General features: G+C 48.4%; 2 protein-coding genes, 4 long non-coding RNA genes and 3 pseudogenes across 53 annotated transcripts; 4 read left to right on the forward strand and 5 right to left on the reverse strand.

Annotated features, from left to right (window-relative positions):
* Positions 1-1,461: 1,461 nt before the first annotated feature.
* Positions 1,462-8,447, reverse strand: LOC144330325 (uncharacterized; annotated as a pseudogene). The gene is made up of 2 exons (XR_013396390.1): positions 8,385-8,447; positions 1,462-4,188 (listed from the first exon to the last, which is right to left on the reverse strand). The product of XR_013396390.1 is annotated as an uncharacterized LOC144330325 (transcript).
* Positions 4,345-6,826, forward strand: LOC106999468 (uncharacterized). Its single transcript, XR_013396396.1, has 3 exons — positions 4,345-4,492; positions 6,183-6,230; positions 6,692-6,826. It is a non-coding gene; the product is annotated as an uncharacterized LOC106999468 (long non-coding RNA).
* Positions 8,448-13,760: 5,313 nt separating the features above from the next.
* LOC114679588 (uncharacterized) lies at positions 13,761-16,998 on the reverse strand. Its single transcript, XR_013396415.1, has 2 exons — positions 16,882-16,998; positions 13,761-13,937 (listed from the first exon to the last, which is right to left on the reverse strand). It is a non-coding gene; the product is annotated as an uncharacterized LOC114679588 (long non-coding RNA).
* Positions 16,999-67,576: 50,578 nt separating this feature from the next.
* LOC144330329 (protein mago nashi homolog 2-like) lies at positions 67,577-68,562 on the forward strand. The gene is made up of 2 exons (XM_077941296.1): positions 67,577-67,978; positions 68,288-68,562. Exons 1-2 carry the CDS (start codon positions 67,700-67,702, stop codon positions 68,438-68,440), a joined length of 432 nt encoding a protein of 143 aa, XP_077797422.1. The 5' UTR covers positions 67,577-67,699; the 3' UTR covers positions 68,441-68,562.
* Positions 68,563-76,938: 8,376 nt separating this feature from the next.
* LOC144330323 (golgin-45-like) lies at positions 76,939-79,358 on the reverse strand (annotated as a pseudogene).
* Positions 79,359-83,830: 4,472 nt separating this feature from the next.
* On the reverse strand, positions 83,831-191,430 carry ACTN1 (actinin alpha 1). Of its 47 annotated transcripts, none has more exons than XR_013396376.1 (22): positions 191,085-191,430; positions 135,511-135,625; positions 130,866-130,985; positions 122,500-122,586; positions 120,274-120,361; positions 119,634-119,712; positions 114,554-114,635; positions 112,376-112,461; positions 102,757-102,849; positions 101,158-101,388; positions 99,239-99,386; positions 95,432-95,582; positions 94,772-94,880; positions 94,167-94,307; positions 92,549-92,731; positions 92,134-92,268; positions 90,428-90,669; positions 89,660-89,848; positions 88,686-88,766; positions 88,152-88,217; positions 86,765-86,923; positions 83,831-84,721 (listed from the first exon to the last, which is right to left on the reverse strand). XR_013396376.1 is itself a non-coding variant. In XM_015143969.3 (22 exons), exons 1-22 carry the CDS (start codon positions 191,187-191,189, stop codon positions 84,563-84,565), a joined length of 2,745 nt encoding a protein of 914 aa, XP_014999455.1. In that variant the 5' UTR covers positions 191,190-191,430; the 3' UTR covers positions 83,831-84,562. The 47 variants fall into 47 exon arrangements, 44 of the variants coding, with proteins under 44 accessions (XP_014999455.1, XP_077797351.1, XP_077797350.1 ...); XR_013396375.1 differs by having other exon boundaries at positions 89,660-89,866; XM_015143969.3 differs by having other exon boundaries at positions 89,660-89,806; positions 90,490-90,669.
* On the forward strand, positions 145,967-146,357 carry LOC114679589 (barrier-to-autointegration factor pseudogene; annotated as a pseudogene).
* Positions 182,579-188,718, reverse strand: LOC144330344 (uncharacterized). The gene is made up of 2 exons (XR_013396411.1): positions 188,510-188,718; positions 182,579-185,940 (listed from the first exon to the last, which is right to left on the reverse strand). It is a non-coding gene; the product is annotated as an uncharacterized LOC144330344 (long non-coding RNA).
* LOC144330343 (uncharacterized) lies at positions 190,988-243,589 on the forward strand. The gene is made up of 4 exons (XR_013396410.1): positions 190,988-191,030; positions 193,357-193,498; positions 222,148-222,430; positions 243,169-243,589. It is a non-coding gene; the product is annotated as an uncharacterized LOC144330343 (long non-coding RNA).
* Positions 243,590-243,793: the final 204 nt, after the last annotated feature.

The following is a 243,793-nucleotide window of genomic DNA, read 5'->3' on the forward strand; positions in this document are numbered from 1 at the left end:
ACACCTCAAGACTCTAGAACAATGAAAAAAGGTTACTTTGGTAAGAATGAAGGTAAAGAGGTGGACGGAGACGGCACTTTAAACTTGTTACTTCTCTCTCGCCCCCACGGGAGTGGAACGTATGGCTTGTCACGCTGCGCCGTTTTGGCGGGAGGTGGAGTGGGGGGCATGGGAGCCACGAAACCGAAGGGCCCGCAATGGAGCATGACTCCCTTGAAAATGATAAAATATATACTGTTAGGTTTGGATGCCACCCACCCAAATAAAAAGTTATCGTGTCCCCCACCCGCCCCTTGCGCCTTGGCCCGAGTGCTGGTGTGATGACCCGGGCGGAAGTCGCAGGGCTGCGCTTTTTTCCGATTTCCACGCGGGCCCCGCCGCCCCCTCGGCCCTCGCACGTTTCTTCCCAGCACTCGAGGCCGCCGAGTCTGTTACGAAACCCGGTGCTGGTGTGGCTAAGATTGAGTTCCATTGCGATGTAATTAGGTCACCCCATCATGAGCACGTTTCTTTGGAAAGGACGGGGCGGGCAGAAGAGAGCGCTCGAGTCACACTCTCACCACCCCCAACACACACTTTTTTTTTTTTTAATGCATTTCTTATTTATTCATCAACATCTGGGCAACCCCAGCGAAACCTTCCAAATCACAACTGTTTGAGAAACCGGTTGTTTTTCAACTTTGCCAAACACAACGTTTGCTGCAGCCACGAACCTACATGATCCCAGCGGCGTCGACTTTCGTTCGTCTCCTCTGCCTGAAATGGATGGCCCCCACTTTAACCCGGCTGCTGCCCTGCAGCCGCCTGTTGCTTCCCTCCCCCTGCTCCCATTTTTCAGCTTTTCTTGAAATCTGGCAAGCGCCAGAAAGGGAAATAACTTCCATCCACCTTAATTTAAATCATTCAAGTGTAGGTTTCTTTCTTACAGGGATGTTTGCTCGTTCTTTTCCCAGCCCAAGTGCGTGTTGGGGCGGGGGGGAAGATTTCGTGCAGTTTCTTGGTGATGAGGTAATGAGTTCCAGATTTCAGGACAGAGCAGGGTGCGCGTTGAAACCACAAGGTTAGTCTGAGTTCTGATGTGAAGCTATTTCGGTTTTTTATTCCCCCGGCCTCCACCCATTCCCGCTCCCCCACCCCCCAAAAAGAAAGGGCCGGCGGGTCTTTAACTCCCGAGGGTTCGCGAAGCTCAGCTTGGGGGACCGGAGGAGGGGCTGGAAAAAAGCAAAGGGGAAGGGGATTGGGAGCGGGCGGGGACCCTTCCCGGCCCAGGGCCTGTCCCCGCGGGGCACCGGCTGTGCCCCTGCATCGGGCGGCGCCGCTTTCGCTCCAAGGCTGCGGGACCGGCTAGGAGCACCATCAGGCGCCCCAGAATGGCTACAAAGTGGGTTTTTCCAAAGAAAGCTGATTCCTCGAATTTCCTCGGCTTTTCCAACTCCCGGCGGCCCTCCCCTCCCCCTCTCCCCAGGGGCGCGGGCTCCGCAAGGCTGCGGCTGGCCTAGCCCGCTCGCTCCCGAGTTGTTTACCGGCCCCGCCGACCGAGAGTTTGTTCCAGCTCCCAGAGCCTGTCTCTATAATTAAACTCTTTTTTAAATTGTCGGGTTGAAACGTCATTTCGGGGACTTTCCAAGGGTGAGGGAGCCGAGAGGAGGGAGCAAGTCCCTTAACCCTTCGCTGACCCGACGTCCCCGCCGCGGCTGGCCGGGGTGGGGTGAGGGCCCGAGGGCGGGAGCCGGCCCGCCCCCGCCCAGACGTGGTCGGCAGGTGCCCTGGGGTGGCGGGAGGGCGGCCAGCCCCTACGGGGCAGGAAGTCCGAGACGAGGCGTGCGCGGCCGTCCCCCGCCAACTTCGCGGTGCAGTCGGCCCTCCCGCTCCTTACCCGCGCAGTCCCGAGGCTGGCCGCGGCCTCACCTGCACTGCCGCTTCCGACCGGGAGGCGGTGGGCCGGCTCCTCCGTCCCGGGCCCGACTTCCGGGCCCTCCCCATTCGCCTGGAGCGCGTCCCTTCGTGGGGAGGGGTGGCCCAGGTATTTTAGCTTGGAGGTGGGGGTGGGGTGGGATGTTCGGTTTTGTGCAAGGGGGAAAGTGAAAGTCTTCGGAGTGAAGGAGGCGCTGCGGATATACATATTCATCAGCCAATCTGGACCCCAAGCGCACCTCCGGGCAGGTGAGAGTCTAGAGCACTGGGCCGCAGAACCCAGACGGTTAGGCCTAGTCACAGGGGTCAGCAGGGTACCCGCTCCTGAGAGCCCTGCAGTGTTGCACTTCCTCTCAGGCTTCAGGTCATTTGCAAAATCACCTAAATTCTTCAGGTGGAGAGAGACAGACCCCTGGAGTCCCCTAATTTAAAGTTTGGAATGCTGATTTCCCGGCCCAGATGGGAGCGAGAATCTGCATTTTTGGTAAATTTCCATCTCACGACCCAAATACTAATGTTTGAGAATCAGTGAGCCAGAACATTGAAGTTAGGCAGTCCTGGATCCAAATCTTGGCCATTTTCTAGCTATGTGACTTTTCAAGTCACTGACCAAGGCCTCAGTTTCTTCATCTCTGAAATAGGAATCATGATAACTGCCTAAATTTGGCCCATAAAGTGCCTAGAGTCATGCCTCACTGAATATATGCCAGGCTGTTGTATGTAAACTAAGGCATTTGGCAACCCTTATTACACCACAAAACAAATTCCGGGGCTATTCACTTGGCAAAGGATTATTCGGTGTAGACTTCCATTAAATGGCCAACTGACAACTTATAAGTTGATCTGTGTCACTCTCTAGCCTCCATCCCCAGCCCTGGATAAGGCAGGCCCTGAGGCCTGGAAATGGGGAGAGGGCCCTGGGCTTGGAGCCTGGGGGACAGTAAAGTGGTTCAGGGTAGGGTGATGGGGATTTGTTGCCCACATCTGAAAAATACCTGATTATTGACACAAGTATTTCTGTAAACAACTACATCACTGGGGCCTTGTGGTAGTCTATAAAAGCCAGACTGTCTTATCTCTCAAAGTCCTTAAGCCCCTCAGAAAGCTTAGTGTATATTACTGAGCTGTCAATATTCTCCTGAACAAGACAGGGGCCTCAGGAGAGGGCACTTTAGGGTCTATCGTAAATGTGGCCCTGCAGGGTGTCTGGAATCTTTGGGTTTGGGAGCAGACCGCCTCCTGCAAGGACTACAGAGAATCCAGTCCCAGGTCCAGCATTGCCCTGGGGGGTCTAATTGCCCAGGTCTCTGCAAGATGTTCCAACTGTCAGTGAAGTTATAAGGCCAGCCCACAGCTACACCTCTCCACTCGCCCTAACCTAGGCCCCACCTAGAGCAGTCAGGCATAATGACTCTTACTACAGGTTAGATTTTTTTCACTCCCCATCACCACTTCTCCCACCCTCCAGGGAACTCCCTGTGCTCTAGTCCTTTTTAGATGAAAATGAGCCATCTTCCTCCTACTCTGGGGCCTTTGCACATGCAAATCCTTCTGTGAGAATCAACCTTCCTTTAGCCCAAATTCTAAATCATTCTTTAGAACCCAACTCAAGCCTCACTTCCTCAGGGAAAACATTCCTGATGCTTTCCTTCATCACATAACAGTGTCCCTCCTCTCTCCTAGGCTCTCATGGAATGTTCATTTCCTTCAAAGTAGTTATTTCAGTTTGTGAGTATACATTCATTCCTGTAACTTTTTTTTTTACTTTTCAATTTAACATACAGTAAAATTTATCTTTATTTGGCATACAGTTCTATGAATTTTAACTTATGAATTGATTCATGTAACCACCACCACAATCAGGAAACACAACAGTTCCATCACCCCTCAAAAACTCCCTCATACTATCCCTTTGCGTTCAAACTTTCTCCATCTCTAATCCCTGGCAACCCCACTGATCTGTTCTCTGTCATCGCAGTTTTGTCTTCCCAGAATGTCATACAAATGGAATCATATTGTATGTTTGGTTTTATGCAGCATATGCCTTTGATATTTAACCATGTTGTTGCATGTATCAATAGATCATTCCTTTTTATTGATAAACAGTACTTCACTGTGCGCTTATACAATAGTTTATCCATTTTCCTGTTGGACATTGGATTATTTCCAGCTTTGGGCCACTATGAATAAAGTTTCAATAAACTCTCATGTACAGGTTTTTGTGTGAACACAAGTTCTTATTTCTTTTTTTTTTTTTTCTTTTTGAGTCTCACTCTGTCACCCAGGCTGGAGTGCAGTGGCGCAATCTTGGCTCAATGCAAGCTCTGCCTCCTGGGTTCACACCATTCTCCTGCCTCACCCTCCCGAGTATCTTGGACTACAGGTGCCCGTCACCACGCCCAGCTAATTTTGTTTTTGTATTTTTAGTAGACATGGGGTTTCACCGTGTTAGCCAGGATGGTCTCGATCTCCTGACCTCAGGATCTGCCAACCTTGGGATCCACCTGCCTCGGCCTCCCAAAGTGCTGGGATTACAGGCATGAGCCACCGCACCTGGCCAAGTTCTTATTTCTCTAGGGTAAGTAACTAGGAGTGAGATTTCTGGGTCACATGGTAACTATATGTTGAAATTAATACAAAACTGCCAAATCATTTTCCAAAGTGGCTATACTATTTTGCATTTCCAACAACAACATATGAGAGTTTCCACTTACTCCACATCCTCACCAGCACTTAACGGTATTACTATTTTTTGTTTTAGTCATTCTAATAGGTATGTGGTGGTATCGCATTGTGGTTTTAGTTTGCATTCCTCTAATGGCTAATGATGTTGAACATCTTTTCGTATGCTTATTTGCCATCTGCATATACTTTTTGGTGAAGCGTCTATTCAAACCTTTTGCCTATTTTTTAGTTGGGTCATTTCATTGGTCATTTTCTTACTGTTCAGTTTTGAGAGTTCTTTACATATTCTGGATACATAAAGTTCCTTTGTTGCTTATGTGATGTGCAAATTATCTTCTCATGTCTGTGCCTTATCTTTTAACTCTCCAAGCAAAGGATCTTTCACAGAGCAAAAGTTTTTCATTTTAATGAAGTCTAATTTATCAGTTTTACCTTTTGTGGATCAGGCTTTTGGTGTCACAGCTAAGAAATCTTTGTCTAACCGCAAGTCATTAAGATTTTTTGTTTTCTTCTGAAAGTGTTATATATTTTCATGGTCTGTTGTTAGGTGCATAAATGTATATAACTGTTCTATCTTCTTGCTATATTGAGCATTTTATTAATATATAATGTCCTTATCTCTTGTAACCTTTTTAGATTTAAAGTCTATTTTATATAATATTAGTAGAGCCATTCCTGCTCTCTTTTGGTTACTGTTTGCATGAAACATCTTTTTCTGCCCTTTTACTTTCAATCTGTTTGTGTCTTTAAATCTAAAGTCAGTCTTTTGTAGACAACATATAGTTGGATCAGATTTTCTGTTTATCCATTCTGCCAATCACTGTCTTTTGATTGGGGCATTTAATTAACATTTAAAGTGATTACTGATGAGAAGGGACTTAGTTCTGTCATTCTGTTGTTTTCTAGATGCCTTAGAGTTGTATTGTTCCTCATTTTTCTGCACTACTATCTTATTTTGTGTTAGTTGATTTTCCATAGTGAAACATTTAAATTCCTTTCTCATTTTCTTTGGTACATTTTCTTTTATACTACAACTACAGTAGTCCTTCCTTTATCCATATAGGATATGTTCCAAGACCCCCAGTAGATGCTGGAAACCAGGGACAGTACTGAACCCTCCATATACTATGACAATTTTTTTTCCTTCAGAATTTCATGGATAGAATTTTCATTCGTACTATAGATCTTAGCAATATAAGCATATGCTTCTTCTTCCTTGTTGAGAATTTTCACCTTTTCACTTGAAGCAGTTTACTGCTTTGTTCTCTCCAAATTGCCTTTTATCTGACCTCTCCAAATTGCCAGCATCACTACTCTTGCATTTTGGGGTCATTATTAAGTAAAATAAAGATTCCTTGAACACAGGCGCTGTGATACCACAGCAGTCAATTAGATAACCAAGATGGCTACCAAGTGACTGATGGACAGGTAGCAGATATGGTGTGGATACACTGGACAAAGAGATGATTCATGTCCCAGGCAGGATGGAGCAGGATAGCATGAGATTTCATCATATTACTCAGAATAGCATACAATTTAAAACTTATTGTTTATTTCTGGAATTTTCCATTTAATATTTCCAGACTGTGGTTGATTGTGGATAACTGAAACTACAGAAAGTGAAACCACAGGTAAGGGGGGACTATTGTATTTTCTTTGTGGTTACCATGGGGATTACATTTAACATCCTAAAGTTAAAACACTCGAATTTGAATTTATAACAGCTTAACTTCAAAAACATACAAAAATTCTGCTCCTTTACAGCTGCATCTGCATCCCTTTTGATTATTGATATCACATAATTACGTCTTTATACATTTTGTGCCCCAATATAGAAACTAATAATTATTTTAAATGTGTTAGTCTTTTAAATTATGTAGAAAACAAATGTGGCATTACAATCCAAATTTATAATAATTTTAGCTTTTAGACTAATAATTGTTTTTTAAAGCAGTCTCTTAAATTTTGTCACAAAGTAAACTTACAAACTGTTGTTTCAATAATACTAGCTCTTATAATTGCCGTTATTGAGATCTTCATTTCTTCATATGGTTTCAAGTTACTGTCTACTGTTCTTTATTTTACTTTGCAGGACACCCTTGGAGCATTTCTTACAGGACAAGTCTAGTGGTAGTGAATTCCCTCAGCTTTTGTTTATTTAGGAATGTCTTACTTTCTCCATCACTTTTGAAGGACAGTTTTTCCGGATATAGTATTCTTGTTTGATTTTTGTTTTTCTTTTAACATTTTAAATATGTTGTCCCACTGCCTCTGGTGTCCAAAATTTCTGATGAGAAATCTGCCAATAATCTCATTAAGGATCCCTTGTAGTGGGATGCAGTGGGATTTCACACCTGAAATCCGAGCACTTTGGGAGGCCAAGGCAGGAGGATTGCTTGAGATCTGGAGTTCAAGATCAGCTTGGGCAACAAAGGAAGACCCTATGTCTTTAATTAAAAAATATATATATATATATATATTTTATGTGAGTCACTTCTTTGTTGCTGCTTCAAGATTCTCTTTTTGTCTTTGACTTTTGAGAGTCTGATTATAATGTATCCTGGTGTGGGTTCCTTTATTTTACTTGGAGTTCATTGAACTTCTTGGATGTTCATATTCATGTCTTTCATCAAATTTCAGAAGTTTTTAGCCAAGTTTCAGATATTCTTTCCCCTTTTCTCTCTCTTATTCTTCTGGGACTCCTACTATGTGTATAATGGTGTTCCACAGGTCCTTTAGGCTCTATTCACTTTCCTCAATCTTTTTCCTTTCTATTCCCTAGACTTCATTACTTCCAGTGTCCTGTCTTCAAATGTGCTGATTCTTTTTCCTGCTTCCTCAAAACTGTCTTTGAATCCTAAAGTGAATTTTTCATTTTAGTTATTGTACTTTTCAGCTCCAGAATTTCTTTTTACTTTCACTTTAGGCTTACTATCTCTTTATTGTTATTCCCATTTTGTTCATACATCTCTTTCTTGACTATCTCCATATCTTTATTTAGTTCTTTGGGCATCTTTAAGACAGTTGTTTTAAAGTCTTTATCTAGTAGATCTGCCATCAGTTATTTTTCAGGAACAGTTCTGTTGATTTATTTTTTGGATGGACCGTGCTTTCGTGTTTCTCGTATGTCTTGTGATTTTTGTTGCTGTTGAAAACTGAACATTTCAATCTAATAATGTGGTAATTCTAGAAATCAGATTCTTCCCCTTCATCAAGGTTTGCTGGGTTTGGTAAATGTTTTTTTAAATTATTGTTGTAGGCTCTCTGTGCCAAGGATCAGCCTGAGGTATAAATGTGAGGTCTTCTGAGATCTATTCTGAGCCTGTGCCTTTCTCTGATCATGCATGGGCATTCATTTTCAAATTTGTCCATGTATGTAATTGTTTTTGAATGTCCTAGTCTTTAATATCTGGCTCCAAAAAGGGGAAAAAGAGAGAAATGAAGAGTCGATTTTTTTTAAAAGGGGGCCTTCATCCCTTTAAATCCCCTATAAGTTAGTTCAACAGAGGGGGAGGAGCTTGCAACAATGGGAGAAGGTGTTGGCCAGTTGTGGTGGCTCATGCCTGTAATCCCAGCACTTTGGGAGGCCAAGGCGGGTGCATCACCTGAGGTCAGGAGTTTGAGACCACCTTGGCTAACATGGTGAAACCCCGTCTCTACTAAAAATACAAAAATTACCTGGGCATGGTGGCGGGGGCCTGTAATCCCAACTATCCAGGAGGCAGAAGCAGGAGAATTGCTGGAACCCAGGAGACAGAGGTTGCAGTGAGCCAAGATCGCGCCACTGCACTCCAGGCTGGGCAACAGAGCAAGACTCCATCTCAAAAATAAAAATAAAAATAAAAAATGATGGGAGATGGCCGGGCGTGGTGGCTCAAGCCTGTAATCCCAGCACTTTGGGAGGCCAAGACAGGCGGATCACGAGGTCAGGAGATCGAGACCATCCTGGCTAACACGGTGAAACCCCGTCTCTACTAAAAAATACAAAAAACTAGCCAGGCGCGGTGGCGGGCGCCTGTACTCCCAGCTACTGGGGAGGCTGAGGCAGGAGAATGGCGTAAACCCAGAAGGCGGAGCTTGCAGTGAGCTGAGATCCGGCCACTGCACTCCAGCCTGGGCAACAGAGCGAGACTCCGTCTCAAAAAAAAAAAAAAAAAAAAAATGATGGGAGAAGGTGCAACAACAATGGCCACCTGCATCATTGTCTACATCTCTGTTATCAGAAGCAGTAATCAGAGCATAAAACCCTGATATTTGGAGGACAGGGTCCTTTTGGCCCATCCTGGCTCCTGTAAGCTGTGTGCAGGCTACTCCAGGAACATATGCACAGCTGTCTGCCATAGGGTTGGACGTGGGGGATGGGTAGCTGCTACTGTTCTAAGAGCTGATATTGACCAAAATTAAACACAAATTACTGTTCAAGCCTCCCCCTGGAATTTTCAAGCCTTCAATAGACTCCAGAGTTCCAAAATAGTTGTATCAGACAGATTCTGCCACTGCAATTGTTTTCTTAAGAGGGGAAACATTCCTGGTGCTTGCTACTCTGCCATGTTCCTAGAATCCTGCCCTAAAAGTAGTTACTTCAGATCTGTAATCCATTTAGAGTTAGTTTTTATATAAAGATGTGAAATTTAGCTTGAGGTTCTTTTTTTGCCTGTGGATTTTCACTCGCAACATTATTTGTTGAAAAGACTGTCATTTTACCATTGAGTTGCCTTTACACCTTTCCAAAAATTTGATGGCCATATTTGTAAGGTCTGTTTATTTTGTTCCACTGATCTGTGTCCACCCCTTCACCAATACTACACGATCAATTATTGTAGCTTTTTACTAAGTCTTAAGAAGGTGTAATTCCTCCAACTTTTTTCTTATATTTTGAAATTGTTTTAGCTATTCTAGTTCCTTTGCCTGTTCATAAAAACTTCAGAATCAGCTTGTCTATATCTAGGGAAAAAAACCCTACTGAGATTTTTATTGGAAATGCATTAAATCACTACAGGGAGAATTACTATGTTGAGTCTTCTAATTCATGCACATAGTATGTCTAGTTAGGACTTATTTGATTTTGTCAGTGTTTTATAGTTTTAATCTTTTTTTGAAATGGGGTCTTGCTATGTTGTCCAGGCTAGCCTCAAACTCCTGGGCTTAAGTGATACTTCTGCCTCAGCCTCCCAAGTAGCTGGGACCACAGGCATGTGGTACCATGCCCGGCTGTTTTATAGTTTTTAGCACAGGGATTCTATATATGTTTCATTAGATTTATACCTAATATTTCCTATTTTTTAGAACTATCATAATTTTTTTTTTTTTTGAGTTGGAGTTTTGCTCTTGTTGCCCAGTCTGGAGTTCAAGGGTGTGATCTCGGCTCACTGCAACCTCCACCCCACTGGGTTCAAGTGATTCTCCTGCCTCAGCCTCCCGAGTAGCTGGGATTACAGGCATGCGCCACCACACCCAGCTAATTTTGTATTTTTAGTAGAGACGGGGTTTCTCGATGTTGGTCAGGCTGGTCTTGAACTCCCAACCTCAGTTGACCTCCCCACCTCAGCCTCCCAAAGTCTGGGATTATAGGCATGAGCCACCACACCTGGCCTTTTGAAATCTTGGTCTCCACTTGTTTATTAGTTTACAGAAATTCAGTTGATTTTTGTGTATTGACCTTGTCTCCTGTGATCTCACAAAATCACTTTAATTGTAAGAGGATTTTTTTGATAGATTACTTGGGGTGTTTTTATTATTTTTGTTTTGTTTTTGTTTTGAGATAGAGTCTCACCTTGTTGCCCAGGCTGGAGTGCTGTGGTGCAATCATAGTTCACTGCAGCCTCAAATTCCTGAGCTCAAGCAGTCCTCCCACCTCAGCCTCCCAAGTAGCTGGAACTATAGGTACATGCCACCATTCCAGCTAGTTTTTTTTAATTTTTTGTAGAGATAGGATCTCACTATGTTTCCCAGGCTGGTCTCTAACTTTTGTCCTCAAGTAATCCTCCTGCCTGGGCATCCCAAAGTGATGAGATTACAGACATGATCTCCTGTACCAGGCCTGTTTTTGTTTTTAATGTAGACAAGCACATATTGTCTATAAATAGGAATAACTTAATTTCTTCCTTCCCTAACATATGAATTATATTTCATTTTCTTGCCTTATTGCTCTATCCAGGATTTGCAATACAGTGTTGAATAGGCATGGTAAGAGTAGATGCCCTGACCTTGTTCCTGATTTTAGGGGGAAAGCATTCAGTCTTTCATTTTCATTTTAAAATACAACATTAGTTGCCAGTTTTTTGTAGTCATTTAACTTTTTAACATTCCCTTCCCACTAGGATGTATGCTCCATCAAAGCAGGCTCTCTCTGCTCTCAACTGAACTCCCAGTGCCTGGCTTAGTGCCTAACAGATAGTAGGCCCTCAATAAATATTCATGGAAAAAAAAATGAAGATTTAGTACTTCTCTACTTCGCTAACTTAGCCAACCACAATCAGTGTCCTCTATGACAGACAACAGAGGGACTTGGCTGAATATGTACAAACATTAGAAGAATAATCTTACAATAAATACCCCAACAGATCCAACTAGGCATTGTCCCCATAGAGTTGACAATCTCAAGCTGCAGAGCATTTGTAGATCAGCTTTTCAGCAAGCTATACTGTGTCAAAGCATTTATCTATGAGGAATAGATGACTGCAGTATAATAATTATTTTAGATCGAGAGCATTCCATTCCCAAAAGGAATTTAAACAAAAAGCTCTCAGCTCTGAAAAATGGGTTTTCAGGATAGAGAATCCCACTGCTCTGAAATCTTAGGCCCTCAGACGGGTGGGGTTGTTTCGCTAAATTTATTTCAGCCACTTATAGAAACAGAAGGGGGAAGAAGGGGGTGGCTGCCTGCACACCAACCCTGGCTCTATAGCATTAATATCTGCCGGGTCAGGCTTTTATTTGGGTTTTATTTTACTTTGGGGGGCTGGAGAGACAGGCAGGCAGCAGGAGTATCTCACAAATGCACGGCTTTCGAATTGCAGTTTCCTGCCTTTCTCCATGTACCTTACCCACTGAGAGAGAGAGAGAGAGATCTGTTTGCTTTCTTTCCCGCACAAGTGTGAGTGCAGGGAAACTGGGGTCTTTGTCCCTGGCCCCCATGAGAACCCCTACCCAATCCCACACACACACCTCCAATGGCTCTATTACTTGAATTTTAGGGGTTGTTGGATATAAAATCCAGGCCTTTTAAACCCTGTTTACCTCCTCCCCAGCTTCCCCAAAGCACTGAACACACATTCTCCTTAGTCCCTGATACCTGAACAATCTCTTCTGCCACCCCAATCCCTATAACTAGAAAAAGGATTTGAAATGATGTTGCTTTTTTGGCCTGGTGCGGTGGCTCACGCCTGTAATGTTAGCACTGTGGGAGGCTCACGCAGGTGAATCATGAGGTCAGGAGTTTAAGACCAGCCTGGTCAAGACGGTGAAACCCTGTCTCTACTAAAAATACAAAAAATTAGCCAGGTGTGGTGGCAGGCACCTGTAATCCCAGCTACCTCGGAGGCTGAGGCAGAGAACTGCTTAAACCGGGGAGGCGGAGGTTGCAGTGAGCCGAGATAGTGCCACTGCACTCCAGCCTGGGCAACAGAGTAAGACTCCATCAAAAAAAAAAAAAAAAAGAAATGACGTTGCTTTTTTCAAACTTGTTTTTTGCTAAATTTGAAATACTTTATGAAGCACAGGTTAATGACCTCCCACAGATGTAAGGGAAATTGAGGCACAGGAGCAGGAGGTGGCAGAAGGTGACCTGCACCTACTGCGAGCAGCTGGGATTGATGTCCAGTCCTTGGCTGGCTCTCAAGAGGTTCCCGGCTGAACTCAGGACTAGAGAAAGTCTGGGCTCTGTATCTGGGGGCTTGCTACTACATGGCTGCTGCTGTTTGCTGGCAGAAAGAGGAGACATGCATGAGGAAGCTAAGATACCTGCTGTGCCCGAGACTTGAATAACTACATGAGAACATGGGGAAGTACTGTGCATGGTGCCCAGCCCATGGGAACCCAAGTGCCAGTTTGCTTCCTTGGCTGGGTCACCAAGGAAGGTGGGAGAAGGAGCGTCTGTCCTCTCCTCTCTCTACCCTTGAGGCGGAAGGACTGGCAGGGACTGGTGGGAGGGAGGGTGGCCTGGGGCAGATGCTGGTGAGAGGCCTGACTTGCAGATAATCCAGGAGGGTCTTGCTCTAAACTGTGGGGTCTTCAGGGCAAATCAAGGGATTCACACTTACTAGTAAACAGTAAAGTGTTCACAGGTAAACCAAGGTACTATTTTGTCCTAGCATCAGCGAGTTTGCTTTGGAATTATCCTCCACGACTCCCTAGCAAGGCCCTGTATGGCCAACTCTGCCCTGAGGAGCTGTTCTTTTGAGAAACAGGAACCTCCCCAGCCAGAGCAGGGATCAGACAGCTCTTGGAGGGTTGCCATGTGGACAGCCGGTGGGGGAGAGAGAGAGGACGGGTCTTTGCCACAGCCCTGTGACTTCTTTAGTGCTAAGTTTCTCCCACCAACTGCACCCTCCACTCTGGGGTACTGTGGGCCCCCAAACCAGGGCCTGCTCTTGTCTGACCAAAGGCAACCAGATCTGCTGCAGCTGCTGGGTGAGGAAACAAGCTCTCCCAGAGACCAGGGAAGCAGCTGGAGAAAGATTCCTGCCAGCCCGGGGTGTCAATATTTATACAGCGTGGTGCTAGTGCGTGGGAAGAGGGAAGGCAGAGCGAGATGGCAGGAATGAGGAGGCACAGACATGGACAGATTTCAGGAGGCTGTACTTGGGACCCAACTAGGAGTGAGGCGGCCTGCTGGAATCCTAATCCTCACCTGAATTTCTGTGTCAAAGAGGCTGGGTCTTTGCCCCCAGCTCTCCTGCCAGAGTCAAGGGGAGCAACTTGGAAGAACATTCATCATCCATCCCGTAGTCATTCCTCCTGTTGATTATAGCCCTCTACATACACTAGGAGGCACTGCCTGGAATCAGAGATAAACCAAGTCCACAGGGCCTAGGAGTAAGGGCCTTTGGCCTCCTGAAGTTTATGCTTTTCGAGTCTTAAAGGATGCCGGACCCTGAGAGTTGGACTCCAGAACTGAAGGCTTAGAAAACATAAACAAAATATAAAATGTAAGCAAAGAGTTGTCTCAAGCCTTTATATAAGCAACAGCACTTCCCTCAAGTGACAGGGAACACGGTGCATTGATGAAGATGATGATGAAGCACAGATGGGACCCAGAAAGAGAGCAAGGTGTGCCTATGGAAACGGCCCTCAACCACACTTGCCAGAGAAGCAGGTGGCCACCATCAGCACAGGGCCTAGAAAAGATAAGGCAGTCCAGTGGGTGTCTACCAGGAGCTCTTGAGTCCCCTCACCCCAGGATGCCGCTCAGCTCCGGGTGTGCCCAGGCAGAGCTGATCCACCAGCCCCTCAGCCGCACCCGCTGAGGACTGATGCCCCAGGATGGGAAGCATGCCTAGACCAGTGGGGACAGCCAGATGGACTCCAGTCGATTTGCCTCGGACAGCTGGGGAGCAGGGCCCAGGATGCTCCCACCCCACCCCACCACTCCAGACAGGGAGGGGTGTGGTTGCAACTTCTAGGATTTCTCTGCCACTATGCCCACCAAGAAGTGCCACCCACCTCATCAGTACCAGGGCTGACCCTCAGAGCCTCCCACAGGTGGGGTTTGCCCAGCAGCCAAGAGTCTTTAATACACCCCACAATTACCAGCCTCTTCTAGCATTCCCCCTCCACCCTCAAAATGCCCACTGGCCAAGGGCGGGGACAGTGGGAAGAAAGGACTTTCCACTGGAAAACTGCCTCTGTCTCCCCAGCAGACACCTCTGGATGCCCAGGTCAACTTCAGTCACTGAGTCAGAATTGAAGGAAACCCAGACTCGGGTCCCAAGAGTCAGTCCCTATGCTGCAAGTTCTTCAAACACAGCACTGAGTTTTGCAAGAAATACATTCCCAGTGGGTGCAACTCCATGGAGCTCCAGTCTTTCCTGGTCTAACCTGGTTAATCCTCCAACCCACAGCCCGAAGGATGGATTCCTTTGCCTCCCTGAGCCACGGAGTCCCAGGCCCACACACTGTGGAGGAGACACCATCTGCCCTAACCCTCAGCCCAGGCCTGGCAGACAACATCAGCCCTAACAGGGAGAGCAGCACTGTCCCCATCCCCCTCCCCAGAAGGACACCAGGGCTGGGAGGAGAATCTTCAGGCTCCCAAGACCTCTTCTGCTGCTGTGGCTCTGCCTGCCGGCTGTGGCCTCCTCCTTGCCAGCTCTGCTTAAACAGATGAACAAGAATAAAAGCCGTGTGACCCAAGGAAAGCTTTAGGGAAAAGAACTGAAGCTGAAAGGGGGAAAAAAATTCCCAAAAACCTCTAAGAAATGGGAGAAGATGAGAATTCAAGAAACAGACAAAATAAATCATCCAAGAATCCAGATGTAAAATAAGGCAGGCCAAAAGAAAAGCAAAATTATGCTAAGAAGGCAGAGTGAGGTGGGGAAGGGAGCTGAGAATGATAAAGAAGTGGGGGCCAGTTATAACTCTTCTGAAAAGAGAGAAGAATGTCAAAGCAAACAACACCTGAAAATTAAAAAAAGAAAAAAAAAAGACCCAGGAGAGAAAAAGAGGCAGCAGTGAATTTAAAACAACTGCCCTGATCCCCAACCAAATCCACTCAGTAGTGTTCTGGGTGGCTACAAGTGAGTCTTAGGGCTTTTGTATGTGTGAGGATTTCAGACTCTTCCTAACACTGAATAAGGACAGTCCTGGAAAAGCAAGCTTTCCTTTCTCGCCTTTGTGTTTCCTACAATTTTCCCACCTCACCCCCGCTGTTAGTCTGTTGCAGAGAAAGGGCTAGTCTTCCTGGGACAAGGCCAAAAACCAGTCCAACTCACCCCAGAGTAGGGTGGCTGCCATCATGGTACCCTATGGCTGGCTCACTGGAGAATGTGAGCAGGAGCCCTGTGCCAGAAGAATATTAGGTATGAGTAGAGTGGTGTGATCAGCTTTTCGTCTTCTAGAGAGAGGTCTGGCCCAGCCACCTTTCTGTGGATAAGGGCTCATCTAACTCAAACACACCATTCCTGGAAAAACAGAGGTCCATGGCAGACTGGCATACCCACCTCTATGCAAAGCCAGAGAAATCCCAGCAAATGCAACTTTTCTTAATAACTAAAATGATTTAAATTAATTTCCAGGTGTTCCCAAGGGAGCCTAAAGATAGCCACAACCATTGTTTTGGTTGGCAAACAGCTTCTTGAAGTTCAATGCCTCAATGCCTTGTGTCCATAAACCCCATGAAAACTTATGGAAGATGCTAGTCCTTTATCGGCTTGGCTTCTTTCAGCCTTCTAATTGTTCTCTGTCTTCTGCAATTCTGTCAATGCTTCCCTTCTCCATGCCTGCTTTGGTTTTTCCAGTTTTCTTACTTAATCAAACCTCTGCCCACTCTTCATTTCCCTAAGGGAGCAGGAGTTGGGAGAAAGCTGAAGCAAACCCAGGCAAAATCCAGAAGCAAAGAAAGTAACACATGGGTGTTGGGTTTAGTGCCCAGCTGTGCAATGCCCAGGCTGTCCTCAGTGGGTGAGGCAGGATCCCCATAGACAGGCGGCTGACCAAGCACCTTATCCTGCTCCTCCAAAGTTCAGCCACACCCTGAGCTCTGATTAGCTAGGACAAGGAAAATGGTACTCATGCCAGCCCATCTCCCTCCAAAAATTCTTATGTACTTGACCCTGATACTTCTGCACATTCCAAAAGTAACTTTTTTTTCTATCAAAAAAAGTGCAGAAGGATGGATGTCTAGGTTGTGGCCTTACATACTCAGCTTCTTGCCATCCCTCCTAACCTTCAACCTGTCACAGTCATATAATCTATAACTCAAACTATTCTTTAACCATGAAAAAAGACAAACCAGGAAATTATAGGCTGAAATACCTAAAATGTATTCTATTCAACTGAACTAATCTCCTAATAAGTGTGTGTATATTTAGAAGTCATGCTCTATCTGTTTTGAAAGACGTGGAAATTTCAGGAAAAGTGCAAGGTGACAGCAGATCCCAGCTTGTCGAGATTTGTCCTCAAAAGAATACGTGCCCAGTCTTGGGCCGAGTTGCCTAGTAGTTTTTTAAAGGAGTCTTAAGAGCTGGGAACCAATATATTGCCATGGAGCACACCAGCTCGATGTTCAGGCTGACCATATTCAGAGTCTGGCACTGCCCCCTCCTAGGCAAGTAGAGGACTCACCTGCCTCCGTCTCCTCCTTTATGAAGTAGCGATGACAACAATACCCATCTCCTGGGGTTGCTGTGAGGACAGATGATCAAAGCACTTGGCACACTCTTGATGAATATGAGCTCTCCCTCAAAAAAAAAGGAACCCAGTCAACTTTTGTTGTATGTTAAACAGCAATTGGCAAGACCAAGAAGAGCCCTGGAGGCCCCACAAAGTGGGATTCCATAGAGCCACTGGAGCATAGTCAAGTATCCCAAGCAAGAGAGAGGAGAGGGTCCCAGAGGAGGCCCAGGCAGCTGGCGGGTGGAGCACTGGCCGGGAAAGCCAAGGACAGGCACTCACAGCCAGGGCGGCTGTGTGGGTGGGAGGACACGGGGGGCTGCGCTCCAGTCTCCCCTAATTAGCTCAACCTGGCTGCATCCTCACCCTTGCATGTGTTCATCCTTATGTGAAACGGAGCCCATACTGACCTAGCACCCAGTATGTGGAAGGCGCTGGCTGAACAGGGAGCTGCAGCAGGAGATTTCAGTGTGATCATCACCTCAGACTTAATAACTGGGTGTTTCTGCCCAGATTCAGAAATCTGTCCTTTTGTGAGCGGGATTGTAAGGAGATGACCAAATGCTGAGAAATTTTTATTTGGGGGCTGATTTTTATTTTTATTTTTCTTTCAGTAAGTAGAAAAGCAAAGAATTTGAAAGTGTTTTGGGAAAGCTGAACACCAGTAGAATCTTGGTAATGTCTAGGGGGTATTATTAATTTTTAGGTGGAATAATGATAATGTGGCTAAGCTTAACAAGAGTCTATTATTGGGAGATACAAAATGAATTTTTTTTTTTTTTTTGAGACAGAGTCTTGCTCTGTCGCCCAGGCTGGAGTGAAGTGGCACAATCTCGGCTCACTGTAACCTCCATCTCCCGGGTTAAAACAATTCACCTGCCTCCCAAGTAGCTGGGACTACAGGCACACGCCACCACGCCCGGCTAATTTTTGTATTTTTAGTAGAGACAAGGTTTCACCATATTGGCCAGGCTGGTCTCAAACTCCTGACCTCAAGTGATCCGCCCTCCTCGGCCTCCCAAAGTGTTGGGATTACAGGCATAAGCCACCACACCCGGCCTGGAATGAACTATTGACAGATGAAATGATATGATGTGATATATAGGATATACTTCAGAATTGTACAGAAGGTAGGGAGGTGGATGGTGGCACTGATGAACAAGTTTGGCCATGAGTTGGTGATGCTGAGATTGGGTGGGTACATGGGGTTCACCATATTACTCTGTCTCCTGCATATATTTGAAATTTTCTATAATAAAATGTTTTAAGTTCAGAAAAACTAAAAAAGTTTTAACTCAATGATTCTTGTCTTACTAGCTCTTGCAATACAATATGTACTTCCTATAGACACGTGTTCTCGGACAAGAAATGAAGCTATGGAAAAACCTGTCGGAGAGGGCTGGAGAACAGATGGACACCCCCACCCGAGGTCAGAAAGGCAAGCTACACAGCCCTCCCCACACTTATGTGGGGACCAAGAGTAGGGCCCTGCCCCTCTGGGCCTCTTGGGCTGGAAGAGTGCAGGCAGAAGGACTGATGTCCATTTTGACACTGCTTTTAAGCTCAGTAAAAATCGATTTAAAATTGGTTTCAATGTATTTTTAAAGCACAATGAACTTTTTTTTCCCCTCAGCAGAAAGCCATGATAGCAGGGTAGGCAAGCTACTCAACCTTTCTGACCTCACTTTTCACAACAGGAAAATGGGGATACTTACACATCCCCCATTCCCCATTTCCCAGGGCGTGAGGGTGAATGAGATCAGTATGTCCAGTGCCTACCACAGTAAGAAATGCAACACGGTGGGTCTAATACGTGGTTTTTTTGGTGGCTGTTAAGCCTCTGAGAGGCCCACAGTAGAGCCACCCCACTGTGAACACTCTGTTTGAATTTGAATGCTTTTCTTAAACATTTAAATTAAACAAAAATCAAGGCACACATCCTCTGAAACCCCTTTGGGCCAGGTACCCTGCTGGGTGTCAGCCCCTTCAAGTGTCACAGAAGCCATGGCTCAGCACCCCCCAGCCAGAGGAGCTGCCCAGGCTCTGAGAAGAACAGGGCAGTTGGGATGGGGCCACCACAGCTCTCTCTAGTTGAAGAATTAGCTGGAAAATGAAGAGTAAGGCACTGCCCACTCTGGTCCATGGCTTTGCATGTCAAAATGCATCCCCAGAAAGCAGACCTGCAGCAGACCAACCCTTCCCAAAGACGGGGTTCAGGGTGCTCCAGACAGACAGCAGACCCTGGGCTTGGCAACATCTCCCAAAAAGGAGCTAAGTCTCAGGCAAGCGGTCCCCGAAGGCCTCCATACACCAGGGGCAACACAACATACCTTCACTGGTGCAAAGGCCCTGCCAAATGGCTGTGCAAAGGTGGCCAGGCAAGAGAGACAGTTATAAGAAGAAATCAAGGAGCCATGGCACGCAGAACTCCCAGGAGAGGCAGGTGGTGCACACCCAGTTCATGCCCCAGGCTACTGGGTGGGTGGCTTCCTGAAGACAAGCTTCAGCCAGAAGACGGTGTTTGGGACTTCAGGTGACAAGACTGGAGGAGACAAGGGAACCTAAGCAGAAGGTCATCCAGACCACTGTCAGAGCAGCCACACGAAGTATTTGGGTTCTTGCTCTAAGTCTTCTGCCAGCCAGACGAAGGGATGGAGGATTCACATCCAGCCACATCTTGACGCTGCTGATCCTGGAAGAGAATGGACAGAGCCCTGCACTGGCTCCACCTGCTCCCTATTCTTCCATAGGAGGAAACAAGAAAGGAGGCCGGTCAGCCCAAGACAAAGCTCAGGAATGTTCTCAAAAGGTTCTTGGGCTTTGGGACCGTCACAATGCATTCACAAGATTATCCTAAGCTTCTGAAAGCCCCCTGGCTCCAGAGAAGAGAGGAATCTCCGGCTGCTAAACCTTGAGTGCAGAGACTAAGGGCACACTGGGGCCAGAATGCCTGGGTTCAAATCCTAGCTCTGCTATGTATTAGCTCTGTAACGTTCGGCAAAGTACTTAACCCCTGTTTCCTCCTCTGTAAAATGAGGATAACTATGGCCCTATAGGGCAGAGTTGTTGCTTAGAACAGTAGAAAACTCAAAATTAATTTAGCAAGGGGCCCTCCTCTGCCCAGTGGGATGTGCTACTATTGACCCCATGGGGTTCTGGAAGAAATCAACATGCTACTACAATGGAAGGCATTTGAAGGAAGTGGAAAGTTTTCACAGAAAGTAGTCCAGAGACATGCACAGAGTGCTGCTCTCAGCACAGACCAGAAACCCCAAAGATTTGTGCCTCTGTCAGAATGCAGCTTTCTGGAGTTTACCAGGCTATAGAAGCTGCATGGAGTCTGGAATGGGAATGAGTTGACTTAGTCTTCCCCTGGAGGTGTGGAGAGGAAATGTTACACTTTCAGGCTTTGTGCAGGACAAGCAGAGAGTATCACTCAAATCCAAGCTGGCTGCCCTGTGGGTGACACAGGCCCATGCCAGCAGGCCTGGGTAGAGCCACCGTTTGCTGAGGTTAGGCCAGCACCAGGGGGTGTGAGGAGCCCACCTCCAGTCTCAGAGCAGGGTTGGGCTTCCCTGGATGGGGAGGAAAGGGTTAAGCCGGCTTGGGCTCTGAAGGGAAAGCACTCTGCAGCTATAAACAGAGAGCCCAGGGAGGGAGGGGCCGACAGGATGTGGCCAGGGCTCGAGCTGTCTGATTATTAACTTCACTTTTATTTGGAGGGGGATTCGATTCTCTGTTTTACTTCCCATCAAGGAAGTGAAAGCCCAGGTCTCAGAGGGGCCTGGTTTCAAATTGTTTTGTCACAGCTCATTTATTTTTCCTTTTAAATAAATAAACAAAACCACCTCTTTGTTTTCCCCTTAATGAGCATTCAACAAATCATCTGTGGGTGAGGCATGCACGGGGTTTTCTGGGCTCCTTCATGGGAGAGCGTTTGGCTTATTATTTTAAAAGGAAAAAGTAAGGATCTCTCCTTTAGCTCCAGGCTTCTCCAAGGCTGTCGAGGCACTTTCTTTTGCCTCCTCTGAAGTATCAGCGAGGAGTCCGAAATCACAGCCTCAAGCCCAGTCCCAGCCCCAGGAGCTTCCTTGGTTGGACCCTGGGGCCGGACCGCAGCCTGCCATCCCATCTGACAGGTCCTGACCCTGAGGCCACGCAGAGGAAGCACCCAGCACAGGCTCAGTGGTTCTTCTTGCTTGGGCTCAGACCCATGGCTTTTGTTCCTCCGGCACCCTGACATTTCTACTAAAATAACTTAAAGCAATTAAACACACAAAAGGATTCCATTACAGCTTTAAGAAAACACCATTACATGTTCCTTTACCCAAGGTTGAAAACATTTGGGAATTTGATTTCCAACACCAAAATCCAGATCAAAACCCATTCAATAATCCCATGATTCCCCTTGCAACAACCGCTTCCCGGCCAGCATCACAGGGTCCCGACCCTCACGGGGTCTCACAATTAAACAATTCAGTGAGAGAGTATGCAGCAACAAACACTGTAAGGAAAAAACAGGAGAGCCTACAGCTGCAGCTACTGCTGCTTCTCAAGGTGTGCAGAGAAGGGAGGAGACGGATTCCGTTGGAAACTAACAGGAGAAATCCAAGAAGGCTTCCTAGTGGAGCTGATCTTTAAGCTGAACCTTGAAAGACTGATAAGATGAACGGATGTTCTGGAACCTGAGAAATACCCAACTGCCAGAGAGAGAGCATCCATGTGTGAACTAAGCTAGACAGGCAACAGGCGTGGTGGGGGCCTGGGGCTCCTCAGAATGGCATCTCAAGTCCCCATGGTGGACAGGGACTGGAATGCATCGGCCGCCTGGAGCCAGCTCCCCGGGGCCAGTCCCTGATCTCTGGCTCGGAGATTGGTGTCCCCGGTGAAGGAGTTGCCCAAGCATCTTAGGCAACCAGATACTACGCCTGGTTTTGGGCCCTGTCACTTGCCTGCCCCCAAAAAAACCTGCTGACCGCTGTGACCTACTTTAAGAGCCTCCGACTTTCCGCTCTTTGAATATGGGGCAAAAAGAAGAAGGCAGGCCGGCGCCACCCGATTCACTTGAGGTTCGGAGTGCAGGCCTGCCTTCGCGGCGGCTACTGGGGTGGCGTTTCCCAGCACCCCCGGGAAGCTAGCAGGGTCCAGGGCTCTCCTGGGCTTCTGCGATGTCCACGCACTCCCGCGGCCGAGCTTCGTGGTTGCGCTCTCCCGTCGCCACCCCGGCGTCGGCGCCGCGGCGAAAGCCGGGCCGGGTGCGGGCCCGGGCGAGGCCGCCAAGATGGCCGACGCGCTCGGCAGCGCGCGGATCACGCGGGAAAGCTGCCCTTGGCCTCCCGGGAAGCAGCCAAGGTTCCGCCGCCCTCCTTGGCGCTCTGCCCCTGCCGGCCTGCCGGGATCTCCTCCCCGGCGTGCTCTGCGGCTCCTGGGGCCTCGCGAACCTTCCAGGCGCGAGGCCATCCAGACGCGCACACTAGGCCCGACCTGCGAGGGGAGCGGGAGGCGCGAGGCAGCCCGGGGGAGAGATAGGGGCCGGGGCTGCAGCGGCTGAGCTTCCTCCGGGGCTCAGAACGCGAGGCGCCGGTGAGCTGAGGCTCCTGCAAGAGGCTGCGGCGTGGAGCGAGATTCTCGCTACGGCTTCGCTCTCGTCCTCCCGCGGCCGCTCTGGCCCGGAAGCCCTCGGAGGCGGTGCGATGGACGTGGCCACACTGCCCTCCAGTGGCCAGACCGCCGAACAACACGCCTGGGCCCCGTTTGGGGGTCGGGGTGACGTGTCCACCCTCTGCCCTTGCTACGTTTGAAAGTGGGGTTTGTTCATCCGTGGTTCCTCTTACATGCCGCCAAAGCTGCCACAGTGCACACTGATCCAACTGCAGGGGATTTGCCGCCTTCGGTGATTCTCAAACTTTAGTGTGCGCAGGAATGCCCCCTGGACAGTTCTTTCAAACCCGGATTGCTGGGTCCCCCAACTAAGAGAGTTTGCATTTCTAACAAGTCCTCAGGCGATGCTGAGCTGCTGCTCTGCTGGTCCTGGAGCCACACTCAGAGAACCACTGGCTTGGCTCACTCTCTCTCACGGGGTTTCTGTCATCTACTCATTCAATACAGAATATGTCGTGCTAGGCCCAGAGGACGAGTGGATGGAACAACTTTCCCACCCCTGGCGGAGCTTAGTCTAACGGAGGAGACAGACTTGTTTCAACAAATCACCTAGAAAGAAATATATGATTCTATTTGAAAAGGCTTTCAAACTCCTGTGAAAGAAAAGAATAAGGTGCTCAGAGAACATATATAAATGGGGCACTAATTTAGATTTGGGATGGGAAGGTTCTCGAGGAAGACCTCTCTGAGGAAACCCTTAAGCTGAGGCCAGGAGGAGAGATGAGGTCCTGAGGGGAGTGGGGAGGGGACTGGAGCTGGCAGGTAAGATGCAGACCCTGGTTGTAGAAGCAGAGACTGGTGGCGGGGCAAGCACGGGGTCAGAGCCTCCTAGGCCCATGCCTCTGGTACCCACATAGCTCCCTCCTCAGAAGGGCAGCATCCAGGGGAGAAGAGGGCCTGCCTGCATGCTCAGATCTTAGCCACCCCTGTCAGCGCCAAGAAAGATGCTCCACCTTCAGGAACCCCAGCCAGGTGCCCACAGCCACAAACTTCTCTTTGCCTGAACAGATTTACGTAGGTCCCTTCCGTAAGGCCTGAAGGATGGTCACATTTGATGGAACCAGGTCTGCTGAGTAATGATGAGTAGACATGATGTTACCATCCACCCATCAGTGCCCTCAGTGTGCCATCTCCTCCCTCCTGCAGGTCCAGGATCCAGCTGTTTCTCCAATGAGCACTTTTAAGCACCTACTATGTGCTCTGCACTAGGATCACTGCAATGCTTTGTGGGGCATGGCACAAACAGGCCAGCCTGCCCTAGGAGGTTCCAAGCACCCTGGAGGGCAGGTAGGTGGAGTACACCCTCCCCACCCCAGTCTCAGCCGCAGCCTGCCTTGTGCACCCGCACCCCACCCAAATGTCCCTGGGGCTGCTCATTGCAGGTGGGCCAGGCTGACAAATGACAGCCAGGAATTCTAGTGTGCGAATGATTCTTACTTGGTATCAATTCCAGCTTGATGACAGGGGCCAGGATGAGCACCAACCACTGCCTGTTTCTCCCTCGTGCTCTGACAAGGAGGTATCATCCCATTAATCCTGTCACCTTGTTCAGTCCCTTCTGTCCCCAATTTTCACATCTGAAAAATGGGGGGTGGGGATGAGTTGTGTTAGATGATCTCCAAGGGTTTTTGGTCCATGCCTAGCCCACCAGTGCACTGTTGGAGAGATGGACGAGAACAGCCCTGCCCAGTGACCCCATGACCTAGCGTTATGCAAAGCAAGGCCTTTGTCATTAACAGACTCCAGGTTGGGGAAAGGAGAGGGGAGCAGCTAAAAAACTATGTGCAGCTTTAGAATCAATCAAATCAATCCAACTCTACTCCTGACTCTGTGATAGCCAGCAAGTGGTTTAACTTCTCTGAGCCTGTTTCCTCATCTGAGAAATGGGAATAGCATGGTACCTACCTCATTGGGCTGTTCTGAAGATTACTGATAATAGCTACCACTTAGCAAGTGCTTGATCCGTGCCAGGCAGCACACTCCATGAGGTCATGTGCAGAAGTGCTGGTCCCATGTCAGCAAGGAGTAGGGCTCCATCGTGGTCATTAATGCATGACACCCCTACTGCTCTGCACACATATATTTATGTAGTCCTACGGCCCTACTGCTCTGCACACATATATTTAACAGGTGAAGGGGCTTAGCAAGCCCTTGGCACATAATAAGCACTCAGTAAACGGTAGGCTTCTTTATTAGCCAGAGAGAAGGTACTCTTGTGAGGAGGTCCTACAGAAGGAGAAATATGGAGAAGTGGGTGACCCGAGATGATGGCTCACACACCTCTCCCAAGAGGGCCAGCCCCATGCCTAGCAAGGCAGTTCCCTGGCTAGGACGTCAGCTCTTACTCACTCTTCCCAGAGAGCAGCTAATTAGCCTCCCAGCAGCCAGGAGCTCCCCAGATGAAAGGTGCTTAATACAAGCTCAAGGCGTAACCCCCATATTTATAACTAAGGTTCCCTGGGGTGAGGAAGGCCCCAGGGCAGAGAGACAGGCCAGATCAGGGCCTCGCCTTCTTTATGACGGAGGTTCCCAGGGAAAGGAGCCGGCTGGGGTGGCTGTGAGCCTGAGAAAGGGCTCGGGGTGGTGGGTGTGGGGCTTCAGAGGGAGCCCCTCCCTGGGAGTGGGCGGGGCCCTGTGGCTGAGGAGGCAGAGTGAATGCTTCAGGGCCCAAGCTGCCTCCCAAAGTGGGAGCTCCAAGGTCAGGAGACAGCCTAGAATAGGATGGATCAGAGCGAGGGCTCTGCTGCTGGGCTGCCAGGTCAGAATCCCAACTCTGCTATGGCCATTCCATGTCCCAGAGCCTCAGCTTCCTCATCTGTAAAACAGGGATAATGATAACATTGACCTCACAGCTATTTACTGATAGCACTTAGTACAGACAGGACCTGGCACCCACTATGTAAAGAATGAGGATTTGTGCATTTATTCATTCAACAGATATTTATTGAGTACCTGCTATGTGCCAGGCACTGGGTGTTAGAAATACAGTCATGAACAAAACAGATCCAGTATTCCTGTGACCCTAGAACCAAGAGGTTGGTAATACACTGCCTGGCAGTGACCTGCGCTGTGGGAATCGGGTATGAGGATGGGGTCAGGTGTCCGATACAGTGACAGAAGAGCAGGTGCCCAGGCACATATGGGCAGATTAACAAATGAACCGGGATTGAAGGGCCAGCCCAAAGTGCGCAGCAAATCAGAGGCGGGAGCCTGGGCCTGCAGCATAGGAATCTTCACCCACAGCTGCTGAAGCAGCCACGGCAGCTCCCTCTGCCCCTGACTAAGGGGTGTGCCCAGCGAAGCCACCTGCCCTCACCTACCCCCTTGGCTCCTGCCCCTGACTCCTGCAGTCTGGAATCCAGCAAGGCAAGGGAACTGACACAGCCCCCAGGGTCACGACGGCTTCCATTCTTTGACATTCACCAGTGTCACTGGCTGAGCTCGGGCTACATGGCCATCTCCTCTCTGAATCCTCCCAACCAGCTGGTGAAGTCAGTAGCACCCCTGTGGGTTTTTTATTTTGTTTTGTTTTGTTTTGTTTTGTTTATCAAGGTAACGTTCACATAACATAACGTGAAGCATTTTAAAGTGAACACTTCAGTGGAATTTAGTATATTTACAGGGTTGTGGAACCTCTGCCTCCGTCTAGTTCCAAAACATTTTTATCACCCCGAAAGGAAACCCGTACCCACTAAACAGTTGCTCTCCTTTCCCTCCTCCCCCTGGAAACCACCCTCTACTTCCTGTCGCTATGGGGTTGCCTATTCTGGACACTTCACCTAGTCCAGAGCTTTTGTGTCTGGCTTCTGTCACTTAGCATCATGTTTTTGAGGTTTATCCAGGTTGTAACATGTATTGTTATTGCACCTCGGTCTATGGCTAAATAATGTTCCATTGTCTGTAAGCACCCCCATCTTACAGATGAGGAAACAGTCCCAAGGTGCTGAGACTCCCAGCCTGAGTCCACGCCAGACAGACATGGTCCGTGCAAGCCTGCTCCCCAGATGGCCCCATCCTGGCACTGCCGTCTGGGAGGAGGCTGCCCTGGGGGTGATGCTGGTCCCTGAGTGGTGACCTGACCCCTTCTAAGGTTCACTTCTCAGTGCAGGTTCACAGGCATGGGTGCTCTGGCCTCCCAGTCACCCTGCTCCAGGCAAGACCATAGCCTGGCTGCAGGGGCCACCTCCTTGGGGGAATTCCAGCCCCTGGCCAACCACAGACCATAGCACTCCCGGGGTTGAACCGTTTCTCACAAGTGGGTTGTGACAGCTGGGAGGTGCTCAACCCTGGGGGCCAGCCCGGTGGGCAGGCCATGTTGGGAACGCTGTTCCCCGCCAGCTTCCCTAGGCAACACGGCCAGCCCCGTCCAGCAAGTGGACCACTCAGGTGGCAGGCATGTACTGAGCACCCACTGTATACCAGCCAGGCACCACCAGGCTTCCAAGGAGCTCCCTTTCTGATGAGGATGAGCCACCCCAGAACAGAAACTGGGTGCTGAGGCTGGGGGCAGGACAGAGGGGTGCTCCAAGAACAAGCACCAGCACTGAGCACAGGGAGGTTCTGGCTGGCAGTGCCTGACATGGCCCACACCGGGGATCCCTGGCCTCAGGAAAGCAGGGCTGTCACATCAAGAAGGCCACGACATAAGGGCCTCTACCAACGTCCAGCTTTAGGTGGAGGGCACGGAGATGGCAATACACAGGACCCTAGAATGCCTGCCTGGGGATGCCCACCTTGGCCCACTCGATGGCCAGTTGATGGCCCAGTTGATGGCCAGTGTGCACTGTCCACGCACCTGTTCTGACACTGCCTAGTGTCTAGTTATTCTTCCATTTCACTCATTCAGTGCCAGTTACTCTACTGAACAATAAGGATATAAAGTTTTAAAAACAAAACATGTTCCTGTCCTCTGGAAGCTTAAAATAGAGCGAACTGAGAAGGAAACTGATAATGACCACCTTGCCAGGGGCAAGGAGACCAGAGGCAGGGCCCTAACCCATGGGCAGCTGCAGCTGGAATGTATGAGAGTGTGTGTGTCTGTGCTGGCGAGTCCACAGCCGAGCTCACCTCCAGACAATTATGCACTCCTACCCACTCATCTCATCCCACCTCATCCCCACCAAGGCAGGTCTACTCAGTAAGTCAGGCTGAAAACATGAGCCTGGGGAGTTGGGACTCCTTGACTGCTACCCCTACCTGCAACCCATCCAGGATGAAGGAGGCATTATCCAGCAAGGACATGGCCACTGAAAGTGCCACTGAGGACTAGCCAAAGGGAGGGGAAGGGCTCCCTACAGCCCTTCCCCTGCTGGGCTGAGTTGAATGGCCGGGGACTTACCCAGGTTGGTACAAAACCACTGGCCCCAGGGCCATCCCCTAGTAACACAGCACTTCCTGGGTGCCAGTGCATGCTGAGTATGTCACATGCATTTCTTAAACCACTAAGATTTTACCAGTGACTTACCCAAAGTCACCGGGCCAGTGTGTAGAAAATGTGCATTCTTGTGCGAGCCACTCCAAAGTTCACACCCACAACTCTACACATCCCCTAACCAAAGCCAAGGGGCCCAAAACGCTCCCCTGTGCACCTCACACGGCTGCCTGTCTAGGGGAAATGAAGGAAATCCCTTCACACGGAACCCCTGCCCCAGCCGTGCTCCAGTCCCTCTCTCTTCCCCTCCCCTAGCTGACCCCACAGCTAAGCCCACCTTTTGGCATTCAGGGTGCACCTGCTGCCCCAGGGAACTCCTAGATGAGCTGGAGGGAACAGTCTGCACTGGGGCTGTGGGTGGAAGGGAAGAGGACGGGGGCTAACTAGGTCCTGGGCACACAGGGCCTCACGTGGGAAGGAAAATGCTCCCTCAGAGGGTCAGATGCTCTCAGCCAGTTCCCACCCCCTGGTGCTGTCACGGAGAACTTCCTTGGCAGAGAGGGGAGAGAGCAAGCTAGATCTTGCTCCAAGTGTCTTGGGTGACCTGAAAACCCCAGGGCATCCTGAGGGAAAGAAGGCCAGGGAAGGGATGCACAGGAAGCTGGGTGACTGTTGCCCTCCATTCCAGGGTTGGCGGAGGGGACCACCTGTCCAGGGAGCATAGCTTAGCTGAGGGGCAGGAATGGGCCCCTCCCTGTCCCAGGGTCCACCCAGGGTCAGATGGGGCCAACTATAGTCCCTACGGCCAGGACATGGCTGCTGAGAGGCCCTGTGACTACAGCTGTGTTCTCTGGGCTCTGGCTGAAGCACTTTGCATGTATTAATCCTAAAGCCGATCTTTACAGCCTCCCTGAAAGGAAGGTGCATGAGGTCCCTGTTTTACAGATGAAGAAACTAAGGCTCAGAGATTGGAGAAATGTACCCATAGCCAGATGGCCAGGAAACAGTACAGTCAGGATTCACATCTTTCCGATTCCAAAGCCTTTGCCCTTGACAACTGCTTAGAGCTTTTTTGCTGGCTGTGCCTAGCACCAGGCTGGTACCTCAGACATTCAGGTATTCACTGGGATGAGGGAGGGAGTGGACAGGTAAGGGGATATGTGAGAGGATATGGGGATGAGTGGGAGGGCAAGTGAGTGTATAAGCCCGTGGGTTAGTGAGTGGTTTACTCACATACAGTGGTTTACTACTGAACCAGTCAGTGGACACGCAGACTAGTAAATGAATGTTGCGGTGGTTAAAGGGCTGAGCTAGAGAGAGGAGCAATCGCTGCTCTGTCAAATGGCCTCCAGGAGTGAAGAGGGAATGTGGCTTCTGAGAAACTGGGTGGCCCACTGGGATCTGGTTTACCATGAATAATAGCCCCCAAGTGGTCTCCCTCCCTGGAAAGAACCCTACCCAGAAAGGGACTCTGGAGGCCACAGGGCTTCTGCCTGCCAGGCACACGCACATTCCATGACCAAGTGATGGGCTGGCCAGGTCAATCATCTACAGGGCTTTGGGAGCTCCATTGCTTAAGAGGAACCTGAGCCACGTATCGATCTGCCCACCCCTGCTGGGAGGAAAAGAGGAAAAAGAGATCCATTGGTTCTGCCCAAGGTGGAGGTGGGGATGGGTGGCCAAGAGGCCCCAACTGCTGTCCTGGGAAGGCAGGTAGGCCTGACCAGGACAGCACTCCTTTGCACTGACTGTTGGGCCCTGGGGGTCACTGCCCGGTCCCTGTTTGCCCAAGGGGGTGGGTGCAAGGTGGTGCGGATGTGACTCAGCAAGGGGTCACTGCCATGGACAGGGAAGGCCAATGGGGTAAGGGGCAGGCTGGACTGGACCCAGGAGTCAGGATAACATGGCAAAAAGGGGTTGTGGATCTTGGGGCTGGAGGCAGGGAAACTTAGGGATCTATAGCCCACCAACACCTTCCATGAGGCTCAAGGGAAGTAACTGGACCAGGTCAAAGGCAACTCCATGAGTTAAAGGGCACACAGGGGAACTCTCCCATCCAGCCCTCAGCCAGCTCTCCAAGGAAGACTGGAGCAAGCCAGGGGCAGGTGCTGGCCAGTGTGCTTCTGGAGAACAAGTACCAGATGCTGCTCAACTTGGGGTCAGAGGAAGCCAAGAGGGGACCCCAGAGCCATGCCTGGTCAGGCACAGTCCCTCCCCAGTCGTGAGTTTGTACCCACTGCCCACTTCGGGAGTGGGGGCTTGTCATGACATACAGTGAGCTAACAGAGGGTATGAAGGGCCTCCTGGAGGGGGTGGGGTGCACAGGAAACTGCTCAACACCTTGGTGCTCTCCCCTGTGCACTCACATCTTGCATGAGCTGCCTGTCCTGGAGGAATCCTTAAAGGGGACAGACAGCACCATCTTCCCTCACCTTTCTGCACAGGGTCCCAGGAATCTGAGCAGGGCAAATGCTTTCACCACCCTGTTCTGAGAACAAACTGAGCAGGCCTATTAGCCCCATATTCCCACATGGGATCCTGGAGACTAGGCTCCATCCTGGAAAATGCCATAGAGGTCACTTTGGGCATGCAGCACATCGGCTGTCCGAGGGGGTGTGTTTAGAGCCGGACACCTTCCGGTCCTGCACAGGCCCTGAGGAGCAGGCGAGTGCCCTCTAGTGGCCGCTCCCGGCACAGGTTGCATAGAGCCCCACTCCCTAAAGACAGCTGGTCTAGGAGCACAGGGACAACTCCAGCCTCCTGTGGGGTCTGGAAGCGCTGTGCAACTAACCCTCAATTTTTTCAAAAGAAAAAAGAAAGTGATAGATCTACATCAGAAGGTCATTGCAAGATGGCAGAACAACATATACAGCCCTTTAGCATGGCTTTCTCCAAATATTAGTGATAATGACAACACCAACGAGAGTAAAAGTTATCTTAATCCTCACAATTACCCATGAGGTAGGTGTTATTATTTCTAGTTCACAAATGAAAAAGGGGTGGCCAGGCATGGTGGCTCATGCCTGTAATCCCAGCACTTTGGGAGGCCGAGGTGGGTGCATCACTTGAGGCCAGGAGTTTGAGACCAGCCTGGTCAACATGGTGAAACCCTGGTCTCTGCTAAACATACAAAAATTAGCCAGGCATGGTGGCAAGCGCCTGTAATCCCAGCTACTCGGGAGGCTGAGGCATGAGAATAGCTTGAACCTAGGAGCCAGAAGTTGCAGTGAGCCGAGATTGCCCCACTGCACTCCAGCCTGGTCAACAAAGCAAGACACTGTCTCAAATAAAAACAAAACAAAACAAACAAAAAACACAAATGAAAAAGATACAGAACTTGGATTTTTCAGCTGAGCTGTGATGACAAACTTGTGCTGGTGTTTAGGCACTCCACTTTAACTGCTCAGATTTTAACAAGAGGCTATTCCCAACCAAAAGTGTAGCCTTTTCTCTCCTGTCTCCTGCTCCCAAGAGAGACTGCACTGTTGAGGAGAAAGCAGGGAAATGGCTTTTTCTCCTCTCTATGGTAAAAAGGATCAATGATAAACTTTTCCTTATCTTGTTATACTTTACAAAGGACTTTCGCCTGCGTTATCTCATTAGCATGTCACACCAGCCCTATGAGGGAGGAAGTATTAGCCCCGTACAATATGTAACTCCAAAAGTAGCTGTCCACTCAACTTCCAGCCCTGCATCTACACAAGCCCCATGGGACCAAACCCAAATGAAGTCTCAATAAATTTTAAAAGATAACTGGCATATAAATTATCTCCTCGAACCACAACAGGATGAAGTTAAAAATCAATAACAGAATCAATAACTGGAGGCCAGTTGTGGTGGTTCACGCCTGTAATCCCAGCAATTTGGGAGGCTGAGGTGGGAAGATTACTTGAGCCCAGAGTTCAAGAACAGCCTGGGAAACATGCTGAAACCCCATCTCTACCAAAAAAAAAAAAAAAACAGGCATGGTGGTGCACACCTGTAGTCCCAGCTATTCTTGGGGGCTGGGGTGGAAGTATCACCTGAGCCTGGAAAGGTCGGGGCTTCAGAGAGCTGTGATCACACCACTGCACTCCAGCCTGGGCGACAGAGTGAGACCCTGTCTACAAAAAAAGAAAAAGAAATATAACTGAAAAATTCACAAATTTGTGAAAAAAACAATGCACTCTTAACCAATGGATCAAAGAAGAAATCACAAAGGAAACTAGAAAATACCTAGAAATAAAAGAAAATGAAAATACAACAAAGCAAAACGTATGAGATACAGCAAAAGCAGGGCTAAGGTGCAAATTTATAGCTATAAGTAACACAATAAAGCAAAATGTATGAGATACAATAAAAGCAGTGCTAAGGTGAAAATGTATAGCTATAAGTGTTTACATTAAAAAACAAGAAAGATTTCAAATCAACAACCTAACTTTACAACTTAAGGAAGTATAAAGACAAGACCAAACAACCCAATATTTAAATAAATTTAAAAAGATAACTGTCATATAAAGTATCTCCTCAGACCACAACAGGATGAAGTTAAAAATCAATAACAGAAATATAACTGGAGGCTGGTCGTGGTGGCCGAAATAAATACTAGCAATAAATTAAACTGAGAATAGAAACACAATAGAAAAGGCTGGGCACAGTTGTTCATGCCTGTAATCCCAGCACTCTGGGAGGCTAAGGCAGGCAGATCACTTGAGCTTAGGAGTTCAAGACCAGCATGGGCAACATGACGAAACCCCACCTCTACCCAAAATACAAAAAATTAGCTGGGCATGGTGGTGCGTGCCTGTAGTCCCAGCTACTTGGGAGGCTGAGATGAGCGGATCACTTGAGCCTGGGAAGCAGAAGTTGCAGTAAGCCAAGATCATGCCACCACACTCCAGCCTGGGCAACAGAGCAAAACCCCATCTCAAAAAAAAGGAAAAAAAGAAAAAGAAAAACAATAGAGATAAACCAACGAAACCGAAAGTTGGTTTTTTGAAATGATCAACAAAATTGAAAAACCTTTCACTAGATGGACTAATAAAAGAGAGAGAGAGAAGCCTCAAATTACTGTAATCAGAAATGAAAGTGGGGACATTTGGCCTGGCACGGTGGCTCACTCCTGTAATCCCAGCACTTTGGGAGGCCAAGGCGGGTGTTGTCACCTGAGGTCAGGTGTTCGAGACCAGCCTGGCCAACATGGTGAAACCCTGTATCTACTAAAAAAGTACAAAAATTAGCCAGGCAAGGTGGCACATGCATGTAATCCCAGCTACTCAGGAGGCTGAGGCAGGAGAATATCTTGAACCTGGTAGGTGGAGGTTCCAGTGAGCCAAGATCGCACCAATGCACTCCAGTCTGAGCAACAAGAGTGAGACTCTGTCTCAAAAAAAAAAGAAAAAAAAGAAAGTGGGAACATTTATTTCCAATTCTATGGAAATAAAAAGGATTCTAAGAGAGTACTATGAACAATTGTACACCAACAAATTGGATAGCCTAAGTGAAATAGACATATTCGTAAAACCTACTAAGACTAAATCAAGAAAAAATCGAAAATCTGAATAGACCTATAACTAGTAAGGAGATTGACTCAGTAATCAAAAACCTTCCAACAAAGAAAAGCTCTAGACTTGATGGATTCATCGGTGAATCCTATCAAATATCTAAAGAACTAACACCTATCTTTTTCAAACATTTTTAAAAATTGGAAAGGAGGGGTTGGGCAAAGTGGCTCATACCTGTAATCTCAGCACTTTGGGAGGCCGAGACAGGCAGATTGCTTGAGAGTTTGAGACCAGCCTGGGAAACATAGTGAGACCTTGTCTCTACAAGAAATACAAAAATTAGTCAAACATCATGGTGCACACCTGTGGTCCCAGCTACTCTGGAGGCTGAGGCGAGAGAATCACTTGAGCCCAGGAAGTTGAGGCTGCACTTAGCCATGATCTCGCTATGCACTCCAGCCTGGGGAACAGAGCAAGCCTCTATCTGAAAAAAAAAAAAAGGAGAAAAATCACTTCCTAATTCATTCTATGAGGCCAGTATTACCCTGAAAGCAATGCCAGACAGACATGCCAAGAAAACAATAGATCAATATCCCTTAAGAACATTGATGCAAAAACCTCAACAAAATACTGGCAAACTAAATTCAGCAGCATATTAAAAAGATTACACACATGACCAAGTGAAATTTATTCCCGGAATTCAAGGATGGTTCAACACACAAAAAACGATCAGTGTACCACATTAACAGACAAAAGGGAAAAATGATAATCTCAATTGATGCAGAAAAAGCATTTGTCAAAATTCAATACTGTTTCATGATAAAAACACTCAACAAATTAGGAATAGAATTCTAGATGTTCAACAACAGATGATTGGACAAAGAAAATGTGGTATATATACACAATGGAATACTCGTTAGCTATTTAAAAAAGAATGAAATTCTGTCATTCTTGGCAACATGGGTGGAACTGGAGGACGTTATATTAAGTGAAATAAGCCAGGAATGGAACACTGCATGTCTCATTCATATGTGGAAGTAAAAAAATAAAAAAAGTTGATCTCATAGAAAAAGTAGAACAGAGGATACTGGAGGCTGAGAAGGATAAGGGGAAGAGAGAGTTAGAGAGAGATTTGTTAGAAGATATAAAATTATAGCTAGATAGGAGGAATAAGTTCTGTGTTCCGTACCACTGTAGGATGACTACAGTTAACAATAAAATATATAGTTTCAAATAGCTAGAAGGAGGACACTGACTGTTCCCAATATAAGAAATGATGAATGTTTGAGATAAGGGATATGCTAGTTACCTTGATCTGATCACTACATATTATATGTGTAATCAAATCAGTAGGTAACCCATGAATATGTACAATTATTATCTGTTGATTTTTTAAAAATAAAACTTTAAAAAAAAAAAAACAAAAAAACAAAAAAAGAAAGAAGAAGGAAATTACCTCAACATTAAAAAGCCGTACACAAAAAACCCACTGCAAATATCATACTCAATGGTGAAAAGTTGAAAGCTTTCCCTCTATGATCAGGAACAAGGAAAGGATGCCTGCTTTCACCACTTCTATTCCACATAGTACTGGAAGTTCTCACTACAGCAAGGTGATCTACAGATTCAATGCAATCCCTATCAAATCCCATAGAAAAACTAATCCTAAAATGTATATTGAATTTCATGGTTCCGTAAATCACCAAAATGATCTTGAAAAAGAAGAATGAAGCTAAAGGACTCATGTTTTCTGATTTCAAAACTTAGTACAAAGCTACAGTATTCAAAATAATGCGCTACTGGCATAAAGACAGACATACAAACCAATGAAGTAGAAGACAGAACCCAGAAACAAACCCTCACATATATGGTCAAATGATTTTTTTCCTTTACACATTTTATTTTATTTTAAGATATCTTTATTTTTTATTGATGCATAATAGATGTACATATTTTCAGGGTACATGTAATACTTTAATACATTAATATCATGTGTAAATATCAAATCAGGATAATTGAGATATCCATCCCTTGAATATCTGTCTTTTCTTTATACTGGAAACATTCAAGTTTTCCCTTCTAGCTATTTTGAAATACATAATAGATTATTGTAAACTATTGCCACCCTACAGATCTATAGAACAATAGATCTCATTTTTTTCTGACTGTATATTTGTACCCATTAATCAACCTCTCTTCATCCCCTCACTTCTCTCTCCTTCCCAGCCTCTGAAAACCACAAATTTACTCTCTGTCTTCATGAGATCCAAGTTTTTAGCTCCCACATATGAGTGAGAACATGCAATATTTGTCTTTCTGTGCTTGACTTATTTCACTTAAAATGGTGACCTCCACTTGCATCCATGTTGCTACAAATGACATGATTTTATTTTATTGTGGCTGAATAATATTCCACTGGGTATATATGCCACATCTTCTTTATCCATTCATCCATTGATGGTCACTTAGGTTGATTCCATTTTTTGGCTATTGTGAATAGTGCTGCAATAAATATAGGAGTGCAGATATCTCTTTGATATATTGATTTCTTTTCTTTTGGATATATACCCAGTAGTGGAATTGCTGGATAAAATGGTGGTTCTCTTTTTAGTTTTTTGTGCCAAAAATAGCTCAAAAAGTGCTATTCATAGTGGTTTTACTAATTTACACTCCCATCAACAGTCTATGAGGGTTCCCCTTTCTCCATATCCTCAGCAGCATCCCTTTTTGATAAAAGCCATTTTAAGTGGAGTGAGATAATCTCACTGTTGTTTTGATTTGTATTTCTTTGATGAATAGTGATGGGGAGCATTTTTTCATACACCATTTGTGTGTCTTCTTTTGAGAAAAACCTGTTCAGATGTTTTGCCCATTTTTAAATAAGATTTTTTTGGGGGGGGGGCTATTAAGTTGTTTGAACTCCTTATATATTCAGTTACTAATCCCTCGTTGGATGAGTAGTTTGCAAATATTTTCTCTCATTCTGGGGGTTGCCTCTTTATTTCTTTGATTATTTCTTTTGCTGTGCAGAAGCTTTTTAGCTTGCTGTAATCCCCTTTGTCTATTTTTGTTTTTGTTGACTGTGCTTTTGAGTCTTACACAAAAAATCTTTGCCCAGACCAATATCCTGAAGTGTTTCCCAATGTTTTCTTTTAGTAGTTTCATAGTTTCAGGTCATAGACTTAAGTAATTAATCCATTTTTATTTGATTTTTATATATGGTAAGAAATAGGGGTCTAGTTTTATTATTTTGCATATGGTTATCCAGTTTCCCCAGCACCATTTATTGAAAAGACTCTTCTTTCCCTAGTGTATATTCATGGTGCCTTCATTGAAAATTAGTTGGCTGTAAATGCATGGATTTTATATCTGGGTTCTCTGTTGTGTTCCCATTGATCTATGTATCTGTTTTATGGCAGTACCATGCTGATTTGGTTATTACAACTTTGTAGTATATTTTGAAATCAGATAGTGGGATGTGATGCCACAGTTTTGTGCTTTTTGCTTAGTATTGCTTTGGCTATTTGGGGTCTTTTGTGGTTCCATATAAATTTTAGATTTTTTTTTCCTATTACTGTGAATAATATCATTAGTATTTTGAAAGGGCTTGTGTTCAAGCTGTAAATTGCTTTGGGTAGTATCGCCATTTTAACAATGTTAGTTCTTCCAATCCATGAGCAGGGACTATCTTTTCCTTTTTTGTGTGTCCTCTTCAATTTCTTTTATCAAAGTTTTATAGTTTTCCTTGTATAGATCTTTCACTTCTTTGGTTAAATTGATTCCTAGGAGCCGGGCACAGTGGTCCATGCTTTTAATCCCAGCACTTTGGTAGGCCGATGCAGGCGGATCACGAGGTCAGAAGTTCAATACCAGCCTGGCCAATATGGTGAAACCGCATCTCTACTAAAAATACAAACAACAACAAAAAATTAGCCGGGCATGGTGGCATGTGCCTGTAGTCCTAGCTACTCGGGAGGCTGAGGCAGAAGAATCGCTTGAACCTGGGAGGCAGAGGTTGCAGTGAGACAAGATCGCGCCACTGCACTCCAGCCTGGAAGACAGAGCAAGACTCTGTCTCAAAAAAAAAAAAAAAAAAAAAAAATTGATTCTTAGGTATTTTATATTCTTTGTAGCTATTATAAATAGGATTGCTTTCTTGATTTCCTTTTCAGATTGTTTGCTGTTAATGTATATAAATGCTACTGATTTTTGTACATTGATTTTGCAACTTTACTGAATTCGTTTATCAGTTCTAACAGTTTTTGGGTGGAATCCATAGATTTTTCTAAGTATAAAATCATGTCATCTGTGAACAAAGCTATTTTGATTTCTTTCATTCCAATTTGGATGCCCTTTATTTCTTTCTCTTGCCTGCTTGCTCTGGCCAGTACTTCCAATATTATGTTGATTAAAAGGTTGAGAGTGGGCATTCTCGTCATGTTCCACATCTTAAAGAAAAGGCTTTCCATTTTTCCCTGTTCAGTATGATGTTCGCTGACAGTTTGTCAGATATGGCCTGTATTATTTTGAGATATGTTCCTTCTCTACCCAATTTGTTGAGAGTTTTTATCATAAAGGGATGTTGAATTTTATTAAATGCTTTTTCAGCCTTGATTGAAATTATCATATGGTTCTGTTAATGTGATGTATCACATTTATTGATTTGCAAATGTTGAACCATCCTTATGTCTCTAGGATGAATCCCACTTGGCCATGGCAAATGGTTTTTTTCTTTTTTTGAGATGATGCCTCGCTCTGTGGCCCAGGCTGGAGTGCAGTGGCGCAATCTCAGCTCACTGAAACCTCTGCCTCCCAGGTTCAAGCAATTCTTCTGCCTCAGCCTCCCAAGTAACTGGAACTACAGGCATGTGCCACCACGCCTAGCTAATTTTTTTATTTGTAGTAGAAATGGGGTTTCACCATGTTGGCCAGGATGGTCTTGATGTCTTGACCTCATGATCCGCCCACCTCGGCCTCCCAAAGTGCTGGGATTACAGGCGTAAGCCACCGTGCCCAGACGCCAAATGGTCTTTTTAATGTGTTATTGAATTCAGTTTGCTAATATTTTGTTGAGGGGCTTTGCATCTATTTTTATCAGTGATATTAGCCTGTTATTTCTTTTCTAGTCATGTCCTTGTCTAGTTTTGGTATCAGGGTAATGACAACCTTGTAGAACAAGTTTGGAAGTATTCCCTCTTCTTCAGTTTTATTGAAGAGTTTGCATGGAATTGGTATTAGTTCTTTAAATGTTTGGTAGAATTCAGCAGTGAAGGTATCATGTCCTGGGCTTTTCTTGATGGGAGACTCTTTGTTACAGCTTCAATTTCATTAGTCACTATTGACTTGTTCAGAATTTCTATTTTCTTCATAGTTCAGTCTTGATAGGTGTATATGTTCAGGAATTTATCCATTTCTTCTAGGTTTTCCAATCTTTTGGCACAAAGTTTTTTGTAATAGTCTCTAATGATTCATTGAACTTTTGTAGTCTCACTTATGTCTCCTTTTCAGTTTCTGATCTTGTTTACTTGGGTCTTTTCTCTTTTTTTCTTAGATAGTCTAGCTAAATGTCTGTTGATTTTATTTTTTCAAAAGAACCAACTTTTTGTTTCATTGATCTTCTGTATTATTTTAAATCTCAATTTCATTTATTTCTGCTTATTTCCTTCTACTAATTTAGGGTTTGGTTTGTTATTGCTTTTCTAGTTTCTTCAGGTGCATCATTAGGTTACTTATTTGAAACCTTTATACTTTTTTGATATAGTTATTTATTGTATAAACTTCCTTCCTTCTTAGTATTGCCTTTGATGTATCCCATAGATTCTGGTGTATTTCCTTTTGTTTTGAGAGACTTCTTACATTTTTTTCTTAATTTATTCATTGTCCCATTCATCATTCAGGAGCATGTTGCTTAGTTTCTATGTATTTGTGTAGTTTCTGAGGTTCTTCTTGTTATTGATTTCTAGTTTTATTCCATTGTAGCCAGAAAGGATGCTTGATATTATTTCTTCTTTTCTGAATTTGTTGAGACTTGTTTTGTGGCCTAAGACATGGTCTACTCTGGAGAATATTCCATTTGCTGATGAAAAGAATGTGTACTCCACAGCAGTTGGGTGAAATATTCTGTAAATATTAGTTAGGTCTACTTTGTGTAGTGTAGTGTGTAGTTTAATGTTTCTTTGTTGATATTCTGTATGGATGTTCTGTGCATTACTGAGAGTAGAGTGTTGACATTCCCTACTATTATTATATCGTAGTCTATCTCTCCCTTAAGATAGATTTATGTTTGATTTATATATTTGGAAGCTCTAATGTTAGGTGCATAGATATTTATAATTGTTGTATCATCTTGCTGAATCGACCCCTTTATCATCATATAGTGACCTTCTTTGTCTCTTTTTATAGTCTTTGACTTGTAGTCTATTTTATCTGATACAATCATATCTACTTCCCTTTTTTGGTTTCCAGTTGCATAATATATCTTATTTTAACACAACACACTTCCAGTCTATGTGTATCTTTTTTTTTTTTTTTTTTTTTTTGAGACAGAGTCTCACTCTGTCGGCCAGGCTGCAGTGACATAATCTCAGCTCACTGCAATCTCTGCCTCCCAGGCTCAAGCAATTCTCCTGCCTCAGCCTCCGGAGTAGCTGGGATTACAGGTGTGTGCCACCATGCCTGGCTAATTTTTGTGTTTTCAGTAGAGACAGGGTTTCACCATGTTGGCCAGGCTGGTCTCGAACTCCTGACCTCAGGTAATCCACTCGCCTTGGCCTCCCAAAATGCTGGGATTACAGGCATGAGCCACCGTGCCCAACCCACTCTATGTGTATCTCAAAAAAAAAAAAAAAAAAAAAAAAAAAAAAAAAAAGCAAGGTATCATTCTGTCTTCTAAGCTGAAGTGCAGTGATACGATCATAGCTCACAGCAGCCTCAATCTCCTGGGCTCTATGTGTGTCTTTATAGGTGAAATGAGTTTTTTTGTAGGCAACATATAGTTGGGTCTTGTTTCTTTATCCATTTAGCCATTCTATGTCTTTTAATTGGAGAATTTAATTCATTTGCATTCAGTGTTATTTTGATAAGAACTTACCACTGCCATTTTGTTGCTTGTTTTTTGGTTGTTTTGTAACTCCTCTCTTCCTTTCTCTCTTTCTTACTGTCTTCCTTTGTGATTAAGTGGTTTTCCCTGGTAGTATGTTTTAATTCATTGCTTTTTATTTTCAGTGAATCTATTATAGGTTTTTACATTGTGGTTACTATGAGGCTTACAGAAAACATCTTATAAATATAACCAGTCATTTTACAGAGGTGGCAACTTATCACAAAGTTCTAGATCACAAACAAAATAATAGAAACAAAAACTGAAAAAAATTCTACCCTTGAACTCCATCCCCCTCACATTTTGTCTTTTTATTGTCTCAATTTAATGTTTTTGTACTGCCTATCTCTTAATAGGCTGCTGTAGCTATATTGTTTTTGATAGATTTACTCTTTAGGTTTCATACTAGAGGTATGCATGACTTGCACATCACATTTTCAATATTAGAATATTCTGGATTTGTCCATGTATTTAATTTTACCAGTGGATTTTATACCTTCAAATGTTTTCTTTTTGCATGTTAGTGGGCTGGTTTTTTCCTTCTGGCTGAAGAACTGTCTTTAGCATTTCTTGTAAGATGAGTCTGGTGGTGGTGAATTCTGTCTGCTTTTGTTTGTCTGAAAAAGATTCCATCTCTCCTTAATATTTGAAGGACAACTTTGCTGGATACAGTATTCTTGGATGGCAGGGTTATTTTGTTTTGTTTTGTTTTTTTCAGCACTTTGAAAATGTCATCCTACTCCCTCCTGGCTGATGTGGTTTCCACTGAGCAGTCTATTGCCAGACAAATTGATGCTCCTTTATATATTATTTGCTTTTCTCTTGCTGCTTTTAGGATCCTTTATTTATCTTAGACTTTTGAGAGAAAATTATTATATGCCTTGGGGTGCTCTTATTTTGGTAAAATCTGTTTGATGTTCTCTGACCTTCCTGTACTGGATATTTACATATTTCTCAAGTTTTGGAAAGTTTTCTGGTATTATTTCTTTGAATAGGGTTTCTGCCCCTTGCTCTTGTACATATCCCTCTTGAATATCAATAATTCTTAGATTTGGTGTTTAGAGGCAATTTTCTATACCTTGTAGATAATTTTCACTCCTTTTATTCTTCTTTTTTCTCCTATGGCTGTATTTTCTATTAGCCTGTCTTCAAGCTCACTAATTATTTCCTCTACTTAACCCATTCTGCTGTTAAGAGCCTCTAGTGCATTTTTCTGTTTGGCAAATGCATTTCTCAGTTCCAAGATTTCTGTTTGTTTGATTTTTTTTTAATGATTTCAATCTCCTTGTTAAATTTTTCTTGGCTGGGCACGGTGGCTCATGCCTGTAATCCCAGCACTTTGGGAGGCTGAGGTGGGTGGATCACCTGAGGTCAGAAATTCAAGACCAGCCTGACCAAGGTGGAGAAACCCTGTCTCTACTAAAAATACAAAAATTAGTCTGGCATGGTGGCAGGCACCTGTAATCTCAGCTACTCAGAGGCTGAGGCAGGAGAATCACTTGAACCTGGGAGGCGGAGGTTCAATGAACCGAGATCACACCACTGCACTCCAGCCTGGGCAAAAGAGTGAAACTCCGTCTCAAAAAAAAAAAAAATTCTCAAACATTTCTGAATTGATTTTGTGTGTTGTCTTGGAGATCACTGCGTTTCCTTAAAACTGCTCTTTTGAACTATTGGTCAAAGGACTCATGTATCATTGTCTCATTAGAGTCAGTCACTGGTTCCTTGCTTTGTCCATTACAGAAGGTCATGGTTCCCTGTTTGCTGTTGTTCCTTGTGGATGTCTCCTTTGTTTTTGCATTGAAGGATCAGTTATTTACTCTAGTCTTCTAGGTTGGAAGAATTTGGAGGGCTCAGAAGAAGACAGGATGATGAGGGAAAATTTGGAACTTTTTAGATACTGGTTTAAATGGTCATGACCAAAATACTGAGAGATATAGCCAGTGAAGGCCAGGCTGATGAGGTTCACATGGAAATGAGTAAGTTATTGAAAACTGGATTAAAGTCATTTGTGTTATGCCCTAGCATATAACTTGGCTGCATTGTGTTCATGTCCTTAGAATCTATGAAAGTTTGAACATAAGAGTAATGACCTAGGGTATCAAATGGAAGAAATTTTTAAGCAGCAAAGCATTCAAGAAGTGGCATGTAGCCAGGCATTATAGCTCACATCTGTAATTGCAGCACTTTGGGAGGCCAAGGCTGAAGTATTGCTTGAGCCCAGGAGTTCAGCCTGGGTAAATAGTGAGACCTCCATCTCTACAAAAGATAAAACTTAGCCAGACCTGGCAGTGCATGCCTGTGGTCCTAGTCACTCAGGAGACTGAGTGAGACAGGAGCATCACTTGAGCCTGGGAGGTCAAGGCTGCAATGAGCCATGATCATTCCACTGCACTCCAGACTGGGTGACAGAGAAAGACCCTGTCTTAAAAAAAATTTTTTTTTAGGAAAAAATAAATACAGGAGTGATGTGGCTGCTTCTAACAGTCTACAATCAGATGCAGGAGAAAAGGATTGACTTAAAGTTGGAACTTATATTTAAAAGGGAAGCAGAGCATAGAAGTTTGGAAAATTTGCAACCTGGCCCTGTGGCAGGTAAATAAAAATCATTTTCAGGCAAGAAATATAAGCAGGCTGCAGAGCAACCACTTGCTAGACAGATTGGCACAACTAAAAGGGAGCCAAGTGCTAATATCCAAGACAATGGGGAAAAGGCCTTGAAGGTATTTCAGAAATCTTGGAGAAAGCCTCTCCTATTATAGACCCAGAGGCCTAGGAGGAAAGAATGGTTTTAGGGGGCAGGCCCAGAATGCAGCTGCCCTGCTCTGCCTCAAGAGGCTGCTCCCCACATTCCAGCTGCTTCAGCTCCAGCCTCAAGTCAGAGGAGCCCAGGTACAGCTTGGGCTACCACTCCAGAGGGTGCAAGCTACAAGCCTTGGTGCTTCCACACAGTGTTAAGCCTGCAGGGTCACAGATTGCAAAAGTAAAGGAGGCTGCCAGCTTCCTGCTGGATTTCAAAGGATGTTTCAAAAAGCCTGAGTGTCCAGGCAAAAGCCTCCTGCAGGGACAGAGCCCTTATGGAGAACCTCTACTAGGGCAGCACTAAGGGGAAAGGTGGGGTTGGAGCCCCATGCAGAGTCCCTACCAGGGCACTAGCTAGTGGAGCTGTGGGAAGGGGTTTGCTCCCCTCCAGACCCCAGGATAGTAGAGCCATGGGCAGCTTGCATCCTGAGTCTGGAAAAGCCACAGGCACTCGGCCTCAATCTGTGAGAGCAGACACAGAGGCTGCACCCTGCAAAGCCACAGAAGCAAGGGTGCTTGAGGCCTTGGGAGCCCACCCCTTGTACCAGTGTGTTCTGGATACAGGATATGGAGTCAAGGATCATTTGGGATCTTTGAGGTTTAATGTCTGCCCTGCTGAGTTTCAGACATGCATGGAGCCTTCAGCCTCTTTCTTTTGGCCAATTTCTCCCTTTTGGAATGACAATGCTTACCCAATGCCTGTACTGCCATTTTATCTTGGGAGTAAATAACTTGATTTGATTGCACAGCCAATGAGATGGAAGGAGATGAGACTCAGATAAGACAGGACTTTGGACTTGATGCTGGAATGAGTTAAGACTTTTGAAGACTACTGGTAGGGATGGAATAATATGGTTTGGATGTCTATCTCCTCCAAATCTCATGTTGAAATGTAACCCCCAGTGTTGGAGGTGGGGCCTGGTGGGTGGCCCCACCACTGTGTTGGGGTGGATCCCTCATAAGTGGCTTAGTGCCATCTCCTTGGTGATAAGTGAGTTCTTGCTCTGAGTTCCTGTGAAATCTGGTTGTTTGAAAGTGTGTGACATCTCCACCCTCTCTCTCTTGCTTCACTTTCATCATGGAACATGCCTGCTCCCCCTTTACCTTCACCATGGTTGAAAGCTTCCTGAGGCCTCACTAGAAACTGAGCAGATGCCCATGCCATGCTTCCTGTACAGGCTGCAGAACAGTGAGCCAAATCAACCTCTTTCCTTTATAAATTGCCCAGGCTCAGGTATTTCTTTATAACAATGCAGGAACGGATGAACACACTAATTAGGGACATACAAATCAAAACTATAATGAGATAATACTCACACACATTAGGATGGTCACTATTAAACAAACAAAACAAAACAACAAAACAGAAAATAACAAGTGTTGCTGAAAATGTGGAGAAACTGGAACCTTTGTTCAATGTTGGTGGAAATGCAAAATGATGCATCTACTGTTTCTGAAAAAATTAAAAATAGAATTACTATATGATCCAGCAATTTCATTTCTGGGTATATACCCAAAAGAATTGAAAGAAGGGTCTCAGATAAACAATACCATGTTTATAGCATCGTTATTCACAATAGCTAAAATGTGGAGGTAACCCAAATGTCCATCACTGGATGAGTGGGTAAGCATAATGTGGTATATACACGTAATAGAATAGTATTTAGCCTTGGCCGGGAGTGGCAGCTCACACCTGTAATTCCAGCACTTTGGGAGGCCAAGGCAGATGGATCATTTGATGTCAGGAGTTTGAGACCAGCCTGACCAACATAGAGAAACCCCGTCTCTACTAAAAATACAAAATTAGCCGGGCGTGGTGGCACATGCCTATAATCCCAGCTACTCGGGAGCTGAGGCAGGAGAATCGCTTGAACCCAGGAGGTGGAAGTTGCAGTGAGCCAAGATTGTGCCATTGCACTCCAGCCTGGGCAACAAGAGCAAAACTCCATCTCGAGAAAAAAAAAGAAAAGAAAAAAGAAAAGAAAAAAAGGAATATTATTTATTATTTAGCCTTGAAAATTTAAAAAAGAAAAAAAAACCTTCTGACATGCCACAACATGAATGAGCCTTGAGGACATTTTGCTACATGAAATTGGCCAGTCACAGAAGGACAAATAATGTATAAGTCTATGAAGTACCTAGAGTAGTCAAAACCATGGAAACAGAAAGTAGAATGTTGGTTTCCAGGGCTAGGACATGGAGGTATGGGGAATTATTGGTTAGTGAGTATAGAGTTTCAGGTTGGTTTGTTTGTTTGTTTGTTTGTTTTTTGAGACGGAGTCTCACTCTTTCGCCCAGGCCGGAGTGCAGTGGCCGGATCTCGGCTCACTGCAAGCTCCGCCTCCTGGGTTCACGCCATTCTCCTGCCTCAGCCTCCCGAGTAGCTGGGACTACAGGCGCCCGCCACCTTGCCCGGCTAGTTTTTTTGTATTTTTTTAGTAGAGATGGGGTTTCACCGTGTTAGCCAGGATGGTCTCGATCTCCTGATCTCGTGATTCACCCGTCTCGGCCTCCCAAAGTGCTGGGATTACAGGCTTGAGCCACCGCGCCTGGCCAGAGTTTCAGTTTCATAAGACAAAAAGTGTTCTAGAGATAGATGGTGGTGATTGATTGCACAACATTATGAATGCACTTAATACCACTAAACTGTACACTTAAAAATGATTAAGATGAAGCGAGGCATGGTGGCCTCCTCTTAACCTGTGATCCCAACACTTTGAGAGGCTGAGGCAAGAGGATCAGTTGAGCTGGGAGTTCAAGACCAGCCTGGGCAACATAAGGAGACCCTGCCTCTACAAAAAAAAAATAATTAGCCAGGTGTGGTAGTGCACACCTGTGTCGCAGCTGCTCAGCTACTTGGGAGGCTGGGCAGGAGGACTGCTTGAGTCCTGGAGGTCAAGGCTGCAGTGAGCCATGATCGTACCACTGCACTCCAGCCTGGGCAACAGAGTGAGATCCTGTTCCAAAAAAAAAAAAAAATTGGTTAAGTTGGTACATTTTATGTTATGTGTATAGTACCACAATTTTTAAAATGGAAAAAATAAGATCATCAGCATCATTAGTCATCAGGGAAATAAAACCACAATGAAATATCCTGTACACCCACAGGAGTGGCTAAAATTAAAATACCTGACAAAACTGGAACTTTCACACATTGTTGGTGTTACAGACTGATGGTTTGTGTTCCTCCAAAATTCTTACCTTGAAACCCCCCGTGTGACAGTATTTGGTGATAGGACCATTAAGGTTAAGATTCAGGTCAAATAAAGTCATAAAGGCTGGGCCCTGATTCAATAGGATTAATGTCCTTATAAGAAAAGACGCTAAAGAGCTCTTTCTCTCTCTCCACTCACACTTACATAAAGGTCATGTAAGCACACAGCAAGATGGCAGCGGCCTTCTTGGCTAGAAGAAAACCCTCACCCTGGCACCCTGACCTGGGGCTTCCTGCTTCCAGAACTGTGAGAAAGCAAATGTCTGTTGTTTAAGCCATCCTGCCTACGGTATTTTGTTATGGCAGCTTGAGCTGATTAATACAGTTGGTAAAAGCATAAAATAGTACAGCCACTCTGGAATAGGGCTAGTGGTTTCTTATAAAACTAAACATAACCTACCCTATGACCTAGCACTTCCACTTCTAGGTATTTGTCCAAGAGAAATAGAAATGTATGTTCACAAAAAGACACACAGAAATTTTCCTAGCAGCCTAATTTACAAGAACCAAAAATCAGAAACAGCATAGTGATAAACAAACTGTGACGTACCTATACAACGGAATACCACACAGCAATACAAAGGGACAGATGACTGATACAGTGACACAGATGTGTCTAAAAACATTATGCTGCATAAATGAAGGGTTACGCAACAGCACCTATCATGTGATTCCATGGATATGGAGTTCTAAAACTGGCAAAGTAATTTATGTTGCAGAAAATAAGTCAAAACAACTGCTGCCTCTAGGGACTGGTGTAGGGATCGATTAGGAAGAGGTATGAGGGAACTTTCTGGGTGGCTGGTCAGGTTTTATATCTTGACTGGAGTCCAAGTTTACATTGGTAGATGTGCACTTGTTAAAACTCAGACGTACAGTTCATATATATATTTCATTGTATGTAGGTTTTGCCTCAAAGGGAAAAAATTGTAACAAATATTGAATCCTGGGCAGTAACTTGCATGTGGAACTATTTCAGGGACAGGTACTGATTAGCCCCCATCCCCCTGCAGCCTTCTCTCTGCTGCTCCCACTGTGGCACCAGCATGGTTCACTCCCATGAGTTATGGCTGAGAGCTGTACTTCTCAAACTCCCCCACGCGAACAAATCACCTGAACAGCTTGAAAAGATGCAGATTATGGGTGAGTAGACCTGGGCTGGGGTCCGAGATTCTGCACGGCTCACAAGCACCCAGGTGCAACTGCTGCTGATGAGTCCTCAGACCACACTTTGAGTAGCGAGGACTTAGAATCTCACCCTCCTACCTCTTCACCTTTGTTCCCACGAGTTCTTTCCTTTCCAGCTTGAATTGCCTTCCCCATCCTGCGCATTTGTCTTGGCTGTTCCCATCCATATCCTACCTTTTCTTGTCCCTCCTTTTCCAGCAGATGACAACTGATATGAATGATCATGATGAATGACAGCAACAACAGTCACTTGTGAGACCTTACTAGCTGCCAGGGACTATGCTCCATGCTTCACAAGCATTATTGTGTTTAATCCTCTTAACAGCCCTATGAGGTCAATACTAATATTACTCCCAGTTTACAGATGAAGAAACTGAGGTATAGGGAAGTTAAGTATTTGCCCAAGGTCATATAGGCTTGGTCATCTGGATGCTTCCCTTGGCTCCAGTTGCTGACAATCTTATGATAACAGTCTTTGTGTGTGTGTGTGTGTGTGTGTGTGTGTGTGTGTGTGTGTGCGCGCGCACGCACACTTGTACACTGGCACATTTTCACTTTCCACCGAAATTACGCTGTCCTTGAGGGTAGAGACAAAATAATTCTCTCTTTGTCTCTCTTCCCTTTGTCTTTATTTCCCTGCTTCTTTCTCTCTCTCTCTCACTCTTCCCAACCACAGCCTTTGCCAAGCAAGGCCTCTTCTTCAAAATAGGACACACCCCTCCCAGCCTCATCTGTGACCAGGGCACAGGGCACCACTCTCCCCTCCCACAGGCTTAGGCTGGGCATCCCCCAGCTCGAAGCTCCCTGCTCTTGCCCTGAGACCCCCAGTAGCTGCTCTCTCCCCTTGCCCTGGTTCAGCAGATCCCTATTCCCCAATGGCTCCTTCCAGTCTAGTCTCCCCATCCCAGGGAGTCTGGAGTCTGGGCAGTGGCCTGACACCCCTGAGAAAGCAAAGCTGCCCTACTTCCTCCCCAAACACACCTCAACAACCCCCTTAGATCCTGGTGGCTGCTATTTCCCGTTCCCGCTCCCCCACGCCCTGCAGGCTCTGTGAGGGCAGGGACCAGGCCTGTCTTTTCATGGTTGTGTCACCAGTGCCTGGCATTTAGTCACAGTAGGTAGGCGAAGGAGGGGGTCTCCCAGCCCGGCGAGTTGGGCAGAGCATCTTCAGCCCACCCAAGTAATCTTGCACCCATTGGGTCTCTCTGTTACCCTCCAGCCTAAGCCCAGAAGCCCACAGGCCTGGGACTTGCTGTCCTCAGACCTAGGATACTTCCCACTCCAAGCCCCAAATCCTACCCTGCAGTTCCCAGCCCTTCTCCAGCACCCCTCCCTCTTCCCACAGGCTGCTTGGCGGTTTCTCTGCGCCCTCCCCAAGACTGCTCTTGGGAGGGTATGTTACTTTCCCAGACAAGCTCAGAGATGCAATTTCTCCTCCTAAGAGGTTAGGCTAATTGCTCTTCCCAGAAGAAAATCCTCAGAGGTTTTCCTTGTGGTGGACTGGAAGGTTTGAAAATTATATGTTCAGGGCAACATCGGGTTACTATATTAAATCCAGTTTCACGGATCGCGGTCACGGGGAGCACAAGCGCCACCTGCTGGCCCACAGCGAGATTCCAAGAGAGGAAGAGACCTGAGCACAACCTGCTCAAGACACACAGTCCCCGGTCGCCGTCAGTCAAGTGTCCCGTCCTCCATTTTTCTTTGGTTTTTCTCATTGTTGGAGTTTTTTTTTTTTATTGATACATCATAGTTGTACATATTTGGGGGGTACATGTGATTTTTTAAATTTAATTTATTTCTTATTCTCTTTCTTCCCTCCTACCCCTCTTCTTTTGGGACAGGATCTCCATCTGTGGCCCAAGCTGGTCTCAAACTCCCAGCCTCAAGCTATCGTCCCACCTCAGCCTCCTAAAGTGCTGGGGTCACAGGCGTGAGCTCCATGCCCAGCCTCAGGTGATATTTTTATTACATGTATACAACATGTAAAGAGAAAATCAGGGCCATCAGAACACCCATCACCTCAAACATTTATCTCTACTTTGTGTTAGGAACATTATAAGTCTTCTAGCTATTTTGAAATATACAATAAAGTATTGTTAACTATAATTCCCCTTCAGTACTATCAACTACTAGATCTTATTCCTTCTGTCTAGCTGTATGTTTCTACCCATTAGTAAACCTCTCTTCATCTTCCCCAGCCCCCTTCCCAGCCTCCGTTAACTATCATTCTACCCTCTAGCTCCATGAGATCCACCTTTGTTTTTAGCTTCCACATGAATGAAAATATGTGGCATTTGTATTTCTGTGCCTGGCTTATTTCATGTAATATGATGACCTCCATTCCATCCATGTTGTTGTAAATGACAGGATTTTATCATTTTTTATAGCTGAATAATATTCCATTGTGTATACGTGTCACATTTTCTTTCTTCATCTATCAGTGGACACTGATGTTGATTCTGTATCTTGGCCATCACGAATAGTGCTGCGGTAAACAGGAGGGCAAACATCTCTTCAATAGGCTTATTTCCATTGTTTTGGATATACGTGTGTGTGTGTGTGTGTGTCTAGCAGGTTTTTCTCATTTTAAAAGCTCCATAGAAATAGTGATGTCCAATGTATTAACTCCCACATATGTAAATTGTGTGGCTTCCAGGGACATAGAGGCTTAACAAATAGCAGACACGGCCGGGCGCGGTGGTTCACGCCTGTAATCCCAGCACTTGAAGAAGCCGAGGCGGGTGGATCCACCTGAGGTCAGGAGTTTGAGAACAGCCTGACCAACACAGTGAAACCCCGTCTGTACTAAAAATACAAAAATTAGCTGGGCATGGTGGCAGGCACCTGTAATTCCAGCAATTCAGGAGGCTGAGGCAGGAGAATTGCTTGAACCCAGGAGGCGGAGGTTGCAGCGAGCCAAGATCACGCCATTGCACTCCAGCTGGGTGGCAAGAACAAAACTCCATCTGAAAAAAAAAAAAAAAAAAAAAAAAACACAGACATATACTTTATAAACATTAGGAAAAAATGTTGTGTTTGTATACATACACATACATACATACAAATGCACAAAGATATCTCTACCACTTCTTCTCTTATCATTATTATTCATCTTTTTTTTTTTTTTAAGACAGGGTCTCATTCTGTCACCCAGGGTGGAATGCAGTGATACAATCTTGGTTCACTGGAGCCTTGACCTCCTGGGCTCAAGGAATTCTCCTGCCTCAGCCTCTTGAGTAGCTGGAACTACAGGTGTGTGCCATGACATCCGGCTAACTTTTAAGAAAATTTTTTTAGAGATGGGGGGGGTCTCACTATGTTGCCCAGGCTGGTCTTGAACTCTTGACCTCAAGCAATCCTCCCACCTTAGCCTCCCAAAGTGGTGGGATTACAGGCATGAGCCACCATACCTGGCCTCACTGTCACTTCTTATATCAAATTAGGTTATGCAGTTTTTATCTTATTAGATTGTTTTAAAGTCCTAGTTGAGCCGGGCGCGGTGGCTCACGCCTGTAATCCCAGCACTTTGGGAGGCCGAGGCGGGCAGATCACAAGGTCAGGAGATCGAGACCACGGTGAAACCCCGTCTCTACTAAAAATACAAAAAATTAGCCGGGCGCGGTTGTGGGCGCCTGTAGTCCCAGCTACTCGGGAGGCTGAGGCAGGAGAATGGCGTGAACCCGGGAGGCGGAGCTTGCAGTGAGCCGAGATCGCGCCACTGCACTCCAGCCTGGGCGACAGAGCGAGACTCCGTCTCAAAAAAAAAAAAAAAAAAAAAAAAAAAAACAAATAAAGTCCTAGTTGAACAAATGGCCTTTTTCAAATACTAATGTAGGAATGTTAATTAGAAGTAATTTTCAGTCTCTTAAATTATAAAAGCACATATTCATTAATGCAGCAATTCCTTCACTGGTAATGAACCCTACAGGTACATTCATGTTCATGGGTGTAAAGATGTATGTACAGGGATTTCCTCTGAAGCGCAGTTAATAGCAGCAAAAAATCTGGGACTCACCAGTGGGGCACTGGTTAAATAAACAATGGTGCATCCATGTGATGGAAAACCAGCAAACCACTGAAAACAGTGAGAGAGATCCATACTCACTTATGCGAAGCCATCTCCAAGAGGCAGTGTTGAGTGAGAAAGCACCATGGTGAGTGTCTGGACTGTGGTGATGGTTGCACAACTCTATAAAGTTACCTTGAAAATCACTGAACTGAATTGGGTAAGGCAACTCACATCTGTAATCTCAGCACTTTGGGAGGCTGAGGCAAGCAGATCACTTGAGGCCAGGAGTTTGAGACCAGTCTGGGAAACATAGTGAAACCCCGTCTCTACAAAAATTACAAAGGTTAGCCAGGCGTGGTGGCACATAGCTGTAGTCCCAGGTACTAGGGAGGCTGAGGTGGGAGGATTGCTTGAACCCAGGAGGTGGAGGCTGCAGTGACCTGAGGTCGTGCCACTGCATTTGAGCCTGGGCAACAGAGTGAGACCCCATCTCACACACAAAAAAAGAAAAACAAAAATCACTGAACTATGCTCTTTAAATGAGGGGATTTTATATTATGTGAATTATACATTAATAAAATGTTTTTTAAAGATCACAAAAAAGTATATAACTTATTCCCTTCTATAAAACTAAATAAAAATACTCATATAGGTTGGTATATGCATGGTAACATTCTGGAAAAATGTATAGTGATTATTTGTTGGGGAGGGGAAAGGTTTATTACATATACTGTACAATATAGTTTTTTTACCATAGCAGGTACACTATTTCAATAATTTTTAATAGTTGCATTTATCCTTTCGTAAAATATCCATTACAATAGTTTCCACAGCAGCAATTGACCCAGAGGTTTAAATAGAATAAGAAATGCCTTTAACATTTTAACAACTTGAAGAAATGAGGAATTTTTTCTTCACCAAAAGGCATAGGTTTTACACACAAGGAACTTACGTCTTTAAAAATATAATTTAAAGAAAACATTTCTTCCATGATGCTAAGACCTGGAATAAACACACAAACGGTGGGGGCTTTTACTGCTGATAAAAATAATAACTGTTTGTTATGGAAATTTTAAAATAGAGAAAAGTATAAAAAGAAGAAAACAACAGTCACCTATAACCCCACCCAATTATAGCAACTGCGAACATGTTGGTGTATTTTCAGCCAATTCTTATGTGTACATAGTTTTCTGTTTTACAATGTCATGAACCCACTACAAATAATTACGTATTCTCTTTTTTTCCCATCAGTTCCCATATCATGTAAATTTTCCCATGTTCTTAAAATATTATTCAAGAACATGATAGTACATCCTATGGTTTATTTATTTATTTATTTATTGAGCCTGTCACCCAGGCTGGAGTGCAATGGCGTAATCTCGGCTCATTGCAACCTCCGTCTCCTGGGTTCAAGCTATTCTCCTGCCTCAGCCTCCTGAGTAGCTGGGGTTACAGTCACCCGCCACCACACCTGGCTAATTTTTGTATTTTTAGTAGAGAAGGGGTTTCGCCACATTGGCCAGGCTGGTCTCGAACTCCTGACCTCAGGTGATCTGCCCGCCTTGGCCTCCCAAAGTGCTGGGATTACAGGTGTAAGGCACCGCGCTCAGCCTGTAGTCATATTTATTGAATGCACTACCTGCTAAGCACAAAGCACTCTACTAGGCACTTTATACATAATATTTCACTTATTTTTCACAACGAGACAGGTATTCTTTCTATTTTACCTATAGGAAGCTGAAGTTAGGACCCTTGCTCATCGACTGTCTCCCAGAGAGTTCGTGCCAAAGCAAGAGCTGAAAATCAGGTCTGTCTGATTCCAAAAACCCACACTCTTCCATTAACAAGGAGAAAAGAAGGGCTGCGGTACATTTGCCAAAGAAAACCACTTTTCTAGTTGTCCAAGTGCCAAGGGCCACAGCCCACAGTCAGGGTTTCAGAATAAACTGAGAGTCCTTGAATGGATCAATAGGTTTTGAAATGCAAATATAACTTTTTAATTTTTTTATTTTTTAGAGACAGGATCTCACTCTGTCACTCAGGCTAGAGTGCAGTGGCGCAGTTATGGCTCACTGCAGTCTTGACCCCCTAGGTTCAAGGGATCCTCTCACCTCAGCCTCTCAAGTAGCTAGGACGGCAGGTGCTGCCACCACACCCAGCTAATTTTTATTTTTAGTAGAGACAGGGTCTCACTATGTTGACCAGGCTGGTCCTAAACTCCTGGCCTCAAACAATTCTCTCACTTCAGCCTCCCAAAGTGCTGAGATTGCAGGCATGAGCCACTGCACCCAATCTGAAATGTAAACATAGCTTCCATACAGGAAAAAAAAAAAAAAAAAAAACACAGCTATCAACCATTTAACCAGAATATCTCAAAACGACAGCGACAGCAACAACAACTTTTTGGAAACAGATTTCGGATTCATAGCTATCAGCCTTACTTTAAAAGTGTGCCCAAAAGCAAGCTCATATGTGTGTTGTATATTGAAGGAAAACACAGCCAGGCATGGTGGCTCATGCCTATAATCCCAGCACTTTGGGAAACTGAGGTGGGAGGGCCACTTTATGCCAGGAGTTTGAGACCAGCTTGGGAAACATAGCAAGATGCCCATCTCTACAAAACTTTTTTTGTAGTGGTGGCCTGCATCTACAGTCCCAGCTACTGGAGATGCTGAGACAGGAGGCTCTCTTGAGCCCAAGAAGTTAAGGCTGCAGTAAGCTCTGATCACCATTACACTCAGAGAGATCACCATTGCACTCTAGCCTGGGCAACACAGGATAGGACAAAACTGATGAGAAAGCCCTAACGCAGGCCATAGCTGGGTGGGCAAAAAGGTCGGAGACCCCCACGTGCCTTAACTAGTGCCTAGGGCACACATGGTCAGGACTGCAGCTCAACCACGGCGGAGGGAGCCTGCTTCGCTCTATCCTGAACCTCTACAGGCAGTAGCCAGGTAAGGTGAAATAGGCCCGCAGGCCTCTGGAGAGCTGGGAGACCAGGAAGGCCAACAGCCATGGCTCAGAGCTCCCAGAAGCCCTCGGACACCCGAGCCACTGCAGATCCAGACTTTCCCAGGGCCTCACTGTGATAGTGGAAAGCAACCAACAGGCCATCACTCCACTGTTTAGGGACAGGGAAGTCTCAGAGACTGGGCTGGAGAAAAGCAGGGGATGAGATGGTGGGGGACACTGTGGGGGCTGAAATGTATATACTACAAGGCATGCATATAATTTGAAATTTTCTAGCAGTAACATCAAACAAGGTAAAAGAAACAGGTGAAATTATTTTTATTTGTATTTTTTTTTGAGACAGGGTCTTGCTCTGTCTGGAGTGCAGACAGAGGGCTGGAGTGCAGTGGTGCCATCGTGGCTCACTACAACCTCCACCTCCCAGGTTCAAGGGATTCTCCTGACTCAGCCTTCCGAGTAGCAGGGATTACAGGCATATGCCACCATGCCCAGCTAATTTTTGTATTTTTAGTAGAGATGGAGGTTTTGCCATGTTGGCCAGTCTGGTCTCAAACTCCTGACCTCAAGTGATCTACCTGCCTTGGCCTCCCAAAGTGCTGGGATTGCAGGCATAAGCCACCACATCCAGCCAGGTGAAATTAAGTTTGAAATATGTTATTTAACCCAATATATAAAATTTTTATTATTTTTTTCACGAAGTATTTTTAAATTACTTTCCACAGAATATTTAAATATATACACTAGTGCAGGTCTAGGCTTTCCCAACCTGTCAGCATCCCTAGAACATGCTCAGCACTGTGTTCTGGTCCCTGCCTCACCTGCACAGCATCATTGTGTCTTTCTTACACCCAGCGACTGCTCATTAACCAGGAGAAGCAGCCCCTAAGATAGACCTGGGATCTAGTCAGGCACTTATTAGGCAGGTAATGCTCTCAAATCACTTAACCTGTACTAACTCCATTTCCTCATCTGCAGCACAGGGAGCCCAAGGGTTGCCCTGCTTCCCTCCCAGGTCCTGGGGTGGAGAGAATTCACTTGGAAAGCTGCCAGCATGTAACAGGCCTCGTGGCAAGGTGAGGAATGGGCACATTTGTCCTCATGCATGGCCTATCCACTTTCACCTCCCACCTTCTAAGAACAGAGGGCTAGTGGCAGGCTCTGCGCATCTACTGTAGCTCAGCTCTGCCCCCAGGAACTGCGGAGAGATCAAAAATGGCTTCCCTGGGCCAGGTGCAGTGGCTCAGGCCTGTAATCCCAGCACTTTGGGAGGCTGAGGCAGGCGGATCACTTGAGGTCAGGAATTCAAGACCAGTCTGGGCAACATGGTGAAACCCTGTCTCTATTAAAAATACAAAAATTAGCCAGGCATGGTGGTGGGCACCTGTAATCCCAGCTACTCAGGAGGCTGAGGCAGGAGAATTGCTTGAACCCGGGAGGCCGAGGTTGCAGTGAGCTGAGATTGCCACTTTACTCCAGCCTGGGCAACAGAGCGAGGCTCTGTCTCAAAAAAAAAACAAGAAAGAAAAGAATAGAAGAAAGGGAGGGGAGGGGAGGGGAGGAGAGGAAAAAGAAAATGGCTTCCCTGGCCTCAGAAAGGCTGAGCAGCCTCATGGACTCAAACAGGCCTTGACAGAAGCCAGAAACCACAGGCAAAGCTCAGACCCTCACGCACAAGCCACCCAGGGGCAGCAGCACAGGCAAAAGGAGCAAGCGGCAGTGCCTGGGCAGAGGCGACTTCCGGAGTGGGGCTGCCTCAGTCAATCATTATACCCTGCTATCTTCCAGAGACAGAAGCCCCAGAAGCACAAAAACCACGGATCAGAAGAAAAAGAACTACTGCATTTCATCGATTGTAAGATGCACATTTTTTGGTATTACATTTTGTTATCTCTGAAATCTGGGTGCATCTTACAACGGATGGCAGGTCAGTTTATTCGGCAGCTGTTTTCCTTTCTTAGAGGAGCTAAAGTAAAGGTGCCTCTTCAAATGAGTGGCATGTCAGATTCAATGAAATATAGGATGACTTATGGAGCCCTAATTATGCTGCAGGCATCATTTTGGCCAGTTAGCACACACCATCACATGCCTCCAAGAGACCTGCATTACAAACTAGGAAAGCGGCTCAGAGGGGTTCAGAAAATTTCCCAAAGTCACACAGCTAGTAAACAGCAAAAGCAGCATTCAAACCCAAGTGTGCTGGGGCCCAATGCATCTATCCTTCTCACTATGTTGTCCTAGTCTCCTTTCCTTCTAGGTGAAGTGATGGGGACAAGGCCAAAGTCAGTTTGTCATTTCGGTCCTCAGGTCTGTGGATCCTGGATAATTCTCCAGGCACTCCTCTGGCACCTCTATTTGCGCCCTTATTGCAATAGACTGAATGTTTGTGTCCCCCCACAAAACTCATATGTTGAAACGTAACCCCCAGTGTGATGGTATTTGGAGATGGGGCCTTTGGGGGTGATTAGGTGATGGGATTCATGTCCCTTTATTTATTTATTATTAATTTATACATATATATTTTTTGAGATAGGATTTCACTCTGTCGCCCAGGCTGGAGGGCAGTGGCGTGATCTCAGCTCACTGCAGCCTCTGCCTCCCAGGCTCAAGTGATCCTCCCATCTCAGCCTTCCGAGTTGCCGGGGACTATAGGCACATGCCACCACATCCGGCTAATTTTTGTATTTTTTGTAGCGATGGGGTTGGTCTCTGTAGAAAGTAAAAAGTTTCTCTTCAAAGTTTCCCTTCTTATTAAAGAATAAATCATAAGTGTTAGAAATAATAGTTTCTTTTAAAAACTAACTTTATGCTAGACATACAGGTACATGGTACATTCTATGTCCTTGTACTTTAACCAGGGTCTCTGTGCTAGACATGCTCACAGGCATGTCCCAGCTCGCAGCCTATGCCCCTTCCTTATTTGGGAATGTTATCACTTTCTAAGTCCTTTCATAAGCAACTTCCTCTTTTCCTTTGTCTTTCTATTGCCATTACCTATTTAGAAAAGTTTTCAACTGTTAGCCAATCAGGTTTTAGTTTAGATTGTGACATCTGGCTCCAGCCAATGGAGACAAGACACAGTAGCAGGGACAAACTGCGTAATGGAGGGATAAAAATTGCTTCCCTTCCTTTGCTCAGGTGTGCTCTCACCATTGTTCCATCTGCGATGAGCACCCCTTCTGCAGAAAGTAAAAATGGCCTTGCTGAGAGAATTAAATTTATGTTCAAGTGCTGTTTCTTTGCAGCACCGGGGAACAAGCATTCCATTTCTAAATAAACATTTTTACAGATAACAGTCTCAAACTCCTGGGCTCAAGCCTTCCACCTCTCTTGGCCTCCCCAAATTCTGGGATTACAAGCACAAGTCACTGTGCCCTGCCCAAGTGTCCTTTTAGAAGAGAGTTTAGGCCGGGCGCAGTGGCTCACACCTGTAATCCCAGCACTTTGGGAGGCTAAGGTGGGTGGATCACCTGAGGTCGGGAATTGAGACGAGCCTGACCAACATGGAGAAACCCCATCTCTACTAAAAATAAAAAATTAGCTGGGCGTGGTGGCACATGCCTGTAATCCCAGCTACTCAGGAGGCTGATGCAGGAGAATCGCTTGAACCCAGGGAGGTGGAAGTTGTGGTGAGCTGAGATCATGCCATTGCACTTCAGCCTAGGCAACAAGAGCAAGACTCTGTCTAATAAATAAATAAATGAATGAATAAATAAATAAAAGACAGCTTAGGCTGGGCGTGGTGGCTCATGCCTGTAATCCCAGCACTTTGGGAGGCCGAGGCAGGCAAATCACCTGAGGTCAGGAGTTCGAGACCAGCCTGACCAATATTGAGAAACCCCATCTCTACTAAAAATACAAAAAATTAGCCGATCATGGTGGCACATGCCTGTCATCTCAGCTACTTGGGAGGCTGAGGCAGGAGAATCACTTGAACCTGGGAGGTGGTGGTTGCAGTGAGCCGAGATCGCGCCATTGCACTCCAGCCTGGGCAACAAGAGCAAAACTCTGTCTTTAAAAAAAGAGAGAGAGAGAGCTTAGAGAACCCTCTTACCCCTTCTGCCCTGTGAGGGCACAGTGAGAAAACAGCCATCTATGGAATAGGAAGTGAGACTTCATCATACCGCATGTGCCAGTGCCCTGATCTTTACCTTTCCAGCCTCTGGCACTGGGAGAAATAAGTTTGTGTTGTTTAAGCCACGCGGTCTACAGTGTTCTGTTGCAGTAGCCTAAACAGTCTGAGGTGCTTATATTCAGCTCCAAACTGAGAAACTTCTAGGGAGCCCTGGCTCTGTGCTTACATGTCACCTGGATCTGGAGCAGCTCTGTAAATCCGGCCTCCCGTGCCTGACTCCACCCCGCACCTTGCCCGGTTCTAGCTGTGGGTTTCCTGTGATCTTCCCAGGCCCACTGGGCTCCTTACTGGCTGAACCGACTCCTCCACCCACACCAGGCCCTGGGTAAAGAGGTCGAAGTTTCTCCTCCAGGTGGCAGCTTTGGGAAGGACACTAATTGCAAGTTCTCCAATCAGGCTGGAACTGGCAGGCTCTGTGGCCAGGCCAGGGCTCCTGTTTTCATGTCAGCACTGACGGAAGGGGCCACTGGGAAGGCCTGCCTGGGTTCTGGTCTCAGGGGTACCAGGGGACAGCAGGCCAAACCAGGGTCACTGTCCCCCACAGAGGCAGAAGGTCACCTTTCTCTTCCTCTACGCTGCAGCCCTCGAAACCTCCAGGACCAAATATTCTCCACACACGCCCTCCCTGGCTCTGGCTTTGCCCTTGCAGACCCCTGCATGTTCAGTCTCTCCCTGCCAGGGCTGGGGGACCCCCAAGTTGATGCTTCCAGTCTCAGCTGGGAGGTGGCCTCTGTACAGCCTCTTCACCTCTCCCCTAGCCCAGGACCCGCTTCCCTGACAGCAGCTCTCCAACACCACTGTGGCTTTTACTTACTCATGGCTCCATGAGTATTAGTACCCATGATGAGTGGACACTGCGACAGTGCTAAGGTCTCCTTGTAGAGGGGACACAGAGAGATAATGACATTACAGGGTGGTGAGGGTTACAGCAGTGACCCAGGCTGCAGCCAGCCCAAACCACTTCGTGACAGCCAACAGTGTGCACCTCTCTTCAACTCTGTGGTCAGTGACGTCAACTCCATAGATGGAAACCAGCCACGGGGGCAGTATTTACACCGCGGAAAGCAGCAAGCTGCAAACCAGGGCTTTTTTCTCCATTCAGCAAGTTGTTAAATGTTTCCTAGCACCCCACTGCAGAAGCAGCATTACAGGGGACTGTGAGCCCCGAAAAGGCTGCTAGCTTCATTTGAGTTCTCCCTAAAAACAGATCCTGAGACGAGCACTTGAAAGTAGGTTTTTTGGAAGGTGACATAGAGGAGAAAAAGTCTTGTCTTTTCCTCACCCATCACAAGGCTCATGGGTTGCCAGCCATGAACCCCTACAACAAAAGACAGATTTACAAAAGAAAAGCACACACATTTAATTCATGTAAGTTTTACATGACATGGGAGTCTTTAGAAAATACAGACCCAAAGAAACAGGGAAATTTGTACATTCTTAAGGACAGTCATGAAAAAGTATGTTGGACCAGGGCTGTACAGTCCAATGGTAGAAATCTGGGGAAACTTAGCAAACAGAACAACAAACAGAACAAACAAAAGTCCTGCTTGTTCGGGTTCTTCTTGGCCTCTCTCTGTGTCTTCTGAGATAAGGATGTTAATGCAGATGACCTACTTCAGGGTAGAAGGGAATGAGATCACAAAGTGACCCTTTTGCTTCTGTGGTTTTCTCAGCTTCCTGCATCTTCAAATACTCACTATGTCAAGGTGCCTTATCTTGGGGTGTCTGAGCCCTGTCAGTGATCATAGAGAGCAACAGTGAGGCAGGGGAGGGAAAGGGCTTGTTTAGACAGGGATTATCAAGCCATTTTGCCAGCATGGCCAGTCGGAACTCCATCCTACCGGGCCTGGTAGAGGTACAGCAGACCTCAGCGGTCACACGGAGCTGTGAGCAAGCCAGTATTTACTCACCAACCCCGTCACCGTCACCGTTTGACCCGCATTGACTCCCTGGCGCTTCCAGCGGGCTCTGTGCTTAGACCCAGCTTGCTCCTGTTTCCAGGAAAAACGCTGCACCTGAGGCGCTCAGTGCAGGCAGTCATCCTCAAATAGAGGTGACCCGGGTAGGACACCACCGTATCTGGTAAGGGAGTCCACCCAGGCTGGAGGCTCAGCACCCCCGGACTATACCTGTCCTGCCTGCAGAGACTCTGCTGTTCTGCCCCTGGGCGTCCTTGAGACCTGTCAATAAAGTCATAAGATTGTTGTGGCTTAGAAATCCTACCCCAAGCCGGTGTGATGGCTCACACCTGTAATCTCAGCACTTTGGGAGGCCAAGGCAGGTGTATCACCTGAGGTCAGGAGTTCGAGACCAGCCTGGCCAATATGGTGAAACCCCATCTCTACTAAAAATACAAAAATAAAAAAATTAGCTGGGTGTAGTGGTGCGCTGTTGTAATCCCAGCTACTTGGGAGGCTGAGGCGGGAGAATTGCTTGAACCCCGGAGGCAGAGGTTTCAGTGAGCTGAGATTGTGCCATCACACTGTAGCCTGGGCCACAGAGCGAGACTCCATCTCGGAGAAAGGAAGAAAGAAAGGAAGAAAGGAAGAAAGGAAGAAAGGAAGAAAGGAAGAAAGGAAGAAAGAAAGAAAGAAAGAAAGAAAGAAAGAAAGAAAGAAAGAAAGAAAGAAAGAAAGAAAGAAAGAAAGAAAGAAAGGAAAGAAAGAAAGAAAGAGAGAGAGAGAGAGAGGGAGGGAGGCAGGGAGGGAGGGAGGAAGGAAGGAAGGGGAGAGGAGGGAGGGAGGGAGGGAAGGAGGAAGGAAGGAAAGAAAGAAAAATATGGCACTCAGACATTTGAGAAAACAGCAAAACCTAGAAAGGTCATTCTCTGACCTTCTCCCTCCCTTCTCCGTGAAGACCCTCATGTGAGAGGTGTCCTGCACCATACAGAGAAAAGAAATGTCACACGGGAATGCCATTAAGAATCTGAGCAAACAGGACTTGCTGACTTCCCCTGGTTTTTAAATTTTAGATCCTCCCTCCCTGTGCTCCGAGCCTACTTCTGCACCACTGTCCATAAAAACACAGGTTACCCGAGGGCTGTGAGTCTTCATTTTCTGAAGGTTCCCAAGTCATGTAAAACTGATATTGAATACATTTGTTATGCTTTCCTCTTATTAATCTGTCTTTTGTTATAGGGGTTTCAGTCACTATTATTGCGACGGGTGAGGAAAAGATATTACTTTTTCTCCCCCACAAGATCAAAACTATTTTTATAACAACACTAAGACATTAGTATTTTGCCCTCTCATTCTCTTGTGCCCTCTCATTCTCTTGTGTGTACAGAATTTTCCAGAGGCTGCATGGTATGTGATATTGCGGTAGATTGAAGGCAGAAGCAAATATGAGTGTCCAGCTGGTTTCTATTAAGCCAGACATTAAAAAGATTTGAAAAAAATGTATTAAAAAGACTGATTTGGGGCCAGGCATGGTGGCTCATGCCTGTAACCCCAGCACTTTGGGAAGCTGAGGCGGATGGATCACCTGAGGTCAGGAGTTGGAGATTAGCTTGGCCAACATGGTAAAATCCCGTCTCTACTAAAAATACAAAAATTAGCCAGGTGTGGTGGCACCAAAAAAAAACCCAAAAATCTGGGATGGTTCCCAGAGGATGGGAAGGGTAGTAAGAGGGTGGGGAGGAGGTGGGGACAGTCAATGGGTACAAAAAAAAATAGAAAGAATGGATAAGACCTAGTATCTGATAGCACCACAGGGTGACTATAGTCAATAATAACTTAATTGTACATTTTAAAGTAATTAAAAGAGTAGAATTAGATTCTTCGTAAGACAAAGGATAAATGCTTGAGGGGATGGGTGCCACGTTCTATATGATATGATTATTATGCATCGCATGCCTTACCAAAACATCCCATGTTCCCCATAAATGCATACACCAGCTGTGTACCCACAAAACTTAACAGCATTTCTAAAATCATACTGATTTTCTCACTTTTTTGTTTTGGAAGATAAAATTTTTAAAAAACATTTTATTATAAATATAACAATATTTACATTCATTATTTTTAATTAATAAATACTACTTTAACTTCTGCTTAATTTTCATTTCTCTTTTTTTTTTTTTTGAGTCGGAGTCTCACTCTGTTGCCCAGGCTGGAGTGCAGTGGCCGGATCTCAGCTCACTGCAAGCTCCGCCTCCCGAGTTTACGCCATTCTCCTGCCTCAGCCTCCCGAGTAGCTGGGACTACAGGCGCCCGCCACCTCACCCAGCTAGTTTTTTGTAGTTTTTAGTAGAGACGGGGTTTCACCGTGTTAGCCAGGATGGTCTCGATCTCCTGACCTTGTGATTCGCCCGTCTCGGCCTCTCAAAGTGCTGGGATTACAGGCTTGAGCCACCACGCCCGGCAATTTTCATTTCTCACATGGTAAACAGTGATGGTGTTGAGGCTCAGAAAACGATGTCCTCAAGTCTGGAGCTTGGGCAGGCTGAGTACTTTGAACTAAAGGAGATAGAAGGCCTCAGAAGCCAAGTTTCTCTCTGACCTTCTCCTGCCCTCATTTCTCCTTTCCCCATTTCTCCCCGAAGCAGGTCATAGAAACTAGAATTTCTCTTCCCCAAGGCGTGTCATAAAAACTAGAACTCCTCTCCCCCAAAACAAGCCATAAAACCTAGACACTTCTGACCCACCTTACCCTCGAGGTGGCCACAGGACCCTCATCGCAAAAGGGTCCCACCCCATACCTGGGGCAAGGACATGCCTCATAGAGAGGCCAGAAAGAATCTGAACAAACAGGCTTTGCCAAGATCCCCCCAGTTCATTACCATTGAGTCATACCCCCGGGTCTTTGTATCTTCATCATGTAAAACTTACACTGAATACCTTTGTTATGTCTCTCTCTGGTTAATCTGTCTTTTGTAATAAGGGTATGGGGTGGGCCTTGCAACACCTTTTCCTCATACAGAAGGCTTGCTACAGGTGCCAGGTGCCAGTATTCTAGAAAAATGCTTTGCCTTTTCTTCCCCCCTCATTCAGCCCTCCAAAGAGACTTAAAACAGAAGTCATTTTTAACTCCATGAGGAAATCAAGGTTTAGAGAATTCAAGCTGCTTAAGGACACAAAGTTGGCAAGGGACAGAGCTAGGATTTGAGCACAAGCAATCGGACCCTGGGGCCGGAACCTTCAAGCCTACAATTTCCTTTATCTCCTACTACTTCAGTTCGAAGCATTCCTCCACACCATCATACAGTCTTCATCTGCACCTGCATGGTCATACCTGGGGGCCACGGGGGCTTCTTAGCATCAACTTGACATCCGTATGTATCATATGTAAGTGTATCTCAAATGGGAGCACTTAGACCTACCCATGTTCAGGAACTAAAATTCTATGAGAATTTTTAAGTATTGTGTTTTTTAATAAATAATCTTAAGGGGTTTTTTGGCAAGTTTTTAAGGATGACGTTTTTATATTAATATTTCACAACTGAAAGACATTTTAATAGAATAAGACCTTCAATTTCCAAGTAAGAATTTTCCAGACTGGGTCCTGAGACGTTTTCTTTGAAATAAAATGATCCCTCTTAGCCTTGCCGGGGTTAAGAACACAATACTGCAGGAGTCCAGAATGTGCCGCCCCAAAATATGAAGGATCCTTGAGCAGATGCAGGAAAGTTCCCTGCTCTCCCTCTATTTGCCTAAATGTAGGACATAGACTTGCAACAACAAAAGATGTCCCAACTCCCCGCTTCTTTTTTTTGAGGTGGAGTTTTGCTTTTGTCGCCCAGGCTGGAGTGCAGTGGTGCAATCTCAGCTCACTGCAACCTCGGCCTCCCGGGTTCAAGTGATTCTCCTGCCTCAGTCCCCCGAGTAGCTAGGATTACATGCCTCTGCCACCATGCCCAGCTAATTTTTGTATTTTTAGTAGAGATAGAGTTTCACCATGTTGGTCAGGCTGGTCTTGAACTTCTGACCTCAGGTGATCTGCCTGCCTTGGCCTCCCAAAGTGCTGGGATTACAGGCGTGAGCCACTTTACCCAGCCCCAACCCTCTTTCTAACCGGGGAGAACAAAGGTTAACTACTGAAGACCGACTTAGACCCTATCAGCCTGGAGATGGTACCAGAGGAATCCACATTAATAAGCTTTACTAACTAGCCTTTGTCTGCCATTTATTTGCCTTCCCCACAAGCTGCTGCCCCTAGAGACTCAAAGCCCTTTTCCTTTGTCTTGTCACTGCTCTAAAAATGGATTGTTCTTTGTTCTTTGTTGAAGATGCTATGTAAGCTAGAATTCAAAGCTACCTCTTTGAGAACTATTCATTCTCTGAGTGTCTCCCATGTATACATAAAATATACATGTTAATAAACTTCTGTTTGTTTTTCTCTTGTTCATGTGTCTTTCATAACAGGGGCGCTTTTCTAACTACAAACCCATGGGAGCTATTATTTTTCCCCTGCGATACTCCAAAAGAGCGCCTTGACATCTGAGGATTTTTTTTTTTTTTTTTTTTTTGAGACGGGGTCTCACTCTGTTGCTCAGTCTGGGGTGCAGTGGTGTGATCCTAGCTCACTGCAGCCTCTAACTCCTGGGCTCAAGCGATCCTCCCACCTCAGCCTACTGAGTTGCTGGGATTACAGGCATGAGCCACCACTCCCCACCAGCTGAGGATTTTGAGCTGCAGGGGATTGGGAGGGCCACAGACGCAGAAAGGTCTCTGTGACCTTTTCTCCTCCAAAGCAGATCATGGAAACTAGAATTCCTCTCCCCGAAAGCAAGCCATAAAACTTAGGAAGCCATAAAACTTAGGTTAAGTGACCTTAACAAGGTCACTCTTTGACCTCCTCCCTTTTCCCCTGAAGACCTTTCTGCCACGGGTGTCCTGTCCCATACCTGGAGGCCCGGCCACACTTTCCTCTTTATACCATGTTGTATTCGCTGATTTTTTCTTTTTTGCATGAATCAAGTGTCACTTTTATAATCATTTGGAGAAAACTACAAATGGAATCATCTCCAGGAAAGCAGGGTGTAGGGGAGAAAAACTAAGATCTTTCCTTCACCCACGGAGAGGTTCATGGTTGACACCCCTGTAACAAAAGACAGAATAACAAGAGGAAAGCTTAACACATTTGTTTAACCAAAGTTTTATGTCACATGGGAGGCTTCAGAAATAAAGACCCAAAGACCCAGGGAAAACAGTATTTTTATGCTTAGGTTTGATGAAGGATGGACAGTTTTGGCTGGGTGCTGTGGTTCACGCGTGTTATCCCAGCACTTTGGGAGGCCAAGGCAGGAGGATCACCTGAGGTTGGGAGTTCAAGACCAGCCTGGCCAACATGGAGAAACCCCCATCTCTACTAAAAATACAAGAAAATTAGCCAGGCATGGTGGTGTGCGCCTGTAATCCCAGCACTTTGGGAGGCTGAAGCAGGGGTGGGTCACGAGGTCAAGAGTTCAAGACTGGCCTGGCCAATATGGTGAAATCCCATCTCTACTAAAAATACAAAACACAATTAGCCGGGCATGGTGGCACATGCCTGTAATCCCAGCTACTCAGGAGGCTGAGGCAGGAGAATTGCTTGAACCCAGGAGGCAGAGGTTGCAGTGAGCCAAGATCACACCACTCCACTCCAGCCTGGGTAACAGAACAAGACTCTGTCTCAAAAAAAAAAAAAAAAAAAAAGAGGGAAGTATGAGGAGCAGAATGTAAGGAGAGGAGTACCTTCATGGGTGGAAGTGAGGGGCATCCTACCAATCCTGGGGAGGAGCTGGGAGTGACAGGGACCAGACTGTGAAACAGCTGGCCTCACCATGCTCCCAGCCTTCCTCAGAGCTTTCATACTGCCCTGGTTCCTGGGACCCTATCACAACCCTGGGCTTGCCTTCATGGGATCTTTTCCTTGCGGAGGACGTGTTCTGATTTGACAGCACTTGGCGGGTTCCCCTGAGAAGCAGCCCCAAAGGTGACCAGGACTTGGCTCCCAAATGTCCAGTTATAGCTCTGTCTCTCTTCCACAGGACCTTCCCCCAGGGATTAGCGGCTCCAGACACCAAGATTGATGTCACTTTAGTGACACTTGGGGCAGTTGCTCCATAGGTCCCCCAGTTCCTCATCGCACAAAGCTGTTCACAGCAGATGGGACATTTCAGCTCAACAGATACGATCTGTGACCTTCGCCAGACAACATTCAAAGGCCCTCAACAACATCAAGGTGCACAATTTCCATAGGGAGACCCACCATAAGCACATAATGGAATGCCAGATGAAGCAGGTGCAGGGTCCCAAATTAGAAGAAAGAAGGGAGAGATTAGTTCTGTCTTGAAGGTATCAGAGCCTGGTATCCTCATCTGTAAACTGCAGGCACCTACTCAAAGAGCCACCAAGAGGAGATGAGATTGTGTATATGAAAGCACGATCCCAATGCTGGCATGCAGCATTTGTTGGATCAGAATATAGATATGACTATTAGAAAGTTCTCTCTTCTATCCATACAAAATCTCCCTCTTGGTAATGATGACGTTTTAATCTAGCACTTCTCAAAGGTGGTCCATGAACTTGTTTCCGTTACTGGACCCCACCCAGAATGTCCTAGGGACAAATTCCCAGTTGTCTTTGCTCCTCTTAGAAATAATCAGAATCTCTAGTGACAGAGTCCTACATGCTGCCTCTTTACCAATCTCCCTAAACAATTCTTGGGCATAGCAAATTTGGAGAACCACTGGTGAAGTGGATAAAACATTGCTTCTGGGGATGAGAGAAACATAGTTTCAAGTCCCAGCTCTGTCACTCACTGGAGATCTCAGGCCGTGGCCTCCTGTTTTTGTTTGTTTTTTAAGACAGGGTCTCTTGGTTGTCTGGGTTTTCAGCGGGCTTCCCGGGGACAAAAATGGCTATGGCTAGTGATTTATACCTGCGCTACTACGTAGAACACAAGGGCAAGTTTGGGCACGAGCTTCTGGAGTCTGAATTTCAGCCAGATGGAAAGCTTAGATATGCCAACAACAACTACAAAAATGATGTCATGATCAGAAAAGAGGTTTATATGCACAAGAGTTTAATGGAAGAACTGAAGAGAATTATTGATGACAGTGAAATCACAAAAGAAGACGATGCTTTGTGGCCTCCCCCTGACAGGGCTGGCCAACGTGAGCTTGGAGATAAGCGCATATCTTTTTTTTTTTTTTTTTTTTTTGAGACAGAGTCTTGCCCTGGCACCCAGGCTGAAGCACAATGGCACAATCTCAGCACACTGCATCCTCAGCCTCCTGGGTTCAAGTGATTCTCCTGCCTCAGCCGCCCGAGTAGCTGGGATTACAGGCACACACCACAGCACCCGACTAATTTTGTATTTTTAGTAGAGATGGGGTTTCTCCATGTTGGCCAGGCTGGTCTCAAACTCCTGACCTCATGATCCACCCGCCTCGGCCTCCCAAAGTGCTGGGATTACAGGCGTGAGCCACCATGCCTGGTCCACATATCTTTTGCCACATCAAAAATAGGTTCTCTTATTGACATAAATCAGTCAAAGGATCCTGAAGGCCTTCGAGTATTTTACCATTTGGTACAAGACTTGAAATGTTTAGTTTTCAGTCTCACTGGATTACACTTCAAGATTAAACCAATTTAAATTGTACATTTTTCAAGCTGTTTGTATATTTAATTAAGGGATGGGAGGGGTTATTTGTCATTTATAATATTGGTTTTTTAATAAATGTAAAGCAAACAAAAAAATTGTATGTAAACTGAAAATAAGAAAATACATTAGCAGGCTTAATGGTTATCCTTACTTCAGTCTATGTGGGTTGGACAGTTCCCACATACTTTAAATTCTGTAAATAAAAGCCACCTTTTGTTAAAAATTCGCTCAAATAAAACATACCAAATCCTGAAAAAAAAAAAAAAAACCAGACAGGGTCTCTCTCTGTGACCCAGGCAGGAGTACAGTGGTGTGATCATAGCTCACTGCAGCCTCGACCTCCTGGGCTCAAGGGATCTCCCCTTTCAGCCTTCCAAGTAGCAGCTGGGACTACAGACACGTGCCACCATGCCTGGCCACTTTTTTTTGTTTTTTTTGTGGAGACAGGGTCTCACTATGTTGCCCAGGCTGGTCTTGAACTCCCAGCCTCAAGCAGTCTGCCCACCTCAGCCTCCGAAAGTGCTAGGATTACAGGCATTAGCCACATAGCTTGGCCTTGTTTTTTCAGTTGAGATAATAATGGTATGTGTGATGACTAAAGGCATGTCAATCATTTCAGATTTAGGCCAATGCAAAGTAAGTGCTCAGCAAATGTTAGGTATTATTTTTCTCCTGCTAAATGCACCTTGTTGCTTCTGCTGTCCCTTTGTGGCACAGATCCAAGCCCCGTCAGCACTCCAGGAATACCCCAGCGGTATTCCCACTAGGAGCAGTCTGTGGAGCCCTAGGAGGAAGCAGGGGGAAGGGTTTGATTTTGCTTCTGACATGCTTTAAGGGCACACTTGGCCACTGGAGGGCAGCATCCACTCGCTCGTTTTTAGGAAGGACATTCTAAAAAAGGATTTTCCAGCTGCAGAGGTGCAGAAGATGGAAGGAAGCCTTCATGGGGGCTTACTGGACACTGGGTTAGTTGTTTTATCCTAGTGGTTCATTTTATGCATCCTCTTCCAGGCAGCCCTTAGTAAACAGATATAGCCTATCACAGAATACACAAAATAGGTTCTATAATTTTTTCTTTTCTTTTCTTTTTTTTTTTTTTTGAGACAGAGTGCTGCTCTGTTGCCCAGGCTGGAGTTCAATGGTACAATCTCGGCTCACTACACCCTCTGCCTCCTGGCTTCAAGCAGTTCTCTCCTGCCTCAGCCTCCTGAGTAGCTGGGACTACAGGCGCATGCAACCACGCCCAGCTAATTTTTGTATTTTTAGTAGAGGTGGGGTTTCACTATATTGGTCAGCCTGGTCTCGAACTCCTGACCTCAGGCAACCGACCCGCTTCAGTCTCCCGCAGTGCTGAGATTACAGGCATGAGCCACTGCACCCAGCCTAAGTTCTACAAAAATTAGTACAACCTATAAAATATAACCTATATAACCTATAGAGAGATGTTTTCCTTAAAGAACTGTTTTCTCATTGTCTTGAATCATAAAATGAGAATTTTGTTTCTAAACCTGGGGTCTCCTACAGGCACCGAGGTCTCCACAGGTGACCCCTGCTGTGCCACATGCCTGCATGCCTGGACCCCCACTCCTGCAGGCACACAGGAGCTTCCTATTCTCCTGCCCTGTTGTGGGGGCTGCCCATGAAGAACAGGGGGGCAGCTGAAGGAGCGGTGGCAAGCCCTTCCCAAGCCCTTGGTGCCGCCTCCTTACAGCAGCAGGCATGGTTTCTCCACCTGTGGGTCTAAGTGTTCCAGTGCTGTCTGAGGACCTGGTGTGGGGCTCCTTCCCAGCCCATCTCAAGGGTCTAGAGCGAGACTTCCAGGTGAAGTCGCTGTCCCCAAGTAGGTCCCAGAGAGTGGGCTGGGTCCTAGTTTGGGACACCCCAAAGCATTCACTAGATGAGGGTTCTAGCACCAGTGGTTTACGTGGGAGGTGCAGGGGATGGAAATGAGGAAGAGGCTCAGGGAAGGGGGGCTGCCAGTGAGGCTGTGCTATGAGCTCAGCACCGCATGGTCATCTGCACTGAATCGTGGGAGAAAGAAGCACCGAGAAACAGCCTAAAACGCATGCCTCAGAATCATCCCATCCAAGTGGTGAGGGAGCTGAGGGCCTCAGACACCCACTCTGAGGGCTGAGGGCTGCTCTTGGTGGCTGCTTCCTCAGTAGCCTGCTCTATCCACAGAGCGGTCTTCTGCAGTTCTGGGAGGAAAGCCCCAGGCACCCAGATGCAGGTACACAGAGATAGAAGTTTGCTGGAGCAAACTGAAGGGTGGGATGGGCACGGGCAGAGTGGTGACAGCTGCCGCTAGAGGCTGCCTTCACCTCTGACTCAGGTGCCGGCTGCCCACTGTCCCAACAGCGCTTCTCCTGGATCTGGGCTGGGAGCCCACTCCTCCCCATGCTCATGGATGTCTGTGCTGCCTATTGACCAGCATCCGCCTCTGGAGAAGCCCATGCCCTATATGAGTTTTGGGGGCAGGCAGAATGGGTTTCTGTTGCTTGTGATAAGGATCCCTGACACGCATTCTGAATTCAGGTGGCCTGCGTGGGGCTGCACTGTCCACCCTAGGGTAAGCACGACCCAAGTTAGGCCTCAAACAGTAAGTGTAGAAAGTAAAAAGTTTGTTGCAGGAAGTCAGGGACCCCAAACGGAGGGACCAGCTGAAGCCATGGCAGAAGAATATAAATAGTGAAGATTTCATGGACATTTATTAGTTCCCCAAATTAATACTTTCATAATTTCTTACGTCTGTCTTTACTGCAATCTCTGAACAAAAATTGTGAAGATTTCATGGACACTTATCACTTTCTCAGTCAATACCCTTGTGATTTCCTATGCCTGTCTTTACTTTAATCTCTTAATCCCATCATCTTTGTAAACTGAGAAGGATGTATGTCGCCTCAGGACCCTGTGATGATTGCGTTTTAACTGCAGAAATTGTTTGTAGAGCATGTGTGCTTGAACAATATGAAATCTGGGCACCTTGAAAAAAAAAGAACAGGATAACAGCAATGTTCAAGGGATAACAAGCGAGATAACCTTAAACTCTGACTGCCAGTGAGCTGGATGGAACAGAGCCATATTTCTCTTCTTTCAAAAGCAAATAGGAGAAATATCGCTGAATTATTTTTCTCAGCAAGGAACATCCTGAGAAAGAGAATGTGCCCCTGAGGGTAGGCCTCTAAAGTGGCCACTTTAGGGATGGCTGTCTTTTACGGTCGAAGACAAAGGAATGAAATAAGTCCCAGTCCCCTGTAGCGCTCCCAGGCTTATTAGGACGAGGAAATTCCCACCTAATAAATTTTGGTCAGACCAGTTGTCTGCTCTCAAGCCCTGTCTCCTGATGAGATGTTATCAATGACAATGCGTGCCCGAAACTTCATTAGCAATTTTAATTTCACCCCGTCCTGTGGTCCTGTGATCTCACCCTGCCTCCATTTGCTTTGTAATATTTTATTACCTTGTGAAGCATGTGATCTCTGTGACCCAAACCCTATTTGTGCACTCCCTCCCCTTTTGAAAATCGCTAATAAAAACTTGCTGGTTTTACGGCTCAGGGGGCATCATGGAACCTGCCGACATGTGATGTCTCCCTTGGACATCCAGCTTTAAAATTTTCCTCTTTTGTACTCTTTCCCTTTATTTCTCAGACCAGCCGATGCTTAGGGAAATAGAAAAGAACTCATGTTGACTATCGGGGGTGGGTTCCCCTGATAAAATTTTCCTCTTCAAAGCTTCCCTTCTTGTTAAAGAATAAGTTGTAAGTGTTAGAAATAATAGTTTCTTTTAAAGACCAACTTCCTTCAAGCCTCCTTGCTTTGTGCTATTAACTCTTTACTAAGCCCTATCCTATGTAGCTGTTAGATACATAGGAATAAGTGCATTCTATGTCCTTACACTTTAAAGAAAATACTTGTGCTAGACATGCTCACAAACACATAGTACATTCTATATTCTTGTACTTTAACCAAGATAATTGTGCTGGACGTGCTCACAGGCATGCCCCAGCTTGCAGCCTATGCACCTTCCCTATTAGGCATAAGCAACTTCCTCTTTTCCTTTGTTCTCCCTTGCCTTCACCTGTTTAGAAAAGTTTTAAATTATTAGCCAGTCAGGTTTTAGTTTAGATTGTGAGGTCTGGCTCCAGCCAATGGAGACAGGGCACAGTAGCAGGGACAAGCTATGTAAAGTATAAAAATTGTTTCCCTCCTTTGTTCAGGTGTGTTTTCACCATTGTTCCATCTTCAAGGAGCACCCTTTCTACAGAAAGTAAAATTGCCTTGCTGAGAAAACTTTTTGTCTGAATGCTAATTTTTCCTTGTGGTGCTGAGGAACAAGCATTCTATTTCTGAATAAACATTTTACATATAACAATAAGCAAAACCTAGTGTCCTGGCTGGGGCCACCATGTTGCCTGCCTCTAGCTGGGGCTGCTCCTTTTTCAAGAGTGTCTCTCTGCCAGACTTGCAATCACAAGGTGGGAAAACTGGAGCTGCTGGAAGTCATTTTGCCACCTCAGAGAGAGACGCTTTTGAGAATAGGGTCCAGCCAGAGAATCCAGGCCCTGCTGGCATTTCAGTCTCTGCCTCAGCCACCTGGAAAGTCAGCATTACCTCTGGACATTTTGGTTATTTGAGCCAGTAACTTATCCTTTTTTTTTTTTTTTCCAAGACAGAGTCTTACTCTGCTGTTGCCCAGGCTGGAGTGCAGTGGTGGGATCTCAGCTCACTGCAACCTCCACCTCCTGGGCTCAATCAATTCTTGTGCCTCAGCCTCCCTGAGTAGCTGGGACTACAGGCATGTGCCAACATGCCCAGCTAATTTTTTGTATTTTAGTAGAGATGGGGTTTTGCCATATTGCGCAGGCTGGTCTCAAACTCGTGAGCTCAGTCAATCCACCCACCTTGGCTTCCCAAAGTGCTGGGATTACAGGCATGAGCCATCACACCCGGCTTATCCTTCTGTCTTTACCAGCTTAGATTGGGTTTTATGTTTCCTGCACCCCAGAAGGGTCCTAACCACTATACAATCTAATGGTTACTGTCACCCACAAATGACACTGGGCTGGGTACATTGATGACTTACTACATTTATTATCTCATGCTGATTGTACATAAAACCAAATTATTCCCACCTCCATTTCTCTCTCCTCCTGACCATCATGGCCCCAAACTTTGCTGTCCTGTACAGAGCACTGGGATACGAGTCGGGAGACCTGGGTTCTCATCTTAGCTCTGCCTCAGCCCCTGTGACTTACAGCAAGGCAATCCATGCTCCCAGGCGTTGGTTTTCTCCTACAATAAATGGGAAGGTTGGACTCCATGACCTCAAAGGTGTTTCCAACACTAACATTCTATGGACATTCTTCTCCTTCTTCAACTGCATTTAGCCAGTCACTGAGGACCACAGAAGTTCCTTTGGAAATCTCTAACCCATTCCTTCTGCATTCCCCACTTCCATTACCTATATAATAAGAATGGGTTTCTCTCTTTCTTTTTTAAATGCTGCTTTCACCATGGAGTGCAAATTTGGAACTAAAAAGACTCCTGCAGTGAGTACAGCCCAGGAAGCCTCCTCTCTCCCTCACCACCAGAAGATGCTGGAAGAGTAAGCAGAGATCTCCATTCATTCTGATCCTTGAAGTCCCAAATGAGCCTCAACCACTTGATCTTACCAAACCACTCAGTGTTAGCGGTCATGTCCTGCCCATCTCTCACAGTCCTTATAACATTTGCTTTGAGTAGGACTTGGATTACAAATCCAATCCCAAATCCAATCCCAAATCCAATCCCAAATCCACCTGCACTAACTTAAATTAGAAAAGGGAAATAAATGCACCTGTAATCCCAGCTATTCAGGAGGCTGAGCCAGGAAGATCGCTTGAGCCCAGGAGGTCAAGGATGCAGTGAGCTATGATTGCACCACTGCACTTCAGCCTGGGTGACAGAGTGAGATCCCATCTCTTAAAAAAAAAAAAAAGAAAAAATTAAGTCTTGCTTAAAAAAAGAAAGAAAGAAAAGGAAAATGTGTCATGAGGGACCAGGATACAATTCATGTCACTCACCCATGGGCTCGGGCTGACACGTGGCAGGGTCTCTTCTCCACTGTGGAGCATTGTTTCATTCTTCTCTCATCAGAGACCAGCTTTCTGTGCTTCACAGCTACGTTGGCAGAAAACGTAGGCACCACCAGCTTCTGAGCTCCCAAGTTATCTGTCCAGCCCGAGATTGAAGTAACTCTTTTCAGCTGCTTCACCACGCTGTTGACTCACATTTTGAGTCTTCTCGGCCTCTTTTCCATGTGATCCCAATCTTCCCACCTTGGAGACAGGTTTTGGTGTTTTAGACCCAATTTCAGGGTTTTATGTTTATGACTATGAAATGTAGCCTTGTAAGATTACATCATGACTGCCTATTAAGGTCTTTTTGAACCCCAAATCTCCCATTTACCTTATTGGCTTCATAATGGCCAATCCCATAAAACCCAATCCCATGGGTATGATGAGTCCAAGTCATTAAGAAAAATGACTGACTGGGAATAATCACTGGTCCTCACAGCATGCAGAAATGTCCCTGCAAGTTGTCAGATGCATAAACCAGCATATTCTGGCATGTTCGTTTCCACAGCACTTAGTCCTCTAGTGGGACTCTCCATCCACTCCCCTTTCCCCATCATTCCCACCAGGATTAGAGGAGACGCTGCTTGTCTGAATTTCAGCAAGGACAGAGACATCTTTATATTGCTCTTCTGTAAAGCCCAGTATCCAGCCCCAAAAGAAGAGTTGATCAAGCAGAGCCTCTTCTACCTGGAACTAGGCTGGGCCCAGGGATCCCTGTATCTTTTTTTTTTTTTTTTTTTTTTTTGGTGGGGGACAGAATCTCACTCTGTTGCCCAGGCTGGAGTGCAGTGGCACGATCTTGGCTCACTGCAACCTCTGCCTCCTGGGTTCAAGCAATTCTCCTGCCTTAACCTCCCAAGTAGCTAGGATTACAGCTAGGATTACAGGTACCTGCCACCACGCCCGGCTAATTTTTTGTATTTTTAGTAGAGATGGGGTTTCACCATGTTGGCTAGGCTGGTCTTGAACTCCTGACCTTGTGATCCACCTGCCTCAGCCTCCCAAAGCGCTGGGATTACAGGCGTGAGCCACTGTGCCCAGCCCCCCCGTATCCTTTTACAAGTGTTCACAAGCCATCTTTTAAATAGCTTGTTTCCAGAAGCCAGCTTCCCCAGGTATTGGAGTTTGCAAAATTTCTCTTGCATTGTTGGTTGGAAAAGTAGGACTTAAGGAGATTTCTAGACAAGAAAGCATGATTAGAAATGGAAGATGCTAAAGAGTGCAATCAGAAAGTATATCTTAAGGTAATCTGTGATAAGAGGGGATGTTTTATATTGCCTTTGTTTTTAAGTTGACGTTAAAATATATTATTATTTGACGAGATTTGTCCTTTGAAGACTTCTCTACTGATAGGCACTTCTGCAACAAATTTGCATAATTTGATATAAATATTTTGTAATTATTCCTAAAGGCCAATCAATGGGCATTTGTGATGGCTCATAATAAATATACAATAGTATATATTACATAATATACGTTAATTGATGGGTTGCATTTTTTTTCTTTGAGCTTACACAATGTTTTAGAAACAGTCTACTTTTTATAAACATCAAGTTGGATATTCTTCTGTGTTGCATTTGCTAAAAAGAGTCAATAGTTAAGAATCTGTTTCTTTTATATATGTCAGATTGTGTCCATTCAGAATACACAATCCCCTGCATAAAACTAACACGTTTTGCTGACATACTTGTTAATTTGGCTCTAAAATATTTATTCTTTTTCTAATGTATAGCATTTATTTTAAAAAGATTAATCCCTTCATCCATTTCTCCAAGGCTCTTTTGTAGCTCAAAAAATTACCATAAAGATCCTCTGGTCCTCTACTACAATTACTTTAGAGTGGGGGTCAGAAAACTTTTTCTATAATGGATCAAACAGTAAATACCATAGGCTTTGCAAGCCATACATGCCCTGCTGCATCTACTCAACTCTGCAGCTACAGTGCAAAAACAACCTAGACAACAGTGAATGAATGGGTATGGCCATATTTGACTCATGGTTGTAGTTTGCCTACCCTTGCTTTAGTGTACCTACATGAACACTGTTCATATAAACTATCCAGTAAGATAAATAATAATTTAGTGCTTAAAAGAAAGTTATAGAACCTTTTTCTTTTAGAGTCCTTTAGGAAAAGCATCATGTATTGCTTGGAAAGTATTCTCTATTTTAAATATTAAATACAGTTTAACACACAAGAATATCCAACTTGATATTTATAAAAAGTAGACTGTTTCTAAAACATTGTATAAGCTCAAAGAGAAAAATGCAACTGTATTTAAATTTTAAATACAGTTTCATTCTTTTATTATGCTGAGATATTAATTAAGAAGGAGTAATCTGGAGTCTAGTACATAAAACATCTTTGGGTATATACATTTTGTAAATAGGAAGTGCTATTACTTCTAGCATTGTAAGAACCCCAGCTCCCAAATAATAATGACTCTTGGATAATAAGCAAATACCTGTAGCATGCCTCCAATATATTGACTGTTAAAGGGCAGAAAGTTCTCCCTGGCAGTGATCGCAACAATTGAAAGCTGTATTTTCATATCTAGCATAGGGATGAAATCATCCAAAATTTTTCTTTGTAGCAAGTAAGGTGGTCAGTGAAAACTCAAAACATGGATTATCAGGCGAGCTCTCTGCTTAGGTAGTTGGAGCTAAAATTTGTAGAACCATTTCAGCCATTTTCTCCACTGGGGTGCTGCAGAATTCAACTGTCGATGGAATCTTTTTTTGATTGTTAATGCCAACATTTCCCAGAAGATGAGAATTTACTGCTTTTGCCAACTTGTGATTTGTTAATGCCAGCTCTGCTGTGCTGTGGGGTTGTATGCTAGGAGAGTAAGGTTGCCCTCTTCCCTACTGCAAAGAGATTAAGAGCTCCTCCAGTAATTTCTGGGTAGCTATCATTTCCTGATGAAACTGTTGCTGTTCACTTAGGAGATCCTGTATGGAACCACGTGCATCACGTTTTTGACGCTGTGAAATTGCTTTTGAGGTGGGGCATGGTGGTTCATGCCTGTCATCCCAGTACTTTGGGAGGCTGAAGCAGGAGGATCTCTTGAGGCCAGGAGTTCAGGACCAGCCTGGCCAACATGGCAAAACCCCAACTCTACTAAAAATACAAAAATTAGCCAGGCGTGGTGATGGGTGCCTGTAATCCCAGCTACTTGGGAGGCTGAGGCACAAGAATCACTTGAACCCGGGAGGCAGAGGTTGCAGTGAGCCAAGATTGCACCACTGCACTCCAGCCTGGGCAACAAAGCGAGACTCCATCTCAAAAAACAGAAAAACAAAACTGCTCTTGATGCTCTTGAGTTAGTTAACTCATCTGCCATTACTCTGCTTGCAAGGAATTTACTTCGCCATACATCACACTGTATTAACAACATACATTCTAACTGTTTGGAAAGCTGAGCTGTGTTTCAACCTAGGGCTTCATTTTCTAAAATAAGCTGATTTTTTCTCACAGGCTAGACATTCAAAGTGATACTGAAGATCATCCACAACAGAAGCCACCAGCAACTTTTTAAGCTCATGACTTACCTCCGTCTGCATACGGAGCTGGTTTCAAAGACCTTCTTTGTCCTGTAGTAACCTTCTTTCATAATTCTTGAGCTTTTCCTTTTTTTTTTTTTTTTTTTTTTGATGGAGTCTCGCTCTGTTGCCTACGCTGGAGTGTAATGGCATGATCTCGACTCACTGCAACCTCCGCCTCCTGGGTTCAAGTGATTCTTCTGCCTCAGCCTCCCCATTAGCTGGGACTACAGGCGCACACCACCATGCCCAGCTATTTTTTGTATTTTAGTAGAGACGGAGTTTCACCATGTTGGCCAGGCTGGTCTCGAACTCCTGACCTTGTGATCCGCCCGCCTTGGCCTCCCAAAGTGCCGGGGTTACAGGCGTGAGCCACCATGCCCAGTCTCTAATTAATACATTCTTTACTCTGAGAGTTCCTTATTAGGTTCTATAACTCTCTCTGACTGACCAAGGAATTCTCCTTTATGATATCCCAAAGACATCATAATTTTGTTGGAGCTATCATGAGTTATTGTATTTTTGTTGGAGCTATCATGAGTTATAGCAACTTTGTGACCTAATATTCTTTTTTTTTTTGAGACAGAGTTTCGCTCTTTTTGCCCAGGCTGGAGTGCAGTGGCATGATCTCGGATCTCTGCAACCGCTGCCTCCCAGGTTCAAGCAATTCCCCTGCCTCAACCTCCCAAGTAGCTGGGATTACAGGTGCCCACCACCACGCCCAGCTAATTTTGTATTTTTAGTAGAGACTGGGTTTCTCCATGTTCGTCAGGCTGGTCTCAAACTCCCAACCTCAGGTGATCCGCCCGCCTCGGCCTCACCAAAGTGCTGGGATTGCAGGTGTGAGCCACCCCACCCGGCGGGACCTAATATTCTTACAGCTTCCACTTCTACTGCTTTTCAGTGAGCATTTTCCCTGGCTGAACTCGTGGGCTCTCTGTGATGGAACTGCTTTCTTCCATGGACCCCAAAGGCTATGATGCCTTCTGGATTGGACCCCAGAGGGAACTTCAACAGATTTAGGCTCCTCAGTGTCCATTCCATCTCCTGCTCCTCAGTTTGGGGATGAAGTAAGGGTGACTTTGGTTTTTAAACTTTTAAGAGTAGTCATTTTTTTTTTCCCTTAACTACTGAAAATGCACTCCAAGACTTCTACTGAACAACCTCTAAGATTCTTATTCTCCCCATTTCAGGGGGCTTCACTCGGCAGGCTCTTTGAATCGGTATCGCCAGGTTAACTTCTCACAGACCTCTTCCATTCCGAAGCCGACCCGCCCAGGCCCTCCAGACATCCCTTCCATTGCCTTTGGATTAAGTTTAGGATGGATCTTTCTTTTCCTCTTCCATCAAAAATAGAATCCAGATTTGGGGGATTTGACAGGCAATAGGGCCCATAGGCCATAGTATACTCAACTAAGATATGATCAGATTTATAGATGCTCCATTATTTTATGAGCTATAAAATGTAACCAATTAAACCATTAACACAATGCTTTCTTTAGAATTTTATTATGTTCTTTACGTACTCATATATGTTTACATTATTATATACTTATTGAAAGAGCTCAGACTTTTTTAGACATGTATCATGTACAATATGAGGAAAGCAAATTTGCTAAAACTCTCTTCTGAATCCCTTGTCAGTGTTTTTTTTTTTTTTGTTTTTTTGTTTTGTTTTGTTTTAAGATGAAGTCTCACTCTATCGCCCAGGCTGGAGTGTAGTGGCGCGATCTCGGCTCACTGCAATCTCTGCCTCCCGGGTTCAAGCAATTCTCCTGCCTCAGCCTCCCAAGTAGCTGGGATTATAGGCACCCGCCACCACACCCAGCTAATTTTGTGTATTTTTACAAATACAAAAAAACAGGGTTTCACTATGTGGTCAGGCTGGTCTCAAACTCCTGACCTCATGATTCGCCCGCCTCAGCCTCCCAAAGTGCTGAGATTACAGGCGTGAGCCACTGCACCCGGCTCAGAGTCTTTAAGTGCCTGTCAACACACCATTGCCTGCTGTGCCATCAATAGAACTGAAAATGCAGCATTTCTTTTTCTTTTTCTCTCTCCCCTCCCTCCTTCCCTTCCTCCCTTCCTTCCTTCAGGATGATCTCGGCTCACTGCAACCTCCATCTCCCAGGTTCAAGTGATTCTCCTGCCTCAGCCACCCAAGTAGCTGGGATTACAGGCACGCACCACCACACCCAGGTAATTTTGTATTTTTAGTAGAGATGGGGTTTCACCATGTTGCCCAGGCTGGTCTTGAGCTTCTAGGCTTGAAACACCTGCCCACCTCAGCCTGCCAAAGTGCTGGGATTATAGGTGTAAGCCATTGCACCCTGGCTAGCATTTCTTAAGCCAGTACTACACCATGATCACCAGCATTTTCTTTCTGGGGACCCACTATGCAAGTGTTGATACTGGAGCTTGATCTTACCGGGAGATAAGATTAATGGAAGTTTTTGAGACAACAGACAGGACTCACATTCCTGTCTCAAATAGGCAGGCAATGACACTAAGTCATGACTGCTGTCTGGCCAACAGCAATTGTAAGACACCATTAATCCTAAAGTGAGATCGATTGTATGCTGTATCTCAATATCAGAGATGCTACAATGTGAAAATTGATGAATTGAGACAGTTCTTATGAGACTACCTTTTGGGTTATCCTAAAGGTGATACCCAATCTAGCCCATGAGCAATGGCCCCAGCTTCAGCCACTGACAGGCATCATTTTATCAGACCAGGTCAGTCTGGGCCAAGTGCGTCCTGGACATTTGGAATTGGAACTAGTCTCTTGTATTAAGAAAATGTCAACACTAGGCACTGCGGAATTGGCCTCTGCCACCATGGGGAGGTGTGCACCCAAAGCTGGACTGCAGGGAGAGGAGGGAGGCTGACACACAGAGGGGCCAAGAAAAGCTAGAGAGAAGGCAGGACCTCAGCCTCCCAAGGGCTTTCCAGTTCTGTGGCTGGTGCCTACCTGGAGCTGGACTGCCCTCTGGCTCCTGCATCTGAGACAACAGGAAGCCTTACAATAATTTCCCCTGTGTCTTTAAGCTGGCTAGTTGGCCCATGTCGCTGACAAATGTCACCACCTTCGCTGTGCTTGCTCAGGTCTCAACTGCATTTCAGATAGCAGCTTCTCCACCCCTTTTGGGGCTGTGAAAGCCATGATGATCACAAAACAACTCACAAAGCAACTTCTAGAGCTACTGCTCAGATGAGGATCCTATAAGGCAGTGTTTGAGTGTCCTGTAAAGCTCAGGTCCAGCTACTGCCCAGTTACCTATGTTCTGTCCCCCTAAGCCTGGCCTCATCTGTAGGGAGCACTGAGGGAGGGGCAGCCTGTGACCTTAGAGACCTCCAAGTGAGGTGACTTGCCCCATTCTTGGATTAAGCCCACAGCTGTCAGCCTTAGCCCTTTGCCACTAACCAGTTGAGCTAAGCAGCCCACCCATCTCCTGCTGGGCCCAGCTATTCTGGCCTTTTGGGGCTCTCAAAGCTTGGAAGCTTCCTTCTGCCCTCTCCATGGATGGCACTTTTAGGGCTCAGGAAGTCAAGTCCAGCAGCTAAGGCAGTCTCCCAAGGGCCAGTGTTGCACACTCAGGCCTTTGAACCTAGGGCAGTTTCTCCAGCAGGTCATGCCTATGCCACGGGTCACTGACATCAGGAAGGCAGCCAGCTCCCCAGGGCATGAACGATGGTTGCTGTAACAAATTATCACAAATGAAGTGGCTTAAAACAATACCACCATATTATCTCACAGTTCTGGAGAACAGAGACCCAAAATGGGTCTGTAGACCTGCATTCTATCTGGAGGCTCTCAGGGAGAATCTGTTTCCCTGGCTTTTCTAGCTTCTAGAGGCTGTCCACATTCATTGGCTTGTGGCCTCACATCACTCCAACCCCTGCTTCTGTTGTCACATTTCCTCTGATGCTGACACGCCTTGCTCCCTGAGCACCCACCCAGATAATCCAGAACAATCTCCCCACCTCAAGATTCTTAATCACATCTGCAAAGTCTTATTTGTCATATAAATTAACAATCATGGGTCCCAGGGACTAGGACATGGACATCTTGGGGGACCATTGCCTACTACAGAGCACAGAGACTGAAGGACGGCTTCCCTTAATGGTATTTTTCCGTAATCAGGCCTTTTTCTTTAAGAATATTTTAAACAGCGTAACAAAGTACAGCTGACTTTTTCCGCCCCTTTTACAGACAGGGTCTTGTTATGTTGTTCAGGCTGGACTCAAAACTCCTGGGCTCAAGCGATCCTCACCTCAGCCTCCCAAGTAGCTAGTACTATGGACATGCACCACCATGCCCTGCTACAGCAGTTTTTTAATACAACTCTAGGGACAATACCCATTGCCACTTATTACATGCCTAGTGTGTGCCAGAGAGAGAAGGAAAGCAACATTATTGGCCCCATTTAAGGAGGTCACTTGCCCAAGGTAATCCAACTGGCCGGTGGCAGGCAGATTTGAGCTCACATCTGCCTCCATTGACAGGCACTGATGTTGAGGTTGTATTTTTTCCCTTGGCGCCCATAATGCAGACCCTCGTCTAAAGTCTTGTTTTTGTCGGAGAACTTTGGAGCCTTAAATTCAGAGGCGCTTCACACAGCTCATGCCACCTGCAGAAGTACCAGAGAGCCTGGCATAGGCCAAGGAACTGGCAGAGGCTTCAGCCTCTCCTCACCACATCAGGAAATTGAATCTGTTCTCTCTTCTAGTAACTTACTTCACCAAATGACTACACTTGTTGGGCACTAACCTCATGTCCAAGGGACAAACTATGAGCTGGTCCAGTGATGGAAGAGGTGGGTAGAAGCTAGGTCACACTCCTGCCACAGATTTGGTACCAGAACTGTCATTAGGGTTTTGTTAAGGAATGGACAGGCCAGAAAGAGGAGAGATGGGCCTTCATGAGGCTATCAACAAAGTCCCTACAAAAAAGTCAGAGGTAGATAAAAATGTAAGAGCTACACATCCACATAGGCAGGAAAGAGATGTAATGAGTTCATCCCACTGACGCATGAACAATTAATTGCTACCTGTCAGTTGTCAATGGGGAGAATTTCATCCACCCGATCATTTAAAGCAAGCTGGAACAGGGTACAATGAGAATTGGCCAAGGATGAAATTCAAAGGATGCCCGGGAGCAAGTGATGTAACGGGTTGCAAAACAAAGGTCAGATAAAAGGCACGGGCTAAGGGGCCCTGGTGCCAGAGCAGACGGCGTCCTATAAAGACTGTCTTTTACTCTGGAGAAACTAGAGCAGTACACACAGTATTCGGCATTCAGGGATGGGGCCTGAGATTCTGTATTTCCAATGAGCTCCCAGGTGATGCCGAACAGCTGCCATCTGTGGGTCATCTTGAATAGCAAGGGATGAGATGACTCTTAAGAGACAACTCAAGCTGTTCCCTGCAGCAAAAATAAAACGAGTGGGGGGAATGCAGATGTCACAGAGCTGTTTGATGCCGTGGAAAAATGAAGGTGGGGCTTATCATCAAGAAGTCCTTTATGCATCCATGACTTTCTGTCTAACTCATAGGAGACTGGAGAAATTACCTTTTCCTTTTTAAAATGAAGAAACTGAAGTGTAAGACGATTGAACACAGCAGGGTCAAAAACATTAGGGGTAGATACAGGTGCCCCACGCCATCCTTGACCCCACACACACTTCCAGAAAACATCAAGCAAGGAGCAGGCAAAGAGCTGTCATAGGAGTGTGGTTGTTTTAATACCGTTCTTGCCAAGCAATATCAAAGTTGTCCATATTCTCCAAGTTTGTCCTATTTTTTATAGACAATATTAAAATTTTTTAAGTGTGTGCTGATAAAGAGACTAGTCACACCTCTGGGGATTTAAAAATGAGAAGCCACATAAATTCTCTTCCTTAAAAAACAGCCATTTCAAAAGATTTTCTTTAATATCATAAAATATTTTCATGGACAAGTGAGCTAGCAAACACACATGCACCAATGTGCCTTTTGACAAGAGTACCCCCTACCCCGACTCCCACACCAAAGTGGACATGAGATTGAAGAAATGAATACAGCAGATGGAACAGATAGAAGAAAAAAAAATCAGTAAAAAGGATGGAAGATAACTTTGTGCTTGGTTATTTTCCTATGTCACAACAAAACAAGACATTTCGGTGCAAATAGTTAATCTTTCCTCTTTTTTTCCATTTGGTGGAGAAAAAAATACTTTTTCTATAATAAAATATGTAGTTTTTTGGTTTTTAACGTAACTTTTTTTTTTCTTTTTTGCAGAAAATAATTTTGTAAACTGTCACTTCGCGGGCAGGGAGGCTCGATGCCACGTGGGCCCCAGCTCGCCCCGGTGGAGGCTGGGAGCTGAAACCGAACCTAGGCAGGAGATGGGCGACGGCGGAGGTGCAAGGCAGGGCACGGCGCACGGGACGAGGGCGGCCGGGCAGGGTGGATTAGAGGTCACTCTCGCCGTACAGTGCCGTGGAGAAGGACATGTAGTCCAGAGCACCTGGCACGGAGTCGGGGCCGGTGTAGGGGGCCATCCGCGCGATGCAGTACTCGGCCTGGTCAGGCGGCAGCTCGCGGCGCAGCTCGTCCACGGTAATGTAGTTCTGCGGGGAGAGAGTGGTCAGGGCGGCCGCAAAGTCCAGCAGCCGTAAAGTGGGGGTGGCCCAACACAGCCGCAAAGCCTGGCCGCGTGAAGGCAGCGCGTGCCGTTTGCATTATGCCTCCCTCCTGGAACTAGAGGAGGTATGGACATAAATATCCACACATGTACATACCGCATACACATGTATTTTTAAAACTGTCTCAGGTTTTCCACTTCAGTACCTACTTTTTAAGCCACTTTCCAATCTAATTCCATGTGCCAATTAGACCTATAACCATCTTCTGAATCACACTAGTCTGCAATAATTGCGTGCTGGAGCAGTATCCGCAGATACTCTGGTGGAGCGTATAGGTTTCTGGGGGGACCCCACACGTACTCAGCTGAGCTCTCTGGAGGCTTTGGACAGAGAGTCTAATTTTAATGAGCCCTCCAGCAGATTAAGAACACCATCCACGTTTGGGCATCATTGCTTCCCAAATATGGTCAGGCTATCTTAAGCTCCTTTGCAGAAAGGTGGGCCTTGCCCCATCCAAGCAGCTCCAGCCTGGGTATCTGCCTTCTCCCAGGTTTTGCCCATGCTAGGTCTATTTGAAAGCTGTGTCTTTTAGGAGCTTCAAGATCCAGGAGAGCTCATTTGGGGGCTCTGACCCACAAGGTAGTCCCCCTGCACCATGCCCTACCTCTGCCAGAGCGCCCTGGGAACCAGTTTGAGGGAGGGTGGAGCTGCCACTGTCAATCCCAAAGTTGGGAGACGAGGCCCCTATCTCGGCCCCAGTTTTCCTCTTCTACAAAATTAGCAACTAAAACTAAATGGTTTGAGGATCCTTCCAGCTCCAAGGTGCTATGATGCAAATAAGGTTGTTCTTGTACTTAAATCAGACCTTTAGGGACTTCTTTGTAGGTTCAGCCTTTATTCCCTTGTAAACAGACATTTCAGAAATTATACTCCCTCCCTACTGGCTTTTGCTTTTGGTAACTGAATCTTTTCCGTTTAAGATGGAGTCTCACTCTGTCACCCAAACTGGAGTGCAGTGGTGCGATCTCAGCTCACCGCAACCTCCGCCTCCCAGGTTCAAGCAATTCTCAGGTCTCAGCCTCCCGAGTAGTTGGAATGACAGGTGCATGCCACCACACTCGGCTAATTTTTTGTATTTTTAGTAGAGATGGGGTTTTGCCATGTTGGCCAGGCTGGTCTTGAACTCCTGACCTCAGGTGATCCACCCACCTCGGCCTCCCAAAGGGCTGGAATTACAGGCATGAGCCATCATGCCTGGCCTGAATCTTTTCAGTTTTGAAGGAAGGATGGCATAAGGATTTACTGTGACTTTACAGAACAGAACACAGACCCTAGGCCCACATCCCACCCCCACCATTTCTTCTGGCTGCTCTGTGAGTCTTTTCTATAATATTTGAGGGATCTGTGGCTTCTATAGATCCCCTCAGGTCCCTGGGCTGGAGATGGCTGTGGTTCTGGGTGACATCCAGGTCTACCAATGACCATCTCAGAACAGTGGAGACTTGGACTGAGCCTCTGGCATCCATGGAGACAATCCCCTGCATCCCTCCACTGCCAGGTGGACTGTTGCAGGGTACTTGGGAGACTGGGAAACCCAGAGTGGATCACTGCTCAAGGTAGAAAACACGAGAGACGTGCTTCCTTCTTGTGTCCCACAGTCCCTCTTCCTGCTCCCACTATAGTCCGTGCCAATGCACAGGATGATACCAAGGGTGAAGTCCCAGGGGTTGTCAGATGGACTCCAAGAGTCCAATCACACATCCACACCACTCTACTCCCCTCTGCCACCCGTCATTTCATCCCAGCTATGGAGTCCCTCACTGGCAAGCAGTGATCCTGGGAGGGTCACTTATACTAATCCTGTGTCCTGACATGAGCCCAAGGCATTACAGAAATGGGCAGAAGTGGCAAACAAGGAGAGGCCAAAGGACCCTGGAAGAAGGGGCGGTTCCAGCTCTCACCCCTCTAGATCACAGTCCAGCCAGTGCCTGCCACCCCAGCACAATGCCCATGCCATAGAACACCCACCTTGTCCCCAGCCAGGATCTTGAAGGAAGCCATGACTTGGTCTGCTGTATCTGTATCGGCTGTCTCACGGGACATGAAGTCAATGAAGGCCTGGAATGTCACTACCCCCAGGCGGTTGGGGTCCACAATGCTCATGATGCGGGCAAATTCTGCTTCTCCCTGGAGGAAACAGCCAACCCCAGGCCTGTCAGCCCATGGCCTGCTGAGAATATCTCATAGGGACTGAAGACCCTGGGGGCTCAGATCAGCCTGTGGCTGGAAGAGGAGGGCACATCCCCCTGACCTAACCTGGGTTGTCCTAAGGGTATGATGGGGACATAACACCCAAGAGGAGAGACCCAGCTCAGGGTTTCCCATGCCCTGCAGATGCCTGGGTTCCTCTTACAGCAAATAATCATATTGATAATAACTACAGTGATCACAACGATTAACAATGGCTGACACCTATGCAGCATATCTTATATGCCAAGTATTAACCTAAAAGCTTTATTTCAATTCATTTAATCCTCACTACAACCATAAAGGTAGGTATTTTATTATCTTCATTGTACAGATGAGAAATCTGAAGCCCAGACAGGCTAAGTGACTTGCCCAGGGTCACACAGCCAGGAAGCAGCAGAACTGGGATTTGAACTCAGGCAGTCTGGTTCTAGAATCTGTTCTCTCCCCACCACACTGTATTTTCTATGTGCCAGATACATGCACAGACTTAAATTCCTTCATTTAACCCTTGCAACAGTCCTATAGGGTTCCCCCACTTCACCTGAGGCTACACGCTAATGATGGCAGGGCTGGGATTTACTCCCAGGTTCACTGCTCCTAGCCCCATGCCCATGCCCTGCACTGGGCAGCTTGTGAGCTCTTCACTTGGCACCATGGCCCAGGAGCCACCTGACTGCCCTGCTCAGAATGTCTGTGTGAGGGGGGACAGAATAGGAAGGTTGGGGAGTGGGGAACGGCCTGGGACAATCCAGAGGGGCAGCAGGCCCGACCAGAGCCACCGCCAGGACAGAGGTGGAAGGTCTCAATTTCCATGCTCCATGTGAGGTGACGCAGGCCAACCCCCAACCTGGAATGTCCCACACCACCAGTCCTTCCTGCCAGTCTCAGGGTCAGCCCAGCTGTCCACAGTGGGAGTGAGGAAGTACCAGAAGATGAAGTAGCACAGAGACTGAGACGAGGAGGCCAGGGCTCCTGGATACACACAGGCCGGTGGCCGGGCCGGCTTTCAGGGAGCCATCTTCCCCAAGGACATGGGCCTTGTGGCTCCTCCAGGGAGGGCAATCCCTAGCCTGAGGGCCTCCAGCCTGCCACTCCTGGGACTTGGCCGCTCCCGCCAGCTGGCTGCCTCCTCACCAGGGCAGACAGAGGGTGGGGTTTACGTTACCATGTTGTAACCCATGGAGATCAGGCAGGCGCGGAAATCATCCGTGTCCATCATGCCTGTCTTCTTCTGTGGGGGGCAGTGGTACCAAGACACAAGGAGGGTCGGGAAGGCAGGAAGAGGAAGGGCCGGCCCGGGGCCAGGAAGACAGAAACAGATGGCCAGAGCGGGGATGAGGTTTATGGTTTGGGGGATCAGGACGGGGAAAGGAACATAGGAGGAGAAGATGCGAACACACATGGGTGGCAATGTCCAAAGACAGGAGGAAGACAGAGCAGGGAGATGCAAAAATCCACCCATGGGATGAAGAGCGGTGAGGATGGAAGACAGTGGGCACCCAGCAGGTTGCCACGAAAGACAGCAGAGGGCAGAGGGTGGACCAGTGACAGGGCAGACAGAAACAGCAGGAGAGGACGAGCCCCATGGCCCATAGGAGGGGGACAGGAGATCCAGACAGAGAGAAGAGAAAAAGGAAAAACGCATTATTTCTCGCCCCAGACGCCACCCCTGAGCGTGCTCCATGCAGGAGGCGAGTACCTGGGGGTCGTTGCCAATATCATAACCCAAGCTGATGAGGCAGGCTTTGAACTCCTCGGGACCCAGTGTGCCGGAGTGATCCTGGGGCCGCGGTGCGCCAGGCAGCGAGCCATGCGGTGTCAGGGAGGTGGAGCCGTGAGGGGGGCATGCCCCGGGGGAGGGTGGCGTGTGTGGGGAGACACAGGGACAGGCATGCGGAGGGAGGGTGGGGGCGGGGGAGGAGGGGAAATAAAAGTGCACACGGTTAGACACACCAACGAGGCTCCCCGGGGTGCCCTCCCCCCAGCACACACAGCCCTGCTCCAAGAAGCAGGACCAGAGTGGGGTGTGATGAGCCACAAGGGTGAGAAGCTCCCCCAGAAGTGACCCAGCCCCCCAGTTTCCCCAGGGACTTCCCCCCAGGTGCCTAGAGAGCCATGAAGCAGGCAGGGGTGGTGGGCAGCACCCAAGAACATGCTCCCACGCCTTGGGACCGCCCGCAAGCCCCAGGGCACTGGGAAGGGGCAGCCCACTAAAACCCGGCCTGACCCAGAGCTGGGATGGGAACCCAGGACCAAGGCCTCTGACATTCCCAGCGGAGTCCCAGAGGCCGCTGGAGGTCGGGGTAGGGGTGGGAGCCAGCAAGGGCAGGAGGAGTCTCTCTTCTGCTCCTCTGTCTCCACAGCCAGGGAGCAGCAAGCCTTCACTGTGGGTGACTCTTCATGGTAGGAGAGCAAGGGTCAGGGGTCAAAAGTCCTCTTTCTACCCACAGTATGAACACTCTCTCCCAGAAAGCAGGGAAGCTTATGAGGCACCAACACAGGTTTTCCAAGGTTGGTTTTGTGGGGTGCATCGAGTCAGGGCAGGCTGATGGCAGTTTCCCCTTTCTCTCCCTCTTCACTTGCATGGCAGCCCACATCCCGGGGAAGTGCCCTCCAGGGCCCTGGGGCAGGGGTTGGGGGCTGCACTAAGAAAACACAGGGTGGGGCTCTCACCCGGTCAAAGTGGTTGAAGGAGGCCCGGAACTCATTCATCTGCTCCTGGCTAATGCCCTTGGCATCCCGGGTCAGGATCTGGTTCTCCACCTCGTTGATGGTCCTGGCGATGGTGGTGAGCAGCTGCTCCCAGCCCACACGGATGTGCTGCAGGCAGGCAAGAGGCCTGTCAGCAAAGGGGTCCCAGGCCTGGGATCCTGGCGGCCCCTATCCACCCTACTCCCCAACTATCAAAATGGCTAAAGCCATCAAACTTGGCCTTCCATGTGGCTGAGTGTCACCAGAGGGAGGGGAACCAGGACAAGGACAACCTACTAGGGCAGGGACCCTAGATGATCAAGGGGGCAGGGTGGCAGCCTCTGCCTGGGAGAGCAAAGAGACTGGGACTTGCCAATGGGGGTCAGGTCAGGAAGGAGGGCAGATTTGGGGGTAGGAAAGATTGAGACAAAAAAATGTGTGATTCCCTGAACCTCCAACCCCACAACCCCAGCCCACACACACTTTCACAGTTAAAACAACTAGCCATCTTACAAGCAGGTGCCTGAGCCAGTGTTTGGAGCCCGCCAGCACCCGGAACCACCAGAAGTGCTTATTCTGAACTCCACCCCCGAACTAGTGAAGCAAATTCTAGAGATGGGGCCTAGAAATATGTATTCTCAACACGTTCCTCGGGAAAGCAGAAGGTACTAAAAGTTGAAGATGTGAGGCTTCAGAGGTGAAGTGAATTTATCCTCCAACTATGACCTGTTTCCTTGGAGACTTCCCCACCCAGCAGGAAGGACAGAAGGGGACATGTGCTCCCCGAGAGGAACAAGGCCAGGCCCACCCACCTCCATGGTGTAGTTGGTGTGCTTGTTGTCGAAGATGAGCGCCTCCTGGATGAGCTGGTGGTCGCCCTCCAGCTGATCAATCTTTGGCTTGTAGTTGACAATGCTCTTCTCATACTGCCGCAGGTGGCTGAGCTGGTCCTCCAGGGTCCCGTGCATCTCAATGGAGATCCTCCCAATCTCCTGCTCACCGGCAAAGAGGCACCTTGTCAGACCACCTCACTCTGCTCCCATAGGGTGGGGACTGGGGCCTCCAAAATCATTTGTTAAGCCTTCAAATGATTCTCAGTTCCTATCCCAGCCCTAAGGAGGCCATCACTGGTAATTAGTAAGACACTTTTAGCATGGGTGCTCCTAGGTATGGAAACAGCACCACAGAGGTATATAACAAGCACTGTTACCACTGGATGAAATACCTACCAGCTCTCAGGTACCTGTCAGCCTCAGGAAGGGAATGCAGGGTCAGTTCTAACCTAAACATTCACTCCTCTGCTTGCCATTCAAATGCCCCTTTCCCAAGTCTTGTCCATCTCAGGGACCCACTGAGCCAGGATCCTTGTAGCCTCGGCAGACCTCACTCACCTCCCTCAGTGCCCATGCTCTTGCTCCTGCTGTTCCGCCTCCTGGGATGCCTGCCCTGGCTCACCTGAATCCCATCCATCCCTGCAGGCCAGGCCTAATGCCCATTTCTCTCTGTTATTCATCCATGTAAACAACCCTTGTTTGTGAAAGCACTTTCTGTCCACTCAATTCAATCCAGTAGCTATTTCCTGCCTGTCTACTAAGGACAATGTGCTGGCAGGGGGGCGGGGGGCGACACACACAAATGTGAACTCAACATGGTCTCTGCCCTTAAGGAACTCAGAGGCCACGCTCTAGCCAAGCAGGGCCCCTTTCCTGATCTGCTAAAGCACCCCACTATCTACCCCACACAATTCAGCAAAACATTCTGTGCTCCACTAGGTTCAGTTCTCTTTCTGGGATGATCAATCATCTTCTTTGGCCAGGCTCATTGCTCAGGAGGAGGAGGAGAGGAAGGGGAGGCCTGGTCAACAAGAGACACCAAAGGAATTAAGCTGGATCAGGTGCTCAGGAGCTGACTCTCCTATGGGACTTTCACAGGCAGCTTCTTCTTTTTTTTTTTTTGGCGATGGAGTCTCGCTCTGTTGCCCAGGCTGCAGTGCAATGGCACAATCTTGGCTCACTGCAACCTCTGCCTACCAGGTTCAAGTGATTTTCCTGCCTCAGGCTCCCAAGTAGCTGGGATTACAGGCACACATCACCACACCTGGCTGATTTTTGTATTTTTAGTAGAGACGGTGTTTCACCATGTTGGCCAGGCTGCTCTCGAACTCCTGACCTCAGGTGATCCACCTGCCTTGGCCTCCCAAAGTGCTGGGATTACAGGCGTGAGCCCATAGGCAGCTTCTTAGTGGTGTGCTCATATGTCTTTGCTCCCAAATCAGATAGTGCCAGCAGGGCTTCCTCACATAGACCCCCACAGCCTTCTACAGGAGGGCAGACCCATGGTGCGCTCAGGGCCTCAGTCCTCCATGGGTCCCACCGAGGGAGACAGGCAGCCTGGCTGGCTGGGATAGTGTGGGGAGGGGTGGGAGCCCCAGCACTGCTTCCCAGCACGGGACCCACCTCCATCTTGGTCTGAATCCAGGGCCCGATGACATTGGCCTGTGCCCCAAACTGCTTGCGTAGCCTCTCATTGTGCTGCTGTCGGGCGTGCTCCTCCGTCAGAGCTTGGTCCCTCCGAGGCACCAGCTGCCGCACCTGGGGCAGGAATAACAAGGCGACTTTGGGGACAGGTCAGCCATCTGCCCATGTGCCAGATGAGGAAATGGAGGACCCAGGAGGGGAAGGGCCGGTCAGTAACAGAACAGGAGTGAAGGCGTCAACCTGTTCTGGAAATCCAGTCATTTGACATTTGGACAAACAATGAGTGTTTACTATATGACAATTTTAAATGAAATTGATAAAAATCAATTAAAATGGACAAAAATCCCTGCCTTTATGAAACTTAAAATGGCTCGGCCCATGCCCTTCAACTCACGTGGTCCCATTTGCCATTGATCTCCTGAGGCGTGATGGTTGTGTAGGGGTTGGTGCCCGCCATATTGACGTGGTAGGTCTGGACAATCTTGGACACCTCGTTGTGGATGCCCAGGATAGCCAGACGCTCCTTATCAGCATCAGGGAGGGTGGCCTTGAACTGCTCATGGGCTGTGGTCAGTCCCTGGACAGAGATGGGAATATATGGGTAAGAGGAACAAAGGGAGCGCTAGAAGTGAGTGGAAGGGCCATGGAAGTTGAGTTCCACACCAGCTGGGAGACCAGGAGGCATCAACTCAAAGATTCTTGTGGCTGAGAACTGGGATGGTAGGTATGGCCACAGGAAGGAGAAGCCACAGTCATCTAAAGCAACAGTTTCATCCTTGGGGCTGGTGAAATTAACAGCAACCCCTCTGGCGTGTTCACCACCTGACAGGTCAAGGAGAAGGGCTGCTCCCGAGGCTCACTCCCCAAATGACCTCCCACAACGTGGACTTCCTTAGCTCCTGGCAAAACCTTTTAAATCCAGTACTCTGCAGCTGCATGAAAGATTGAGGAAGCTGCTAATTGATGTGAAATGAGCTCCAAATAAATGTTACATTAAAAATCAAGGTTCACGGCTGAGCACAGTGACTCATGCCTGTAATCCCAGCACTTTGGAAGGCTGAAATGGGAGGATCTCTTGAAGCCAGGAGTTCGAGACCAGCCTGGGCAACAAAGAAAAACCCCATTTCCACAAAAATAAAAATTAAAAAATTAGCCAGGCATAGTGATGTGAGCCTGTAGTCCCAGCTACTAGGGAGGCTGCAGCAGGAGGATCCCTTAAGCCCAGGAGTTGGAGGCTGTAGTGAGCTATGATCCCACCACTGCATTCCAGCCTGGGTGACAGAGTGAGACCTTGTCTCTAAAAAAATAAAATAAATAAGGCCGGGTGCAGTGGCTCAAGCCTGTAATCCCAGCACTTTGGGAGGCCGAGACGGGCAGATCACGAGGTCAGGAGATCGAGACCATCCTGGCTAACCCGGTGAAACCCCGTCTCTACTAAAAAACACAAAAAACTAGCCGGGCGAGGTGGCGGGCGCCTATAGTCCCACCTACTCGGGAGGCTGAGGCAGGAGAATGGCGTAAACCCGGGAGGCGGAGCTTGCAGTGAGCTGAGATCCGGCCACTGCACTCCAGCCTGGGTGACAGAGTGAGACTTTGTCTCAAAAAATATATAAATAAATAAAAATAAAATAAAATAAATAAAAATCAAGGTTTAGAATATGGTATATAATAAAAGCTACTTTTTGTTTTATACAAAAAGGGTGCAAAGCATGGAAACAAACATACTTGCTTGTGTGCAGAGACTGTAGTCAAATTCTTACCTTTGGGGAGAGAACTAGGGACTGGAGGATAAGGAGTCAGAGGGAGACCCTATCATACACCCTTTTTAATTTTTTTTTTATTTTAGACCATGCACATATATTATCTTGTCAAAATAAGTCAAATGCAAAGGTTTTGCGTCTATAAAATCCTTGGGATGCTCTTCCTCAGGGACAGTCCTGCAAAAGTGACCCACAGAGCATGGGCCAGGGGCCCCAAGGGATCCAGCCTCTGGGGAGTGGGGTGGGGCTCACCTGGATCTCCTCAATGGTGTGCACAATGAAGGTGTCCTGCAGGTCCTCCATGGCCCCCTCCATCCAGTTGTTGAAGGGTGCGGCCCTCTTGGCATACTCCAAGTACAGCTGGTCAATGGTCTCCAGCAGTTTCTCGGTCCGCTGGGAGTACCAAATAGGGTGGGGGTTAGTACAGTGATGTCCAGAATCATCCCCCACTCCTATCGAGATCCTTCTGGTGAGCCCCAGGTCTAGAAGCACTGCCTGAATCAGGCAGAAAGAACAAGCTCTTCCTGCCAGGTGTCTGAACCATCTCACATCGCAGTCACCTGGCCTGGCTCCCAGAGTCTGGTGTATAGAATAGGAGGGTTCTCAAATGGCTGGGGTTGGGCTGTAAAGCACACTAAACTGGGAGGATGAGACAAGTGAGGGCAAGAGAGGAGGCATCGCCATGAGGGCAAAGTCCAAATCCTGTGCCAAAGTAAATCTTCCACATTTAGGCCAGGGTTGGGGGAGGTCTGGGGAACCCATAGTCTTTTAGCCTAAAGCAAAGAGAGTCAAGAAGCAGGAAGGGGCACCTCAGGACTGCTGGATATGGGCCTAGTTCTCCCTCTGGGACCCCTCACCTCCAGAGCTTCCCTTCGCTTCTGAGTTAGGGCCCCCAGATTGTCCCACTGGTCACAGATCTTTTGGCAACGGGCGTTGACACTGGGTGAGTCATAATAGTCCAGCTCACTGGGGAGGGAAGAGACAAGGAAGTTGGGGGACCCAGGTTAATTTCATGGCCCATCTCCCTCTCCCTGAGGCTGCCAGTGGGGTAGCTGGTGGTGCTGGGAAGAGCCAGGGGCACTCCCTTCAAGAGACCTTCCAGGTATTCCTTCCACCCCCTCCCCTCTTTCAGGAGACTCGCAGAGAGGAGACCAAAGAAGACCCCTTCCCCAATCATGGCTGGAGGTGACACCAGCCTTCACCCCAATGGCCAATGGCAGGGAGCCCTCAAGGCCCAACCAGAAAGCTCGGAACCAAGGCTTGGTCACCCTCTGCTCCTGTACTAGCTACAGGTGAGAACTGGTGGCCTTTAACAGGAAGGCAGTGGTCCCGGGCTTCTTCCCCACCAGGAGAGATATTTATTTTCTGCGTTGACTCCCTTCCCACCTGGGCACCCACCTGTGCCCACCCTCCCCACCTTCCATGGCCACACCCCACTTCCCCCAGCAGCTGAGAAAGCCCAGCCTTGGCCCCTCACCACAGGGCACTACAGGGTAGGGGTATCTGGGGCCACCTACTTGAGTTCCTGTGCGATGGCGGCAATCTGCTCCACGCGGTCCTGGTGGGCAGCCAGGTCACTCTCGAAGGCCTCATGCTTCTTGAGCAGGGCCTTGATCTCCGAGAGGGTGGCCGTCTCATAGTCCTTCTGTCGCAGCATGGCCTCTTTGCCTGGATTGAGAGAGGGCCACACGGCTGAGCAAGAGTGAGAAGCATCTCCTTGGTCCCAACCGCCCACCCCTCAGGGCCCCAGGAGCTCCACTTCCGGGGGTGCTTCCCACAGAGGTGCCCATCGTGTAGGGATCTGCAGTGTACAAAAGCAGATGTGCAACTAGAACATCCAACCACGGGCGCAACGGGGAAAAGCACTGCTCTCCTCAGAGCACTTCCAAGGCCATGAAAGTGTCTACGTAGGAAGGCTATGCAGAAGTCTGTGGGAACGCATAGGGCATGACACTATACACACAACAGGAAACACAGCCATCCACACCCTCTGGTATAACCAGGAAAAAAACAACCCAAGCACCTCAGGGGCACCCTGCCTTTAGAATGTCCCCAGTTACTGTCACTGGCTGCCGGCAGCCCTGCAGGGGCCCCTTCCCTGGGTCGGTGTGTCCAGTGCACTCTGCACAGAATTCGACAGTGGCTAGTGCCTTCTCTGACCCTCAGACACACTGTCCTCTCTTTACAGGGCATGAGCAGGTCTTGCGTTTCTTAAATTTGTTTCCACAGGAGGAAAGCAGGAACAAGAAATGACCTCCCACAGTCATTGTTAGACGATGCTCACCAGCTGCCTTGTGAAGTTGACAGGTACCGGACGGGGGCTGGCCCGGCCTCCCTCACTCACACACCCAACCCTCTGCTGCTGGGATGCTCAGCCTGTCTCAAAAAATAAGGCTGAGCTGGGAGCCAAGGCTGTGTCCCCAGGTGGCATTTCTTTCCTGCCCCCTGCTCTTTCTTCTTTAAAACAGAATGGTAATACATCAAGTTTAGAAAAAATTATAGGTAAGCCTACTTATCCACTCCTATTCAGTCGTTCCTTATGTGGATATTCTGTGAACACTTTGGGCATATATAAATTATGTTTCCTGCTTTTAAAATATTTAGCAGCACACTGGTCGGGCGTGGTGGCTCACGCCTGTAATCCCAGCACTTTGGGAGGCTGAGGCGGGCAGATCATGAGGTCATCAGGAGATCGAGACCATCCTGACCAACATGGTGAAACCCCGTGTCTATTAAAAATACAAAAATTAGGCCGGGCGCAGTGGCTCAAGCCTGTAATCCCAGCACTTTGGGAGGCTGAGACGGGCGGATTACTAGGTCAGGAGATGGAGACCATCCTGGCTAACACGGTGAAACCCCGTCTCTACTAAAAAATACAAAAAACTAGCCGGGCGAGGTGGCGGATGCCTGTAATCCCAGCTACTCGGGAGGCTGAGGCAGGAGAATGGCGTGAACCCGGGAGGCGGAGCTTGCAGTGAGCTGAGATCCGGCCACTGCACTCCAGCCTGGGTGACAGAGCGAGACTCCGTCTCAAAAAAAAAAAAAAAAAAATTAGCTGGGCATGGTGGCACACGCCTGTAATCCCAGCTACCTGGGAGGCTGAGGCAGGAGAATCGCTTGAACCAGGGAGTTGGAGGTTGCAGTGAGCCAATATGGTGCCACTGCACTCCAGCCTGGGTGACAGAGCGAGACTCTGTCTCAAAAAAAAAAAAAAAAATTAGCAGCACATTATTGGAATTTCTACCCTGGCTCCACAGTCTTCTCATGCAGACGTCTGCTGAAAGGCTGCACGTCCACTGCCCTAACCCTTCACTGTCCTACTGTGGGGTGCTGGGCCCTTCGGCTTGCCCTAGTGCGGATGTCTCCATGTTCAGGATGGATTCTTTAGACAGTCTCAAGAAATGGAATTCCCAGGTTAGAGTGTAGTAAACTTGGTAGACGTGAATACATGTGGCCAAACTGCTTTCCCCAGAGGCTGTGCCAGCATGCCAGCACTTCTCGTGCCCCTGCTGGTGGCTGGCAAGCCGACAAGGTCAATCTTTGCTCTGTACCTTGGCTGTGAGCTGGACCCGATAGAAGCAGGTGACGAATCAGTGCAATCCCCACTATCCCTCCTCCACTCTGCCCTGTCCACGCCTGGATAAATAACTCCACGCACACACAGTGGAAGTGGGGGCAGCAACCTCTTACCATTGTGTGCAAAGCCCAGCATTTTACTTACAAAGGGGAACTAGACCCAACCCCCCTTAGCCAGTCAAGCACACTCCATCCCTACACCAGGGGTCCCCACCCGCCGGGCCATAGACTGGTACCAGTTCATGGCCTGTTACGAACTGGACCAAACAGCAGGAGGTAAGCCAGCAGGTGGGTGAGCATTACCACCTGAGCTCCGCCTCCTGTTGAGTCAAGGGCGGCATTAGATTCTCACAGGAGCTCAAACTCTATTGTGAACTGCACATGCGAGGGATCTAGGTTGTGTGCTCCTTATGAGGATCTAATGCCTGATGATCTGAAGTAGAACAGCCATCCTGAAAGCATCTGCCTCCTCCCCACTCCATGGAAAAACTGTCTTCCATGAAACTGGTCCCTGGTGCCAACAAGGCTGGGGACCGCTGCCCTACACCAAGCCAAGCCACTCCCAAATGGCCTTGGGGTATGGTTCTTCCTTCTCATCTCCAACCTAAGGTCTGAGGAGTACAAAACAGGGCTGAATGGGGGAGTCTTAGGGCACTGAGCTCCGCCGGCCAATGGGTCTGCCCCAGACTCCAGCTGAAATGGCCGGAGGGGCCCCAGCAGATGGGCAGCCTGTTCCCCACCTCCAGCCATGGTCCAGGTTCTGCGGAAACACTATCCTAGGTATGATCCTCTCTCTTCAGAGTTCACCTTAGCTGCCAATAAGCAGACACCAGACACGTCCCCAAGAGCCTCAAGGTTGGAGTAACAGGGACACACATGTGCTATGGCAAAGGCCAGTTCATTGTAATTGGAGGCCAGGAAATACAGGAAAAAGAACTGAACAGATGAAAACCATAAACATGACATGTACTATAATACTGAAGCCTCACAACAACCCTATGAGGAGGCTGAATTAGGTTGAATGGGGTCCCCCATAAAACTCATGTCAACCCAGAACCTCAAGATGGAACCTTATTTGGAAATAGGGTCTTTGCAGACACAATTCCTTAAGATGACATTATACGGCTGGGCGCAGTGGCTCACGTCTGTAATCCCAACACTTCAGGAGGCAGAAGCAGGTGGATCACCTGAGATCAGGAGTTCAAAACCAGCCTGACCAACATGGTGAAACTAAAAACACAAAAATTAGCTGGGCGTGGTGGTGGGCCCTGTAGTCCCAGCTACTAGGGAGGCTGGGGCAGGAGAATTGCTTGAACCTGGGAAGCAGAGGTTGCAGTGAGCCGAGATTCTGCCATTGCACTCGATCCTGGGCAACAAGAGCAAAATTCCGTCTCAAAAAACCCCCCCAAAAAACAAAAAACCAAAGTGAACACTCAGGTGGTAGAGCATTTGGCTGCAAGGTGAACATTCACACAGCACTGCACTATGCAGGAACTCCCCTCAGAACTTTGTTATGTATTAACTGATTAAATTCTTATAAGCCGGTGAGGTTGGTACTATTATTATCCCCACTTTACAGATGAGGAAGCTGAGGCAACCAGAAGGCTAATGAACTTGCCTAATGCCATGGAACTAGTAAGAGACCAAATGAAACAAACGAAAAGCAAAGAATAGCGTAGTGGCTGCCGGCTGGGCTGGAGAGTAGGAAAGTGAAGCCCTGGGGAGGCAGGAGGCTGGGTTGGCCTCACCGTCAGTCCAGGCCTCGTGGATGGAGGCCTTCTGCCGGAACTTCTCTGCCAGGTGGTCCAGTCGCTCCAGCCTCCGGATCTCGTTCAGCAACCACTCCTCATAGCCCTTCTCCACCTGCTCCAGGCAGCCCCAGGCATTGTTGATGTCCTGTGGGGATGGGAGGTACAGGGTCAGGACCTGCCTCGGGCCTAGGCTTCAGGTCCCCTGGCCCCCTAGACCCCTGAAGGTGCCCCATGCCTTCCAGGAAGAGCCCCTTCCCTATCTCTGCCCCATATCCACCCCAGCCAGGCGGCCCCACCCTACCTCCCATCTCCCACTGGTATTTTCTGGGCTCCCAGGAGCCAGGCCTCCTGGGCAAGGCGTGGGACCTGCGTCTACATTGGTCACCCAGCTATGGGACTTTGAGAATAGAGCCCTGTGGGGAAACAGCCCCAGGCTCTCCCTGACTAGGATTGGTTTCCCACAGGACTCTATCCAATCACAGGGGCCACACATGTGCTAAGGCAAAGGGCCCCCCCAGGTAAACAGACCAACAATGAATGAGGCAAGCAGGCACTGGAGCTGCCCAGCCTCCCCACGGTCCTGGATCCATTCATGGACTCAGGCCTCTGGGCAGTAGCCTGGGGCCTACAGAGACCCTGGCCTGGGTGAGCCGGCCAGAATTCTGGGAGGACAGATGCCAAGTGCCAACCCACACCCCCCTTCAGACAGGGCCATGCCTCCAGTTTGTGCAAGGGTACCCAGCTGGGCAGTCGCTGGGGTTGCACCCTGCAAGCCACCCTCCCCATCACATGTCCCCAGGCCAAGCTACATCTGTCCCCCAGAAAGGGTACTTTGTCTAATTCTCATAGAGCACCCTTAGGCTAGCAGTGGCTCTGGCCACCTAAAAGCCACTGATTCAGCCTTGGAGCCCCGAAATGACGGCAACTTTCCAAACTGCAGACACACTTGCAATGTATTCTCCCTCCACCACCCCCTGGGTTGCTCTGCCCACAATGCTGTTTGCCTTTCACCCTCCCCTTCTAGACCTGTTGTGTGCCCGGGACGCTCCTATTACTTTTCACTTAAGGACAAAAAGCTCCGTCATGGCAAATTTCTTATTTTCTTCTGGGTGTTTCTCTGGCTTATACAATTTTTCCCTAAGTTGTGGGGACAATGTCAAGGGGGATGAATAACAAAAATAACCTAAAAGAAGAGTATTTTATGACATGGAAAGCTGGTCAGAATATAATGTAAGATTGGAGTTTGTTTTTTTTTTTTTAAAGCAGCTTATTATATAAAACATGCTTTAGTTATCTGTCAGTGCACACTTGAGTACAAAAATGGGGAAAAATGTTTAATTTCAAATACATACGCTTTAGGATTCCCTCAAATATTTACATGAAAAAACCAAAAAGATTAAAATCATTTTTTTTAAAGTTGATACTACGTAGTAAGATCTTCAGTAATTTCTATGTTCTGTATTTTGCTTATTTGTATCTTTGAAATATACTACCCAAAAAACCCATGAAACTATTACTTAAGTAATAATATTTTTTAACTACTTAAGATTCCATGTAAGTAGAAATCAACTTGACTGTGATTCAATTATGCCCTGTTTTGTTCAGGGTATCAAAAAGCATTGTGTTCACAGGGATGATTTTTTGTGAGAGGGAGGTCTGGAGTAGATGCTCAGGGGTCTGGAAGGGCAAGCCTGACCCAGAATGGTGTGGGCAGAGGGGGCCGCCCCACATGGCCGAGTTCGGGCTTGTGCCTGGGTGATAACGGGAAGGGGGATGTGACTTCTGGAGCAGTGTATGTAGGCAGAAGCAAACACACCCATCCCCACCCCCATAAAGCTGACTTTGACCACGACTAGGAGCAGCTCAGAGGTGGAGGCAGTCCAGTTTAGCGGCCCAGGCTCACCCCCAGTGCTCACCGAGACCATCCTGCCCTCGGAGGGCATGAAGGCGGGCCGGTTGCTGAGCCGCAGCTTGGTCTGCAGCGTGTTGAAGTTGATCTCCAGCTGGCACTTCTCCTGCACCTTGGGCGGCTTGTGCAGGCGCCGGTAGTCCCGGAAGTCCTCCAGCTTCTGCTGCATGGCATGCATGGTGTTCTCGGGCACCCGGTTCTCCAGCCACGGGATGGTGCGGCGGATCCACTCCAACAGCTAGGGCAGGAAGGCGGTGGGGGCAGGAGGTGAGGACGCGGGGAGGGAGTGTGCTAGAGCCAGCCTCCCTCTCCTCCCAGTCCTTCCCGCAAGGGGAAGGGGTCTCTCCTGGTAGCACACTCCTTCCCAATTACCGACATTCCCAGGCCATGAAGCCAGCTTCCAGGGTGTTCCCTTTGAGAACCACAGGCTTCGTGAAGCCTGGCTACTAGAGTACATCGACTCACAGTCACATCACTCAACCTCCCTGCTTTGCTAAGGGAAGACCCATAGACCTGATGTGAAAATAGTGCAACTAAAAGGCAGGAAGGAAACCTGGGTTTTAGTACCAGGTTCTAACTAGCTTGGCCTCAGTTTCCTCATCTATACCATGGAGGGGGTTAATAGCTGTTTCCAGAAGTTCTTGCCATCTGACTTCCTAGGAATCTAGAATGTGGGTCTCTGACTTAAAAGGGAAGAGGCTGGCTTCTGGGCAGAGAGCTGGCCTGGAGCACAAGCAGGCACGGCCTGGACTGTTTTCCTTGAGCCAAGATGATGGTGGTGGAGAAGGTGGAGGGGTGCACATGACAATAGGAGTACACTGAACACCTGCAGGGGGCCAGGCACATCACACACATGGACTCATCTGAATCATCACAGAAACACTACGAAGCTAAGGTCTGTGGTCATCTGCATGTTACAGAGGAGGCACTCAAGGCCCTACCAGGTCCTGGAACTTGCCAAGGTGACCTGGCTGGAATGGCAGAAATTTAAACCCAGGTACTTGGGCTCCAGAACCTGGGTTCTTACTATGCTGGGCAGCAGATCCCCCAAGAGCCTGGGCTGAGCAGCTCAAAGGGCTGAATTCTTTCAAGAAGAGGAGGCTTAACCCAAATGTAGCCAATGGCAGAACAGGAAACCCAGCACTGCGTGATCCTGTCCCCTGAAAAGTAGGGGACAGCCGCTATGTTTGGTAGCTGCTATGCTAGCCTAAGCCAGCACTAATTTACCAAAAGCCCTACCCTCACCCTCTTACAACGAGATGCGCTCCTTCTCTCATTGAAGAAAAACTCACAGACTAAAAGTACACCAGGCTGGAAAGGGCTCTGACATCCCCTGGCTCAACTCTCACTTGACAAGTGAAAAAAACAAGACCCTGAGAGGCAAAGGGATATCCTAGGCTCATGAGGACTCAGGGACCGGCCTCTGCCCCCACCTCACTACTTTCTGGGAGAGCCACAACAGAGCTCAGGCTGCCCTGGACTAGCTATATTGGGATCAGAGACTATACCAGCCTGGGACTATGCTCCAAGGAAAGATTTGGAGGTACACGTTCTAGGGGACTGACTCTTGCTAGAGACAGGCCAGGTGAACCCAGGGGGTACCCACATCACTGGCCAGCTTCTCGTAGTCTTCCATAAGCTGCTCGTTCTCCTGGTTGACGGCCAACACCTTGCAGATGCGATTGGCTGCTGTCTCCGCCTGGCAACAAGACAGAGAGAGTCACGACCAGCCAGCCCCAGCAGCAGGGGCACCTGGTACACACCTGTGCTGACAAAGCCCCTCCCATCCCTGCAGCTCCCTGTGATTGGAAGGGGGTTAAGAAGGCTGTGAGGCCACATTCCTCCTCTCTCCTTACCATCCTCCTTGCCAGCCCATGGCCAGGTCCCATGGGTCAGGTGAGCCTGGACAGAGGTCTTGGTGGCTGAACTGGGACCCTGGAGAACAGCCTGAGTTTAAGGCCCAACCTGCAGGTTGGGAAGAAACTAATCCAATGACTGATACAATCAAAATGCTCAGGTCAGGCGGAGAGGTGAGAAAATTCATGCCCATCCTGGAATTCCAAGTGGAGGCACTGGAATTCCAAGGCTTAGGGCCTCTGGCTGGATTTTCCAGGATCTTAGAGATGTGGGAATTCAAATCTGGGAGTCCTGGGATAAAGTGCTGACTGAGAAATCGTGGGACCTCTCGGGATCCCTGCAGAATCTCCCAAGACTCTTGGCCCAAAGCCTGAAGCACTTTAGAGAAAACTGAGGGACCCCTCCACTGCACCCAAGTCCAGACTTCCAGATCAACCAAGTATGGACCCAATGCCCAGCAAGCCCAGCGCAGGCCCCTCTGGGACAGCTAAGCACACATCATGCGCTGTGTGCCGGGCTAGCAGGGACCCAAGACAGGCCTCAGCAGCAAAGGGAAGCGAAGGGAAAGGGACTGAATGGCAACCCAGGCAAAGACCAAGAAACCTTAGTGGGAGAGCGCCTTCTGCAGCTGTGGGGGCTACTGTACCCCTAACACCAGCAGGCACCCAGCATTCCTGAGTCCACTTCAAACAGGTGGTTTTAAAATCCAGCGGTGTTCTTGCATACATTCCAACCTTACGCCAAGGGAGAAGTGAACTCAAAGCCTTTTGGGGGCCAGAGGGTAGAAAGGAAGACAGCCTGGGGGTGGGAGAAGCTAGTATCTCCTGGGACCCTGGAGAAGGGTATCCTGCAGATGAAAAATGATCCCTGGATTAACGGGTTGAAAGACAGGACCTCACAACTGGTTGATGAACACAACAAAACAGGTTTCAACTGTAGCAAGATGAACTGAGGCTGGTCGTAAGGAAGAACTTCCTGAGAATGAGTGTGCTTAGAATTGGAAGGAATGACTAAGATGGAAGATGGAAATGTTTTTTCCTTGAAGAACTTCTCGAATAAGACATCCACCCACCAAATCATGTGCTTTGTGGATGACTGTGCCGGGGTGTGTGGGGCAGGGGGTAAGGGGCAAAATGAGATCATCCTAAAGGCCCTGTCAGAAACAGTCAGGGAGGTCAAGGCAGGCATGCCCTGCAGAGTAAGGTGTCAGAGTGGGTTGGGAGAAGCAATAAGGAGAAGGTGGGAGTGGCCAGAGGGTGGTCTAAGAGTCCCCTGAGGTGGCGACTTTGAGTCCTGGGCCTCAAGAAACTGAGACAGGGAGTCACATCCTTAGGCCCTCACCCCCTACCCCCAACTCAGCCCTATCCTGGAGATGCCATGGCTGCTTCTCATCCACAACTCCTGACTGATCGCCATTTCTCTCGAGAACCAACAAGCACCCATGGGGAATCCCAAGAAGCAACGAGGAGGGAAATGCTTTTCCTCAAGCCTGCCCAGGAGACGTGGAGCCCCAGAAAGCAAGCGGGGCCACGGGAACCAGGCCAGCAGCCTCATGGGGCTGGCTGGGGAGCAACTTGCTGGAAGCCCCAGACTACTTCCCTTGAAGGCTGGGGCAGGGGGCTGTGGAGAGACCCATGTGTCCTCCTCCAGGCTGATGTTTTGGTGAGGATGTGCCACCCCTGCAGACTATGCCAGAGATGTGCCACTCAAACAGCTGAAACTCCTTGGCAGCTACTCATCACTGGCACGAAGCAATTGTGGCTGTGATTTTCTTGGATAAAGCCACCTTCACTTTGTTACTCTCCTGATCCATCGGCTCAAGGGTCATCAACTCTGATGTGTGCCAATTTATCAAACTGGTGGACTGAGGTCTGCATTCATGGGATTTTACATGTGTCCTGTGGGATCGCAAGAGCCTCGCCCATCCCTAAGAGCCTGCTGACTACTCCAGGGTCAGCGTTAGGGTCAGGGTCAGAAGCGCTCCCTTCTGGATGAAGTCTGGGGGAGATTCCGGGTGGGCCTCCTGGGGACTTTCCACAAAGATCCAACTGCGTTCCCAAGCCCGAGTCTCAGCCACCTGCTCCCAGGCTGGCCTCTCCAGAAGGAGACTGACTGAGAATACCATCCATTATAACCCGTGAATCAGCCTTCAGAAATAACACACAAGTACCGCGGGAGACATGAGAGCGCTTTCTGTATGGCAGGCCAGCCTGCAGACTCCAGCGGGGCTCCCTTGAGGGACAGCCCAGCTCCTACAGTACCTCTAGAAAGCAGGTTCCTGAAGTCCAGATTTGATTTTTCTAAAAAAAAAAAAAAAAAAAAAAAAACAACCACGGCAGAATCCTCAGAACCTCATCCTTTCCCTTTCTCTCGCAGCCTGACTCCCCCAACAGGCAGGCTGCACCCCAGAGAAGCCCACTGGGTGGTGAGTTGGACCTGCTTCCACAGTGGTCCCTTGATGAAAGCAGCTTCATCACCCACCAGCCTCAGTCTGAGAAGTAAGATGAGGTCAGCTGGGAAGGCCAGTCTTAGTCAGGCCCACGGGACATGGTCCCGGGAGCAGAAGAAAAGCCTGTTAGGGATGACAGGCCTTCCCCATCACCTCAAATTCCTGGTTTTCTAGCGTTTTCCTCTCACGGCTACAAGAACCCCATGAACTCTCAGGGATCTAGGAGAGAGGCACCCAGAACAACCAAGTACATAAAGAATCTCAAAGACGCTTTAGTCCAGAAGTTCAAAGGAGAGATTTGTTCTAGGGGAGGAAAGATTCCTTCCCTGAGAACCTCAGGAACTGAAGCAGCTTCAGAAGCAACTTCAGAAGAGAACCCCGGGAGAGCCCTGGCTTCAGGCTATTCCTGAAGAGGAGATGGGCCTCTCTGGACCCCAGCAAGAAGAACCAGGTGCCCTGACATGAGACAGTGTAACAGATGCAACAGATAATTGATGGGTTCAGAAAATATTCTCTGGAAATGAGCAAAATGTTGCTTCCAAGTGCCAAAGGAAAAGACTACTAGAAATCTGTGTTTCCTTTCCCTTAGTTGGTATTTTCATGGTCGTTTTGGTTTGTTTTATTTTGTTTGTTTTTTGAGACAGAGTCTTGCTCTGTCACCCAGGCTGGAGCGCGATGGCACAATCTTGGCTCACTGCAACCTCCGCCTCCAGAGTTCAAGCCATTCTCCTGCCTCAGCCTCCTGAGTAGCTGGGATTACAGGTGCGTGCCACCAGATCTGGTTAATTTCTGTATTTTCAGTAGAGATGGGGTTTCGCCGTGTTGGCCAAGCTGGTCTCAAATTCCTGACCTCAGGTGATCCACCAGCCTCAACTCCCAAAGTGCTGGGATTACAGGTGTGAGCCAATGCGCCCAACCCGAATTTTCATGTTTTTTTGTGGCCTACTTTAGGCTGCGCTATTATACAACTTAACATACAATACATTTTGTTGTATATTCGAGAGTTATTTTTTAAAAGATATGAACTATTATTACCCCCGAGTACTTAGCTATCCCAAGCCAAACTGCTACCCTAATAGTCAGCATCTGATTGCCTGATACAGGCACAGTCTAGAGAGGAACTGTCTTCAAGGTGACATCAAAACACCCAAACATGGCCAGATGATGTGCTGTGGCTCCGCCACCCACAACCCACAGATTCACATGAATGCTACGAGGATCTCATCTATGTCATCTTTAGCCAAAACGTTCCCAAATCTAGCTGGACCTGCTTTTTTCTTCTTCCCACAGCTGTCCACTGCCCAGTCTTTCCCTCTGTCCTGAGTCAGCCACCAAGCCCAGGGTTCCTGCTAAGAGAGCTCCAGATCAGCAGGGATCTCAGACCAGGCATCCGAGCTTCCTTGTGGTGAGTGGGCCAGGGTGGGTGACCAGGCAGAGGGGAACTGGCCCCTTTCCTCAGGGAGCCCACACCTTGCCAGCTTCCTCTCCTGCCGAAGGCTCCGCCTGCACACCCTGAAGCTTCTTGCACAAGCTGTGGTCACCTCCCTCCACAACACTGCCTGCCCCTTCCCAAGGCCTTGCTAAGCCTTCCCCCTACAGACCCTCATGTTCAAGTTTCTGCTACTCAAGACAACCTTGGTGGCGGGCAGTCCTGTGACTGTACCTGCCCTGCTCAGATCTGGGGCAGAGCAAGGCACAGGTCAGACTGCAGCCACTGCCGGCTCTTTTTTTTTAGGGTTTTCCCAGATGGCTCATGAATTTCTCTCAGATTGAGTGCATGCCTTCAAGTGTTCTTTCTCAGAAACAGCAGACCATGAACTCTAAAACACGAGCTACATCAACAAAATCTTAATGCTCTCCACCCATTCTAAGTCCCTGTAAGGGAAAAGGAGGGGAGAGGGAAGCAGAGAAAGAATTAGAACCAAAACCCACCTGTCAAACAGCAGTTGGTCCTCATCTAATGAGGGAAATCAGTACACAGACTTATACAGCACGGGCCTGTACAGGCACACAAGCCGTGCACCACACGTGCACACACACATTAGGCGCTGTTGCCTTTTCATTCCACTGTACAAGTTTGGGTGACAGAAAGACAGTGGAGAGGATGGAGGGCACTGGGCACGGGTTTTGGAAGATTTTCCCCATTGGTGCCAGCCCGGAGACAGACAAGACAGGAGTGTGTGAGTCAGGAAGAGTCCTTCCTCTCCATCAGCCCCACCACACACGGCAAGGTGGGGTTCCCCTCCCCTGCCTGCTCAGCTCGAAGCAGTCGCCTTAGACGTGGTGGGGGCAACTCTGGGTCAGACCCCTGACCAGGACATGAGAGGACAACCACCACCACCACCAACCCAGCTGTGACCTTGCCCTCAGGTGTGGATAAAAGCAGCGTGAAATGGTTGCAACAGGGATGAGTAAAAGGGAGGGGGGCATGGGGAGGTGGCATGAGATTTGGGAGCGGGAGCAGGCTGTTACCCACATACCACCCACACCACACACCCCTCACACACACCACACCCACAGCACTCCCCTTCACTCCACACACACACACCACACACGCCACACCTCACACCACACACACACATCACACCCACACCACACCCACACCACACACCCTACACCTCACACCCACAGCACACCACACCCCTCCACACCACACACCCTACACCTCACACCCACAGCACACCACATTCCTCCACACCACACACCCTACACCTCACACCCACAGCACACATTCCTCCATACCACACACCCCTCACACATGCCACACCCACAGCACTCCCCTTCACTCCACACACACACACCACACACGCCACACCTCACACCACACACACACCTCACACCCTACACCTCACACCCACAGCACTCCCCTTCACTCCACACACACACACCACACACGCCACACCTCACACCACACCCACACCTCACACCCTACACCTCACACCCACAGCACACCACACCCCTCCACACTACACACCCTACACCTCACACCCACAGCACACCACACCCCTCCACACCACACACCCTACACCTCACACCCACAGCACACCACATTCCTCCATACCACACACCCCTCACACACGCCACAGCCATAGCACTCCCCTTCACTCCACACACATGCCACACATACTACACCTCACACCACACACATACCTCACACCCACAGCTCACCATACCCCTCACACCACACACACCTCACACCCTACACCTCACACCCACAGCATACCACATTCCTCCACACCACACACACCTCACACCCTACACCTCACACCCACAGCACACCACACCCCTCCACATCACACACCCTACACCTCACACCCACAGCACACCACATTCCTCCACACCACACACACCTCACATCCTACACCTCACACCCACAGCACACCACACCCCTCCACACCACACACCCTACACCTCACACCCACAGCACACCACATTCCTCCACACCACACACACCTCACATCCTACACCTCACACCCACAGCACACCACACCCCTCCACATCACACACACCACACCTACACCACACACACACCTCACACCCTACCTCACACCCACAGCACACCACATCCCTCACACCTCCTACACACCACACACACCACAGTCCCCACACCCCATACACCTCCTACACACCACACACACCACAGTCCCCACACCCCATACACCTCCTACACACCACACACACCACAGTCCCCACACCCCATACACACACACCTCACACACCACAATCCCCACACCCCATACACGCCTCATACACACACACCTCACACACCACAGTCCCCACACCCCATACACGCCTCATACACACACACCTCACACACCACAGTCCCCACACCCCATACACCCCTCATACACACACACCTCACACACTACACCCTTCCACACTACATTCCCCACACCCCCCAGACACACACCTTACACACACTCCACACCCCCCATACACACACCACACACACCTCACACACCACACCCCCCCATACACATACCACACACACATCCATACCATACACACACACCCCATATCTCATCCACCACATCCCTCACACCACACATATTGCAAACCACACACTCCTCAGAACCCCGCATACCCATACACACCACACACACCCACTTCATACCCCCTACACCCACACGCATCTCACACTCCCTTCCAAGTTTTGTCACCAGCCAGGACACAGTGAAGGCTTCAGAGGCAGGGAAGGCCAGCATCGATGGGCATGAAGCCCAGGACAGACCCCTGAAGGAGAAGGGGAGAGACTGGAAGAGCGGGAAGGAGCTTTGGGAGGAGGGGAAAAGACCATAGCAGAGAGCTCAGCCTGACCATGGACACGGGCAGGTGCACACCTGCGGCTATCGGGCCAGGAGGCCAATCAAGGCAAGGGAGAGAAGCTGCTCACACCCTGGCCACGAGGGGCAAAGGGAGGGGGCACAGGAACAGCAGCAGGAGAGGTGAGAAGGACAAAGAGGAAGCAGAAGGAAGGCCAGAGGAGAGGCTGAGAGGGGCTGGGCAGGCTGGGGGGACACCTATGAGAAGGAGCCTCTAGGGGGAGCTGCTCTCCTGTCTCTGGTCCGCACCAGTGAGCCCTGGAAGGAAGTTCAGGAGGGTCTTGGATGCCCAACCAGGCAGGGAACAGGGCTGCTGCCAGCCCATATGGTGTCTCTGGATCATTTTTCACCTCTTCCCCAAGGGCACTTCTACTGGGAAAATGTCCTACTGATTTTGTTAGAAGACATTTTCACCGCCATCTGTAGGATCACTTTAGTAATCAACATTCAAATCTCTGTCATCCACTGCACACACATGGCACTCGTGGGTAGTCTGCAACCTGCACAACTGTCCATGGCAGCCTGGTTGAGAAGCATCAGGCAGGGCTCTGGTCTGGACTCCCTGGAGAAGGCAGGAAGACCTCTCCCTGCTCTGGCTGCTGCTAAATTTGCGAGGATGGCCTTGCTCAAGCAGGAAGGAGGGAGAGAAAGAGGGAAGAGGTCCTGGATGTTTAAGGAAATAGCAAGCACTGCCAAGAGCCGTGCTGCCTGGGATAAGGGCTCTTGATGCGGGCTGCAGGGAAGAAGCTGAGACCACAAGCTTCTTTCTCGCTTGTGGTATCCGCTATGCCCATGGCATAGGGACAGAGACACAGGAGGTCATTCAGAGGCTGGGGTTCTCTGGCATCTTCAAGTGTCCTGGCCAAAGTTCAGAGTACTGTCCCCCTGCAAGAGAAGGAGGGGCTTCTCTATCTTCCTTCCATCCCAGGGCCTGCTGCTGGAGTGTCCAGGGAGGACGGAAGAGATGGGCAAGAGGGGAGAGTGGAGGAGGCCGAGGGAGAGCTCACCTTCTGCGCACCCGAGAAGGCGTGGCCGTGACATGAAACATTAGGTCACACGGCCTTCCCATCCGGCCTTAGCGTGCCTACACATCTGCACAGAGAAGGAGAAGAGGTTGAGAGGAGAAAGTAGGCAGCGGTAGCAGCACAGAATAAACCCAAACAGCCACGGTGGACGGAAAGAGGACACAAGACAGACGGACAGACAGAAAAGGAGGGAATGAGCAGAAAGAGAAAAAATGAGACCGCAGGGGAGGGAGTGGGTGGGAGGTGAGCAGAGTCTGAGGCAGGGACGGCACAGGAGAGGTGGGAGAGGGCGGGGGCTCCCATCATGCATTTTTTTGTTTTGTGGTTGCTTTTTTGTTTTGTTTTGTTTTGTTTTTTGAGACAGAGTCTCACTCTGTCACCCAGGCTGGATGGAGTGCAGTGACACAATCTTGGCTCACTGCAACCTCCGCCTCTTGGGTTCAAGCGATTCTCCGGCCTCAGCCTCCTGAAAAGCTGAGATTACAGGCGCACGCCACCACACCTGGCTAATTTTTGTATTTTTAGTGGAGAAGGAGTTTCACCATGTTGGCCAGGCTGGTCTCGAACTCCTGGCCTCAAGTGATCCACCCACCTCGGCCTCCCAAAGTGCTGGGATTACAGGCGTGAGCCACCGCGCCCGGCCTCATCATGCATTTTCAGATGGTCACTCAGATGCCATGTGGAGGGTGGGAGATCTGCATGAGACATGAAGGTTCTGTGGACATGGTGATGTTGTGCTTCCTCTAGGGTCCTGCCTACCAGGGAGGACTGGGGGAGGGGGTGTGTGCTGCCTAAGCCTGGTGATGAAAACCTCCAAATCTTCAATGTCCGCAGCATGAACAGTACCCTTTAGTCGTGGTACCCCTGTGTGGTGTGGAACCTGCACAACTGAACTTTAACCTCAGGCCTCCCAGAGCAAAACTGGGCCAGGACACTTGAAGGGGCTCACAGCTGCCCACCCCCTCTCCATTCCTCCCAGAGGTTCTGCTTATGTCTGAGAACACAGAGTGCAGCATGGCCGCACGGGAGTCCCAGGCAGGATACAGGAGAAGGCACTAGAGCCCAAAGGGGCTGAGGACAGATCTGCTAAGTCATGCCCATGAGCAGGACAAAGGTGGGGCTTTATGATGCCTTTGCCAAGTGGGTAAGTGAAGACTGGAGTTGCCTCCCAGCATTGCCCTTCTAAGGGAACTCCAGCTGCTCTGTCAAGCCAGTGGCTTCAACAGACCTGGGCATGGAAGGGCTGCTCCTGTTCACCTTCCAGCCTTCCAGAACCTCCCGGGCTGCCTCATGCACACAGCCCTTCCTGCTTAAGCCAGTCATCTGGGTCCCAGAAAGTGGGGTGCTGCCCAATTTTCTTGTTAACAGTAGAAGATGAGAGAGAGAGGTGTGGGGTGGGAGAGGAGCTAGGTAAGAACAACACGCCACTTCAGAACCAGGGGCTGCCTCTGTCTGAGAGACCAGACCATCCAGATACCTGTCACCAGGAGAGGTGGAGGCGGGCAGGAGGACATGGTTTGGGCTCCAGCAGGAGGTGTGCTGGGCATGGAAGGAGCAGGGGGCCCTGGGTACCTTCTGGGCTCCAGAGAAGGCGTGGTAGAAGCTAGACACGTAAGTCATGATGGCTTTCTCATCCGGTCGGGCAGTTCCAACGATGTCTGTCAAGAAAAATCTGCAGTTAAAGCCAGCTGGTTCCAAGAACACCATACACCCCCGATGTGATGCAGAAAGAAGCTCACAATACCACCAAGTCTTCTTGCCAAAATGTGGAGCCCGAATCTAACCAGCCTCTGGCGTCAACTTGCGCTTATGGGAATGTAAGTAGAGGAACACGTGAAATGAAGCCCCAAAGAGGCAGACAAACCCAGAATAAGGAACTTGCTACAGGACAGTGGCCCCATTTCTGCAACAAGTTCAATGGCAGGAATAAAAGGGGTCAAAGGGAAGAGAGAAGTCCTAGAGATGGGAAAAGCTGTCAGAAACACAACCGAATGCCAGTATGGACCTTGTTCGGATTCTGATTAAAACAAACCAACCCTCAAAGAAATGTCATAGGTAATTATGGAAATTTCATTATGAACTGGGTATCAAATGGAATTATCAATTTGCTAAATGTGAAAACTTCATCGTTGCCTAAGAAAATAACTCTATTTTTAAGGTATGTATTCAGAAGCATGCAGTAGTAAAATGATGTGATATCTCAGAATTGCTTTAAGATACTTCAACAAAGAAATAAGAAAAAAACAAAGTGTGGCAAGACCTTAGTAGCCATTCTATCTGGATGATGGAAATAGGAAAGGTCATCATGCTATTCTTTCTGCTTTTGCCTGGGTTTTTACATGTTTGAAAATTTTCCTCATGATATTTTTGAAATTTTAAAAGCTACTGGTGGCTTTGGGAGGCCAAGGCAGGCAGATCACTTGAGGCCAGAAGTTCGAGACCAGCCTGGCCAACTTGGTGAAACCCCGTCTCTACTAAAAATATAAAAATTAGCCATTGGTAGGTGCCTGTAATCCCAGCTACTCGGGAGGCTGAGGCAGGAGAATCGCTTGAACCTGGGAGGCGGAGGTTGCAGTGAGCTGAGATCACACCGCAGCACTCCTGCCTGAGTGATACAGGGAGACCCCGTCTCAAAAAAAAAAAACCACTGATGGGGCAGAAGGGCAGGGAGCAGTCTGGACCCCACCGTGGTCTTTTCCTGTCCCCATGACCCTTTTCTAGCCCCTCAGCACTGAGCAGGTGGGGCCAAGGAGAGCACACAGGGAAGCGGCCACGGTGAGTCAGGCTCCTCCCAAGGGGCAAGCACAGAGATGGGACAAGAAGACCCAGCCTGACCCCACTCTGGAGCTGCCAGCCCTGGCTTCATGAACCCACAGACCCCTATGCTCCCAGATGCCTCCCTTCCCCCTATAGCCCCTGCTCACCCCATCCGAGATGCTCTGCATGGGGAGAGGGGCAATGGCGGGGTCAGCGGCCAGGAAGAGCTGGGTTTCCAGCCCCAGACCCAATCTTTGGTAAGGATGTTCTAGTGTCAAACCCTGAACCTGTCCCCATCCAGGTGTCCTGGTTAGCAGCATTTGGGACACCAAGGCCTTGGTGAGGAACAGAAAAGTCAACACTCAACTTGGGCCCCCTCCTTCCTTGCCTACCCCACATGGAGCCACTTCCTCTGGCTGGGATCTGCCCAGCAAGGTCAGAACTGGACACTTCCACCACTGAGAAAGTCCAAGCCATAGTTCTCTAGCACCCTCCTCAGAAGATGCTAGAAGGAAGCCAGGGTTACAGATTAGAGCAAACACCATGCCCAGTCAGCCCCAGTCATAGCTGGGGCATAAAGGAGATGCTAAGCTCAGCCGTCCCAGAGACCACCCAAGGCTCAGAGAGTTAGGACAGTGCACCTCTCAGCAAGAGAAACTTCCCATCCCAAACTGTGTCGGACAACAAGGGCACACTTCCCCGCACCCCAGCACCTGCTACCCTGACTCCAAGGGAAAGATGAGAACCATCCTCAGGCAATCGATGCAAGAACAGCCCCTAGGCCCTTTGCAGAATCAGCTAACACCTCTCCCTCCAAAGCTCAGGGAACAATGGAAGAATCCCCAAGAGACTGTGATCCCCATGCTCCTCAAATGCAGTTCCAGAAGACCAGGCCCTGCTCCTGTCCAGCCCTGGACTGCTGGGGTCCACCCCTTCTTAGCCGCTGAGTGATGGGGGGATGGGCAAGATACACAGAAGGAAAGCGCCTTTCACCTTCGGCATCCAGCATCTTGGGGATGTCCAGGTACTTCTCTGCCACATCAAAAGCTGTATTCAGATTTGTGAGTGGATCATCCTAGAGGGAGAAGAGGAGGAAGGGATGATAAAGTGAGAGCCACATCAAGTCACTGGCTACTCCCAATTGGGTGGTCACCCAAACTGGGGAGCAGAGCGACTTTCTCCCAGCCCCAGCTCGATCCTCAGGGGAAAGTTCCAGATGTGGAAGGCTGGTCTCACCACTGGGGCTCACTGGTTGGAGGTTTAAAGCATTCTCTTTCCCCCTTCAAGCTTCAGATTGTCAGGGAAATGGGGCGAAGTAGTCTGCAGCCTGAGTCGGGAGTAGGAAGGAGTTCCTAAGAAATGTGTGCTAGGAGCAGGGCACTGGCCTAGTCACCATCCATCCTGGCTTCTGGTTTCAGCTCTGCCTCCAACCAGTGGGACTCATGGGTAGATAACCTGACCTTAGCTTCTCCATCCATAACTCAAGAGTTGGAGTAGGGAGCTCTAAACTCTAGACTAGTCAAGATTTGGAGCAGGACCCCTCTGGTGCTCACATTCCATGAAATTTGGAGGCTCCTTTAGCCACAGCTTTGGACTCTTCTGGCTTCTGCTACTTTCTCAAGAACACTTAGCAGGGATTGGCAAGGATGTTGAGAAGCTGTAATCCTTGTGCGATGAATGCAACATAAACGTAGGTGGCATGTCAAATGGTACAGCTGCTGTAAGAACAGGATGGTGGCTCCTCAAAGAATTAAACATGGGATTACATGGTCCCACAATTCCGCTTGTGGGGAGATACTCAAAAGAATTGAAAGCAGGTTCTCAAAGAGATTTTTATACCTCCATTGTCCACAGCAGCATTATTCACAGTAGCCAGGAGGTAGAAGCAACCCCAGTCCCCATCGATGGACGAACAGATAAGCAGAACGTGGGCACACGCACAATGGAATATTACTCAGCCTTAGCAAGGAGGGAAATTCTGACATACACTGCAACATGGATGAACTTTGAGAATGTTATGCTAAGTGAAATAAACCAGACACAAAGGACACAGGCCGGGCGCACTGGCTCATGCCTGTAATCCCAGTACTTTGGGAGGCCGAGGCAGGTGGATCGTTTGAGGTCAGGAGTTCATGACTAGCCTGGCCAACATGATGACACCTGCAATTAAATACAAAACACCTGCTAAAAATAGAAAAATTAGCTGAGTGTGGTGGTGCGTGCCGGCTACTCGGGAGGCTGAGGCAGAATTGCTTGAACCCGGGAGGCAGAGGTTGCAATGAGCCAAGATCACGCCCCTGCACTCCAGCCTGGGCAACAGAGTAAAACCACACCTCAAAAAAAAAAAAAAAAGACAAACACCATATGCCTTCACTTTTATGAGGTTCCCAGACAGAAAGCAGAATGGTAGCAGCCAGAGGCTGGGGGCAGGAAAGAAAGGGGGATTACCGTTTAGTGGGTACAGACTCAGTTTTGCAAGAAAAGAGTTCTGGAGATGGATGATGGGAACAGTTGTACAATAATGTGAGTATATGGAATACCGCTAAACAGTAAGTATATTTAAAAATGTTTAAAGTGGTAAATTTTGTTTTGTATATTTTACCATAAGTTGTTTTATAAGTTTTTAATGCAGGGGGTAAAAAAACCTTAGTGGAAGAGTTTCTGGCTGGGCCCTTCTCCTCCATTCTTGGTTCCCCAGACTAACCTAGAGCAAGCTGGTTGTGTCGGCCCAGGACTCAGTTTCCCTGTTTGCTAAAGGGAGAAGTATAGGGTAATAAAAAGATAAATACATCATCCGGGATGTTTTCAGGAGGAAATTGTTCTAAACAGAGAAGGTGGGGTCCTTCTGGGAAAGTCTCCAACAGCAGCCAGGAGGGTGAACACTGACAAGTAGTCAAGGTCATTCCCATCTAGGGCCTTGAGCAGCAGCTGCCAGTGCTCAGGTCCAGGTACACACACACCCACCCCACGTGAGTCCCAGGGACCCCAGGGCCCCATGCCCACCCATGGCTGCTGCAGGAAGGAAGAGCTTCCCAGTCGGAGCCCCTCAGCCCTCTCTCCCTATTCCTCAGCACCAGCTGGTCTTGCAACCTCCTTGTTCTCTGGAAGGGTGTTCCTGGTTCACTGTGTGTGCTAGGATTTGGGCTGGATTTTACTGATGATGATACTGAATTAAAAAGAGTGGAAGCAGGCCGGGCGCGGTGGCTCAAGCCTGTAATCCCAGCACTTTGGGAGGCCGAGGCGGGTGGATCACGACGTCAGGAGATCGAGACCATTCTGGCTAACACAGTGAAACCCCATCTCTACTAAAAAACAGAAAAAATTAGCCAGGCGTGGTGGTGGGCGCCTGTAGTCCCAGCTACTCGGGAGGCTGGGACAGGAGAATGGCGTAAACCCGTGAGGCGGAGCTTGCAGTGAGCCGAGATTGCGCCACTGCACTCCAAGCTGGGTGGCAGTGAGCTGAGATTGCGCCACTGCACTCCAAGCTGGGTGACAGAGCGAGACTCCATCTCAAAAAAAAAAAAAGGGTGGAAGCCAGGTGTGGTGGCTGTGACTGTAATCCCAGCTACTTGGGAGGCTGAGGCAGGAGGGTCACACTGAGACCAGAAGTTCAAGAACAGCCTGGGCAATACAGTGAGACTTCATCTCTACAAAAAAATTACAATTAAAAAACAGAAGGGGGCTGGGCACGGTGGCTCACACCTGTAATCTCAACACTGTGGGAGCCCGAAGCAGGCAGATCACCTGAGATCAGGAGTTTGAGACCAGCCGGCCAGCATGGTGAAACCCTGTCTCTACTAAAAATACAAAAATTAGCCGGGCGTGGTGGTGGGTGCCTATAATCCCAGCTACTCGGGAGGCTGAGGCAGGAGAATTGCTGGAATCTGGGAGGCAGAGGTTGCAGTGAGCTGAGATCGCACCATTGCACTCTTGCCTGGGCAACACAGCAAGACTATGTCTCAAAAAAAAAAAAAAAAAAAAAAAAAGGCTGGGCATGGTGGCTCATACCTATAATCCCAGCACTTTGGGAGGCCAAGACGGGTGGATCACCTGAGGTCATGAGTTCGAGACCAGCCTGACCAACATGGCGAAACCCCATCTCTATTCAAAATACAAAATTAGCTGGGCATGGTGGCGCGCGCCTGTAATCCCAGCTACTCAGGCAGCTGAAGCAGGAGAATCACCTGAACCCGGGAGGCAGAGGTTGCAGTGAGTAGAGATCGCGCCATTGCACTCCAGCCTGGGCGACAATAGTGAAACTCTGTCTCAATAAATAAATAAATAAATAAATAAAAATAAAAAAAACAGAAGGGGAGACAGAGACAGCGAAACAGGGAGAAATTGGCAGAGATAAATAAAAAGACAGAGAGGGATAGCGTGTGGGAGGGCGCTAACTGGGTATCAGAAAGAACTCCTGGACTTTCACCTCCCAAATGGCTGACGCTTCCAAATTCTTCAGAGTAAGGGAGGGGGCTCCAGAGCCACGGTCAGCACAGACCCCTTTATGTGGGGATGTCCAACAGCAGTGGAGGAACTGGCCACTGACACCCCAGCATACTCAAGCAGGGACAGAGATACGTGCACACCTGTCACCAAAGCCCATCGGCTGAATAGGAAGTGGTGATGATGCCTTCAAAAGAGAAAACTGCCACCTCTAGGATATTCCCCCTTGGCCACGTGTGATTTGGCCACACAGCTTCCCAGCAGGACAGGAAGTTTCTCTCTTTTTTTTTTCCTTGCCAAGCAGCTGAGGAGGTGGGCCAAGGATCCTCTTCCCCCAGGAGGTTAGCTGGGGAAGGGCTGGCCCCTGCTGTGGCGCCTCTCCTTCAGCAGATGGGCCCTTCCAGTGGACAAAGGCCTCAGCCCCAAGCTTCAGGTGACGGGGCAGTGTGTGGGGGGCTGGCGGAGGCGGGGCGCAGTACAGGGAAGCAAGTAGGAATCTGCTCCTTCCCTCCCTCAAGATCCTTTTCGGCAGCTTGCTATCCACCCGCCCGCGGCCAAGGGCCTGCCACCACCACAAGTTGCACAGCAGCTCCTGCCCCAGCAATACTAGACCTCTCCTGGCCACTGAGAAGCAAGACGCCCTTCCTGGAGGCCCAGGCAAGGCAAGAGCTACACCGAACACTGTGTTCTCCAGTGTCAAGGTGAAGTAGAGGCACATAAATCCAGCCGCTCCTTGAAGCCTCCCTTGCCAAGAGATTTGAGCACAGATAGGCGACATTCCAACCCCAACTCCAGGTCACCAACTGGGGGCTTGGGAAGGGCCTTTCCCGGGATGGCCATGCCATTGCGGCCTCTTGGCACCAAGATGGACCAAGAGGGAACTTGGAGAGTGTGGTCAGAGGGTCCAGGAGGGAACCTGGAGAGTGTGGTCAGAGGGTCCAGGAGGGAACCTGGAGAGTGTGGTCAGAGGGTCCAGGAGGGAACCTGGAGAGTGTGGTTAGAGGGTCCAGGACAGGTTTCTCCAAGGTCCAGGGCAGTGTCATCCAACCAGCTCAGACACTGAGAACCACCATGAGGCTAGAAACACAGCTCCCACTCCCACATCTGTCCCCACTCCACACATCCACTCAAGAAAAAGCACTGCAGCTTCATGCTGAAGGCAGGAGTGAAACCAAAAGAAAATCCCCCAGCCAAACTTCAGCAATAAAGGAAACCAAATCCATGGATAGGATAAGCTGCCCAGGACCGCACAGGAAGTCAAGGACAAGGCGGGGATGAACTGTCTCTTAGAATATGTGTCTTCTCTTTACAAGTCCCGGAAAAACAGAAAGGAGAAACGTCATGTACCATTCCATCCCTCTGACCAAGCTGCTGCCGCAGCTGTGATATTTTTCCTGGCGGGCTGTGTATGTGTGCAGGAACACACACACCACGCACAAGGCTAATGAAGTTGCCCTAACAGGGAAGGTGTTTTTCTCTTCACTTTCAGTTGGAGCTCTGTCTGGCTATTCTAAGAGGCCAACACCGCTCAGGTTGGACCATGGACTGTCACAGAAAGGGTCCTAGTCCTGCTCTTTTCCCACCCCACCTGCCAGGGACCCAAAGTGGGAGGTCAGGTGGGCACACATACCTTCCGCAGCTTCCCGTAGTCAATCAGCTCGGGCCGGTGTCGGTGGATCAAGGCACAGAAGCCGAGGCCATCCTTCCAGCTGCCCGGGGAGAGAGAAGAAGGGGTAGGCTGGTAAATGAGGCTGAACAAACGGGAAGCCAAGCACTGACCAGGGCAAAGCAGGGGCCTCCTGGACTCCAGAGAGATGAACACAGAGCTTTCTGGGGCAGGAGTCAGAAGACAGGACAGGAAGGGACATTTGTTCCTACCACAATCCCAGGCACTGGGGTCAAGACTTTGTGGAGGGGTTGGTAGGTTGAGATAAACCTGCCATATCCAGCCCTACCCCCAACCAAGGCCTATGGCCCTAGTCTGCTGTTCCAGAGCCCTGGGCTGGGACTTCCTGGACAATTTCCTTGGGGGCGCTCCCAGTAGCAAAGGCATCAACCAAAGTTATATCAGGCAGCAGCCCTAAGACACTGCAGGGAGAGAGACAGGGGGATTCAGAGGGATGGTGACACCCCCTTCCCAAGGAAAGCTACTTCTTCCACCAACAGTCTCCACTTTGTTCTAAAGCTGAGACTGAGCCAGTCAAGGGGGTCTGGGAGCTCCCGGGGGGGCAGCCTGGTTCTGCGGGAGCCCCTCGGCCCCCAGCACTCACCTTATGTGGAAGTTCTGGATGTTGACGTTTTTGTAAGGGGCCGTCTTTCTTTGACACCACAGGAGCAGCCCTTCCTTGGCTGAAGTCTCTGTGGGGAAGGGGACGGGCAGCGAGGTCAGAGGGCTGACTCGGTGGAGGAAGGGACGCTGGCTCATGGAGGCCCCACTGTGACCCCCTGATGCCAACCCTCCTTCAGAGGGCTGAAGGAGGAGCCCTGGCCATCAAGTCTATTCCCTTGACAAAGTTTGAGAAGTTATTTGAGAAACAGAAAAAGCAAGCTGGGAAGCTTTTCAGAGCTAGTTGTGCTATACATATAAATTCTGAGGCAACAGTTTTTCCAACTTCAAGAATTATCTCCCCCTACTCCTTTTATTCAAAGAAATGGTAATGATACAAAGTAAGTCAGCAACCTCTATCAGGTTGAGGAGGAAGATTTGATTGATCTGGGAAATCTACACATCCAGGGGTCTCCAGACAGGGGATCCCACAGCCTGAGGGGTGCACACAGCTGAGTGAGAGGAAAGCATTAGGACTCCTAGACAGATAGTTTTTAATCTAAAAAATAAAAAATAAAAAAATAAAAAATAAAAATAAGGTCTCCCTATATTTACTTCATGGATCAATACTGCTGCCCTCTGTGTATGAAGGAGCCACGTGTCTGTGAGGTTAGGCAGGCAACTGAGGAGACTCACGGAGCTCCCAGCACAGAAGAAAGACTGCAAACCACACTACCCCCCGATATGCTTTGGCTGTGTCCCCACCCAAATCTCATCTTGAATTGTAGCTCCCATAATTCCCATGTGTTGTGGGAGGGACCCAGTGGGAGATAATTGAGTCATGGGTGTGGTTCCCCCATACTGTTCTTGTTGTAGCGAATAAGTCTCACGAGATCTGATGGTTTTCTAAGGGGAAACTCCTTTCACTTGGCTCTCATTCTCTGCCTGCTGCCATGCAAAAGGTCCCTTTGCTCTTCCTTGCCTTCCGCCATGATTGTGAGGCCTCCCCAGCCATGTGGAACTGTGAGTTCATTACACCTCTTTTTATTTATAAATTACCCAGACTCGGGTATGTCTTTACCAGCAGCGTGAAAACTGACTAATATACTCCTGTGTTCATGCCTGTGAATTGGAGGTTAAGGTACTCCGTGGACTGGGTTCATGAATGATCTCATTTATTTTCAATGCACAAAATGGACTTTAAAATGATATTCAAGGGTTCCTACAAAGACCATAACCACCTAAGCAAAAGCAGACAATTTAAAAATTGGCAAAGCTAGTGCTTTTACTTAGCTTAAGCTCTTCGTCAGCTAAATCACAAGAGTAACACAATGATGACTTCAGAGCTGACAGGAAGCCCACCCAAAAGAATCAAAATCATCAAGAAGGCTATTTGAGAAATGGATTTACATCCACTGTCATTAACAAGAACCACACGCCAGGTGACTACTATGACCCTCTTTCCAACCACTTCAACCCTAAATACCAAGTACCCATAAACCGAACTTGGACCCCTGCATTGCTGTATCACAGAGTGTCAAACCAACATCTCCATCACAAAGCAACTGAATTGAATCCACGTTATTTTTATTAAGAAATTCCTTTGACTAAAAATGTTTATGATGTCTATGCCATTAAAACAAACATTTTAAAAATATTATCTCCATCTCATCTTGTAAAAGTTTGTTTCAGTATCTGTGTTTTATCATACACACGGCAATACACAAATATTATGCAAGATAAATACATGCATAGCAGACATAAAGCTCAAAAACTGCCCGAGTATGGAACCAAATGTAGAGATCACTTCTCCAGACCATGACAGCCCTTGCAGATCTGTGAAGTGGTCACTAGAGGATGCTAGGGGAGCGGAGTAGAGGACGGGGTTAGCGCCCCTCCTGGCCCTTCCTCCCAGCGGCATTTCCCCACCCTTTCAGATGAACGACCCAAGAGCCAGGTGGGTTTTCCAATATACTTCCCCATGGCAGCCTTGGGCTTTCCCAAAGTGGGGAGTTTCCCTGGGGCCAACATGCCTATGAGAATCAGAATGGCAAATAGTTCTTTTTTCTCCATTGACTGGAAGAGAGGGCTGATGCCCAATAAATGAGCAAGAAGCCTAGGACACGGCCCCTGATGAACGTCCATTGCCCTGGGTGTGGGAGTTCTCCAGGCTAAGCCCAGGGAGGGAGATGGAGTGGTGATGGCAGGATGGAACAAAGCGGAAACCCACCTTCCACGGAGATGTCCTGGATGGCAAAGCGCAGGATGATGGTCCAGATCATGCCCAGGGTCATCTTCACATTCCCATCCACGATTTCTACAGAAACAGCAGCACCACGCATCAGAAAGGGCCTCGGCGGGGACAGAATTAACACTCCCTCAGCACCCATAGCACTCCATGCCCCACACTAGGAATCAAAGACTCCAGAGCTCTACTTCTAGAAGGAAACCGGATTTCTGCTTGTTTGTTTTTGAGACAGGGTTTTCGCTCTGTCACCCAAGCTAGACTGCAGTGGCGCAATCATGGCTCACTGCAGCCTCCAAATCCTGGGCTCAAGCAATCCTCCCATCTCAGCTTCCTGGGTAGCTGGGACTACAGATAGGCCACCACTCTCGGCTAATTTTTTCATTTTTTGTAGAGACAGGGTCTTATGATATTGCCCAGGCTGGTCTCAAACTCCTGGGTTCAAATGATCCTCCCACCTTAGCCTCCCAAAGTGCTGGAATTACAGGCATGAGCTACCATGTCTGGCCTGGATGTTTCTTAAAGTTAATGCATAAACTGTGACAGGCGCTGGAAGAGAAGTCTATTTGGGGCACCAAAAAAAGGTGTAATCAATCCTAATTGGAGACAGTGGGTACATCGGGGAAGGCCACAGAGAAAGGGGCATTTGAAATCCTGATCTGTGTCCCCAGCTGATGAAGAAGAGGAGAGGATTTCTAAACAATCACAAATGTTCTGGCAATTCTGTGAGCTGGGGCTGTCTGGGCAATCACAGCTCTCAAAATAGCCACCCACATGTGGAAAAACCAGTGGAATCAAGAGACAGTCACAAACTTAAAGTTTTGTAAATTGCTATTTTGAACCATCCACTGACTCAACCTCACAATGCCATTAGTTTGGGTATTAAAACAGATTAAAAAAAATCAAACAACAGCTTCAAGATCACAGCTAACAGATAACCCACTATATTTAGTCTAAGCAGCACCTTTTAGAGTTTTAGAATCTACAAGTTCTATGAAGTAGATTTTCTCTTTTTTTCTGTACCAGGCCTAATGGCAGGGAATACAACATAAATAAGCCCTATTTTAAGGAGCCCAATACAAGGAGCCATTTATGGTCTTGTGGTTGAACAAGTGATACTCAAGTGTACATTCCACACCCCTCACCACCTGCATCCAGACCAGGAGATAGTAATCTGGCCCATGGTAAGACACGCTCAGTTAAGAGTAAGGTACCCAAAGAATATCTTATTTTTTTCCCACCTACAGCATTAATTTTAGGGGAGACCCAATAGAACCATGAGAGGGATCCATTTCTAGGGAGTCTGACCCTACTAAGATTTGCATCCCACAAACCCCTGAAACAAGAGTGGATTTCCATTAAGGACAGTATACCCTGACATCTTAGCCCCTTTCCCAAAAGTGAAGGCAAAACTGTATGCTGCTCCATGACCAGCAGGGTGTAGTCCATGGAGCGGTGCTTGGCCACAGCCACCTCCCAGGGGCGGAGCAGGTAACCCACCGAGTCTTCATGGGATGCTGAGCAAAGGAAGAAGTGTCCACTTTGGACATGGAATAGGATGTAACCCTTCTTGCAAACAGGGAAGTAAAAATGCCCTTCCCAGAGCCCCAGACACCAGGGGAGCACAGTCCCACATCCAAGCACTTGAGTTGGGGAGAAACAGAGAGCTGTAGCAGCATGCAACCCCTTTTGCTACTAAGCAACACAGCCAGCCAGCATTTTGCAGTCCACATTGTGGGGAGGCAGAGCTACTCTTTAAGAATCAGTTCATAGACTCGGCAGTGGCTCAAGTCTGTACTCCCAACACTTTGGGAGGCCAAGACAGATGGATTGCTTGAACCCAGGTGTTCAAGACCAGCCTGGGCAACATGACAAAACCCCATCTCTACAAAAATACAAAAATTAAATAGGTATGGTAGTGCCTGTAGTCCCAGCTATTCAGACTTAAGTGGGAGGATTGCTTGAGCCAAGGCAGAGGCTGCAGTGAGCTGTGATCGCACTACTGCACTCCATCCTGGGCAACAAAGCAAGACCCTCTCTCAAAAAAAATAAGATAAAACAAAAAAGTAAAGGAACCGGCTCATAAAGCTTTGATATTTTTAAAAAAGCACTTTCATTTGTGATTTCTAATGGTTTAAAGAGTTCATCTAAATTGAAAAGACAAAAATACCAAACTCTCAATAAATAAGCAAAAGACAAAAAACCATAAAACATGAAATACAAATAATCAATTCATAAGAATGTTCAATCTCACTTATAATCAAAGAAATAAGATCACCTTCCCATGCTATTAAATTAGCAAACTTAACAAACAAAGTTAGGCTGGGTGAAGTAGCTCATGCCTGTAACCCTAGCACTTTGGGAGGCCAAGGTAGGAGGATCGCTTGAGCCCAGGAGTTCAAGACCAGCCTGGGCAACATAGGAGACCTTGCCTCTACAAAAAAATGAAAAAAGTAGCCAGGTGCAGTGGTGCATACCTGTAGTCCTAGCTTCTTGGGAGGCTGAGGCAGGAGGACTGGGGATTGAGCCCAGGAGCTCAAGGTTGCAGTGAGCTGTGATAGCACCACTGCACTCCAACCTGCGTGACAAGCCAAGACCCTGTCTCTTAAAAACAAAAACAAAAACAAAACCCAAAAAAACCCAAAGTTGAAAAACCACATGCCTTGATGTCAGCAAGGCTACCACATTAGAAGTGTAAATTGGTTTAAAAAACAATAATAATAATTTCTGGGAAATTAATCAATTAATCTGGGAAATAATTTGGCCACAAGGAGTATGCATCTTAAAGTTGCTCAACTTTTTGGTAGTAAAATTCTATCTCTAGGAATCTATCCCTAGTCAATGAAAGGAAATGCAGAGTAAGGTTTCTGTATGAATGTACTTGCTGCAAGGCTATATTTATCACAGCCCCATACTAGAAACCTCGCAAATGTACACAGTACACAGAATGACCAAGTAAATCCCCAGACCCCATATCACCCTCTGCTAAAACCTCCACAGCTTCCCACCTCCCTGAGAGTCAAAGCCAGTGGCCAGCAAGGCCCTCGTAGTCTGGCCGCCTGGGCCTCTGGTTCCCCTTCTTCCCCCTGCTCTTCCTTCCCCTCCCCACCTGCTCAGGTCTCCCTGCAGCTCCCCCTCCCTAGATACCTACATGGCTTATCCCTGCCTCCTGCCAGTTTCACTCACATACCCTCTTCTCATGGACACCTCCCTTGACCACCCAAGTTCCTCCCTGCTTTGGTTTTCTCCATCTGACAGGTGTACATGCTTATTTTCTCTCTTTCCCCTCTAGAATGTAAGCCCCTTGAGGGTAAGAATACTTCCTTCTTTGCATCATTGCTTAGAGTCCAGTATGAAGCCTGGCACAGGGAAAGCCCCCATCAGCATCTGCTGAGTGAATGAATGGGTGAACAAACACTAACCACAAGTGGGGGTATGGGCAGAGCTAACACCGGCCTGGGCCCCCTGAGAACACAATGGGCCTCAGTCTCTTCCAGGGCAGGGCCCAGGCCTGGGATGAAGTACGACAAACAGATGATGAGGCCAGGCACGGTGGCTCACACCTGTAATCCCAACACTTTGGGAGGCCAAGGTGGGACAGATCACTTGAGGTCAGGAGTTCAAGACCAGCCTGGCCAACATGGTGAAACCCCATCTCTACTAAAACAGAAATTAGGCAGATGTGGTGGCACATGCCTGTAATCCCAGCTACTCATGGGGCTGAGGCAGGAGAATCGCTTGAATCTGGGAGGGGGAGGTTGCAGTGAGCTGAGCATGCCACTGCACTCCAGCCTGAGCAACAGAGCAAGACTCGTCGCGAAAATAAAACAAAACAAAAAAGACAATGAATGCAGCCATTAACGATTACATCATGAGTGCTTAATAACTTAGAAAAATTGTTCAACATGGGAAACGGGAAAAGCAGGTAAAAAATTTCATAAACAGTGTTTAAAATATAAGGGGAAAAATTTTTAAGCCTAGAAAAAAGCTCTGGCGGTAATCCCATGGTTTGGCCTTCCTAGAGGTGGGACTGCAATGCTAGCCCTCCCCTGGTCCCCCACATGCTGCCCCACTCTGTCACGGCCAAACTGCAGGGACTCCCGCAGGCCCTGACCTCAGTGCCCGCGGATCTGCCATCTTGGAGCCCTCCTGGAGGGACTGAGAGAGGCAGGTGGCTTCTTTCTTGGGTCTTGCCTACTTATCCTCTTCTCCTTCCCCAGAAACTCCCCAGAGAATTTTGCTTACTGAATTCTCATTTACACCAAAGACATACTTTCACTCCAGAAAACAGGCACCAAGCACGAGCACAGAGAGTAGGGTGTGCTTAATTAGCAGCCCATGTACGCCCAGCCCCAGTTCCCACCTGACTCCCATCCCATTCACTCTCCTTCCCCTTCCCTGGCATGGCAGGTCCTGTATTCCAGGCCTCCGGCTTCTCAACGTTTGCAGCAGGGATGCCCCATCTCGCAGGCAGCTTTGTGACAGGGACTGCTTGGAAGGTTGGGCCCAAAGGGAGGGTTCCAAGGTCACAACTGGGCTTCGTGGGAAAAATCTTGATGACAGATTAACAGCGTCTGCCCTTCCTGGTCTACGGCGAGCTATGAAGCTGCTCGCATCCCCTGCTTACTGGGAACCTGTTTCTCCCTCCTTCTCCCTCCAGAGACACTGTCATCTGTTCAGTATTCAGATGGCAGAATGAATGCTGCAGAAATTCCATGTGACAGAAACTAGAACCCCAGGGGCCACCACCTCCCAGACCAATGCTGTGGTATGGCACCCACGGCCCCCTCCATCCTAAAGATACATGCTACCTCACTGACACCACCTCCATGCTCACAGCACCCAAATCCTCAGGCTCTACCTGCCCAAAGACCTTCAAATACAAAATCCTTTTTGAGTTCCTTCCCCTGGTTAACTACATTCCAACCACTCACCCAGGCCAAGTCCCAGTTCCATGAAGTCTACCCATTCTAGAACCAAGTATCGTAAGGGAGACCTTAAGGATGTGCTCCAACCTCTCCCTGATGTGTGGAAGTTCCTTGTCTCCAGCCTCCATGTGCACACCTTCAGGGACAGGACACTCATGACCCTCCCAGAGCCCCGGTTCCATTTCCCAAGGCTCTGCATGTTATCCAGAGTCCACCTCCCCACAGAGTACCTATTCTGGGCCTGCTTCTGCCCTTCGGAGTCAGCCAGAGGTCTTAGTCCTTGCACTGCATGATAATCCTTCAAAGACTTTGGCGGGGGGCTGAGGGGTGTCCCTGCTGGGCCTGGTCTCCACAGTCACAGCCTTCAGCAGCCCAGGATAGACAACCTGCAACGTTCCCCCGACCCCCTTCCAGGAGAGTTCGTTCCAGGCGATCTGCCCGTCACCTTTTATTTATAATCTACATCAATAAACTCCATTTCACTTTTAAAAGCCCACAAAATGCTATTTGCTGCCTCATCTAGTTTCTTGGTTTAGCAGAGCGGCCACTCTGGCATGATCCTAGTGCTCAGCCTGATGGGAGCGGATGATTTCAGACCTGGAAGCCGCAGCTGAAAACATTGGCTCCTCAGGGCAGGGAGAAGGTAAAGAATATCTCATTTTAAAGGAGGCTTTTTGGCTGGGCGAGGGGGCTCACGCCTGTAATCCCAGCACTTTGGGAGGCTGAGGCAGGTGGATCATTTGAGGTCAGGAGTTCACGACCAGCCTGGCCAACATGGTGAAACCCCATCTGTACTAAAAATACAAAAATTAGCCAGGCGTGGTGGCGCGAACCTGTAATCCCAGCTACTTGGGAGGCTGAAGCAGAAGAATCACTTGAGCCTGGGAGGCAGAGGTTGCAGTGAGCCAAGATCGCGCCATTGCACTCTAGTCTGGGTGACAAAGTGAGACCCTGTCTCAAAAAACAAAAAATAAAGGAGCCTTTTCAAAATATTGAGAGAAGCTAGGCCTGTGTCAAAGGAAAAGGGAAAACCGAGGCCGCCAGGTGAATCACCTTCCCAGCACAGCAGCGGCAGTGAGATGAGAGTTCACACCAGTATTCCTCTCACTCCTCACCCCTGAGGCCAGCACCGCAGGGGCAGGCTTGATCTGCCATCTTATTACTGAAGACAATTCCATGGGAAAGTTCTGTCCTGGGACCTGACCCGGGGAGGCAGCGCTGACAGGAAGAGGGAGGCCTCAGCTCTGGAGCCTAACCCTGGGTTTAACCCTGGATCTGCCACATAGAAGCAGTCTGGCTCGGAGCCTGGGCTCAACTGACGACACTCTTCCACTCTAGCAACTTTTCTGAGCCTCAGTTTCCTTAACTGTAAAACGTGGCTGGTGATACCCATCCTACGAGTCCATCGTGACGGTAGCAGGAGATGGCCCCTGTAAAGCATCCTGTCTGGCAACACAGAGCTGGTACTCGGTGAGTGCTACTCTCTTCCACCTTCCCCTTCCCTGCCCTCCTCCCCCGCTTTGGAAGAGGCTTTAAAGAAAAAACAAGTTGTTTTTTAAAATTTAGTTGCCAAATTTTTCTTTTCAAAAAATCTGGATTTCTGGCTTCTTTTGAAAAACCGGAAGATCTAGCAGCACCGGATCCACACAGCGGCAATTTCTTACATCCACAAGGTGCCCATCCCGCTTAGGACATGATTCTGCAGCTCGCCACAGCCCCCCTACCCACCCCTGCCACTGACCCCTGAACCACTTCACAAATTCTCTACACTCCCCTGCCCCGGGGGCATCTGAGCCTGCACCAACCACCTGGGTGACTGTCTTTGGCCTCCCACGCCTGCTTAGTTATAACTTTTTCTGCCAAGTCTTGAATTGCTCCCTAATAAAACAAACTGTTCTTTTCTTATAAGGCAGAGAACATCTTCCTAATCATAAAGCAGAGTATACTGCTATATGTAAATCCTTTGAACATTTATTGAGCACCTACTGTGTGCATCATGCTGCTAGGAGCTGGGGCCACAGGATGTAGAAACCATGCTTTCTGCCTTTGGGAAGCTCATAGCTGGTCGGGGAGATGCTGGAATCCATAAGGCACCTCCCGTGACCACCTTGGGCACTGGCCTGAATTCCAGATAAGGCCAGAGGTGAGCAAATTTTTTCTGTAGAGGGCCTGATAACAAATGTTTCTGGCTCTGTGGTCCATACAATCTCTGTAGCAACTACTCAACACTGCCATTGAAGCACAAAAGCCACTGATGATACATTAACATGGGTGTGCTGTGTTCCAATATTTCCAAAAATCCGAGTCAGCTGGACTTGACCCCATGCACTGCAGTTTGCTGAGCCTGTGTTAAAAGTTCTCCATTTGATGTATCAACAAAATATCCCTCCATTTCTAGAAGAGAGGGGACTGTAAGCTTCAACCAGAGAAGAGGTCTGCTCCTATGGACCTATCAGGAGCAAGACCCCTGCCCCCTCCAAGGAAAGGCCACTCTCTGAGGGCATTTCTCTGGTGTCAGAAAGACCTGCGTTTGAGTTCCGGCTTTGCCATTTATTGACGGCAGAACCTTAAGGAAGTAACGTAATCTCTTTAAGCATTTGTTTTCTTATGGCAAAATTGGGAGAATTAATTATGAGAGCTACCTCATAGGGTTGTTGGAGGATTAAGTATATGCCACAGAGTGAGCAATCCACTCTCACAGCCAGGGTGTGTCTCGAATGAGTGAGATTCGTTCGTTTTCAGGTCTCTGACCTCACGCAGCAGGTGCCCCATAAATACTTGCTAAATCCACGGTCACAGGACTGAAGGGGCCTGGATAGAATATCTTCTGCCTGCTCTAAACGACCAACTCTCAATTTTTCAGAGCCACCACCACGCACACAAGAAATTACACTATCTTCTTTTAATCATTAAGGACATCCTAGTAATAGCTTTTTTGGGAAGTGTTTCTAAGTAAAAGTGAAAGAGTTAGGAAGCTACACTGCAGGGAAATGCTATTAAAAATGTTCCTACAGACTTCAGTCTTGCCAGGACCCCGGGGGAGTCTCGGGGCAGCCTCCGGCCTCCACCAGCCTGCGTCTGCACACCCTTTCCAGCCCACACACAAACCCTCTGCTCCAGGCAATGCTGTGCAGTCAGGCCTGTGGATAGGGGAGGGGGCATGCCACACACACAGAACTCCACAGAGCAAGGACGTGGCTAAGCTGGTGCAGGCATGGGAACAGGGGTCTGAGTCCTTGGTTTTGGGCAGCGCTGAGACCAGAAAAGCGCTGTTGCAATTCAAAGCACCCACAGGCGACCAGATGGAGGTGTTGGGGACCCACTGCCCAATGCCCCCAAGTGATGCAGGGCCCAGGAAGAGAGAACCAGGGGGGACAAAGAAAATCAGACTCCTTAGGGCCACCAGAGGCAGGCCTTACTCACCTTCGGCTCCGATGGACACCAGTTTGACGCCTTTGCTGGCTATGAAATCCAGGGCCTTGTTGACGTTGGAGATCTTGTGCACCCTCATCTTGCCTCGCTCTGGCTTGGCCAAGCGTTCACCTGTTTGGATCAAGAGGGAGGAAAAGGAAGGTGAGATGCTATGAGCCAGGGGCCAGAGCTACTATCACTACACCCTCATCCAAGGCACAGCTTAGCTAGGCAGGAGCGTGTGCATGTGTGCACGTGTGTGTGTGCTCACATGCCGCTCAGGGGCTGGAGAATGTCACCCTGGCAGGGAATGGAGGGAGAATCTACCCTGCCTCTTCTTTCTTCCGCTTCTCAGGTCCAAACCTGCTTGCATCCACTCAACATTTATTTATCGAGCCCCTATGCATGCCAGGGATTTGGCTGGGTGCTAGGAATAGGGGGGTGAACAAAACAGTTTCTTGCCTTTATGTAATTATAGTCCAGTAGGAGAGACAGACCTTAAACAGAGAAACACAAATAAATATATACAATGAACATATACAAAGAAAGATCCATGCTCTTCAAAAGAGGAGGAGGAAGAGGAAGGAGGAACTGAGGATTGGTCAGGAAGGTCTGAGTCTTTGCAGCCAGGCAAAGAAAGCAAGGAATGACGATCAAGGCAGAAGGAATAGTACATGTAAAGGCCCTGAACTCCTTTCTAGCCTTCCCTGTGCCCTGGGAGCAGGGTATAGGTTACTCAAGTATGAACTTCCCTGGTATTTAAATGGGCTGCCTATAGCAGCCCATCCCCATTTGAGAACTGCAGTTCTTGTCCTGTTATGCAGCCTCCCATGGGCACCCACGGCTCAGCTCCAGGTCAACTCTCCACCCCCACCTCCAGACTCCACACAGTAGCTTCTGCTGCTCAGGTTTCAACGTCAGAACCTTCAAGAAAATAGAGGTAGAGGAGCTGGCTCTCCAAATACCCCCATTAAGAGTGCTTTTATCCCAGAACAACAAGCATCCAGGAGCCTCTGAGAATTTTCTAAGTGCAGCATGTGGCCATACCTAGGAAAGGGGTACATAGCTGTCAGGGTCTCTAAGGGGCCAAGGACCCCAAAAGGCTGAGACCCACCATCGCAGAGCCTGGAACTCAGGCCCCTTGTGCCTGCCCTGATTTCCTGACCAGCCCCACTGTCTCCCCAGCAGGCCGACAGTCTGGCTGTGACAGCTCCAGGGACCAGCCACTGGGATTCTGGGCTAGCCCACCCTGTCAGAGCAGCACCTCTCCAGGTGGCTTCCCAGCAGCCCACTAGCTTCTGGAGGACAGCAGACTTCCTGCCACAGATGGGATCTGGCTGTCAGCTCCCAGAGAAGCACAGCTGTTTTTTAAATTAAATTAAGACTTTCCACTTGGGGCCCTCCCAAGACTCTGGCTGCAGCCCAGCAAGGTACCCCAGCATTTCCTGTCCAGAGGAGATGGCACAGGGGCTCCCTCCCCACAGGATGGATGCAGGCAGCACCATGTCCCTCCCTGGAAGGCTGCTCCTGCTACAGCCCCAGCCCTTGGGGCCTGTCCAGCTAAGTGGAGTGCCCCAGCCATTCAGCAGCTGCGCACTCTGGCCGGAAGGGGGCTTCTGCAAAGGACAGTGAAGGAGACAAGGGTTAAACATGGGAGAACGGGAGAAGCTTCCCAGACCTGGGCCAGTGGTTCTCAAACATCAGTCAGCACAAAATCACCTGGAGAACTTGCTAATCTGTGGCTGTCCCACCCCTTTCCCCCTCTCACTAAGTTTGTGATTAGGAGGGCTGGGGTAAGGTTTGGAAATCGGCATTTTGACAAGCAATCCTGCTGATTCTGGCGTGGGTAGTCCAAGGACCACACTTTGAGAATCTCTGTAGGCAGCATCCCCTCCTTGTCCTCATCCTGGGGCATCCTACCCATCTCCAACGATGATCAGGAGAAGAAGGTGCCCCAGCATTTCCTGTCCAGGGGAGAACAGATCATTTCATAGAACAGATCCTCCCCAGCCTTGGGAAAGAGACACATGCTTCACAGACACGCACAGGTTTCCCTGGGCACAGGTCAGACCCATGCAGCAGGAACACACTGGGTATCATGCAGACAAGCCCAGCTCTGGGCACTCAGTCGTTCTAATGTTCCCGGAGCACCACCTACATGTCTGGTGCTGTTCGAAGCACCTGGGACACAGAGAGAAGATGGCCTGCCCCAAGGAGCTGTGTGGAGCAGAGAAGAAAACAAGCGAACCAAAAATGATTACACTTTGTGGTAAAAGATACAGCAGAGGAATTAATGGGGTATTAGAGGTGCTGGAGAGCTGGGCAGGGGGTGGGAGGTGGTGGTGCGGGCTGGGCACAGCCCACTCAGATTAGGGGACTGAAGGGTGAAGAGGAGGGGTGAAGCCTTCTTGAAGGACACCCTCAAGCTGTGTTTTGAAGAATGATAAATAGTAAGGCCAGGTTTGTTTAAAACTGGGGAAGGGTAGTAGAGGAGGTAGGAAGCAGGGACATTCTAAAAGGCAGTTAGAGGCTGGGCACGGTGGCTCACACCTGCAATCCCAGCACTTTGGGAGGCTGAGGCGGGGATATCACCTGAGGTCAGGAGTTCAATACCAGCCTGGCCAACATGGTGGAACCCTATCTCAAAGAAAAAAAGAAAAAAGAAAATAAATAAATAAATAAATAAATAAATAAAGGCAGTTAGAAGAAAACAGCATGGTGGCTTCTCAAAAAATTAAACAGAATTCTCATGTAACCTAGCAAATCCACCTTGGGGAATATACCAAAAAAGAACTGAAAGAGGGATTTTAAAAGTATTGTGTACACCCGTGTCCCAGCATTATTCACAATACCCAAAAGGTACGAACAACCCGAGTGTCCACCAACAGGTGAATGAACAAAATGTAGGCAGCCATTTTCTATCTGTAGGGCATACGTACAATGGAATATGATTCAGCCTTAAAAAGGAAAGGGATGGCGGCACATGCTCCAACACGGATGAACCGCGAAGACATTCTAGTAAGTGAAATAAATCAGTGTCACAAAGGGAAAAATACTATATGATTCTACTCGTACAAGGTATACCTAGAGGAGTCAAATCAGAGACAAAAAGTAGAATGGTGGTTGCCAGGGGAGGGCCAGGGGGAGCGGGGAGCTAGTGTCTAACAGGTGTAGGGTGTCGATTTCAGACGGTGAGGAGCCCTGAAGATGGACAGTGGTGATGGCCGCACAACAGTGAGTGCATGCATTTAATACCACTGCACTGCAACCTTTAAAATGGCTAAAAATGATACATTTTTGTTATATATTATTTAACCATATACACAGGTTTTATCTGAAAGTAGAAAAAATTACTTTAAAAAAAAAGGGCAGTTAGAGCTTGTGCAAAGGCACAGGGAACAGAAAGTGGATGTCATCTGAGGAGAGCTGCACGTTCCCCGCCCCCACCGCCAACGGGCTGAGGATCTAAGGTCTGATACCTTTTTGGGAATAGTGAGTTGAAAACAAAGCAGGTGCCAGCTCATGCAGGATTCCATAAGCTATGCTAAAGAATGTGGCCTGCAGGCTCAAAGCCCTGGAGAGGCACCGTGGGCTGAGGGCTGTGAGCAGGGAAGAGCGTGACCATATTTGGACTGACTGTCGGGCGAGCCCTCTGGCTACAGCGATGGGGGTGGACTGCCAGGAGGAGCTGGGGTAAAGGCCTTTATGGGATCATCTAGGTGAGAGTTGACACAGGCCACACTGACACCACAATAGTAGGAGTTAAAAGAAGGATTGAGAAGAAGGAATCAGAATGAACAGAACATCAGTAACAAGTTGCAAAGAAGAACTGTCTATGATCCCAGCTTGGGTGCAGAGAACAAGACTCTGGGAGGGAAAAGAGGTTTGCTAGGGCAGGAGTGACAAGCACAGAGTTTTGGACATGCTGAGAGGACCGTGTGGGACACTGGGGTGGAGACGCCCAGCGAGGTTCAGCATTTGAGAGGTGGCTCAAGGGAGAGGCCTGGGCTGGGATTAGGTCTAAGGCTCACTGGCATCAAGGTGAAGAGAAAGTGAAGACTGTAGCTAACATGGCCCAGCGTATCAACCAAGGCTAGACTCACAGGACTCCCACTCTTTACGGGATGGTAGCAGAAAGGCATTCATAAGCAGGATGAGATGTGTGTTCCAGTAGAGCTGTCCCTCCAGACATCTGGACAAACCGGGGGCTGGGGAATGGCCTGGGTCACCTGGATACAGCTAGATAAGTAGTAATGGAGCCAAGATTTGGAGACAGTACTGGGAATGGCCTGGGTCACCTGGATACAGCTAGATAAGTAGTAATGGAGCCAAGATTTGGAGACAGTCACCCATGGTTAACATTCTTGGCCACAGAATCGCACTGGGGTGGAGAAAGAACCTCAGTTCCTTCAAAGCCTCCCTTTTTTTTAACAAACAAGGATGCTGAAACAGAAAGGCAAAGCAATTTGTCCAAGGCACCTGGATGGCTGGCACCAGAACCAGAACTCAGACCCACGCTCCTAGGGGGAATTCATACATGTCATCCCCAACTTGTTTCAAGAGTCCCAAAACCAGCTGCGCCCATGGACAGAGTGATGCCAAGGTGTCAGGCAGCACCAATAGACAGCATCTCGTCCTGGGCCAGGGTCCGCCTCACCTGAGATGACCTCCAGCAGCAGCATGAGCTTCAGGCCATCCCGGAAGTCCTCTTCGATGTTCTCAATCTGCGTCCCCGCCTTCCGGAGGTGGGAGTTACACCATGCCGTGAATGTCTGGGCAGAGAGAAGAAGGGCAAGTGGTCAGGGGACTGGTGTTGTCATCCTCATCGGACAAGCTGTTTAACAGTGCCGGGGGGTGGGCGGTGGACACCTACTCAGCAGAGCCTCTCAACAGAGTTGCCCCACCATGGTCTCATTCACAGCGTCAACCAAGCACTGAGCTCCCCATAGGGCAGCAGCCGAGGGACCCTACACAGAGCCTGCTACATGGGTGGGAGCAAGCAGGATAGATGAAGCAGCAAATTTCCTTAACATCCGCCTCCCAGCCCTCTCTCACAGACATCATGCACACCCACATTTGAAAATGCCACAATTCCATTCTTATAAGTTACCTCTTAAGTTATAAGACTTAGTTTCAATCTTCACAGTTCTAAGACAGAGTAACCCAGAAGTAACATATTAAGCCCTGTTGATACCTTAGGGTAAATTAGTATATTAAATCATTTCATTAGCAGCCAGCTAAGAGAAAGGAGTAATAAGTTTCACTGAGAACAGAATTCAGATGCAGGGTGTCAGGATAAGGGGGAAGAAGAGTAAGCACCCCAATGTGTATCTGTGTGTGTTTGGGGTGGGGATAGGGGCACCTTAAGCTGCAAAAGCATGAGGAGTTCCAGAAAGGGAACGTAAGTAGGTTAAATCAAAGACCATCAGCTTCATAGTTCTCTATTAAGCAGATCATGATCAGGTGAGGCAGCAACTAAGCCATCCTGTGCCAACAGCACCACCTGGTGGTTCGAACAGAAACAGGGTGTCTCAACAAACATGAGAAAAGCATGCATCTCAGTTTTACACACCTAAAACAGGTATCTCTCTCCAGTTGTCTCCAGTCTATGGCAACCAGAGAGAAGAGCTCCCTTGCTTTAGATCTAAATCATTCATTGGCAACTCCAGACTTCTCTGCACCAAATGGCACTACCAATTACATGGGGCTTACCCAACACCAGAGCCATTCACCTCTCTTCCCACCTGCCCTGCAAAATTCAAAGGGTGGGAAGAGTATCATTCATGTGATAGTAGGAACCACACTAGAAATACTCTTCCTCATGGGAAAGGTCACAGCCTCATGCTCCCCACCCCCTTCCTCCTGCCCTGGGGAACTCCGAAGTTGAACTGGCAATGAGTGGGCAGGAAGAGGGAAGAACATCACATCAGCGAGTATTAGGGGAAAAGAAATAGCTGCTTAGATTTAGAAGCAAAAGTTGAAGAGCTTGTGAGCAAGAAAGAGAACAGGGGGACAGGAGCTATCACTCCACACAGGCAGGGAGAAAGGGACAACATTATGATACCCCATGACTCTGGGCTTAATCTTTCAATCATGTCTCACTAGTAACTTACCAATACGGAATACCTGTCTCTTCCTGCAAACATATCTCCACTCTGCAGGCCAGCCTACTCCCATGATGAAGAGAAACAGTGTATTGTGCTATCCCAGAGCTTTGGGAAGACTGGCACACAAATCGGGGGTGGATAAGAGACATACACTGATTTCCAATGTCCTCTCTATCTTGCTTGGCTAACTCACTCATCTTTCAAGACTGGGTAGAGATATCACCTCCTCCAGGGAGCCTTCCTGATAGGCACCCACTATGTCTGGGCTGGACATACACCCACAGTACCCTGCATTCACCCATTATGTCTAGCCACTTGTCAGCTCCACACCCCCAGCCTGGGAGCTCCTGGAGGTAGACACACAATGTTCACCTTCATATCCCAGAGACCCAGGGCACAGAGTCAGGGGACACAGCGGTGAACTAAACAGCAAAAGTCCTTGCCTCTGTGCAGCAGACATTCTAGTGGACATAAGAATTGTGGAGCCAGGTGAAGGAACAAGTGGGGAACTGGATGCAAAGCTGAGAGGGTCCTGGGAGATCCAACTGTACCTTGTGGGTGAGGCTGAATGCTCTCAGGGCAGGGAGTGATGGGACAAACAGGGCTCTTAGGGACCCTCTGGACACAGAAGACAGCTCGGAGGAAAAAGGACACAACAGGGGAGGGAAGCATATGTATCAAGCATCCTTCCTCCGGTGCTGGCACTGCACCTTTATCCTTTAGCCTTTATCTTTATTTTTAACTTCTTTTTATTGGTAGAAAAAATATTAAAGGATTTTTAACTCTTTAAAACAAATATAATTTATTTTGGTTTTGCACATTCCCTCCCAGCTGACACTGGTCTGCCCAGTGTCTTCAAGCTGTGCATTCACACTGCAGTGTGCGTTCACACTGGGGTGGACGGTCTTTTCTCATTTATCACCAACTTGGCCATCCCCAGCACCCAATCCCAGGCCCCCAGCACTGAACCTTCAGCCTAAGGTTTTCTATTCCCTTGAGGGGAACGGTGTCAGCCCCAGCAACTCGAACAGACGCTTTCCGGTCCAATGTGACCTGAAACACCCGGGGTCCTAGCAGGCACCGCCCTGCGCCCGCCCAGCTGGGGGCTGTAAATTCTCACTGTTTACTACCCAGTCGTGGAGGGGGTTGGGGGTGAGATAAAGGAGGAAGAGGCTGCTGTTGTAAAAAGACACTGCTTTTGAAAGAGGAAAAGCGCTGTTGAAAGCAGCCAGTCCCCTTTCCTGGAGAAGCCAGGCTTAGCCCTGGGAAACAAAACACACCTGTGTTTGCTCGGGTCTCCTGGACAAAGCACTGGAACACGGCTTTACTAAAACCCCCAACCCTCAGAGGCCCCACAGATTACTGCCTTGAAGGGGGCTCTGAGCACCTCTCAAACTGCAAAGTTTCCCCGACAAGCAGCACCCCCCGCAAAGTTGAGGCAAGAGGAGGAAATGGTGACCCGGTGATCAACAACGTGCCCTTCGGGATGCATCAGAGCTGGGTTCCGTCCTCAGATCCACTATTTACTGGCTGTGTGACCTTCAGATTAACCTTCCTAAACTTCAGTTCCCTTTGCAGTAAAACAGGGACAGTAAGAGCGCTTCATAAAAGTTAAAAAGATTAACTCAAAAAATATCCGTAAAGAACTTGCCATTGAGTAAATGCTCAACGAACAGTGGGGAGGAGGAAGAGGACTAGCTCCCCACAATGTTCCCAGGACCAGGTCTCAGAGGACTTGCTCTTGCTCCCCTGCACTCCCACCCCCATCCTCTCCCTGCCCCCAGCCACCAAACCCTCCTGTTGTAGGTCCCACCCCGCCACGCACGGTACTGTTTCCAAGATGACAACATGCGAGCTTTTTGAACCAGTGCCGGTGTGTTCGTGGGAGAGGGCTGGAACTGTGGCGTGTTCGTGGGAGAGGGCTGGAACTGTGGCGTGTTCGTGGGAGAGGGCTGGAACTGTGGCGTGTTCGTGGGAGAGGGTGGAACTGTGGCGTGTTCGTGGGAGAGGGCTGGAACTGTGGCGTGTTCGTGGGAGAGGGCTGGAACTGTGGCGTGTTCGTGGGAGAGGGCTGGAACTGTGGCGTGTTCGTGGGAGAGGGCTGGAACTGTGGCGTGTTCGTGGGAGAGGGCGGAACTGTGGCGTGTTCGTGGGAGAGGGCGGAACTGTGGCGTGTTCGTGGGAGAGGGCGGAACTGTGGCGTGTTCGTGGGAGAGGGTGGAACTGTGGCGTGTTCGTGGGAGAGGGCCATCTTCAAGTCACCTCCTTGGGTCATGCTCAGGCTCACAGCCTGACAAAGGAGACCTGGGACGGCAGGTCTTCAGTGGATCCACTCCGTTCCAGAAATGGCTTCGGGGATGCCGAGAGGTCCCAGGAAAAGTCCTCGGGACCAAGGATCACACTGGGACGTTCCCACAGAGCAGCGGCAATGGCCTGTTCTCCTCTCAGCAGCCCTATCTGCACTCCACCCGCCCTGGCCCTGCACAGTCTCTGAGGACCCAGGACAGAGGGAGGGGCCGCAAAACAGCCTGGACCCCTGCTCAGCCTCTCACTGACCTTGAAGCCACTGCCCATGTCTAATCCAGTTTAAAGGTGGTTTGAGGAGGTGAAGAGTGCAACTTTCCAGCCCTGAAGTTCAGGGTTGCAAAGAGGGACCTGGCCAGGTGCCAACAGAGGGGCCCCAACCCAGGCCAGGGCTCACGGAGCTGGCCATGGAGACAGAATCACATTGTCCACCTTCTGTACAGGTCTCACAGCCTTGCTCTCACAGATGCCACTAACATCTTTTCGTCATATCTTTCACAATTATCATGTTGATATACTTCCTTTAAAATGTGTTGGAAAGGAATATGGCTTTTGAGAACGTGCCTTCCCTGCCCTCCAGCTCAGACACACTGCAATGTGACTTTAGCCACAACAGGCCTCTTTGAGCCTCAGTTTTCATGTCTGTAAATGGGGGACAATAGCATCTCCCAGGCATGACTGAGAGGAAATACCCTTATGCAGTAAATAATATCAGCATAGTAATGTTAATTTATGTGAATAATGACAATATAGTATCATTGTGTCTGAAATATAGTAAGTGTGCACAAAGTGGTGGTTCCTGCCATCATCATCACTGCCTGAATTTTAGATTCTAAAAGGATGTCTGAATAATCACACTCTGCAGGGATCTGGGGTACAGAAGATTACCACAGAAGCATGAGTCAGGGGATGAGCTTTTACAGTCAAGCATCCTTCATACCCTTGGTCATGGGGGGAGGGAGGGATAAATCACAAGATCCTAAAGCAGGAGGGCCATGGGATTTGCTCGGATCACTCTGCAGACAAGTAGCTATGGGAATGCAAGGATTTAGTCACTCTAAAGAAGACACTGCAAATCCAGGCCTATCAACTTCTAAGAGGTGGTAAACCCTGGACAAGTCACTTGACATGGCTCTGCCTTAAGGCACCATCTGTAAAATGGGGGTAGTAATAGCACCTCCCAGGGGACTACTGGAGGAGTCAATGAGACAGTCCACTTAAAACACTGAAAATGTTATAGCAACTGCAATAATTATCCATTGTTACTATTGCCACCACAATTGGGGGTATAATTATTATAAGTTTATGCTGTTAACACACCTCATAAAAGAATGTTAGAGCTAGAAGAGGTGTTAGGCACCACCCAAGTCAAACCTTGACTTTACAACTAAGGACAAACACCAGAGAGGGTGAGCGGCTTTCCCCAGCCCACACGGCTGGGTTACATTCACAACCCAACCTCCCAACTCTTTCAGCCCCTCACACTTTCTGCTCCACCCAAATGATGTGGATTTCAGGTGCAGGCATGGGTGGGTGCTGGAAGGGAACAGCAGAACCAAGGCTGAGATTCTCAGTGGCCAAACAGGTAAGCTGAATCTCATAGGGTATCACTGAAAATGGGTCACTGTGAAGTGAAAACACCAACCAGATGAAATCCAGGGGACTGCAGCCAGCATTGGCACAGAGAGTCTGAGCTGATGGAACACCAGCAGAGTTGGCAGAAGATGGGCAGCCTCTCTGGGGCAGCCTGGCAGAGACAGGCAGAGCCCAGAGACAGGCAGGTGGTTGTCAAGAGGCAAGCGAGATCACAGATGGTAAGCAGACCAGACAGGCCTTTGAGGGGAACCTTGGGAACTGGGGCTCCATGACCAGGAGGAGAGATGAGAAGGCTGAGGGATTCACTGCAAATATCTAAAGACCCTCCCGTGAATGAGTGAGTCAACTTGCTGGGTACAGACCAGGCAGAACAGGCCAGTGGTGAGGAATGGTGAGGAAAGTGGATTCTAAAGCAAGATGGACCTGGATCCAGTGAGTGACTGTGCAGGTGACTTGACTTCTCCAAGCCTCCATCTCCACATCTGTAAAATGGGGATGGTAATAGAACCTACCTCACAGGGTGGGGAAGATTGTTGCAGCAGCACGTGGAAAATGCTTAAGCACAATTACCCACACATAAGCCTCCAAAAATGGGAACTACTATTATTAGAATGAAGGACAGAAAGTTTCAGGGAAGATTAGAGTTCGACATAATAAAGAACAGACCACAAGCTGGCTATACAGTGTGCTACCTGCGGCTAAAGGCAGGGCTCGGCAAAGGAAGGGATTCAAGCAGCTCCCTCCGGCAGAGCTAAGTACGGTCCCTTACCATTCTGACTCTGAGAGCCTGAGGCAGCCCTTGAAAATGTTGGTTTAGAGGATTTTTTTTGCAGCGTCCCAAGTAGCTGGGACTAAAGGTGCACACTACCATGCCCAGTGTGATGTTAATATTGATTGTCAACTTGATTGGATTGAAGGATGCAAAATATTATTATTCCTGGGTGCGTCTGTGAGGGTGATGGCAAAGGAGATGAACATTGGAATCAGTGGACTGGGAAAGGCAGACCCACTCTCAATCTGGGTGGGCACCATCTAATCAGCTGCCAGCACAGCCAGAATAAAAGCAGGCAGAAGAACATGAAAAGACTAGACTGGCTGAGTCTTCTGGCCTCCGTCTTTCTCCCGTGCTGGATGCCTCCTGCTCTCAAACATCAGATTCCAAGTTCTTCAGCTTTGGGACTCGGACTGGCTTCCTTGCTCCTCAGCTTGCAGAAAGCCTACTGTGGGACCTTGCTCTGTGATCGTGTGAGTCAGTACTCTCCTTAACAAACTCCCCTTTATATATACAGCAAGGTTTCTCAACCTCAGTACTACTGATATTTGGGGTCTGAAAAATGTTTTGGTGGGGGCAGGGAAGCTGCTGTATGCATCATAGGATGTTCGGCAGCACCCCTGGATCCCGCCCTAGTTGCTCAGAACATCCCCCAACCCCAAGCTATGACAACCGAAATTCACCCCTCAGTTCCTCATCTGGAGGAGACAAACACATGTGCCACAGATCATAGTAACAGCAGCAGCTGATATGTATGGAACATTTGCTACATGCCAGATCCTCTCCTGAGTGCTTTACCTCCTTTAACTCATTGAATCATCAAAATGACACTGTGGGACAAGTATTCTTCCCACTTTAGAGATGAGGAAACTAAAGCAAAAGGAGGGGTCAAGTGTAGGACAAGTTAGTCCTCACCTCCCTGTTTTTTTTTTCGTTTTTGTTTTTTTGTTTTTTTTTGAGATGTATCTCGCTCTGTTGCCCAGGCTGGAGTGCAGTGGTGCGATCTCGGCTCACTGCAACCTCCGCCACAGGGGTTCAAGCAATTCTCCTGCCTCAGCCTCCTGAGTAGCTGGGATTACAGGCGAGCACCACCACACCTGGCTAATTTTTTTGTATTTTTAGTAAAGACGGGGTTTCACCGTGTTGGCCAGGCTGGTTCTCAAACTCCTGACCTCAAGTGATCCGCCCACCTCAGCCTTCCAAAGTGCTGGGATTACAGGCATGAGCCACCGTGCCCAGCCACTTCCCTGTATTCTTATGCATTTTTCTTGAAACAGTGGCCCTCTTGGGCTATCCTTTGTTTTTCTACCCAGAAGAAAACATGGCTATCCCAAAATACAAGTGTACCAGGGTGCATGTGAGCTGCCCAATGGCAACTAGAATACGGCCTCTGTATCACAGCAGGAGGTGACCTGAGGCAGAAGAAGCTCCTCTGTGCCTCATATGGGAACATGGGCCCTGGGCTGCCACACCTCCGATGAAGAAGAGACAGAAATCTGAACTTTTGCTGGGTGTAGTGGCTTATGCCTATAATCCCAGCACTTTGGGAGGCCAAGGTGGAAGGATCACTTGTGTCCAGGAGTTCAAGACCAGCCTGGGTAACACAGTGAGACTTTATCTCTACAAAAAAATCAAACAAAATTTAGCCAAGCATGCTGGTGCACACCTGTAGTCCCAGCTCCTCAGGAGGCTAAGGTAGGAAGACTGCTTGAGCCTGGGAGGTCGTGGCTTACAGAGAGCCATGATTGTGCCACTACAGTCCAACCTGGGTGACAGAGTGAGACCCTCTCTCAAAAAAAAAAAAAAAAAAAACCTAGATTTTTATGTAGACTCCCTCAGTTTTGAAATGCTGCCACAGTGTAAAAAATAAGACATCCCACAGGCCCCCCAAAAATGTCGCAGGCTAAATCTGAATTAAGACCCAATGGGTCTTTGGTTTCACAATGGGAAAACATGAAAGCTTTCTAAGTCTCCTAACAAAGTTACACACGTAATAATGTATGACATGTTAAAACAAGCATGCAGTAGACAGCTGTGCCTACCACAGTTAACACTCCTGACAGACCTTGGGGACATCAGCCATCTGGGAGTCGGCAAAAGCTGGCAAGATTTCCCGTGAGGGGCAGCGGGCGCGCCTCTCCTGGGGCTGGATCAATGAGGAACCCATGTCAAAACCTGTCATGAGGGCCTGCGGTTAGACATGTCACGCACATGCCGCCATGCCTTGTGAATTTTAAAAAGGTATATTTGTCACTTATTACATGTGCGAAGTACTTTTCTGATCATTGCCACTGTTGGTGGGTACAATGACAAAGGCACATCACTGTGGGCAGGTGACTGGTACAACTCTGATGGACAGCAACTCACCAAGGTGAACTAAGATGGGCACCAGCCCTTAGCCCAATTCTGGGCCACCATCCTGAATAAAGACTCATAATTCTAAATAAAGCAAAGGCTGTAAGCATACGAATGTTCTTGCCAGCATTCCTTGAGAGAGAAAAATTAGAGCCAGAAGTTATATTAATAAGGTATTAGGTTAAGTATATTAGGCTTCATCATCCACTTAATGAAATAGTACATGGCCAAAATGATGGGTTCTGAAACTGTTACTATGAAAAAAACTGCTTATATATAATTAACTGAAAAAGCAGGATTCAAGACTGTATGTACTCCAAATTTAAAACTATGTAAGCAATCACGAACACGAAAAAAATGACTAAAAACAAAACACATCAAAACGCTAACAGGGCTTGCACTCCAGTAACTGAACTGCTGAGGATTTTTTGCTGTTTTACAGTTGTCTGTAAATGTGGTTGATTGCTTTTGTTTGTTTGTTTTTTGGTTTTTGGTTTTTTGGGGGTTTTTTTGAGAAGAAGTTTTGCTCTTGTTGTCCAGGCTGGAATGCAATGGCACAATCTCGGCTCACCGCAACCTCCGCCTCCCGGGTTCAAGCAATTCTCCTGCCTTAACGCTCCTGACTAGCTGGGATCACAGGCACGTTCCACCACACCTGACTAATTTTGTATTTTTAGTAGAGATGGGGTTTCTCCATATTGGTCAGGCTGGTCTCAAACTCCCAACCTCAGGTGATTCACCTGCCTCAGCCTCCCAAAGTGCTGGGATTACAGGTGTGAGCCACCACGCCTGGCAGTGCAGTTGGTTTTTATGATGATCTGCTCCCTCTCCCTTCTCCTGTCAGAGAACGCCCTGTTTTTTCTTTTTATTTATTTATTTATTTTGAGACGGAGTCTCCCTCTGTCGCCCAGGCTGGAGTACAGAGATGCAATCTCAGCTCACTGCAACCTCCACCTCTCAGGTTCAAGCGATTCTCCTGCCTCAGCCTCCCGAGTTGCTGGGACTACAGGCATGCGCCACCACGCCTGGCTAATTTTTTTTATTTTTAATAGAGACAGGGTTTTGCTATGTTGGCCAGGCTGGTCTCAAACTCCTGACCTCAAGTGATTTGCCCGCCTTGGCCTCCCAAAGTGCTGGGATTACAGGCATGAACCACCATGCCCAGCCAGAGCACTCTGTTCTGATGTTTAAGTCTCAACACACAATCCAGGCCATCCACTCTGGCTGACCTCCCCAGAGAAACCTCCATTGACAAAGGTGCTTTTTCCATTTGTTGAACAGTGGAATAAACAAGATAACCCACCCGCAGCCAAACAAGACTAGCTGGGCAGTGGTGGGACAGCCCAGGCTCCAACCTCACGTGCTGGCCACACCTCTTCCAAGCACATCCTCCCACTCTCCCGGAATCAAAAATACCAGCCACCATTCAGGCCAGGAGAGTTGTGTTCAGAGGATGAGGTCAGGAAACCTGGGCCCTGCCCTGGCTCGGCCAGGCGTGTGACCTCAGAGAAGTCACTTCAATCCCTTCCAGCTCTGTTAGCCCAAACAAGTCCCTCCTACCTTGTAGGCTAGAGCCCAGCAACTTTTCCCATAACATGCCTAATTAGAAGACACAACCAAATAGCACCCAGCAACAATCTTTTGTTCCTGTGCAGGGTTTATTCTGATTGGTGGGCTCTCCCCCTTGCCAAAGAAAGCCAAAAAATTCCCCAGGGACAATTTCATCTCCATGAACTCAGAACATACTCAGTGTTTCAGTCTCAAGGAAGCCAGCTCCTAACCCTCCTCACCAAGCAGACCCCTGATATTAGTTTCCCGAACAGTATCTAAAAACTTTATGCTAGAACCTCCCTAGCAGGACACAGAAGGATGGGGATCATCGGCTGCCTCCAGGGAGGGAAATGGGAAGGCAGGGAGTGGGGGACACTTGCTTTTCACAGAATATACTTTTGTTTCTTTTGAGTTTTGTACCAAAACCATTTGTATCAAAATGTGCTGTCATTACCTTTTTTTTTTTTAAGTATGCAAATATAAGAAAAGTCTGTCTTGGGGGTGGCGGGAGGAACTGTTACGGGAACTGAAGCTGCCGATTAGGCCTGATCAAGATGACAACTTCCCAAAAGCACCGAGACTTCGTGGCAGAGCCCATGGGGGAAGAGCCAGTGGGGAGCCTGGCCAAGTGAAGTCCTGGGCAAGAAGCTGGAGGAAAGGGGCTTTGACAAGGCCTGTGCTGTCCTTGGCCAGTTTCTGGTGCTGAAGAAAGATGGAGACCTCTTCCAGGAATGGCTGAAGCACACTTGTGGTGCCAACGCCAAGCAGTCCCAGGACTGCTTCGGATGCCTTCGAGAGTGGTGCGACGCCTTCTTGTGATGCTGTCTGGGAAGCCCTCAATCCCCAGCCCTCATCCAGAGTTTGCAGCCGAGGAGGGACTCCTCCCCTGTCCTCTACAGAGAAAAGATTGCTATTGTACTCACCTCCGATGTACTCCAGGGTCTTTTGGGAGTTTTCTCCCCTAACCATTTCATTCATTTTTGGATTCTCACTCTTGCATGCCTCCCCCTTCCTTTTTCCCTTGCCAGTTCCCCGGTGACAGTTACCAGCTTTCCTGCATGGATCCCTGGCCCCGTCCCTCACCCCCACCCTCACTTTCAGTCCATTTGATACCATTTGGCTGTTTTTTTGGCAGAACAGTCACTGTCCTTGTAAAGTTTTTTAGATCAATAAAATTAGTGGCTTTCAAAAAAAAAAGAAAAGAAAAAAGAAAAGTCTGTCTGGGAATATATACATTTAATTGTTATGTCAGACCTCTAGGATAGGATAGAGGGGACTTCCCATTTCACTGGAATTATTTGGCAAGGGTGGCACAAGTCTCAGGTATTACGGAGAAGGAAAAAGGATGTTTCCGAAATAAAGATGAAAAATGAAAAAATTATCCCATCTATTTAAAAGGATGAGTTTGGGAATAAAATAAGACATAATATAGGGAAAAGGCTCTGAAGAACTTCAAAGTGCCTTATCAGTATAAAATCTTAAAGAAAGTCATAATTAGGGAGCAGGACATGAGGATACACCAGCAATCACACACACACATCTCCCCAATAGTTAAGACAGCAAACTGCTAACTGGGTAAGATGAAGGGCTGTACTCTGGCCAAGTGACCCCAGGAAATCACCCAAATGAGCTTCTGTGCTTCCTGAAAATGGTTCACAGCTTCCTATACAAGCCAGCTTCTCATCTGATGGTCCTTCTTCTCCCTGAGTAGAACACCCAGAACTCTGGTCTAGGCTCATGTAGTCAAAAACAAACTCGTCAGCTTCCAACAGCCCTCAAGCCTCCCCAGGCAAGCACCCTGCCAGCCCAAGCCAGCCCCCTGTTGTGAGGGCAGGGTGTGTGAACTAGCAGGGTCCTTGGAGAAGGCCAGGCCAGCACCTGTGCTCAGGGCTGAATCCCCTGCAGCATCCACTGATGCTGAAGAGGTTACTGAGGTACAGCCGGGGTGTGCTGGAATCCCTCTGACCCCCATAGAGTATGGCCAGTCTGGCCAGGGCGTGGGCCCTAGATGGTTTGTCTAAGCAAAGCCCTGCCCAGAAGTGATCTCAGATGCCCAGTGTTCTGGCAAGGTAAATAGGAGTATCTGGCTAACTGATCAGGGGCTGACTGCCAGCCCTTCAAAGCCAGCCATCAGCTGGTTCATGCGCTGATGAAAAGCAGAGTCTTCGGGAACATCTCCACCCAGATCTGCCTACTTCCCATCCACCTGGGAGTGGCTGCTGAAAAAGCTGACAACTGCCAGGCCTCTGCTGGGACCGGGCACTGCTCTAACAGCCTGTTCCCAAGACATGTGAGTGCTGGGGTCCTGGTGACTAGAGTGCAGGGGACTAGGGGTGCACCTTGGACTTTGGAACAAGACAGACCTAGGCTCCAGTGCCAGCCCACACCTCACATTACATCTGTCTGCTTGGACAGAGACTTAATCCTAGCCTCAGGATCCCTATCTGTAAAATGGGCATAACAAGGCCTACAATGGCACAGAATGAGACAGGACCAAATTAGACCCTATGTCCTGAAAGACTTAGCCTGGTGCTATGTCCACAGCAGACACTTAAACAATGTTAACCCAGCAGGTCCCCACCACTCACTGACTGTACGGCTTTAGTTAAACTATCTAGGCATCAATTGCCTCACCTTACAAATGCAGATAAAGAACATCACCACTTTGTGAAGATTATGACAATGGAAGCAAAACAGCCAGAAAGATATCGCGGACACATCAGGAGCCCAGTCCATGTCAGCGGTCAGGATGCTCTCACTTCCCATTCACTGTCTATTTAATCAAAGTTAATCATTCACAGAGCAAGAAAGAAGTCCTGTGGTTTTTTCCTCCATTGATGAGAGAACTCGGGGACCGGCCTCTGGCCAAGAGGAGGAGACAGGGGAGTGGGGAGTGGAGCCTGCATTTCCTGGTTTACACCCATCTACAGCCCATTTCAAAAGACACAGCACCACACACCCAGAGGGTCACTAGGGCCAAGAAGCAGGGAGCCCGCAGCTCTTTCTGGGTGGCTGTTTGACCTAACAAAGGCACCCTGCTTGAGAGGACTCCTGGGCCACCAAGAGACTGATCTGGCCTTCCTGCCATCCACGGCCCCCCAGAAGGCAGACTGCCCAGCTCCTGCTCGCCTGGTACAGATGGAACCTATGGGCTCCCAGGAGAAATCAGAGCCGCTTTAAAACAGGTGGGCACACGATCCTAGTGAAGAAACAGGTCTGTCCTCTTAGCTCCTCGCCAATGAGAGTCAACTGCCTCAGCCAATCCATCACCATCCACAGCCTCACCCCCTCCCAGGGACCCAAGAGCCCACCCCAACTGCCAGCCAACAGCAAGCTCTGTCCAGTACAGGCTTCATAATCCTGGACTCGTGACTGGGCCTCCCGGAGCCTTGGTTCTCACATCAATAAAGACTTCTGTAGGCCAGAATGATGATGGTGACAATAGTAATAAAATAAAGATAAAACGAGCCTGCAGCCCGTAAGGTAGTCACAAGGGAGGGCTATGTGAGCTAGTGCAAAGGGTTCAGTCCGCTGCCAGACGCAGACCAAGCACTCACTAGATGTTAAAACACAAAAGCACGTATGAAGACAGAAAGCAGCTTGATTAGTGGTTTCTTAGGGCTGGGAACAGAGGAGTTGGGGGGAGGTGATAGCTAAGGGGTATAAAATATCTTTCTAAGGTGATAAAAATGTTCAAAACTGATGACATAAATAGCTGCCCATTTATGTGAACATCCTAAAAACCATGAAGTTGTATAAATGGGTGAATTGTATGGGTATGTGAACTACATCTCAATAAAGCTGTTATTTCTCTTTTAAACTAAAATGTTCCAGGACCCCGCTAAGCCTTTTATATCAAGATGTGGTTTTGTTTTTAACCCATTTGGCCCATTGGCAAGAAACCAGGCTCAAAGGCAGGCCCTGGACCAGAGCCCTCTCAGGGGACTGATGTAATTGAGCTAGTTTAGCTACTGAACAGTGGCTGGTAAGCCTGCTGAGATGAGGATTACTAAATGGGAGGAGCTGGTCTTCGAAGCAGAGTGGCACCCGCTCCAGGAGGCCAGTGTGAGAACAGCCTCCTCCTCACTCCTCCGGGGTTACAGTTTGGTCCTGCCTGTAACCCCTCCCCCATGTCTGGAGTCTGATTCTGGCCCTTGCAGGTCTGAGAGCACACAGGCCTCAGCAGGCTGCAGCTCCCAGCAGTGGCCAGCACATTCCTTCCCCAAAGAAGGAAAAGCCACCAAAAGTGAGGTCATTTGGTTTTTCTGGCACAGATGCTGAGAGCTCTGGGTCACTCAATTCCATAGAGAACTCCCCCAGCTGACAGGGATTTGGCCTAGCCTGCCACTCATACAATATGGGAACCCGGGGTCTGGCAGACTCTGGCCCCTAACTTGACCCCTCCATGTAGTTGAGGTATGACCCTCAATCTTCCAGCTTGAAACCTCCATGGTCTTATCTGTGGAATAGGATGATGAAATCCACCCCTCCTGGGGTTGGGCTAAGAATTAAACAGCAGAAAACTAGACTTACGGTGGGGGCTCAAAAATTAAATATGGCTGGCTCTGGTATCTCACATCGGCAATCCCAGCACTTTGGAAGGCTGAGGCAGGAGGACTGCCTGAGGCCAGGAGATCAAGGCCGGCCTGGGCAACATAGCAAGACCCTGTCTCTACTGGAGAAAAAAAAAAAAAAATAGCTTCTGTCCTCTCCCCAGGGTCATTTCTCCTGAATGTGCCTTGCTGACCAGAAACAAGGAACCTGCCTAGATTCCAACCCCCTGTGTGGAAGCTCCTCTCCAAAGATCAAACCACTTATCATTACAAATTTGCAAGAAAGAAAGAGATCCTGCTTGGACAAGGAAGTTTTCCAAGTCTCCTTTCTGTGGCCCTAAAATAACCTCCCAGCAGGAGCTTCTGTCCTGGTCTGTCCCACAGTCCACCCCTGGATCACTCATACCCCTCAAAGCACCTCCCTGGGCATAGTGACTGGGAACTCTGACCCCCATGGTGGTTCCGGTCACCAGGCTGTCGGCTGGAGGCAGCTGGAGCATCAGCTCTGTCAACTGCTTTTGGGGACTTGGGAGGGTTCCTGGAGGCCCCAGAGGACAAATTACTGTACCTCTTTAAAAGGCGCATGAAGCCCCTGAAGAGTAGCCAGGGTCCAAAGTCTGGGCTTACAGTGACTGGCCCAATGACAGAAGGGGAGAAGCCAGGCAAAAAAAAAAAAAAAAAAAAAAAAAAACAGAAAAAAGAACAGCAGAATAATTGAGTGCAATGGTTCTCAAACTTGACATGTAAACTTGAACATTTACCAGAATCGCCTGGAGGGCTTGTTAAAATACAGACTGCTGGGCCCCACCACCAGTTCCTGATTCCGAAGTTCTGGGCAGGCAGGGAAACTGCATTTCTAATAAGTATCCAGGTGATGCTGATGCTGCCAGTCCAGAGACTACACTCTGAGGACCAAGGCTTAGTGGCTAAGAACGAATTTGGGCACAGAAGAGCTGGGTTCAGTATGGGTCTGCCACTTACTAACCTTGTAACCTAAGCAAGTTCTTGACCTTTCTGAGCCTCGGTTTTCTCATCTGTAAAACAGGTACAATACCTTTCTCAACTGGGTTGGTAAGGAGTTTCAATGAGATAATCTATGGAAAAAGCCCAGCACACCCTAAGTAGTTAACAGTGTCTAGAGTTCATTACTAAAGTACAAGAAAGACAAGAGAAAGGGTGCTCACGGAAAGGCATGAGACAAAAAGAACGACTCCAGGACCCATGGAATTGCCCTTGTCAGTAAACAGTCCCAGGTAGCATCAAGGGATCATGGGGGTCATCTTGGTGCCCAGTGTGTTCCTTTATCTGGGCCGCAGAATCCAGCAGGCACTGCACCCCAACCTCTCTGACTCAGTCAAAACGTGATCAACAGGACCTCAGCACTGATCCCGCCCAAACTCCAAGCCAATGCCACAGTACTACCCACCTCTTCCCTGAGGGACAACCACCCAGCAGTAGCCACATGACTTTGCAAAGGAATTCTCAAAGCTCCAGGGAACCCAAGCCCTCAGGATGCCAGAGATACCAAGGGATGAGGGAACGAGTTCAGCAACTGTGGAAGCAACACAAGCCACCATAAGTGACACCAGTGATTTGCACCCTGGGGGTGGGACTGGAGCAGACATCCCCAGGGAACAGAACTTCCCGCAGGAACCTACGCAACAGGCAAAATTCTGTCTCTACAAAAAATTTTAAAATGTTAGCCAGGCATGATGGTGTGCCCCTATAGTTCCAGCTACCCAGGAGGCTGAGGTGGGAGGATCACCCCAGCCCAGGGAGGTCACGGCTGCAGTGAGCCGTAATCATGCCACTGCACTCCAACCTGGGAGACAGTGAGACCCCATCTCAAAAAAAAAAAGAACTTCCTGCAGGGACTGAGGCATTAACAGGCTGTATCTATAAACCGCCACTCCCTACAGAGGAGAGGTTTCTGCAGAGCATCACCACGATTCTCAACACCACCCAGGAGGAAGTTTCTGGTTCCAGAAGAGCTGACTGGAGGAGGGGACCAGTCTTGGCACGTGGAGAGTTCCTCTTCAGCTGCAGCTCAAAACTAAAATGCATCTCTTTACACCTAAGAGACTGGCAAACAATTAGAAAGGTGATTGATTATGCCAAATGTCGGTGGGGTTGAGGGATCCGGAAGCCCTCATGCCTGGCGGGTGGAGAGTAGACTGTACAGCCATTTTAGAGAGTAACCCAGCACCGTATCAGGAAATTCCCTCCAACCCAGCAATTCCCTGCTCAATGCAGTCATCATACAGCTGCACTGGGATGTATGGGAGAACGTTCATCGTTACCTCATTTGTGTCAGCAGGACAGCAGCTGGGGACAATCTGCGTGTCCATCACAGAAGATTGTAGGATAAAATGTGACAGACACACAGTGGCCTTGCATGGCCCCGAGATGACACTGGGCCATGACGGAGGAGCCTAAGGACCTCAATTCTCTTCACCTGAGGCTCAGTAACACAAAGTTTCTTCTCCCAAAACACACACACACAGATCAGCACCTTAAAAAGCAGCACAGAAACCCTCATCCAGGCCCAGGACAATGTGACCCGGTGCCGTCACTGCCCTCCTGGCCTGTCCACTAGGCCGGCGGTGGTCTGGGGTGTCAGCAGCCCAGCAGGCTGAGCAGCTCGCCAACACCTTGGTATGGCCAGCCCGGCTTGAGGGACAGGGCAGCAAGGTAGCAGCAGCAGGGAGCAGCAAGCTGAGCAACAGGAATGTGTCTGTGGAAAGTTCCATTTCCAGAAGGGTGGGAAGAAGGGCAGCTGTAGGCAGATCTGTCCACCTCTGCTGAGAAGCCCAGGGACCTCTGGGCGGGGCAGGACGGGACGAGGGGCTTCCGCCTGTGGTCAGTGTATTCACAGTCCTCTTCAAAGATCAAAGAGATCCACGCCTGCTGTTCCCCACCAGCACCGGGGCTCCTAGGCTTCACTTCAGACACTGCAGCAAGGGCAGCCCCAGGGGTGCTTTCCGCTCCCCAGGACCCCCCTCCCCAGACCTTGAGAGGAAAGTTTAGTGTTCCATCCTCGGTTTCAAGATGGGGACACTGATGGCAACGTGTTTCAGGGAGCCCCAAGGGGAGGTGAGGGAAGGAGAGGGAATCATATCCTAGGGTTGCTCAAAGGTGTTGGCTACCGTTATAACCACTCAGTGAGTGCCCATTCACTGTTGTCATCACCCACGAGGCATGTGCCATCTCAGCAAATCCACTCAACAATTCTAGGTTAAAGGAACAAAGCAACAGGACACCAAGGGCCAGTTCCCCACAGTCACACAGCTAGCAAGAGGCAGAACTGAGGTGTGAACTAGGTCTCTAGGACGTCAAAGCCTGAGCCTGCTCCACTCTGCTGGGCGGCTAAACGCTTCCAGGCCAGCCTTCAGCCTCTGCTCAGGCTGGGGAATGATGTGGACTCATCCAGCTCTGCCCACCAGCCTGCACCAGTCCCTGCTCAGTCTCAAGCCACACGGGCTCCTGCTCAGCTGTCCCTGGGCCCAGTGGACTGGGGAGGAGAGCCACAGGGCAGCCCAGGACACTTCGACGCTCAAAGCCAGCCCCGAGAGGAGGCTGTGGACCTGCTGGCCCCCTGGGGATGCAGAATGGGCCAGGCAGGTTTTTCTTCCAGGTCTCAGTTTTAGGGAAATGGAAAGAGAGTTAGAATTCTTCTCCCTTGGGTTTCTGAACACAAAGGCCATTGAGAAAGACTGATGAATAATTAAAGGGGCAGCCAAACCGATGATGTGTGCCAGAGTGTGGGCAACTGGCTTGCTAGGGCTTGGACTGGCCCGATGTTGGCAGCCTCCTTCACGCAGGCCACTGCAGATTCTACAGACTCGCCCAGGCTCCAGGCCTCCCCTGCCAGACAGCTGCAGCCAGATTCATTCATTCCTTCCTTCCATAAATTCTTACTGAGCACTGATTCTGTATCAGGCACTGGGGTTACATCATAGGCAAATACAGTCCTAAGTCATGTCCTAAGTCATGGAGCCTGCCATCTAATGGAGAAGACAAACAGTAAGCAAAGATTATATCGATGAGTGTATTTTTGTACACTAAGCTCCAGTGCCTATAGGAAAAGTCCTGGAAGGCATGAGGCTAAAATAGGACCCTGAACTGATCCTGGGGGGCTGTTGGGGGGGGGGCAGTGTGTCTGATCTCTGCCCCAAGGATGTCAATGAATTTATAAGGCTGGGGAGTATTAGATGAAAAGTTTGTAACTGTGAAGGGGGCCTATATAACCTGTCATCCAAACCAAGGCACCAGGGGGTCTACTAATAATTACACCAGCATAGCAGGTATAGGCAGAGCTGTAGGTCACCCTATGCATGTGTGGGGCGCGTAGCAGGGTGGTCAGGAGGGTGATGCTGCCCAAGCAGAGGAAACAAAATAGCAAAGGCCCAGGCCAGACGCAGTGGCTCACACCTGTAATCCCAGCACTTTGGGAGGCCAAGGCGGGTGGATCACCTGAAGTCAGGAGTCGGAGACCAGCCTGGTCAACATGGTGAAACTCCATCTCTACTAAAAATACAAAATTAGCTGGGTGTGGTGGCATGTGCCTGTAATCCCAGCTACTCAAAAGGCTAAGGAAGGAGAATCGCTTGAACCCAGGAGGTGGAGGTTGCAGTGAGCTGACTGCACCACTACACTCCAGCCTGGGCAACACAGCAAGACTCCAGCAGAAAGAAAAGAAAAGAAGAGGGGAGGCGAGGGGAGGGGAGGCGAGGGGAGGGGAGAGGGAGAGAGAGAGAGAAAGACAGAAAGAGAGAAAGAAAGAAAGAAAGAAAAAAAACAGCAAAGGCCCCAGAGAAAAGAGAGTAAGGTCTGTTCAAAAAACTGGAAAAAAAAAAAAAAAGTCACAGTGCAGGAGGGAAGGAGAGGGTGCCAGAGACTGGAGATGAGCTAGCGACATGGGTGTTCAGGTGCCTGCAGCTGTTGTTTCTCCTGAGAGCAGTGGAAGTCACCAAAGACATTTTATTTTAGTTGAAAGAAACAAATGAGGCTGTGGCGGGCTGAGCTGGGGGTGTGAATCAGATGCTGGTTACATAATTCCACCTGCATCTTGGAAAGAGATCTCTAAATGCCATGGGAAGGGCAGATTAGAGATGGACAAGAGCGGCTGAAAAGAGAGCAAGCACGAGATCACGAAAAGGTCCCAGCCAGAGACAAAAGCAGCCAGTCCAGGCTGGCAGTGGAGGAGACGGAGAAGCAGGTGGATACAAGCGACACTCAGGAGAGACAGGGTGGAGGGGTAGAGGCCACACCCAGATTTTCAGACCTGAGTCAATAGAAGAAGGAACAGTCAGAGAGGCCACAGCTTTGCACCCATACTCCCTGCCTGCCCAGACACCTGGGGCAGCTCACTGTTCACGGAAGTCCCCAAAGGGCCAAAGTCCTGAGGCTGCAGATCTAATTGAAAGGTCGGAGTGGAAGAGCTTCAGAGATCAGGATGTCGTTCCCAACCCACTGCCCCAAGTGCTCTACCAGTGTCAGCCCAATGAATCCGAACCACCCCAGAAGGCATCTCATTTTACAGATGAGAAAACCGAGGCCAAGAGGTCACAGCCACTCAAGGTCCCAGCAAACAGTAGACAGAGGAGCCAGAATTCCACCCGCAGTGGAAGTCGCACACTTTTAACCACAGGCTCAGTCAGCATGACTCTCCCCAGGGCCTGGCAGCAGGTCACCGTGCCCCGGCCAGACTCTCACAACCATCCATAACAGGGCCCCTCTGCTCACAGCCCACCAGCCCACCTCACCCCCAGGGTGGGGCCCAGCAGAGGTTGAAATCCTCCTTAAGGGCCTCTTAAGGGTAAAATGGAAAGAAGGATGGCATAGTGAGGACCTAAAAGGGTTTTTCTCTAAGGGACCAGGCCAACTTTGAGAAGGAGGAAGCAGACAAGGCAGTGGGACCCCAGTGCCTGACATCATCGGCTGACCCTGGAAATACCTATTCCTCAACTTCCCTTTCCAAACAAGGGAGCCAGCCCTGCCCGTGCTTCTAGAAAACTTCCCAGCCCAACAACAAAGGCAGAGAGAGAGGGGAGAAGTGGGAGAAGTACTACCCACAGGACTTCCAGGACTCCACCAGCAGCCCTGGGGAGGAGTCCCAGCCCCTCCCAACGGGTCCATGCTGCCTAAGACCACGCCTCCGCTCAGACACCTGTGGATTCCCAGCGGCTCTGAGAAGCCCAAGGCCCCGCCTGCTCACTGCGGCCCTGGTTTTCAGAAGGCACACAAGGGGAAGCGTCCCAGTGAGGCTCAGAGCTCTGTCCCACGATCCATCCCCCACTCAGTCTCTGCAGGTCCCCAAGGCCATCATAAAGGCCCTCGGCCCTCACCTCCTTCCTGTCACTCCATCTCTCTCTGTCCCCACCTTCACCTTTTCCATGCTTTAGTGGAATGTTTGCAGGCACAATGGACACACAGCACTGGGAGATCTCAGTTCTGAATCTGCTTCCACCACAAGGAGCTCAGGGCCTCAGGCCAGCCCTTTCAAGCTTCAGTCTCACCTGCAAAGTCTCCTACTTTCCAAGGGGCCAAACCTGCCTCATTCCAATGGGTCCCCGTGAAGATGGAATGACACAGCAACTGGCAGCGCAGTCTGAGGGAAACGGCATTTCCCAGACTGGCCCGATTATAAAAAAGGTTAACAGTAGAGACCCCTCACCCCAACAACCACCATTCTGGTTCAGGAGTTCTGGGATGGGACTCACAGATTGGTATTTTAGCAAGTAACAAGTACTCCAGGTGAATCCTATAATCAGGCAAGTGTGGGCAACTCTGGGCTACAGAAATGTATAGGAAGTCTGCCTCACTGCATCTCTGTGTGGAGAAGAACGGTTCGCGAAAAGCACCCCTTGGCCCATCCACACACAAAATAACAACACCTGCCCACACTTAGGGAGCCTACCCCAGGCATGGGATGCCAACGTGGGTGGTTTACATCCATCATCTCATTTAGCCTCGGCAACAACTCTGCAAGACAGATTGTTTTTTACAGAGGAAGAAACTGAGGCTCAGAATAAGGACCAGCTCAAGGACACAGCAAGTGAGACAGCGGAGCTCGCCTCCACACCAGTGCTGCTGGCTCCAAAGCTGGGTTCTCCCTAACACCCTGCAGTCTCTGTGAGGTAAAATCTTCTGCAGGCAAGGGCCGAACACAGAATGCAGCTCCAAGCAGGATTCCCATTCCCATTCCCTCCCCAAAGCCTGGACAGGGCAGTCCCAATCATCCCACAGGAGAAAGGGGCACCCTACTGCATGGAAAGAGAAGCCCTTATTTTCTGTCCCCAAATATGAGGAGTATGGAGGCCCTGGAGCCTATCATCTAAAAAGGGAAGTAGGACCCACCTATGAAACAGTCCAATAGCAATCCAGAGCAGTGGGAGTCCTGAGCCACAATGCCTGGTGCTGGAGTGAGGGGCTCCAAGGAAGGGAGCTCGAGGTCAGAGAACACGGTGTATCTGGAGTGAAGCCCAAGGCACCGCCCTCATCACACACGCACATAATCTCTGCTTAGAGCACACAGCCGGCCCAAGCCAGAGTTTAGCAACTCCCATCTCCCTGGGGAGGAAGCAGTTTCCTTCTGCAGGGGAAGCTGCTGCCACCCAACCAGACAACCCCACATGCAGCCTCTCCCAGGGGAGCAGGGCTTGGATGGAGAGAAAGCATAAAGAGGTCTTAGGAAGTGGGCCTTCTGCAGGGAGTCCTCCCCAGGCCCTTCCACTTAGTAGAGGCACAACGGTGACAAAAAGCTGACATTCACTGACACTTACTTACCATGCACTTTAAAACAATGACCCCATTTACTTTTCACAACAAACTTATTAAGAAGTAGGGTTTTCTGGCTGGGCATGGTGGCTCACGCCTATAATCCCAGCACTTTGGGAGGCCAAGGTGGGTGGATGACCTGAGGTCAGGAGTTCAAGGCCAGCCTGGCCAACATGGTGAACCCCCGCCTCTACTAAAAATACAAAAATTAGCCACGCATGCTGGCGTGTGCCTGTAATCCCAGCTACTCGGGAGGCTGAGGCAGGAGAATGGCTTGAACCCGGGAGGCAGAGGTTGCAGTGAGCTGAGATTATACTCCAGCCTGGGCAAAACACCAAGATTCCATCTCAAAAAAAAAAAAAAAAAAAAAAGTAGGGTTTTCTGATCCCCGTTTTAGAGATGGAAAAACAGGCTCGAGAGGGTTAAGTAAGCCGGCTAGCAAAGAGCAGGCCCCAAACCAAAAGCCAGGAGTTCTCCAATGCCAAATCCCAAATTATTTTCATGGCCTCTCTTTCTCTCTAACTGAGCGTCCAGGAAGTACAGGCTACCAGACCAGCCACTACCAGGCCACAAAGAGAAACAACCAGCAGCTCTGCTCTCGGAGAGCTGTGATCTAGCTGACAGAACAGACACACTGCCTCCCGAGGCGCACGGGGTACCCAAAAGACAGCCGCGTGCAGATCTCTGCCGGGGTGGGGGTCAGAGCAGCTCGTAATGAAGCTCAAACCAGCGAGCCCACAGAGACCAGTCAGCTGTGCACAGGGCTCTGGTGAGGAGCCACTCTGGGGCCCAACTTGGTGAAAGCAGGAATCAGGACAAGGAGCTCCTGCTCTGTTAGCAAGAAATAGAATTTTCCTGCAAAGGAAGCTAGGAAGTTTTGCATTAATCTCTGTAACTCATGGGCCAAAAATCTTTCTCACACTAACCCTCTGGGAGAGCCTCGGAGAGAAAAACAGCCCAGGACAGGAAGAACTGGGGGCAGGAGGAGGAGTTCATAAGAAGAATGGGGCTCTGGGTCCCAAAGTAAGCTCGGGGTCCCTGTACCTCCCCAGGGCTCCCAGAAGGCTGCATCCCCCTTCCCCAAGTACAAAACAGGAGGAGGTCAGGAGGAAGGAAGGGTGGGGACCTGGCCCAAAAAGGCCCTTCTGCACCACAAGATTCCAAAACTTTTCATTAGCTCTGCAGTTCCACAGTGTGCCCTCGGGGACCCAAATAGCCAGGCCAGCCCTAGCCTCTGCAGACAGCTACTGTGGCAGGCCTGGCGCTGGCAGGGGGAAGGGGTGGTATCCAAAGCCCTCTGCTGACCTGTTGACACTGCCCTGGGGACCCAAGGTGCCTGAGAGGCACAACCAGTAACGGCATAAAATATAGCAATACTACTTCTGAGCATATACACAAAAAAATTAAATTCAGGGACTCAAACAGGTATTTGTACACCCATGTTCACCGCAGCACTGTTCACAACGGCCAAAAGGGGGAAACAACTCAAATGTCCATCAAAGATGAATGGAGAAACCAAATGTGGTCATACATACAATGGAATACAATTCAGCCTTAAAAAGGGAGGAAATTCTGACACATGCTGCAACATGGACCAACCTTCAAGACATTCTGCTAAGTGAAATAACCCAGACACAAAAGAATAAATACTGTATGATTCCGCTTACATGGGGCCCCTAGAGTAGTCAAATTCATAGAGGCAGAAAGTAGAATGGGGTTGTCAGGGCCGGGGTCCGGGGGAATTGTTAATGGGTACAGAGCTTCAGTTTTACAAGATGAAAAGAGTTCAGAAGATGGGGCCGGGCGCGGTGGCTCACACCTATTATCCCAGCACTTCGGGAGGCCGAGGCGGGCAGATCACAAGGTCAGGAGTTCGAGACCAGCCTAGCCAACATAATGATACCCTGTTTCTACTAAAAATACAAAAATTAGCCAGGTGTAGTGGCGGGTGCTTGTAATCCCAGCTACTCGGGAGACTGAGGTAGGAGAATCACTTGAACCCGGGAGGAGGAGGTTGCGGTGAGCCGAGATCACGCCACTGCACTCCAGCCTGGGTGACAGCGAGTTGTTATCTCACAAAAAAAAAAAAAAGAGTTCAGGAGATGGATGGTGGTGATGGTTGTGCAACAAGGTACATGTACTTAATGCTGCTGAACCGTACGTACTCTTCAAAATGGTTACAATGGTAAATTTCATACTATGTATCTTTTACCGTAATATATATGTGTGTGTGTATATATATATATAAATCAAACATATAAAATCTAATCTGTGGTATAGAAAAATAACAGTGTTACCTGTGGGGAGTTATTTTTTATTTTACCATAAGCATGTCAAACTTTTTTTTTTTTTTTTTTTTTTGAGACGGAGTCTCGCTCTGTCATCCAGGCTGGAGTGCAGTGGCGCAATCTCACTGCAAGCTCCGTCTCCCGGGTTCACACCATTCTCCTGCCTCAGCCTCCCGAGTAGCTAGGACCACAGGCACCCACCACCACGCCCGGCTACTTTTTGTATTTTTAGTAGAGACGTGGTTTCACTGTGTTAGCCAGAATGGTCTCAATCTCCTGACCTCATGATCTGGCCACCTTGGCCTCCCAAAGTGCTGGATTACAGGCATGAACCACCACACCCGGCCCTAAGCATGTCAAACTTTTATCATGAAACAAAACAGATACTGAAGACGTGTACATCAAAAACATTTCAAATTGTGATTCAGAAGGGTGTTTAAGACCTCCAGTTAGAGAGGGACAATGTTATCACCTGCCTGCTTTCCTTGCCACCAGCACCAGCCTGGCTGCAGAAGGCCAAGAAACCCTCCCAAGAAGCCATGAAGGCAGACGAGCGGTGGGGCAGCTGTATGGCACAGGCCTTCCCTGGCCGCCCGCCCTTTGAGAAACAGTGGTAGGGAAGCGCCCCCCATGGCCAGAGGCAACGGGGTGACGGGCAGGCTCCTCCCTGGGCCCTGACTCCAGGGTGACTCAGGCACTGGTTTCCCCGGAAGGAAGTGAGCCAGCCGACTCTCTTTTTCCCTTTCTGGGAAGACACAAGGGAATGACTTGGCCCAATCCCAGGGGCCCAGCCTTTTTACTCAGACTGTTATGGAGAAATCACCCCACCATCCTCCAGTACAGGAGAGGAAGTCAGAGTGAAGAGGGAGAGAAAGAGGAAACAGCTCATCCAACGGAGGAAGATACAGAAAGGGGGAGGCACAATGGACAAGACAGGGCCTTCTCTCTTTCTAACCTCAACTCCCAATATAAACGTCCAAGGAGGGATACATGGAAGCTCTGCAACCCCACAGAGTTGGGATCTGGTCCTGATGTTTCTGCTGACTAGCTGTGTGCCCTTGACTCAGTTTCCCCATCTCTAACATGAAGGTAATGCAACATTTGATATATGAGGCCCCTTTCAGCTCTGAAACTCCAGGCTTCTGGAAGAGCTGGGTGACGGGCTGGGCTGAGGAAGGCCTGGAGAAGACTGGACGTGGTCTTGGAACACGGCGAGCTAGCCCTCCCAGAAGTAATGGCTCCAAGTGCAACACCAGCGTCCCCACCCTCAGGCCAAGCAACCCCATCATTCATTCACTCACTCACTCATTCATTCATTCAAGATTTTCTAAACTCTCACCCTGTGCCAGGTACTATACTAATGCTGGCAAACAGCAGTTAACAAGCGCAGCCTTGTGAACTTCCCATTGGGTCTGAAGATCTTTCACCCTACTCCCTGTTCCCAGGGCTGGCCCTCTGAGGGAGTAAAGCATGGAAGAGCGACACAAACAGTAGCCAAAAGGGAAGCTACGTGGAGGCGGGAAAAGAGCAGTGAGCCAAGCTGAGAGTAGGGAGGTCTGGTTCAGTCTCCAGCTCTCTGGGCCTCAGTTTCTTTATCTGACAGAAGGGGCTGGATCTGGTTTCTGTGGGATCTCCCAGTGCTGGGAGTCTAGACATCCTAGGGATTGACTCGACTTCTCAATGCTGGGATCGTGGGAGGGAGGCCTGCTGGAGGCCAGCCCCAAGCAGCTTCTGACAGGCCCCAGCTTGGACTCCACAGCAGCACTGACCCACCCGGGACCCTGTGGGCTGCAGACAGACCGAAGTGACAGGCGGCCAACGGCAGGGAGTTCTGGGGCACAAAGGATACAGCTTCAGCCTGGCAAAGTCCAGCTGCTGGAGGCTGCTTGAAAGCAAACATCTGGTTTTAACTGCAGAGATAAAATGGATGTCACATGCAGTTTTCTCCAAGTTGCAACTGTCAGGCTTGGGATGGGGTCAAAGAATGAGAAGGAAGGTAGGTGTGTGCCCTGTCCCTGTGCCACAATGCCTAGTAGGGGAAAGCGGCATCCCGCCCACCCCCCTTCCCTGCTGGATTTTAACCATAAACACAGCACTTTTCTGAAGGCACAGGCTTAACACAAACCAGATGCAGTAGGGACTTTCCCCCACCCCCTACCTTGGCCCTAAAATTAAACGTTCAGTATCTCCTCTGCCAAACCTCACTTGAAGGCCGAGCCTTAAAGAGCCAGAGCCTCCGGTTCTCACCCTCACACACTCTCAATCACATCCCCACTTAAACAAAATGTCAAAGTCCCCCAAACGGAAAGTGTGGATGGGGCTGTCCCCAGGAGGGCCTGACACCCAAGCAGGGCACCGGCAGATGTGAAAGGAGAAGGAACGCTGATCCTCCGCCACCAGTGATGCCACCAACCCACAAGGGACCGAAAGGGTTTCCCGAGAGGGTCGGGAGGATGATTTCCCACCCCTAGGGGATCTGCCACTGGAGCGCAGCCAACCCACGGGGGCCGGCCTGTGCACCCACCCCTGTCCCCAGGGGACTCTGGAGATTCCTGGAAGAGCTTATTTCCTGGACTTCAGTTTCCAATCTCTAGAAAACAGGGTGAATAACAGACATCTTATTTAACTCTGAGCTCACTCACAGCTGTGATGAGCTGAAAATCCCTCTTAGGCAAACTCCACTCTGCTGGTCTGCCCCAATGCCGGGCTGATTGCTTCCATGCCTGAAAGCTCTCCTGGTCCTCCTTCCAACCCCAGCTAAAGGCCCAAACCACTCCACCCACTCACCACCCTCAGCCTCCATGTCCCCCACTCCATGCCTGAGCCATGCCTCAGCCTCAGCACTAATCAGCGTGCCCAGCACAGTGACATCTTATCTCCCCAGCAAAGACACACATCCTCTGCCCTTAAGCTCAGAGGATGACATCTTACACTGTGTGTACTCCACAGAGCCTGGCAGCGCACAACACACACTAAAGGTGCTCAAAATGGCTGATTCAATCTCATCTAGTTGCCAAGACTTCCTAAGAAAAGGGACAAGTGGTCGGGCATGCTGGCTTACACCTGTAATCCCAGCACTCTGGGAGGCCAAGACAGGCAGATCATGAGGTTAGGAGTTTGAGACCAGCCTGGCCAATATGGTGAAACCCCGTCTCTACTAAAAATACAAAAAAAAAAAAAAAAAAAAAAATTAGCTGGGCGTGGTGGCAGGCGCCTGCAATCCCAGCTACTCGGGAGGCTGAGGCAGAAGAATCACCTGAACCCAGGAGGGGGCGTTGCAGTGAGCCAAGATCATGCCACTACACTCCAGTATAGGTGAAAGAGTGAGGCTCCATCTCAAAAAAAAAAAAAAAGAAAAGAAAAGGGATGAGTGATAACAGAAAATATTTGAAGAGGAATGATGCTTCAGATAGAAATTCCCTGACTTGCCATATAATTTAAATACTAATTGTTTTAAATAATGAATTCTCTAGCCTTAACACAGCCATTTGTATTTTTGCATATTGTCTTCCTTATTTACACTACTTACTACACTATCTTCCTTATTTACAGTGCAATCAATTATAATGTATTACTCTTTAGTGTTCTCCGACTTTCAACAGTCTGTTGAATATTTTGTTCCTGTATAATCTTCCTAATTGTCATTTTTAAAGGCTGCAAAAATATTACACCACCATGATGTATCAAGATGGATAGTTTGTTAAATTCCTTCCCCAGGGTTAGTTAGATATGGAAGCACTTTTTTCCCCCCAGTTTTGCTGTTCCACACAGAGAATTTTATTTATTTATTTATTTATTTATTCTGAAACAGAGTTTCGCTCTTTCACCCAAGCTGGAGTGCAGTGGCGCAATCTTGGCTCACTGCAACCTCCGCCTTCTGGTTTCAAGAGGTTCTCCTGCCTCAGTCTCCCGAGTAACTGGGATTACAGGCGCCTGCCACCACGCCCAGCTAATTTTTGTATTTTTAGTAGAGATGGGGTTTCACCACGTTAGCCACACTGGTCTCGAACTCCTGACCTCATGATCCGCCACCTTGGCCTCCCAAAGTGCTAGGATTACAGGCACAAGCCATGGCACCCAGCCCACACAGAGAATATTTTTAAGCATGTCTTTCTTTCAGTTGGACAGTTTCCTTAGGACACACTCCTGGGGGGTGAAATTACAGGGCTAAAGGGTCTGAGCATTTTCATAGCTTTCGCTGCATCAGTGGCCATGATGCTAACCTGAAGGCTGTGCCAATGTGCAACACCTTAAGAAATGAACACATCACTCGCTCTGTTAGAACCTTGCCCTGGTCAGACTTTTTTCTTTTAAGAAATTGTTTCTCAGCAAAGTTGCTTTGACTGGAAGATTTTGCCTTCTCTGGGCCTCCAGATGAAGTATCCTGGAGATCCTTTTTCTTAAATCTTAGCTTCAGGTCCCAGCTCCTCTTTACTAATCCTTCTTGTCAACCTTGTCCACTCTGATGCAAGCAGACCTATAATAGCTCCCCTGGCGGCCTCCATGCCACACTCAATTCTGCTCCCCCATCATCGGCCTCCCTCTATTTCTGAGCTTCCTGGTCCCCATCTGCACTGTGGCCTCCACATCTCCCCTATGAAGCTCCCACAGGGAAAAAGAGGGAAGCAGCCAGAGGGTTTCTTGACCGAGAGCCTCCAAAATGAACCTCAGGTGTGGAGTCATTCGGAGATTGCATGTAAACTGAGTCCTGCAGGCCTCCTAGGCTTCCCATTGCCTGGGAATGTCTCAAGGGAGCTGTCTGAGTCTATCCCAGCAAAACACACAACTGCTGGCAGACCCCCAGGCTGAAATGATCCAGTCTCATGACAATGACTAGGCGCTCACCATTTCTAGAGCCAACCCAAACTCCTACCGTCACGCGGTTTGGAAGAAAGCTAGAACCCAGACAACAGTGCACAGTCAGAATTTGGCTCAACTGAGACTAGAGGATCAGAGGTCACTCCGGTGGGCCAACCAGGGAAGCAGGGCGAGGCAGGAAGCAGAAAGTTAAAAAGCCCTTCTCCACAGGAAACTGAACAACAGAGCCGGGCAGGTCACTGAAGGACACAGATGTTTGTGCTTGGTGGCAGGGGAGGACCTGCTGAGCAGGGTGAGAGCGATCAGTGGGCAGGGTGGGCCACCTGCCTGATATAGATGGCCCCTCAGAATCCCTGGGATGAATCACTCATCAGCAGGGCCTCCACTGCTAGCACTACAGTGTTGCTTTAAAGCAGCATTGCAGAGAGTCAACCAGACCATGTGCTCCAAATCCAAAAGCAATTTACAACCAGGAAAGCAATAACAGATTGCCTTTCCTTTCTTCACTTTTGGTCTAAGTCATGGGAGTTTGGCGTCCAGAAGAAATACTTGATTCACATTTGGGGGTGGCTAGTGAATTTATGGTCTAAGTCACAAGGAGACAAAGCTTCATTAAGAATGTCCTGGAGGAAGAGTAAATAAGAGTGAAGGAGCTGAAACCAGGCATAGTGGTGCACAGACTATAGTCCCAGCTACTCAAGAGTCTGAAGCAGGAAGACTGCTTGAGACCAGGGGTCCAAGGCTATAGTGAGCTATAATCATGCCACTGTACTCCAGCCTGGGTTACAGAATGATGAAGACGCTGTTTCAAAAAAAAAAAAAAAAAAAAAAAGAGGCTGCACAGTGGGTTACTTCTGTATTATTACTAGCACTCTGGGAAGCAGAGGGAGGGGGATCACTTAAGCCCAGGAGTTTGAGACCTGCCTGGGCAACATGGTGAGACCCTGTCTCCATTTTCATAAAAACCGAAAAACATTAAAGGGGAAAAAAAAGTAAAGGAATTGAGTTCTTTTAGCTAAACTCCTTCCATTCAGACTGAAGCAATATTCCTCCAGATAATCCTTCACAGAGTTACCTAGCTTTATCTAAAAAGTAAGTAGGGCACTTGCTGGAAATGCAGATTTCTGGGCTCTAACCAGAGCATTTGGTTCAGGAGGTCTGGAAAAGGCCCAGGAAACTACAGTTTTACACAAACCTAGGTGGTCCACAGGCCATTCTACAAGGGATATAGCCTTGCAGTGAACCTCTCCATTTGGGTAGCAGAGGGTGGACACACCCAGGGGAGCTAGAATACCTACGAGGAAGTTGTGGTCACCTGCAGTGGGTGATCACTGAATACAGCTTAGGCAGGAGGCCCCTCATTGCATGATGCACCTCCAATCCTCATCACAAAGGAACCTCTCCTTCACAGACCAAAGCACAAGTCACTCTTGTCTCCTCAAGTCCCCCTCTCTCTCCCCCAATTACCATAAATCTTAATTGGACCAGCCTTTAGAGTTCATTGTGGTTTTCTGGGTGGGGAGAGACAATGCGGGTAGAGTGTCTAACAAGCCAGACAGAACAAATCAATCCCAGACCATCCACATGGCCACAAGCTGGAGGCATCACGAGATCCCAAAAGGGAGCTCTTCACCCAAACAACACAAACAGCAACTGAGACATTCCAGTGGCTTCCCCCTTCTCTGCCCCAAGGAAACATCCCCAAACCAAGATTCTCTCTGGTGAATCCCATGGTTCCAAAGTTCTAATCATTCACAGCCCCTGGAAATTGGAAAACTGAAAGCTGTTTGCAACTGTGTCTCAGATGGGCTGGCCGGAGGATACACAGCTCTAAAGACATCAAGCATCTATCTTCAAGGCACATCTCTAACAGCATCTGTCTGAGAGTTCCATGCATGGTAAGAGGGGTTTGGATAAAATGCCATCATTTAGGCTTTCATCTCCTCTTCCCCCAAGAGACCCCTTGTGAATTCCAGCTGTGGTCCCTGCCCAGATCCCACCCAACTCAATGAAACCGCTAGAGTGGCAGGAGAGCAGGCCTTCTGTGCATCAGCTCCTATATGCTGAACAATGACAGTGCCCAGCATACCCGCCGTGCCCATTCTGGCATTTAAAGCCACCTGGGAACTCTTTGGTCAGTCATCACAGTTCCTAAGGACTGAAGCCTCACTCTGTATTTGAGGTCAAGTAATTCCATGAATGGACCATCTTCTTCCTGCCCCATATTCTGGGAAATTCAGTCTGACATGTAACCGCTTGGGTGATGGTGGAGTGACCCAGTAACAGAAGCAACTCTGTGGGTTGCGGGGGTCAGCAACCCTCAGCCCACAACCAGTGCCCTGGTCAAGAGTTCAGCAAAGCATCTGGCCAGCATGGGAAGGGCCTCCCTGCCCTGAAAGTTTCCTCCTAACAACTGGGGAGTAGAGGGGCATGTCTACCTGGCCCAGAGAATGTCTGGTTCAGGGAAGTGAAGAGAGGGAAGTGAGAGACGGCAGGTTTAGGTTCTCATTTATGATCGCTCCCACTTCCCGTCCATTTCACCAAACACCCTGGCTCTCCAGACAAGCCTGAGCCAGACAGGAACTTGAGGAACGTGGTCAGGGGTCAGATCTGGGAAACATTTTCCCAGGCGATTCCACCACTTCTCTCACCGAAGCGCATCAGCCCGGGGTCCCGACCACTTGGGTCTCAAGCCTGGCAGGTGGTAGCTGTTGAGAAATCTGCTAAGAAGCCAGTCACTGATCATTTAACATTTCCTCCCAAACATTTAGACATTTAAAACTTTTCTAACCCGTTTTCTATGATTAATAGATTAATAGGTTAACAGGTCCTTCAAAACCTTAGAAATGTATGCTCAGAGGCAGACAAATTAGTGGCTGAGAAGACCGTTTGGGGCAGAGGAAAATCAGGTGTCCCATCCACCTAGACAGACTACTAGCAGGGGACTGTCCCAGGCTCAATCCCCTGCCTAACAAGAGACGAGTCCGCTGCAGCAGTGAACCAGGTGTGTGCAGCGAGCCACACACTTCTGTGCTCTCAGCGCGGTAGAATTTCTCCGAATTCTTATTTTCTTCTTTGTACTTTGCTGTAGTTTCCAAATTTTCCACAATAAATATTACTTTCCTTTTCAATTAAGAAAACAACAGGTGGCATATTAAGCTGGTCAGTCTTTTCAAAGCAATTGATTCACATAGAAAAGGACTCAGAAATGATCCTCTCCAAGTATGGTCAAAAAACCCAGCCTCTGGATATTAGCCAAAAATGCAGGAAAACGTCCACATGAAAGGAATATTTATAGAGGCATTATCTACGATAGGCCAAAACTGGAAACCACGAAAGTGTCCAATAATGGGAGAATTATGAGTAGAGGACATGTCAGCAGCCGAGCGTGAGGCAGCTGGTAAGGGGGACTTGCCCAAGCCCAGCCCCGACTGACCACACTGTTCCCTTCCTGAAGGGCCTCATCCCAGTTCTGTGGGCAGATCCCAAACTGCTTCTAGAAGACAACTTTGACCTCAACAGCCATCCTTCTGGAAAGGGAGAGTGGGCCAGGCTCTCATTTTCATAATAAAATAGCAGCTTTGCCCTTCACATGCTTAGCACCCAAAGCAAATATTCAGGTTGGTGCAAAATTCCCATTACTTTTAATTGCAAAAACCGCGATTACTTTTGCACCAACCTAATAGCTCTCTTTTCTGTCAAGACCTCAGAAAACCTCTGAATTCCTAACCAGGAGTCCACACAGCCTGTTCTCCAGCTCCTGTCAAACAACTGCCACGAGAGAGTCTCCAAGAAGTGCTCAAGGGTATCTCAAAGGACTTGTGCCTCTCTGAGGTTAAAGCTCTGGAAAGAGTGGAGCTCGAGTTCATTGCCTCAGCTCCCCACAGAAATGCCTTCCTACAAGTGTGATTTAACACCATACCTGTGGCTTTCAGTGGGAGCTGACTGAAGAAACAAGTATACAAAAAAGTTTCTGTGTGTTCCATGAAACTAATACTGACAGCACTGTTTACTGCACCACTCTCCTAAAATGGTAAAACTCAGTTTTTAGTACTTACAAAAAGTGCCCCTTTCTTGTGAACTGGTATACTTTCCTTTACTAAGAAATAAATATTTGATACTTCCAAGTTCTCCTTTTGCTTTGGCTGCCAGGAAGCTCAGAACCAGGGTCTGTGCTGACTTACAAAAACTAATCTTTTTTTTTTTTTGAGACGGAGTCTCGCTCTGTCGCCCAGGCTGGAGTGCAGTGGCCGGATCTCAGCTCACTGCAAGCGCCTCCCGGGTTTATGCCATTCTCCTGCCTCAGCCTCCCGAGTAGCTGGGACTACAGGCGCCTACCACCTCACCCGGTTAGTTTTTTGTATTTTTAGTAGAGAGGGGGTTTCACCGTGTTAGCCAGGATGGTCTGGATCTCCTGACCTCGTGATCCACCCGTCTCGGCCTCCCAAAGTGCTGGGATTACAGGCTTGAGCCACCGCGCCCAGCCAAACTAATCTTTTTAAATATTAGGCTAGGCAAAATAAGCCAGACATAGCAAATACTGCATAATCTAACTTGTATAAGGAATCTTAAAAAATCAAACTCAGAAGCAGAGAGTAGAATGGTGGTTACTAGAGCTGGGGGGTTGAGAGAAATGGGGAGATGTTGGTCAAAGGGTACACACTTTCCATCAGGATGGTTACTATTGCTAATACTACAGTTGAGCCCCCAGAACATGTGGGTAAGAGGCAACAACCTTCACACTCCCACCATGCAGTAGAAAATCCACGTAAGAAAAACTAAACTGTTATAGCCTAGTGTTGACCAGAGGCCTTACCTATAGTACAAACATTCGATTAAAAACACATTGACATCCATGTTGTATATTATATACTGTATTCTTACAATAAAGTAAGCTACAGGAAAAAAAAAAGTTATTAAGAAAATCATAAGGAAGAGAAACTATATTTGCTATTCATGAAGTGCAAGTGGATCATCATGAAGGTCTTCATCCTGGTTGTCTTCACACTGAGTAGGCTGAGGAGGAGGAGAAGGAGGAGGAGGACAGCTACTGCTGTCTCAGGGGTGGCAGAGGCAGAAGAGGTAGAAGAGGAGGAAGAGGAGGCAGGAGAGGCAGGCACACTCAGTATAACTTTTATGAAAAAAAAATCAGCTTGTAAGTGAACCTGCACAGTTCAAACCTGTGATGTTCAAGGGTCGGTTGTATATTGTTTATTTGAAATTTGCTAAGACAGCAGATCTTAGTGTCATCACATACATACACATACAAACAATGACAACTGTGTGAGGTGATGGATGTGTTAATTAACTTGATTGTGGTAATCATGTCACAGTGTACATGTCTATCAAATCATCGCGTTGCATAACTGAAATATATATAATTTAAAATTTTAAATTATACCTCAATAAAGCTGGGGGAATTACATTAAAATTTCTTAAAAACTAACCTCTTTTAATGTTGTTTTCTTAACAATTGTCTCACCGCCACTATGACATAGCTCTGGATCTTCTAACTTTAATTTAAAACTCTGGCCCAGGCACAGTGGCTCACACCTGGAATCCCACATTTTGGGAAGCGAAGCAGGGAGGATCACTGAAGGCCAGGAATTTGAGAGCAGTCCTGGTGACTTGACAAGACCCTATCTCTATTTAAAAAAAAAAAATTAGACAACAAAAAGCTTCTGAAGGAAGGGGATGTGGTGGCTCACACTGGTAATCCTGGCACTTTGGAAGGCCAAGGTCAGATGACTTCTTGAGACCAGGAGTTCGAGACCAGCCTGGTCAACATAGCAAGACCCTGCAAAAGAATGTAAAAATTAGCCAGGCATGGTGGCATGCACCTGTAGTCCCAGTTACTCAGAGGAGGCTTAGGTGGGAGGATCCCTTAAGCCCAGGAGTTTGAGGCTGCAGTGAACTATGATAGCACCACTGCATGCCAGCCTGGGTAACAGAGTGAGACCCGTCTCTAAAACAAAATAACAACAAAAAAAAACTGTTATACACGAGCCTTTTAATATATCCACCTCAAATGCTTTTTGGAAAGAGGCAGGAAAGTACAAATAAACATGTATTTATGAAACAGTCTCTATACTTGGATCTCACTTTCTCCAGGGAAGGAACATAAAGGCTGTGTGGCTATATAAGAAAAAGTGTTTCTGATAAAATGCCAAGTGGGGAAATAAAAAAGCAGAGCAAAACTTTATATACACTATCATTACTGCTATCAGAATAATGCAGGCATGAAGATTAAAAATAAAAATAGGTTTCTAAAAACGTAAATTGTTGTGTTTAGGAGAAAGGGTCTAAGATGGTCATTTTTCTCCCCTAACTTATTTATCTTCTCAAATGGAAACAGAGGCCCATGTGGGTGAAGCAAGTAAGGCGGGCAGAGGCTAGAAATGCAGCGTTCCCCTGGGTGTTCTGATGCATCTCACAGGTCGCCGCATGGGGCACGGGGCGCGAGGTGCAGGGCGCAGGGGCACGGGGGCGGGCTATAGGCCCCATGTGGTCCTGAGGGACCAGCCCCCAGTGAGTGGTGCCATGGATTTCACACGGTCTTGGATAAAATGGCTTGTACACTCAAGTCACAACTGTTTGAGATTCTTGCAATACCCCTGACATGTTCTGATCACTCCCTCACAACTGAGCACTTGGGAAGGGGCACAGAAGGAGAAGCCAGAGGCCATGACCCCGGCCTCAGATGCCTAGGACTTGGTGGGCAAACTAGTTGCTCCTCATCCCTCCAGCACCAGATCAGAAGCCACTCCCCACAGGAAGCATTCCTCATCCACCTCCAGAAACTACCCCCACGCCCGACCGACAGGCATTCACACCCACCCAGCCTGTACTTCTCCTTCACAAGGCACCCTGAAAGCTTGCCCTCTGCACCCATCTACCCCCTGGACCACAAGCCCTGGCCCGGTACAGCTGTGGCTGGTGTGCAGCCCACATCAGCTGAGTGACCAGCAGAGAGAATGGCTCACCCTCTGTACATGGCCAAGGTTTAGCCAACTAGGCTAGCAGCTTCCCCGAGTCAGGATCCCCAGTGACGCCAGAATGACTAGCAGCTGCCTTTATTGCCCCGCATCTTTTATAACAAGACACCACATCCAGGGCACGGGCACCTGGGTGATCTGAGGAGGGGGTAGAGGCAGGGTTCACTGCTCAAATTCCTGCCTAGCCTTGGCGAGCAAGCGGGAGAGGCAGGGCTGACTCACCAGCTCGCAGGTGGAGTGAGCTCATTCCCTTCCAGGGCATCCTTGGAACTGGAAACCCACGGCAGTGATGGTTCCCATGGCAACGGGCCAGCACCTCCTCCACAGCCGCCTTCCCAGGAGCACCATTTGCCTGTGCCCACGGGTCACTTACCCACCCTCCCCAGCCCAAATCTCAGAACTCAGAGTAAGGAGAGGCCTTGAAGGCCAGGCAATGCGGAGCCCTCCTCCCTCCACACCCCAGCCCTGCCTGCTTCCAACCTGAGACTACTTCAACACATGTAAGACCATGAAACTCTCGACCAACCATGCATCCCTTCTTTGGAAGGCTGTCAGAAATTCTATTCTGAGCTAGATTCCATCTCCACACAACTCTCACCAAGTCCTACTTCTCCCCATTGGGTCAACCCAATACATCCCCTCTTTCAAATGACAGCCTGGAGCCTGCTCTAAGCAGCCCAGGTCAATCAAATAGTCCCGATACGGTTTCCGCCCTTCTGCACCCGCTGTGTGGGTTTTTCTGCATGGGATTACATTGGTCTATAATCTTCTCAACGTATGGAGTCTAATTCAGACAGCCATGCACTGAGCAGGTCTCAGGACAAGCCTGGTGCCTGCTACTGCCTCGAAGATGCCCAGAGCTTGTCCCTCACTGACTCACCAGTCCTCACTGTTGCCCACCCCCAAATATCTTTCACTCCAGCTGCATCCAGCCAACTCCTCACTCGTCTCCTGCCCTTCCCTCCTCAGAACTTTGCATTCCCTTTTTCTTGCCTTTGGTCACAGTCTTTGCAGGCCCACCTCCCCTTGACCCTGCCCCCACACCAGCTTGGCCTGACTCACATATTCCAGATTTGATTTTTAGCTCACACGATCACCTCCTCCAGGAAGTCCTACCTGTCTCCTCCAGGACGGGCTGGAGCCTTCCTTGGAAATCCGTTCCTATACCCGATGTGCTATCTTTGTACATGACAAGGAAATTGCCCGTCCCTGGGTCTCTCACCCACGGGCCTCCTTAGAGACAGAGACCATGCATCTGCCCCTTATCTGGAAAGAATGTCTGCTTTGTGTTTGTTAAGTCTGGGTGGCAAGAAGGTAGATATTCACTTTTATTATTCTCAATGCTTTTTCTTATGTTTGAAATGTCAACTTTAAAAAAAGATGATCCACAGTAAACATGAGTTGAGTAGATGAACTGGGGCTGGCTGCAGTGCCTCCGCCCCAATGTGTGTTTGAGAATCTCACCTAGCCAGCTGAATTCACCCTTCAGAAACTTTCCTCCCACTTGGGGCTGGAACCCAACACCACCTGGCCAGTTATCCAGAGCAGTTAGTTCAAACCCTCAGGGGAGCACCTGCGACTTGCCTAGTATGGCAGCACCACAAAGATGAGGTTTTATTCATACTATGTAGCATTTCTTCTCCGCGTCCTTTCTCACTTGAGAAGTTCCTTGCAGTTCACACTAGCACACTAATCTCAGTGCCAATAAAATAGCCCAGATGGTTAAATATTAGAGGCAATTCTGTTGTTAATTGCTGAAGCTGAGTAATGGGTACACAGGAAATCACTATACTATTCTCTCTACTCCTGTGTGTGAATTCTCCATAATAAGTTTTTAAAAATTCATTCGTTTCAATGAGAACACTTGGACACAGGAAGGGGAACATCACACACCGGGGCCTGTCGTGGGGAGGGGGGAGGGGGAGGGATAGCATTAGGAGATATACCTAATGTAAATGACGAGTTAATGGGTGCAGCACACCAACATGACACATGTATACATATGTAACAAACCTACACGTTGTGCACATGTACCCTAGAACTTAAAGTATAATAAAAAAGAAAAAAAATTCATTCGTTTATTCATGCAACTAACCTGCATCATGGATAAAGAGAGAAATAAGAATCACCTCCCCATGAATTCGTAATTTTATTAAATTCTAAATTGCTTGCTAAATCCCACGCCAGGAATTAAACATCTATTGGCATTTGTAACATAAAGGTTATGCTGACCTACCAAAGATGAACAGCAAATAAGGGGCTCCAGCACTGCCTCTCCTGGTCTGTGGGGAGCAGGGAGCCTTTCCAACCCTGCCTATTGCACCTACACTTGAAGGCTCCCATGCACAGGGGCATCATCGAAAGGCAGCAAGGAGCTGCAGGAAGCCAACAGCATCCCTCCAACTTAAAGGCAACTTTCCCTCAAGAAACAGGATTCAGGTACCCTCCATTCTACCATTACGACTTTTCCGTAAAGCCTCCACCTGACCCTGAGCCACCCCCACCTCCACTGCGCAATACAGCGCTGGGACTTCAGTCTCCATGACCAGAGACGGGCCACTTCCCTGGTGCACAGGAATGCACGGGTCAGGAGAGAAGTGTATGGGGCCCGGGAGGGTGGAGACTCAGCTCCATCTCTCATGAGGAGCCTCCCTTCTCCAGTCAGGGCTGACAGCTGGTGCTCACCACCAGAAGGAATGACCCAGCAGAGAGGAAGCAACTAGGACAGTGGTTAGCAGTGTGTGCTCTGGCCAGGCAGCCCTGAAATCAAAGCCCAGCTGCCCCACTAAAAGCTGTGAGTTGGGAGAAAATATTTAATCTCTCCAAGCCTCAGTTCCTTCTGTAAAGTGGGACTAAAAAGTCACAGTACCTTTTCCTCATAGGGCGACTATGATGATTCCTTGGTATAATGCACGTAATGGACTTAGCACAGTGCTGGACATGCGGTCATAAGTACTGGCTGTTAATAGCAAGTTCACCACAGCCAACAGGCTGCCTCTGTCCTGCAGGCTCATTTCTCCATTCCCTCAACTGCAAACGCAGGAGCCAGCCTCAGGAACATCAGAGTGTAAGGGCCTGCATGTGGATCACTACCTCCAGCTTGGCAGGGTACAGCTGCCTGCATGTGTGAAATTCATCTGAAATTGACCACCCACACACTAGCCAGAACCCCAGCAGATTCATCTGCCTTCAGAATACAGAGGCCCGCCCCATGTGCATCTATCTGCAGGTGTTCTGGAGCCCACCTGCAAGGATGACTTCAGAAGATGGCTTACGTATACCCAGAATAAAGAATCCTTACTAAATCTAACCCCACAAGGAATGAACTCATGGCAGAGTGTCCTTGGACAAATCAGATCACCACTATGGACCTCGTCCCTTTATCTGAGGGAGAAGAGGGGTAGGTGACAGTGCAGGTTCCTTCTGGCTTGGGCATTCTATTGATTTCTCAAACTGCTGCACAGGAGAGAAGGGCCAGAGCTAGGCTCTGGAAATAAACAAGTGAAAGACAAGGCCACCTATTGACACCAGTCCCTTGGGCAGATTCCAGGCTGAAAGCCTTGCTCCCTGGCTCCAGCCAGTGTTTCAGACCCACTGAGCCCAGAGGCAAGCAGCCTCCTCACACCAGGCCTGTGGGTCAGCCAAGCCTACACAAAGGACCAATTATGATCAGTCCACCTTGCAGGTCTCCTGAGCCACCTCCAGCATCCCCACCCCCAGACACACCTGGAGCACCCAGGCTAGAAGGCAGAGCTAAGGTACCCTTCACCAACACCAAACAAGGGAGAGTGCCTCCCTGACTCTCACCTCCCCCAGGCACCTAGCCTCCCAATCAGGGCCACACCCTAAGCAGGTATTTCCAGAGACAGAGAGAATTCAGAGCCCAGGACACAAAGAGCACTAGCTTCTGGGTCTGTCTATAAAGGAAGCACATTCACCTGGCCCCACTTGCACCCTCCCTAGAGGGTGAGAACAAATTCCTCAAAGCTGAGGACACAGAGGGCTCCTAAAGAAGCTGTGTTCACAGCATAGCCAACTTCAGGGCCAGGCTACGAAGGCCAGGAGTCAACTGCAAGGTCACCTTTAGAAGTGCCTGACTCGGATAAGTATGGTGGCTCATGCCTGTAATCCCAGTACTTTGGGAAGTGGAGGCAGGAGATTGTTTAAGCCCAGAAGTTCGAGACCAGCCTGGGTCACACAGCAAGACCCTGTCCCTACAAAAAAATAAAATTATCCGGGCATGATGACACACTCCTATGGGCCCAGCTACTTGGGAGACTGAGGTGGGAGACTCACTTGAGCCCAGGACGTAGAGGCTGCAGTGAGCTAAGATCATGCCACTGCACTCCAGCCTGGGTGACAGAGTGAGACCTTTCTCAAAAAATAAAAACATAACTAATTTTGTTTTTAAAAAAAGAAGTGCTTGACTCTGCTGAGTGTCCCCCAAGAGGGCAGAAACACAGAATGTTGGCATCACCCCAGACCCTAGAGATCATCTGCATGTGATAATCCAAGTACAGCCTTAAGAACAGAGCCTCGCCACCATCCTACCATCCAATTTCTCGGTTTATAGGTGGTTTCGGGTGTGACTTATCCAGCATCACAAAGTGGCCACAGGCAGCACTAGGACAAGACCTCAGGTCTCCTGAGGTCCTGGTACCTAACACATGACCACTCTTTCTGTTCCTGGGGGACAAGATAGGTTTCTGCCAAGCAGCTCTCTGGCCTAATAAATCAAAGAAGACAGTCTTTTCACACCTATCCCCACTCCCAAATGCTACTCCCAAAGTTTCAACAGAAAGGGAGCAGGAGGCAGGTGAAAGTTTTGCTAAATCCCACATCCTGGGAAGCTGGAGGCCCCACAGTTATCTAGATCCACACCCCTTGGGATACTGTGGCTAAAGGCAATGGACTGCTGACGTCCAACACTCCAGAGAGAACCCTCAGTGGAGGGACTGGAAGGAGAAGGAAAACCAAGACCCATGTTTTACTTCCTTTAAGGTCCACAAACCCACACAAAAGGACCAGAAATTCCCTGTGATTTTCTGAGGCAGGTCCCAGCCAAATGCAATAACCCCACCCTCCAGAGAGGAAGGGGCAGGGTACAGAGGGACATGTCAGTATGGCCAGCCCCTTGGAATCTGATGGGCAGCTAGCCAAAGATAAAAACGCAGCTGGGCTGGCTGGTAGGGAGCTGGGAGGTCTGTACCAGCTCCAACCAGCCTGTCATTGGAGGCACCAGCTCAGAGAGGGGTGCTGAGCAGCATGGCAGGGGCTGAGGTCATCCTAGGCTGTGACCCCATCCCAATGACAAGGCCAGCTTCCCTGGCCCCTGGCCTCCTTCTGATTCCAGGACACACCTCTGAGTCCCGAGGAGCCAACTGGGCCTCCACCCTGGCCCCAGGAATCAACCTTATCTCTGGGGTGGTCCTTGGTGACTCGGACCACCAGCTCCCAGACCCTCAGCATCTGTCAGTTGTCTCCTGAGGGACTACAGCTGCCACACTCCTGTCCAAAGGCCCTCACCACCACCGTTCATCAACACTGGATACTCGATGAATACCTAGTAAGTGCAAGCTTGATTCTTGCTTACCTGCTCTTTGAGGGGCTAGGATGAGCTGATCAGGGAGCTCCTGAGAGTCAGTTACTAGGGGGACCCCAGGAGACTCCATAAATCCACCTTTGATCATCAAAGGAGCCTCAGATCCGTCACAGATCAGTGACATCCCCAGAGAATCCTCTAAATGTCTTTAGAGAGGAGTTTCACAACAGTGCCCCAAGAAAGTGTGATGAAGGCAGGCAGGCTGCCATACATCTGTCCTTTCTGACTCTCCTAGCTCAGGCACTAACTGGGCAAGGCAATGGCTGAGTGGCCGAGAGCCAGAAGATAAGAAGACAAGAGCAGGGAAATCAGGCAAGGACAAGGGCCACTCAACCGGGACCCCACTTACTGTCCTTGGAGCCTAGGAACGGGCCTGGCAGAGTGGGGCTCATCGTGGCTCCCCACATCTGGCCTCTTCCAAAACTCTACATGCAGCCCAAGCCTCGTATCCAGAGCACAGTCTCTTGTCTTGCAGAGCACAACCAGCTTCCAAATGGTGCAAGAGGCTGCTGTGAGCCATAAAATATAAATTCATTTAGAAGCATTCCCAAATTCACTATAGCTTTTTGTCATGACATATTTGCTTTATCAAGAAGTAATAAAAGCACAACTATTACCCTGGGAGGTGAAAAAAATGGCAACGTGGCATAGGTCCCTAAGAACTTGAATCTCAAGCCCAGGAAAAGAGGGCAGCAGGCAAGGGACCAGGGACCCATAGGTACAGACACCAGATGCCACACACATGCGTAGGTGGGAAGAGAGTAAGATGCTGAGACTGACATCTCCTGCCCTCCCTCATCAAACATCAGCAAGTCTTTGAACTCTGGCGGGGTGCAGGGCGGCAGGTGTAACATACAAACGCCACCGCAGAGGCAGGAAGCTGGGTTCAGTCCCACCTGCCACCTACAAGGAGCTGTGTAACTTGGGCAAGTGCTTTGGAACTCAGCAGTCTCAGCCACAAAACAGGGATGGCAGAGCTCCCACCAGGTCTACCTTTACAGTTCCCCGGCAAAGGAGAGGTGGGAGCGAAAGGAGCAGTGAACAAAGTGATGCATTGGGTATGACCCCATCTACACAAAGTTTTAAAACAGGCACAAAGATACAGACAGCTACATAGGCAAGAAGTGTATAGGAAATGCATAGGAACAAAACACCAAGCTTGGAACAGCGGTTAACTCCGGTAAGGGAAAGGAGAACGCTGGGGCCGCAACTCTACGAGGTACTCTTTCCTGAAAATGAAAATCTGAAGCCAACATGGTCTTTGTGAACTGGCTTCAAGATCAGAAAATCTAGAAATACTTGCTGTAACCACCTGAACCTTTCAGGTCTTTCCAAATACCCTCAAATGTCCTTTACCTCCCACTAAGCCATCCATATGGGTATTGTGAGGATTACATTAATATCTGAAAGCACTTAGAAATGTGCCTGGCCCAAAGCACAGTCCCAGGGCTGGCTGATGCTGGGGACGGGTCAGGGGGATACACGGATGCTCAGCTCCATATTCCCAGAACAGTCCCTGGGCTAGCAAGATGTGCCTATGCTAAGCTTGCTTCCAAACCAGTGGCTTCTGGGGAAAAGGCGTCAGGTACAGGTCCCCCAGCCAGGCACCTTTGGGTGCTACTGTGGCCTCTTTGCCCGTGCCAAGGAGCCTCAATGAGGGGTGGCACATGGGCCCACTATATAACTGAGACCCCAATGTGGTATTCCTTTAAAAACAACTACATACAATGAACCTCTAAATATAAGAAAAGAAAGAGAGGAAAAAGAGAAAAAGAAAGCTACAAAGCAAAGCTTCATTTGGAGCTAAAGCTGGGAAAATATGCAGATTTCTAGTAAGAGGCCCCAGGGTTTCATGCATGCAAAGACACCTCCATGCAGCTCCAGCCACCAGTATCCGAAATGAAGGACAGGAAACCAGGGGTCTGGCCCCATTTCCCTGCCTCCAGGAAAACACAATTCATAAGCCACCTCCTGCATCTCCCAGTTCCCAGGGCCGAGTCTGGAAAAGCACTTTGGGTTCCTGGAAAGAAAGGCCCTTACAAAATATCGGGAACTGACTGGAAAGCGCCATTATCTATTATCTGGAGGATGTCTGCGGTGTTTAAAAAGGAGCCACTCCTCTGCCAAGGTCAAGGACGTGGCCAAAAACAACAGAGGGGCTTCTTGGAGCCAGAGAGACACATGCAGCCAAACGCTGACAGACACCCCATGCTCACAGACCCGACAGACACAAGTGTCAAGACAGAGGGCTTCGGTGGAGGCTGCCCTCCTTTTCCTGGACCAAGCCCTCATATTGGGGCTGTCGAGACTTGACTCAGAAGAATTAAAAGCTCCTCTTCTCTATCCCCAAACCACAGGCTGTTACGCATTGGACATCTCCACATCAGACATAAGGAGAAAAGATAGAGTCTGATTTTAACAACCCCCTCCCGCCCACATGCAAGGTTTGGTGCCTCTTCCAGCCTAGAAAGCCAAGTTCCATTAGGGGACTGGCCTAAAGGAGCCCACCCACCTTGAAGTTGCCTCCCCTCCTGTCATTTCACCTACAGATGATTTGAAAATAGAGCTCAGATGCTGTCTCACTCCCATCAATTATAATCAGCTTTGCAGATGGCTTTTAAAAAATAAATCTTCAGGCCCATAAAAATGCTCCCCTACAAGCCCTGGCCTGGCCTCAAATCACAGGCCTTGTGACCACGCTCCCAACCAGCTCCACCATCACCCACCACCAAGACACAGGAAAAACAAGGTAACGGGGAGGAGCCTCCCTTCCCCCACCAGCTGCTCTTCCACCTCGAGGTGAACATTTGGGGCCTCTGATTTAGGCCTGGAAAGTTCAAAGCTGGGGGTCAGGAAATGGCACTGCCCCCACTTGGTGCTGTTCTCTGACCTGGCACAAAAACTCCCCAGCCCTGCAGTGCCAAAAGCCAACCTAAGTCCCCCACTCCCTCATCAATTTTCTAAATCGTCTCAAGGCTTAAACAAGAACCCGAAACGTTACGGGTTTCATGTGCACAGACTTTTAAAATCAAAATAAACCTGAGCCTCAGCTGCCTGGTTCAAAGCCTGTTTGGTTCCCGTGGTGACCACAAAGGAAGAGACTCTCTAAAGGGAAGGACAGACAGAACAGGTGAAACTGAAGGAACCAAAACAAGAGAGAAGGGGAGGGTGGTGCTGAATCTTAAAGCAGGGGAAGCTAGCTCCCAAAAGCTGGGGTCAGCACCAGAAGCGGCCACCAGGAACGCGGGATTGGGGAGGCCTCCAAGTTCAGGGGACTTTTGTCTATTCCTGACAGTTACTGCTTCAACTGAAAAACACAGAGAAATACAACTTGCATCCTTCACTACCTTCAAAACCAAGAAAAGTACCTTCACTGAGGCCTATGTCCATCCCCTTAAACCTCACAGACCCGCCTGTCAAAGACCTGGATTGAAAACCAACTCTACTTCCAGGCTACAGAAAGCCAGGTAAAGTCGCTTAACCTTTCTGAGCCTTACTTTCCCTGCATGTAAAATGGGGATAAGACCTCACAAGTTTGCTCACCATGATTACTGGAGAGAAAGCCACACATGGAAGCATAAATGTCAAAAATGTGCCACAATGAGTTGTCCTCTTATTTCAATTCTATATAAGCCTTGCCTCCCAATTCAAACATAAACTCCTAATAGCAAAGAGTGTGTCTGTACTTCTGGTTAAGAGCCGAGTTCTGAGGTCAATCTGCCTAATCTTGGGCAAGTTACTTAACCTCTCTGGGCTTCCATTTCCCTGTCTGTACCAAGAAAACTAACAGTCCCTTCCCCAAAGAGTTGTTTGACAGGTGGAGGTAATCCAAACCATTCAGCCTTTAATCAGTGTGAACTATTAGGCTTTGTGCTTATTTGGAAAACCAAGACACTGTTAATAAATACTGGCTGGCTGGTTGGTTGGTTGATAGAAAACAGGTAACACACCTTTCCAGCCTTCCCTCATCGTCTCTTCCCTCCCCAGGGGGTGGTCAGTGTTTACATTTACCTCCGAGAACCTTGGGCTTATGAAATGCTTTGAACCAAAATGAATGGTTCCCTTTAAGGGTGAAGGGTACCAGCACCTTCATTTCCAGGCCTCTCTAACTGTGTGGCCGTGAGCATGTTGTTCTCTATCTCGAAGCTCAGGATCTTCATCTATGAAGTGTCATCATCCCACATATCTTACAAGGCTGTTGTCAGCGTTAAATGCAGCCACTGACATACGCATCTGACATATACTCCATGTGCAAGAAGGGTTTCCCTAGGTCCCCCAGCCCTGACCTGTGGGTGACAGGCCTAGGGAAGACTCCACTCCCTCTTAATGGAGAACAGATCCCCACCCCTGCTGTAGCCAAGGACCAAGGAGGCAGTTTCCAGGGGAACAGCATCCTCTGCAATGTATGCCCGATTTCCATCCTCGGCTGCCTTTTATTCTCCTCCCACCTCTGTAGTGGGCCAGGTCACCTTTCCCCACGATTGCTAGGCAACCTCCAAGAGTGGTGCAGCTGCCTCCTTTGGGGGGCAGCCTGACCCTGCCCTCCCCTTCCCCTGCCTACAACCCTAAGGAAAGCTGCCTCACGTGGACTCCACCCTGCCAGCCCTGGGGAGAGCACACGGAGAGAAGCAATCCCAGGCCAACAGGGTTTACAGACAGAGATTGGGAAGGAATTTTCCCCTTGGACTGAGACTTGGAAAATGAAGGCCACCCTCTCCCCATCCCACCCAGTCTTCTGTTTGCCTGTGCGTATCTATGATCTATTCTGGTCAGTTTCCAAGGAAAGAGCCACATCCTTCATCCCGCTTTCTACAAAAGCTCCCGCCCTTGTCTTCCTCTTCCAGGCTCCTCTCACTCATCATGAACCTGGACCCCGGCTCTAAACACTGGGCATGACAGAGAAGGGGACACACAAATGAGGGAAGAGGGACAAGGATGGCAGAAGCCATCAGAAATCCTGTGAATGCTTGTTTACCTCTGGGAGGTGGGATGACAAGCAATTGTATTTTCTTCTTTATATTAGCTAAAAATTTCTTAGGTTTTTAAAAATTCCATGGCATAAAAGTCACCATTTTAAAACGTACAATCCAGTGGTTTCAGGTATATTTGTGAGGCTGTTAAACCACCACTACTATCCAATTCCAGAACATTTCCATCACCAGGGTTTTGTTTGTATATGTGCGTCTTGGGCTAAGTGTTCTACCCACGCAAGCATTTGTTGTATAAGCAGCAGAGCAAAGTTGAGAAGAAGTGCAAATGCTGGAGCCCGACTGCCTGGCTTCAGATCCCAGCTCCACCACTTGCTGGCTGTGTGGGCCTGAAGGAGTTCTGCAGCTTCTCCGAGCCAGCTCTCTCATCTGCAAAATGGGATAACAGGAGGATCCATCTCACAGGGTTAGATGCGCTCATGCATGTAGAGTCCTTAGAACAGTTGCTGATAATTACCATGTGCTCAAAAAGGGGAGCCACTAGAATTATTACGAGAAAAGGAATTTTGTTAACTTCATGGCAGAATGGTGCATGCAGAAGGGGCCAGCTGGGGTCATGAATGTTGCCACACACAGCTTTGGGGCCTGCCCATCACTAGACCAGACTCACCATGCCCAGATAACCAGACTCACCCGCCAGATAACCCTCTGGGACGACATGAAAGGAGGGAAAGCAAGAAAGGCAGGGAAGGGAGAGCCTGAGCAACCCTCTCCATGCGTTTCCCCCCATCTGCTGAGAAGGATGGATTCCTGGGAGCCTGGACTTGATGCCCAGCCTGGGGATAGGTGGGAAACAGGTATGGTTTGGCTGTGTTCCCACCCAAACCTCATCTTCAATTGTAGCTCCCATAATCCCCACGTGTCATGGGAGGGACCCGGTGGGAGGTAATTGAATCACGGGGGTGGTTACCCACATGCTGTTCTCATGATAGTGAGTTCTCACAAGATACAATGGTTTTATAAGGGGCTTTTCCCCACCTTCGCTCTGCACTTCTCCATCCTGCTGCCATGTGAAGAAGGACATGTTTGCTTCCCCTTCCGCCATGATTTTAAATTTCCTGAGGCCTCCACAGCCATGCTGAACTGTGAGTCAATGAAACCTCTTTGCTTTATAAATTACCCAGTCTTGGGTATGTCTTTATTAGAAGCGTGAGAATGGATGAATACAGAAACCTTGGTCATGCATGAAGAAGGAAGAAGGAGGGGTTCCAGGGTGGCTCTGAGCCCTGGTTTACTATGTCTCCTGTCCCCACCACTCCTAAGGCTCCTTGCCTCAGTCAGAGCCAGGTTTGGCCAAACAGTACTTAGGAGGCCACTTGCACTGGCACCTCGGGAGATGGAGCCAGAACCCTGGGCTAAACTGAATCATGAGTGCAGTGGGGGCTGACCCATCTGCCAGAACTAAGGAAGCAGGCTCAGCGGGTTTCCTCTGCCCCGGCCTCTCTGCCGTGACCTCTCCGGGGAGGTGCAGACTAGAACTGCCCAAACCAACTCAGTTGGTGGGTTCCAGGACCCCACCAGTGTCCATGGTGAGTAACTCAGGTCAACCCACAGGCCCCTCTTGCAGAGACATGGCCTACCAACACCTCTCTGTGTACTCTAAAGAGGGCATAAAAGCAGGGCCGGTGGAGAAGGTGCGCTTTGGCTCCATACCAAGTCCAGGAAAACCATAGGTGGGTTACACATGGAGGCAGCTCAGGTGGGATTAACTGGCTGGAATGATCCCAACAATATCTGTACAGAGGTGTGGCCTTGAGAATCTGGTCTGTGACCTGTCCAGATGGCCTGGCCACCTCTCGCAGAAAGGTGAGAGGTCAGCTCTGGGAGGGGCAAAACAAATGGAAAAGAACAATGAAGCTAGGCATAGTGGCTCACGCCTATAATCCCAGCACTTTGGGAGGCTGAGGCAGGAGGATCACTTGAGGCCAAGAGTTCAAGATCAGCCTGGGCAACATGGCGAAACCCCCATCTCTATAAAACACAAATTTAAAACTATAATAGAAGAATGATAAGGGAGAGTAATAGGAGGGGGTGTTCCCCAGCAGGATAGTCACTGTTGCTCTCTGCCCTTTCAGGCATCTCCCCTCTCCCCACCTCTGTTCTACATCACACACACATGCACACAAACGCACGCACACATACATGCAGCTGAAAAGCCAGAGAAAAGTAAGGCTCCCAGCAGAACCGCCTTCCTTTGAGATGCAGCTCCTATTCCACAAGCTTCTGCCAATGGCCATTATTGGCAGAGCCTATTGCAATTCCCCATCTTTCTGGTTCCCTGTCTACCTAAACCATCATTTCCACACTCCACACAGCAAGCAGAGCATCTGATACCTAACAGGGGTTTAATGAACATCTACTGATTGCCTCCATGAGGAGGAACCATCCATATTCTCACCCTATTAAGGGCTGGGCTCTTTCCCAGAGACCCGCCGTAGCACATCTGTGACTAGGCCACATCTCAGGCTCCGGCTGCCCCACCCTGGTTCCAGGCCCCCAGGTCTTGTGTGACAAGTCTTTGAGCCAGACTGATGGTTTATGGCCCCAGCCAGGTGCCCAGCCCCAGGCCTTCCTCAAGCAGATGAAAAGGGGTGTCCAAGTCCAACACAGCCTGCAGAGCCTGCAGCACCTCCCCAGGAAGTCAGACTGAAGGGAGGGAGGTTCCTCCTCTTCCTCTTGAGAAGGTGGTAGCCATGCATCTGACAGGAGCTGCTAGCCTCATTCTCCTCCAAACCAAACTCCAGTGTCCGGCGACTTCAGCAGCCCCTCAGAGTACCACCATTTCTCAAAACTGGAAAATCTGGTTCTCAGGGCTCACCAGGCCTCCTCACACCTGCCTGTCTTACCGCAGCCTGGGTGGCAGCCAGAAGCAGCCCCCACCTGCCTGGTCTGAGGCCAGCTGGCCTCTGCAGCCCTATTCCCCAGTCCACCTCTCCTCAGGCTTTGTCAATCACTTCGCCAACCAATGGGGCAAGGTTTGGAGAAGGAGACACATCAGATGCTCAGATAAAGCAGGGCTGGGTTCACTGCTGGGAGGTATGGGTGGGGCCCAAAGAATGCCTCAGCCCGGGCCAGGGGCGATGGCTCATGCCTGTAATCCCAGCACTTTGGGAGTCCAAGGCTGGCAGACCATGAGGTCAGGAGATCAAGACCAGCCTGGCCAACATGGAGAAACCCCATCTCTACTAAAAATACAAAAATTAGCCAGGTGTGGTAGTGCCTGCCTGTAATCCCAGCTACTAGGGAGGCTGAGGCCGGGGAATTGCTTGAACCTGGGAGATGGAGGTAGCAATAAGCCGAGATCATGCCACTGCACTCCAGCCTGGGTGACAAAGCAAGACTCCATCTTAAAAAAAGGAATGCCAGCCGGGCACGGTGGCTCAAGCCTGTAATCCCAGCACTTTGGGAGGCTGAGACGGGCGGATCACAAGGTCAGGAGATCGAGACCATCCTGGCTAACACGGTGAAACCCCGTCTCTACTAAAAAATACAAAAAACTAGCCGGGCGAGGTGGCGGGCGCCTGTGGTCCCAGCTACTCCGGAGGCTGAGGCAGGAGAATGGCGTAAACCCGGGAGGCGGAGCTTGCAGTGAGCTGAGATCCGGCCACTGCACTCCAGCCTGGGCAACAGAGCCAGACTCAGTCTCAAAAAAAAAAAAAAAAAAAAAGGAATGCCTCAGCCTGAAGACATCCAGAGTTAAATCACTTACAGGGAATTCCTACTGTGTGGCCATTTTCCCTATATAAGCTGACATGGTGGGGTTGTTTGTTTGTTTTTTAAGTACTTTAACATCTACCCTTCATCCCCATACCCAGGGAGTACGGTAGGCAAGGAAGACTACCTTATTCCACAGGTGAAGAGATTGAGCCATCACAGAGGTTAAGGTCAGACGTCAAGGACAACGCAACTCCCGTACACCCCTAAACAACCTTGGCTCCTGCAAAGATGGGTTTATATACTATGGCTTATCTCAAAGCCTATTGGGTAAAGACCATAGAAATTCTGGTTCCTCCAAATAACATTTACTGAGCACTCACTATATGCTAGGTGCTATGCTAAATCCCTACATACATTGCTTCATTTAAACCTTCACACAACTCTATCAAGCAAGAACTATTATTATCCCCATTTCCCCATTGATATCATCAGGCACACAGCAGGTAAACTGACTTGCCAAGATCTCAACAGTCAACAAAGGGACCAAGATTTGGACTCGCGGTGCACCCAGCACACATTTATCTGCAGAGTCTGGGACAGCCCCAGGATAGGTGGTTATCTGAACAGAAAGCATTTCATTGCCTTCCCCGCCCCCAAGCCTGAAGTTGGGAGCCACGCATGATGCCATTTATTCCATTTTTCAGAGACAGTTCTAGATCAGGCCACCTACAGCAGGCCTGCCCCTGTGCTCAGCACTAGGAATTCAGCAGAGAACAGGACAGGCTGGGTCCCTGCCTCCACGGACACTGCATGGGGTGAAGCTGGAAGGAGTGCAGAACAGGGAGGGGCCTAAGAATGGGGAGGACAGCCAATCCTCTCCTCTTTCTGGTTTTATTTCTACAAGGCATCACCCTGGTTTTGGATGTCCCATCTCTCCCCAGGTAAACTCTTTTACAGCAGATCCTCCCCTCTCTGTAGTCCTCCACCTTGACTGGTGGCCTTGGCTAGCTCCTGCAATGGCCTAGCTGTCCAGAAGGAAGTGCAAACAACATGTCCCCTCTTCCTGTGACCTACCCTCACCTGTCTGCTGAATGGAGATGTGGGCCTTATTCACAACCACCTCTTTTCACCTGCCAACACTGCCTCTCTGTTTCAACATCCATTAGCTCAACAAGTATTGATTAAGTTCCTACATGTAAAAGGCCGCAGGCTGGCACCTGTAGAAACACACATTAAACCAGAATCTTCAGGACTTGAGAAGGAAGAGAGAAAATAAAATTTAACAGCAGAAGCTACCATTTTACATATCTGTTCTCATCAAGCCAGCAAGGTGGGTATTAGCTCTTTTTTATAAGTAGGGAATTGGAGACTCGGAGAGGAACTTGCCCAAGGTCACAAGCCTGAAAATAATAGAGCCAGGATCCTACTCCAAGTTGATGCTCTCTCCAACTTGACCTACACTAGGTACACACATACACCTAAGAACATGAGCAAAATTACATAAGGGAGAAAACTGGGGGCCGCAGTCACCCTGAAAATAACAGCAGCTCCTAGGAAAAGCAACTTCAGAGCCCAGCCTCAAAGACCAGGAAGATTATGAAAGCTGGAAAAGGAGAGGAGTGCCTCTAATCCACGTGCTCTATCTGGAAGATAACTGCACTTTGTGTCTGGAGGCATGGCGACCAGCCCATGAACTCCGCACCGAAGCATTCTTTGAAAGAGGGACAAGCCTCGGCCAAGCCAGTGCAGCTCCTTGAGTCATGCCTCCTGCCTGCACAGACTTCTCCCTGCATCCACATCAGGCCATACTTTCACCAAGGAAGCATTTCTCAATGCGTCATTTAACCTGATTCCCCGGAAGAGTCCTGAGGGCTCCGTGGGCAGAAGTGCATCCCATTTACAGAGGAGGAAACCTAATGAAAGTGCCACGAGAACGGGAGCTTGGTCTGTCTTGCTCAGTGCCCCATCCCTAATACCTGGAACTGTGTCTGGCCCAGAATGAGTGCTCACAAAGTATTTGCTGAATGATCTAATAATAAAAGCTCAATGAAATGGAAAGACTTGCCCAAAGTCTCACAAATAGCCATGGCTGCACCAAAGCTAAAAAGAGGGTCTTCTGCCTTCTACCAGGTGACCTTTGTATCCCTTTACACTGTGTCCCCCTCTTCCCTTCCTCACACTCACTCACTGCCTCCTCTGGAACCATCAGCCTCTGTCCACTTGTGGACTCTGGTCCCACACAAACCCCGCCTCCCAGTCAGTAGAAAGAGTGTCAAAAGCAACATGTTTACCTTAAGTCTTATCCCTCACCTGTAATACTACCTCCTTAATATCAACCTGCTGAGAACTAGGCAGGCCAGAAATTCTGCACACTGAGGCCCACGAAAGATAATCTAGAGAATTAACAGGAAACAAAAAAATGTGGATCTGAATCTTCAGAGTCAGGCCCAGAGCTCCTTCTGTGTGGCCCCTCCATCAACCCCGCCCAAAGCACGTGTCCGCTCTCCTGGTTCCAAGATGCTCTGGCTCTGGCTGCCAGGCCCAGCTTTCCTGCCCCCCTTGCCAAGGAGGGACAAGTGAGGGGAAGGTGCCTGTCCCAAACATGGCTGCACCCCAGTCCCACCAAACACCAGTCTGGACTTGGAGCTAGTTACTTCCCCTCTCTGGCCCTGGTTTCCTCATCCTTGTGCGTGCCTGGCACATATCAGCAAATGCCAGCTCTTGGCACTGCTGAGTTTGCCTCCAGGATAACCCAATTTCCCAGACCACCTCTTCCTAGCTGGCTGCCCAAAGGCCTGGGGCACACCCACTGCCACCCAGGTCAGAGCCCTGGGAATCTATATTCTTCTCCCCAACTGCGTTTAATATATTCATTCATTCAGAAATATTAAATACTATGTTCAGGCCAGTGCTCAGTGTCTGTCCCCCAGGAACTTGGTCTCACAGTCCTTTTCCTGGGCAGTTCCTGGGGCCTAGTTCCTGGGCAGCTCTGTTACTCCTGCCCCTCCCATGCACGAAGCAGGTGCTCCCTAAGCAGGGATTTCTCTTTGCTTCTAAACCCCAAGGAAGACCCCAGTCCACCATCCTAACCTCACTTCTAATTTAAAATCCATTCGCAAGAAGGCTTCACCCTGAAATTATTAAAGAGCCTTCTGCCTGGTGCGCCATAGGGATCTCCAAATTACCCACTCACTTTTCAGTTCCACCCACAGCACCCACGGTCCCAGGAAATTAGGCAAGTGAGTGGGGGACTGTCTGCAGCTCCCCCAGTCCTCAGCTCTTACTAGGAAGATGACAGGAAAAGGGGGAGTTTAAGCAACTGGCACATTACAAAGAAATCAGTTCGAAGTCAGGGGACCTTCCCGTGTCCGATGTAGATGACCGATGTCGCTGTATAGGGCCCAGCCCTGCATATAGGCGTTGGGCACTGTGGCCTAGGTCGTCCTGCTTTGAGGAAGCCCATTGTGTGTGTTTTAGATTACCTCTGCCTGTCTGATGAAGTGAGTAAAAGGGCTCGGTTTCAGGGCCTAGGATTCCTGAGTGAGCTAATACAGGATGCCTTTGGCTGAAAAAAAAAACTTCAGTCGGCTCTATAAACTACCCCCCTTTTAAGTTTAAAAAAGGGAATGAATGTTACCATTTTTGGACATGAGCGTTCTCCCTCAAGCCCAGCCCTAACCGCACTATCCAAAGGGACGCGCCATCCTGTCCCCCCCACCCCAAACCCCATTCCCAGATCAGCCGGGGGGGTGGGGTGGGGAGGGAGGGTATGAAACGGGGAGGGACCGGATGGAAGCGGGCAGCCGGGAGCGGGGGGAGGGAAAGGGGTATTCAGGGTACGTGGCCGCCTGGGGGCACGGGCTCACCGCGCAGGCAGGAAGCAGCGGCAGGGTTGAGGCGCCCTCCCCCCACCACTACGAGTGGTTTCTGACCTCTTCCTGCCACTGGCCACTGTGCCCGAGTCCCATCGCCAGCTCCGAGCCCAGCTGCGAGCCCAGCTCCCATGGCGGGGCGCGCACCCGGCACACCGCGCCTGCCTGGGAAGCAGCTCTGTGGCTAAGTAGGGATCCCCAGTGACTGGCCCCAAATATCCCCTAAGACAGACCCTCGTTCTGGAGCCCCTCAACTCGAACGGAGCTGCCCACCTTTCCCCGGGGTCGGAGGGGCAGGACGTAGACGCAAGCCCATGTGGGTCTTACAGCTACCAACCCACTGAGTTAAGCAATAAAACGGTCTGCCGTGCTGACCCCGCCTCCACCAGGCCCGCGGGGGAGCCAGCGTACGCCCCCCAGTTTTCTCGGCCCCAGCCGCACTCCAGCTGGTCCTTCTCTAGGCAGATCCGGAGGCGGCCGCCGATCTCTCCGGTGGTCTCCCCTCGGCCTGGGGGGCCGCAGGGTCCCGGGCGGCCCGCCACTCAGGTTGAACCCAGGGCGGCCCAGGAAGTGGCGCTGCCACCGCGCGCCATATGGAGAGGTGGCCGGGGGCGGAAAAAAGGGAAAATCGATCCGGGGCAAGCAGCCCCGAGCCGGGGTCTCAGCCCCAGCCTGAGGAGCACCGCCCCCGCGCACAGCCCACGCGGGGATGGTTGCAGCAGCCGCAGGGTGGCCTGGACCACGGACCCCCAAGGAGACCTGCCCGCCGGCGGCGCCACCTCCCCGCGATACGGCCCAGCGTTCGCGGGCTCCGGGGCAGGGGCGCTCCCGCTTCCGCCAGGCGCCTGTAACCCAACACCCCACCTCGCAGCGGCCGCGCCGCCCCCGCCCCCTCCCGTGCGCGCCCGGAACCGGTTCAGAGCCCGGATCCTAGAGCCCGGTGGGCAGAGCTGGTCGGGGCTGGGGGCTGCGGTGGGCGGGGGCAGCTGCTAACCTTTCTCTGCTGCTTCTCCCAGGCCGGGTCCAGGAGCAGGTCCCGGTCCCAGTCCTCTTCTGGCTGCATGTAATCGTTGGTTTGCTGAGAATCATAATGGTCCATGATGGTGCGCGCGTGCTAGGGGCTGGATTTCTTCCTCCACCTTCTCTCTGAGCAACGGCGTCTGCCCTGGCGTGGGGAGGGAGTAGGTCTGGGCTGGGCTGGCGGGGCCGGGCTCGCTCCCCTGCGCCCGGTTCCGCCGCGGCGCTGCTGGCGAAGGCTGCTACTGGCGGCGACAGCGGCGGCTGGGCTCGCGGACTGCCTGCCTCCGGGCGGGCGCTTGGACCTAATCTCCACGCACACTGAGCTAGGCGGACACACTTGCGCTGCGGGAGCCGAGGCGGGCGGGGGCGGGGGGAAGGGGCAGAGCCCTCCCGAGGCTCTCCATTGGCCAGGCCGAGTTGCCCAAACTTCCCCCCATCGCCTCTCATTGGGAATTCCTGGCATCCGTCAGCCAGGCTGCGGCGCATATAGGTGGACTGGGCGGCCCCCTCCCAGCGCGCACACCCCCGCCCACTCCCGCGGTGCCCATTCCCCCGCGGTTCATGTGACGCCAGCTTAAGCTGAAAGGGACCGAAGCCGGGAGACGCCTCCCTGAGCTGGGGGACTGAGTGGCAGGGCGCTCGGGAGCCCCAGGAGCCGCCGGGATTGGACCCGTTCCCCGCCACCGTTATTGCGCTCCCACGCGCGCTCCAAATCCCGGGGTGGGAGGGGGCTGGAGAAGGGACGCGAGGAAACCCGAAGAGCATGCATTTTTTCTTTTCCAGGGAACCTTGGTCTGGACAGGTCGGCACCCTAGGAAAGGGGGCGGGGTGGGGCAATGGAAAGGAATTTCTTGGGAATTTCATGACTCCACCGCCCTCCCCTGGCCCCGCCCCACCCCACCCCACCCTACAAGGCGCGACCCGGCTGATCCCTGCCCTGCAGGAGCCGGGTTTCTCGCCAGCGAACTGCTCTCAGAGGCTACCGAGCATTCCCGCCTCGCCGCAGGAACCCTTCCAGCTCGCCCTCGGGCTCTGGGGACCTCTCCACAGAGGGGCCTCCTGGAATTCCCTGCCGGTCTCCGCGGGCACACTTGGCTGGCTGCTGCGGCTAAAACTACCTTCGCGTGGCGGAGTCCTCCCTCCCCCTCACAGACACCCCGACATTCCCCCAAAACTGGAAGAGACGGCCCCAAGTGATCTAGGTAGATCTACTCCGTGCCCCCCTCCCACATACACACACCTGACAGGTGGGGAAACTGAGGCTCAAAGAGCCGAGCGCGGAAAGAGCTTCTGAACTCCACAGGCCAATCCTGTAACCTTATGCCTGACAAACAAAACCTTATTGTCATTGGAGGAGGACGGAGGGCGGGAGTGACTAAATAGCTCTAACTTCTGCTTGCCACCTGCCAGGACTCCTTTCCCTGCGCTTAGTAAGAGCAGAGTATAAAAGCGCTAATGCCCGGGAAGGAGCAGGCCTCGCGTTCTGGCAGGCTTCTCTATGGGATCCTGGGTCGAAGAACAGTAGCAAATAAACCTCTCCTACGTTATGCACTGTATTGTGAACAACAGCTGTGCCAGCCTTCCACCCCAGCACCCAGCACACAGTAGAGCTTAATTTATGGATTTGAGGCTGGCCGCGGTGGCAGTGGCTCACGCCTGTAATCCCATCACTTTGAAAGGCTGAGGCGGGCGGATTGCTTGAGCCCAGGAGTTTGAGACCAGCCTGGCCAACATGGCAAAGCTCTATCCTTACTAAAAATACAAAAATTAGCCGGGCGTAGTAGTACACGTCTGTAGTCCCAGCTACTTGGGAAGCTGAGGCGGGAGAATCACTTGAGCCTGGGAGGTCGAGGTTGCAGTGAGGTGCGTTTTCACCACTGCACTCCAGCCCGGGTGACAAAACAAGACTGTCTCAAAATATATACATACATATATGCATTTGGCCCTTTATATCCACAGGCTTCAGAACCTGCAGATACCCGGGCTGACTGTGAGGGACTTGAGCATCCTCAGATTTTGGTATCCACGGGGATACTGAAACCAATACCCTGCCAATACCAAGGGAGGACTGTATTTGTGACTGTATTTGTAGAATGAATGGCTGCATCAACTGCAAAAATTTAAATTTAAATTTAGAAATGCAAATATGTCAATTCAGAGGTGAGTGGAGGAGCTAGATGAAGAAGTTCACTGACAGGAAAGGCCCTGAATTATGGGCTGGATTTTGTCCTCTACCTTCTCTCCAGGCTGATGGTGGATACCTGAAAGGCCAGCCATGGAAAAGGTGAAGAAAATGCCCCCTGCTTCTCAGAAGAGCCGCTGCTGCTGTTGTAAGCAGATATCGGGTGGTGTCACTGGCTGCATCATTCGTCAACCACACACATTCATGTGAGTGTTACCCTTCAGCACTGTGCCTTCCAAAAGCCCCTGGCTGAGGAAACGCTGCTTCTGAGCCACAGAGACAGCTGATTTATGGACTATTTTATCACCACTTCTAAACTATGGCTCTAAACCTAACACAGAGGGTAATGGTAGTGCTGTATCCATTTATTCACTCAATAAATATTTGCTGAGCACCATCTGCGTATCAGGGAATGTACTAGATGGCACGTATATAGAGATGAAAAAGCCATAGTCCCCGTCACACACAGCCCAGCAGACAGACACAGAAACAAAAACATGATGTCATGAGCTAGATGCAAGGAGAGAGATCTGACAAGGGTACTGTTGGAACAGAGGAGGGACACTGAACCCCGTGGGAAAGGAGGCTCCAGGCTTAACTTTTTGGAGGAGGTGAAACTTAAGTGAACCTTAAAGAATGAGAGTCAGCCAGATAAAGAGTGTAGGAAGTTATTCCAGAAGGAAAGATGAGCACAAGTTAATGCACAGGGACAGGAAACTGCATGGTATACAAAGGAATGTCTAGCATCTCAACGTGGCTGGACTAGAAATCCAACGCTGGGAGGGGCAAGAGATGGGGCTAGAAGAGGTGCACAGCAGCCAGACCATGAAGGCCTCATGTGCCAGGTGGAGTGTGGATCTAAAGGGAGCAAGGCTGGCTGGAAGCTTTGACACCAGTTGCAAAGCTGTTGCAATAATCCAGGTCGAAATGGAAAAGTGTGGAGAGACCAGAAATACTTAAGAGATAAAACTGAAAGACCTAGGATTGTGGAGAAAAGAGAAGTGTTTTTGTTGAGAGATGCTATGCACTTTACCTATATTAAGTTCCTCCTATGAGGTAAGAGTTGTGTCTGTCTTATAGAGAAAACAAACTGAGGCTCAGAGAGGTAGTAACTAGTCCAAAATGGCACCAATATATGTGACTCCCAGACCCATGCCTTTAACCCCAGTGGTTCTCAACCCTAGGATATTTTAACAGCTCTGTCTCACAAGGGATATTTGTTGATGTCTGGAGTAATTTTGGGTTATCACAGCTGGTGGGTTCCTACTGGTGTCCAGTGGATGCAGGTTGGGAATGCTGCTAAACATTCTACAATGCATAGGACAGCATCCCCACAACAAAGAATTATCCAGGCCAGGCATGATGGTTCATGCCTGTAATCCCAACCCTTTGGGAAGCTGAGGCGGGTGGATTGCTTGAGGTGAGGAGTTCAAGACCAGCCTGGGCAATGTGGCAAAAACCCATCTTTACCAAAAATACAAAAATTAGCTGGCCGTGGTGGTGTGAATCTGTAGTCTCAGCTACATGGGGGGCTGAGGCAGGATGATTGCTTGAGCCCGGGAGGTCAGGACTGCAGTGAGCCATGGTTGCACCATTGCATTCCAGCCTGGGTGACAGAGCAACACCCTGTCCAGACAAGAAAAGAAAGAAAGAAGGAAGGAAGGAAGGAAGGAAGGAAGGAAGGAAGGAAGGAAGGAAGGAAGGAAAGAATTAACCAGCCCAAAATATCAAGAGTGCTGAGGCTGAGCAATCCTGCTTTAATCATGAGTTTATAGTTTAGGTGATCTGGTGAATGGTGGCACTACGACCAATTGAGATAGAACAGAAGAGGAAAATATTTGGGAACAGAATCATGGATTGAGTTTGAACCCATTGAATTTGGAGTGCTCTTAGAATGTCCAGATTCCATTGTCCAGCAAGCAGTTTGACTGCATAGCCCTGACCTCAGGCAAAACAGAGTTGAGAGTCATCTGCATATGGATGATATTAACACCAGGAGACCACCCATGAAGAATGCCCAGGTGGAGATGAGAAGAGGGCAGAACCCCAAAGAGCAACACTTAGCGACAGCAAAGAACAAAAACCCCTGAAGGAGACAAAGAAAATGGTCATCCAGGAATGAGGAGGGCCTGGAGTATATGATGTTGTGGAGGTCAAAGGAGTTAAGGTTTCAAAGTAAGAGGAATTGGCAATATCAGATATATTTAAAAAGTCTGGAAAGTAAGGCCTAAACAGTGTTCTTGGATATGACAGTTGAAAATTAATTGGTGACCTTGGCCAGTGGAATTTTGGCACAGTGGTGAAAGCTGTAAGTTTAAAGAGACATTAGGAGTGAATAAATGGAGACAGTGAATATAGAAGGGAAAAAGAAGTAGCTAGAGGGGCAATAGCTAGAGGTGAGTACTGATATCAAAGGAGGATTTCTTTTAAAACTGGAAAATGTGAGCTGTTTGAGAAGAAGAATTCGGTTAAGAGGAAAAAGTTGAAAATGTAAGCAAAAGAAAGCTGAGGGAGCCAGGTGGAGTGGCTCATGCCTGTAGTCCTAGAACTTTGGACAGCCAAGGGAAGTGGATCGATTGAGCTCAGGAACATGGTAAAAACCCATCTCTACCAAAAATACTAAAAATTAGCTGGGCGTGGTGGAGTGCACCTGTGGTCCCAGCTGCTTGGGAGGCTGAGGTGGGAGGATCACTAGAGCCTGGAAAGTCGAGGCTGCAATGAGCCATGATTGGGCCACTGCACTCCAGCCTGGGTGACAGAGCCAGACTCTGTCTAGAAAAGAAAAAAAAAGGGAAAGGAAAGTTGAGGGACAGCACGAAGTTCTTGCGGAGATAGAACCGTATGGGTTCAAGGACACAGGCTAAGGGATGGGCCACTGAACAAGAAGAAAGGCCCTCATCTGGCTGGGTAAGGTGGCTCATGCCTGTAATCCAAGCACTTTGGACGGCCAAAGCAAGCGGATCACTTGAGCACAGTTCAAAACCAGCCTGGCCAACATGGTGAAACCCTGTCTCTACTAAAAATACAAAAATTAGCCAGATATGGTGGTTTACACCTGTAGTCTCAGCTATTTGGGAGGTGGAGGTGGCAGATCGCTTGAGCTCAGGAGGCAGAGGTTGCAGTGAGCTGAGATCTCACCACTGCACCCCAGCCTGGGTGACAGAGCGAAAGCTGGTCTCAAAAAAAAAAAGAAAAGAAAAGAAAGAAAGAAAGAAAGACCCTCATCTGAGTCTGAGAAAAGGGGGGAGTTTTGATGAGTGAGGATGCTCACAGTGTGTGGGAAGACGGTCAGGAAGTAAGTTAAAACAATAACTGATGAACTTATCTTCTCAATAAGGGAAGTCCTGAGGTGGACCAAGGTAACACACTGACCCATCTTCTCACTCATGACCATCACGCTGTGAGATGATACTGGGGACTTTAGTCTTAGTATAACACAAGCTTTACTAAATATGAAAAATTAGTCAGGTGTGGTGGTGCATGCCTGTAATCCCAGCTACTCAGGAGGCTGAAGCAAGAGAATCACTTGAACATGGAGGCGGAGGTTGTGGTGAGCTGAGATCACACCATTGCACTCCAGCCTGGGCAACAAGAGCAAAACTCCATCTCAAAAAAAAAAAAAAAGAACTGGATGACACATGAGGTGACATAAAGAAGGGAGAGTGCCAGCCCCATGCCTGGCATGCAGCAGGCCACCTCAATGCTCGTAAGTTTCTTTTCCACCCTGCTATGGGTGACTGACCATGCAAGGCCCTGTGTGGAAACATAGACAAGTAAGATCTGCAATATTCTGGAAACTAAAAACACTAATAACCTCCTGCCCAGATATCTGGCCATTGCCTTCCTTGTATCCTGAGTTATTCTCTAACCTTAGAGCCTAATGGTGATAGGCTCCTACGAGCTCTTTCTAAGAGCACAGGGCATATAGTCATTAGAGTGTTTGTAGAATGCTAGAAGGAGGTAGGAAATAAATCACTGTAGTTTTTTGGATTTCGGCCTTGGGAAATCAGAAATCTCAGTTTTGTCCTCAGTCCCAGTAGCAATATAATTAATAGACTTCTCTTCCCCAAACACTCATAGCGTACCATTTGTAACTAAGAGAGTATACTTTGCTTTATTTTAGTCCTTTGTCCATTTTTTCTCTCACACTGTCTCTATGAAGCCTCAACCCTCTTCTTTCCCCCACTCAGTGTAACACGGAGCCTAGGACACAATAGGTGTTCCAGTTCAATATTCACTAAATGAAAAATGGCATCAGCAAAATTCCATCTCACTGCCAGTTTCTCCATCAATCCGTGGGAGGCTCAGGGAGGCCAGTCCTTTGCCATAGTCCACACAAGCATTTCCTAAGTTATTGGGCCTCCTGAGAACCTCATGAAGCTCGGGGTGGTGAAATTGAGTTGGCTGTCCCCAGTCCCATGCCCCAGCCAGTAACACTCAGCCATCACCCACCAGGATGAATTCCTCCGCACCAGCTTCTGCTTCACTGGTACTGTTTGCCATAGGGCCAGTTCCTCTCCCTCCCACCAGAGACCAGTGATGCAGGGCCGGAGACACTCCGCAATTTCCCTCATGCGGGATTTCTAATGAGAGGCTGGCAGGAAATTTCCTGTGCTTCCCATGCTCCGCCCAGCTCTAGGGTCTCAGGTGAGAGAATATCTGGCCTGTCTGGCACACCTTTTTTTTTTTTTTTTTTTTTTTTTTTTTTTTTTTTTTTGACAGAGTTTCACTCTTGTTGCCCAAGCTCGAGTGCAATGGTGCGTTCTCGGCTCACTGCAACCTCCACCTCCCAGGTTCAGGCAATTCTTCTTCCTCAGCCTCCTCCCAGGTAGCTGGGATTACAGGCATGTGCCACCACACCTGGCTAATTGTTTGTTTGTTTGTTTGTTTGTTTGTTTGTTTGTTTTTTGTAGAGATGGGGTTTCACCATGTTTGTCAGGCTGGTCTCGAGCTCCTGACCTGGAGGTGATCCACCCTCCTTAGCCTCCCAAAGTGCTGGGATTGCAAGCAAGCACCATTGTACCAGGCCTGGTGCATTCTTTTCCCTAGTGATCAGGCATATGTATCTCCCCCAGACACCCAGGGTAAACCAACCTGGACCCTCAGAAATCTCTACCTTAGATGGCTACCTTGAGGTCAGCTCTGGGAGCAGAGCTAATCAGGCTTGAGAGCTGCCCAGCCTGGGCCCTCCAAGGAGGGCTGGGAGCTTTTCCCCAGCTGTCTCTCGTTCCCAGCAAGAATCAGAGCAATACACTCAAATCACAGCTGAAAATGTAAAGACCTGAATAAATGGAAAGATGATTTATTATGTTCATAGATTGGAAGAATCAATAATCCCCACTTTGATGCCTAACCCTCCACCTCCCCCACAACACAGCCCTGGCCTTACAAGTTACAGCAGCCACTAGCTGAAAAGTCACTCTGTCCAGATCACTTCCATGGAAATGATGGGATAGCTTTTAGGGGCAGATATCCTTATGTGGGAAGCAGGATAAGGCCAGGAGACCTGAATTCGCTGGGCTTCAGTTTACTTATCTGCAAAATGACAGGGCTGGATTCACCAGACAGTCTTTAAGCTCCCAGTAATGAAGTTCTGAGCCCTGTTCTAAGAACATCTTTCTGCAACTCCTCCTTTTTATCTCCAGTGAGAAGAGGATTTGAAATCTTCTGAAACAATGTTTCTCTATCTTGAATACTAAGCAAGTTCCTTTTGAAAGGATACAAATCCTCACAAAGTTACTTAATTTTTATTTTAAAGTTCCTTAAATGTGTATGAACATAAAACTAGGTACAAAACTTACTGAGGTTTGGGGTTTACAATCAACTATAAAATGAAAACAAGCTTACAAATTCTATTTAAAAGTAACTATAAAACCAGTAAGATCCAAATTAGTCACACTAATTTAAATGTAACTGTTGCTATTTGCTGAAACAAAATTGCTACTCCCAGCATGATTTAGTTCTGACTGTGATCAAGCAGGTGGTTCTTTCTGCATTGGGGATGCCTATATCACCACGTGCCAGGCAATGACTCAATTCTCCTACCACTTTCTCTATTTGAACTCCTGCATCAGGGCATCATTTAACGTTCACTTGATTGGAACACACTGTAATGAATCAAGTTCCCTCTGCTGTTTTCTCATTAGCACTGAACAGTTAAAGTTAAAAAATTTTTTTAAATCTTTGTACCAACAGGATCCTTCTCTCAAATTTCAATGTCCTTATCTATAACACAGAGAGAATCACCTCCATCCCACCTACCTCACAGGATGGCTGTGCACATTCATTCATTCAGCTATTTTTTATTGAGTACCTACTATGTGCCAGACACTGTTTTGGCACAGATGATGTAGCAGTGACCAGAATGGACACAAGTCCATACCCCATGGAGCTTACACTTCAACTGGGAGAGCCTGATAAGAAAATAAAGAAGTAAAATAATATGATAGTGTTAAGCTATAAGGAAAGAATATATATCTATATAAAGCAGAGACGGGGAATTGAGAATTTGGGGAGAAGTAGAGGGAGGTTACATATTTTAAATGCAGTGTTCAGGGAAGATTTGTTGAGTAGGTAGCCTTTAAGACCTAAATGGGTGAGAAAACATGAGCATTCCAGGAACAGCCAATAGGTCACAGTAGCTAGCAAGAAATAATGCACATGAGACACACACTGAAAAGTACAATGCAATTGTGGGTATAATAGATACCTGTTGTTTATACCACAGGTATAATAGATACCTGTGGGTATAATAGATACCAGCAACCATTTCCCCCTCCTGGCAACCATACCTTGATATTCCTCTGGGAGGACACCTCCCCTGCTCCAATCCCTGGGCTTCAGGTAGAGTTGACCCCACCCCTAGTCAACAGGGCTGGGCAAATGACAGGCCTAGCCAATCAGAGCACACGATTGGCTTAGGGCATGGGACCCAATCAGAATGAAGGACACACAATGAAACTTTTCTTTTTTTTTTTCTTTGAGGCAGGGTCTCTGTCTTTTCTTTGAGGCTCTGTCACCCAAGCTGGAGTGCATGGTGCGCTATCATGGCTCCCTGCAGCCTTGACTCCCTGGGTTCAAACAATCCTACCACCTTAGCCTCCCGAGTAGCTGGGACTGCAGGCATGCACCACCATGCCCAGCTTTTTGTTTATTTAGAGACAGTCTCATTCCGACACTCAGGTTGGAGTGCAGTGGTGCCATCTCAGTTCACTGCCACCCCCACCTCCAATTCTCCTTCCTCAGCCTCCTGAGTAGCTGGGATTACAGATAATGTACCAACACACCCAGCTAATTTTTTGTGTGTTTTTAGTAGAGATGGAGTTTCACCATGTTGGCCAGACTGGTCTTAAACTCTTGACTTCAAATGATCCACCTGCCTCGGCCTCCCAAAGTGCTGGGATTACAGGCGTGAGCCACCACGTCCAGCCCCCAGTGACGTCTTTTGATGACTCGCATCTAGTTGTCCCTACCTCTAGTCTTCACAGTTATGTACACCAGTAAGTTCCCTTTTTGCTTAAGCTGATGTATTAGCTATCTATTGCTGCATAATAGATTACTGCAAAATTTAGGGGCTTCAAAAAACAAACATTTCTTATTGCACAATGTGTGTAGGTCAAGGATTTGGGAGCAGCTTAGCGGGGTGGTGCTGGCTCGGCGTCTCTCATATGATTTCAGACTGAATGTTAGCAAGGAATCTGGAGGCTTGACCAGGCCTGAAGGATGTGAAATCACATGCTGGTCCACCCATGTGTCTTTTGACAGAGGTTTCAGTTCCTTGCCATGCGGGCTGTCCTTAGGCTGATGAAGTGTTCTCAGAGCATGGCAGCTGGCATCCTCCGGAAGAGTCACCCAGGAGAGGGCCAGTGAGGGGGAAGCTGCTGTGCCTTTTATGACCTAGTCTCTGGAGTCTTGCATTGTCACTTCCCACTTATTCTATTTGTGGGAAATGAATTATCAAGTCCAGTCTATGCTCAAAGGGAGGGGGATCAGCCTTTACCACTTGAAGGGAGGAGTATCAAAGAATTTGTGGACATCTTTTTCCTTCCTTCCTTCCTTCCTTCTTTTTTTCCTTCTTTCCTCCCTCCCTCTCTCCCTCCTTTCCTTCCTTTCTTTCTTTTTTTTGACTGTGTCTCACGATGTCACCCAGGCTGGAGTGCAGTGGTGCAATGACAGCTCACTGCAGCCTCAAATTCCTGGGCTCAAGCAATCCTCAGCCTCCTGAGTAGCTAGGACTACAGGCATGCACCACTACACCTGGCTAACTTGTTTTATTTTTTGTAGAGATGGAGTTTCACTATGTTGTGCAGGCTGGTTTTGGACTCCTGGCCTCAAGTGATCCTCCCACTTCAGCCTCCCAAACTACAGGCATAAGCCACTACACTTGGCCCAGCAGACATATTTTCAAACCATCACACCTAACTTGAGTTTGGTTTCCTGTCACTTGCAATGAAGAGAGTTCTGATAGACATTCAGGAGTTTATCACTGTTGTGTTACTGTTGTTAGAATGCGACTCTCAGTGAAACAAGCAAAAACAAACAGCCAAGGAAATGCTAACAAAGCATATCTTATAAATGCTAATTTGACCATGTCTTGCCTAAGTTCAAAAACCCCTAACGGTCCTCATTGTTCATAGATCCAAATTTCTTTACGTTGGGTACAAGGCCCATCACAGCCTGGTCCCAGTCTCTCTACCACTCTCCTACACATGCCTTGCTCCAGAATCCCCAAGCTTCTTGTCCTTCTCTGAAGACGCCATATTTTCATGTCTTCATGCCTCTGTGCATGCTGTCCTGTCCATCTTCTCCCCATAAAGCTCTGCCTGTCTCTCAAAACCTAACACAAATGTTACCTCTTCTGTGAAGATTTGGCTTCAAGCAAAAAAGAAAAGAAAAAAAAAAGATATACTCTATTGATGCCTACTAACTGTCAAATGCTTTATATTTGTTATCTCCAATTCATAAATCCATAAGCTGGCATTTATGTGCTACTTACATCATCCCATTTACCAATAAGGCAATTCAGGCTCCATTAGAGAGGGTGAGGAACTTGCTTCTGGTCATCCAGCCGCAATGTGGCAGAGCAGATATTGGTACAGCCTAGCTAGAGTTAGTTATTCCTTCTTCTGCTCTTAAACAACTTTGTTTGTACACACTGAGTATCGCTGATGATGAACCTGGCTCCCCCGACAGACGCCAACTTCCTGAGAGCTGGCCTTCATCTTGTACCTTTAAGGGAACACTCACTATATGTGTTAGACACAGGGGTTGGTGTTGCACATTTTCCAGATGAGGAAGTCAAGGCTCAAAGGAATTAAATGACCAAGGTCTGATACTAAACTTCATGTCCTTATCCCCCATGTGTGACAGTGCACGATATGTAACAAGTACTCAAAACACATTTGTTGGAAGTGACTGGAGTGGAGTAAGGAGAACTGGGTGGCCCCTGGGCTTCCCATCTCCCACTATCTCCAGCGGGGGGCTGTGAGGCAGCTGTTTACCTGCCTCAGGTTGGATGGGAGGCGTGCAGACAAGGTGGAGTGGAGGAGATACTCCAACTGGAAGACAAGGGTCCAGCTTCTGGTCCTGGCTCAACCTCCCTCTAGCTGGGTGACCTTGGGCAGGTCTCTCCTCCAAGATCCGCCCTCTCTTCATGTAAGATGAAGGGGTGGAATTGCTACAGTCCTACCAAGCAATACCCAGTGAGATCTGAGATGACTCTAGACAGGAAAGGGCAGTCCAAACCCCTGTGGGGCCTCGTAACTGTTCAGGAGCCCAGAGCCCATGGCCCCACTCCACCTGGCATGCTGTGTGCTTGGTGACCAAGGCAGGCCTCTGCCCTGAACTGAGTAAGTGCCTACTCTCTGTGTCTGGTCCAGCCTCTCAGGGTTCCACCCTGAGAGTTCTGCCCTCAAAAAGATGCTGAGATGAGCTTTCACACCGTGGGCCTTACCTTGCACATATTCAAGTTAAATTTCAGCTGCCATCCTTGCCTGAGGACCACAGGAGATCAGTTTCATCTGGGGTTTCTCATAGGCATCCCATGCCTTGGCCTTGGCCGGCTGAAAAGTGTTTAGATCAACAGCAAGCCTCATCAACTCTTTTCCACCCCCAACTCTTACTAAGTGCATCAGACAACAGGAGCCCCAGGGCTGACCTTTACAGCATCCATTGTCATAGCTGTTATTTCAGACACAAATAATAGGCAGGATAATAACCTGTGGTTAAATGTCCTTTAACCAGAGGGCTCAGAGCACTCTGGGAGCATTACCTCATGGCCCTCCTGACACTCCTGCCCACATGCCTTTTCTTCAAGACCCTCAAGTCCCTCTTCCAGGCTCCTGCCTTCTGGAAAGCCCTCCTCCACATTCCTTCTAACTCCATGTCAGCACAGCTTAACAGCACGGTTCCCAGGTCTTAGCCAGGAGCTGCCCTGAGTGACAGCCTCATGGAGGAAGTTGTTCAGGTCTCAAAGATCTTATCTCCCACCATGGCCTATAATCCTGAGCACATCCCATCACTAACCTATTTCCTATATGCTCAGAGGCAAGAATTATTATTATTATTATTTTTTTTTTTTTTTTTTTTTTTTTTTTGAGACGGAGTCTTGCTCTGTAGCCCGGGCTGGAGTGCAGTGGCCGGATCTCAGCTCACTGCAAGCTCCGCCTCCCGGGTTTACGCCATTCTCCTGCCTCAGCCTCCGGAGTAGCTGGGACTACAGGCGCCCGCCACCTCGCCCGGCTAGTTTTTTGTATTTTTAGTAGAGACGGGGTTTCACGGTGGATGGTCTCGATCTCCTGACCTCGTGATCCGCCCGTCTCGGCCTCCCAAAGTGCTGGGATTACAGGCTTGAGCCACCGCGCCCGGCCAGAGGCAAGAATTATTAACAGTGAATGTGTTGAAGTGTTTTCAACTACTAAAAATGGGGGAAATGAGATAAATATAATTTTGAAACTGGTAAGTGGCTTGCTGCAGTTATCAGTCCTCCCCATTTCTGGTTGGCCACAGGTGCAATTTGCAGACATTATCTGCAAATAAAAGCTTTCTTACAAAATTCTTTCCCTTAAGGTACATGTAAACTTCGTTGTTGGATGCTGCTATTCGTTTCTTTCTTGCTTGCTTTCTTTCCTCTACTTCTTCCTTCCTTTCTTTCCTTCCTTTTTTTCATCATCTAAAAATCAGAATTCCTTGCAGCTGGAGCTGAAAAAAAAATGAATGAATAAATAAATAAGAAAAAAGAAGAAAAATTAGATTACATTTGCTGTCATACCAGAACTACCCAGTCTATGGCCAAGAAAAAGCTAACCTATCCCCCCGCCAGAAAACTCTAAAACATTTTAGGAGCCACAGAAGATCACAATGTGTGGACCCATCACACAGGGGTCAAAGCAATTTTCTTGAATTACTTTGGAAATAAACCTGCAGGGAGGAGGCAATTATCTGGAGTGAGAAAGGAATGTATAAGGAGGTGGGGAGAGAAATGGAGATTCAAAAGACCTAGTTTTTTTCATATCTACAGGCACATGATTACAAAAGAAAAAAAAAAAGACCTAGTCTTTTTCATATAGAGCCTTCTCTCTGAAACAATGGTTGTGGCTTGACAACAAAATGGAAATTATGTGGGTTCTGAAATATTTTCAGCTCTTTAAAAAGGAAAGGACTGGCCAGGCGCAGTGGCTTACGCCTGTAATCCCAGCACTTTGGGAGGCCGAGGTGGGCAGATCACCTGAGGTCAGGAATTCAAGACCAGCCTGGCCAACGTGACAAAACCCCATCTCTACTGAAAATACAAACATTAGCTGGGTTTGGTGACACGCGCCTGTAACCCCAGCTACTCAGGAGTCTGAGGTAGGACAATCACTTGAATTGGGGAGGCGGAGAGGTTGCAGTGAGCCGAGATTGCGCCACTGCACTCCAGCCTGGGAGACAGAGTGAGAATCCATCTCAAATAAAAAAAAAGGAAAGGACTGTAGAACAGGGAAGGACAGTGCCTGTGTTTAACTCATCTGTCAATATCCATTTGCATAGCTCCCTGTGAAAGAATCAGAGATCATAGATCCAGGCATGTACTGGACAAGATGGGGAGGGGGCTGAAGTGGGAGCTCTACCTGGTCAAGGTGAGCTGCACAATGCATGAAACATGGCGAGAAAGGAGCGGGCAAGGAGAGCAGAGTGAGAGTGAGCAAAATCCAGGTGCTGCTGTTAGAGAGGTAAGGGCAGCGCACACCTGAGTGGGTGTCAGTGGCCCATCATCAGGAGAACACACTTTAATCCAGAGCTAAATTGGGAAGAACCTGGAGCCCAGAAAAGAAACACTCAGTTTTCTCAGGCCTCTCAGGGGCTGGAGACAGCTAATCCTAAATTCAGGAGTAGCCCCTTGAGGGTTGGGTTCTCAAGGGGGGCCCTGTGCTTGAGAAAGAGAGTTCCCAGAAAGGCTATATAATTTAATAAATTAAACCCACCTTCAAGTCTTGCTCTACTGAGGACACTGACACTGACCTTGAACAAGTTACAGAACTTTTTTCAGGGCTGGCCACATATGCAGTGGCTTTGACTCAAATATTTTATCATCTGTAAAATGAGAAGATTAGCAATATCTGTGAGACAAGGTGTATTAGGGTGTTCCTGAGAAACAGAACCAATGGGATGTGTTCCCTTTTTTCTTTTTTCTTTTTTTTTCTTTTTTGAGACAGAGTCTTACTCTGTCTCCCAGGCTAGAGTGCGGTGGTAAGATCTCGGTTCACTGCAACCTCTGCCTCCTGGGTTCCAGCGATGCTCCTGCCTCAACCTCCCAAGTAGCTGGGATTACAGGTGCGTGCCACCATGCCTGGCTAATTTTCTGTATTTTTAGTAGACATGGGGTTTCACCCTGTTGGCCAGGCTGGTCTTGAACTTCTGACCTCAAGTGATCCACCCGCCTCAGCCTCCCAAAGTGCTGGGATTACAGGTGTGAGCCACTGCACCTGGCCGGAAGAGATTTCTTACAGGAAACTGGTTCCTGTGATTATGCACAGATCTGCAGGGTGAGTCGGCAAGCTGAGACCCAGGAGAGCAAATGGTTTCATTCTAGTCCAAGTGCAAAGGCCCGAGAGCCAGGAGAGCCGATGTCTCATCAGAGGAAAGGGTCTAAAAGCAGGAAAAAAGCTGATGTCCCAGCTTGGAGGTCAACAGGCAGGAAGAATCCTGTCTTCTTCCTCAGGGGAGGGTCAGCCTTTGTTCTGTTCAGGCCTTCAACTGATTGGATGAGGCCCACCCAGAAACTCGGGAGGGAAGGTGCAGTCCACTGATTTCAATGTTCCTCTCAACCCAGCACTCTCACAGAAACACCCAGACTAATGTTTGACAAAAATATCTGGGCACCCTGTTGCTTAGTCAGGTTGACACATAAAATTATCCTTTATACAAGGTTATTTTGAAGATGTACTAAATGAAATTGCATCTGTGGAAGCATTTGGTAAACTGTATAGATGGTAGGAAGTTGAGCTAATCACTCCACACCCGTGCCTTATTCTTGGCCTGAAATTCCGGTCTGCTCTCTCAAAGATAAAGTATGTCCTTGTGCTGAGGGATGAAGGATGTGGTAGCCATGGAAGGGAAAGGTAAGGGGTGTAGCAACTGACAAATGCATCTGTATGTGGAGCCAGGACCCGAGCACCTGGGGGAACCTTGCACTGATGAAAAAAGACAACTAGAGAGGCTGAAGTACAGAGCTGCCCAGGGAGACGGACCAGGCAGGGTCTGGCTCCTTGGTGGCTTCTCCAATGAGGAGTCACAATGGAGACAGTCCCAGTCCATCCTTGTCACGGTGTCTGTGGCTTGCTATTCCTATCAGTCTCATGCAGGAAAGTGCCAGGACCAGGGGGCCATCCCTCTCCTCATGTCCCCTCAAGCTAAAGGTTATGGGTATACAGACAGATGGACAGACACACACACACACACACATACATGCATGCATGCATGCACGCACACACACACGCGCACGCGTGCACACACACACACACTCCCTGTAAAGCTAAATTAAATTAGACAAGGATTCAAAATCTTACCAGAAGCAAGGCAGGGCCATGTGTGGCGGCTCATACCTGTAATCCCAGCACTTTGGGAGGCCAAGGTGGGCAGATCACTTGAGGTCAGAAGTTCAAGACCAGCCTGGCCAACGTGGCGAAACCCCGTCTCTACTAAAGATACAAAAATTAGCCAGGTGTGGTGGTATACACCTGTAGTCCCAGCTACTCGGGAGGCTGAGGCAGGAGAATCACCTGAGCCCAGAAGGTGGAGGTTGCAGTGAGCTGAGATTGTGCTGCTGCTCTGCAGCCTGGGTGACAGAGGGAGACGCTGTCTCAAATAAAACAAGGAAGAAGCAGCAGCAAGGCAGGAACACAGGCAGTACCACCCCTGGGCCTCCTTTGGCTCTCGGGAATGGAGGAGGCAGGGACCAGGCACCTGCCTCAATCCCTGGCAAATAGGATCTCACTGGAAAGCTGGATTTACTTTCATGGTGCCACCCTTGAACAGTAGGGTTGACATCATATTTACTGAGCACTTGCTTAGTCTGAAGGTTCAGGTGGGCTGTGGCTTAAAGCCCAGCTCTGGTGCTCGCTTCCTGTGACACCTTGAAATAGTCTAAATTCTCTCTTCCTAACACTGCAGTTCCCAACCCTGGCTAAAATTACCTGATGAACTTCAAAAATAACAACCACAGCTGGGCTCGGTGGCTCACGCCTTCCTAACAAGCCTGGTTATCTGGTTACCAAACTGGGCAGACTAGAAGCAGCAAATTAGAAAACACAGAGATGTGGTTGGGCGTGGTGGCTCATGCCTGTTATCCCAGCACTTTAGGAGGCCGAAGTGGGTGGATTGCCTGAGCTCAGGAGTCCATGATCAGCCTGGGCAACATGGCAAAACCCCGTCTCTACTAAAAATACAAAAGTTAGCCAAGCGTGGTGGCATGCTTCTGCAATTCCAGCTACTCAGGAGGCTGAGATAGGAGAATCACTTGAAACTGGGAGGCAGAGGTTGCAGTGAGCAGAAATCGTGCCACTGCACTCCAGCCTGGGCAACAAGAGCGAAACTCCGTCTCAAAAAAACAACAAAAACCAAAAATAAATAAACACACACACACACACACACACACACAAAACCATACCTGGGCCCCAAAGCTGACCAATAAAAATAGACTCTCTGGGAGGGGAACCCAGACTTCAGTAGGTTAGAAACTTCCCAGGTGATTTGAATAATGCATCTCTGTGTTTTCTTTTCTTTCCTTTTTTTTTTTTTTTTTTTTTGAGACAGAGTCTGACTCTGTTGCCCTGGCTGAAGTATAAAGGCACGATCCTGGCACAATCCTGGCTCACTGCAACCTCTGCCTCCTGGGTTCAAGTGATTTCATGCCTCAGCCTTCTGAGTGACTGGGATTACAGGTGCACACAACCATGGCTAATTTTTTGTGTTTTGTTTTGTTTTGAGACAGAGTCTTGCTCTGTCACCCAGGCTGGAGTGCAGTGGCACAATCTCAGCTCACTGCAGCCTCTGCTCCCCAGGTTCCAGTGATTCTCATGCCTCAGCCTTTTGGGTAGCTGGGATTACAGGCGCACACCACCACGCCTTGCTAATTTTTGTATTTTTAGTAGAGATGGGATTTCGCCATGTTGCCCAGGCTGGTCTGGAACTCCCGAGCTCAGGCAATCCACCCACCTTGGCCTCCCAAAGTGCTGGGATAACAGGCGTGAGCCACCGCACCTGGCCACACCTCTGTGTTTTCTAATTTGCTGCTTCTAGTCTGCCCAGTTTGGTAATCAGATAACCAGGCTTGTTAGGAAGGCGTGGAAGAGGGGTAGGGGTATTAAATCGACCAATTCAATGCACCTCCAAATTCAAATTGGAGCCCCAGAGGCAAATTACAAGGAGGCAGATTTTGGCTCAGGCTGCTAAGAACCGAGGCCATGTCTTCATGACCAGCCTATGTACCACACACGATGAGCAGTTTGTGTAAATTTTTATTGAGTATGCCTAATTTTGCCCACCTTGAGGACTTACCCAGTTTAGTTGACTTTGCTACAAATAGTTTTTGGCTGTTTCCAGAAGTCAAATCATTCCCAAGAGTTATCTCAGTGCCACTTCTTGTAATAGCCAGTTCCGTAACCTCTCTGAGTCACCCAGCTTCCTGCCTACGAAGGTCGTGGTGATCACCCGCATGTCACACTGTGGAGAGATTTCAATGAAATAATGAGAGTGTGACGGCTCTGGATTGCACTGGCTGAACCTGATAAAGGTAGGCCCTTATGCCAGCAGTGAGATCTTAAAGGACTGTGTTCACTCCTGACTCTGAAAGTCATTCTAACCCCGGTTTTGAAGTCAGATGACCTGAGTTCAGCCTTATCACCCAGTAGTGATGTGACTCTCTGAACCTCAGTTTTCTCATGTTATTGAGGCTGTGAGGGTCAAATGGGCTAATACCCATAGGCCCCTTAGCGCAAGCCTAACATTTGGCAGATGTTCCATCAATGTTGATACCTTTGTTAATTACCCTTGAAGTAAACCTATAGCCTACCTAGGTGATGATTTTGAAGGGAATGCTTATTTGGATATGTAAGTCTGGAGCACTTGTTATGAAATCAGCCCACCAGTCTGTGGTCATAGCTCACCCATAGGTTCTTTGACTTCCATTCAAGTCCAGGTCCCTGGCTCTGGGAGTTCCGCTCCTGCAGAGCTTGTCTGGACGTGAGAACAGAAGCCAAGGGAAGTATTTGCTTTGGAACAAAATAAAAAAGGGGACAGGGATGGATTTCTGGAGGCGCTCACCGTTTCTCAGAAAGGAGTCATCTGTTTCTCATAAGGTGGGGTGTGGGAAGTGGAATCTATTTTCCTGGCCTGTCTGGAGTAGCTCCTTACTAGTCTAGCCACAGCTCCTGCAGGTCAGGACCAGGCCCCACCACAGCCAGGGCTACACTTTGAAAATGGACTTGAATTTCTTTTGAGTCTTCAAAGGTTAGGCTGGAAGCTTCTCCAGTTGCTCCCGTCCTCTCCTCCATAACTGAATGGGTATGTGTGTGCCTGGATGTGTGAGCTCACGGAGGAGTGGGAGGACATTGTGGGGGAAGGTGTCCGGTGAGGCCTCAGTTCCTGGCTCTGGAAAAGACTACAATCACCCTGAGTTAACTTTCTAAAGGCTTTTTAAGCTCTCCAGTTCCTCTCTGTGGGATTCAAGAAATCACTTTCCTGATTCAGCTAAAAGGACCAGCCTGGTTGCAGAAGCACCCGGACAGAACCACATCTTGGACCATTATTGAAAAGGAAAAGGTGGCTGGGCATGGTGGCTCACAGCTGTAATCTCAGCGCTTTTAGGAGCTGAGGCAGGCATACTGCTTGAGCCCAGGAGTTTGTGACCAGTCTGGGCGACATAGCAAAACCCCATTTCTTAAAAAATTAGCTGAGCATGGTGGTGCGCACCCGTAGTCCCAGCTACTCAGGAGTCTGAGGTAGGAGGATCGTCTGAGCCCAGGAAACAGAGGTTGTAGTGAGCCGAGATCACACCATTGCACCCCAGACTGGGTGACAGAACAAGCCCTGCCTCAAAAAAGGAAAAGGTGGGGGGTGGGGAAAGGTACTTTTCCATAGAAGTTTTGTTTCTACCTTTTCAGGCATCGAGTTTATGGTTTATTCCTAGCATATCACCATTTCATTCACCTTCACTTCAAAAAACAAAAAAGGCACCCACAGCGTAGAGTTTTTATTTTCTTTCTTTATTTATTATTTTGCAATTATTTGGTTTTTTACTGAGTCAAGGCACGTACTAAGCGAGGTTCAGAAGCCCTACTGAATGCTGATCTTCCCAAATGCTTCCCTTAGGCTGAGGGGGACAGATCATGGTAAATGAGGAAGGAATGCCCCTCCCCACCCACCACCGACTCCCCAGCCATTCAGTCCCCACCCCTACCCCCAGCAGAAGAGAAGCCAGTTGGTGGAGGTGGGGTGGGGAAAGTGGAGTTGCCACAGCTTGTTGCAAACGAAAGACGGATGTCAGCGGCTGTCAGTGCCACATCTCTCAGCAGCCTCAAATTACTGCCCCAGGATTTCTATGAAAAGAGATGGGAAGTGTGGAGAGACAGAACTCATAATACTTGCAGGTTAATAAGGATTGTGCATCTGCTTCCATGAGGAACTCCTGACCTCATTGTTGTGCCTCTGAGGGCCAAGGGAAGGTCTGGTCAGGTGGGCTTATCTGCCTTTGTCAAGAATGCAGTACCCTGCCAGAGAGGACAGGAATCTATTTCATGAGCTCGTCCCACGAGCCAACATTGAGCTAAGAGCTTCACACATTCTCTCATTAAATCTTCACCACAAACATGTGCAATACGTGTTATTATCCCAGAGGAGGGGCACCTGAGACTCAGGCTATACATTGGACAGGATAGGTTAGGTTGTGCTGCAGTAACAAACAGTTCTAAGAATCTCAGCAGTTTTACACGACTGGTGTATATTTCTCCTTCACACAGCCACCTTCCAAGCAGGGACTCAGTGATCCTGGCTGCTGTGATCTTTGGGTCCCCCAGTGTCAACACAAGGCCTCCTCTACAATTGCCGTGAGAGGGAAAGAGAGAGAATGGAGAATCACGCATGAGTGTTTCACTAGCCTGGAAGTGAACTTCCTCTATTGTTTCATTGGTCAGAACTAGTCCCCATGGCTCTACCCAACAGCAAGGGAGCTGAGAGGTACAATCTCCCATGTGCTGGGAAGGGGAGGAGGTCTATTGGTGAACCAAGTTCTGCCTAAAGCCAAAGCCCGAGGTCTGTGCATGACACTCAGGGTCAATGAGAGGAATCCCTTCCCTCCAGCCTCAGCCAGCAAGCATTGTGTGAGTGTATCCCTTGAATGACTTTGTGGGGCACACTCGAAGTCATCACATTATAGCACTAGGCCCTTGTTGTTCCACAAAACCCCACCATCTTCAAAGCTTTTTAACTGCATGTTGGTTCACCAAATCCCCAAAACACCATAAGGAAGTGGGCAGGGCAGTTATTCATAGGCTCCCTTTTCTAGCTCAAGAAACTGAAATCAGGAAGGTTACAAGACTTGACATGCTCAGGGCTAGCAATTGAAACACCCAGACTATAACCTATGTCTTTGAAAGTTTAATTTGAAGCTCCTCCCAATACATCCAACTTTCTGTAATTTTAGAATCTGAAAAGACCACTCTTTCCCCCAAAAAATATCTCTTTTACCTGCTCGCTAATGCCTAAAATTCCACCATTGAAATGCCATGCCTTCTGTGGACCCTCCTTTACAGGAAATGAAAGTAAGAGGGACATCATCATTAATGTACATTAAACAATTATAGTATAAAGTCAAACAACCTTAAGTTCAAAAACATTTGAGTTAGAATTTAGAGAATGTGCTGTTTTATGATAACCTCAAAGAGAAAAAAAGAAAGAATTTAGAGGCCAGGCACGGTGGCTCGTGCCTGTAATCCCCGCACTTTGGGAGCCCGAGGTGGGTGGATCACGAAGTTGAGAGATCGAGACCATCTTAGCTAACACGGTGAAAACCCATCTCTATTAAAAATACAAAAATGAGCTTGGAGTGGTGGCAGGCGCCTGTAATCCCAGCTACTCAGGAGGCCGAGGCAGGAGAATTGCTTGAACCTGGGAGGTGGAGGTTGCAGTGAGCCAAGATTGTGGCACTGCACTCCAGCCTGACGACAGAGCAACACTCCATCAAGAAAGAAAGAAAGACAGAAAGAAAGAGAGAGAGAGAGAGAGAGAGAGAGAGAGAGAGAGAAAGAAAGAAAGAGAAAGAAAGAGAAAAAAGAAAGAAAGAGAAAGAAAGAAAGAAAGAAAGAAAGAAAGAAAGAAAGAAAGAAAGAAAGAAAGAAAGAAAGAAAGAAAGAAAGAAAGAAAGAATTTAGAGAACAGAGAGATCAGAGTGAAAGGTAGAGTCAAGGAAGGCTCTATGGAGAAGCTGCTGGCCCCGGTGAGATGTGGATGGAAGATGGAAACTCTAAAGTCCCTTTTCTCATCCTTTGGACCCCTGCATCCCACTCCTCAGGGATAGTGAGTGCTAACAGTTGGTCACATGATATATATTCATTTTGGAAAGGGAAACTCCATTCCAGATGACAATTCCCTCTCAATTCTCTTTCCTCTATTCTATCTTATTGCATTCAAAAATCTGCAGAGTGCCTTTCCATTTACTATTTTGTTTAATTCTGTGAGCAATTCTGTTAGAAAATTGAGAGGTTGGAAGGATCTTTCTTCCTGTTTGACAAAAAACTGAATCCTACCGAGGCTGAAGTGACTTATCTAATATCAGAGCAAACCAGTGACGGAACTTGAATAAAGAAGCAAAAATGTCAAAGAGTAATAATCATCAATCCTCATAAGCATGTGGTGAAAGTGTCACATTTATAGCTACCTGATGGTGTAAAAATTAGTACATTTTGTAAAACCCAAAGCTGGCCAAGTGTGATGGCTCATGCCTGTAATCCTAGCATTTTGGGAGGCTGAATCGAGAGGATCACTTGAGCCCAGGAGTTCCAGACCAGCCTGGGCAATGTGACAAGACCTCATCTCTACAAAAAATACAAAAATTAGTCAAGCGAGGTGGCACGCATCTGTGGTCCCAGCTACTTAGGGGGCCAAGGTGGGAGAATCACCTGAGCCTGGGAGGTCAAGGCTGCAGGGATCTGTGATCATGCCACTGCACTCCAGCCTGGGCGACAGAGTCGCACATACACACAAATATACACACACACACACACACACACACACAGACAAAATAAAAATAAAAAACCCAAGGCTTTATTATAAAATATTTAATATATATAACATAATTTGTGTAATGCATATATAGTATTTAGAATAATAAAACATATTTGCCACCCTGCTTATTACCAATGTCCTAAAACACTATGTCTCTTTAAGTTATAAAAATAATATGTGGCCAGGTACGGTGGCTCACGCCTGTAATCCTAGCACTTTGGGAGGCCAGGGGGAGGCAGGGAGTGCAGATCACTTGAGATCAGGAGGTTAAGACCAGCCTGGCCAACATGGCAAAATCCCATCTCTACTAAAAATACAAAAATTAGCTGGAAATGGTGGTGCACGTCTATAATCCCAGCTACTTGGGAGGCTGAGGTGGGAGAAACGCTTGAACCTAGGAGGCAGAGGTTGCAGTGAGCTGAGTTCTATCCACTGCACTCCAGCCTGGGCAACAGAGCAATACTCCATCTCAAAAAAAAAAAAAAAAAAAAATGTTATGCCCTTGGTTAAAAAAAAAAAAAAAAAATTCAAGCCATACAAAAGATGGAAAACTTTTAAAAATTATTTATTAATGTATTACTTACTTACTTAATTAATGTATTTATTTTAGAAACCGGGTCTCACTCTGTCACCCAGGCTGGCCTGCTGTGGCGCAATCATACCTCACTGCAGCCTGGACCTCCTGGGCTCAAGCAATGTTCCCTCCCACCTCAGCCTCCCAAGTAGCTGGGATTGCAGGTGTGAGCCACCCTACCTGGCTCAGAAGATAGAAACTTTAAAGTCCCTCTACTTATGCTGTTGACCCCTGCATTCCACTCCCCAAGGATAATGACTGCTAACAATTAGCTACACGATATGTGTTGATTTTGGAAAGCAATCCACCAATATATATTCAAAGTCATAAATATGTTTGTAACTTCTGGTCCTATTACCCACTCTGGGAATTTATTCCAAGAAAAGACCTCCCAGTGTTCCCTCCTTTCCTATAAAAATGGCCAAGTTCATTCCCACACAAGTCTTTCTCTTAGCTGTTTTCTATCTGAAAACCTGTTCCCCTGGATTTGCTCATGATCTGATGACCGGTGAAGTCCAGCTCAAATGCCACCACCTCTGAGAGGCCACCCACGGTCACCTGTCTATACTTGTTCCCTCCCCCCACATCACTGCCTTTTACTTTGCCCTGCACTATTTTTTCCTTGCATCTACCATTCTCTGAGGTCACCTTGTTTAATTGCCAGTTCACTAATTTGTTCTATCTCCTCTCCTACCCCATCATAAGTCCCTTGAGAGAGGGCCTCTGTTGCCTGCCTTGCTGTCTGCTGCGCCCCCAGTACCTGGCACACAGTAAGAATGCAGGTCTTAGCTGAAAGGATATGTCTGTTCGTGAAGCTACTCAAGTAAGGGATGTTATTTGACTCACCTCGAAACCCAGGCAGCTACTTCTGCAGAGAGATAGTTCTTGCCGGCTTCCAAGACCCTAAGGAACCACTGTGTGGGATGTCAGACAGGCCTAATGGCCATGCCGTCATTTCTCCCAGCAGAATGGGTGCCTTTCAGATGTAGACACAGCAAAGCCAACAGTCTGTCTTCTCTCTAAACCCTTTTTATTCTTGGCTTCTAAAACAAAGAAGAGGTAAAGAAAATCCACTGGGCCAGGGCTCTGTCAAAGAACACCCAGGCTGCACTTAATTAAGATGAATAATTTAAAGACTCTTAAGTCAGACAATGGAAACATTAAGAGTTTCCACCAAAACATAAACTTGGCCAAGTGGGCCAGGTCTCCAGAAGCCTCCAAGGACATTCTCAGCAACTGAGGGATGGTGTCTTGCTTAGCCTGGAGGTGGGGAGTGGAGTGTTGGGTGGAGAGAAGGTAGAAGAAAGGGAAACCTGAGTTCTCATCTGGGCTCCACAAACATATGCTAGGTTGTTTAGGCTGCGTGACTCTCCCTAACTTGTTTCCACAATGAAATAAAACATGTTGGCTGGGCTTGGCGGCTCACACCTGTAATCCCAGCACTTTGGGAGCCGAGGTAGGCAGATCACAAGGTCAGGAGTTTGAGACCATCCTGCCTAACACAGTGAAACCCCGTCTCTACTAAAAATACAAAAAAACTAGCCAGGTGTGGTGGCAGGGGCCTGTAGTCCAAGCTACTTGGGAGGCTGAGGCTGGAGAATGGCGTGAACCCGGGAGGCGGAGCTTGCAGTGAGCCAAGATTGTGCCACTGCACTCCAGCCTGGGCAACAGAGTGAGACTCTGTCTCAAAAAAAAAAAAAAAAAAAAAAAAAAAAAGTTATGTAGATTAATCAAAAGAAAAAAAGCAAAACCTTACATAATCCTACCATCCAGAAAGGCAATATTTTTGTCGTGTTTCCTTGTAGTGGTTTTTTCCTAGCATAAATATACTTTATCACAATAAAAATGTGATTTACTACATATTGCCTTACATATTGTTTTTTCCACCTAATAATATATTGTGAACATTTTCTTACGCCATTAAATACTGTTTGACATGTTTTCTCTTTTTTTGAGATGAGGTCTCGCTCTGTGGCCCAGGCTGGAGTGCAGTGGTGCGATTTTGGCTCACTGTAACCTCTGCCTCCCAGGTTCAAGCAATTCTCATGCCTCAGCCTCCAGAGTAGCTGGGATTACAGGTGTGCACCATCATCCCCAGCTAATTTTGTATTTTTAGTAGAGGCAGGGTTTCACCTTGTTGGTCAGTCTGGTCTTGAACTCCTGACCTCAAGTGATCCACCCATCTTGGCCTCCCCAAGTGCTGGGATTACAGGTATGAGCCACCGCTCCCGGCCTCAACATTGTTGTTTTTATGTTGTGTAGTATTCCATTGTATGTGGCTGGATCATCCAACCAATCCCCTGTCATGGGAGTTTCCAATTTTTATAAGCAGCATGGCAATGACCATTTGTTGTTGTTTTTAGACAGGGTCTCACTCTGCCACCCAGGCCAGAGTGCAGTGGCACAATCTTGGCTCACTACAATCTCCACTTCCCTAGTCCCAGGAATCCTCTCACTCAGCCTCCTGCTTAGCTTGTACTACAGTCATGTGCCACCACGCCCAGCTATTTTGCGGGTGTGTGTGGTTTTTTTTTTGTAGACACAGGGTGTCACCATGTTGCCCAGGGTGGTCTAGAACTCCTGGACTCAAAGTGATCTGCCCACCTCGGCCTCCCCAGAGAGCTGGGATTACATGTGTGAACCACCAATGCCTGGCCAGCAATGACTATTTCTGAAATGGATACATGATTATTTCCTTTGAACTAATTCCCAGAAGTTGAATTTCTATGTTAAACAGATACAAAATCCTAAGGGTTTTTAGATGCAGCTGTTTTAGACAACACATTTATTAGTTTGTAGAGCATGAATGAATATGGTCTGCCATCTTATTTTTTTGGACTCTTCACCTCTATTTTTACTAAGCGTTGTGACATTGAGCTAGGAACAATATACAACATTTACATTCAGATGGGAACACCTGCCTTCAAAGGTGCTTATATTTTATTTTATTTTATTAATTTTTTAAATTTTTTGAAAGAGAGTCTCACTGTCACCCAGGCTGGAGTGCAGTGGCATGATCTTGGCTCACTGCAACCTCCACCTCCTGGGTTCAAGTGATTCTTCTGCCTTAGCCTCCCGAGTAGCTGGACTACAGGTGCCCACCACCACGCCTGGCTAATTTTTATATTTTTAGTAGAGACAGGGTTTCCCCGTGTTGGCCACACTGGTCTTGAACCCCTGACCTCTGGCGATCCACCCACCTTGGCCTCCCAAAGTGCTGGGATTACAGGCATGAGCCACCACACCTGACCCTTGTATTTTAAAGAAAACTTTTTGACTTTTTTATCTGAACAAACATAAAACAAATCAATTAAACAGAAAAAAAAGATCAATTGATCAAATCAGTGAACAACAGAAAATTAATAGAAGACCCCATCTTTTCTGTTTCTTCCATTGAAAACCTAGCCAACTAATTACTTAATTATTTAACTTATCAAGTTTGCCACATGAACATTTATATCTCATGTGCATTTTATGGTGCATACTGATGACTGGCTAACGGTCCTTTCTAACCCCGTTCTCCATTTTCTGCTTCCTACTATAGAAAGTGAAAAAGCTAAAAATGTGCTTTCTCAGACTCCCTTGCAGCTAAGGGTTACCTCTCTTTGCTCAATGAAAATAAAGGGGATATCTGTTGCAGGAATTCTGGGAAATACTTCTCTTTTTCTATTGGTTGATTTTTTGACAGGGTCTCAGGCTGGAGTGCAGGCTGGTGCAAACTCATCTCACTGCAACATTGACCCCCCTGGACTCAGGTGATCCTCCCACCACAGCATCTCAAGTAGCTGGGACTGCAGGTCCAGCTAACTTCTGTATTTTTTGTAGAGATGGGGTTTTGCCATTTTGCCTGGGCTGGTCTGGAACTCCTGGGCTCAAGCAATCCTCCCACCTCAGCCTCCCAATGTGCTAGGATTACAGATGTGAGCCATCACACCTGGCCTTGTTTGTTTGTCTTGTAGACAGAGTCTTGCTATGTTGCCCAGGCTGGTCTTAAACTCCTTGCCTCATGTGATCCTCTCACCTTGGCCTTCTGAAGTGCTGGGATCTGGGGAAAGTTTTTCCCTGCCTGACAAAATGAGAGAAGTCACAAAACAAGCTCTCTTCCCTCCTCGCACTTGTGCTCTCTTCCCAACCTTTGAACCTCAGGTAAGTGCAGTATTCTAGGAGACATGGCAACCATCTTTAATCACAAGGCAACAAGCCTAAGGATACAAAACAAGTCCTGATAGTGATGAGTCCTCTGCTATATCCTGGGGCTGCTGAGTCTACCTAGAGTTACCCTGGAATCTAACTCCCAGATAAACATCTTTATGGCTTCTGGTAGTGGTTCTCAAAGTTAGTGGTTAAGTCAGCACATTATGATCCTGTGAAAAGCTTTTAAATTCCTGGTACCAAGGCCATACCCTGTAGTAGTAAAATCAGTATTTCTGGGAGTGTTGGGGAACTGCAGGGTGGTTGGTACCCAGGCATCAGTATATTTTAAGATTCACTAGGTAATTCCAAAGTGCAGCAAGTCTGAGGATCAGTGACTTAAGCCAGTGCTTCTCAAACTTTAATGTGCATAGAAGTCACCTACGAATTTTGGTAAAATACACACAGCTTCAGTAGGACTAGGGTGGGGCCTGAGGTTCTGTATTTTTAGCAAGATCCCAGTTGATGGCAATACTGCCAGTCCAAGGACCACACTTTGAGTAGCAAGGGTCACTGTTACTCTAAATGGACGCAACCCAGCTGGTACATCCTTTTTCTGGATGCAAAAGTCACCCTCATATTTCCCAGGTGGGGCAGGACTATCCTTCTGAGAATGCTGGGACAGCAGGAAGGGCTCCTCCCCGACCAGAGGTCCATGAGCCCTTCAGCATCAACAGTCCTCCGCTGTAGCCAGTAGGTTCCTAAGTCAATGCACCACCCAGTGGTAAGGAAAGTCCCAGGTCATGAGGCTGTGAACTGCTGATATCCTGTCCGTCCTGTCCTGTGCTTGCTAGGTCAGCCAGGCCAGCTTTTCTGACCAGGCCCACCCAGCCAGATTCAGCCGTCGGCTCTACCTAGAGCTCATTCTTTCTTTTGGATCCTTCTACCACCAGCCTCTATCCCAGCTACACTCTTAGCTAGTAATCGGGGGTAGCATTTCAGGTGACAAATTTTTCTTTAGTTGCTATTTTCCATGATTCTAAAAAACAGCTTCCTGGTCAGGTGCAGTGGCTCACGCCTGTAATCCCAGCACTTTGGGCGGCCGAGGTGGGTGGATCGCCTGAGGTCAGGAGTTCGAGACAAGTCTGGCCAACATAGTGAAACCTCATCTCTACTAAAAATACAAAAATTAGCAGGGTGTGGTGGTGCACACCTGTAATCCCAGATATTTGGGAGGCTGGGACAGGAGAATCGCTTGAACCCAGGAGGCGGAGGTTGCAGTGAGCCGAGACTGTGCTATTGCACCCCAGCCTGGGCAACAAGAGCAAGACTCTGTCTCAAAAAAATAAATAAATGAAATAAAAAAACAGCTTCCGAAACACAAAGATGGCTAGGGAGAAAGAACACAGGCAGAGCCCTCTATCTCCTAGAACACCTTGCCCTGATCCACCTCTTTCCTGCCACCCTCAGGGAGCCAAGCCTGCCCAGTGACTGACACGGTGTCCCTGACCACCTGTTCTGCAGCTCTAAAACCCCTCCTGAGGCCATCGGGGCCACACGCTGTGTCCTCTCCTCCCTCCTCCTGCATGGCCAACCAGCCTGACTGTTCCGTTTCTTTGATCCTTTCTAGCAAAATCCCCCCAACTAATTTGCCTGCCTTGCATCTCCAGCTCCTTCCATCCCATTCTCTCATGCACTCTCATCAGGCCCGAGCCCCCAGCCCTGCTCTGCGGCTGCTCCGGTCAAAGCTGTCGTAACCTTCGACTTCCCATCTGGGTGGTCTGGGGTGGTCCTCGTCTTTTGGGCAAGTTCACAGCTTTTGACACAGGTCAGCGTCCCCTCTTTTTTGCCTCTGCACGCACTGTCATCAGGACACCGTTTGCCTGGTCCCGCTCGTACCTCACTGGCTCTTCTTCAGTCTCCTGAGCTGGTTCAGCCTCCTCTTCCTGACCTCCTCAAGCTGGAGGCCAGGGCTCATTCCTCACTCCTCCTGCTCTGCTCTCCCATCTGCTTCTCCAGGGGGACCCCGCCTCTCCCTAGCAGTCAGTTCCATCTGGAAGCGAATGACAGGTAGGTCTCTAACCCCTAAGCGTCACCTCCTCTCCCTGACCTGCAGTGGCTTCCTGTTGGGTCTCTCAGCTCCCCATCTGACCTTCCACCATCTATTCTCCACATAGCATCAAGCCAATCTCGTAAACCTAAGTCATGCCACTCCTTTGCCCAAAACCTCCATGGCCTCCCATCAGACAGAAACAGATGGACCCCACTCATCCCAGTGACCTGGCTCTGCCTGCCCCTCAATCCATTCACCACGGCTCTCTCTTGTCCCTCCACTCAACCCATTTGGCCTCCTTGCCACACCTCACGTGTGCCAAGGTCCTTCTGGCCTCAGAACCTCTGTACTTCCTGTCCCTTCTGCCTGAAATGCCCTTCCCCACAGATCTGCCGGTTCCCTGTCTTACACCATCAGGCTTCTCTCTACTTGATGCCGCCTTCTCAGGGGACTGCGTGGAACCTTCCACCCCAGTCACTCCCTCTCCGAGCCTTGCTTCATGCTTCTTCCTCACGCTCGTGAGCTGACTTGATCACATCAGATATTGAATTGTTTCTTGTCCTGTCTGCTGCCTGTCTCATATATAAGCTCCATGAGAGCAGGGCCTTGTCCGTTTCATGCACAGCTGAGCTGCAGAGCCCAGCACAGTGCCTGCTACATAGCAAGTGTTGAATGAATAAAGGAATGAATGAATGAACAGATACGTGTTGCCTGTGACACTCCAGACACATGCTGTGGGGAAGGCAGCTGGGCTCAGGCTGATCTGCCTAAGAGGCTGCAGTGCCCCTCAGAGCTGCTTCCCGGGAAGCTCCTAGTCACCTGGGCCGTGGCTGCTGTCCTTGTGTCTGGCTCCCAGGGATCCCCGAGGCCAGCCCTGTGGGCTATTTGGATCCCAATCTCCTTTATTCCTATACATGGGTCTCCAGAGGCCTAAGCACAGGCAAGGCTTCCTCCACCCCCAACCCCTAGGTCAGTTTATGAACTAGAGCACAAGGTGGACTGAACGGTCACCCACACCCTTTCCCACTTTGGTCCAGTCTCCCCAGAGGATGCTGTGAGTTCCAGCATGGTCCTTTGAGCAAGCTGAGAAGTTAAAGAAGCCACTGCCACAGACTGAATTGTGTCCCCCAAAGTTCCTACCTCGAAACCTTAATGCTCCATGTGGCTGTATTTGGAGACAGGTCCTTCAGGGAGGTGATTATGGCTAAATGAAGTTATAAGGGTGGGGCTCTGAGCCAACAGGATTAGTAAGAGGCACAAGAGAGAGTGAGCACGCTCTGTCTCTGACTCTGTCTCCCTCCCTCCCCTCCCCTTCCCTTCCCTCTTCCCTCTTTCCCCAGCGCTCCCTGCCCTCTCCCCATCTTCTCCTCCCTCACCCCCCTCTCCCTCACAGAAGAGCTCATGTGAGCACATAGCAAGACGGCAGCCACTATAAGCCAAGAGGAGAGGCCTCGGAGAGAAAGCTGCCTTGCTGGCATCCTAAACTTCCAGCCTCCAGAACTATGAGAAATTGATTTCTGGTGTTCAAGTCATCCAGTCTCTGGTATCCTGTTATGGAAACCTGAGCAGTCTAACACACCCACCTCCAACACACCCAGCTCTAGAGGCTCCCACTGCCGCAGGGTGAGCTGGTTAACGCTGGGAGGGGATTGGGGGGAGAGGATAGATAGATAGATAGATAGATAGATAGATAGATAGATAGATAGCTAGATAGATAGATGATAGATGATAGAAAAATAGATGATAGATAAATGGTAGATGTATAGATGATAGATAGATGATAGATATATAGATGATAGGTAGATAATAGATAGATGATAGATAAATAGATGATAGATAGATAAATACTGCTCCTTCCCTTTCCATTTGCCCCCTTAAAACTCTACCCTCAGAAATTCACCTTTAAGGAATGAGAGGAATGTAGCTGCCTCCTCCAAGAGGCCTCCCAACCTCACCTTCCCTAGCCCAGACTGGTGTCTCCCTCAGCTGAGGTTCCTCTTCATCCTCCTGGCCCTCAGCCCTCACCTTCTCCAGCTCCTGACCATCCTCTCATCTCAAGGGTACATCCTTGCGCAGCTGGGCTCATTCATTCCTCACACTGGCTTCTTCTAAGTAGTTTCTAAACCTTCCTGTGAAAAAAGAAAGAAATCCTGCAGGGAAAGGAGTTCAAACAGGTTGTACAACCCATCCCCAGAGTCTGATTCACCTGGTGTGGGCATGTGCCTGAACTCCGTATTTTAAGCAAACACCCTGGTCTTCTTACACTGAAGACCCTCTGCTGACCTATGAAAGAGACTGTGTAAGAAATGTGGATGCCTAGGCCTCCCCCCAGAGATCCTGACTCCACTGCCTCTTCCTTGCCTCGTGGCTTCCAAACCCCCTGATTCTGGTGTGCAGCCGGGGATAAGAGTCACGGACTTACTGGGTGCTGAGGGAACAAGCGTTGACCTGCATGCAGCTGCTGGGTTGACATGGGCATCCTTCCGGGAGGGGTGAGTCATTCGGCCACGCCGCCAGCTGTGAACAATTCAGTCTGGGGAAATACAAAGAGACGTGGTCCCTCTCAGAGTTTCCATTCCCGCATGGAAAGCTGGTGCTGGGAAGTGGCTGGGCAGCCAGGCTGGGTGCTGGGAGGAGTGCAGGGTGAGGATGAGAGAGGGACTGTACCCACACTATGCCAGGCCGACTCCAGGCACTGGTTGTGTCCGGCTGGTTCAATCTTTCCAGTAAACCTGGGAGGAGGGATGTCATAGGTGAGGAAGCCAGGTCTGCAGAGTTGAGGTGTCTGGTCTTGAACCCACGTGTGTCCTAACCATGACATGGTCCTCCTCCAGAAACCGTGCGGGTGCAGAAAGAGGGCTCAGGGATCCAGCCTCAGGCACTGGCCTCAAGGGATGCGGTGGCGGGAGGTGTCTTAGAAGCCTGCTGATCAAGGGTTAGGATCTCTCCATCAACTGGTGGCTGAGGGTGAATCTCACCACTTTCGCCCCCCACCCATCCTCTGTGTCTCATTCTACCTGCTCTGGCCTCGTCGCCCCTGCCAGACTGTGAGATCCAGTGGAGGGGGACAGGCCAGGCCCCTTATCCACATTTATTGCTCACCCCCACCTCCCCAGTTCGAGGCAGGCCCTCAGCAAATCCAGCACTAGGGCTGTGAGTAGCGGGAGAGTTCTGAGGGGACCCGGGGACTGCCAAGTTGGAGGCAGCCCGGGATTGGAAAGGCAGCATAGAAAAGCCAGTGGTCCAGAACACAACCCGCCCAGCCTCGCTGAGTGGCCCTGGACTGGCCACTTCACCTGCCTGTGCCTCAGTGTTCTCATCTGTAAAATGGAGAGATTCATTGCACCTCCCTCATAGCATTGCTGTGAGAAACAAATGAGGTAAAGTATGCAAGGCGCCTGCTACATCACAATAAGTAAATTATTGAAATACTGTTTGAACCCTTGTTTTTATTATTGTCACCATTATGTTGTTACTATTATTGGTGCCTATTTCCCACTTTGGCTCTGGGTAAGCAGTTACAGGCACCAGTTATGGACCTTGGACTTTGAGGTGGGCTCCTGTCCTGGACTTCTTTGGCCTTCTTTCCAGTCCTGGGGATGGTCAGGCCAGGTGACATTTACAGCCAAAGACCTTGGTGGATGTGGGATTTGGAACCCATTAAGCCAGTGGCGCTCAGCCTTGGATGCCTGTTAAAATCACCTAGGGAACTTTAAAAAATCCTGATTTCCCATTAAATAAAAATCTCTGGGGGTAGGACTCAAGCATCAGGATTTTGTAAAGCTTCCCAGGAGAGGCCAACAAGTAGTCAAAGTTGGGAACCAGGGCTCCGAGTGAATTTCTCATTCACAGGAAAGAAAATCCTTTGGTAGAAGGAGACTGGGCTTGGGAGTCAGAGGAGTTTAGCTCTTGCCGTATCAGCTACAGGACCTTGGGTAAACTACTTATGATCACTCAGACTCAGTTTCCTCATTTGTAAAGTGGGGGATGGTACCCACCTAGCAGTTAATGAATAGCATTAAACTAAAGAGGGTGTCTGACACAATAGGAATTTAATACATATTATTATTATAGTCCTTAATGGGTTATCCTTCCAATATGTCCAAGGAGATATTACAACACACACACACACACACACACACACACACACACACACACACATCAATGTTCAAATTCTGTTTCCAGGCCGGACGCAGTGGCTCACACCTATAATTCCAGCACTTTGGGAGGCAGCCAAAGCGGGAGGATCACCTGAGGTCAGGAGTTCGAGGCCAGCCTGGCCAACATGGCAAAACCCTGGCTCTACTAAAAATACAAAAATTAGCCAGGTGTGGTTACAGGTGCCTGTAATCCCAGCTACTCTGAAGGCTGAGGCAGGAGAATCACTTGAATCTAGGAGGCAGAGGTTGCAGTGAGCCGAGATTGAGCCACTGCACTCCAGCCTGGGTGTCAGAGCGAGACTCCATCTCAAAAAAAATAAAAAATAAAAACAAAACCACAGTGCTGCGGCTGTTCTGGTGGAAGGGCTGACCTTGTACTCTGGGAAGTGGCAAGAGGCCACACTCACAGAACCTGCCTGCCCTCCTGGGCCAGGATTACTGTCTGAGATGAGGGTAGGAGCTGAATTGCAAGGAAGCCATCATTCAAGCTTTTGCCTTAACAGACAAGATTATGGTGATGGTTACCTTTCCTGAGTTGCCACCATATACCAAGCATGTTACATATTCTCTTGTTAAATTCTCCCAGCAGCCCTAAGATTTAGGTATTAATGCCCCTAGAGAGAGTATCTGTGTTCATTCATTCAAAAATATTTATTGAGGGGCCAGGTGCAGGGGCTCACACCTGTAATCCCAGCACTTTGGAAGACCAAGGCAAGAGGATCACTTGAGCCCAGCAGTTTGAGACCAGCTTGGGCGACATAGTGAGACACTGTCTTTAAATATATATATGTATGTATTGAGCCCTTGCCATGTGGTTGGTCCTTTTTGGAAGCTGGGCATTCGGCAAAGTCAACATAGCCCCTGCCTCATGGGGTTTACGGTCTAGTGGAGAGGACTATATTCCTTGAATAATCACAAGTCAATGCAGCAGAAGGCTTTTAGCAACATCAGATTGCACTGTTTCAGACAGCCCCTCTCTCATTACTATAAAAATGCTGCATAAAATACAAGAAAAACACTTGAAAATACAAAGCTGAGCTCAAGAGAAAGGAAAACCCCAGATTCCAGAAACAGTTCCAAGAACTCAAAGCCAAAAAATGGAGTGAGGGCTAAGCCTCTGGTTTGTGAGATTTTGACTAGATACAGGCCCTAAGGCCTAGAGCCCAGAGTTCTAAAGCCCCTTCAAAAACAGGAGGCAGCCCCAGGCTTTTTGAGGCAGGAGAGTTGGAACTGATCCATCTGAATACAGCTTGGAGCCTTGAGGAATATCTCAGTCACAGAAAAGAAAGGCTGGAAAAACTACTAACTGGGTCTGCAAAAGGAGCAACAGTTTTCTCTATAGAAAGTCTTGGATGGGAGAAAAGTTCATGTGAAAGATGGAAAGGCCAGGCCTCCCCCACTTGGAGGAGAGAGATGGACTGCTCCCGCCTCATCCCCCGCTTTGGCATGCCACTGGTCCCAGGATTCCTATGCCAAAAAGTTAATCTAAAAGTCAGTCCAGAGGCCGGGTGTGGTGGCTCACACCTGTAATCCCAGCACTTTGGGAGGCTGAGGCAGGCGGATCATTTAAGGTCAGAAGTTCCAAATCAGCCTGACCAACATGGTGAAACCCCTTCTCTACTAAAAGTACAAAAATTAGCCAAAGGTGGTAGTGTGCACCTGTAATCCCAGTTACTCGGGAGGCTGAGGCAAGGAGAATCAACCTTACCCAGGAGGTGGAGGTTGCAGTGAGACTCTGTCTCAAAAAAAAAAAAAAAAAGTTAGTCCAGAACCTAGGGCCCTGACAGAAGCAAAACCCAAGGTACTCTGTACAAGTTCTAGAAATGAAAAATACAGCTTTAAGAATTATTTAGGGCTGGGTGCCATGGCTCACGGCTGTAATTTTACACAGCACTTTGGGAGGCCAAGTTGGGTGGATCACTTGAGGTTAGGAATTCGAAACTAGCCTAGCCAACATGGTGAAACCCCATCTCTACTAAAAAAATACAAAAAAATTAGCCAGGCATGGTAATCCCAGCTACTCGGGAGGCTGAGGCAGGAGGATCACTTGAACTCAGAAGGCAGAGGTTGCAGTGAGCCGAGATTGCACCATTGCACTCCAGTCTGGGTGACAAGAGCAAGACTCCATCTCAAAAAAAAAAAAAAAAAAAAAAAAAGGGTTATTTATTAAAATTAATGAATTAAACAGCAGAACAAGATAGAGCTAAAGAGACACTTAGCAAACTGGCTGATGCCTCTGAAAAAAATCACCCTCTCAGCAGCACAACAAGAACAGTATGGAAGCAATTGTGGCTAAGAGACATAGAGGGAAAAATGAGATCAAAGAGGAAATGAGGAAGGAGCAATATTTAAAGAGAAAATGGCTGGGAATTGATCAAAACTAAAGAAACACCTAAATTTTCAGATTAAATAAGCATCTGAAGACTTGAGAATAAATAATACAAATTCACACCTCAGGAATGTTAAAAGGTAAACTGAAGCACATTAAAACGTTAAAGAGGTTATTTGAGCAAACAGCAACTCATGAACTGGGCATCTCTAAAACAGGATTTTATAGGGTGATTTTAAAATACACTCTTTTTTTTGAGATGAAGTCTCCCTCTGTTGCCCAGGCTGGAGTGCAGTGGAGCAATCTCAGCTCACTGCAACCTCCACCTCCCAAGTTCCAGTGATTCTCGTGCTCAGCCTCCCAAGTAGCTGGGATTACAGGCACCAGCCACCACAGCTGGCTAATTTTTGTATTTTTGGTAGAGATGGGATTTCGGCATGTTGGCCAAGCTGGTTTCAAACTCCTGACCTCAGGTGATCCGCCCGCTTTAGCCTCCCAAAGTGCTGGGATTATAGGAGTGATCCACTGCACCCAACCCTAAAACACAGACTTTAAAGCAGGCTTGGGGCTCTGCTAATGGGGTATGAGGGGAAGGCTTTTATAGGGCGAATGCAGAAGACAGCAAAAAAATTATTTGACTGGTTAATGTTTGAGCAATTCCCTTATTCAGACTATCCTATGGGAAGTTCGAGATAATGTAATATACACCAAGTTGGCCACCTATGATTGGTTGAACTTAAGTTCCATTTTCTTGTTCTTGTTCTTTTCTTTTCTTTCCTTTTTTTTTTTTTTTTTTTTTGTTTGTTTGTTTTTGAGACAGGATCTCACTCTGTTACCCAGGCTGGAGTGCAGTTGCATGATCACGGCTCACTGCAATCTTCACCACTTGGGCTCAAGTGATCTGCCCACCTCAGCCTCCTGAGTAGCTGGGACTTCAGGTGCACACCACCATGCCTGGGTAATTTTTTTCATTTTTTGTAGATCCAGAGTTTTGCCATGTTACCCAGGATGATCTTGAACTCCTGGGCTCAACCATCTGCCTGTCTCAGACTCCCACAGTGCTGGAATTGTAGGTGTGAGCCACCGCACCTGGATGGCTTTATTTTCTTTTATTTTTAATTTTTTTTATCTTTTTAAACCTTTGTATTATTTTATTTTTTGAGAAAGGGTCTCACTCTGTTACCCAGGCTGGAGTGCAGTGGTGAGATCATGGCTCACTGTAGCCTTGACTTCCTGGGCTCCAGCAACCCTCCCGCCTCAGCCTCCCAAATAGCTGGAACCACAGGCATGCGCCACCCTGCCCAGCTAATTTTTGTATTTTTAGTAGAGACAGGGTTTTACTGTGTTGGTCAGGCTGGTCTCGAACTCTTGACCTCAAGTGATCTGCCCGCCTCAGCCTCCCAAAGTGCTAGGATTACAGGTGTGAGCCACTGTGCCTGGCCTCTATGCGTTCAGTAAAGCAGATTACCCTCTGTGATGTGGGTGGGCCTCATTCAATCCGTTGAAGGGCTTAAGAACAAAGGCTGAAGTTTCAGAAGAAATTCTGCCTCAAGATTGCAACATCGAACCCTTGCCTGGGTTTCCAACCTGCTGCCCTGTGGGTTTTGAGCTCAAGATTGCAACTTCAACTCTTAGCTGAGTTTCCAGTCTGCCGGCCTGCCTGATAGATTTGGGACTTGCCAGCCCCCACAATCACGGGAGCCAATTCCTTAAAATCAAAATCTCAATCTCTCTCTCTTCATATATATATATTTAGGCAACCAGGCCGATGAGGCTGTGAGTGAGGCCTGAAGGCTGAGGAGGTGTTAGCTATACACAGAGGAAGGGAAGAGGGAAAGCTCTGTAGAGAAAAGTAATGGCTCCCGTCCAGGCGATGAGTCTGGAGGTAGAGCATGCAGAGGCTTGAAAGAACTGGAGGCTTTCTCCCAGGAGCAAGTGGAAGCTTGGTGGGTTTTAAGTGGCGGATGTCCACAGTGCCAGCCGTGCCAGGGCTGGGGTCCTAACCCAGGTCTCCTTGGCCCCAAGTCCATGCCCTATCCCAGCACCACCCACCTCACTCCTAAACCAGTGGAATATTTGCTGTTATTTGTTGGTCCAGCTTATATTCTGCCCTTCGTTTGAAAGCAAGGCCCAGCTTTGATTTTTAGGGGGACTCCTTCTCTCCTTGTGCACAGTCTTGCTGGGGCTGTCATTCCAGCTTCCTCCCCTGGGACTCTGAGTTCTGAGCAGAAAGATCCAAAGATGGAATAAGCAAGTGTAGGGGGCAGCAGCTGCTATGAGAGTGGTGTGAAACTCCTAGTTGACAGGCTTGTCATTTGTCTCCTTTACATACACACACACACACACACACACACACATATATATATATATATATATATTTTTTTTTTTTTTTTTTTTTGAGATGGAGTCTTACTCACTCTGTCACCCAGGCTGGAGTACAGTGGTACGATCTCGGCTCACTGTATCCTCCACCTCCTGGGTTCAAGCGATTCTCCTGCCTCAGCCTCCCAGGTAGCTGGAATCAGGCACCTGCCACCACGCCCAGCTAATTTTTGTATTTTTAGTAGAGATGGGGTTCCATCATGTTGGCCAGGCTGGTCTTGAACTCCTGACCTCAAATAATCCACCTGCCTTGCCCTCCCAAACTGCTGGGATTACAGGCATGAGCCACCATGCTCAGCCTCCATTACATATTAAAAAAAATCTCTAACCATGACCCCCCTAGCGTGATTTTGTGTTCACTAACATTTGGAATGGCTACGCGAGATGAAGGCAGGTCCTTATGCAGGAGTCTGGGGCCTCCCAAATAACACTCTGGTTGGAGCTGGCGATGGTGCTGCATGCTGCAGGATGTATCCTGCTCTCTCTAACATGAAACCTCTTTAGCCTTATTAGTTCCTATGTATATTTTTCACTATAAGGCCCAAAATAGGACTGTGGGGGGCATGCATGCACGACTAGGTCTGGGTTCTCTGTGTGCCCTTTGACCAGCACTAACCAACCTGGCCCCTTGACAGCCTAGCACTGGGGCCAGATCATCGAGAGGACATCTCCTGGGAACCAGGCCTGAGCTCCTTGCGGGCAGGCAGGGCTCTGGATTTTATTATCTTCTTATCTTCAGTATTGCGCCTGGCACTACAGGGCCCAGTTCACATAACACAAAAGAGGGAGGGACAGAGAAAAGAACTGCCTCATCTTCTGCCTCTGAGAAGAGTGAACATACAGGAGCCCTCTTGAGCAAGGCTGGCATGCAGCCACAGTGTGCGGGCGTGCCAATATGGATTATTTACATATGCAAATCCTTCCTTCCTGGTTGTCAGTAGTCAGTCCTGAGGCCCCACAAGTGTCCCCGGTGCACTGGCTGCTGTGACGCCTCCTCAGGAACCACCCACCCCCCACCTTCAGGACCCTGCCCCCATTCCTCAAGCTGCAGTTAGTTCTGTTCAGTCAGTGCCCTCCAGGCCAGGTGCTCTATGGAATATCACCCCGGCTCATGGGTCTCCTGTGCGCGGGAGGCCAGCTGTTTCTGGCTGAGGAATTTGTCATGGAGATGGGCACAAGAACCACTCAGCTGAGCCCACAAAGGCAGACCCATGTAAGAAGAGCCAATGAAATTAGGTGGCACTTGGCACGCCTTCCTGGGTTCTCACACCTGGGCAGCAGGTGGCACAGTGCTTTTGGGAGGTGCTGTACTACCTTGCTATATTGGAAAAGCCTTTGACCTTAGAACCGGAAGGCCTGGGTCCTCCTCTAACTCCGAATGTCGTAGCTGTGGGACCTTGAGGAACTCTCCTGGCTTCTCTGCGCTCCTGTAAAAACACCCCTTGCACAAGGCTGCCAGGGGGAAGAACATACTGAAAACTTTGGATCTCAGTCCCTCGCCTAAGGTCCTGTGCTAAAATCAGACCTGTAAATATAGCAGTGAAGGATCTGCCCCCGCCTGCTGTTCCCAGAAGTACTCCCAGTCCCTGGTGATGGTTACCAGGCTGCCGGGCCGTAACCAGGTGCTCCCTTGGCCACTGACAGAGCCTCCTCTCCTCTGAGGGCCTGTGGGCAATGAGCAGAAAAGGGGGTGGGGGTCTCTGCCTCACTCGCCTTTCCTCTGCCCTGCCTGGTTCCTGGTGAGTGTGGCTCATTGCCAGGAAGTGTGGGTCACCCAGACTAGGACTCATCATTATGTAGTCAGCCTAGACTTCCTCCAGCCCCATCCCACACTACACTCACACACCACACACTCAGGCACACACACTTGCACATTCACAGACACATGCGTGCTCACCACTCACACCTCCACACCCACACTCACCCCCACACCCACACTCACCCCCACACAGGCTCACACACATTCCTACACAAGAACATGGAAAAACCCTAAGTGCAGTACATGAAAACATTTTAGGTTGTTCACACATTTTAAACATTTACCAGTTACCATTTATTCCAATATGTAATGGAGAAAAATGACAAACCTATCAAACTAGGAATTTCACAGCAGTGATTATTTAGGATAGGGCCAAAATAGATAGGACAAGATGTAAGGGAAAAGGAGATGCTTTACACTTTGGGAGGCCGAGGCAGGTGGATCACCCGAGGTCAGGAGTTTGAGACCAGCATGACCAACATGGTGAAACCCCGTCTCTGCTAAAAATACAAAAATTAGCTGGGTGTGGTGGCATGTGCCTGTAATCTCAGCCACTTGGGAGGCTGAGGCAGGAGAATTGCTTGAACCCAGGAGGCAGAGGTTGCAGTGAGCCGAGATGGTACCATTGCACTCCAGACTGGGCAACAAGCGCGAAACTCTGTCTCAAAAATAAATAAATAGGCCAGGCACAGTGGCTCATGCCTGTAATCCCAGCACTTTGGGAGGCTGAGGTGGGTGGATCATGAGGTCAAGAGATTGAAACCATCCTGGCCAATATGGTGAAACCCTGTCTCTACTAAAAATACAAAAATTAGCTGGGCGTGGTGGCGCGTGCCTGTAGTCCCAGATACTTGGGAGGCAGAGGCAGGAGAATCGCTTGAACCTGGGAGGTGGAGGTTCCAGTGAGCCAAGACTGTGCCACTGCATTCCAGCCTGGGCGACAGAGGGAGACTCCGTCTCAAAAAATAAATACATAAATTAATAATAATAATAATAATAATAATAATAATAAAGGAAATGCTTTAAAGGGAAATATTGAATAAATTGTGGCAAAAATTGTGTAAATGCTACCCAAAGACCCTCAACTTTCAGACGCCCATGGTGATGGGAGTGCAGGGCTGGGGGCTTTGCATGGAGCATCAGGGGCAAGTATTAGCACCCAGAGGTGCAGGAGGGGCTGCCAGCCCAGAGGGAGATTCTGGGAATAGAGGAAGTTTTCCTTCATGCTTATTTAGCTTTCTGTCCCTACCTTAACAATCTTTGCCTACTCCAAGTTTGTGAAGATAGTCTCTAACGTTTTCTTTCAGAGGCTTTAGAGTTTTAGTTTTCATGTGTAGGTGTATAAAAAAATTGAATTAATTTTTGTGTATGGTATGAGATGAAAGTCAAGATTCATTGCTTCTATATGAATAACTACTTGTTCCAGCACAATTTATTGATGTAACTGCCCTTTACCCATTGAATTGCCTTGATGTTCTCATCAAAATCAGTGGATTGTATTTTGTGTGGCTGTTTTGAACTCTCCTGTCCCATTGATGTCATTGTTTATCCTTTCCCAATACCACATTGTCTTCAATCATAGTTTTATTGTCTTCATATCAGGTAGTATAAGTCCTAACATTTTTTTCTTCTTTTCCAAGATTATTTTGGGTACCCCAGATCCTTTTTTTTTTTTTTTTTTTTTTTTTTGAGACAGGATCTAACTCTGTTCCCCAGGCTGGAGTGGAGTGGAGTGTGATCACGGCTCACGGCAGCCTCAACCTCCCAGCCTCAAACTGTCTTCCCTTCTCAGCTTACCAAGTAACTAAGTAAGTAGCTCAGACCACAGGCACATGCCATCATGCTTGGCTACTTTTTTTTATTTTTTATTTTTTGTATTTTTTATAGAGACAGGGTTTTGCCATGTGGCCCAGGCTGTTCTTGAACTCCTGGGCTTAAGCAATCCACTCACCTTGGCCTCCCAAAGTGTTGGGATTATAGACGTGAGCCACCATACCTGGCCCCTTTGCATTTCTTTTTTTTTTTTTTTTTTTTTTTTTTGAGACGGAGTCTCGCTGGAGTGCAGTGGCCGGATCTCAGCTCACTGCAAGCTCCGCCTCCCGGGTTTACGCCATTCTCCTGTCTCAGCCTCCCGAGTAGCTGGGACTACAGGCGCCCGCCACCTCGCCTGGCTAGTTTTTTGTATTTTTTAGTAGAGACGGTGTTTCACCGTGTTAGCCAGGATGGTCTCGATCTCCTGACCTCGTGATCCGCCCGTCTCGGCCTCCCAAAGTGCTGGGATTACAGGCTTGAGCCACTGCGCCCAGCCCCCTTTGCATTTCTTTATGCATTTTAGAATTAGCTTGTTTTGGCTGGGCGTGGTGGCTTGCACCTGTAATCCCAGCACTTTGAGAGGCTGAGACGGGCGGATCACCTGAGGTCGGTAGTTTGAGACCAGCCTGACCAACATGGAGAAACCCCGTCTCTACTAAAAATACAAAATTAACTGAACGTGGTGGCACATGCCTGTAATCCCAGCTACTAGGGACGCTGAGGCAGGAGAATCGCTTGAACCTGGGAGGCAGAGGTTGTGGTGAGCCAAGATCGCGCCATTGCACTCCAGCCTGGGCAACAAGAGCAAAACTCCGTCTCAAATAAAAATAAATAAATAAAATAAATAAATTAATTAACAAATAAATGAATGAATAAATAGAATTAGCTTGTTTTGATGGGATTTTGATTAGAAATTGCATTGAATTTAAGGAACATTAACATATTCATAATATTGATTCTTTCAATCTATTGAAAATAACATAAAGTGCCTAGGAATGATTTAAATGAAAGACGAGCAAGACCTGTATGCACATTGCCAAGAGAAATTGAAGACCTAAGTAAATGGAAGGATGAGACAGCATGTTCACAGAAGGAAAGAATCAATAATCCCCACTTTGGTGCCTAACCCTCCCCTGCCTCTCCACTCCACCCCCCAAACCTCCCCTGCCTCTCCACCCCACCCCCCAACCCTCCCCTGCCTCTCCACCCCACCCCCCAACCCTCCCCTGCCTCTCCACTCCACCCTACCCCCCAACACTCGCCTGCCTCTCCACTCCACCCCCAACCTTCCCCTTCCTTTCCACTCTACCCATCCCCCCAACCCTCCCCTGCCTCTCCACCCCACCCCCTAACCCTCCCATGCCTCTCCACTCCACCTCACCCCCTCAGCCCTCCCCTGCCTCTCCACCCCACCCACCAACCCTCCCCTTCCTCTCCACTCCACACCCCCTGCCCTCCCCTGCCTCTCCACCCCACCCCCCACTCTCTGCTGCCTCTCCACTCCACCCCCCAACCTTCCCCTGCCTCTCCACCCCACCCCCCAACCCTCCCCTGCCTCTCCATTCCACCCCCCAACCCTCCCCTTCCTCTCCACTCCATCCCCCACAACCCTCCCCTGCCTCTCCACCCCACCCCCTAACCCTCCATTGCCTCTCCACCCCAACCCTCCCCTGCCTCTCCACCCCACTCCCCTAGCCCTCCCCTGCCTCTCCACCCCACACCCCCACCCTCCCATGCCTTTCCACTCCACCCGCACCACCCTCCCCTGCCTCTCCACCCCACCCCCTAACCTACCTCTGCCTCTCCACCCCGCCCTCCTAACCTTCCCCCGCCTCTCCACCCCACCCCCACACTGCCCACAGCATTGACCTTGCAACTGAAAAATCAGGCAGTCTCAAACATACAGCATTTTTTGTCTATAAAATGGAATTTGGCACATTTGCCTTGACTAGTTCATATATTCATTTAAATAAGTTGGATACTAGGCAGGCTTCTGGTTATGAATACATGCCCTTCTTTTGAGACGCTCAGAAAAAAGTATCATCCAGTGAGGTTCTTTCTACAAAGGCAGTTTGGGGTAGATGTGGTGAGGACATAGAAGTCACTGGGAAATGAAATATGTGAAATCATTTTGAAGAATAAATGGAGTACTAGCAATAAATGGAGTTAAGCACTTAGAATGTTTCAGGCACCATGCCAACTGCTTTGCATATATTACTTTATCTAATTCTCACAATAACTCTATAGGCAGTGATTCTTGAAGTATAGATTGCTGACCCCAATGGTCCCTAAGATCCTTTCGGGGGATCCACAAGGCTGAAACTAGTTTCATTATAATACTGTAACTTATTTACCTTTTTCACTGTACTGACATTTGCACTGATGGTGAAAGAGCAATGGTGGGTGTTATGGTTTGAACGTGTCCTCCAAAACTCATGTTGGAATTTAATTGCCATTGTGACAGTATTAAGAGTTGGGATCCTTAAGAGGTTATGGCAAGGGTGGGTTAGTTATGGTGCGAGCGGGCTCCTCATAAAGGGATGAGTCCAGCACCCTTCCTCTCTCTGTCTCATGTGCTTTCTTGCCCTTCCACCTTCTGCCATGGGATGACACAGCAAGAAGGTCCTCAGCAGATTCAGGCCTCTCAACCTTGACTTCCCAGCCTCCAGAATTGTAAGAAATGAATTCTTTTCTTTATACATGACTCAGTCTCAAGTACTCTTTGATAGCAACAAAAAATGGACTAAGCCAGTGGGTAGGACTGCTGGTGACTGAGCAGAAATCAAGGCAGTGGCACCAAACTGTACTAATGGTCACTACATTCTTCACCACACTTGCAGGAAAAATATTAATTTCACTAAAAATGTCATTAGGAAAGCAGTAAAAATTATTAATCTCATTAAATCTCCACCTGAGTCCATGTCTTTTTACCATTCTGTGCAAAAAAGTGAGAAATACACAGAAAGTACTTCTAGTAAATTCTAAAGTACAATAGTTGTCTCAAGAAAAAGTACTTGTGAGCTGGGTGCGGTGGCTCATGCCTGAGACCACAGCACTTTGGGAGGCCAAGTTGGGCAGATTGCTTGAGTCCAGGAGTTGGAGACCGGCCTGGGCAACATACAAAAAAATACAAAAAGTAGCCAGGCATGGTGGTGCATGGCTGTTGTCCCAGCTACTCCAGAGGCTGAGGTGGGAGGATTGCTTGAGCCCGGGAGGCAGAGGTTGCAATGAGCCAAAATCCCATCACTGTACCCCAGCTTGGGTGACAGACTGAGACCCAGTCTCAAAAAAGAAGAAAGAAAGAAAGAGAGAGAGAGAGAGAGAGAGAGACAGAAAGAAAGAAAGAAAGAAAGAGAGAGAGAAAGAAAGAAAGAAAGAAAGAAAGAAAGAAAGAAAGAAAGAAAGAAAGAAAGAAAGAGAGAGAGAGAGAGAAAGAAAGAAAGGAGGGAGGGAGGGAGGGAGAGAAAGAAGGAAAGAAGGAAGGAAGGAAGGAAGGAAGGAAGGGTACTTGTGCTTTTGTATGATGTGTGATTGAGTTGCAAGCTGAATTAGTCACTTTTCTCATGGAACATCATTTTTACTTGAAAGAATGCCTGCAGACAAACTGTGGTTAATCAGATTTGAAGACTGGATAGACATTTTCTCAAAAATAAACAAATGAGCCTGCCACTTCAAGAAAAATGACTGACAGTATTTATTGCCAATAATAAAATATGAATTTTCTTTTTTTCTGTTTTTGTATCCAGCTGAAAAATTTGAGTTTTCAAGTGAAAATTAGAATTTGGGGAAAATTGTGTCTACCGTGTTGAGCCTGACAGCTTCCTGGTACTGACAGACTTTTCTGATGAGATTGGTGGCAATATTAGCCATATGATTTTTCTGTGTTGAGAATAAAATGTATCAACTTTTGGAAGACTGGCATATTCAGTAAATCAATACTTCCCAAATGCCTAATGTAAAAAGTTACAAAATCATGCATAGGTAAAAGATCCACTTGAAGTGGATTTTATTTTTATTTTTATGTTTTTATCTTTTTTTGAGATGGAGTTTCATTCTTGTTGCCCAGGCTGGAGTGCAATGCTGCGATCTCGGCTCACTACAACCTCTGCCTCCCGGGTTCAAGCAATTCTCCTGCCTCAGCCTCCCAAGCAGTTGGGATCACAGGCGTGCACCACCATGCTCGGCTAATTTTTATTTTATTTTATTTTATTTTTGTATTTTTAGTAGAGACAGGGTTTCACCATGTTGGTCAGGCTGGTCTCGAGCCCCTGACCTCAAGTGATCCACCCACCTCAGCCTCCCAAAGTGGTGGGATTACAGGTGTGAGCCACCGTGCGTGGCCAGACCCATGGAATTTAATGTAACAGAGTATGGAAAATTTATTGACATAGGTGCAGATTTCGCATGGCAACTGACTCTAAAACACTGCCACTTACTGACTTTTGGTGTAGGGCCAAAGAATATCTATAACAATTTGAGAAGACTACTAAAATACTCTTCCCAACTATAAATTTGCATGGGGTTGGATTTTTTTCGTATACTTCAATTAAAAGTACGTATCTCAACAGACTGAATGTAGAACAAATGTGAGAATCCAGCTATCTCCTATTAAAGAAATTTGCAAAAATGTAAAGGAATATTCTTCTTGGTAAGTATTTTTGTTTGGGAAAATATAAATAACACTTTACTTATATTTATTTATTTATTTATGGAGACGGAGTCTCACTCTGTCACCCAGGCTGGAGTGCAGTGACTGCAACCTCCGCCTCCTGGGTTCAAGCAATACTCCTGCCTCCGCCTCCTGAGTAGCTGGGACTACAGGCACCTGCCACCACGCCCAGCTAATTTTTTGTATTATTTTCTTTTTTCAGTAGAAATGGCGTTTCACCATGTTGCCCAGGCTGATCTCAAACTCCTGAGCTCAGGCAATTCACCTGCCTCAGCCTCCCAAAGTACTAGGATTATAGGCATGAGCCACCATGCCTGGCTAAATAACAGTTTAAAAATAAAAAATAGGCCACTTGTGGTGGCTCATGCCTGTAATCCTAGCACTTTGGGAGGCTAAGGTGGGAGGACTGTTTGAGGCCAGAAGTTCAAAACCAGCCTGGACAACATTGTGAAACCCCATCTCTAAAAAAAGAAAAGAAAAGAAACAAATTAAAAATAACTATGTTGCTGGGCGCGGTGGCTCATGCCTGTAATCCCAGCACGTTGGGAGGCTGAGGTGGGTGGATCACTTGAGCTCAGGAGTTCAAGACCCGCCTTGGCAACATGGTGAAACCCTGTCTCTACAAAAAATACAAAAATTAGCCAGGTGTGATGGTGTGTGCCTGTAGTCCCAGCTACTTGGGAGGCTGAGGTGGGAGGATCACGTGACCCCAGGAAGCAGAGGTTACAGTGAGCTGAGATCATGCCACTGCACTCCAGCCTGAGCGACAGAGTGAGACCCTGTCTCAAACAACTATGTCAACATGTGATGGGTTTCCTATTGTTATTTTTAAATAAATAAATAAATATGTTTTAATTTCTCAGTTATGTTTCTAATATAGTAAATATATGGATAATACATGGATATAACCGGCATAAACAAAAACTCTTGGTGGTCTTTAATTGTTCAGAATATAAAGGGGTCCTAAGAGGTGGAAGTTTAAGAACTGTTGCCTGAGGGGTAAATGTTATTAACCAAAATCTGTGGATTAGAAAACTGAGGTTTAGAGATGTTTAATGACTTGTGCAGGTCACATAGCCAGTGGGTGGGGAAGTCACAATCCAAGACTTGCTCACTCTACCACAGGAGGCCACCTTGCAACAGGTCAGCAAGCAAGGGAAAGCCCTCCTGAAGCACAGAGAGGTCTAAGCAGGGGATGCTGGAGGCCCTGAAGAGGCAAAGAGCACATCTGGGGTGGGGTGGGGGATCTGCACAGGGAAAGGAACCAGGGAAAGCCTCTCAGAACAGGTGACACCCACACTGGGCTCAGAAAGAGAGGTAGGATTTTGACTGTTCAGAAATCATGAGAGACTCCACAAATCAGTATGCTTTATCTCAACCACATCCAGACCTGGGACCAGGAGGACACTCTGATTGACTCTGTTTTGTTTTGAGACAGAGTTTCGGTCTTGTCGCCCAGGCTGGAGTGCAATGGCGTGATCTCGGCTCTCCACAACCTCCGCCTTCTGGGTTCAAGTGATTCTCCTGCCTCAGCCTCCCAAGTAGCCGAGATTACAGTCACGTATCACCATGCCCAGCTATTTTTTGTATTTTTACAAAAACGCTTCAAAAAACAAAAATTGATCCTGTCAGTTAATTCTGGTGTGGGGACTGATGACTTATGAGACAGGGATGGGAATATAATTATTTTTACTGTGAATCCTTTTGTACCTTTTGGATTTTATATGTGCACATGGATTAACTATTTACACAAACATATTAAATGATGTTTGTAAATGAGGTCAAAACCCTGTCTCAGTGGAGACAGGGTTTCGCCATGTTGGCCAGGCTGGTTTCAAACTCCTGACCTCATGTGATCTGCCCGCCTCGGCCTCCCAAAGTGCTGGAATTCCAGGTGTAAGCCACTGCGCCTGGCCCACCCTGATTGACTCTAGTTACATAAAGGTGTGATGTGCTCCAGTCAGTCTGAAAGTTCCAGGCTCCTGTCCCTTGTTTGTGTAGGCTATCCTTCCGTTAGTATGGGCTCCACAATTCACTAATTTAATTTGAACTTTATAAAAGCCTTGGATGGGAGGATGAGTGAGTGTCATTGTTCTTATTCTACAGAAGAGAAATTTTAGGGGGAAAGTTTTTGTTTGTTTGTTTTTGTTTTTTAATATACAAAGAGATAGCATGGTTTTCTTTCACTGGATGGATGCCTTGGATAATCTATTCAAGCCAGATCACATAGCCTGGCTTAATGAAACCTATATGCTTTGCGGACTGACAAAAACACTGGCGGCACACATTGAGGCTGTATTTCCAAATCAGGCCGGTCTAGTTTGAGCCAACACAAGAGTGAGAACCCTGACCCAATTTTCGAGGCTGGCCCCAGTAGAGCTGCTGGTGCCCCATCTTGAGGTGTACTTTCAGGAGTGCAACAAGGCAAAAGGAAAGAGCTCCAGAAGAGAAAATGGAGACTCCAAAAGGTTAAGTAAGAAACTGATCATTGCAGGCTAGGTGCAGTGGCTCATTCCTGTAATCCCAGCACTTTGGAAGGCTGAGGTGGGTGGATCACCTGAGTTCAGGAGTTGGAGACCAGCCTGGCCAACATGGTGAAACTCTATCTCTACTAAAAATACAAAAACTAGCCGGGCGTGGTAGTGGGTGCCTGTAATCCCAGCTACTTGGGACGCTGAAGCAGCAGAACTGCTTAAACCTGGAAGGCAGAGGTTGCGGTGCATGGAGATCGCACCATTGCACTCCAGCCTGGGCAACGAGAGCAAAACTCTGTCTCAAAAAAAAAAAGAAAGGCCGGGCGCGGTGGCTCAAGCCTGTAATCCCAGCACTTTGGGAGGCCGAGGCGGGCGGATCACGAGGTCAGGAGATTGAGACCATCCTGGCTAACACGGTGAAACCCCGTCTCTACTAAAAATACAAAAAACTAGCCGGGCGCGGTGGCGGGCGCCTGTAGTCCCAGCTACTCGGGAGGCTGAGGCAGGAGAATGGCGTAAACCCGGGAGGCGGAGCTTGCAGTGAGCTGAGATCCGGCCATAGCACTCCAGCCTGGGTGACAGAGCGAGACTCCGTCTCAAAAGAAAAAAAAAAAAAAAGAAAAAGAAACTGATCATTTCAGTTAATTCTGATGTGGGGACTGATGACTTATGAGACAGGGATGGAAAGATAATTATTTTTACTGTGTATCCTTTTGGATTTTATATGTGTGCATGGATTAACCATTTACACAGACATATTAAATGATGTTTGTAAATGAGGTCAAGGTATTTTCCCATGTGGTAGAACTGGGGTTCTAGTTCCAATCATTGAGTTCCAGAACCACATCCTAACCTTAATGCTTTCCAGCCTCCTAGAATACGCTATTTTCCATCTTTAAAAGCTGTGGAGCCTAGATATCAATGTAAAACATTTTTATCATTATTAATAATGCCACTAGATAGAGGGCCTTTCAAGAGGCCATGATTTGGGCCTGTTAGGAGCTGCTTTTATCTAATTAGTGATGGTACATCAGGCCAGACCAAAACAGAGGGGACAGCATCACAGGACACTGGAGAGGGCAGCTCCTTTCTACCCCAGCTTCTTTTCAGCCTGGGGTGGGGTGAGGGATCTGCACAGGGAAAGGAACCAGGGAGAGCCTCTCAGAACAGGTGACACCCATGCTGGAATTGGAGAGACAGGTAGGATTTTGACTTTGCAGAAATCATGGGAAACTCCACAATCAGCATGCTTCATCTCAACCACATCCACACTGGGACAAATGAGGACACCCTGGTTGACTCTGATTACTTAAAGGTGTGACGTGCTTGATTCAGGCAAATATAGCCAGCCCACAGAGACAGCAGGTGAGAAATGATTGATGGCTGAAACCTATGGAAGGGGAGTTTAACCAGCTGAATTGCCAGGTCCCAAATCCAAATTCCCTTCTGTCCTATTAACTACCACCTAGACCCGACTTTTTTGTTTGTTTGTTTGTTTTGAGACAGACTTTTGATCTGTCGCCCAGGCTGGAGTACAGTGGCACAATCTCAGGGCTCACTGCAACCTCTGCCTCCTGGGTTCAAGACATTCTCCTGTCTCAGCCTCCTGAGTAGCTGGGATTACAGGCGCGTGGCACCACATCCAGATAATTTTTGTATTTTTAGCAGAGACGGAGTTTTGCCATGTTGGCCAGGCTGGTCTCGATATCCTGACCTCAGGTGATCCACCTGTCTCAGCCTCCCAAAGTGCTGGGATTACAGGCGTGAACCAACCTGCCTGGCCGGGTTCATGCTTTCTGCTCCTGGAAATGCAGCCAGCCCTGACAGAGTCCATGCATTAGGCATCTTCTGGGCAGTGCACTTGCTCTTGCGCTGGATGTGCATCTCTGTGTGGCTGGGATGATTGCAACAGCCCCCCAGCTGGTCTCCTTATGCCAGACCTTCGCTCCCCACTTGTTTACTCTCCACATAACAGCCAGGGGATTCAGCTAAAATGTCAGACAGAACCTGTCATTCCTTTACACAAAGTGCTCCTGTGGCCCCAGCTCACTCAGAGCAAAACCCCAAGTCCCTCCCACAGCCTGCAAGACTCTGAACAATCCAGGTCTTGACACCTCTTATCTCATCTCCCACCACTCTTTTCCCCTCAGCTACAGCCCTGTGGGCCTCTTTATTTCTTGAACAAAGTCGGTGGCACCCTTGCTTCAAGACCTTTGCATTTGCTGTTCTCTTATCCCAGAGACCTGTGTGCCTCGCTCCCTCACCTCCCTCCATCTTGACTAAAGGATCACCTTCTCACTCAGGCCTTCTATTCATATACTATTTGAAAATTGAACCCTGTTTTAGTCTGTTCAGGCTGCTACAACAAAATACCATAGACTGGTTGGCTTATTAATAACAGACACTTGTTTCTCACCATTCTAGGGGCTGGGAAGCCCAGGATCAAGGTGCTGGCAGATTTGGCATCTGGGGAGGGCCCACTTCCTGGTTCCTAGGTGGCCATTTCCTTACTATGACTATGTCCTCGCATGGTAGGAGGGGCAAGAAAGCTCTCTGGGGCCTCTTTTTTGAGGATACTAATCCTGTTCATGATGCTCTGGTCTCATGACCTAATCACGTCTTGAAGTCTCCACCTCCTAATATTATTACCTTGGGGGGTAGGATTTCAACAGAGAAATTTTAGGGGAACACAAACATTCAGTATACAGCATCCCCCAACATTCTGTCTCCTTATTTGCTTTATTCTTAATTTTAATTTTATTTTATTTTTAAACAGGGTCTCATCTCACTCTGATGCCCAGGCTGGAACATAGTGGTGTGATCTTGGCTCACTGCAACCTCCGCCTCCTGGTCTTAAGTGATGCCCCCACCTCAGCCTCCCAAGTAGCTGGAACTACAGGCATGCACCACCACACCTGGCTAATTTTTGTATTTTTTGTAGAGACAGGGTTGTGCCATCTTGCTGGTCTCAAACTCATGGGGTCAAACTCCTGGGCTTAAACTCTGGGGCTCAAATGATCCACCTGCCTTGGCCTCCCAAAGTGCTGGGATACAGGTGTGAGCCACGGTGCCTGGTCTGCTTTATTATTTTTTTTAATGTAGCACATAACATCATGTAATATACCATATATTTCACTTATGTATCATATATTCTTTGCCTTCCTCTACTAGCATATAAACTCTATGAAGTTGGAAAATTTTGTCTGTTTTGTTCTTTGTTGTGCCCTAGGTACCTAGAACAGTGGCTAGTACATAGTGTATGATCAATAAGTATGTGTTGAATGAATGCACTAACTCATTCATCTTTACGACAACCTGGAGAGATTGGTCCTGTCACTTCCAACAACCCACGATTAAGTCTGTGTCACGGTTGAATTTGACCAAACAATTTGATTTACCAA

Source organism: Macaca mulatta, chromosome 7 (assembly GCF_049350105.2).
Source record: "Macaca mulatta isolate MMU2019108-1 chromosome 7, T2T-MMU8v2.0, whole genome shotgun sequence".
Classification (NCBI taxonomy): Eukaryota; Metazoa; Chordata; class Mammalia; order Primates; family Cercopithecidae; genus Macaca; species Macaca mulatta.

What these genes read in the sequence shown, in the direction of transcription:
- ACTN1 (XM_077941220.1), bottom strand. Translation starts at nt 191,189, where the DNA reads ATGGACCATTATGATTCTCAGCAAACCAACGATTACATGCAGCCAGAA. An exon ending in GCCATCGCACAGGAACTCAA is followed by an intron (nt 94,881 to 95,431) that starts GTAGGTGGCCCC and finishes TTCCCTCCCCAG; the next exon opens with TGAGCTGGACTATTATGACT. An exon ending in ACACCAACTACACCATGGAG is followed by an intron (nt 89,807 to 90,489) that starts GTGGGTGGGCCT and finishes GCCTGCCTGCAG; the next exon opens with CACATCCGTGTGGGCTGGGA.
- LOC144330329 (XM_077941296.1), top strand. Translation starts at nt 67,700, where the DNA reads ATGGCTATGGCTAGTGATTTATACCTGCGCTACTACGTAGAACACAAG. An exon ending in GTGAGCTTGGAGATAAGCGC is followed by an intron (nt 67,979 to 68,287) that starts ATATCTTTTTTT and finishes TGCCTGGTCCAC; the next exon opens with ATATCTTTTGCCACATCAAA.